The sequence below is a fragment of the Chionomys nivalis genome, chromosome 5 (assembly GCF_950005125.1).
Source record: "Chionomys nivalis chromosome 5, mChiNiv1.1, whole genome shotgun sequence".
Lineage (NCBI taxonomy): Eukaryota > Metazoa > Chordata > Mammalia > Rodentia > Cricetidae > Chionomys > Chionomys nivalis.
In genome coordinates this window covers 4,143,487-4,431,844 of record NC_080090.1, presented here as the reverse complement: position 1 = coordinate 4,431,844, position 288,358 = coordinate 4,143,487, and the positions used below count along the sequence as shown (strand labels likewise).

Genomic DNA, 288,358 nt, shown 5'->3' with positions numbered 1-288,358 from the left:
GCTCTGCATTTCCCATTGTTTATATTGTCCTTGAGTTCTACAGTGTCTGTCAAAACATTACCAACGAGTTCCCGAAGGAAATGAACCTCTCCACCTTTTGTCGACAAGATTCGTTGCTATCTGTTGTTCTTACGGAGTCAGGCTGGCCCTGTGGGAATAGCAACAGGCACTATGGGAAAACAGCCTGTAGGTGCTCTCTACTTTACATCGGAGTTCACAGTGTGGTTGTCCTATGCAACAGTGAGAGGAATCTCTGCATCTCCCAGCATTCCTTGGGGTTTCTCCATATTCATCCTCAGTAAAGACATGCACATTTTTAAAACAACATTTTTGAGACATGGTTTCATGTATCTTAGGTTATCTTCAAACTGGATATGTAGAGAAGGATGACCACGAACTTCTCAACTTTCTGCCTCCATCTGAGGGACTGTGATTACAAGCGTGCACCACCATGCCTGCTCTATGTGTTGCTGGGGATTGAACCCTGGGTTTCATGCATGCTAGGCAGACACTCTACCAGCTGAGCCACAGCCACAGCCTGATATGGAACATGTTTTGTTTTGTTTTGGAGACAGGGTCTCACTGTAACTCTGACTGTCCTGTAACTCACTCTGTAGACCAGGCTGGCCTTAAACTCACAGAGATCCACCTGCCTCTGCCTCCCAAGTGCTGGGATTAAAGTCGTGTGCCACCACCTGGCATGGGGCATTTTAAATGGTCTTCAGGTTGTCTTTCCAGAATGTCACAGAACGGGGAACATTAGCTTCTTTCTCAGGTTATAACCTTGGTTCCTCTGGATTATGCAATGGTTAACCAAGGTCTTCAAGGAGAAGCGCAGCTTGCTGCCCCAGGTAAGGATGCATTACACCTATCTCTTTTTCTCCACTCACCTGCCTCTTCCAAAAACTTTTTACCGGCCAGTCCTCATGTCCAGTGTCCCCACTTGCCCTTAGGATGCCCTCGCACAGAACCCACCAAATCCCCTCTCAAGTCTGGCAAATTTCACAGTTTTAATGAATGCCACTGTGGAGGGTTAGAGAGCCGTCTTATCCCTGTGACCTCTCTGTCCCCCAGTATCATATGGGGGGTGGAAATGCCATAGATCTCCTCTCAGGGTTGTGGCTAGTTGCTTTAATGCACTAGAACTAAAGCCCTAAAGGTTAACTTCTTTCCAAACTTCCCCACTTTTCTGCTGGAATGATTGTCACCCCTTCTCCTCTCGATACAATATCGACTCCCTTTCTTGTGGAGTTTCTCCATCAGCTTGTGATGCTGAGGGAGAGAGGATGCTTGCCTCTGCCCAGACTTAGTTCAAAAACCAGTTTCTTCAAACTTAACCCAGAGGAGGTTTTTGTCTAATTGTCTTTTCTTTTATCTTCAGAGCTGGGAGGAGACAGTGGGTTATAAGAGTAATCTATTGTCTTCCCTGTAGCCATTTTTGTCATACTGATTATAATAATAATAATAATAATAAAAATAATAATAGTAATAATAATAGCTCCAACGTCTGACCCTTTGACTGTTTCCTGTGTGCCAGGCAATGTCTTAGGGGTCTTTGTCATTCTATTGCAATAATTCATAACCTCTGTCTTAGTTACTTTTCTATTGCTGTGAGGAAAACCACCATGACCTAGGCAACTTAGAGAAGAAGGGATTTCTTTGACTTATGGGTCCAGAGGGGTTGGAGTCCATGATGTTGGAGCAGATATAGTAGGTGTCAGGTGAGGATGCTGGAACAGCAACAGAGAATTCACATCTTCACTGGCAAACAAGAAGCAGAAAAGAGCCAACTTGAAATGGTGTGTGACTTTTGAAACCTCAAAGCCCACCCCAAGTGACTTAATTTCTCCAGCAAGGCCACACCTCCTAACCTTCTCCAAACAGCTGTTGAAGTGGGACAAAGTTTCCCAATGCCCAAGACCATGGTGGGGGTGTCTCCCTTCTACTGTCACCCTCTGTGACAGCTTCTACTGATATCGTCACAAAATAGCAGCAATCCCTGAGATTAATGGCTCATGGGCATGGTCATAGCCAAGAAGGGTAAGAACCTGTATTCACACTCATGTCCAGCTAACTCCAGGGGTTTGTGTGTTATTTTAACTGTAATCAGCAAGTGTGATCAATTGTTGGATTTTTCAAAAGACACTTTAGACATTGAAAATGCAAGGTATCCTGATATTCTACTGCCAGTTTGACGGCAACCACGGCTGCTTCCAATAAGGAGCTATGGGCATTGTTTGTTAATGTTTACGGTAACTAAAATGTTAGAAGAAAAAAAATAATAATTTATTTTTCTGACTCACTAAATGAGTTTAGTGCTCCAAACTGGCAGGCCACAGGATAAATTCCACTATTTATGCAAGATATGGATGCAATGGCTGTGTGCTTTGAGCCGAACCTTGGAGGACCTCCTTTGTGTAGGACACAAGGTTAATGCACCCTGCACACTTAAGTCCTTCTTTGGCCCCCATCAACCCCGCTGATATAGATGCTGGGTCAACCATTGTAGCTGTCCTAGGAAACTTTACCCCAGCCCCCAAGTGTTCAGAAGCTGGATCTGGGCAGGAAAGGGTGTTTTCAAATGTTCCCTGGTTTAGCCACCACTGCATTGTGGGGAAGTTCTAATCTCTTAACTGCTATGCAGTGTATCTTTCTGTTTGGTCTTATTTGCTTATATAGTGTGCGGAGTCCTCTTTATTGGCCACTCTCCTGTCCTCACACATATCCAAAGATATGAGCGTCTTACTAGCACCAGGAAGGCCAGAGGAAATGTCAGGCTCTGTCGACTGAAGTCAATATTTACTTAAGATGTCTTCGGGCATCTGTGTAACCCGCAAATGTCTGTCCAAATGCTTAATCAGTGGTCTATATTTAAACATAGCCTTGTCTTCTAAGGTCCATTCATTTTTCACATTTTTCTCATTATTTCTTCTCTACTGTTCCTCTGTTTGCTGATTTATTTCTCAACAATTGTTTCCAGAGACCATAGGGCAAAAAAGAAAAAAAAAATGAAGCATGGTGAGAAACAGATAGGAAAAAATGCAAAGTTCCAGTCCCTTTGACAAAGACTGAAATAGCAAGCTTACTAGCTGCTGTCTAAGGGAAATACTGTCTTAGCGTGATGACCTTGTGATTTGGGTAGAGGGGGCAACATGGCAAATCTCTGTAGAGGATAGCATGAAGGAAGAGGTAAAGTAAAAGGTTTCAATTCTCCTTTAGATGTTTCAGTGAGAAGGAAAGGAAATGAATAGAGAAAAAAATGTACAGGATTGTCTTAGTCACTGTTCTATTGCTGTGAAGAGACACTGTGATCAAGGCAGCTCATAAAAGAAGGCATTGACTTGGGGGCTTGCTTATGTTTCAGAGGTGGAATCCATTATCATCACGGTGGGGAGCACGGTGACCTGCAGGCAGGTGCTGGAGCAGCAGTTGAGAATTACATCCTGTTTCCTAGGCAGAAAGAGAGAGTCTAGGCCTGGCTCTAGCTTTTGAAACCTCAAAGCCCACCCTCAGTGACACACTTCCTCCAACTATGTCACACCTACTCCAACAAGGCCACATCTCCTAATTCTTCTAACCCTTTCTTTCAAAGAGTTTCACTCCCTGGTGACTAAGCATTCAAATATATGAGCCTGTGGGGGCCGTTCTTATTCAAACCACCACAGGGATCTTGGTCTTGAACTTCTTCATTGCTCTCTCTCTCTGTCCTCTCTGTCTCTGTCTGTCTGTCCCTCTCTCTCTCTCTCTGTGTATGTGTGTTTTATCAACTGTATATAGTCTATGCATTGAAGAGTCTCCTACTTACAGTAAGCTGGTTTCCATATTAGCCAGAGCTGGCAATCTGGAATACAGACTCTATAGAACAATGGGGGTGTTTCTCCACAGTAAGAACTCTTAATGCTGGAGAAAGAGACTTCATGAATAGAAGATTACATGCATGCGCCTGGGCTCTACATGCCTCTGTATGACAGACTCCCTGGCATCATCAATTTGAGAACATCTTTTAAAGGAGTGCCATCTATTTTTTTTTCCACAGCCCCATTATACAGGCCAGATCAAGGCTGAGCTGTTCAGGCAAAGCGTAGCGGGCAGAGCATCCTCTGTGCCCCTCCCACCTCAGGTCTGCCTTAGCTACTTTTCCTGTTGCTGTGATGATATACCCAGACAGAAGCAGCCTAAGGGAGACAGGGTCTATTTTGGTTCATACTTTGAATGTGCAATCCCTGGAGATCTGGTGCAGGTGCTTGAGGTAGCTGGTCTCATTGCATCTATAGTCAGGAAGCAGACAGCTCCTGCCCAGCTAGTTTTCTCATTATGCAGTTCAAGACCCAAGCCTAGGGAATGGTGCCACCCATACTTGCAGGGGGAGGTGACTGCTCTTAGGGCTGAGCCATCTCTCCTGTCCCTGGTTAGCTTGCTCACAAAGCTACTTCTGATGGTTGCTGTTGGTCTCCTCCAGAGCAGCCCTGCTTTCTTCAGCTTTTGTTTTCAAGAATCATGTCCAACAGAGACTTCTCTCTTTCCCTCTCCTGTCTGCCCAGTATCAAGGGAGAAGGCAAAAAATTCAAGGTGTACCAGTGATGCAGTAAAACAGGACAGAGTAAGGCCAGGAAAGTTTAGCAAAGGCAGCGAAATTAGCCTGCATACACACGGGGGTGGGGTCAGGGGGAGAGGTGGTTCTAAGCCTTTGAAGGAGTCCCAATGACCCCAGACATTTTCACTCTCATGTGGTCTCTCACACTGTACCAAAATCAGTTTCTGAGAGCAACAGAATAGAGCAGAAGTGACAGTCTGTCATTCCTGACATTGAGGTATGAGAGGAGAGGAACCACGTCTCCCATTTTATTCTCCATTCCTCTCTCTCCCTCATCAATCATTTTGAAAAACAAAACAAAAATAAAACCACCTGTCTCAATGTGGTAACCCTACGGAGTGTCACACATGGCAAGGAACCAGGTCCTCTGGCCAACAGACAGTAAGGGATAAAGGCCACCTAATAACAAACACATGGGTGAGCTTGGCTGTGGACTCTCTAGGCTTAGTTAAGTCCAAAAACATTGACTGAGACTTTCTGTCAGAATTCCTAGCTAAGACTCACATTGATGACTTGCCTGGCTGCATGAGACAATACATTTTATTTGAAATTGGTCATTGGGGTTTTTTATTATGCAGAAATAGTAACTAACACAGAAAGGCAACTTGAAACCCTAAAAATGAGCCCAAAGGACAGCTCAGAGTTGGCAGTCTTTATGTGTTGAATAAACTAGGACCTTCCATCATGAAGGTGACCATGCACTGGCCAGAAGCTAAGAAGAACAGCTTCTACATCACCTCTCTTTCCAAATAAGGAGCAGAAGAGCTCTTGTGGCTCACACAGACTTAGAACAACACAGACCTGGAAACAACTCCAGTTTAGACAACGCTGACACAACACAAGCCTACTGCTGCATTATTCCATTTGAGAGTGCAGACTTAGGGATCTGAGCATTAAATAATTAATATAATAATAATGTGGTGCCCTTGCACACAATGGCAACCTATGATAAAGGGCCTCTGTGGGCTCACAGTTGAACGTATGAGCCGTTATGGTAAAGTCAAGGCAGCAGAAGCACAGGACAGCTAGTCACATCAAGCTCACAGTCTGAAAACAAGAATAAACACAACAAAGAGCGATCAACAATCTTTCTCCATTTGATATAGTCCTGGGTTGCCTGAGGTTATATTCTTACTTAGGAGTAAGAGAAACCCTAGTACAAGCACATACATAACAGTAAAGGGTTTAGACCTGAAGGGGTGGTGAGCGGGACGCTGTGATAGAGTGAGGTGACCATGGAAGTCCCTGTGTTCCCTATGTTCTTGCTACTCACCCACTAAGTCTGGAAACACCAGCGAGCTCTGAGGGACATTCTCCAATCCCATGGGGCAGAAAGAAAGTGGGGCAGGGAGACACAAGTCCTCCCTCCTTTGTACATCCCTTAGAACTCAGTGGTAGGCACAAGGTCAATGTGGACGGGAGTGCGGGACTGGAGATTTATGTATTTAGGGCTCTTGTCTGGCTTACAAGCTGTCCAAAGAGAAGCCAAAGCTCTGTGTACGTTGGAAGAAGTGAGCAATTAGCTTCCAAACAGAAAGCTACAAATGCTCATTTCACCAGCAATAACCAGATTTGGAATTTTCCCAGGTTCCTTTCTGTTACTTTGATAAAATACCCTGAAAAAAGCAACTTATCAGAGAAAGTTATTCAGCTTACCGTGCAAAATCTGTAACCTGGTTACAGTTCATCATAGCAGGGAAGGCATAGTAGGAGGCAAAAGCAGCTAGCTACATCCACAGTCAAGAGCATAGAGAAAGACAGACATGCAAGTTGCTTGCTTTTGCCCCTCTTACGCAGTTCAGGATCGCTGGCCTAGGGAATGGTGATGCTGGGTCTCCCTGATTAATAACGAAGACAGTCCACCACAGATATGTCCATGGACGAGTATGATCTAGACAATTCTTGTGAACACTTGGTTCCCACGTAGTTCTAAGCTGTGTCAAACTAGTAGCGAAAACGTACCCTCACAGGAATCCAGGTTTTCCTCAGTCAGCCCCTTCCCAGTTGTGTGAGCAGCAGAAACCAACCCTTCTCAAGTCAGCATTCTCTGAATGATCACAGTGCCTACCTTCTGGGAGGTCCTGAGGACTGAGCAAGCCTGCATCCTGGAAAGCTGGTTGGGCCGAGCTCCTGCAACAGCCGTCACCATTGTGTTCCACATGAGGAATGAAATAGTGAGCAACTTGTGCAAGGAGGTAGAATATGGGTTTCAGAAAGGATTGATCATGTTTAGGCCCTTGGAAAATGGATGGTTTTGAGTGGCCGGAAGAGCTTCTGGTAGATATGAAATACTGATGTGGGGTATTATATGATTAGTTACATATTTTATTATTTATCATTGTGTGTGCATGAGTACGTGCGTGCATGTGTGTGTATGTGCACGTGCCACAGGCAGCATGTGGAAGTCAGAGGACAGCTTCTGTGCGTTGGTTCTCTCCTTCCACCATGGGTCCCAGGGACTGTACTCGAATCCACCTGTCTTGGCCGCAGTCACATTTACCCACTGAGTCATCTCGCTGGCCCTGAGTACCCGGTTTACTTCACAACGACCATCGTAATGTCTTTTGACTTGAGCCACTATTTGCAGTGAGCGTTAATCAGACTTTTCCTACTGATACTATGGTTTTCAAACTTGGTACCCTGGAGTACGCGGTAGGACACAGGCTGTGGCACCTCCTCTCTCCTTGAGCTTCCATTTCAGGCTCTAACAAGGAGACTTAAAGCCACTGCTCCAGGAATTGCTCTCTGAGAACAGCTGCCTTGATTAAAGAGACAGTGGACTTGTGAGTGTGGCTGGTGAGAAAATGAATGGTTCCTCAGCAGGCTCGCCATGGCTCTCCTTGACCTCCCCTGGCAATTAGCGTCTGCACAATACAGCTAGCAATTAATCATGCCTTGTCTTCTGGCATCTCTTTTCTTTGCCTGAATACTATTTACATCTTTTTGTTGTTGCCTTTATGCTTAAGAACCAGAGAGGAGAGAGAGAGAGACCAACCATTGGGCAATCAGTGAAAAGTGGGGAGGTTTCAGGCCCTGAGGTGGGGGCAGGAAAATGTTATGAAAGCAGAAAGGGGCTTCCTGTGGGGATGTGGAGCTGGAGGCTGGCTCAGGCTACATTGTAAGACAGAGGAAGAAAGCAAAGAGGAAGGGAACTCACATGCTCTGGAGGAGCAGGACAGTGAAAGCAAGCACTAAAGAGGTAACGGCATGAACAAGGTAAGCAACCCCTCTACAAGGGAGATGAAGAGGAAAGTAGGTCCTGGAGTCATGCTATGACTCAGAAAAGGAACCCGAACATCATTTAACATCTTATTTTATCATTGGCTAAAAAAAGGTAGACTATGGTTCTGGTGTGTGTGTGTGTGTGCGCTCATGTGTGTGTGTTTGAGTGTGAGTATATGTGTATGAGTATAGGTGTGTGAGTGCACATGTAAATATATGAGTATGTGTCAGTGTGTGTTTGAATATGTGTGTGTGTGAATATATTTGTGCATGAGGTGAATATACGTGTGTGCAAGTGTGTGTGGTTGTGTGCATGTATGTGTGCAAGTGTGTATTTATGTGTGAGTATGTATGAATTTATGTGTGCAAGTGTGTGTACATGAGTATATATATGTGATTGTATTGTGTGAATGTATGTTTCAGAATATATATGTATATGAATACATGTGTGTGGTTATGTGAGTATATATGGAAGTGTAAGTATCTTGTATGAATGTATTAGTGTGAGTGTGTATGGGTGTGTGTGTGTGTGTGTGTGTATGTTGAAGACAATGTGAGTTGAGTGAGGTCAAGTTCATGAACTGATGCAATGTGGATGAGTAAGTTCCAAAAAAATGTAATAGGATCAAACACTTGAGGAAAATAATAATGTTAAAGACACCAAGAAAAGAGAAATAGCAAGATGTCCGGGAAAAAAAAAAAAAGAGTGTAGATTAGTCTGAAAGAATCTGAAGTGTCATGGGCAGTCCTTGTCCTATTGAGATTCTACACTCTTCCCTTCTGTGCGCTAGGCCACACCCATACCCTTCCTCTGTGGGCTAGCCCATACCCGTGTGTTAGCGGCAGCCTCTCCCTGTGACTCTGACAGATGAGTTAGTTTGGAGGACAAGAGGCCTCGGGGAATTCCCGGGTAGCAAGAACCATGACATCTGAAAGAGGAGGAACATCCCTGGGGAATGGAAAAGATCTCATGGCGAAAAGCAAAGCTGTGGCGCGAGTCCATCTCCTCCTAGCCACAGCCCCTCCTCTGAGAAACAAGTGTTTCTGCTGTTGGCTTCTGTAGTGCATTGCAGTAGCTAAACAACATGTGTGTGTGTGTAATCGTGCATTGCATGGTACCATTGTGGGCAACAAGGAAACAGATATGTGACAGTGTGCCTGTGAGATTATAAAGAAGGACCAGGGAGATGGTTCAGTGCGTACCTTAGGCACTGTTTGACTAATGTGAAGACATCACGACCAAGGCAATTCTTGTAAAATAAAGCATTTGACTGGGAGATTGCTTACCGTTTTAGAGGATGAGCCCCTAACCATCACAGCGGGGAGCTCGCAGGCATGGATAGCACTGAGACAGTACGTGAGAGCTTTACCTCCAGAAGTGACACACTTCCTCCAACAAGGCCCTAACTACTCCAGCAAGGCCACACCTCCTAATCCTTCTAATCCTTCTCATAGAGTTCCACTAACTGAGGCCAAGCATTTAAACCACCACAGTGGGTAGGTGAACTTCCATGTAAACCTGTCAATCCCTAAAACCCACACAAAGGTGGAAGGAGAGAACTAACTCCACAGAAGTTGTCCTCTGATCTCTATGCCTGCACCCCAACAATCTAAAAACACATACAATTTTTCAAAGTATTATAAGAAGCTAAAATATGCTTAAGTTATGTCATAGGCTTCATGACATGGGCAGCAGCACAGCAGAAATGTTTGTCGTGAGACTGGTTTAAACGCCCCACACTTTCCGCGGTGTCAAAGTATGGCACATTTGGTTACATGCTCTATACAGGACTCAGTATAGATAGTAAAGGACTCTGGTGCTGGCTTTTGGTTTTCATTGTATTTTTACTATTGCTTCAGGGTGTAGTACTTCTGCTTACAGATTTTAGGAGCTGCCCCATATTCATCTCTTGGTTGATCATTTTCTCTTATTCCTAAAGTAACCTGTTATTTTTTGCCTATTGTGCCCCTGTAAGCAACAGATTGAAGAGTGTGCATTTGATGGATGTATAATGGTTAATCTGTCAACTTGATGAGGCTTTAGATGTATAAAAATAAGAAAGTGAGCTGGGCACTGTCATTCATCTTTCTCTGCTTCTTGACTGCACATGCAATGTGACCAGAGCCAAGCTCCCGGAGCCATGCCTTCTCTGCTGTGACAGCTCTTTGGTATTTTGTTGCGGCAATGGGAAAAGTAGCTAACACAGCATTTGCGTGTATGTTCACACACGCACACACACACACACACTCCATATAGCCTTAGTGTGTATAGGTAATACCACACAGGTTTGTGTAAGTATAGCCTGTGATGTTTCTACAATGACAAAATAGTCCAGCAAGGGATTTCTTAGAACAAATCCCTGTTGGGGCACACAGAGGGGCTCAGTATGCGAAAATGTTTTTTTTTTTTTCCAGCATAAGCCTAGCAATCTGCTTGATCCCTGCTACCCACACAGAAAAAGTGGGATATAGTCACGTGTGTAATGATCACAGCATTCCTCTGGCAAGAGGGGAGGTGGAGACAGGAGAACCTCCTAAAGCTTGAGGACCAGGTAGTCTGCAGAATGTAGCATTGGCGGTGGATGGATGAGACTCCATCTCAAAGCAGGTTGGAAGGAAGGAGAGAATGGGCTCCTGAAAAGCTGTCCTTTGACTTTTACACATGTGCCTTGACATGTGCACACACACATATGTGCATAGAAATGGTAACCAAAAGAAAGGGAAAAAGAGAATAAATCCTACCATTTGGTGACATTTAAACTTTCTTTCTGTATCTGTTGACTCCTTGGTATAAACCTTGACCGTGTAACTTACATCACACTATTGCCATCATTTTCCTCTGAATGTCCAATTTTTAGTTCTTCTGAAAGTTATCTTTAAACTTTAGCTTTGACATTCTAGCATCTCAATTTCTTGGTATGTCAACTTTGCACAGAATCATTTATTGAAAACATATTCTCCTTTCTATTATTTCATTACTACTCCCTAACTTCATCTTTTATTCTTGGGATATCTTTCTTCTTTCATACCATGTTGAATTAACATTCTCACTTTCTTTTACAGTGGTGAAGTCTTTTGCATTGGATTTATTGTTGACTCAAAAATTAACAACAAAATGAAGCAAAAGGAGGCTCACGCTTTTCCTTACTCTGATTATGCTGTCCTCAAGGCCAGGGCTCCTTTCCTCTTCTGGGACACAGTGGAAACATCCACACCCTAAGGAAAATAAAATGTTTCTAGTTTCGAGGTCATATGGGTATTCTTTACGTCGCCCCGTTAATTAGAACCACAAGATGGTTTTGTTTGCTTGATATTTGATCTAAGTCTTTCTTGGATGTCTTTCTGCTTCCCTAGAGTGACGATTTTCTGTTCTGTATTCTCATAAAATATCATGCCTTCACACTGCTCTGATCTTTGTCTCGTTTTGTATACTTTTATGGTTATCTTTTCCAGAGCTCAGCCGCCTCCCTGAGTCCTAGGTCTGCTTCATGTTAACTGCCCAGCTCACATCTGAGAATTCTCTGCCTTCTCAGTTGGGTTCTCTAGGGTCAGTTCTTTCTTTTCTCCCTCTTGCTCCACATTTTAGTGGTTCCTGTTGAGTAAAATGTAAGAGTTACTGCTCTGGGTTAGCCTCCTGCTCTGTCCCAACTGACGGGACCAATATGGAGTTTAATGGCAGCACGGGACATTTGCTGGTTGAGGGACACCTCCTAGCCAATTAACCAAGCTGTAGTCAATTTATGGGTTTTATGAACGGCACTGTAGTCAATTAGGCTCTTCTCTGTGCCTTAGCTCTGCCCTTCTTTCCACAGTGTCTGATCACACTGCTAGGTGGAGTCCTCAGGACCTGTTCTGGTGGTGGAAGCCCCCCTAGCAAGCAAACTGAGTTTGCATTCTGCTCTTTGGGTTTGTCTTACTTCTCTCAAATAAACTTTACTAACTTTAGTTGATCTAAGAATAGATGAAATTTTATACATCTCAGAACATTTTATTCTGCCCAACAACCTTCTCATAGTGTGCTGTGCATAAAACTCTTAAGTCAAAAACTGTCCTGAGGGCCAGGGAAGTGGCTCACTGGTTAAAAGCACTTGCAGTTTTGATTCCTGGAATCCACATAGAGCACACGTCTGTAATTTCAGCACAGCTTCTGCGAGATGTGTGGTAAAGACACACGAACTACTGAGAAGCTTGGTGTCCAGCTAGCTTGGAGTATAGATGGGTATCCCTGCCTCAAAAGTAGAAGGAGAGAAACATCTCCTGAGAGTTGTCCTTTGTCCACCACAGGTGTGCCTACACTGACGGACACCTACAGACACACTTTACAAATAATGGAGAGAGAAAATTGTTTTGTAGACAATTATCTGACTGTGCCATGAACTGGAAAAATATGACAGATTATTTTTATCCATTTCTAGATTTGTTTAATTTTTCTCTAAGAGGTTTAAAGTCTTTAATCTTTGCAATTCTGATTTTCTTTTTTGTGCAAGTATTGAGGTATAAGGGTTTTTACCATTTCTGCTCAATAAGGCTGGCACTAAGAGGGTCCCACACCCACTGAAAAAGAATGCCTTTCTTCACCTTCCAATTTCTTAACTCGTTGTTCCATTAAACACACCCTTCCTTTCACTGTCTATGTTTGTCATTCTCTAAGACTCAAACATGGTTGACCAGAATCTTTAGATGGTCATGCTTGCTCTGAGAGAGTGCCTTGATTTTATTCCTAGCTCTTTCTGTTCTGTGAGAAGAGGAAGAAGCTCTGACTGAATGCGTATTGTGACAAGGATTCCATGGGATTGGCGGAGTCTTCTCCAGGACCCGACTCGATGGATTTACGGCATCTTCCTCTGGTCCAGGTGCAGATGTTGATGGTGTGTGCAGAAACCATTATGTGCCGCTTCCTGGATGACGACAGCCTGAGACTGCTCCCCTCCAGAGCCCTCCTGCTGAGACCAGGAAGGGGGAGATGATGAGAGCACTCCTTCCACTGAGGTTCTCGGTTGTTGTGCAGTAGCTGGTGCACCTCTATCAGGCTACACACGACCCAGCCAAGCCCAGATTTTCTGTACATGTCTGTGTGTCTGTTCTTTCTTCATTTGCCCATTGCTCCAACAGTTAGGTCAATCCCCGAGCCGTGAAGGATAGAACACTGTTCCATAAAGCTCTGAGCCATTGTTATAATAACTTTTCAAGTCTGGCCCTATCAAGTAGAAGTGTTTTGATTGCTGCCCGTTCTCTTCTGCTCTGCAAATGTTTCCCAGCCTAGCACTAGCATCTGGTGGTGTTTCTTATGTCTAATTGCATCATGCTGTGCCTTCATAGCACACACCGGAAACCACACTAGTTGTCCTTGCTGGCCCTTTCTAAAGAGACTCTGGTTGGCCTGAGCGTGGTCAGCACGGCTCTGGTAGGCCTTGCCCTTCCCGCATTCCCTCTGCCTTGCTAAAAAACTGTTAGACTACATTCCTAAAGCTAGCTACCAAGGTCTAGTCCCTTATTTGGCTTCTTCCTTCTCCTGAGGCTGACTACCAAGGACCAGCTGTCACAGTATTGAAGTCCAGCAATCAAAAGGCCCCTTTGGGTACCCTAATTAACCTGTTCAATTAAAACTAAATACCTCATCCTAACATAGGGTTTCCTCTTTCACCTTTATAAACTGCGATTTTCCTATGTGCCATGTCTTTCTCCTGTCTATCCAGAAGCAGCCCCCCTTCCCTCCAGAGCAAATATTTATCCTCTCCCCTGTTCCCTTCCCCCTCTCCCCCATCTCCCATCTCCTGTCATTGTCTTTTATTCCCTACCCTTTGTCCCTCTGGGGTAAATAAAATCCCCTTTGTGCCGAGAACTTGGTCTTGGGTTATCTAGTGACAATATCTGTCCTTTTTACTTAGGGAAGGAAGCTTCTGAACAACATGTTACTATGTCAGCACAAGTTCTGGATGCCTCTCAAGACAGTATTCACGGAAAACAACATTTAAAAATCTTTTCCCGACCAAAAACTGTCTTTATCTTATATTCACTCATGAACGAGAATTTGATTGGATGATTAAATATATTTTCATATTAATTTTCTCTTAAATATTTAAAGGCATTTTGCATCTTTATCCTGAGTGGAGTAGGTACAGTAGTTTCTCCTGGTGTTGCATCCTGAGCAGCACCCTGACATGGAACTAGAGGACGAATGAAAGATACTGGACCCGGAGACCCCAAAGGGGAAGAAGAGGAAGCATTAGTGGACCCCAACAACAGCGAGAGAGCAATGTGAGCAGCGTGTAAAGGCCTGGAAGCGGCTAGAGCTTTGCGATGAACGTGGTCTTTGTGATCACAACCGGAAGAGGGCTGTAGGAGGAGCGCTCTGACATCTTATGTGCCTGGGACCACTGTGCGGCCCACAAACTCTTGAGCAGCTTAGAGTAAACACAGATTCTTTCGCATCAGCCTTGCCCTAGGGCGCCAGGAAAAGTTCTTCTGAACTATTTGTTTCTAATGTGTATCGTTAAGTTCTTGGGAGCCTCATTAATTATGGCAAGTAGCTTCTCTTCCATGTATTCTTTTCTTTTCTTTTCTTTTTTTTTTTTTTTTGGTTTTTTCGAGACAGGATTTCTCTGTGGTTTTGGAGCCTGTCCTGGAACTAGCTCTTGTTGACCAGGCTGGTCTCGAACTCACAGAGGTCCACCTGCCTCTGCCTCCCGAGTGCTGGGATTAAAGGCGTGCGCCACCACCGTCCGGCCTTCTCTTCCATGTAAATTAGCAATGATTCCACCTTAATAAACTGATCTTCACCGGGTGGTGGTGGCACACGCCTTTAATCCCAGCATTCAGGAGGCAGACAGGTGGATCTCTGTGAGCTCGAGGCCAGCCTGGGCTACAAGAGCTAGTTCCAGGACAGCCAGGGTTTTACACAGAGAAACTACGTCTTGAAAAACAAAACAAAACAAACAAAAACAGAAAACAAATAAACTTATCTGCAGGGGGAAAAAAGAACACAGTAACTGCTATACAGTAATTCTTGACTCTTCCTCTCTCTACTGCCTGCTGACCACTCTTGTGTTTCTGTGAATGTACCCGTTCTTCATTCCTCAGGAAAACGACATCACGCACTGTCTTATTTCACTTACTATCGATCTTTCAAGGTTCATCCATGGCGTAGTTAGCACCTATGAGAATTGTATTCCTTTGTAAGGTAGACTAACACTCCACTGTAAGCCTACGCGGCAGTTTGCTTCTCTGTTCACTTGCTGGGAGATAGCCAGGCTGCTTCCCTGTTGTGGTTATCGTGACTGTTGCTGTGAACACCAGTGCACTTTCTGGTTCCTGGATTTGACTCACTGGGAATATACCTAGAAGTGGACTTGCTGACTCAGGCAGCGATTCTGCATTTAGCCGGAGGAAGAGCTGCCAAACTGTGATCCACAAAGACAGCCCAATTTAACATTCTGGCAATGAACTGAGGTTTTATTTCTTTATAGACTCATAGATGCTTATTTCCCCTTTAAAATAACAGCCATTCTAATAGACACAAAGTGGTGTCATAGTGTAGGGATTTTTGACACAGTATCCCCATGCAGCACATGTTGGCCTAGAACTACGTAGGCCAGACTTCTTGCCTCTGCTTCCTGAGTGCTGAGTTTCCACGTGTGCACTGCTATACCTGATTTCAAGGTGTTTTCATTTGGTTTCCCTAGTGTCAAATGATGCTGGGCTCCTTTCGTGCGCGATTAGCCATCAGTTCATCTTCTTGAGGGAACTGTCCGTTCACGCTCATTGTCTACCTAGGTTGGCCTCTCATTGCTGAGATTTAAGATTTGTTTACATATTTTGGATATTAATCTCATATGATACATGACTTATTGGCATTTACTCCTATTCTATTGGTTGTCTTTTAGCTCTAGATGTGGCATTTGATATACAAAAGAGCTTTATTTATTGAAAACTGTCCATCTATAAAACTACTTCCTCATTCATTATCATGGAGGCTATCCTCCACAGATCTTTTTCTTTTAGTAGTGATAGCTCTTACATCTTAGTCTTTGATTTATTTTGCAGCAGCTTTCTGTTTATATAAAGATCCAAATGAACTCTTTTATATGTGGATATCCGGCTTTCATATACATTTATCTGCTGTCCTGTTTATTTCCCCATTCAGTGGTCGCAACACCCTCTCAAAAATCAGCTGATGCTATCTATCCTGCACTCTTGTTGGTTTATTTAACGGTGGTGAGGACTGAATGCAGGACCTCGTGGACGTCAGGTCGCTGTTCTGTCACTCAGTTATCGCATTGGCTGCTTTCCTATTGCGGTAAGGAAGCACCATGACCAAGGCAACTTATAAAATAAAGCGTTTAATTGGGCTTAATGGTTTCAGAGGATTATGAAAGAATTATTTATCTCATAAGTGGACATCATATCATATTGGTGTATTAGCTAAACTTTAAAAAGTTGAACTTGTGACTTTTCAAGAACCTTTGTTGTTTGAGTTTTTCCTTTTTATAACATTACATTCTTGTCTTGGGAAAGCTGTGTATTTTTCTTATCTTTTAAGTCATTTTTTAAATATTATTTTCTCTTTTTATTGGAGTTTCTGGATGTTTATAACTCTATATGTTATCTTTTTTGTTTTTTTTATATGTCTTGTTCATCCATATTGGAATATTCTCTTAAGTGAGTGTTGGTCTTGGTGTTTTCAAACAAAGGTATTAAAGTATTGCCTAAAAGGTCTGTGTAAGATAAAAAAAATTGTCTCTTCTGGTCTTCCTTGTAGGATAATAAAATAATAAGCTTTTTTTAAAAAAAAAAATTCAAGCGTCACTATGAGATATTTTCCTCCTTGCCCCCCTCCATTTAGATGTCAATCTCCTGGAGTCTAGAGACCCTGTTTTCTGTCCCCATTCTCTTCGATGTCTATCTTCATGCTGCTGTAAGGACAAATTAATGTTTATTGGTTTGGTGCTACAATACCAGAACAAGAAGTAGAAACTCAAACAATTGCTCTTTTCTATTGAAACAAGAAGTGTGGAAATTCCCACCTGAACCGCCTGGCCCTTTTTCAGATACAGAGCTGCCTTCAAAATGCATTTAATGCATATATGTGCCTCAGAAACCCACCAGCTGCTTCTCCTGCTTTCTTTTTTGCAGTTCACTGGGGCACCTTCCTGGGGCTCTGGCTCTAGCTGACCCTTAGCGCGGTTTGGCTCATCAGTCCTAGTTCACTCTCTCATCCAGCTCTTCCAGCTGAAAGAAAACTGCTGGTTAGCCGAAATGGAAACTTCGTTTTTTTATTCAGACGCTAACACAGGGTGTGATGCATACTTTGATTCTTGTTCTGTTTTTGTTTTCTTTTTAAAAGATGAAAGAAAAAAAGAAGCCTTAATGAAGAAGAGAGAGTTGCTTAGGAAATGTCCTTACTGTTAGCCAAAAGGAGAAGTCTTATTTTGCATTCTAGCTGTAGAACTAAACCCTAGCTAAGAAATTGAATAATGTATTTTCATTTCTTTACAAGAAAGTGGAGAGCCTGTTGTTTGTAAATATGATAGATGGTCTGGGAGGCCGAGAAGCTCGCTGTCTTCTGCCAGGCGTCTGAGGAAGCCAGAACGTCTACAGAGGCAGAGGAGGCAAAGGCCCTGTTTCTCAGGAACATGGAACTGGATCAGTGAGAAAGACACAAACCAAGAGCTGACACATAATGCTTAACACATGAAGCCACTTGTCCCCAAAAATATCCACTTGAACAAGCCCTTTCCCCTTACCTGTGAAATACACGCAACAATGTCTAGATTAGGAGAGATGACCTCTAAGATCATATAGCGAGCTTTACAAACTTAGAAAGATGCCTTTCAATCAAAGCTGGTCAACCAAAGCCTCTAGAACAGCAGGCCTCCACCTGTGGATCGAGACTTCTTTGGGGGTCAAGGGTGTGTTTACCTCTTTCATAGGCGTCGCCTAAGACAAGCCTACACATCAGATATCTACATTACCTTTCAAACACTAGGAAAATTACAGTTATGAAATAGTAACAAAAGTAATTTTATGCTAGGGGTCATCACAACATGACACATTGATTAAAGGGAACAGTAAAAGCCTCTGCAAGCAGGTGCACGGGGATTTTCACGGTAGGGGAGGCATATGCAAGAGGGGAGATTTTTGGCAGGATCACATGCTATTATACTGTGCTCCAATCTGTAGACAAACCAAAGCATTTATTCATCGATAATCACAACATCCCTTTGGGTTGTTTTGTTAAACATATATTTAAGTGTGTGCCTGTCTGTGTGTGTGTGTGTGTGCGCGCGCGCGTGCATGTGCTAGTGCGCTCACATCCTTGCATGTGTATCTATGTAGGCAACTCATATGCTGTGGTACATGCATGGAGGTTAGAGGACAACTTGTGTGAGTTGATTCTGTCCTTCCATCCTGTGGTTGCTCAGGTTGCCTGGAATTAAACACCTTCACCTGCTGAACCATCTTGCCAGCCCCTTTGAGAAATTTTGATATGCCCCTCTGAAGACATTCCTGAGGCAGGCTTCTGAGCACAGCATCTCTCCAGAGTCTGCCTCCTCCATGTGGGATTTTTACATAAGCTTGCCTGTCAGGTGACTCTGGTTACTGCATTCTGTTCCTGTGCAGCCTTGTACATGGACAGGCTGGCCGGATTTGATGCTGGCTTCTAGGACTGTCTTTGGAACTCCCTTGGCCCTGTGCTCTGTAGCTTTCCAGACAAGCTCATGTTTTAGAATGTGCCAGTCCAAGACCCATAGTCCAGGTCAACTGTAAGACGCTGTCTCCTTCACCTGTGCTGTAATTTGACGGGAAGAGAATAGAAAGTGCGCTACGGATGGATTGGCTGGATCAGGATCTGTGAGGGTCACCCATTATAGAGTGTTCAGAGTCTGCTTTACAGGGATGCGGTCGGGTCAGAGAGCAGAATGTTAGCATGGGCGCTCATGAATTTATGATCCCAAGGTCCCAAGGGATTGGTAGCCTCAGACTGTCTCTAGGACAGAGGCTCATGTCTCGGGTCAGCAGGTCTTTGTGACAATCTGAAGAAACCCTGTTTTCTCTGCCCTTGACAGGAGCTGCTGTTCTGTTGTTGTTCCGAGTGCTGGAGATCAAGCCCAGGCCTTGTGTGTGATGCCCGAGCTCTGACCCCTCAGCTGCCCTGCGGCTCAGCTGCTACTTTCCCGCTCTCAACAGTTGCCGGCCTCTTTCCTCTTAGCCCAGTCTTTCTGTAAACATGACGTAAAGCGATCCGTTAGCTGCCACATTTCAGTACTCCCTTCTCTTAACTTTGACAGCCTTCTTTCTAATTAGACCTCATCTGCAGGAAAACTGCACCCTCAACCTGCTTTTTCCTGCCTTTGCCAAATTTCTCTCATTGATTCCCTCCAAACATTCTGCCTTCTAGCTGAACTGAGCTATTAACTGCTCCTGAACACACCCAGCATCTAACTGTTCTCTTTTCCTGGGTGTTTCTGCGATCAGAAGGCCCTTCCTGCCCTCTCTGCTTGGAGAAAACCTACCAATCCTTGAGGGCTTAGTTCATGGTCACTTCATGTCTGAACCTTGTTTGAGGTCCCTGCCATGGTATGGTCTATTCCCATATTGGCCCACAGCCCTTACCACCCCTGCCACGTGTGGCTGATATGTCTATGGATTCTATCAAGCAGGGACATGGAGTTATGGAACCTTTGACTTCTTCATTGGGGCCTGACCCTAGCAGGCCCTCTTCTCGTGTTGGGGACGTGGATCTATATGAACTGAGACCAGCTACTCTCATTAATCTGAGGGGAAGTTGTACCTGAAAAAAGGAAGGAGGGAAAAAGGGAGGGAGGAATAAAAGAAAGGAAGGAAGGAAGTTAGGAAAGAAAGAAAGAAAGAAAGAAAGAAAGAAAGAAAGAAAGAAAGCCCACCAAAAGGTTATTGAAAAATTGACAACAGTTACTGAAGAGGTAGCTAAGAGGTTAAGAGTGCTTACTGGTCTTGCAGAAGACTCAGGTTCGGTCCCCTGCACCCAATCATATGGCTCACATTGCTTGTGATCTTCTTTTGAGAGGATATAGGAAGTGGGTGTGGACAACCCCCATAAAGGCAGTGGGACTATTGACACAGGGAAAGTTAGAAAGAGAAGCAGTTTGTTCGTGGGTATATCCTAAAAATTCAGCAAGTGTCTGAATAGTGCACCACTGTCATCTGCAGCTAAGAGAAATGTGACAATGGTCTTCTTTCCATGCAAGATATAGTTCGTCGAACATGGAACAAATGGTGTTTGACAGCCTCTTTCTAACAGTTTAGCCTCCGTATCCTCTTTCCTTACAGCAAGTGTATTCCCATGCTGTCATTTTCATGGTTGGATACTTTATCAATGGATCATTATTTATTTATGGGATTTTGTATTGATGGACCAGTCTCTCTGTGTTACTTTCTTTAGTTGATTTTAAGTTTTAAAAGTTGTTATATGTATTTACTTGTGCATGTCTCCGTGTGTGTGTGTGTGTGTGTGTGTACATCCACACCACAGTGTACACGTTGAAGTCAAAAGACAACGGGAATCAGTCCTACCCTCCTGCCATGTGGATTCTGGGGATCAAACTCTGGTCTTCAGACTTGGCAGCAAGTGCTCCTACCCACTGAGGTGTCTCACTGGTCCCTACTTTATTTTTTTTTTATAAAAACATTGCTAAAATCAAGCGATGTGGCGATGGATAGCATGGAATAAAATACATGATATCCATGCTCTTCTTGTCCCATAGCTCCCAAAATAAAAATCAACCAAAGGATTTCTCCTGATATCTTATTTTTCAAACATGCCTTGTAGTCGGGGGAATTTTGCTGCCTCAGATTTCTTATTCTTGTGTATTTATATATGCCAACATATCTGTTTCATATCCCAAATTACAAAGAGCCTCCAGACAATTTGTGGGGAAATATTTTATGAGATCAGAAGTATTGTGTTACGCCAACCCACGCACAAATACCCATAAATGCAACATACTAGAGAAGATCTGGTTCACCTGCTGTTGGGTCCAATCAAGGATGACAGCCATTGGAAAGGGGGGAACAAGTCTTGGGGTGAACCAAGTGTCATTATCATCAGCTACAAGGTACTCCTGAGAGCTGGTCAAGCCCCAGTTCCACAGTCCCGAAGGGCTTGATTATCCTGGTCTGTTACTAAATGGGGTGCACTGGGGAACTGGGCAGGCAAATGGAAACTTCAGAACTGTAGGCAGTGGTATCATCTAAAAATGCTCTATTGGTCCAGCTGCTTAGGTAGGGGTCCAGTTCTTGGTAGCAGGGTCAGCAACAGTCTTAACAAAACCCCGACACTACCAAACTGGCTGGGAACCAAACATCCAAATCCACGGGCCTATAAATGGCATTTTACATGCAAACCATTTCACAGCCCCTAGAGCTTCCAAGAATTCAAAAACCGAAGCACGGTTTCTGCCTTTGAAGCAGGCAGAGCTGGTGGGGGGGGGGGGAATTAACTGGGGCCGTGAAGTGAATGACGGTGGCCAGGTTTGCTAGGGACCCTGGGCAAATAGTAAGGGAACTAGGGTAGGAAATGGGGTTCGCCTGCCTGTATTTGTCAACACTGACTTCTGCGACAGTTGAATCAAGCTTTTTCTGAGTTTGTCAGAAGAGCCTAGAATTTAAATTCAAGATCTGGTTATAAATGTGGGGCTTCTATCTGAAGAGGAACAGATTTACACATTGGTTTAAAGCACAGAAACTGGAGTCTGTGTGTGGTGATAGTTTGTGCTGTAACAAAGAAAGCTTGTCTAAAGACCAGAGTGCAGAACTAGCCACACTAGTTAGCCATAGAGGCCAGACCGTGGTGGCACACATCATTAACCCCAACACTCACGAGACAGAAGCAGACGGATCTCTGTGAGTTCAAGGCAACCCTGAGCTACACGAGACTGAATCAGTCTAAAAGAGAAATGGAGTTCACACCTTTGATCCCAGCACTTGGGATCACACACCTTTAATCCCAGCACTGGGGAGGTGGACACAGTTGTGATGTGGCTGGGTGGACAGAGGAGTATAAGGCAGGAGGAGACATTCGCTTAAGGCATTCAGTCTGAGGACTTGTAGAGACAGGATACCCCACTTGGTCTGAGAATTTCATAGAAGAACTCATGGCTGGCTGCTCCGCTTTTCTGATCTTTCAGCTTTCACCCCTAATATCTGACTTCGGGTTTTTATTATTAACACCAATTAGAATTCACGCTATATCAGTAATCAAGCAATGTCCCAGGCATATTATCCACAGGTGGGCTTCTGCGTGCTGTTGGGGGTGTCAGAACTCTGACGACTGCTAAAACAGAGTATACCTTTGAGGACAATGTTTTTATCAAGTGGTTTTAATTTTTTAAAGTATTTTATTTATTTATCTATTTGTGCTTTATGTTCACATTTGCCTGTGTGAGGGTGTGCCCCTGAAACTGGAGTTACAGACAGTTGTGAGCCACCATGTGGGTGCCGGGAATGGAACCCGGGTCCTCTGGGAGAGCAGTCAGAGTTCTTATAACCTCTGAGCCGTCTCTCCAGACCTCTCTCAAGTAGTTTTAAAGAACTTTGTTTCTTTTGCTGTTTGACTCAGTTCACGCATTTTCTTGTTTTAACTGGAAATCCACATGGGGAAGTTACTAGGACGCGTCACAGCTGTCTGGGGCCACAGGTTCCGGTTTGGCTCTGACCCTTGGATCGTAGGTTCCCTGTGGTCTTTTCTCCACCATGTGCCCGATGTACTTAGGTTCAGCTCTTTGTTTTCACTGACGGGCATCGGTGACCTCTGCAGCTGCGTTCATGGACTCTCTCTTAATTTACCTGATCCTTTTTACCCCTTTTCAGGGTCACTGCCACTGTCCTCCACAGAAGCTTTACACAGCCCTGGGACCTGTTAGCTCTACATCTGGCCCCTGTGACAACCCACTACCTCTCAAATGAATGGATTCATAAACATGTATCTAGGCTAGTTCCTTTCTGCAGCTAAAACGGGATGGCCGTCCTCCATCCATTCTGCAAAGTTGGCTCCTAGACTCTACCCCACCCGCCTGCTCCTTCAGTTCTGTATAAGCAGCTGGAGGCTGCGGGAAGTGCGGAGAAGGGAAGAACAGCTTGTCTGAAATCGCCTGAAACCTCCGTCATTAGCATTAGCAACTGCAGCAGACCAACGCGGCCCTAATAGCTAGAATGGTGACCCAGAAAGTCTGCGAAAACGCATATTTTTGCCTCCACAACATGATGGAAAAATGCAGCCTCTTCACATTTACAATATTAGACTCAGGTACCCAGTCATCACTGGAGAGTTAATTAGTGCACGCGCGCGCGCACACACACACACACACAGAGCAGACAGGCAGAAAAGATGTAAATGCATCTGTTTCTTTTTTAAAACTCCTGAGCTGTACCACCATGTCTCTCACTGAGATATGGAAGTGTCTCCTGCTCAGGGAGATGCTGGGGGTGGGGAGTGCTGGCTGTGCAACCACGAGGAACTGGGTTTGGATCCGCAGCACCCACATAAAAACTGGATGTAATGGCAGAGAAGTTGACCCGATGGCCAGCCAGTGGACCTGAGACATGACTCTCCAGGCTCAGTAAGATGGACAGCAATAAAGGAGACACTCACCCATGACCTCTGTGCTCGACACGTGTGCCCTGGGGACTACACACACATGCACACACACATTCAGAAATTACCTATTGTCACTCAGAGCTTGTGTTCCACTCACAGCTGAGCACTCTGAAGTCACTTGTCTTCCACCTTTGACCCATTGCGAGTCCCTGTTCTAACCCCAAAGACTCTTCCCTGATGACGGAGAGCTGCACTGTCTATGACTACAGAGAGGGCACTCAGAGAGCAGTTGACACTGTGTCATTATAGCTATGTGATAGTAATAGGCCCACGCCTGGAGACCACGAGCACCACGGTCATAAACTGGCATGAATTTCCTCCTGTGGAGCTGGCAGGAAACCCTTTTTAAAAATATAATATTGCTTTATTCTTTGAAAATTTCAATCATATTCTCCTCTTGCTCCTCCATCCAACTCTTCCCAAATGCCCTGTCCAATTTCATGTGCTCTGTGTTTTTTTTAAAATCAAGTCCAATTATCTGTACATTTACTTTAAAAATAATTTTAAAAAGAAAGGGTGTTGTAAAATCATTTCTGTTATCCCCTTAGACTCCCCCTAATCAAAGAGTCCAATAAATGTTAACTCATTATTTCTCCTGCAGCCTCTACCTGCCAGCACAGATCACAAGGTGTTTGAAGATTTCTAGACACCACCTCCTACCTCCAAACTGGGGTGTCTCATAACCTATGAGCATGGTGAGTGGTCTAAATACTCCAGATCCCCGGCTCTGACTGGAATACTACCTCTAAAATTCCCCTCAGACTCAACCAAAGTGACTGGGAGGTGGTGGTGGTGTATTCTTTTAATCCCAGCACTTAGGTGGCAGAGGCAGGTGGATCTCTGTGAGTTCGAGGCCAGCCTGATCTACAGAGTGAGTTCCAGGACAGCCAGGGCTGTTGCACAGAGGAACCCTGCCTTGAAAAACAAAAACAAACAAACGAAAGAACCCTCAACCAAAGTGAACCTCTTTGCTGGCAATCTGTTAGCATTATGGTCTCTATTGCCCTAAGACATTTCCACCCACAGACACCCAACTTAATGTTGAAACATGCTCTTCTATTGTCTACTACTAGTTACATTTTTCTCTTATTTTTAATTGTTTTCTTAGGCTGTTTGTTGTGATAAATATTCCCATGGGAACATGAGCTGAGCTCTGACATAGTGCAATTCTCACATGTGTTCGTGTTCTTCACGATACACTTTTACATACGGAAAGACTAGGTTTGTGCACATCTACACGTTCACATACATGTACATGTGTGTGCATACACAGTGTTGATTTTTAAACATTAACATCGGAAGCACTGAAACTATAGTGAAAAAAACGAGGTGTTTAGAGAACACACACATTTATCATGCAAATGATGTTCTGCATATTCACTGAATTTTAAGGTTATTTTCTGAATATAAAACCACATTGTATACATTTATAAAGACCTCAGAGAAAATCTGGGCTAATATGAATAGTGTATGAAATTATTATATAGGATTGAAGAGGCGTGCTCTTAGAAACATTTTAATGTTTAAGTTGCTTTTGAGAATTGTTAGCTAGTGAATAATTAAAATGCTGTTGGAATAAATTCAAGGTCAATTAATTTGGATTCAGAATTTTTTTAATTGTAAGAAATCTATGACTGCCAACAAGTGCAATTAATATACTTTTATTTGTGAGCTGAAACAATTCACTGTGAGCCCCAAGATGTGCATTTTCTAGAATACAGCAATTCAGCTTTCACGTTCACACTGGAAATGTGATTCTAACAATAAACAAATCCAGCAGTGGAAGGCGGGGAAACACTGCATCCTCACAATGACCTATGCTATGCTTTGTCATTTTTCATAGAAATTCTACAGCTCTTTTGCCCTGTTTCTGGACCTTGATGTATTTGAAACCATTATACAGGTCATAGTTCTGTTCCCTTGGAATGAGCTGATTTATAAATTTCAAGTAACTCACTTGATATTTTTCTATCAACTTAGCTGGTTATTTGTTGAAAGCAATTCACCTGCCCACCATCCTGGCCAAAATCTGACACACTGGAGGCAGCGCTGTTTGACTTTCTTTCTCTGCCATCTTACCCCTGAGTTCCACGTCTGGAGGATGTACCTGTGCTAGTACATACCCTGTCCTCTATTCTACAAAGGCCTTGAGCGAGGCTGGCTCTGTTCTAGGGACCTCCCCCACCATTCCATATACCTTCCCAGGTGTCCTTTAGCCCTGGATTCCCTTGTGTACTACTTTTCTGGGTGATTCTCCCAGACTTAGTTCTGCCAGTCTCTCACTTCCACGCAGCCACAATAGCAGTATGCTTGCATGGACTGAACTGTCCCCAAAGGCTCGCATGCACAATGCTTGATTGGCAACACAGAGCCACTGGGAGTTGGTGGGGCCTTTAAGAGTTGAGGCCCAATGGGATATCCTTGAGTCACTGCTCATGTAAACCCAAAGGGAATGGTGGGAGTCTCTTCCCTTCCTTCCTTCCCCATTTTTCCTGACCTTGAAGTTAGAGCTTTTGCCTTTGCCATGGTGCACTGCCTTACCACAGGTCCAAAGCAACAGAGACTTGAAGTCATCAAAGATAAAATCCAAAATAAACGTTCATTTTCTTTATAAGTTGTAAGTCTGGGTACTTATCATACTAACAGGAAGCTGACTACAAAGAGATGAACTCCATTCTTGGCTGACAATATAACGCCACTCAGGAAAAAATCCAGTTCTTTTTTCCAATGGAGGTGTTACTTTTGAAAGATATAGTTGTCTACATAAATATATGCTCCCTATAAGTAACACAATCAATAGTAACTATAATAACTTTGATCGTTATGATAAGAATACTTGTATTTTTAAAATACAGTCAGTGCTCCATCCCACAACTAAATACATTCCCTACCTTTTGATTATTAAGTGAATCCAAAGCCTCAAGAGATATTTACAGTTCTTTGCTCTAAGGCCCTAAGCATACAAGCAAATGAAGAGCAAATACACAAGAAGATGATTGAAAACAGCCTAGTAAACTTGTCGTCTGCCTTGAAACAAGGCTCTTGGTTAATTGTAGATGCTAACTGAAGATACATTATTGGTAATATAGACCACAAACTTTGTTGAACTGAAATATTCAAGTCAATAAAATATTTGTTCTGCTGAATGTAAGAGATTATTTTAATATTTATTTTACTTACTTAGCAAAAGTGTGTGTGTGTGCACATATCTGTCATGTGTCTATGGGAGTATGTGCATGTGGAGACTAGAGTTTTTGAGAGAGTCTCTCAGTGAACCTGGAGCTCACCAGTTTGGCTACATTGACTGGATGGTATGAACGAGAGGGCTCGTTCATTAGGAACCCAGGCTCTGACAAGAAACGGACAGATATTACTTCAACATCATCAATCTGTGTCCTTTCCCGCCTGGAGGGCACCCACACCACGTGGAAAGAAGCAATCAACCTTTCAGGGTACATCTTGTCCCCTTTACAATAACTCTGAAATCCCAGAAGATTCAGCTTTTGGGTTGTATTTCGTTTTGACAAATCACTCAGAAGGCTGCCAGAGATAATAATCTCCCCCTGAGGAACCACATATTTCACATGGCTGCTTTCTTCTTAAACTGGAGGGCTGGCAGGGTGAGTTTGGCGTAATGTCTTTTCCTAACCCCACCTCTAAAAGTTAGATATTAATGGAAACAATTCTCTAGCAATTGCCTTCATGCTTCTGTCAATACTTAGTTGTTGGGTTTTTTTATTTGTTTGTTTTTTGTTTTGTTAAGGGCTCTATTATGTTGCTCAGGCTTACCTGGAACTCACAGTTAACCCAGCCTGGTCCTGGTCTAAACTGTGGCTCTTCTTTTCTCAGGCTCCTGAGTGTTGGAATCTCAGGTGCATACATCCACACCCAGCTCTGGTTCACACTTTGTTTTCTTGAAGGGCTCGAGATGTAGTTCAGTCCAGCTTGTCTAGCCTGTGCAAGGTTCTGGGTTCAATCCCCAGCATTGTAAAGCAAAACCAAGCAGAATCAGATATTGTCATTCAGAAACACAGAAGCCCTTTGTCCATTAGCCATAACCTTTTAACATGGCAGGGAGATATTTTTGCCCAGCCTCAACCATCACAGTGGAAAACAACAAGAAGAATTCTCAAATACTGTTGAACTATTTCAGACTGCTAATCCATTGCAGTGGAAGGTGAGAACCCGCTACTGGATCTCAATCCTAACTACACATGTCTCATGGTAGCGAATTTTCTCTGGGGCCAGACATTCACTGACTTCCTACTTTCACGACATGAGCTCAGTAAACTCTCACAATGACCCCAGGAGATAGGTCCTATTTTTACCCTCTGTTAGAAATAGGAAAACTTAAGGAACTTATCTAAAATGATGCAGCTCTCAAGTGGGCATTATTGGTACCCTTTGCTGTTAATGTTCATCTCAATGGCCACAGTAAAGTCTCATCGAAACCATGACATACCACTCAGAGTCAGTGCACTCTGGTAGAGTGACTCGGTCCATGTGACAAGCTAATACTTTGTGTCACCCATGTGTCCAACCATAACTTCGCTATCCAAGTGTTGAGTTATTTTTCTTTTCCATGCTGAGCCATATGGAAATATGGGGTAGCCTCACCTTTTGGGAACTATTCTTTCTAAGAGAAGCTACAGGTTTAAGGGGGTGGGGGGATGTCTAGAGACTTCCAGGTTAATACAGTGCCATGTAATGAATTCCTCTAAACTGAAACTTTCTAATCCTGAGGGAAGATCCTTAAGACCAAGAAGTTCTGAAGGAAGGCTCGTTAAGATGCAGGAAGTAGGCAACTGACAAGTCTCAGGAAGTTCCCGAGAGTGAGTAGACGCACAAACTACCCTCCACCCAATGATATGGAAGCAGTAAGCTGAAAAGAGATTCTGCAACCTGTTGAGCGGCTTACAAACTGTCCAGGTTTCTTGCTTTCATGCTGAGGAGGACTTTCATGGCTGCCATTGAGTTGTTTCTGTTAGTAATCCTCCATCCATATTCCTGGGAGTATCCCAATAAACTCATTGGTTCACCAAGTTGAACTTTGATGGTATTGTTACCAAACAGGACTATTGGTCTATTGTCAGTTCCCTATATGGGGTGTGAGTAGATATTTGTCTCCCCAGGAATAGTATCACACAAAAGAAGGTGAACTAGAAGCTTCCTCCTTGTAACACTGAGTGAAAAATCAGAATAGCAAAAAACAGACTATGGACCAAGGGAGAAGGAAGAGAGGGAGGGAGGGAAGAAGAAAGAGCTTTGGGAATCACAAAATGTGGCAAGATAGCTGAAAATCCCAGAAAAATATGTTATGTCCTTAGCTCCAGCATCTGAAAACTGATGTTGCTAGAAGAAATCAGTTAAATACTTAGAGATACAGGCATAGGTCAGGACTTAATGAAAATAATTTTAACAGAAACAATGGAAATATTAGAAAGAATTGTCCAAAGTTACTGCATTAATTAAAAATCTTATGCATGTCCAGGTTGTGGAATCACCCTACATGTGGTGGTTTGAAGGAAAAAGCCCCTAAAGGGAGTGGCACTATTAAGAGATATGTTAAAGCAAGTGTGGCATTATTGAAGGAAGTATGTCACTGTGGAGGCAGGCTTTGAGGCCTCCTATATGCTCAAGCCACACTCGATAAGACAGTTCACTTCCTGTTGCCTTTGGATCAAGATATAAGGAGGACTCTCAGCTACAGCAGCATGTCTGCCTGCACACCGCTATGCTTCCTGCCGTGGCAATAATGGATTGAACCTCTGAACTGTAAGTGAGCCACCCCAATTAAATGTTTTTCTTTATAAGAGTTGGCATGGTCTTGGTGTCTCTTCATTGCAATAGAAACCCTAAGACACTAGCTGTCAATCAACAAATGATTAGATATAGAAAATGTGTTGTGCATGTGCGTATATGTGTGTGCGTGTGTGTTTGTGTAGCTGTAAAGAAGAACAAAGTAGTGTCATTTTTGGAAAATGGATGGAGCTAAAGACCATCATGGTAAATGAAAAAGCCAAAATAGAGGAAGACAAACATTGCATGTTTTATTGCATATGCAGGTTCCAGATTTAAAATCTACATAAACACACACACAGAGAGAGAGAGAGAGAGAGAGAGAGAGAGAGGAGGGAGAGAGAGAGAGAGAGAGAGAGAGAGAGAGAGAGAGAGAGTGGAAGAGAGAGAGGACATGAATATAGAAATAAGGCTATTGGAGGGAAGATTTGACAAAGACAGAAAGCGATAACATGTAAGAGTGGGTAGAAGGGGGTGGATATGAGCAAAAAAACTGATATTTTATATATGTATATAAAGTTATCATAATGAAGCCCCTCTGTATAATAAATACATGATAATTCAAAATTAATTTCAATGTATTGAAGAAAAGAAAGAAGGATAAATGATAGATAGAAAGATAGATAGATGATAGATAGATGATAGATAGATAGATAGATAGATAGATAGATAGATAGGCAGCCTGACTTTGGCAGGTGTGCTGGCAGCTATCGCTTGAAGTATAGAAAGGTGCACGGGTGTCCTGAGTCCTTCAGTACCCTTCTCACACCTCTCCTTAGGAACTATCTGATTGTCCACTCAAGGCTGAACTTCCCCCATCGCCGTAATGACTTGAAATGACTAAACATTTCACCTCCTGGAAGATAGCTTCCTTGTCTGTGCAGTGTGTGTTAAACACAGAACTTGGCTGGTCACCTATCAACCCACAGTCATCGAATCCCTTCAGGATTCCCAGCACAGTGACGGATGATGACTTGGAATCCAGCAACTGTCATGCTTACCATTGGAATGGATGCCCTACTTCTCTGCTAATATGATTTCTTGGTGGCTGAATTGTCTGGCTCTCACCCCTGTAATTGATCCAGCTTCTGGAAGTTCCACAGTCCCTGTGTACGGCACTTTCCGCAGTTGGGGGATAAGCAGCGATAGAAATTCCCAAGCTGTCCAGGCGGCTTAGTGTATAAGGCTGCTTCTTGCTAAGCCTGAGGACCTGAGTTCAAGGGACTCATGTGTTGGAATGAGAGAGCTGACGCCTGAAAATTGACCTTTGGCCTCCACATACATGCTGTAGTATCCTTACACACACACACACACAATTTTTAAAGCAAAGATCTCTGAAATAACTCTACTATCTCTTCCACCAGAGTCTTAATATGATGAGGCCAAGAAATTTTAATTGAAGTATAGTAAATCCCTGACACAAAGGTACTAAAAAATTTATTGATTGGCTAAATGAATTTATTCAAGTACATTCCAAGATTTTAAGAGCAATTCAACTACTTTATCTATCAGCCTTCAGAGTCACTAGATTCCTGCATTAGGATCCCTGCCAGATTGTGACCTGTGTAACCTGAGGCAAATTCTGAGCTTTTGTCCTGTAACTTCCTTGTTGGATGGTTAGAGACCAGTTATAATGCCTGCGTGAGGTTAGTGTCTCCTGAGGACAAAGTGCTGGTGGCAGCCAGCACTTGGGAGGATTCTGGTGTTAACTCTGCCCACCTGTGGGTATTCGTGCCCTTCTCCAATCTTAACCTGAGAGACAGCCAGGGGAAGTAGCCGCGGTGTGTCAGCTTTAGGGAGAAAAGAGGAGACTGACTCAGGGTCCTTTGAATGGTGACTGTCTGTCTGCCTGTGGTTCTAGCTCGCTTTCATCTCTCTGAAGGATGCTGAAGCCTAACTTTGGGAGTCGGGAGCCTCACCCAACAGCGCTAGTACCTTTGCTGGAAGCAGAAGGAAAATGTGACATTCAACTCAAGGACTGAGATTCTACCCTAGGAGCAGGGAGTGGGGACGTGGCGATCCAAAGAGAGGATCCCAACAGGAGCAGGTGACGACGCGCTGGTTGACTTTGAACTGTTATTTATAGCTCAGTGTTGGTCACAGCAGTTCCCATGGCAGCTTTCCTTTGGAATTCTCCGGGTTGGGAACAGCAACTTCCAAGTCTCCTTACTTAAAGAAAACCGAGCCTGACCTTTCACTGACTGTGGTGGAGGCTTGGCCCCAGACGGCCTGGATAAACATCCCCATATCCTGGCATGGGTCTCTGTCGCCTTCTCTCTGCCTGCTGCAGGGGCTTCTGGGTGTAGGGAAGATTGTAGAAGAAGGGTCAACCCATAGGTTTGCACAACAGCCTTATGGGTTCCAGAGCTCAGCCCCAGCAGAAGGGAAGCGCACATATGTGCTGCATATTAAATTTTTGCTGGGATGGGGCGACTGGGGGAGGGGAAGCAGAGGGATAGATAGCATAGACCTGGAATGTGTGTTTCCAAGGAAAGCCGGCCCTGCCTGTCAGCGTCGTCTCTCCCAGTGACAGCAGGTCTGCACAGAAAGGGCAGAATGAAGAGTCCTGGCAGAGCAGTCAGGTTTTGCAAAATACTCCTCTAGGTGTCAGAGTCTGGCGGGAAACCCTGTGTCATCGCTTCAGCACCATTAATGTTCCACGGCTGGATTCACCATGTGGCCATCTGCTCTGTGGCGCATCAAAAGCAAGATGCTTCAAGAGCGTGTCGCATAAAAATGTTCCTGAATATGAATGACCGAGGCACAGGTGACCTGATTCTGTCATTCTGTCATTCCTCAGTAGGAATGGGCCACATGTGACAACAGAGAGGGTGTAGGAAGCCAAGACCAGACAACCTAGAACAGGAAGAGGCCAGTCGACCATAATGAGACAGGAAGGCCCACGTGGGGGAGGGGGAAGAAAAAGGAAACGAGAAGAGAGGGTAGGGGAGAAGAGAGAAGACAGACGAACGCAGGCTACAAGGGGTGGGGAAAGGAAGAAAGGACAGGGAAAAGGGAAAAGAAAAGAAGGAAGACTAGAAGCAGGAAGGAAAGGAGGAAGAAAAGAGACTTCAGTGAGTTGGACATGGGCTTTACCAGGAAAGCTTGCTCTCCCCTCTTCTTCTCTCACTGGCTGCCAAGGACAGTGCTTAAGCAGATTGTACACCTAATATTTGTTGAAGGATGCCTAGAAGAAAGCAAAGCAACAGCCAAAGTGAGTCAGGGCTGGGCAAGCAGGGTTACGGACAGGAAGCACATATGATAACAGCAACCGTCCTGGAATCCAAGGCAGCAGGACCAGGTAAGTCCACCCCCCCCACCAGAGGTGGGACCATGTGCTATCCGTGTTAACTCCACCCTGCAAGGAGCAAACCTCCAGGTGAACATGGTGGTCCCATGGAAGAAGGTTGACAGAGACTGATACCTATGAGTCCAAGGACTCCAAGCCAGCTTTGGAGTTATCCCCCGGGGGCTATTCTTTCGACATCGCAGAGAACAGACGCTTGTGCCACACAGAGATAATAAGTTTAGAAGACCAGTAAGCAAGAAGGCGTTTGGAAGACCATTTAATCCAACTTCCTTGTCATACAGACATTGGGACACACAAGGCAAATGGCTTACTGGATAGAGTCCAGAGTAGTTTCTCTTTATCCTGTTTGTTTTTCATCTTAATATGGTTTTGCGTTTTGTTTTGTGCCTTTAATAGACTGCAGGCTTCCCCCAGGAAGCTATTTTTGTAATAGTGCTATCTCAGATACACAGGGCACAATTTTACAGGCAGTCGCAAACAATGACTGTTGGTTAGCATGATGGAATGAGGGAGTAAAATAAATGAAAAAAGATATTTTTTAAAGGGAGACAGAGTTTGTGTTGAGATTCTGCATCCCTACACAATGGGAGTCTTTGGAGCTCATCTCCCCTTGCCTCAACGTTCTGGTTCCAGGGGTGATGTTCCGTGGAAGCTGTCTTTCAAGTAACATTGCCTGGTAATGGAAACTTAGCAGTGCTGGCCCTGGGGGCTATTACCTCCTGAGACAAGATGGGCAAGCCTGGGCAGAAAGGGTCTTTCCAGTTAAGACATATCAGAACAATTGCATGGGTGAGTTCTGTTAAAGAGGAAACTCCGTGTTTGGGAAGGAAAATCCAGCATCACAGCCATACTGGCTAACTGCCTTTGGCCCAGTGCCAGGAAACCAGGCACACGTCATTATTACCTGAGGAGTTCTTTGGAACTTATGCCCAGACTCCATGCTAACTCATCCAGGGATCAACCTTGAATGTATTTATTATGAAAAAATCCTCAAGGAACTCTGATGTATGCTCAACTAAATTAACCAACTTCACTTGAAAGGCAGAAATAAACAGGTCATAGCAGTGCACACACCTCTGACCCTAGGGAAGCAGAGGCAGGAGGATCACTGACTCCAAGTTCAAAGACAGGGATGGCATAGTGAGTTCAAGGTCACTTTATCTAACAAAGCAGAAGAGCGACTCCTGGCCCAGTAAAGCTGAAATTCCCCATGCTCTGGACCTACTTGGATAACTACTTGGTCAGGATTAGTGTTTTATATTTCCTCCTCTTCAGGGACTACCTCAACACCGCAGGACACAGAATAAAAGATAACGTTGGCCTTCCTAGGAGGCCTTACTCTCAGAAAGTTCCAGGGCAGAGCAGTGCTGACGCTCCTCTGTGAAACAATACAAACTTACCAGGACGGGTGCGGCTGAACAGGTGGAAGAGGCCTCTGCCGAAAGACTCTGTCTCAAGGTGTATACAGATGCATTGTCAACACCCGGGTTAGTTATTAACAACTGTGCTGGTGAGTGCTAGATCAGAGGTGTCAGCTGATATTCAGGTTCGGGCTAGGGTGTCACCACCTGATGTGAGTGAGTCATGCCCCAGGTGCCGGGCCCATTGAGATCCTCGGCCATGCCCACCTCAAGGCCCAGTTTTAATGACACGAGAGCCACTGTTTCACGCTGTTCTCAACGGCCCCGTTTGTCCAGGTACCTCTCCATTGTTCCGCCCTTTCTCAGTTGCACTGTTGGAGTGACTCGGGTTTCGTCGCATTATTCTCTCATCGCCATGGTTTCCCTTGGTGTGCAGTGATGTCAGTGCTGATGAGGACACAGCTTCCTCGTCGCTGATCACAGCCTGCTACGCTTGTCTCTTTGCTCTGTGACACAAACGCTTACTGTCACCAGCGTTCCTTCACATAGACATGTGGCTTCCAGGTGACCATGGGGATAGGGCACTGAACAGACCGGAGACCAGGCATGCAGGCTTTGAAATGTGTTCGGTTCAGTCATGGAGACGGCCTCAGTCACAGCCCTGAGGTCAACTAAAAGGAGATGACAAACATGTCATTTGTCCAAAAGTTTGCTATAACACACACCAAAAACTTTTAAAGTAAAGCTAAGTAAAAAGAGACAAAACCCCATTTGTGGGCTGGAACCATAGCTCAGTCAGGACACCGTTTACTTTGTAAGCATTAAGACACAAGTTTGGTCCCCAAGAGCCATGTAAAAGGAGCTCTGAGGTGTGTGCTTCTCATTCCAGGGCCTGAGGAGGCAGATAGTGGATGGCAAGGGCTCTGTGGCCCACCAACCTTGCTTACTTGGAGAACTCGAGTGCAGGCCAGAGAGAGAACATGCTGCGCGCACACACACACAAACACACACACACACACACACACACACACTCATACTCCTTAACACATACCGCCATGGCCATCCACCACTAACTAAATGATTGAATACCATATGTGGGACTCTGGAGATGACTCTGTGGTCAAAAGGACTTGTCACTCTTAAAGATAACACAGCTTCAGTTCCCAGCATCCACACAGCTGCTCGCAACCATCTGTAAGTCCAGTTCCAGGAGATTCGACATCTACCTCTTTATCCCTGGTGGGATAAAGACACATGTGCTGCACATGTGTACAGGCAGGTAAAGCTCTCCTACCCATAAATCAGAAAATAAATCTTCAAAAGAATAAAGAAAAAACTCACTGGTCATGGTGGCACACGTATTTATCCCAGCATTTGGAAAGCACAGGGAGGTGGGTCTCTATGAGCTGGAGGCCATCTTGGTCTACATGGCAAGTTCCAGGCTAGCTAGGGCTACATAGTGAGGCCCTTTCACGAAAAAACAAAACCAACTGTTTATCCTTCTACATAGAGCACGGAGGGGGAACCTCAAGATGGAGACCAGGTGTGTGATCATTTTTCCACTCATAAATGCTCAGATGTAAATTTATGTTTTGCTGCAGCAGCCACAGGGACTGAGTGTTCTGGATGGAGGGGAAGGGATTAAACAAGGACACTTGAAGAAAAAGAGAGTGTGTGGCTTGAGGTGTGCTCTGCTGTGTGGATCAGAAACACTCTGAAATAAAGGGAGATTAAAGAGAGTGAAATACGGAAATCCTAATGCTAATACAATTCCAAAACTCAGAGCAAAAGGACTCTGCTTTAGGGGCCTCAGGAGCGAAAAAGGACACGAACAGAGTGGGCATCCTTCCTTCCTGAGCCCACCACAGACCACCATGAAGCTGAGCAGCCTGAGGTGAGGAGGGACTTGCATTTGGATGTCTCCAGGGGGGTGTTCCTGATAGCCAACATGCATGTGTCTTGACTCAGACACTCCCCTTACTGAATTCATTCCTTCTGCTGTGTCCCCAGTGAGTTACTGTCATTCCAGCAGGTGACATAAACCACACACAGGAAGCCATCATGGCCTTCCCCCTTTCTCTGACTCCATATCCCACAAATCACCCACACCCCATATATATATTAAGTTCAACCCCAATACTCGTCTATTAGTCCAAGACAAGTCATCTGGCCACCTAGATTGTTCCATAGCTTTATAGGAGGTGTACCAACCCGGCTCTCCTTCCCTGATGTGTCGGGAACAGCTCTTGTACTTCAGAAATGGCTGCATCAGAGCTGCTCTGCATCTCTGACCTCATCATCTGGCTTCATACTGCCAAGCCCTGTCACCTCCCTGAATGTGGCATCTCTTCTTGCTCTCTCTCTTCCTCTCCCATACCTTCCCCTACATATCTTTTTAAAATAGACATTTCTTTACATTTTAAGCCTGAGGGGTCTTCTTTGTGATTGTGTCTGATTTGTCTTTTTACCTTGCAGTCCTGGCATTTAGCACTGTGCTTATTCACACACTAGAGACTCAGGAAATATTTTAATTTAATGAATGAATGAATACCAGCCTCTTAGCTTAAGAATAGACCCCCAAAACTTGCCTCTAGTTTTAAACTTTTATTGTGGCTATTGCCCATCAATATAAAAAAAAATGCATCTTGACCCTGGTAATATAGCAGGAGATTCTAAGTCAATAAGGATGCTAGTGTTCATAGCTAGACTCTATCATTTTTTCAGATATGAGTATTCTTTCTGCAAACTATCCTGTAATCTAAGCCTCTTCCCTCCTTCTGAGAGCCAAACTCTCATCTAGAGGATTGTTCTCAAGCATGTCAGACATGCTTTACTTTATTGAAACCTGCCATTTATCTCCTGGTCTGTATTTAAAAATACAATATTGCTATGTACTCCACAGAGTTCTAGTGAGAGTTAAATGAAGAGCTTTACACACAGTGCTTGGCGTGATGCCTGGCACACGGGAAGCACCCCACAGAGGACAGTCACGGCTATTTCTATTGGCTTTAGGTTTTGTTACTCCATTGTGCCAGTCATGGCAAGACTTCTTCTTTACACTGTGAATGTCTAATGCCCTTTTAAAAGTCTAGAAATGCAGGGACACCCTTAGAGCAACTTTAAGAGTGTTAGAGACCTCTCAAAGCTGTTGAGTGGAGCTCATGCTGTATTCACAGGTGGAAACAAAGAAAGCATGCCATAGCTGTGTGCTGCGTCAAAAGAGAACAGGAACAAAAAAAATCTGAGGTGTCTTCACAAATAGGCAAGCAACTACAGATGTATTTGAATTTCTTGTCTTGCAAAATGTCACTGGATTCAGTTTTTCGAATAAAAAAGCCTCGATAGGCATGAAAAGTTCAGCCCAGAGAGCTGCCCCGAACTTCCAATGACTTGTATCTGCTCATCAGCCGCGTCCTGGCCAGCATATCTGCGGTCGGAACTCCAGATGGAGAAAAATCGCGAAGCTGTAGGGATAGAGTTACCTAAATTAGCTTCTTTAATAAGTTAATACAGCATAGCAGTGGTTCCCAACCTTCCTAAAGCTGCAGCCCGGTAATACAGTTCTTCCTGTTGTGGTGAGCCCCAACCATAAAATTATCTTTGTTGCCACTTCATAACTGTAATTTTGCTACTGTTACAAATTGCAATGCAAAAATCTGATATGCAAAATAAATTTGCTATGCAGATGGTCTAAGGAGACCCCTGTGAAAAGGTCATTCAACCCCAAGGGGTCACCACCCACAGATTGAGAACCATTGCGACAAAGAAAGGTTTTAAATAAAAAGCCTTTCTCAAGCCTGAAGTCTTTCTTTAAACAGAAAACGGGGACACTGTTAAGTAAGAGTATGCTGAAAGGCAGCACATATGTTAAAAAATATTCAGAACAGAGCGGAGTCAATACAGGCTCCTTTGGTTTGCCTGGGATTCACCCACTGCCAGCGACTGGGAATACCCTGCAGACAGACACTTGACGATCACAATTTAATCAGTACTCACCTGCCTAATATGATCTACAGTCTACCAGGACTCTGATGCTAGTGAGGGAATACAGAACTATTAATGATTTAGTCTTAAAAATAAATGCACTAGGGGCTGTTTTGATTTGATGCACTGGTGATTAAATGTGTAAAAATGAGGATTATTCAGTAATTATTAGCAATTACCCAGTAATCTATTTTAGAACTTTGATTTTAGCAAGTATTTAGGTTGGGCGGTGGTGGCACACACCTTTAATCCCTACACTCAGCAGGCAGAAGCAAGCGGATCTCTGTGAGTTCAAGGTCAGCCTGGTCTATAGAGTGAGTTCCAGGACAGCCAGGGCTGTTATGCAGAGAAATCCTCTTGTACTTAATTTTTCTCTCTAGTTTGAGAAAAACATTACACTGGAGTAGACCCTCAAAATTAGGATATATTTAAGTGTGCATGCATGTGTGTGTAATATACATATGTGCATATTAAATATAAATAGATAAAGATATTTCTAGTTTGTTACTGTCTTAGGACATGGCCTCACCTAGCCCAGGCTAGCCTTATACTCACTATGTACTGAGGTTGATCTTGGATTCCTGTTCTTCCTGCCTCTACTTCTCAAAGGTTAGAATTATAGACAGGTCAAACCACACTTGGACTCAAATTAATTATTATTATTATTTTTGAGATAGGGTTTCTCTGTTTATCTCTGACTGTCCTGGAACTCACTCTGTAGACCAGTTCAGCCTCTAACTCACAGAGATCTACCTGCCCTGCCTCCCAAGTGCTTGTTTTAAAGGTGTGCGCCACAACCACCTGGCTCAAGTTAATACTTTAGTTAAGTAGAACATTGTTTGCCTATTGTTACCCACCTAGTCTGCTACTGTATAGTACTTTCTAGATAATCATCACAGTTATAAGAAGAATGTAATGGCAGCGGTTCCTCCCTGTCACTTCCTTAGCCACACGTTCTTGGCAGGATTTACCGTAATCCATATGACTTCCTCCACAAAGAGGGCCTTTCGTACTCCCAGAAAGTACTTGGTTATTCCCGGGGCAGTCATGCCACTACCACACCTGTGACTCTATCTTGCCAGGGTGGTGGTTGTAACTATGGGACCCTGGGACAAATAAACAAGTACTAGATGATCTGAAAAGAACAAATTAAACTTTCCACCCATTCTTGGTCACTATAGTGGAGCCGGCTTATCATCCCTTTCTATTGCCTCATCTTTGTTTATAAAAGCCCCTGACTCCGAGTTTTGACAAGATTCATGGTTGTCTAAGAAGAAATTTCACTTCCCAGCCTCTGCTTACTTTTCTGTGGTCTTGTGTCCAAGTTTGTACTAATGAGATGTGAGAAGCAGAAATCTGGAAAACCTCCATGACATCATAGCCTTAGAGGGAATTTGTCTAAGGCCAGGCCCTGGTTGGTCTGGAATTCACTGTGTAGCCCAGGCTGGCCTTGACCTCATGGAGAAGCTCCTCCATGATATAGCTGCCTGCAGGTGTTCAGGGGATCAGTGATACAGTTTTAGTGGGTCCCTCAAGGTGGGGTAACCTTCTCAGTGTGGCAGCTGCCTGAGGTAGTCATGCTCCTGGAAGCAACCCTCACTCAAGCTTCATTAAGTAAACTCTTTGTTTCTCCAAGTTCCACTGAGGTTGCATCATTTCTTTGGTCTGACGTTACCTTATTTGGGGTGATCAGAAGTGGACTACTCAGAAAAGTAGCCACACAGACTTCAGCGCTTCCAACTACCGTGTGAATGCGGAGAGAGATCCCGGACCAGTCAAACTTCAGATGAGCAATTGTAGCTGGTGTCTGGACTGCGGTCTGTTAAAGACTGAGGTACAAGGACCACGTAAGGCAGGCTAAAGTCCCGATCTGCAGAAACCGAACCCATGAACGTTCAGGTTGGCTTGAGCGTAAGGGCGACTTAGACAGTAAAAGGTGACGAGTGTCACATAAATAAAAATGCTTTTATTTCTGAGTGAGAAACAGCACAGAAGCGGCGCGCTGGAGTCAGGAGGTGAGTTTTAAAATTCTGGGAGCAGAGCTAAGGCCGACCTCTCGGCATCTGCCCTCTGCTGTGGTCACTGGGGCAAGCTGGGAGCCTATGCTTTGGAGTTCTGTAGATTTGATTTACTACCAAGCTCAGAGTGGCTTAGGCTTGGAGAGCTTAACTAGATAAACAAACTTCCCATAGAGTATGGTCTAAAGCAGGATGCTAATTTATTAATTCACCTTGATAAGTAAAACGGCCGAGTGGATCTGATAAATGGTATCTTTACGCTGTTTTTCTCTCTCCTTCTCCAGCAGAGGTTCTCAGCCTTTCCAGTGCTGTGACCCTTTAATGCAATTCTTCCTGCTGTGGTGACCCCCAGCCATAAAACTATTTTGTTACTACTTTAGAACTTTAATTTCATTACTGTTATGAATCCTAACGTAAATATCAGATATGCAGGGTAGCTGACATGTGACCCCTGTGGGGGTTGTGACTCACAGGTTGAGAACCACTGTTCTAGAGTCTCCCTAGAAAAGGAGTAAGTGTGTCCACATGTATCACAAACTTTACCCAGCTCGACTTCTCTGGGAACAGACACATCTGTATCCTTGCTCAGACCACAGCTTGATTTCACGGGCAACTTTGTGGTGATTAGGCTTCTGGATCTAACCGGACCTATGTGGTCTAGGACGGGCAGGAACCATCCTGCCTGAACCTCTTCTTTGCAGTCTATTCTTGGTCACCTGCTAGATGACTTTTCAGCCCCATTTTCTCCAAGTTCTGAATCAAAGCTGACACTGAACATTTGGTCACCAATGTCTCCCACCTGGAGTACCCTCCTACAGTGCTTTTTGTTGTTTTTGTTTTCCCACCTGGTGCTGACTAACAGTGACTCTTCTGCCCTTTGTGACGGACACTTCTTGTGCCTCCCCTTACCTTCTCTCTGCCCACCTTTTTCTCCTTCTATAACAAACAGCTCCAGGCAGGTGGAAACCTGGCAGCCTGATGCCTCCCTCAGCTGTAACATTCACTTTCTGTCTGGAGCTTCCAAGAGCCTTAGAGAAGACTTGAAGAAACCTGTCTGGTGATGCCACTTCCAGGAGTTCCCACCCCTACAAAGCACACCTGACAGAGGACGAAGAAAGTGGATACATCCTGAGGTTCGTTCCATGTGGCTTCTTGGAAGTTTCTCAAATCAGGACAGAGATCGATTCACCCATAGTGATAATTAGTCAAGTGTGTATCTCGCATTTCACCCCCCCCCACTTCTGCCACTCCCTCACCCTTCTCCCACTCCTATTCCCTGGGATCTTGTTCCAAAAAATCAGCTAAGTGAATGTAAGCCAATGACTTAGGTTCTGATTTCCTGGAGAACCCTGCCTCAGACATGTTTAGGATCTTACCCTCCTGTAATGCTGTCCCTGCCACCGTCCCACTGGGGTCTTTTGTTTCTCCCTTCAGTACTGCTCCAGCCATGTCCCTACACAGCCAGGATGACACACTCATCACTAAAACACAGCAGATAAATTTGACATCCTCGGTTCTACCTCAGCATTCCACCAGAAGCTGGAATTATACAGTGCAACCTCACCTCTGTAACCTCAGACACCATTATCCTCTCTCTCTCTCTCTCTCTCTCTCTATATATATATATATATATATATATATATATATATATATATATTTCCTTTGGGGCTTATTTCTTCATTATTACCCCCATTCTCTAGTCTTTAAATATCATGGAGATCATCACTGGTGCCTTGAATGTTCTCATTTGTTCCCTTTGAGTTCCATTCATCCCTTCCTGGCCATGGTGAAGTTCATAACTAGTCATCTCAATCATTTTCTATTATCTTTGTATTCCTACTGTTCTTTATGCTTGTCTTTAGAAAGCTTTTTCTTTTTATCACCTGATGGTTCTGTTTCTAAGGGAGCAGTTGAGTACCACCGAGAAAAGGATGGCGCTCTAACCTAGACCCCAAGGTCAGCTGTGCACTCCTCACCCCAGCCATGTCTGGTGAGATGTCCTGTGTCCATGCTGTCACAGGCCACCATGCACCAGAAAATATGCACGTCGGTCATCACATGCCTGGCGGGCACCTATTTCCAAGTCAGGGGTTGTGTTAAAAGTTAGGAATGGAGTTTTGAATGACAAGTATGGCCCTGCCCCTCTGGGATGCTTCAAAGTATTAAACTTATCTTGTCATTGATATTTGGGATCCATGGTATAAGGCATAGAGGTCCTATATTTTTGTTGTATACAGAAGCAAATAAATGAAAAAATAACTCTGACTGACAATATACAATACACGCATAGGTATTCCATGCTCAGAAATCACCTGCTGTCAGTGTAGGAGCTTGGGAGCTGACTACAAGGTGTATGGAGGGAAAAAATGTACATGATTCTACTTTATAAGGCCACCAACTATTTACTGCCAACTTTCATTAGGAAGTTTTAAAAAATCAGTGGACAGTTCAAGACACAGGTTGACTGAAATGGAACTTCCTCTTGCTGTGGTTTGTGTGTTCTTCTTGTGTGTTCTCCGTGGCTGTTATGCCCCTCTCCTTGGATGCAGATCTCCTGGTCTTTGTCTCATGCCATTCTGTGGGTCTTTTCTGTTAAAAAAAAAAGGTTTATTTTTATTTTATGTGTGTAAGTCATTTGCCTCAGTATGCATGTGTGCTCGCTGTATACAGTGCTCGTGGAGAGCAGAAGAGGGTGTTGGAATGGACATGGTCCTCAGCGGCCATAGGGGTGCTGGGAGCTGAGCCTGGGTCCTCTGCAAGAGCAACAAGGGCTGTTCACCAGTGAGCCACCTCTCTAGCCATCCCCACCCTGAATCCTTCCTACTTAGTGCTCTGTTGGCTGACCATTAGTTCCTGCACTTGGGGTGGGGCATGTTCGGGTATCTAGAATGTCTTATTGCCTTCTGATGAGAGGAGACCTCTGTGGTCCGATGGGCCAACAGGTCAGGGGAAGGCATGGCAGTAGGAAGGGGTTTGAACATAGGACACTATGTCACCAAAAGTGGGATGGTGGCTTCTGCGACCAGCACACTTTCTTTCTAGCCTTCTTAGTCAGTTACCACCTTTCTGTGGCACTGTAGATATGGCTTAGAAACCCGGGGCAGACAGCAACAGGCAGCAGGAGCCAGGAAGGAAAGGACAAATAAAAACATTGTCCCCTGAAATTATCAGCTCCTCATGAGCTTTATCAGCCCCTCACCCTCTCTTTCCATTCATGCTTCCCCTCATGTCTGCCGTGACTATGGACACATGCGGTGTTTATGTGTGTCCAAGACCTGGGGACTTTCAGAGGACTATTTCCTTATTTCTGCAACTCTAGGATCTGGCTATTACTACTCTGTCAATTAGTTAATTAAAATTCATTTGTTTTTTGTCATTGTCTCCAAAATACATCCGATAAAGGAAAAGGACGTGAAATCCTGTCTGTAAAAGCCAGTGTATTAGTGTTATCCTGAAGGTTGGTCAAGACAACTCTTCATGCAAGGTTGTTGATATCAATAAAAATTGTGTTTTGTTGCTTCCACCCATTGGTAACTTAACAAAGTCTGTGCTAGTAAAGTAAAGCTCTGGTTTGGTTGCCTGCCCAGCTGTTGGAGAGTTGTGTTAGGTGCAGAAAGAGTGACAGCCACGCCTCACAGCTACCTGGGCCTCTAGCAAGCAGAGGTGTGGTCAGAGTGCCTGCGTGAGTGTGAGGAAACGGGGGCAAGCTGAAAAGGTTCGGAAATCCAAACGTGGTTCATACCTTGAATTTCAGCGCTCGGGAGATGGAGGCAAGCAGATCTCTGAGTTCGAGTCCAGTCTGGTCTACATAGCATGGTCTACATGGTGAGTTCTAGGACAGTCAGAGCTATGTAGAGAGACTCTGTCTCAAAACAAATCAAGTTCTCCAGAACTGAAGACATGGGAGTCATACACTGGGCTTTCTTCTCTAGACCCTGTTGGGGTCACATCTGTCCTGCCACTCTATATTCTGTATCCCAGCCCCAAATGAGACTTTTCCCTCTCTCTTCCCTGCCTTCCTCCCTCTATCTTGCTCTCTTTCCCTTTTTGAGACAGAATCTCACTGCCTCCTCCTGAATGCTAAGACTTGAGGCATATGACAGTATACAAGCCTGAGGCTCCTTTCCTGACCCCCCCACACACACACACTGTCTATTCCCCCTCTCCTTCTACACACTTGCTGTTACCTCTGCCCTGAAAATCTTGCATTCCCATTCCCATCCTGTCTCTAGTCTCCAGGGAATGTTGGGATAGTCTCACTCTACCCACAATTCCCCTGCCACCAAGCTGTTTGAGCTCATATGATTGTTGACTCCCCATCAGACCACAGATCTCATGAGGATGGAGACCTTGCCTATCTTGCTTCACAATTAACCCCAGTACCCTGCTCTGGGTCTGGTTCAGGGCATGAATACAACCAATAGTGATTTCTTACTCCCTCTGCCTACATGGGACTTGCCATTCTGACCTGAGCCCATGACTCAAGTTGTGCCCAGATCTTGCTGTGTTGACTTGGGGTTAGAGATGGCATGCACAGATCTTGCTGTGTTGACTTGGGGTTAGGGATGACACCCAGCCAAAACTCTTACTACAAAATTGATCAAACTTTTTTTTTTGACATAAAAGCACCTTTAAAATTAGAATCCACTGACACAGCATTGACAGGCAGGCCAGAGATACAGTGGGGATTTGGTTCATATTCATGCCAGAAGAACGAACTGCAGAATTGCAGTCATAAATAATTAAAATATGGTTGATTTTCTTTTTTGGATTTTATATACTAGTGAAAAACACTTATACATATTCCGTAGATGCATAATCATCACCATCAACTTGACTGACTCAAAATCACCTAGGAGACCAAGGCCAATGCTGGCATTCCCCTTTCCTTGCTTTCTCTATGTCTGTGACCAAACTGTTCATAGTGGACTCAACCCTGTGAAATCCCAAGACAAAATAAATCTCTCCTCTCCCAGATTGCTTCTGTTAGGGGTTTTTGGTCATGGAGATGAGAAATAAGCACAGTCCACACAGATGTCTCGGGAGATGCTGGGCTTGGGCATGATCACGTCTGGAGGATCATGGAGTACCGGAAGGCATACCCTTGGGAGAAGGCAAGGAAGGGATGTCAAGAAACAAGTCCACTGTGCAAAGCTGTTGTCTCTTCTGCCCCTACCTCAAAACTTGCCAAAGTCTACCTTGTGTACAGATGCCCCAAGAGTAGATTTCCTATCACAGAAATGAGAACTCCCTCCAGAGTTAGCAAAAGACTTTAAAGGAAGCTGCGGAGACAGTCCCAAGTGGCCACAGGAAGCCTCACCTCAGCACAGGAACCATCTAAAAGGAGTAACAGCTTCAAAAGCCACCATGCCACAATGACTCCTGGAAGCAACAAGGGAGACTTAACTACAAAGCACTGGGAGAAACAAGTCCCTCCCCCTGCTCCCAGCACCAGACTCCAGAGCCTTCCCTGTGTCGCCTCTAAACTCCAGTGACCTCCCTCGCTCCTTCCAAATTACTGACACCCTTCCTTCATGAATGCGTATGTTCTCACAGCTGCTCCCGTGTCTAACCACCCTCCGAATGCCATTAGCACCACAGATGGACAAGGAAATGGCTGTGAAGCCGAGAACAGTCGTTAAAGTGTGACAAGCGAAAAGATGTAATGTTTAAGGCTTAATAGCTATTGTCCCCTTCATAAAGTTGTCACAACAAGAATGAGACAAATGGACTGTGTTTAAAGAAAGAAGGAAATGTTTTACATGATCGCATAAAGCATGACATCGGTGGCCAGGGGCTGTAGCTCAACAGCAGAGCGCCTGCCTAGCATGAACGATGCCCTGACTTTGATCCCAATATTTCAAAACAAGTGAAGAAATAAAGCATAACCTCAAAAGCATACAAAAATTTTCAAAGTATTTTTGGTGTTCTTTTCACAGCCCTTAGTTTGGGGACTGATATTATAGAGTCAAAAATCTAAACGTGAAGTAGTAAATATATTTTTTAAAAATATTTTATTCATTTGTGTGTATGTGTTTGTGTATGTGTGTGTGTGTTTGTGTAGTTACAGGTGGTTGTAAGTTACATGCAGGTGCTGGAGACTGAACCCAGGTTCTCTGTAAGAACAGCAAATGAGCCACCTCTCTTCACCTCTTAACCTCTGAGCCATCTGCCCAGACACTCAAATATCGTCTTTATTGTTCTTACATTGCATCGTAATATGAAAAATTCCATGTTGACGAGATGTGTGTGGGGCACAGGAAGCACAAACTGTGTGCCTTCCAAGGACTTGGTGCTCTTGACCCCAGTTATTCCAGAGTAGTTCCTTCTTTGACTCTGGACAGAGAACTCCAGGGTGTTTTCCTATAGCAGAGCCTTCACCTTCATGCTCAGGAAGGTTATTTGATCATCTTTTGCTTATTTGATTGTGACATAGTTTGAGAATATCAAGTCATTTTTTTTTTATTGGAAATCATCCTTTTCTTTTTAGTCACAGATCTGTGGAAAATAAGTTTGTATTGTATAAATATTTAATGCAAAAGAAGCATTAAATTTTAATTCATGCTGAAATTGTAAGGCAGGATGCAGAACATATAGATGTAGCGGTCGTGGAATAAGTGACAGGGATTAACCTGAAATCGATGCTGCTTATGCAGCACTGTGGAGAGCGGATGCTACACGTTCTTATATCAGGTAACAGTCTTCAAGGAAAGCCTTCTTGGGTGCGGCTCACTGACACCTAATATCTGGGGTCATTGTATGAAAGTATAGTTCTCATTTTTCTTTCTATGAACATTCAGATGAAAAACATTATCTTCACTAGTTCCTTCTGTTGCTGTGATTAAAATACCCAGACAAAAGCCATTTAAAGGAGATAAGGTTTATTTAGGCTTGTAGAGAGATACAATCTGTTATGATGGGGAAGCCACAGTAGAGGTAGGGAAGGCCAACTAGTGGGAGCTGTGGGGACAGGGCAGGAGGCCAGCTGGTGGAGGTGTGGGGACAGGACAGGATACTGAACAGAGCAGGGTGAATGCAGGCTCCTGTTCGGCCCCTTTTCTCCACTTACATAGTCTAAAGTCCCAGCTGGGGAATGGTGCTACCCTCAGTGGGCAGTCCTTTCCATGTCTGCTAACACACACGAGAGAGCCCTATCATACACAGACGTGTGCTGAGGCTCATCTCTCGATCAAGTCTAGATTTTTGTCCAGCTGATAATTAATACTAATTGTTGCACTTATGGAGTGGTTCAATGCTCCTAACCTGGGATGTATATCATGTCCTCTAAGTTTTTAGTGTACCTAAGCCAATACACACACACACACACACACATATATATACACATGTATGTACATATATAAATATCTATGTGTGTATATACGTGTGTGTGTGTGTGTGTGTGTGTGTGTAGTGAAGAGGCCTAAGAAACTCTACAAGGCCCTCACAGTTAAATGCAATTACTATTGTCTTTTGGTTTGGTTTGGTTTGGTTTGGCTTGGTTTGGTTTTTTTCAAGATAGGGTTTCTCTGTGTGTCAGTTCTAACTGCCTCAGAACTAACTCTTGTAGACCAGGCTGGCCTCGAACTCACATGGATTCACCTGTGCCACCACTGCCTGGCCTTGCAATCTTGCAATTACTATTGTAAGACCTTCTTGACTTGTTGTAATATGAGCGGCGGGGCTGCGTCCCGGCACCCGGCCGCCCGCATGGCTTTACCTGAAATAATTACACGGAAACTGTATTCTTTTAAACACTGCCTGGCCCATTAGTTCCAGCCTCTTATTGGTTAGCTCTTACATATTGATCTAACCCATTTCTAATATTCTGTGTAGCTCCACGAGCTGGCTTACCAGGGAAGATCTTAACCTGCGTCTGTCTGGAGTGGGAGAATCATGGCGACTCCTGACTCGGCTTCTTTCTCCCAGCATTCTGTCTGTTTACTCCACCCACCTAAGGGTTGGCCTATAAATGGGCCAAGGCAGTTTCTTTATTAAATGAAAGTAATTCCTCCATCATTGACTGGTGGAGTAGGAATCTGAGTTCACGTCGGTTCTTACGCAGTTACCACCATTGCATACTGGCTGCTTTTCACAGGGCATGAGCAGAGCACATCACAGCCTTCTCAAGTTACGTCCCGGACCCAAAGAACACATTGACCTGCTGAAGGAATAGGATGTTTCAGTCAATCCTAATATAAGTTAATGCCAGCATGGGGTTTCTGACACGCCTCTGAACAAGGGAGACTCCGCCTCTATTCTCCAGCATGTATCCAGCATGGCGGTAGTTAGAGGAAGCACAGCACTGAGGGATGAGGGCACTGTGGCTTAGGTGAGCATTCCCCTAAATGTCCATCACTTAAAGGACAGGTCCCCAGTGTAGTGTTAATGGGAGGAGAGGATTGTGGGAGGTTTTGACTCATCAGGACAGACCTTCGCAGGGGAGTGTGGGGCTCTAGTCCTTTCCTTCCCTGCAGTTTTGCTCTGTGGATGTTGATGTAAGCAGTCCTGATTTGCTGCATGCTCGTACTGTGATATGCCTCTTCACAGCCACACGCCAGCCAGTCAGACGCCAGCCAGTCGTGTGCCAGGTCCTCCCTAACTGTGAGCCAATGACTGCTTCCTCCTTAGAGGCTGATTAAGGAGCGGTGGGCTGCGACCCTCCACCTGGCTGGCTTGCACCTGGGCTGGTGGGCTGCTTGTCGTCCCAACCACCCGGCTAGCTTATGCCTGAAATAATCATACGGACATCTGTACTAATTAAACTGCTGCCTGACCCGTGGCTAACTCGTACATATTCGTTTAACCCATCTCCATTAATGTGTATCGCCACTTGACTGTGGCTTACCGATATGAGTCTAACCAGCATCCATCTCGGGCAGGAGAATCATGGCATCTGCCACACTTCCCTTCTTCCCAGCATTCTATTCTGTCCACCTAAGGGCTGCCCTATCAAAAGGCCAAGGCAGCTTCTTTATTCAACCAATGAAATCAACACGAATACAGAAGGACCTCCTACACCAGATTGCCTTGAGTACTTTGTTATCGTGACAGGAAGCTGACTAACTCTTGAGATGGATATTGTAGGTGGTTATTGGAATTCATTTTCCTCATCAACCCAATGTATACGTGGCCTAAGATCCATTCATTTATGTTTCTGCCTATGATCGCTGGTCTTGATTGTCAGCCTGACAGGATTTAGAACCACCATGGAAACCCACCTCTGGATAAGTCTGAGGAGAGAATTCCTACTCTAGATGTGGGCTGAAGTCCTGGACAGGCTACAAAGGAGAAGGGGAATAGACACCAACATTCATCTCTGTCTGCTTTCTGTGACCCAGTGTGACTAGCCACCCCCTTTCAGACCCTGCAGCCACGACGGACGGTATCCCCTGAAACACTGAGTGAAGTTCCCTCATCCACACTTACCTTGCTTGTGTCAGCATGGGCTTGCTCACAGACATGACTAAAGGACGGGAGACAAATTGTTTATCAGCCTCATGCCATCTCACTGCTGATGTTAAAGCCTGCTTCTTAAAGTATAATGAGTGTTTAAAAATAGACATTGATAGTTTCTAAATGTCTGGGGCTGAGTGAGGGGCAGTCTGAAAACACGGCAGGGAAGCTACTGGCAGATCTGGCTTTCTCTGGCCTCCCCGTCCCTCTGGGGGCAGGGGTTGGAATAATTTACTAAGGTGATAAGAGCATCATCATTAAAGTAAGAGCCTAGTTTTCACACCACATTTATGCTCGTTGGATCTTCACCGCATACAGCATAGCTGGATGCGCAGAGAGCAGTCAGTCACCCTGATCCTGGTCCGTTAAGGTTGAGTACCAAGTAGAAGGTAGCACATCCCGGGCAGAGTCATTGCCAAGGCAACGGATAGATTCAGAGTCATGTTTGTGTTCAGCAGACCTGCCTGAAGTTCTTCCCTTTGAACTCTTTATGAGACTGCATATAATATCATGTCATAATACAACCCCTTTTCCTGTCCATTTCTTCTAAAAGTGTGTGAAGGCTCCTATTGGATACTAGGAAGACAGGAGTTTGGGTGGATGGTTGAGTTCATAAGTGTTTGCTGGGCACGTGTGAGGACTTGAGTTTCATCCACAGCAACCTTGTCACAAGCTAGATCCAGTGGTCCACACTTGTAATTTCAGTGCCAAGAACATGGACACGGGCTGATCTGGTCCACACTTATAATTCCAGCACTGAGGAGGTGGACACGGGCTGATCTGGTCCACACTTGTAATTCCAGCACTGAGGAAGTGGACATGGGCTGATCTGGTCCACACTTGTAATTCCAGTGCTGAGGAGGTGACATGGGCTGATCTGGTCCACACTTGTAATTCCAACACCAAGGAGTTGGACACGGGCTGATCTGGTTCACACTTGTAATTCCAGCACCAGGTGGGTATGCACTGGCTCCTTGGTGGGAGGTCTTAGTGAGAGATTCTGTCTCAAAAAACAAGGTGAGTGGCATCTGAGCAAGAATGACACCCAAGGTCATCTTCTGGCTTCCATGTGTGTTTACATACACACACCTGCACACATATGAACACAAGGACTATTAGTAATCTATTAGCGATCTAAAGCCTTTATTTTGTGAAAAGCTCCCTGTCTCCTTGGAGTTTAGACATGAAGGTGAAGGCTAGCCTTAGCATGCAGTTCTTCATCTGAAGCACCCTCGCTGGAGCAGGAAGCTTGGCATGGACATAGGAGCTCAGAAAATGCTCAGAATGTGGGAGGCTCATCATATGCAGACATGCTAACGGACTACCAATGACAGAATGATACCCCAGGTCTCTACTGCCCAAGTCCTTGACTGCCCCAGAGGGTGATGAATTCCAACAGGCTTTGTCTGTGTTTTGAGATGACAAATGGCTACTTAACCTACTTACCCTGAATTTATGAAAGAGCATCGTTACATGTTGGCTAGTTTCTTGCCATCTTGGCACAAGATAGGGTCATCTGGGAAGAGAGAACCTCAGTTGAAAGATTGACTCCATCATATTTCCTGTAGGGATGTCTGCAAGCATTTGTCTTGGGTGGTATAAGAAAGCAAGGGCCGGGCAGTGGTAACGCATGCCTCTAATTTCAGCACTTGGGACACAGAGGCAGGCAAACCTCTGTGAGTTCTAGGCCAGCCTATAACTCTGGTCTACAAAATGAGTTCCAGGACAGTCAGAACTGTTATATAAAGAACCCTGTCCCAAAGAAAACCAAAAAGAAGAAGGAAGAGGAGAAGGGGAGGAAAAGAAGAAGGAGGAGGAGGAGAAAGAGAAAGAGAAAGGAGGGGAGAAAGGAGGGGAAGGGAGAAAGGAAGGAAGGAAGGAAGGAAGGAAGGAAGGAAGGAAGGAAGGAAGGAAGGAAGGAAGGAAGGAAGGAAGGAAGGAGATAAGCCAGTGAGCAGTGTTCTTCCATGGTCTTTGCTTCAGTTCCTGCCTCCAGACTCCTCACTGTGCTCTTGTCCTGACTTCACCTGATAGCAGACTGTAGACTTAAGCCAATGAGTCCTTTCCTCCCTGGCTTGCTTTGATTTCTCACAGGAATAGGACACAGACTAGGACACCTTCTGCGACAGGCCACACAGTGGCCTTTTCTTTTAAAGGCTGGGAAGTGAACCCAAGAACTTCTGTGTGTGCTAGACCACTGAGTCTCGATTCACATATGCCTTTCATATGTGAGAAGAACTGTAAACAATGTCTAAGACTTTAAGCCTGCTTCCTGGTTCGCCTCTTGATGGGGAAAGAGGGGATTGATGCCGTAAGCCAATGGAGCTGTGCATGAGAGACATTGGGGTCCCCGGTCATTCTGCAGTTAATTCTTCCCACAAAACTCCAAATGCTATTGGTTCATATCTGCAATGTGGGGCAGGCATTTCCATCTGGTTGCACTTTGATGTAAAATGCGGTTCTATATGATCGTAAAACTGGTTTAAATGCAATTATTTTAAGACTAGTTAATGGACATCTATTATTTAACAGTATGTTTTAAAGTCATCTGCAGCCAGGAAGGACAAGGAAACTTCTCTCTCTGCTCCCCACTGCACTGAGAAACAGGCGTGGTACTGAAAACACTGTCCACCAACGTCCTTGGCTCCTTTGTTGGTTTATTTCCTGACGAAACAAAGCTACAGAGTTCCCTGACCACCTAGTTGATAGCCGAGACTCAGTTTAAAGTGGAATCCTTTTCTCTCGTTGTGCTAGTTCCTACGATGCTATCAGCTGCTCTTTGGAGGTGTTCCTAGACTTTCTCCCCTCCCCCGTGTGAATTCATCTTGAAGCTACGTCAAGGTCATTACTCCGTTCAAGGCAGAGACGCTATTATGGAAAGCCAGAGAGCTTTCCTTGCTCATCAATGACCTCTAAGACATCGGCACCAATTATCATTTCGATTCCAGTCTGTGGAAAGCCACTGCCGGGAAAATCTATACTGATGGTTTCAGCGTCTTCCAGCTGTGATCCTTCATCCCAGACTAGCAGCTGGATGCTCTGTGAAACTGCTGCCGTTCAGTCCTCCAAATGGCCAGGAAGTCTCAGGAGTGTTGGTAATGAATTCAGAGAGCTGCCCAGCACAGGGAAACTCTATCTTCTGCCATGTTAGTTGAGCAGGGGGCAGAGTTTAGGGCAGGTTTTACAGGGGGTTGGCATCAAACAAAATTGGATTTTTAGATTTCTGGCGCTGGGCCAGATCTTTGGAATTGTCGGTCTTTGTCTTAACACGGCACTACTGTACTGAAACCTGCATCTCCACTGCCGTGCAAAGATGAGCCTCATTCAACATACAGATCGCTAGCATGGGCGAGGACCTCTAAGGGTGCTCCCTTCACAAGCACTAGAAAGGAACAGAAGGAAATGGCGCGAGGGCCTGTTTGTACCACACAGCATCCGGCATCGAGTAAGAGGCCCCGAGCCTGGCAGAAAACAGTTCAGTTACTATAAAGTCGCCCCTCTGGCCAGAGTTGGTAAGGGCAAGAATACAATGTGTGTGCAGTAGTGAGCAGATGCAGGGGAACATTTAAACAGACCTCGAAGCTGTTCACCGAAGGCCTCTTAGAGATACGGATGGCTTAAGCTCATTTTGAAGAAAGAATTTGAATCATCTGAAGGTAGCTGTCAAAGGGACAGAAAAGCTGCATTCTACAACCAGCAAAGTTACACCTGCGACCTTGGACTACAATCTCTGTCTCTAAAAATACAATATACATCAAGAAAATCTCATCTAAAAGTGTGGTGAAAAGCAAGGTCATGGTCCCGCCTCACCCCTTCCGTCCTTGAAGCCCTCCTGGGTGAGGAGGCTCCAAGAGGACCTGCTCACTGCAGTGTCTGCCAGCCCCAGCTGCTCCCGGGGATGCGATGACACTTTCTGTACATCCGCAGTGACAAGTGAGAGCTATTGTTCTCCAAGGTCGTCCACTGTGAGAACCACAGGACTTTGCAACCCCAGGGCTCTGCTGGTGTTTCTGGGCTCCGGCGCACACCAAGTTTATTTACACTTTCTAAACGTGTTCTGAGCTGCAGGATGCAGGGCCTTGCCTCAGACACAGAGTCTCTACGCTGTCATGGTTTATTTATTAATTCATTACTGGCAAATCCTAAGTGTCTTTAGTGCCATTAGCCAGACTCTAAGCCCCGATGCAAAGGTGGCATGGCCTGCTTACGATTCCTAAGACACACGCTGTTCCCATAGGAGAGGCAGAGAAAAACCAAGGATCACGGCACAAAGTCAAAACTTCTGTGACAATGGCATGCCCTTAATGGATTCTGACCATGAGCTTCTGGGCAAGTATGGTCAGAGAGACACCAGTCAGTATTCCCCAGCCCCTTTGCTATTTTTAATTTTGAGACTAGGTCTCACTCCATCGTCCAGGCTAGCCTCAAGCTTTCTCTCTTGCCTACCCAGGACTTAAACTTTTGACTCTTCCTGCATTAGCCTTGCTAGCAGCTATGGTCACAGTTTTGTGCCACTAGGCCTAACGAATGGCCATTTTGAGCAGAGATTTTGGACGAGGTGGAATGAAATGCACAGCTATGTATGTGTGGGTGCTATGGGGGGACGTGGTTATAACCGCCGTCAGAACACACAGACACGCCCGTGCTCTTTCTTCAAAGGGTTTAAATGCAGTCCAGACTTCTTAGCACCTGAAAAGGAGCCCCAGATTATATCTATAGCTGTCTTAGTTTTAGAGCTAAATACTAACAAAACTTGATCTCCTTGGCCGGATAATATTCCATTGTCGGAGCTACAGGCATCGCTTATCACACACGGCCCTCCTCAGCATCCAGATTTCCCAGGCAGCTCCATGGGAAAGAACTTTTCAGCTCTTCTCAAATATTTTGCTGAGTATAAAGTGAAAATGCAGCCATACATGGTGGTGGGTACCTATAATGCACTTCTGATGCTGAGCGGTAGACTCTGGAGTTGGAGACTAACACAGGTTACATACAGAGGTTGTGTCCCAAAAGAACCCAAGTCAAAGGGCGGTGTTAGTCAGCTTCCTATAACAAACACACCTAAGCCTAACTGACTTGCAAAGAGGAAAGATCTCTTTTGGCTCTTAGTTGTGGAAGTTTCAGACCGGGATTGGCCATCCTCTTTGCTCCAGGCCCTGTGGCGATGTAGCATATCAAAGTGGTTTCTATAGCAACAACCCCCTTGGAAGGCCTGGTCTTACCAACATAATATCACATACCAGCCTACCTACTAAAGGCTCCACCACCTCCCAAGGGCACCACACCAGGGTCCAAACCTTCAGGGAACATTCCAGATCCAACTATAGCAGTTGTTCTCAACCTGTGGGCCACGGTCCCTTTGGCAAACCTCTACTGCCAAAAATATTTACGGCTCATAACAATAGCAAAATTACAGTTATGAAGTAACAACAAAAATGATGATATGGTTGGGGGTCACCACAACATGAGGAACTGGATTTCAGAGTTGCAGCGTTAGGGAGGTTGAGAACCATTGAACTTTAGCAGAGGAAGTCTGGCTAGCTTCAACTTCCTCCTTTTGCTTAGGAGAACATAAAGCTTGGGTGAGAGACTTGGGTTTTAGAGTCAGTCTATCTGTATCAGATCCTGCCAGCATAACTTTCTAGGTATTGACCTGGAAATTACATAATGCCGATAATCCTCAGTTTCATCATTTTGCAGAGACTGATGAGCTGGGGGTGTGGCTTAGACAGAGTGCTCAGTTGCCAGAGCATCCACAGAGTCCTGGGTTCAACAGTCCCCAGTGCTGAATAACCTGGTGTGGGGACCTAGAACTATCATCTCAGCACTGGGAAGGTGGGACAGAAAGACCATAGTTCAAGGTTGTCTTCCACCACGTAGTAAGTTTGGTGCTAGCTTGGGCGACACAGCAAATGTTAGGGCAGCTAGAGCTACATAGTGAGATGTTCCCTCCAAACACCAAAGACAAACAAACAAAACCAGAAGCATGAAGGGTAGAATGATGGTGTATCTACTTTGTGGGGTGATCTTAGAAGTGCATTTAGCACAGTGCCGGGCATAAGGTTAATGCTTATAACTCATTTTATCTATCTGATACATATTTGCTTCATCTATAATCCATCATACATATCTATATATACTGAGCTATGATCTATCTCTGTCATCTGTCTGTTTGCCTGTCTGTATTTTTATCTACCTACCTACCTACCTATCCATCATCTAGCTGCCAAAAGCTATCTACCCTACTTAGAAAATCCTTCCCATTACCCCATTCTTATCAAGTAGCTGGCCCACCTATAGTTCTGCTTACATTCAAATCACACTTATTTTCACATGAAGCCTTGAGCAAAAGATAAAAATAAATTTTGTTAGGAAAAAGCCTTGGCTCCTTGCATGCATAAAGGCGGTCCTGCCGTGGGCAGTGTGACCCACTCAGGAGAGAAGTATTGTAGACGGGGACATTGTATCTCAGAGGCAACTTCCAAGTGAATGTCCATAGCTCTGCTGCCATCTCCCTTACCATGCTCCAGGACATGTTCTTCCTGGGGTTACCCAGGGACCCATGCTATTGACACTGCTACTCACGTGGTGTCAGAGAGATGAATGGAAAGGCGGTGAGTATTGGCAATGGTCTTGTCCTGCCCTGGCGTTTGCATGAAAATAGGCTAGCACGACCTGTATTATGGCTGACTCTTCTCATCTTTTCAAGATAGAGTTGAGAATAGATTTATATTCATTTCAACCAAATAACAAGCCACAGATAAAGTGATGATCTGATCAGTTCATATTGTGTTTCCTTATACAGATATTACATTCTCTGGGAGAAGGAAATAATGACGTGAGCTACAATGACCCAAGACAATTGTGTGAAGGAACTGAGAATTTGAGGGTAGTTAAGATGGAAAGTCAGGAAAAACATAATAACTTTGGGATTGAAGAAATGAAAAGCATCAAGTTAGATGCTCCAAGTCTTGGTCCTCCACATCCATGCATACACACACGAACACACACACACACACATACGCTAGTATTTTAAGCATTAACTTGTTACCTTATTTTAAAAAAAACTAAAGTTCTGTCTATATACCTGAACCCTATTCTACTCCCTCCTTTCCGCTTTCCTCCTCTCTCCTCCCTCTTCCTACTCCTCTTTTTCTTTCCCTCCTTTCCTGGAAATGAACCTCAGAGCTTCGTGCATGCTAGGCAAGCACCTAGCACTGAGCAGACATCCAGGAACACAGGAGTTACAAACTCTCATGTTTATTGCAATCCCAAGTGTCAGGGGGAGTTTGCTATTGCAGTCACCCCCAGATAACTGGAACTTCACTCAGCAACCCAGACATGCAGTGAGTCAGAGTCGGGAAGCTGAACTAGGCTAACACACTGAGCTCACTTGGTGCCGCCAGATGAGTTTTTGTCCCGTGTGCTCAGAGCCTTCTTGCTTCACGTGGATGTGTGCAGATTTTGAGTAGGTGGAAGCCTGCATTTTAACTCACTGCCAGGTCGTTGCGCACACTCAAGTCCGCAAGCTAAAGCTCGGGACTCATAGCTTGAAGCCCTTTTTGGACACTGTCCAGGTAGGAAATCTATCTACTATAGAAACTCAGTACACACATATGCCACCAGAAATGTTGCTCTTATTTACTACAGCGAGACATTAGTGACTGCTTCATTTTATTCTAATTCAGTTTTAATGCCTGTGATTTATAGTGTGGACCATAATGTGACTTGAAAAGCTGTCAGTGTGAAGAAAAACTATTAACAAGACTCAAATCTCACATAGTGGAGAACTAAGGTTGTGAATACACACAGAGAACTACTTCTCCATTTTAACATAGAGGATTTAAATTTTCTAAAAAGTGAATCTCCTTTGAAACTATGGTTAGACTGGGGGCCTTGTTTTACAAATAATTCACATATATACACAGTTTCTTCTCCGTTTTCAAGTCCTTTTTCAGACTCTAGATAAATGATCAATACAGTCTTCATAGGAGCAGGAGTCAGGAGTGGGCCACCTCATTCCCTCATGGGGACAGGCAGAGGGAGCACAGGGACATACAATCTTATGATGTTTAAGATGCTGCTTCTTCCCAGTCTTAGACCTCCCAGCCTTAGACCGAGAAAGATGAAGCAAGATACCCACTGGCTGTTTGCTGTTTGCTGTTTTCTCCGATAGCACAGGCATGAGGTCATTCAAAAAAAATCTTGCTAGATCATAAGGAAGGGTGGCTGCTTGGAGACGGGTCTTGAGGAGACAGATGTCATTTATGGGATAGTAGAGGTCACTGAAAGCAAGAGCTGGAGGAGGATGTTATGGGTTGAATCGGAAATGTCTCCCACAGACTCATGTGTTGTGCACATTTGCCTCAGCTGATAGCCATATTTTAGGAGGCTGTAGACCTTTAGGAGGTGGGAATCTTTCTGGTAAAATTAGGTTACTAGAAGTGGACCTTTGGAGCTTGTAATCTGGCAGTACTTCCAGCTACTCTCTTCTTCCTTGGCTACCCTGGTGAACAACTCCATATCCGACACGCTCACACCACCATCAATGTCCCCTCGCCTTTCCCGCCATGATTGACTGAGGGCCTTTGCCACTCCGAGCCAAGCAAATCTTCCCTTCTCTCATTTGTTCCATCAGCTGTTCTGTCACAGTGGCCAGCAAGCGATGCAGCGGAGGGGAGTGCTTCCGTCATCCCTCACTCTTTGAGCCCGATTTCCTGAACCACAAATTGGAGGTTGGAAGGCACGGCATCTTACCCAGAAGTGTTTCAGTCTGGCTCAGAAACAACTCCATCAGATCCCAGGAATCTCCATTGGAAAGCCCCTAGGTATTGGACATTTTGGACTTACGATGGCATGACATCATGATAAGCCCGCCACACATGATAGAAAATAGCAACCAAAAACTTAGATTGAAGAATGCCTGTAATATTTTATTTAATCTTTGCTACGATAAAATGCATAACAGAACAGCTCAAGGAAGGGAGGGCTTGCTTTGTGTCACAGTTTGAGAGGACAGGCCAGTCAGGAAGCAGAGAAAGAGGAATGTTGATACTCTGTTCAGTTTGTCTTTTCCCTCAGCCCCAGCCTCTGGAATGGTACCTCCCACACTTAGGCTACCTCTTCCCACCGAATTAACCTAATCGAGAGACCCCTTCACAGGCACGCACAGTGGTTTGCTGCCATGGTGATTCTAACTCCGTCAAGCTGACTAATGTCAAGACTAATTGTCATCTCTACCCGATTTCCTAACTACCGTATCATACTTGAATGTGAGAAGGAAAACAGGGGTGTTGTAGGGATACTTCCCATTAATGTCTGGTTAACACTCATGACAATGTGGCTTCTACTCCAGGTTCATCACTGTTGATCACTCCAAAGTTCTAGGGGCAGCCCTGGAAAGGTGGGGGTCGGGGATTATCCTTATAAGGAGGTGGTGCCTATTTCCATCGCTTAAGGAGTGATTCAGATTCACCTCTGGCCTTGAGAAACGAAGCTGAGAAAGGCTTCAAGATGTGAGGGATGAAGAGCCATTTCCAATTCTTCAGATGCCCCACGCAGTCACACAAGGTACATTGAGGGAAGGTCTGGGAAGAAAATGGACCAGGAAGTACTATGCAAAGGATGAGCAGGTCCACACGTCTTTTCCTGTGGGAGGCACAGAGGTCCTTGTGCTGAAGATAAGCAGGAGGGGAACCAAGATTGTTAAACACCCAGGGCCGTCTCTTCACAGGGAGAGAGGTATAACCTGTTTTCTACCCAGAAGGCTGGGAGTGGACGTGGTTTACAGCCTGGTGACCTCTCACTATCTGTGTGGCTGAGACCACAGCGGATCCTCGCCCTGCCCTTATCATGAGCTTGTTTTTCTCAGACTATAGAATCCATCTTTATGAAAGATATCATCTGTGCTTTACAAAGGATTTCAATGTAGCAGGGTCCTCAGTTTCAGTTGAGTTGTTTATCACCAGAAAAAAATATTTTCACCAAACTGTGCTGCTCTTAAATATGCCTATAATAAACTACTCAGAGTCAGAATCCCAAAACTTGAACCAACACCGACTATTGTGTCATAGTAAACCTAACTGCCTTTTTTTATCTCCCATGTATTGTTACTCTGCTGGCCTTGGTGGTTGCAGAGACCCCCCTGCCTTTTCCAAGCCTGAATCATTTATTCATTTTTTTAAATAAATGTGATGGACTGAGACAAGACAAACCTACTGATTTGAGAGTATAATTTTTTGGTTTGCTATATCATTTTTTTCCTTGCAGTGCTGGCTGGAGATGGAACCTAGGGTCCTGAATATATTTGACAAGCATGCCATCACCCAGGTAGGCCCCCTCCCCTATCCCTTTTGTTTGCTGAATATACTAATTTTATTTTATTTTGTGTTTGCATTATTTTTGCTGTGAATCCACTGTTATTTTATGTTATAAAAATATTTGTTTCTGACTGGTTTGGAGCATGGGGGGTTTCAGCATACCTGAAGAACACTGATCTAGCGCAACGGCTGTCTCCACATTGCAGATGAAGAAGCCAAGGCACAGGGAAGACACGCAACTTGGCCACATGAGTCAGACTGAGTATTCCCATCATCTGGTGTGGCTTAACATCTAGACCCTGCTTCCTCCCCAGAGAAGATGCTGGGGGCCTGGGACCGTGATCGTTTATTGTTTAAAGACTTAGTCTCACAAACAAATGGTCTATAAAAATAGCAGGCAGCGAAGCAAAGCAAACATATTTTCTTGGAACTGTATTAGCAGATCTTACAAAAGCAAGTTTCGACATGTCAAACTGCAAAATATTCATTCCCTACAAATAGCTGTGGGTTTTTTTTATTGGGAAGGAATTCCAGGAAACACAAAATAATACATTTAAACTACAAATAATGATTGTATTCTGCACTTAAGGAAATAGACGGTTGGCAGCATTGCAATTTTTTGAAGCCGATAGATACCAGTGTACTATGTAAGCAGTCTATAGAAAACTGCAGATCCCTGTGAGCAATTACTATTAAAATTCAGAGGAGCCTGAAGACAAGAATTGAATGGTTCCATTGGGAGACAGTGGTGAAGGAAGCGAAGATGGCCGGTGATGATTTGAAGCATCGTTTTAGCATTGTCGCAGTAGATACTAATGGTTCCACAGCCAATGATAATGCTCTCTACTCAGGGAAGACAATGCTCACTTACAAACACGCACAGTTGAGTCCTTAAATGTCTTAGTAGGAGTGATCCTGTGGGTCTGCTTGAAGCTCTCTTCTAGCTCACAACATCTACTCGTCATCTACTCGTCATCCGCTCACGGCGTGCTCCTTCTAGCTCACAACATCTACTCGTCATCTACTTGTCATCCGCTCACGGTGCGCTCCTGCTCGCTTCCACGTCTTTGCCGCTCACGGTCCTTTCATAAAACATTTGATTTACCCCACTTAAAAGACAAGCTCTTTTCATCTTAAACTTTAGCACGCTGAAAGCTCAGCTGACCCAGAAAGTCTTCTCTAATGGACCCCATGTAACTCTGGCTCAGACATCTCCTTGGGACCGAAGACCGCACATTTCCATTCTGTATTTCCATGTAGGTAGTTATTTTGCTTGTTCTTACTTTCAGCTCGGCAGTGTTTGTGCACATGTGTTGGATGGAATTTATATATATAAATATTTTCCATGTGTGTAATATGTATTATGTAGTATGTGCAGTACGTAATGTACATGTGCATGCAGGCATACATGTGTATGATGTATGGCATGGATACATGGATATGACATGTGTGTAGTTTGTAAGATATGTGTGCATGCAGACACATATCATAGAGTAAGATTTTGGTGAAGCGGTGAAACACAGTTCATGTGTGTGTGTATGTGTGTGAGAGAGAGAGAGAGAGAGAGAGAGAGAAAGAGAGCATGTGTGTGTATGTATGGGGGTCTGTAAAAGGAAGCGGGATGCTTTTTGTTTAGCCCGGCTCCCGGTCACCGACTAGCTTTACCCGAAATAATTACACGGAAACTGTATTCTTTTAAACACTGACTGGCCCATTTAGTTCTTATTGGCTAACGCTTACATATTCTTTTAACCCATTTCTAATAATTTGTATCGTCACTTGACTGTGGTTTATTGGCATGAGTTTAACCAGCGTCCATCTTGGAGACGAGAGCCATGGCGTCCATGTGACTCTGCTTTCTTTCTCCCAGCATTCTGTTCTGTCTACTCCACCCACCTATGTTCTGACCTATCAGGCCAAGCAGTTTCTTTATTAATTAACCAATGAAAGCAACACATAAAAAGAAGACCCACCTACATCAGGGAGAAGTAATAAGGTACAGCTTATCAGATTTCAGTCTTTGTAGTCTGTGAGCTCATTTCCCTTAGTGACATCAGTGTGTGGTGGACATGTAAGTGTGACTTTGGGCAACTCTCATTGGATAGTTGAGAGGGTTAAACCAGATGATAGCCGTGAACTGAAGGGCCTGGTGAGGTGGGCAGCACAGGAACCTTTTAATATTTTTTTAAATTTTATTTTACATATATAGGTGTCTTGTCTCCATTTGTGTCTACACACGATTTGCATGCCTGTGCTGGAGGAGGCCACAAGAGAGTGTTGGATCCCCTGGGACTAGAGTTACAAATAGTTGTGAGTCATCATGTGAGTTCTGGGAATCCAAGGTGGATCTTCCTGGAAGAACGGCAAGTGCTCTTAACTGCTGGGCCATCTCTGTGGCCCAGGAACCTTTCAGTTTTTCTGTGTGATGCTAGCACAATGCTTAGCAGGTGCTGGTTGTCTTTGCTACCATGATGCAGTGGCGCCTGGAGAGAAATGGTTCACAATTATCCTTCTGCGACAGATAGATGGTCATTAGAGCCAACACTGGTAGTTAGGACACGCCCGTCTCTCCTCCCTGTGCAATATTAGTGAAGACTGTATGCACGGGGTTATCCTGCTTCCCATACTCCTTTAGTCATGGAGCGTTACATTATCATCATCTTAGAAATAATGGTAATTAACCAGCCTGTTCTACAAGAGCTAGTTCCAGGACAGGCTCCAAAACCACAGAGAAACTCTGTCTCAAAAAACAAAAAACAAAACAAAACAAAAAAAAAAAAAAAAAAATTAAAAAAAAGAAATAATGGAAATAATGGTAATTAATAATAACAGAGTCCAACAATGCTCACTAGCAATGCTGAAAGCTAATTACGGTACCTTGATCCATATCTTCTACATATTAGCATCAGGCTTGGTAGTGAGCACCCTTGTTCTCTGAGACATCGCCAGCCCTGTGCTTAGTTTTTCAGTTAACTTCAGAACAATGCCGCAATCAAGACAGACCACATAAACTCAGGGACCAAAGCAAGCCTCTCTTCGAGAATTATGTAGAGTTTCAAGCCACCAGAAGTCACATGTTAGACTAGATAGACTTGTAGGTGGTATGGATCACAGTAGAGCCTGGACTGCCGCTCCTTTGGCAATTATTTCCTTTTAGCCAATTACCACAAAAAAATAGAGAAATGGCTCCTAAATCTTCTGGGGGCCAGGCCACCCTGCTCACATTTTTCTCAATGTGCCAGCGTTCCCATTTTCTCAAACTACCACACATGTGAATTGCAAAGCAAGTCCAGGCGGGAGTTCGGACCTCACGCCTTTGCGGGACAGCTGGCCGTCCTAAGCATCCACTTGGTTGTCACACACTAGTGTCATCTCCAAAATGACAATTGCTCCTCAGAAAATTAGACCTCTCTTCATTAAAAAAGAAGGAAGAAAGGAAGGAAGGAAGGAAGGAAGGAAGGAAGGAAGGAAGGAAGGAAGGAAGAAGAAAGAAAGAAAGAAACAAAGAAAGAAAGAAAGAAAGAAAGAAAGAAAGAAAGAAAGAAAGAACAACAACAAAAACAGCAAGCACCCCAATGCCTCTTGCAGTATGATGCAAGCATCCCAGCCATCAAGAATGTTATTTCCATTCCTCCGTGTAACTACCCTTCTCTCTCACCCTCCATTTTGACATATACCCTCTAGGCTATAAATTACATATTTTGCTATTTCTTTTCTAGTTCTTGTTTGCTATTGGTTTTGATTCTAATCTGAGTTCATCCACATAAAAATATCAGGCAAACTACATAATGTAGTTTGGCTTAGATCCTGCCTCTAGGGCCAGATTTGGTTTTATTTCATTTATAGCAGAATAAGTTCAGTCATTCACAAGTTTTCTCCATGCCCTTAGTGCTCTCTGTGACACTTCTGTTTACATATGAAGAAAGAAGACCAGAAATAAGAGGAGAGAGAGAGAGAGAGAGAGAGAGAGAGAGAGAGAGAGAGAGAGAGAGAGAGAGAGAGAGAGAGAGAGAGAGAGAGAGCACGGCACTTTGGGGAGGGATGAAAACTGAGACTCAGCCATCATTACGCAGGTACCTCTATGAACACAGTAGGTGAAAGGGAAGAGACCTGGGATCACGCCATTGTCCTGGTATCTGCGGTACTAGACAAACCACTTTGCCTTTGCACCTTTGTTTCTTCTTTGAGGAACAAACTAAGAATATTTCTTTGAGGTGTGCGGAGTGGCTGGCACACGCCTTTAATCCCAGCACTAGGAAGACAGAGGTAGGCGGATCTATGAGTTGGAAGCATATTTATTTGTAAGATTTTTTTTCCTGTATTAGTGAAGCTACCATACCAAAAGGCTTTACAGAACCCACATAAACACTACTCTCAACGAAGAAATGAAGGTATGTTTTGCTGCTGCTGTATGAAGCTCACCCCCATCCCCCACAGATACTTAGCAGTTAACACTGGTGCTTGTCCTTTCATTGGTGTGGGAGGTCCTTCTGTACATGTGTTACTTTTATTGGTTAATGAATAAAGCTGTTTCAGCCATTGGCTTAGCAGAATAGAGAAAGGTGGGAATTCCAAGCAGGGAGAGGAGGAAAGAAGGCAGAGTCAGAGAGATGTCATGAAGCCGCTGGAGGAGAAAGATGCTAGCCACCAACCAGAACATTGCCTAAAATAATAAAAATGCGTTAATTTAAGATATAAGACTTAGCTAGTGATGTACCTAAGTGATTGGACAAACAGTGTTTTAATTAATACAGTTTCTGGGTGGTTATTTCAGGTCTGGGCAGCCGGAAAACGAACAAGCAGCCTCCAACAACATTTCATTTTAGTGTCCCTGAGCTGGATGAACCGTAAAACAGCTCGCAGAACTGACTGCAGAACAGTGAGCGCCTTTCTCCAAATAGTCACTTTTGAAGGTGCCCGGCTTCGGTATTTTGTTTTAATTAATTGAGAAGATGTAGCCCACTCTGCAACCCAGGCTGACCTGGGATTCACAGGAATCCTCCTGTCTCTGCTTGATATGAGCCACTATGCCTAACCTTCTTGCAGAGTTTTAAATTCTTTAAGAAAATCACCCAGCTTTGGGAATACAAGAAAATATTGTTTGTATCCTCTGTTTTTATTTGAGCAACTGTGGAATTATCCAGTTTAAGCCTCTATTTTGCTCATCACAGGATGTGTCTGAATGTTTCTCTCTCTTCTAAATAAACCATCAAAAGATGAAGCTTTTTCTACCACATAGAAAACAAAGCAGATTGTGCTACCAGCCACAAGGTACTTTCAAAAAAAAGAAGGTTCCCAAGTCCTCACTGGACTAAATACACATTTCCTCAAAGGGACCACTTTAAAGGCCAGCCCAATCTTTGTTATGTCTTAAGAAATTTATGAAAAAATTAATTGTGGCATATTAGCATCACACATTGTGTTTAGCTCCTCTTAGTGTAGACCAGAGCATGTTGTAGGTGTTCACTGGGAGGCAATTGTCTCTTAGCGGTAAGCTTTTGGTAGGTTAAACAGACAAAGAGTAGCTAAGATAACACGGAGGAGATCCTTTACCCCCACATTTGAACCTGGACTCTAGCATGGCAACCTTATGAAATGCACATTTTACTATTCTAGTGCCTTTGTCAAAGAGACCTTTATCGTTTTGGTATTTCAGACACCCATTTTTAAACTAGAAAAGAAAGGCATTGGCAGAGTGGAAAAGTGAATCTGGCTGCCTTGACCAAGGATCTCTCCAGCACTGGATACGCAGTAAATGACCACGGAGGGCTAGTTTGCAAAGCTTGAGGGTTCTTCACATGTAAGCGACTGTGTCCTGAGGTCCTTGGACAGAAACACAGGATCTGAAAACGTATGTTCAACTTCAGATAACCTGTTAAATTGGCTAGTCTTTTCTGTAGCCAAGGAACCAAGGAGCTCCTGTGTGGCAAACACTGTGCTAAACACTGGCGACCCCACACTGGACTAAAGCTCATCATGCCTTCGGGATGGTCATCGTCACAGGAGCTCTGCAGAACAGTAGAGTGTGTGTTTTACAGTAGAGTGCTATAATAAGCTATATGCAATCATAGGGGACAACTCCCACAGGGAAGTCCTCTCTGAAACTTTTCCTTTGGGGAAAAATACAGTGCTGTTGAAATGGTCAGAAACATCATTAGTTCAACAAGAACTAATAATAAAATCTTAACAGTTTATCTAGAAATCAGGAGCAGAAACAAGAGAGCACTAATCACTGACGATAAAGAAGTTCATAAGGAAGAAACCTGGGACTGCTGTCAGTATAACACAGCCCAGGTAAGATTACAGGAGCCACCCGCTCAGCAAGGCATCTTTATTATGGCTTTAAAGTGCCCAGGCTACTGGTGGAACCAGTTAAAGCTGTTAAACAAATGCTTCTTGGAGAAAGGCCAGAATATTAGGAGAGAAAGCAATCATGGGTATGTTTAGATTGGGGCAAAGACTTAGCTGATACAATTCATATATATATACTAGAACAGTCACCTGGGTACTGCATTAGTTAGAAGAGGAAATGATCAAGGCATAGCAGGCAATGGCATTACACGAGCCTCAGAATTCGAAGCGTCTAGACGCAGAAAGTGCCTACCAAATGTCATCTTGTATGTGGGCGGGGATTTTTTGTCCGTCCTCCACTGCTTTGTCAGAGGTGCTCAGAATAGCACCTTACCTTAGCAGGGTTCAGGATTTTTTTTTTAATATTTATTTATTTATTATGTATACAATATTCTGTCTGTGTGTATGTCTGCAGGCCAGAAGAGGGCACCAGACCTCATTACAGATGGTTGTGAGCCACCATGTGGTTGCTGGGAATTGAACTCAGGACCTTTGGAAGAGCAGGCAATGCTCTTAACCACTGAGCCATCTCTCCAGCCCCAGGGTTCAGGATTTTTAAGTGAACGACTGACATAAAAGCAAAACGACAAAGGGTGCCGATATTTTATATATAGGGAAGTAAGAAAACCACCGAAATGGAAGCGGTGAGACATTTGAAGTGGGAAAAAAATAATCTGAAGTAAGTTAATGGAAGGAAACTACAAAGCTAGTGTGTGTGTGTGTGTGTGCGAGCGTGCGCGTGCTCATGTGTGTCTGTGTGCTCATGCATGTGTGTGGGTGCATGTGTATGTGGCTATAAATGCCTGTGTGTGTGCACAAGCTGAAGAGTCAGCTATGTGTCCTTCTCTGTTGCTCTTCCTTATTCTCCTGAGATGGAGCTCCCACTGAACTAAAAGCCAGGATGGCAGCCATCGAGCTCTAGTGATCCTCCTGTCTTCAGCTCCCACAGCACTGGGGTGATAGGCATGAGCCTGTGTGTGTGTGTGTGTGTGTGTGTGTGTGTGGTTACTGGGGATTTGAATTCAAGTACTCACGCCAGTCAAGCAAGTGTTCTTTTCCACTTAGCCATCTCCGCAATCCCCAAAGCTAATATTTTATAGTAACGAAATTAGTATAAAACACACGGGAATAATTCACTTAGTATGTTGTCTGTAAAATCAAGCATTGAAATTGCAAGGCTATTAAAAAGGAAATTATGCTCCATTATGTTCCATGTGTAGTCAGAGATGCCAAGTGAAAGGTAACCCATTTCTTATTTTAGGGTGGCTGCCGTGAGACAGTCAGAGGACGGCTTTCCTTTCTCCCTCTGCGAGACGACAGCAAAGCCACAGTTTGGAAGCTGTCTGTCATGTGGTGGGTGTCCCCACATCTGGTCTTTGATGAATCTATATGCAACAGTTGACCCTTTATTTGAAGATGATGCTACCGAGGTTGAATTTTTACCTGCATTTTCCTACACTGCTGAAGACCAGTGCAGAACTTTCCACCAAATGCATGTCCATACACCACATCCTGTTTCTCTGTCCCAAGTTTTCACTGCCATGTGGCTCTGTGATGCTCAGGTTGTTGAACAAATTTTAAGTAGTGGCCACATGAGCTCACTGTAAATATTTATTTATTTATTTAGGCTTTTTCAAAACAGGGTTTCTCTGTAGCTTTGGAGTCTGTCCTGAAACTAGCTCTTATAGACCAGGCTGGCCTTGAACTTACAGGGATCCACCTCCCTCTGCTGGGATTAATGTGTGTATTACCACCACCGGGCCCTCACTGTATTAATTTTATCTGCAGCACTGAGTACAAAATTCAGTGTCTTGTGCGTCTAAACCAGCGCTCACCACTGAGCCATTCAGTTTTTGAAGACTGTTCTCTGAGGTTGATCTGCCAGCTCTGGCTTCTACTATACCTCATCATGTAATTCCATTTTAACTTGTACAGCCTCCTTGGAAGGGCTATTTCCTGTTCAAGTGCTTGGTGTTAGTATAGCTTGGTTTATGTAGGAACTCACCTGAAAGGGTGTTCTGTTGAAAAACAGTTTCTCACTATTGATAGAATGGTTGCAGAAAGACCTCAGACAGAAAAACTTCCAACATTATGTTAAAGTGAACCATATATCGGAGATGACAGAGTCAGTTTTAGAGCCAGTCAATAGCATTTATTGGGAGGATATTCTGTAGTGTGTGAAGTCTTATCTACTCCTATGGTCCCGAGCATAATCTTGAATAATTGCTTTAGAACATACTAACAATTCCTTTATGATGTTTCTTCAAAACTCAAGAGAACCTGGAAGTGGAGGAGAGAATCTCCAAACATGGAGCCTTTACGACACTGGCAGATACTAAATTCTAGGCACCATACTAGACTTTGGGGGAGGGGGAAGAAGTTTGAAGATGGTATTGCTTAGCACACAGCTAGGTAGGGTCAGTGAGAAACACAGTGCAAGGCAACAACAGGGAAAGAATTCCTATGTGCAAAGCTAACACAGGCGTGGTGACCGGTGAGCTGTGGGCAGGAGGAGGAGTGTCCACCCAAGACTGTCAGGTAGAGTGATGGGATGGACATTTCAGGAAGGGACAGCAGATGACCCAGGCGCAAAGGAGTCAAGCAGTCCAGAGTGACTGAGGAATTCCAAACAGCCCAACTATGCTGATCACAGAGTTTGTGGGGAACAGAAGGAGAGCTCGTGTCACTTAGATTTTTTTTGTTTTGTTTTGTTTTTTTGTTTTTTTGTTTTTTCGAGACAGGGTTTCTCTGTGGCTTTGGAGCCTGTCCTGGAACTAGCTCTGTAGACCAGGCTGGTCTCGAACTCACAGAGATCTGCCTGCCTCTGCCTCCCAAGTGCTGGGATTAAAGGCGTGTGCCACCACCGCCCGGCTTCACTTAGATATTTTGAATGCGGAGGATGAGGATGGAAAATTTAAGAGTATACTGGGGTGAGTCTCGGGCTGGCCCATCTCGGTGTGCACTGAGGCCATGAGGGAAAGAGCTGTCTAAATAGTCAAAGGACGTCCTGGTCTCTCTGTGTCAATATATGCACTTGTTTTTATGTGTATGAATGTTTTGCCAGCACGTATGTATACCACATGTGTGCAGTGTCCAGGGAGGCCAGAAGAGGGTGTTGGATCCCTAGAGATGGTTGTGAGCTACCATGTGGGTGCTAGGAATGGAACCCAGGTCCTCCAGAGAACAGGCAGTGCTCTTAACTGCTGAGCCCTCTCCTGCTGAGTTTTTAATTTTACTTTTATGTGCACATGCCTGTGGGTACACATGCAAGTGTGTGCATGTGATGTATGTGTGTATAGGTCAGAGGTCAGCATGTGGTATCTTCTACAATTGTTTCTTTGGCTTATTTTTTGAGTCAGAGTCTGACTGAACCTGGAGTTCACTGATTGATTGGCCTGGTTGGCCGCCTGCCCTGGAGATCCTGATGTCACCTCTTTAGCACTGGGAATGTGGGAGTGCTCAGGTCTTTAGTTTTAAATAGCAAGCACTTTGCTGACTGAGCCACCTTCCCAATCTTAACATTAGAGGTTTTTAATGTTAATGTGGTGTGTGTGGGAATGTGTGTGTGTGTGAGGGGGGTGTGTTTGTGTGTGTGTGTGCATGAAGTGTGTATGTGTGTGGTATGTGAAGTATATGTATATATGTATATATGTGTGTGGTGTGTGTGTATGTGTGGTCTGTGTTTGCTGTATGTGTGGTGTGTGTGTATGTGAGGTGTGTGTGTTTGCTGTATGCATGTGGGGGGTGTGTGTGTGCATGAGATGTGTGTGTATGTGTGTGGTATGTGAGATGTGTATGTATGTGTGTGGTCTGTGTGTGTATGTGTGGTCTGTTATCTGTATGTGGTGTGTGTGTGTATGTGTGTGTGTGTGTGTGTGAAGGCCAGAGGTCATCTTCAGATGTTACTCCTCTGGAGCCATCCACTCTGTCCTCCAACATCTTTTTGAAAAGCGGATCTCTCACTGGGACCTGGAGCTAGCCAGCTAGGTTATGCTGGCCAGCACACCCAGGGATGGGGACTGTAATGCTTATCATCATGCTCCAGCTTTTGTCTGGGTTCTGGGAATTGAACTTGGACCCTCATGTTTGCAAGGCAAGTACTCTGACCAACTGAGCCACCTCCCCAGATCAGTGTTATGGTTTCTTTCTTTTTTTTTTTTTTAGACATGGTTTCTCTGTGTATCCCTTCCTGTCCTAGAATTTGTTCTGTAGACCAGACTGGCCTTGAACTCACAGAGATCCACCTGCCTCTGCCTCCCAAGTGCTGGGATTAAAGGTGTGCACCACCATTATCCTGCAGTCTTGTAGTTTTTAAAGCGCAATATAACTTTTCTCTTGAAATCTTTATCCACTCCATAATTTGAGTGATGAATATTGACACACAGTGACAATATGACTTTCTAACCAATGGAACGTAATCAGAGCCCAGATGATTTATGAAGTGATGATTCTTTCTTGGTGGGCACTAGCCTCCCCCCTTTTTGAGATTACTCTTCATCACCTTACAGAACTGTTCATCCTGCCATTATCTTGAGTGGTGAGATGAAAAGGTGCAAGTTTCCCATAGAATCTTAAATGAAGTATGCTCCCAATAAATAATTATTGTCCAGCCATGACTGTTAAACGTTAGCTATACTTTAAATTTTAATTAACTTATTGTGTGTGAGGCTAGTTGAGCGGTGTGTGAATGCCACAGTACACGAGTGGAGGCAGAAGTGACCCGGTGGAGCCAGTTCTCTCTCTCTCTCCACCTTGACTTGGGTCCTGGGAATAGAACTTAGGGTGCCTGCCTTGCACCGTAACAGTTTTTACACAGCGAGCCATTCCGCTGGCCTTGGCCATTAGATGTTTTTAATGCATTTATTGTAATAAATCTGTAACTTTATGAATTTCCTATTCGTGCTTCTGTCACATTTGATCGATTCTTTGTTTACAAGCGACTGTCGTCTGCTCATGCTTGTTTGTACGCTTTCAATATGCTGCCGGCTAAACTCCTTCAAAAGATGATGATGTTCACTGCTAGGAATCGCTGGGTGAAGGATCGTCTGCTTGAACAGTGTCTGCTGGGCACATGCTGCTCGATAATGTGTGCTGGGCACCGCTCTCCACAGAATAAATAATTAATAGCTTTGAATCAAGGCCTTTGACTTTTCTGCATTTAAACCTCTTTACTTTCAATCTGAACTCATAGAGAGCGGTTGTGAACTAGACATGTAATGTAAGCCCCTTATATAAGTGTACAGTCCTCAGTATCGACGCTTGAAAATTGAAAACAATGCTGAAGTCAATTCTAATAATATATCCTCATTAGCTTAATATGCCGAAATATTTGCATTTTAATATGTACTCCATGTCCGTTGATGAGGTGCCTTACTTACTCTTTAAAACATATGCACTTGGTAGTTATAGTGCAGCCTAGTTCAGGGGCTACTGTGTGTGTGTGTGTGTGTGTGTGAGAGAGAGAGAGAGAGAGAGAGAGAGAGAGAGAGAGAGAGAGAGAATGTGTGTGTTATGTGTCTTATTCCTTTGATACAGTGTCTTTCAGTGAACCTGCCAGCCTTCTTCCCGTGCCCCCTCCCCCCCAGAGTAGGGGGTTACAGTCAGAGTGGCCATACCTGGCTTATTACATGATGCTTGGGATTCAAACTCAGGTCTTTGTGTTTGTCTAGCAAGATCTCTTACCTGCTGACTTTAGGTGACACATCTTCACAGGAAATACTTGATCTTTGTTTAGATCGCAGAAAATTGGGAGTTGAAAAAGGTAGATTCTAAAAGTTATACTCTTTCTAAGTAGCTTAAACATGTCCAAATACTGAATTGAATTGGTTTCTGAATTTAAATTATTTATGGTAAAAATCAATAAAAACTAAATTGACTTCCCAAGTGCTCAGGAGCCAAGTGCAGTTAGTGCCCATAGTGCTGGCCAGTGCAGTCATTAGAAAGCTTCTTCCCTGGGGCCAGTGGTCAACAGCACCCTTTAGCCACCAGCCATGTGAGTTTAGCACCTTGTCTGTCCTTGCGTCTCTTGTCCTGGCAACTTCACCTTTTCTCTAAAGCTTTCACCCCTGCCGCTGTCTGTCTAACCCGTGCATCCCTGCCAGTCGCTGTCTGTCTAATCCGTGCATCCCCACCACTGGCTGGCTGTCTCATCCACGCATCCCTGCCACTCGCTGTCTGTCTAATTCGCGCATCCCTACCACTCGCTGTCTGTCTAATCCGCGCATCCCTACCAGTCACTGTCTGTCTAATCCACGCATCCCCACCACTCGCTGTCTGTCTAATCCGTGCATGCCACATTTTGTGAATAGACCGGAAGAGAATCACCAAAACCCTTAAGACATTCCTTTGCTATTTATGTCTAGTCACAGCTGTAAGAAATTAGATAGGAAACTTTGCTGGTGGGCATTTTCATTATTGAGGACTAAGGTTAAACAATTTTGTTCCTGTCCTAACCTTTTATGCTATTTGAGAGAAGAGATCACACCGGGCATATAAAACAGAGGGTTTTTTGTTTGTTTGTTTGTTTGTTTTTTAGCTATGAAAAGTACATTTTCACTATATACCAAGCCTAGAACTGTGGGTAGTACCATGAATTAACTGACATTTTTTTCAAGATAGAGTTAATTTTCATCTGATTAAATAGAATTATAGATCTGGGTTATTCAAAAACGGTTCCCTTTGAATGTAGTTCCACCGCTACAAAAAGGGTTGACATAAAAAGCAAGTGTCCTTCAGTATTATTCAGTAAATAACAGCCACTCAGATTTCAGTATTTGAGCAAAGAATAGCAGATGTAGCTAGAAAAGTTTTCAGTATGAACACCACCGGGCCTGGATCCTGGGCTCTCCTTTGAGCTCGGTCTCTAATTTGCCTTATCCCTTACAGGGGTGAGTTCATAGGTCTTGTGACGGGTGCAAGATTGAAGCTTCCCATACATCCCGGCTATCTTATTCTGTGTCTCACTAACCTGATGTGGCAATGATCACGAATAAGCCAATTCAGTGGAAGTTTGTAAAACGAAAACAAATGTGCCTGTCAGGGTCGCCACAAGACTGAGGACACAGGCAGTGTGTGAACTCCATCTGACCAGCGAAACCCAAGCTCCCGATGGAAGGAGGGATTGATGCGGATCCCTGTGGGGCAGAGCATCTTCTCAGAGAGCTTCGGAGCACAAGAGACTTCTGTGTTAGCCATGTTGTGTTAGCTGCTGTGTGAGCAGCCTTCAACCGATCAGAAAGTAGAAACTCACACCTCAGTACATTCTGGTGAATCCAGGTTTCCGAAGTGTGGCATTCCCAGGGACACACCATGATCCAGGCTGTGGTCGTGCAATCGGTTCCAAAGTCTGAGTGCTATTTGAACAATAGAGACCACCAAAGGGTTCTTGCGATTTGCATTTGCTTTGTGGCACTTAGAAATGTTTACAACATAGGATGCTAGAGAAAAATACACAGCTGGTGTTCTAGCAGTGACTACACTGATATATGTACGTATACATATATGTGTATATATATTCCCTTGAGATGTGTGTTTGCTATTTTTAGGTTCTTCTGGCCCATGTTTTAAGGGTCAAGTGTTAAGTTTTCAGAAACAACTTTTAATGAGTTAGGATAAAAACCATCTGGTGCAGGAATTCTTCCTTCAAACGGATGCATTCAAGAAAGAAGAATTTCCCATCATCCCAAGATTCCCATTCAAGGTTGAAGAAAGCTGTTCAACAAAATCCATCAATCTTGTCCTATCTGTCTCTCCTGTTGTTTTCGTGCCCATCCAGGAAGGAATTGAGGGGTGGAGGGAAACCACATTGGAAAGAAAAGGAACAGGGAGATGGCAAGGTTTGTTTGTTGTTTTTATCTTAGAGGCCAAGTGTGCAAAAACATCAGAATAAGGACGCATTACATTGGGACAAAGTACAACACACGCGATGTGCACAGGACCTAAAGAGAGGCAGGTGGATGGACAGGCAAGAAAGCCATCTAGAAGGAAGAGTTCCAGGCCACAGTCAGAGACAGCCTTCTACTCTCCCCGAAAAAAACTGATCTAAGTGACACTTCCTTGTATCCCAGGAAGTGACGATCAGCCAGTGTAGACATCGTGATTCCCAAGTCTCACCCACTCCAGGGATGCTGTGGGGTGCGGGGAGCCCTCTTCCACAACGCTTTCTGGGCCAGCTCCTTATGGGGGTCTGTTGTGCCTTTTGTCCAGTCCTGACCCTGAACACACCACCTCAGGGCAGAAGGGGACTCAGAGAAGGCTCCAGGGACGCTAGGCACGAAAGGAGCGGGGAGTTTAAGGCTGGTACCCAATGCTCCCTCCAGTGACACAAACAAAATGCATAAAAAGGGTGTGTGTGGGGGGAGGGGATTCTGACTCAGTCGATCCCACACACCGTGCCCCCCGTGCTGCTTTCAAAGCCACACAAGAATCAAAATCAAATCGCGAGACTCCGGAGGTTCTGAGGGGACAGGCAGACCGGCGGGTGGGGCGAGGAGTCCCTAATGAAATCCGGCCCGGGCGGGCGGGCGGAGGCGGCCCCGCATCCCTAATGAGGGAATGAATGGAGAGGCCCCTTGGCTGGCGCCCGCCCACCCGGCGGCGGCGGCCAAGAGCCTCGGGGGCGCTGCGTGCCGCGCCCGCCGCTCCGCGCGCACCGGCTCGGGCCGCCGAGGGCTCCGGCTGAGCTCGGCGGGGACGGCGCGGATGCGGCGGCGGCGGCGGCGGCGGCGGCGCTCACCTGAGGCGGCGCGCGGGTGGCGCTGTCAGGGCCGCGCTCGCCCGGCGCCGGCTCCGCACTGAGGCTGCTCCCGGGCGCCCGCCCGCTCGCCCGCTCTCCGGTCCGCCCGTCCGCCCGTCAGTCCGTCCTCCCGCCCGGCGTCCCCGCAGCCCGGCCCCCCGCGTCTTCGCCCGCCTTCCCGCTCCGCGGCCTGCGGGAGCCGCGCGCTCCCCGGTGAGGCCTGCTCGCTCGTTCTCTCGCTCGTTCCCTCGCTCTCTCGCGCGCGCCCGCCCGCCCGCCAGCCCGCCCTCGCCGTAGCCCTCCGCGGCCCGCCACCCGCCGGACCCCCGGCTCGACCCCGCCGCCCGCGCAAGATGTCGGCGCGGACGCCATTGCCCACGGTGAACGAGCGGGACACAGAGAACGTGAGTTCCCCCCACCCCACCCCGAGCCTCCAGCGCGGCCACCTGGACAAGCCCGGCCTGACCCCTACCCCGTCCTTCCCATCCATCCCCACCACCGGGAGGCCGGGGCTGCCCTCTGCTCGGAGGTGGTCCTGCCGGAGGGAAGGGGGAGATGGTGGAGGGCAGAGGGTGGGCAGACAGGGTGGATTCGTGACGACCCCAGCCTTCTGGACCCCCCCACACCCGAGTGAATGGATGCTTGGCGACAGCCCACGAGCCAGCCGAACCTCTCAGACCGCGGCTGTCCTGGGATCTTCCAGCCCTTGGCTTTTTCTGGATCTTTTGAGTCCTTTGCAAACAAACATACACCCCACCCCACCCCAGCACTGCCCCATGACTTTGCTTTTTGTAAAATCAGGTCCACATTGGGGGGGGGGGGGTATTGGACACCTCAGGGATAATGAAGGCAATGAAGTAGAGGGTGTGTGTGTGTGTGTGTGTGTGTGTGTCTTTCTATCACTGTAATACTCCAGTAGTGAGGACTGGAAGAATTTCACTTAGAGCTTCTCTAGCCCCAGGGTGAGAGAGAAACTGTTTTAAAGCCCCAGGAAGCCAACTGGCTTCTTTTCCTCAATCCACTGTTGATGAGTCAGGGACAGGTTTTAAGTACCTCTCCTCCTTGGAGTGTCACCAGGTGCCTTTCTTTGAAGGGAGGATTTCCTTGTGTCTGATCAAATTGTCCTTAGGATCTTGTTGTTGTTGTTTTTTAATTTTTTTTTTTTAAAAATCAAGATTGAGATGCTCTTGGTATTTGAACTCTTAAAAACTCAGAGAACAAGGCCAATTGCGTTTTCACCTTCTGAAAAGTATGATGGTCTGTGCTCATAAGTGTACAAGTTGCTTGGCAGGAAAGGTGTCTTTCTGTCAGGGTTTTAAAATCCCCAGGACATGTAAAGGGGCCCTGGAGGCTCCAGAGGGTCTGGTCTGATTGCCCAACAAGTTTTAAGGCGCCAGAGGGTTCTAGGTTTTGGTTGGCTGACCAGAGTTGTCTGGATGTCTGCTCACCTCATCAGTCCTCCAGTGCTTAATGTACCAGTGACTTCATAGGGGTGGCAAACTAAAAATCCTGAAGTGCTTTGGTGTTCTGAGACAAAAGATAGGGGAGGAAAGACAGCAAGCCTACTTTCTGAAGTGCTGGATGAGACATAAACATGCTTAATTGAGAGTCGAGGATCACAGAAATTAATCTAATTATCTGAAGGGAAAAGAGTTAATTCTACAAAGAGCATTCATTGTTAGAAGAGCTAGGAAAATGTTGGGTGTGCTTTGTCCTCTCCTGTGCCATACACTTAAAGCGATAAAGACACCAAGGCTGTCACCATCATACATTACAGCTTAATTTGCATCAGAACGGTTGTTTTAGAAATTAAATTGCTGCATAATTTTTATTGGGAGGTTAAAGGAGGTTGAAGAAAAAAGGTAAAGAATTTGGTGGAATCTGTTTTTAAAGCCAAAGAATTAATTAAAAAAAAAATGTCCTGTCGTCCAAGAGTGAGGACGAGAAGTCAGATGATGACCTTTGTTTTTATGAACAGAATTCTCTGTGAAAAGCACGTCGTTTGGTGGGGTCTTGGGCTTTTGACTGCTACACCTCGTTTTAGGCTTGTAGGGTAGTGTTCTTTATACAGACATGAGATGGCATTATAGAAGCATGAAGCAAGGAATCGTACTCCACACCGCTTCACATGTAAGAACAAAAGAGCAGCGAGGGCACTTGAGAGCTAAGCGGTGATAGCGTGAATTGTGTGGCGCCTTCTGAGTATGGCTGTGCCCTGTAAACTCACCTGCTTTGTTCCTGAACCTGTTTCCTTGGAGGCCCTGCATAGTCTTGTTTCTGCTCTGGTACATACCCGTCTCTCCGTGTAGCTTACTTTATCTACATCCTAATTATCTCTTGATTGCCGTGGAAAATATCTACTCTGCTATGGCTGTTAATTAATCAGTGAGTGTGCACTTAACTCTGTTTGGAGCTGAAAGGGAATGCAGAAGCGCTCAAGAAAAGGCCTCTCCCCACTAAGAGCTGACAGAAGAGATAAATGCATTCCCAAGCAGTGCACAGTAGAAGACTGAATAGCCAGGGCTAAATTGGCTTGTAAGTGTTCTAGGTGTTTATGAAAGAGGTCACCACTGGAGGCTGTTAAATGACCACTGAAGTCATAAATGGCACTATCCATGTTCCTTACCTCCCATCAGTGGAGTACAGTAACAAACCTGCTTGTCAGTGCATGTATTAATGTCAGCACGGTGGCCAAAATACACGTTTGCTTGTACTCATACATACTCTTAAGTATATCCATATATGACATATTTTTAAAAATATCTATAAAAATGTTTATTTGTATGAATTGTTGACACCTTCTAGGTCTTTGGAATATTAAAGACAGTAGCCAAGACACTATTGCCCTTAGAAATTAAAATAAAAAATACAGTAATTTTTAAAAATCACTATTATATTGCAGATAACATAAACATTTCTTAAGCATATGTATGTATATATGTATATATATATATATATATATATATATATATATACATACACACACACACATATATAGCTAGCGTGCTTATGACATATTTTGTGTCCTTGGGAATATATGCTATTTCATCTTTTCCAATGTCATGGATGCATAGTCAAGATTTACAATTCCAGGAGGGAGTGTGTGACCCTGCTGTCCAGCCTCCCACCGTGCGCAGCAGAGAAAGAATTATTCTTGGGGAACATTCGTGTGAACTTCCAGCAGTCTTCTTAGATGACGGTTTGTGTGCGCCTTCCTGCGGGCCTCTCCTGGCTTAATATCACAGGAAACAGAGAGTGGCTTTTAAGACAGTAAACACTCTGTAATGAAGCAGGAGAGACACATTACAAAGTATAGGATCTCTGCGAAATGTGTTTGATTTTAGGTTGTAAAGAGTAAGTCTAGAAAAATGGAAACATGTTTGAAAAACTTGTTTATCTTTTCTTTCTTTCTTTCTTTCTTTCTTTCTTTCTTTTTTTTTTTTTTTTACTGTCAGGTCATTCTTGTATAATTCCAGTGTGGATTTAGGAACTATATTAAAATATGTTAATACATGTGTTTCTCTCTTCAATGAAACAAATTTATAAGTGTTCTGGAGAACCTCTGATGACATTGATGTTGGCGGGTCAGCAATGCCCTGGCTGATTTTCTGTGCTGAAAACAGTGCTGTGTTTCTTATTAGATACCAGTGTGAAGAACGTCAATGTGATTATTTCTTGGGATGTCTTAAAATTAAAAGTTTGGGTAAGTTCAAAAGCCATGATTAAACCTTTTTTCCCCCTGGTATATCTTTCGATGCCTGGAAATTCATGTGGCAACTGTAACAAGCTGTTCTGCAGGTTGGTCAGGGGCCATGGTTGTGTGTGAATGGAAAGACAAGTGGATTGTGCACATTCACACTACCCTCGGTTCTGCTCGGGACTCTGCATGAGTCCCAGTGCCTGTCCTGTCGCAGTGCACTTGCTGCCTGGCTTGTCTCCTCTGTGCTGTCCTCGCCTGGCTCAGTGACTAATGTGTGTAAGAAATCAGTGCTGTAACATTCCCTTTTGAATCAGTTCGTTTATCATTAAAAGGAAGGGGAGACATTACAATACACCGCCCAAGACCTTCAGAGAGTCAAGTGACCTGCCCAAGGTCATGATAGACCTCTGACCTCTTAAACTGTTGCTCGGCTCTGGCTATTGCTTCTGTGAGGTGGCTTGTTTAGTTTCAGCTTAGAGGTTTAAAAAGAACACACTTGTCCCATACGGGAGGAAGAACAGGATATGCTTTTCTTAACGACTTCTGGTCCTTTATGACTTATCGCCTGCAGTGCCCTGCCCTGTCCCCCTTATCACACACTTATAAATCCTTTGTGGCTTGGCTTGCAGCGTTCGGCAGGACTCCTGAGATCACTGCAGCCATCCTCGCTCGCTTTTGTAGTTCCCACTGGTGAACTGTATGAAGTCCAGGTTCACGTTCTTCAGAGTGGGCGTCCAGACAGTTCACTAGGGGAAGGAAAGACCTTTAACTGTCTTTTATTTTGTTGCCTCTTTTTTTTTTTTTTTTTTTTTTGTGGAGTGTTTGTAGGCGGGTATCATTGCATGAAGATGGAGGATGGAGGTCAGAAGATAACTTTGAAGAATTGCTTCTCTCCTTCCACTGTATGAATTGCCAGGTTTACATTGTCATATTGATGGCAAGCCTAGCCATTCGTTAGCCTTCTTTGTTTTCTGGAAGCCTACAATGTGCACAGTTAGCTATTTTGCTTGGTTCTTCAGATAACGATCCTCATTACTTGTGTCTATCTGAGGCTTTCCTCTGGAGCTTGTTTTCTTTTTCCTGATGAAGATTTGAAAGTTCTTTTGGTGAACCTGGGAATGGTGGCATATGCTTGTAAGCTCAGCATTCAGTAGGCTGAGGCAGGAGGATCCCAAGATTGAGATCAACCCGGACTATAGAGTAAAACCCTATCTCAAAGGAGAAAAAGAGTTGTTTTGGTTAATGATAGTCATTTGTAATTTTGTTTGTCTGATCAAGACAGGGTCTCAACAAGTAGCCCTAGCTGTCTTAGAACTCACTACGTAGACCAAGGTGGCCTTGAATTCCTGCCTCTGTCTGCTGGTATTAAAGGAGTGTGCCACTATGCTCAGGTTGTAAATTACTTTTTAAAATTTGAAAATAGTTTGCCTTTTTTTATTGAAAGACAGCTTTGCTCTGTCTATATCTCTGGATTGTTGGTTTAATTTCTTTTAAGGGTCAGAAAATACCCATTGTCTACTCTACATTCTAGCAGAAGTGGTCTCATAGCTGACAAACTGTCTTCTTTTCTTTTTTTAATGTTTATTTATTTTTAATTTGTGTTGGTGTTCTGCCTCGTCTGTCTGTCTGAGAGCATCAGATCCCCTGGAACTGGAGTTACAGACAGTTGTGAACTGTCATATGGGTGCTGGGAATTGAACCTGGCTCTTTTGGAAGAGCAGTCAATATTCTTAACCACTGAGCCATCTCTCCAATTGCTTTCTTTCTTTTTTTAATTAACATATAATTAGATCATTTCTCCTCTCCCTTTCCTTCGTCCAGTTCCCCCTCAAATTCATGGTGTCTTTTGTGTTATAGAAATATATATACATGTGTGTATTGTTACTTACACTTACATACACGTGTATGTATGCATGTATGTGTATGTGAGTGTGTCCAAATACAAATACAACATGTTCGGTCCATTTTGTGTTACTTGTATGTGTCTGATTTCTGTGCTGGCCTTTTACTACTGAATACCAATTGGGGGACTCTTCCCTGGGGAGGACTACTTCCCCCCCTCTCTCTGCATTCCCTAGTTGCCTTTATCCTTTGTTTGGGGTTAGGGTCCTGTGAGGTTTCTCTTCTCCATTGGCATGTCTATTGGTGTCTGTCTTGTTAGGTTCTCTTTTCCTGGTGTTAGGGTTTTGCTGTAGTGTGTTTAGATATGGGTTTATTTCCCTCCTGTTGTCATAGTTTCTGGGTGCCTCTCAGCTATAATTGTTTTTCTCGTCACTGTCTCCCCCACACACCGTGTCTTCCTTCTCTATACTCAGATTGGCTCCCCAGATGGCTTACCGTCTTCATTTTCTTCTACTAGTTCGAAGCTCTGCCTTCTGTAGATTTTTTACTTCATCAGTTTAGAAATGTGTCCACCATGGTTGCTTTGTGCCTTGGCTTAGCTCTGTTCCCTTTTTCGTCTCTGATATTCTGTTAGCTCTGCTGAACTTTCATTCTGTCCTCGTATGTCTTAACCCTGATTCACGCTTTTTTCCTGTCTCATCACTTCTTTCTAGTACAATCTGTAATGCAATCTGTAGCGCATTTACTCCGTGCAGTGTTTAGATGTCTGTTTTCAGTTGTGTTTCAGTGTCTCCCAACCCGTCTGTTGATGTTTATTTTAACTGTGTTTAAAACACCTTTCACGGGAGAGACGTGCTTTTGTGAATCTTTAGCTATGTAGTATAGTTATTATTACCTGTAAACAGTGAGTTAGCCAAATATCTAGTAATTTTATGTTGCAGGACTAAAACTTTGCACCTACTGGACAGTGACTCTCTCTTTCCTCCAGCCCCTGGCAAACACCAACATTGCTTTGATGATTTTCATTACTTTACTCGTAAAAATGGAGTCACATAGTATTTATCTTTTTGTGATTGGTCTGTTTCATTTTCCATAGTATCCATAAGGTTCATGTGTGTTTACGACAATATGTCTTTCTTTTTATGAATGAATAATACTCTGTAGTGAACATACAGTGCAGTCGTCTGAGGATGGATATTTAGTTTTTTTCTACATCTAGGGTAAATATTTCAAGAAACATTGGAATAAAAATATTTCTTGAAGATTCTGATTTCAGTTCTTTTGCATAATTACCAAGAAGTGGAGTTGATTGGTACGTGTTGTTATAGTCTTAGTTTGCCAAGGAACTTCCACATTGTTTTTCATAGACACTCCGACTTTTTACATCTTCAACAATAGTGCATTAGTTCTGGTTTCTCTACTTCAACTCAGAATTCTCTACTGGCTCTTGTAGACCAGGCTGGAAGAATTCTGGCAACTCTTGCTGTTTCGGTTTTGACCATAACAGTCCTGGGTAGGGAGACTGCTCAGTGCACTTGCTTAACATGTGCAGGGCCCCGGGTTCAGTTCTCAGAACCATAGACAAAACAAAACCCTGCTTGATAGCAGACACCCTAACAAGTGGTACTTTGTTGTGCCTCTGGCGGTTTCTTCATGGTCAGAACATTGAGCCTGTTTTCTTACACCTGTTGGCCGTTTGTTTGCCGCCTTTGGGAAATGTCTAGTCAAGTCCTGTGCTTATTCTAAAATTAGGTTATTTACCTATTTGCTACTGAAGCATAAGGGGTTCCTTGTATATTTTGGATAGTAGCTCCACATGAAATGCATGGCTTGCAGATATTTTCTCCCATTCTGTGGGGCCTCTCCCCTCCATTTTCCCTGTAGTCTTTGCTCCAGTCTTCCTCACCTAAGACTTACATCACGAAGCTTTTTTCTGACATTTTCTTTTATCAGTTCTACAGCTCAAGCATTACAGTTAGAGCCTATTTTTATGTATTTTATAGGACGAGGGTCCAATTTCATTCCTTTGTCGTTGATTGTTTGGGATATTAGAGTCCTTTGTGGTTCTTTATGAGTCCTAGGATGATGTCTTAGTTCCTGTTGCTGTGAAGACACCATGACCACAGAAACTCTTATAAAAGAAGAACATTACATTTTCAGAGGTTTAATCCATAATCATCAGGCAGACATGGTGCTGGAGCAAGAGCTGAGAGTCCTTACATCTTAAATCACAGGCAGCAGTCTCACGGGTGTGGCTTTAGCATAGATGAGACCTCAAAGCTGGCCTCCACAGTGACAGCCTTCTTCCAGTAAGACCATACCTTCTCCAGTAAGGTCACACCTCCTAATAGTACCACTTCCTATGAGATTATGGAGGCCAGTTACGTCCAGACTATCACAGATGTTTTTCTATTTCTCCAGAAACATGCGATTGAATTTTGATAGGGATTATAATGAATCTATAGATTGGTTTAGGTAGTATGGACATTCTGACAGTATTCATTTTTCTAATCTATGAACATGGGCTCTCTTTCCATTTTTCGCCTTTAATTTCTTTCAACAATATTTTGCTTCTTTGGTTAAATTTATTCCAAAATATTTTATTCTTTTTGGTATTTCCTGAACTTTTTTCCAGATAGTTCCTTATTAGTGATAGACACACATCTGATTGCATGTGTGTGTATGTATGTGTGTTTATTTTGGATCCTGAAAGGTTTTTGGATTTGTATATTAAGTTTCACAGGTTATGGTGGGATGTATGTGGGGGTTACATATAAAGCTGTCTTATCTACAAACAGATATTTTTACTCCTTCCTTCCTAATTTGAATGCCTTTTCTATTTCTTGTTGAATTGTTTGGGTTGAGTTCCGAAACTAGGTTGAGTAGAAGTGGTGAAGATGGTCATTTGCCATTGTTTCTGATCTTAGAAGAAAATTGTTCTGTCCTTCCACTAAGTGTTATGTGAGCCACGGGCTTTTCATGTGTGATCTTTATTGCCTTTCATCCTGTGTGTTGAGTATTGCACTGGATCTTGCCTAACGTAAATGCCTACATTTAAAATCTGTATCGTATGGAAATTTTTATAGAATTTTAATTTTCTTTGTGTTGATAAGGTGTATATGGCATTGATTTTGTATATTGAACCATCTTTGTATCTCAGGTGTGACTATGACATATGCTTCTTTTAACATGCTATTGGTTTGGGTTTGCTCATTTTTGCTGCTTGAGAACTTTTGAGCCTGCTTATGGTCAGTAGTCATGTTGGCCCACGGCTTTCTTTCCTTATAATGTTTTCTTAGTCTTTGGTATCAGTGTAATGCCGGATTCATAAATGAATGGATAGTATTTTCTCCTCCTCAGTTTTTGGGAGACCTTGGAAAGATGGGTGTCAGTTCTTTCAACGTTTGCTGGCTTCATCAGTGAAGCCATCTGCTCTTAGCCTTTCTTTACTGTTAGGTTTCTGATTGCTGATCCACTCTACTAGTCACAGCCTGCTTGGGTTTTCTGTGGACTCTGAATAGAGTATTTGTAGGTCTATTAGGATTCTCCAGAGGAATATATTTAATTTCAACAAATTTGTCTATTTTTCAGTTCTTCTGTCTTTTATATCTAGTTTTACACCGTTAGAATTGGAAAAATACATGGTATGATATCAACTTTAAATCTATGCTTTGTTTTTTATTTTATTTGTGTGTGTGTGTGTAATGTTACTTATCATGAAGAATGTTGTGTGTACTTGAGAACAATGTATATTGTGCTACTCTTGGGTATATGGAATGTTTTCCCTTTTTTCTTATTGGTTTTTTGAAACTGTCTCACCATGTATCTCAGGCTACTCACCGTGTAGCCCAGGCTACTCACCATGTAGCCCAGGTTGCTCTCAAACTTGAAAGCCTCTAGCCTTGCCTCCCAAGTGTTAGGATTATAGACTCTTGCGTGTTAGGACTATAGATGTGTCCCACCATATCAGTGTGGTCTGCTTTTGATGTGTCCATTTTGTTTGTTTTGTTGTTCAAGGCCTCATTTCTTTATTGATCTTCTGTCTGGATGTTGTATCCATTACTGCATGTAGAGTATTGGAATCCGTTACTGTGTTGCTGTCTGTTTTTGCCTCTGGCTCTGCCAATGTTTGTTTTATACATTTAGGTCTTCTGATGTTGAGCACATATATTTTTGTAATTGTTATATCTTCTTTATTTGATTGTTCTCTCATCATGTGATTCCCTTCTTTGTCTTTTATGGCACTTTTTAAAAATTCTATTTTATTTATTTATATGGCCTTCCCTGCTCTCTTTCAGTTACTGCTTAAGTGGAATATCTTTTTCTATCCTTTGGCTTTCAACCTACATGTGTCCTTAAATATAAAGCAGGGCTTATATCGACAGCATCTAGTTGGATTGTTTTCTTTTATGGAAGTGTTTGATCCTTTGCATAATGTAATAAAGACTAGTGCTGTTTTAAGTATTCTGTCTGTGTTTGTCTGTCTTGCTCTCTGATGCTCTCGTCCTCTGTTTCATTAATTTTCGCAGTGACATTTATAGTGTACCACTGCCAGCTTCTAAACCCAGGTTGTAGGCAGTCCCCTCGCTGGAGGGTTAACCTCCAGCCCCGTCTTCCCCTTCCATGTCTGTCTAACTTTAATTTCATTGGTTTTGTTTGTAATTCGGAAAGGTCTAAGATTTTCTTTGCAGCCCTCTGTCTTTGAAATAGTCTCCTAGTCCTTGTTAAACTTTTGTGATTTCATTTTCTTAAACATGTTCTTAAACATCCAGGAGCATCAGATGACAGAATGTTTGTACCCATGAATATCTGTCACGTGGTGTATTTGTTTCTGGTTTGTTGTTGTTGTTTCTCCTTCTCTCTCTTTTTTTTTTTTTTTTTTTTTTTTGATAGCCAATTTCTGTTTACCTAATCTTATCTGTGTGAAACTTGGGGTTTGAGAATGACTTACTACAGAGGGAGGCTGTTTTTGCTCCCGTGGGACCCTGTTGACTTGGGACACTCTTGTCCAGTCAGGGAATTAGAATTCTGTGACTTCAGCTCTTAACCTTGCAGTGTGTCCAAGACTTAGAATTTGACCACAGGGCAATTCTGTCTTTTGTGGTCACTTTCTACTGGCTTATCTGTCTTTCTTTTCTAAATGTTTGTTTGTTTGTTTGTTTTGCCTTTGGATGTTTCTCTTTCTTCCAGTTTCACAATGCAGTAAAAGAATGTGTTTCCTGTTCCCTCTGGAGCCTTCACAGTATCTTGCCTCTTCTACTGAGAAAGAAGCCTGAAATGAAGTTTTTGGAAAAGTTTCTTGTAATTTTGTGAACCTAAAAATGGGTCATTTGTGAGACTCTTCTACATGCATACCTAAGAATGGCTACAGTTTTTGTTTTCAAGTTTTCAAAGTTTTAAATTAATTAAAATCGCTCGTTGACAATCTCATGCATGCATATAACGCATTCCCATTGCTCTCCCTTCCTGCCCTCTCTAGTCTGGTCAACTCCCCTTCTCCCTGTAGAACCTTTGCCCACGTTTGTGTCCTCTTGTGTGGCAGCTCACTGAGGACTGTGTATGTGACCCTGGATTTAGAGCTACACATCAGAGCTTATGGGCTCATCAGTGGCTAGACAGCTGAAGACAATGACTTTCCCCTCCTCCAGAATCTGCTAGTAGTTCAGCAGAGAAAGGTAGGGCCCGGCGAGCACATCCTCTACCCATAATTGACTGTTGACAGGGTCAGCCTTGTATAGGCTCAGCACAGGGAACCACAGTTGGGGGGATTGCAATAGCTGAGTCTAGAACATGGCGTTTCACAGCCCTTCTCCCTGTCTTCTGCTTCTTAAATTCTTTGTTTCTCCTTCTAGCCTCCTCAAACCTTAGAGGGGGTGGTGTGTCAGTTCCAAAATTATAATTGATTTTTGAAAACCATTTGTTGTAGGTTTTAAATGACCGACTTTCAGAAATCACCACTTGTCGTCAAGGAGGGTAAATGTTTGCTAGCAGAACATTCTTAGGCATTATCACAGATTCATAAATGGATTAAAATCTGAATAGCATAATGAAATTAATGTAATTAAACCCATGTCTGTGAGGTGGTTTCTCACTGAAATCAGGTTTCACTGTAAGATGTGCTTACAGCTCTCTGTCCGTCGGGTTTCTGTATCGTGTTACTGTGCCTGGATTTCACACTGAGCCATCTTCGCTGTGTGCTCTCATTCGTTGTTTGCTAACTGCAGAAAGGCTTGCACTGCTAGAGATCAGTACATCCCGAGTTTTCCTCTTCATTTTATTCCTCTGTTTTCTAGGGGCATAACTGTAAGTCCTTCATATGTAGTTCGTAAGTCGTTGTTAGTTTAGGTCCTTGGGCTCTGTTTAGAAGTGATGCTGTGACCGTTAGCAGAGTTCAGCCTTGGTCTAGACTTGCCTGTGGTCAAAACTCTTCCTTCCTAATTAAAGTGGGGCTGCACACCAGTATTGCTTCTGTGTATTTCCCCAGTCAGTGTTTCCTATATTCTTCTATTAATGAACCAAAGTCTACTTTCGTTTATTATCAATATAATGAGTTTATAAGGGGCAGATTTTTCCCAGATCACATTTCATAATCTCTCAACACCATCATGTGTTCTCAGCTTTGTAGCTGAAGGCCCAGGAATAGGAGTCTACTGAACAGCACCGATTCAGGTGACGATGGTGGTCACACACGTGCCTCTACCGCAGAGGCTTATGGCTAGTGGCTTCAGAAAACAGAGTGGCAAAAATGATGGCTCTGTCCTTTCTTCAGCAGTAACAGCAATAGCAAACCCCAGGATTGTCTGTGCGGAGGTAACACGGGAGATGCATGAGACACCTGAAGGTTTGAGATTGCAGGGGTTAAGGAAGAAGCCATGTTCTTCCCTCCCATTTCCCAGCTTTAAGTGCTGAGCCATTATGAGACTGGACATGACAGGGAAAGAAAAAAACAACCCCCACCCCAGACAGTAGGAGAGGCCACGCAGTGCCCTTGGTTTTTGACTGATACCGTTCCAACCATCTTATCAATTGGTTTAAGGAGTAAACAAGCCTAGGCACTGTCCAGAATCTTCATGACCTGCTGCTAAAGGGTATGGTGACAGGGTTAGCATGGCTGTCTTCTTCCTGGGGTCAGAGGTACAGCTTTCGCTGCCTGAAAGAGGTTTTTTTTTATTTCCTTTTCTATGTGCCTCATAATTGAAAGCAGTTGGGAGACAAAAGCAATGAAACCTGAACCATGCTCTGGAGGGACTGGGCCCAAAGGGAGCGGGACCCAGAGGCAAACAGGTGCAGTAGAAAGTTACAGTGCCCTGTCGTCCTACGGAATAGGAAACAAAGGCTGCTGGGATGGACGCAGGCCTCTCTTGCCAGGCTGCTCTGTGGAGGTCACACTGGTGGGAAGCAGGGGACTGGGCAGGCAGGGGGCAGAGCCCTATGTCCTCAGAGAGGGAGAGGGTGGGAGGAAAGTAGAGGGCCCCTTAGCAAGAGCTAGTCCAGGGGCCACCCCACCCCATGGAGAGGTTAAGTCGAAGGTTAGCTTGATTAGACTTGCAGACTTGGAGCCTCTGAGCTTTACAGACACTCAAACCCAGCAGACTGCTTTGTCATGGTCCATGGAGAGCTTTTACTATGCTGGTTACAGACACCCTTGACATACTAGGAAGTCTGACTTACTAAGAAGCAGACTTGGGGAAGTGCCAGTGTCCATGACAGCCGTGGGCACTGTAGTTGATCCTCTCCAAGCTGTCTCAGCTAGGCCTTCTGTGTCTGCCCTCTACCTGCTGGCCAGTCTCAGCCAAGGGTCTCACTAGGACATTAGTGAGACCCTGTGCTCAGTATCTGATGGATTAGTGCATCCTCTCCTTCGCTGTCTCCTCTTCGCCAGCTTCCATCCCCTCACCCCTCATGCTCCTGTTGAGTGTGGCCTCTCTTCCTTATTGCAGTATTACATTAATCTTTGAGTAAAGTCTTCCTTGCTATTTCTTTTTTCTTTTTAAAAAATTATTTATTTTATTATTATAATAAAGTTACACCATTTTCCCTTCCCTGTCCTCCCATATGCCCCTCATTGCTCTCTTTCAAATTCATGGACTCTTTTTCATAAATTGTTGTTATATGCATATATGTGTATACATATATATTCCTAAATATGGCCTGTATAATATTACTTGAATGTGTGTTTTCAGGGTTGGCCATTTGATATTGTGCTTTTCCCTGGGGAAATCTGTTTTAAGAAACATCAGAATAGAACAAGTTTTTCTTTGGCATCAGTTAAGAGAAGATTCCCGTTTCATACTGAAATCCCAAATCGGTGTCACTATGATGGTGCGCATTAGGAGCGAGGTTAGAGACACCCATAGCAACCGTCAGTTACTTAGTGCCCAGAAGGCAGTTTCTCTGGGCTTAAGGGTGACGACAAACTGATACAGAGGAACAAGGAGAAGGGTTCATGTGTGCTGAAGTTGGGGACACATTGTCAGTCGTTCTGGTTTAGCCTGGTTGAATACAGTCAACCTACAGAGGAAGATTATTTGCCTACAGCTTTTATTTTTCCTGAGTTGGATTCGTGATTATAGCACCATCCCCTACCTTCAGACACTTGAAGAGTAACATCATTGCTTTCGAGGACAGTTTCCCAGTCTGTTTGCAGCCGAGCCTAGAGAAAGAAATCAGAAGCAGTGGTGCAAATGAACTGCCATCTAGTCTATCTCCATAAGTCACTTGCCCTTTCCTCTTTAGGCTTTTATAGGCCCTCTCATTTGCTACATACTTAGGCGCTATCTTGCATGCTTCACAGAAATGCTACCCAACTGAATAGCAGTCCTAATACATGCCATTGGTCCAACTAGACCGCTTGAACATCACAAATGAGGAAGAAGCGTGTGCACTAGTGGCCACTTGTTTAAACTGAAGAATTGGTGTTGGTGATGGAACCTAGGGCCTCAGACGGTATCAGTACTCCTCTATACTGAGCTACACCAGAGCCTTCTAATAGGTTCGGAACTACCAGTGCCCAAAAAAACATCCCAAGAAGGAATGTCAGGAATACAGGAAGCTGCTTCACCTTCCCACCTACCCTCCTCTCCAAGAGGAGAAAAAAAAAAGAGAGAGAGAAATAGGGGAGGTTACTTGCCTTGCTGATTCTGCCGTGGATGTAATCTGTGACAGGCTTTCAAACCAAACTGTAATTTTTGTAAGTCTGTTACACATATATTGCTGTACTGTTTGAGGTCAAGATGTCAGGATCGCCACATCCACCAAGCAGTGTTGACCACAGTTTGCAGAACTGCCCTTGCTAACTTATAGATCCCAGGATACACCGGGAGAAACCCTCTCCTTTTCATACATGCATGTGTGCTGTGTACGGCACAGCTGTGCTGGAAATGCTTAGGAAATGCACGCAGTTAATATATAACCATTTTCTGGAAATAAAGGATTTAAAAATCTGAGGTCGTGTTGGAGAGATAATTTTTTTAAAAAAAAATTTTAATACAAGGGGGCATCGCAACACTGCTCATGCTGCAGCACATATATGGAGGTCGGAGGGCAATGTGGGGGTTGGGCCTTCCCACCATTGGGTAATCCAGGTCATCAGGTTTGGCAGGAGGCAGGTGCCTTCCCTTGCTGAGCCATCTTCACAGCCCTAGACACAAGACTTACTCTTAAAGTGGTGCTGGTCATGTTTTGTGAACTTCCAAGGCAGGCTGGATAGAGACCTCCCTCACTGTGTTCTTGTATGTAGTTAAAGTCACCAACTAAAATTCATATTTAAGTTGATATAACTCGTAACTTAGGGAATAACTGGATTTGCTAGATTTACTTAATGTAACTGAATTGAAAGTCATAGAATAAAGTTTTGATTGCTGTAGTGTTAATCAGATGTAATAATTTAAAGAAAAAAACACCTTGCAGTTTCTGACATGAATCTGCTGTAACACTTTGGTGCTTGTGGGAATAAAAGCAGTAGGAAGTTTGCAAAGGAATTTAACACCATATATTTAGAATTAACTTAGGCAGATGTGTTCATTTATTCTCTGGAGACTCGGTTGTATAAACGTCACTGTCTCCTGGCAGGCTGTGGTGAGTGAAGGCCTCCCAGAGGAATGATTGGTGAGAGGGGAGTAACTGAGAGAGGAGAGTCTCCCAGAGGAATGATTGGTGAGAAGGAAGTAGCTGGGAGAGGAGAGTCTCCCAGATGAATGATTGGTGATGAGGAGTAACTGAGAGAGGAGAGTCTCCCAAAGGAATCATTGGTGAGAGGGGAGTAGCTGGGAGAGGAGAGCCTCTGAAATTCCTTTAGTTTCCTGGTGTCTGCCTGTAGACTGGTGTGTGACAAGGACCAGGGCAAACAGCTTTTTGGGTATTCGTGTGGTCTGTAAAAGCCAAACCAGCTCTGCCTTTTGTGAGCTGTAACATAGTGTCTTCTTCTTCTTCTTCTTCTTCTTCTTCTTCTTCTTCTTCTTCTTCTTCTTCTTCTTCTTCTTCTTCTTCTTCCTCTTCCTCTTCCTCTTCCTCTTCCTCTTCCTCTTCCTCTTCTTCCTTCTTCCTCCTCCTCCTTCTTTCTTGTCGTCTTCCTCCTCCTCCTCCTCCTCTTCCTCCTCCTCCTTCTTTTGCCACAGGCTTACGGGGAATCAAAGGGCCTGCCTCCTGGAGTATTGTGAATGGTGACTACTGAGCACATACACTGTTCTTTGGACAGTGCTTGGCACCTTATAGAAACTCCATAAGCTGCTAGCTGCTGCCGATTGTGTTAGAGTTACCACACTAAGAGAAAGGCTGGAAAGTGTGCCTGTGTCAGGATTTCACTGTTGTCTCTCCGGGTTACTAGATTTTACATGATCTTCAATTTTTTAAATTCCCGTTTTGCACGCATCTTGAGTTTGTATTACTTTTTATACCAAAAAGCATTAAATTTATAGTGTGAACTGTAACTTTCTGACTTGCTGCTGCTTCAGTTTGAATATAGGAGAGCCAAACTGGAAGTTCAGCTGCCTGCAGGTGGCTAGAGCAGGGATTCAAGCTCTGTACAGAGGGGGAGAGTTGTCAAGTGACAAGGATGTCGTGGGTGAGAATGGGTGTTCCTGTGGTGTCATGTGACATTTAAAAGCCCACACTTCTGTCTATTGCCATCTGACCCAGTTCGAAGGAGTGTCGCTTTGGGCATACATTTTCTTCTCTGAGGACAAGGCACATCTATCTGGATGTGGTTCAAGAGGCCATGTAACATAGTTTTCAATATAAACACTCAGTCCAGGAACCAAAGAACCAGAGTCAAGGTGCAGAACTTCAGTTACTGATCAGAATACCTTCCCTCTGCCCCCAAGTCCGTGCTTTCTCCACACTCGTCCTCCTCTACGAGTTCTTCAGCAGATGATGTTCTTGGGGCTGTGTGCAAATGTGTTTGTATTGATCACTGCTTTAAACATGCTTGTAGAGTCTCTCTTGAGACTTCATTGATCTCCCTGGACCCGGATATAAAGAAAGACAGGGAATTTACAGGCTAAGTTAGTTTTGAGGGTGTCACGTGTGTACTAGATGCTGATGTTCTTCTCCTGCTACGCATTCTGAGTCATCGTGTTTACATTTTTACCCCTTAGGAATTATTGGTAATAGCTTGGTGAGCTATTGGGGGCTGTTTTAAGAAACTGTTTATTTATATTTCGTATGTGTCTTGCTTCTTCTTAAGGCAAGATATTTCTCCTCTATTTTCTAAAAATAATGCTTGAAGAATTTTTTTTAACTAGGAAAGATTTATTTCATCTTAGTCAAGCTTATATAATAGCATAATAGTGACTTAAATTAGAAGTGTGATCCTGCCTGATCGACACAGTTCCAGGACAGCCAGGGCTATGTAGAAAGACCGTGTTAGGTGCCTCCTCAAAGTAAGCACATGGAAGTTTAACATATATTAATTCAGAATTTAGGGAAGTGGGGTCCTACGAGAAATATAAAGTAAGTTTTTGCTGTGGAACTGTGCATACATGGCTGTGGCAGGTGGTTAAGCATTCTCTGTATAGTTGCCGCTTTCCAGTCAGGAATTAGATGGCGAAAGCCCACAGGGCTAGGAGTCAGAAAGGGAAGATAACGATGTGAGGGGTGATCGGAACAGATGGGCTCTGCAGGGACACAGTGCAGCACAGGTCTGCCCATGGCTCTTCGTACCCTAACACCGAGACAAGTGATGAGAAGGAGCTGGGGCGCCGTGTGACCTTGGTCACTGCTCCGTGCCTCTGTGACAAGCGCGTCTGCCTCTGCCCAGACCTTTAGCATAGACAGATGCCACTATTTTCATTTCTCCCTTCCAAATCTTGTGCAAGTCTTTCCTGTGGCCAATTCTAACCCAGGACCCAGGGAAGAGGGAATTCTAGGAAACAGAGTTCTAGCTTTGCTCAGCCAACACACAGGAAACTACAACAGTCTCTCCCTTGTCCATTGGCCATCCTTTGAAAGTATGGAATGTCTCTACATTTCTCTAAACCAGCTTTAACTTTAAAATAAAGACAACAGCAAGATTATCCTTTTGCCTGCCATGATGCTGCTTCCTAAATAACAAAAGATATTCTAATTCTTCCCTCAAAGAAATCCTTCATCAATCTTTGGGTGATCTTCAGTTTGCTCTTCAGTCACTCTGTCTGTGATATTGTTAACACTTTAGTTTGAGTGATAGGGAAATGAGAAGGAGAATTTAGAAAAAGAAGAAAAGAAGCACTCAAGAGATAGCTCAGTGGTTAAGAATCCTGGCTGCCCTTCTAAAGGTCTGAAGTTCGATTCCTGGCAACCACAGTTTAAGTTTCTTCAGCGCGGCCACGCGCTCTCTCTGGCTCTTTCCCTCTTTTCTCTTTCTCTCTCTCTCTCTCTCTCTCTCCCTCCCTCCCTCCCTCCTTCCTTTTCTCCCCTTTCAATAAATGCTTTTATGGCTAAAAAAAAAAAAAAAGAAGAAGAAAAGAATTAGCTAATATAAATCCAGATACAAGAAACCCTGTCTCGAAAAAACAAAAATAAATAAATAAATAAATAAATAAATAAATAAATAAATCCAGATACATTCCGAAAAGAATGAGGAAGAAATATTCTAAGTCTTAGAGTCCTTGTTTCTTTGTCAGTCCTGTGGCTATGGATGGATTTGAAAACCCTGCTACTAAGTCTGAATTTCCTTTGCTCTCAGTAGGTAGTCAGCTGGTTAAAGCTGCATGCCTGGGGAAGTGAGCAAACTCATTCCTCAGGGGTCTGCGCCATCAGAAGTCTTGCTTGTCTTGGCTTGATATCATTTTCCATTCGCCTGCTCAGGACTTGAGAGCAGGAAGAGGGCCCTGGAGAAGCTCCTTCGTGTCGGGTGTACTCCACCTGACAGGCCTTCCATAACAGCAGCGCAGTTTCCCCTTGACAGTCAGGGACAGTCACTCCAGCTAGTATGGTAACTTTGGCCTGTTAATTCCCCTCACAGAAAGCTCAGCCTTAGGTCAATGGACCATTTCTATGACCCCTGATAGAAGCTTCCCTCCCTGTCCCAGCCATAACAACCCATAGCTGTAATGATCTGTGAGGGCAATCATTACAGGAGCAGCCCGGATACTATGCCTTAGTTCTTGCCTGTGGACGCTGGCTACAGCACACACGACATCCCGTTTGAGTTACAGATTTGGAGTACATTTTTCATCCTGGAGATGTTATTGCAGCTCTGCAAGATTTTGTCACCAAGCCGGCGTTGTAAGAGAATATTCAGGAGGCCATTCCAGTAACCTATCAAGCCAGCTGCATCAGAGTTACAACTTGGGGAATGCAGTGAGACTGGTGATTCTCCAAACATGAGCTCATTTTCATGCTTCATCTGCTGCAAAACACTTTTCATGCTGAACAGCAGTGCTGTAGTAGTGAAAACTTACTTTATATGTCTTCCAGCAGAGGATTTGTAATAATACCGTGGAAAGAGAAGACAAGTCCTTATCTGTAGAAAATGTCTATTCCTTGAGAATGTCACAGCCCAATCATAAGTAGTGTGCTAACTCTATATCCCCAGCCCCAGCCCATGTATGGGGCTAGATGGGGAGCCCAGTATTGTTCTATGCAGTCGACAGATCAGCTTTGGTGCATGTTCATCTGTGTTGCTAGGCCCTCACAGCCTTCATCTCTGTTAACTGGGCTACTTTGTTTACGAACCACTGATCAAGAATGGGTGCTCGGGAAAGAGGGTGACTAACGTTCTGGCTGTGAATTATTCTTGAAGACTGATGCAGATGGGACACAGTCATGTCCACATGCTGTGCTCATTCATGGACACTTATTTGATTGCTTGCTTTTCGTAAATTTAAAATCATTTTACTTCTAAGTCTGAGGTTGTTCAATAAAGCCATTAGTCTTTGAATTCCTATGGATTTGTACTTCATATTTTTTTTTTGTAGAACAAACAACAAGCAAGTATATCGCCCACTGGCAATTTTGCCCCTGTGATTGATTCCTCCTTAGTATGTAGCTGCAGTGCCCCTACCTATGTTTTTGAGGGGAAGTATCATTATAGTGTGTGAAACCAACTAGAAACAGGGCTTGAATTTCTTCTTATGTTATCCTTTAGTCATAGAGAACTTCCCTGTGGAGCTGTAGGTGTAGATTTTGACCCAATAAAGAGCACTATAAAATAGCAGGAGGTCAGGGCATCTTGTGCCTTCAGAACCTGCTCAAACCCTAATACATACCATGTCCATTTGACATGAAGCATTGCTGTAGATGCCCAGCTGTTTGTCTGGATAGTCAGATGAGCCCAGGGGTTCAATGGGAAGCCTACAATGAATCATAACTAGGTGGTCTGTGGTCAGCTGGTCAGTCTCAACTGCTCTCTAGTAGCAAACCAGGAACTGCCTGTCGTAATACCAAAAGACACATTCCAGAATGCCATCATCTAGATAATGACATCTCTACAGTCTATAAAACCCCCAAAGTATGGTCCTCGAAGATTAAAATGCTGAATGCTGATATCTAAAAGCTGAAATCCCTAAAACTGCATTTCCTATTGTGGAATGCTATCAACAAAATGTAGAAACAAAACTTCTAAAGAAGAGGTTTTTTATTTTAGTATATGCAAGAAAGGCACAGTGTTGTGGGCAGAATGAACTTGGCTCAGTTTATATGTCTGCAAGAGCTCTTAATGAATTAAATGTACCTTGAAGAAGCTAACACAGTTTTTTACTGATTAGAAAATAATTTCAAGCAGGTGGGATAAGAATACACACAGCATTACTGTTTGGTTACCAATACTGTTTCCATTGAATTTGTGATCTGTACCCAACTGGGTCCACATGGAATATATTTTCCATTGTTCAAGCTACAAGTGTGATGGAGAAGGTAGGCAGTTTTGTTATCAGTGCTGAGACGATCATATATAGAATTACAAAACTATTTCAGATGAGCTGTGCCATGTAGGAAGGGCAAGATCCTACAAGGAGCTGCTGTCCATCAAATGTAGAGCTTCAAGGTGCAGTTGATGCTGGTGAGCATCGGCTGCTGCCTGGTTGTCATCCACACAGTGTAGTCAGCTGTCACATGCTCTGTGCATCAGGGTTTCTTTGGCTTTGACTTTCTCACGGTAGCTTTTGCTCCACTGTCTTTAAGTGTTGGCATGGTGTTTTTACAGTTTGCAGTGCTGTGTGTTTTATCTTCACATCATTGCCAGTACTGGATGTATAAATCCTGTGAAGTTATTTGTAGAATTCTAATTTGTCTTTTTTCTAATACTTTTCTTTTGAGAATTTAACATTTTGCAAGTTCATTTTCAGAATGTTGGCTTTGTGCACAAGTGTTGTGGGTACTAAAAGCTTGGAAACTTCCTGAGCAGATGAAAGGTGTCCTTTTTGTACATCTGCTTTTGTGTGAGAGAAATATCTTGAAATCTAGATGCCTTGGGCCCATTGCAGGTTTTATTGGATCTCAGCAAGACAGTCTGTTTATCACAGTGTTTCAAATAGATGTAGTTATAAAATTGGTCCACACAATTACCAGTGGTATGATATGTTTACACACTACTCTATGAATCAGATTTAGCTACTCACAGCTATTACACTCATGTAACTGTCACTACTGTACTAGAGGGCTTATGCACTCAAAAATAGGTGTGCTAATATTGCCTTTTGATTGTGCAGAGTGGCCTATGAATGCTGTGTGTGTTCTTGCACACGCATGCACTCACTGGTTTCCATGTGCTTGTATGAGTATGCATGTGGAGGTTGGAGGTTGAAGCTGTCCTCCCCCTCTGTTGTTCCCTACCATATCTTTTGAGATAGGGTTTCTCACTAATGCGTTAGAGTGACTGGCCAGTGAGCCCTTGGGATCTGCCTGTCTCCACTTCCCAGTGCCCGGATTCCAGGTGTGTGGCTTTCTCTGTGGATGCCTGGGGATCCGAACTCAAGGCCTCAGTACTTGACTGCCAGCACTTGAGGCACTGAGCTCTCTCCCCAGCCCAGTGTAGTCTTTTAAAAATGATAAATTATTTCTCAGATAAATCACATTTTATTGTAAATAAATGTCTTTTAAAGAAAAAATTGCTTTTTTCCAGAATTTCTAGGATTTTGATATTTTGAGAGTTTAGACATGAGGAATATTGATCTTTTAGGATTACAGTATTCTGGATTGTAGCATTTGGGATTGCACTGGAAGAGTTAGGGCCCAGACGTCAGTGCTTGCTTGCCAACAGAGAACAAAAGATAGTGGACCTTTGCTCTAAAATCCTAAAGGTCTGTGCGCTCATCCCCTGAAGGAGCTTGCAAAGGCTTACAGAGGCCTCAGTCTGTTACCAGCATTTGCTTGAAGCCCCATCCAGCCTTCAAGTTCAGGACCAGAGTGTGTTCATGACCGCCCAGGCCTGTCACAGAGTGCTGCCGTTCCGGCCTCCTTTCGAGACTGGCAGGCTTCGGGTTACCTGTGCATCGTCTTAGCACAGCACGTATGATGTCTACTTGGGGCAGACAGCCCAAGTGCAGGTGCAGGGCTTCATTCTTTATCCTGTGCAGAATGATCTGCATGTGCCCGACTGCCAGACACGAGGGTTTTCCTGAAGACAGGCTCCTGGGTTTCTGTGCCCGCGCCCCCATTATGGCATGTTTCTTACCAGTGTATCTAGAGCTGTGTTGTGTTTCCCAGACCCAGTCAGCACACTGGCCTGGCTAATGGCCTGGGGTGATGTCTTCTCAAAAGGAATCTGTGGATCTAGGTTGAAGGAAATTTTGCCTCCTAAGGAATATTTGCTAATGTTTGGAGACATTTTTGGTTATTACAAGTAGGAGTGGGGAACTACTGGCATCTAGTGGGTAGTACCCAGATGTCCTGAAAAATATCCTATCCTGAAAGGCACAGGCTTTTCCTGTAAGAATCTGCTTTGACCCTTCTGCAGTGCTGAGGACTCGATGGTGGTGGCGTAAAGGCTGGAGGTGTGCAATAGTGTGAGAGAGACACTGAGAGAGCTTCACATATTCCTTACAAACACGCCCAGAGGAGGAAGCAGGCATAGGTCAGCTGCTGCGTACAGGGTGCCAGGGGTGCTGATTTGATCCAGGAGGAAAACCACACGCAGAAAAGCAGCTGTGAGCAGAATTAACAACAGCTTAGTTTTGATAACATATTATCTCAGATTCATCTGTCTTCTACACAGGCCAGATAGGAGACTAGATGGAGACGGGGTGAGTTGCTATTTTTCCATACCCCCATCCTCCACCCCCAGTGCTGAGGACTACACCCAGGACCTTGAGCTTGCTAGAGAATTACTTTGCCACTGAGATAATCTCCAAATGTAAATTCTTTTCGGTTACACTAATCTATAACCCTGCCTACAGAGCAGTGTTTGTTTAGGTTTCCTGTTTGAGAACTACGCTTGTTCTGGTCACTTCTACCTGTTCTTTCCAAGTACAATAACCCTAATTCATAAGCTAGACAATGGTTATTTGGGTCTGGCAGACTCTGAGTCTATGTAGTCAAGAACTGGAGAAGAAGTAGCCACAGGCTGGCCTTGGGGACCAGATGATCACTGTGACCTAGACCTGGCTACGATCCTTCCAGGCATCTGATGTCCAGAAACTTCCAATCCAACTGGGAGAATACAGTGCAGTTTAGGTTCTCCAGGAGTTGTTAATTTGGGGACCATTTGCGTTCCCCACTGTTTCCCTATGCACAATTCCCCCAGTAAATTGTCGCCCTTCTCTCTGGGGAAAGCGAGTTCATGTTTTGGTGTGTGTAGCAGTGTCCTTCTTGGATTCCCCTTATTTGAAGGACTTGGAAGTAATTCAAATTCAAGAGTTGTTTGACTGTGGCTGTGTTTTTACTTCCCTACTCATACTAAAAATTATAACATACATCTTTATTGTTTAGAAAGCATGTTGAAACCGGGTGTGGTGGGAGGCAGAGGCAGATGGGTTTCTATGAGTTCAAGGCCAGCCTTGTATACAGAGCAAGTTCTAGGACAGCCAAGTGTCTGTTACACAGAGAAGCCCTGTCTCAACCCCTCCTGAAATCACATAGCAATTTATTCTCTGTAACATTATACAGTGTTCAGAATAATTTATGCAAATGAAGTGCATCTGAACATAGTATTACTCCTCCTCCTGAAAACATATCAGACTGAGGCCGGAGAGGACTCAGCAGTGAATAGCACTGCCTGTTTTTCCAGAGGACCCAGGTTTGTTCCCAGTACCTACACAGCTGATAACAACCATCTATAATCCAGTCCCGGGGATCTGACGCCCACTTCTGGCCTTTGTAGGCACCAAGCAGGCATATTTGCGATGCACAGACATGAGTACAGGCAGAACTCACATACACATGAAACTTTAAAAACAAACGAGAAATTCAGACTGTTTGGATCTTTATATTGTACACACATCAAGAATCAGTGGTGTACTTTGTCAGTGCCTGCGTTATTAGCACATCCCATGCTGTAGAACTCATTCAGTCCCAGCTGCACCATCATCAGCTGGACCCTCCCAGGACTTCATCCAATAAGGTCACCTTGGTTGCTGTCGTTTTTGCTGTGTGACAAAATGGACTGGCAAAAGCCACCTAAGGGAGAAAGGGTTCATTTTGGCATATGGTTGGAGAGGAATTCAGTGCACCATGGCAAGGAAAACATGGCCACACACGGGGAAGGAATGCTGGCAGGGGATGGAGGCTGGCTGCTCACATAGTATCCTTAGTCAGGAAACAGAATGGGCAGGAAGCCTCAGGCTGGCTTTTGATGACCCACTTCCTCTGGCAAGGATTTGCCTCCTCAAGATCCCACAACCGTCCCAAACAACTAGCAGCTAGGGGTTCACATACATGAACATGTGGAGAACTTTTCTAATTCAGGAAGTATGAGCACATGCTGCTGTATCTAGTGTTAAAGAGATAGCTATCCAAAGACTGCCTGTTCGCTTCCAGTTGTGACCCTAATTCTCAGCTTACCTATATCTACAGTGGTTTTAAAAGAAGTTCTTGTAGATGCTAGTAAGTTCCTATTGTCTTTGATTCAGCCTACACCAACCAAGTCCATCTGCACTCTTACACTGGCTTCAGGTCTGTCAGCATCACCAGCTCAAAATGCCAACAAATCCACCAGTTCTGTCTGACGTGGGTGACTTTCTCTCTGTTGTTTTGTTTCTGCAGTACCCATCGTACTCTCGACTCTGACAGCAGCAGGATCACTTCGTGGTGGCAGAAACTCTAGGAGTTATGAGTATGGCGTTGATCCTGCGCTGCAGATTGGCGACCGAGTGGTTCTGATGTTTTCTGTATTGTTAGTGAACTGTGTAAAGCAAAGGCAGCAGCTGGCAAGTGGGGAGGCGTGAGAGCGCTGGACAGAAGCTTTAGAGACGGGTGAAGCGAGCATATTCCAAGGACAGAGGGTTGTGAGGTGATAGCAAGGCCTCATTTGGGATTTGCAGTAAAAAAGCACCACAGAGGCACCCCATCTGTGTGCATCTGTGTGGAGCAGTAGTGGGAAGGCTTCAGGATGGCGGGGTGCCAAACAAATATGGACGAGAGAGCCCAGATGAAGGGCTAGAGAGGTGCTCTTGGGGAACGGTTTGGGGTGTCTGATCCTAGTGTGCATCTAGCTTTGGTAGGGAGGCGCATAGGCAGTGCCGTGACGGGGGCGATGCTGTGAGAAGGGAGGGCTCAGGGCAGTAGAGGTTTGGGGACTGAAGACAGCTTTGACAGCCCCAGTGTGAACTGCTGTGGGCAAGAGTTAAACACATCAAATGCCTGTTCTGGATGTGCTCAGTTTATCTCTGACAGGGGAAGCTAAAGAAGTCCCAACAGCCAAGTGCAGTTTCACAGTCGCGAATGCGACAAGATTTAAGTACTTCCTGAAGAATTCCTGTCCCATTTTCAAACACACAGAAACTTTTATTAATATTGTTTGCTTTATAACTGTTTGTCCAATATTTTAAAGAAAATTGGACTTTATTAAATGAAGAGACAGTTCTTAAATAGAAGAACAGCTCCTCTGCATGTGGAGTTTGGTCAGGTGACCACTGTGTCAATAAATGTCTGTGTGCCCTGGATTTCAGAATCTCATGGACAGACATGACTTGCAAAAAACAAGAACAAAAGCCTTTTGGCTATGAAACAGCAGCACTGCCAATGGTTTTTCAAATATTGATAAGTGGGGGAAACTCACCATGAACTATCACTGTACTTACCTAAGAGCAAACTGACAGGAGGCCATGCATGATCTCAAAATAAGGAGTGATTCTTTTAAGAGAGAGTATTCTGGCATCTTGTACTAGCATTGTGTGTGTGCTAATGTGTGTGTGTGTGTGTGTGTTTATGTGCACACATAGCTGTCTTTCCTGTTTTGCTGAGGATCTGTGTAAACTTACACAGCACTGGAACTGTATTGGGTACATCTGACTTGCTTTCATGAGAACTTCCATAGTAGTCTGGTTTGCCTGTGGGATATTATTATGACCCGTAAAAATTGTAGTTAAGGTAAAACTTCAGTCATAGCTAATTAAGGAATTTAAAGGTCCCCTAACGAACCGTGTAATTACTGAGGTTTCCAGTAAACACTCAAGACCCTCGTTCACAACCCTTTTACATTCTGCCCCTGACAGACCTTCCCCATACTGTATGGAGAGGTGACTTGCCAGACACAGCGCTGAGATGAGACAGTCCCTGCCTGGTGAAGACTGCCTCTTGCCACATCGGCAGAATGTGGTCCCTAGCACATCCTTCAGTAAATAGCTGTGGGGTGCCACACTCCTGGAATCCCAGCGCTTATGAGACTGAGGCAGATTGCTGTGAGTTTGAGGCCAGCCTGGTGTACATGAGGAGGTCAGGCCAGCCTGGTGTACATAGGGAGGTCAGGCGAGCCTGGACAACATGAGATCCCGTCTCAAAAAGGAAAAATGAAATGTATGTGGTGGCCTTTTCAAAGAAACCATCCATCTCAGTGGCAGCTCCTAACAGAAAGGGACCCTCCAAGCAGCAGTGATTCAGTGCAGCACTGAGTGGCGTAAAAAAGACCTGCAAGGACAGTGAAGGGAATTAGAAAGAACAGAAAAGCCATGGACACTGACGCCTGGATAACGATGTCCACAGCTATCAGATGTTTAAAATCACCCTGTACTGCATTGCCTAGTGCTCAACAGACATTTGAGTTCCTACTTATACATCCCGGACATTGTCCTAGGCTTCAGGAGTACACGACAGATCAATGAAGATTCCTGTCCCTACAGGGGAAGTCTGATAAAAGCAAGTATATATAGCAGCACACACAGGTAAGTAGGTGCTGGCACGTTATGAGAATAGTCAAAAGACGCATGGAAGCTGGTGGGGACGCTCCTAGAAACGACGGTCAGAGAAGACGTTTGCAGTTGGGTGACTGTTGAAGGGAGCTGCGGGCTGTGTTCCTGCCACCCAGCTCCCGGCAGCCTGGCTAGCTTATGCCCCGAAATAACAACACACAAACTGTATTCTTTTAAACACTGCTTGGCCTATTAGCTCTAGCCCTTACTGGCTAATTCTCATATCCCGATCAACCCATCTCTAATAATCTGTGTAGCACCAGTCTTACTGGGAAAGATTCAGCATGTCTGACCTGGCAGCTTGCTTCATCGCGTCTGCCCCAGAGAGCAGAGCTAAGGCGTATGAGCTCACTTCCTCTTCCTCCCAGCATTCTGTTCTGTTTACTCCACCCACCGAAAGGCTGACCAATCAAATGGGCCAAGGCAGTTTCTTTATTAGCCAATGACCTTCCTCCATCATTTCCCCTTTTTCTGTTTAAACAAAAAGGAAAGGCATTCACTTTAACATAGCAAAATTACATATAACAAAACAGTTATCAAGCAAGAATTACAGTTACAATATTTACATCTATTTTATCTTTTATCATAACGAAGGAAAACGGCTATAACTATCTATTCTTCAACTCCATCAAAGACTCCAGAAGGATATAATATTACCTAAGTAAATGAGAAGCAAGCAACTTACAAAACTCTAGAAATCACAGAGACATCTCGCTGCCTGGACAGTCACCCAAAGTTCCTCTGTACTATTGGGGCATCCATCTTCAGCCTACAGGTCCATAGTATCCAGAGACATTTCCATGAAGCAGGAAATTTCAAAGGCAGTTCAGTCACTGTCTGCTGTGTCCTGCAGAATGTCTCGCAGACTCCTTCATGAATCAGGAACCCCGAAAGATCATCTCACCTTTAGGCAAGTTCAGTAGTCCTCTCTCTCTGCGGGTTCTCTGTGTCCAGTTTATACAACAGTCCAGGCAAGAGCAGTTTCTTGTCCAAATGGCTAACAAACTCCATAAGGATCCTCTTCGATGCCTATCTTCTTCTTGAAGTAGATTGGTGCTGCCAGGAGCAGAGTGTCTCATTGTCATGAAAAACCCTAAGTTATTAAAACATTAAATGTCCTATTCTGTAGTCTTTTAAAGATATGAAGAATGTCTATGTAAAATATATCTATGTACATCTAGAAAATCTAACTAACATAACTACAAGCTTGATTATTATCGATGATTATCCATTAACAACCTATATACATTACATTTTTAAATGAACTACACAATCAACAATACCTTAATCAATATCAGAAATACACACACATATATATATATATACATATAACAAAATTGACCTTAAATTTATATCAGTAAACCAAGATTCATACCAATGCAAATTATTCATATCTATATCATATCCCCCTTTAAATGTAAAAGAACATTTATAAACAGTATTTGGGAATATGGGCGCAGTTATTTCTCTCCAAACTGCTTCCTGCTGAATGGGGGCGCTGTTATTTAGGTCTTTTATGCTAGGTTCATCTCAGTCGGCAGTTGAGCAAAGTAATTTTTTGAAGGTGTTCACAGCAACCTTTCCGGAGGGTGTGGTCTATCATACCATATTGTGATAGAAGTAATCCAAAGAGTCTCATCCTCTGTGAAGACAAAAGAAACTCCTTTCCAAAGCATCATATCCTTAGATTCAAATTTTAAAGTCAAGGTATTTTGAAAATATCTATCTTGGATTAGTTCAGCAGCATTTATAAACAAATATCTTTTAGCAGCTCTTGCTCCTTCTTCAGCATTCAAACAATTCAAAGAGAGCATAATAGCATAAAGTATCAAGATTCTCTGTGTATTTTCCATCTTTGTGCAGCTTTGTTTTAATCTCTATTTCGTTTTTTTTTTATTTTTAACTTTTTGCTTTTTGAGACAGGTTCTCTGTATATCTTTGACCTGGAATAACTCTGTAGACCAGGCTGTCCTTGAACTCTCAGAGATCCTTCTGTCTCTGCCTCCCAGGCATTGGGATTAGAGGCGGGTGCTACCACACCTTGATGTCACAGAGGTCAATCTCCCTCTGCCTCCAAAGTGTTGGGATTAAAGGTGTGTACCACCACACCCAACTACTCTCCTTCTTCCTTTTTTTTTTTTGATTTTTACTTTAAAAACTTTAACTTTTAGTCTGCATATATTTTTAACACACTGTAAATCATTTAAAGGTTTTCTTTGTCTTTGAATCTCTCTTTACAGTATATCTCTCTTTTTCTGACCACACAAGCCTTTAAATTACTGAGCAATATGGGTAGAATTAAAGCTGTGGCTTTGCCAGCTAGATCCAGCCCATTCCTTAGCTTCCTGCCATTCCAGCCTTGTGGCTGAAGTACCCGCCAGAGCCCTGTTCATTGCCACAACTCTACAGTGTTTCAAGGTCCTTGCCAGCAAGCAAGCTGCAACAGTATTAAGCAACACTCAAAAGCTCCATAGTCAGGACTGCCTGCTTAAAAGTCAGAGTTTGCCCTGGCCGGAAGGCCCAAAAAACCGGCATTTTTAAACGGCACAGCTTTTTTTCTGCTACGGCTGAAAACCGAAAAGCATGTGTTCAGCTTTTATCAATACCATTTAAGTATTTCGTGGCAGGACCTCTTAATGAGCTGCAGGGTTTTGCAGCTAGAGCTGAGTCAGGAAGCCTCTCTTAGATGAGAGCGCTTGCTTGCCTCTAGCAAGCAGAGCAGACCCGAGAAATTGCTGCTCCCAAGAAAACATGCTTTACTCTATTCTTTCCCAAACTTTCTCAGGCTTTCTGTGGATGCAGTTATCCACGTTGGGCGCCATTCTGTTGAAGGGAGCTGCGGGCTGTGTTCCTGCCACCCAGCTCCCGGCAGCCTGGCTAGCTTATGCCCCGAAATAACAACACACAAACTGTATTCTTTTAAACACTGCTTGGCCCATTAGTTCTAGCCCTTACTGGCTAATTCTCATATCCCGATCAACCCATCTCTAATAATCTGTGTAGCATCAGTCTTACCGGGAAAGATTCAGCATGTCTGACCTGGCAGCTTGCTTCATCGCGTCTGCCCCAGAGAGCAGAGCTAAGGCATATGAGCTCACTTCCTCTTCCTCCCAGCATTCTGTTCTGTTTACTCCACCCACCTGAAGGCTGGCCAATCAAATGGGCCAAGGCAGTTTCTTTATTAGCCAATGACCTTCCTCCATCAGGTGACAGCTTAGCATAAGCTCTGAGACCTGAGATTGCTTGATTTAGAGTGTGTATGTACGCCATAGCTCTCTGGTTTTCTTGGAGCTTACCGTGTAAAATAGGCTGGCCTTGAATTCCTGCCTCTGCCTGGCAGATGACGTTGGTATTACTTAATGCTCATTTCCCCACTGTTGTTACCTAGCTTAAAGGACACGCTGGACCATTGAAGTTCCAAAATCCAAACCAGGTGGCCAAACTTCAGACCCCTTTCTCCTAACCACTGTGTAATTGTGTGTGGAAGCAAACAATCAAAACTTATTTTTATAGAAACGTTTTATTTGGAGCTGGCCCCCTGCCCCATTTTTCCTCAAAAAACTGGTGACTTTATTTACATCCGGAGTGTGCCTCTTCTGCACATGTTTTCTCCATTTGTTGCATTTTATTGTAAGTCAACGCTTCTGTTAGAGCAGTGGAAAGTCAGATGCTTGCCAAGCTAAAGTGTGTGTGCTTGTTCGTTGAAACATTAGTTGATAAGAGTTGAAACAGAAACTGTTGCATTAAATGGCTTTTAAGTAGCCCATAGATTTAATTTTTATCTGTTCTCTGGGCTTTCACTTAGTACAAATTATGGAGAGTGTTTTAAGTTGGTTTGCTGTGTGAGTGTGAACAGTGACGGGAGCTGGGAGAAGGCAATCATAGATCTGACTTTCTGGAATTCTGTTCTTCATCCCCTGTTATGAACCTGTGCTGAGGACTGAAGGATAGCTCACTGATCGCAAGTGCATAATGGCCGTCTGTGCTGGCATATGCCTTTAAGCCCAGCATTCGAAAGGCAGAAGTAGGTAGGTCTCTGTGAATTCAAGACCATCCTGACCCACTTAGTTCCAAGACAGCCAGGAATGCTTGGTTAGGAGAGAGAGGGAGAGCGAGGAGAGAGAACCTACTGCTCCTCTAAGAGACCTGAGTTCAAGTCCCAGCACTCAATGCTGGGTGGTTCACAACCACCTGTAGCTCCAGCTCCTGGGCATCAGACACCTCTGGCTTGTGTGCGCACACTCAATTTTTAAAAGAATAAAAGTAAATCTAAAGAAAAAGACATCCTGTGTTAGGCAGTCTTACGTCACAGCATTTTCTTGGTGTGGGACAAATTAGTCAGCACTAGTCATGCATGGTTAATAATTTAGCTGTAGTGACAATACACAAAAAAGGTGCCAATCCAGATATATATACACATAATTTTTCAAGCATACCTTCTGAGCAGGTCCCTCATGGTGTAGGTGTAAGGGTCTACTGAACTGCAGCCAGGTGGCCTGAGCACAGCTGTTTTATATCAGGAAATAATGCTAGCTGCAGAGTCAGCAGTACTGTAAATACACTTGGACCTTACCAAGTAATGTAAAACATACTAGGTTTATTCCATTGACCTCCATGGTTCTGGACCATTTCATGTAACCATGTTTATCTCTTCAGCAGCTTTGGCTTTTGAGTCCTCTCTCTCTCTCTCTCTCTCTCTCTCTCTCTCTCTCTCTCTCTCTCTCTCTCTCTCTCCTCTCTCTCTCTTTCTCTCTCTCTCCCTGTCCCTCCCCCCCCTCCCTCCCTCCCTCCCTCCCTCCCTCCCTCCCTCCCTCCCTCCCTCCCTCCCTCCCTCCCTCCCTTCTTTCCTGGTTTTTCAAGACAGAGTTTCTCTATGTAGCCTTCGCTGTCCTGGAGCTCACTCTGTAAACAGGCTGGCTTTGAAATCAGAGATCCACCTGTCTCTGCCTCCCAAGTGCTAAAATTAAAGGCATGCACCACTACCACTAAGCAACTATTTCTTAATGTGGTTTTGAAATTTATAAGGTTTATTTATAAATTATTCTTGAAATAATACTCAATCACTGTCTTTTTCTTCATCAGGATATTTATTCAAATACTAAAGAGCAAACCCTGCAGTATAGCTTTATTTTTTCATATGCATTTTCTTCTTTTAGAAATTTACTTTCTGTGGATGGTATTGGTGCACACCTTTACTCCTAGCACGTGGGTGGCAGAGGTAGGCGGATCTCTGAGTTCAAGACCAACATGGTCTGGTCTACAATGTGAGTTCCAGGGCAGCTGAGAAGAGCAATGTTGCTCTACTCCTAATTGCAGGGAACACAAAGGTACCTATTTTATGCAAAAGGGTTTAAAATTTAATGCAGAGTTCTTCGTTTTTGCCTCGATGAGACATTGTTTGCCAAAACCTTTTCCTTAAAAATAGAATATTGGGTGTGAAAAATGAGTAGAGCTTAAGGGGGAAATAATTCCATTTTAATTATACCCCTGATGCTTGTCCGTCCTCGTTCATAGCACAAATTTAAGCTGTAACGCGGACGATTCAGGCCTCGGCCTCGACCATCACTTGGAGCCCTTTGATGTCTTTGGTCAGTTAATGGCCCACGTTAAAGGGAACTGTGGTACCGAGTCTTCCTGAGGGCACCGCGTCCTGTGGTCATTTTCACAGAACTCCTTTAGCTGTTTGCCTAGACACAGCTTCCATTGTCCGTGAGTTTAGAGGAGCAGGCGCAATGCCGAAATGCAGCTGTATGCTTGCACTCCCAATAGTTATTGAATTTTTAAATCACATTTATTTAATGTGTATGTACATGTGTATCCATGTGTGTGCACATGCCATAGCACATGTGTGGAGGTCAGAGGACAACCTGAGTTGATTCTTTCTTTCTACCATGTGTTTCCTGAGATTGAATTCAGGTCGTCAGGATTGGTGGTAAGCCCTATCCACTGAGCCAGCTCACTGGCCCTGCCACACTGACTTCTGAGGCTTGGTATATTGAGGCGTCGTACATCCCTGATGTTTTATCTGCCCAAACGGGGACACTTAGCACAACATGCTGTAACTTGGAATGGGGAGGAGTCAAAGTTCTCCAGCCCGATGTTTTCACTGTAGAGTCAGCCAGAAGAAACTGCCTGTGTCATGGCTGCCATGTGTGACATGGTATTTGTCCTTGTATTCTGTTAGTTACAATGTTAATTCTGTTAGTTGTCAATGTGAGAGTTAATTTGAAAGGAAATGGTTATGTTTTGGCTCAGGTGCAGTCTCTAAGTCACTTGGCTTCACTGTCTCCAGGCCTTTGAGAAGGCAGGCAGAACCCAGTCGAGAGGACGCAGCAGAGCAGACTTCCTCACCTGTCACAGCTGATTAAAAAAAAAAAAAAAAGAAAAGAAAAAATAGAAGGAGTCAGGACCTTTCTTTTCTCCTCCTCCTCCTTTTTTTTTTTTTTTTTTTTTTTCTTTCTGAGACAGGGTTTCTCTGTGTAGCCCTTGCTGTCCTGGAACTCACTCTGTAGACCAGGCTGACCCTGAACTCAGGGATCTGCCTACCTCTGTTAGCATAGCCAGGCCCTCTGTATACCTTTCAAAGGCTGGCCCCAGTGGTCCTGCCTCTTAGTTTCTCTCACCTCCAACCTCCCAGTGGTGCCATCTGCTGGGGACAGACCCCTCAACACCCCAGCCTTTAGAGGACATTTCACCAAGCTGTCACATTCTGAAGAACTCTGCTCATGTCTTTGGTCTCTTCTTCTTACCATGTTGTTTTGATTATTGGCCTCTGACCAGCCCTGTGAAACTTGCCTCGTAGGTGAGGGCTGGTAAGGTGTGCTTTGTGCAGACGCTCAGCTTGGAAGGAGTCCCGAGACTACCTTTCGCGTGCATAGAGACTGCTAATGCTGAAGCAGGAGCAATGTTTGAGGAGTAGCGTAGTCTGTTAGTGAAGGTCTTTGTGGTAAGACATCTGAATTTGCCTGCAGAAACTGCCATCTATCAGCCGTGAGCCTGCTGGTGATCTGTTTTATTTGCTAAGCTTTTGCTATCTCCTGTTTAAATTGGATAATGTTATCAATTTCTCAAGTTTACAAGGATTAAATAAAGTTATGTTTACATGGGCACTCAACACAGAGGACATTGTCAGTTTTTGTAAGGGACCATTCTTGCTGTTTTTCTTGGACTAGCGGTAGCATTCCTGTTCTGAGGGATTACGCATAGCTGCAAGTATACTCTGCTTGTAGTGGGGATTCAGAGGGAATGGGGGAGAAGCAGCCAGATCAAGAATGTTGAACACATGAATTTGTGTTTGATCTCTAGTGGTCCAGTAATGGCAGATATGGAGTCACACTGCTTCCCTGTGCCTCTAACCACAGAATTTCTCCATCTAGAGTCTGGAAGACAGTTGTGCTTGAAGTCACTGTTACTGGTCAAGCAGGTGAAAGAAACCATTGCCGGGGGAGGGGGGAGGGATGTTTTTTAAAGGAAGGAATGTGAGAGATGCCAGGCCCACGGAACGTGGTTTGAATGGGTTTGTAGTTCCCCAACAAATCATGAAACAGAAGGTGACAAATGTTAGCACATTAACATTTGGTGAATGGATTCAGGCATAATTTGCTGATTTGCCAAGAAATCAGTACTTACTAGATAGAGACCAGCTTCTTGTAATATTTGAAGTATTTTTGATGACAGGCGATAGATTCAAATAGATAAGCACTTTTAATGTCCAGAAGGGTCCTAGTAACAACTCTTCTTTCCCCTCTGGAGTTGTTGAGAGCCTGGACACACAAAGCTGGCCATCTGGGTCCGTGGGCCCTGTATCCTTGAACTAAATCAAGAGTGTCTTAAAAATAATCTTTAAAATCAGTGATTGATTGCATCTGTACTGAATGCCTGTAGAATTTCACTTTCTACCTGTTCCTTAAACAGTGTAGTATGGGAACTGTTTACACAGCATTTACATTGTTAGGAATTATAAGCCACCTAAAAGTGTTTGGAAGGGTATGTAAACAGGACATCATTCTCTCTCTCTCTCTCTCTCTCTCTCTCTCTCTCTCTCTCTCTCTCTCTCTCTCTCTCTCTGTGTGTGTGTGTGTGTGTGTGTGTGTGTTCCTGATGGGTGGGAGTGGTCTTGGAGTCTTTCTCCATGGAAACTACAGGGTGATGGTATACACAGATGCAGAGCTTCCTGAGACAAATGATAGTGCATGGTTCTTCATGTTCTGGTTTTTTTCTTTTCTGAGTATATCTTGAGATTATGCCACATCAATACATATGTGAATAGCTTGTTTTTTTTTTTTTTTTAATTGCTTAGTACTCCACTTTCTGGGTCTAGTTAACAAAGCTTCTTCCTGATCACCATTTAAGTTATGCTCTACCTTCTGTAATTTTACTTATTTTCTCTTAAGTTTATATTATTTATTGGTTTTTTTGAGGCGGGGTTTCTCTGTGTAGCCCTTCCTGTCCTGGAACTTAATCTGTAGACCAGGCTGGCCTTGAACTCAGAGATTTGCCTGCCTCTACCTCCCCAGTGCTGGGATTAAAGGCCTGTGCCACCACCACCTGGCAAGATTTCTTTATTTAATGTGAATAAATGTTTTTCCTGTGTGTATGTATGTGTGCCATATGTCCATGGAAATCAAAAGAACTGGAGTTACAGGTGGTCGTGAGCCACCATGTGGGTACTGGAAATTGAACTCAGATCCTCTGCAAGAGCAACTAAGCTGTCTCTCTTCTGCCCTACCTTCTGGGATTTTAAATACTGTCTTGCAGTGAACAAGTCTGATTGTATGTAAGTCACTTCACAATTTTAGGTATGGGAGTTTTATTATACACAGAATTCTTAGGTGAGGCTCACAGAGCAAACACTTACAAAGCCTCTGCTGGGACACAGCATTTGTTTTGCCTCTGAGGGAAGGAAAAATGTAGTGGACAGAGCTGACAGCTATGTGGTGAGCCTGGGCACCGCAGGCCTCTGGTGTCCTTAGATGTTTGTTTATCTTCTGGAAGCTGGGACTGCTGCCTCACTTTGAAGCAACTCCGACCACACTATTGGGATAGTTCTTCTTCCACGATTTTCTCCCATCTTTCCTTCCCTTCACTCCAGCACCCGGTGCCCATCAGCGGGGCTATTGCCATCATACCCGCACACACCCTTCAAATGGGGCATTTTCATGTAGATAGCATGTTTGCTCAGGATCAGTGGGGAGGATTCGCCTCAGTTTACCTCACCATCAAGTGGGAGCTCAGTGGGAGTGTCAGAGTCCAGTCTCTGCTGTTTTCTGGCCGCTGTGAGAAGTGCTGAGTGTGAGGAGCTAGAAACTGTGGTGTTGAGACCACTGCCTCCGGTGGCCCCGTTAACATTTGCAGTCTGTGCTGGGCGGCATGGGGAATCAGGGAAATGTGAGGTGATCTTCCATGTGTTCTCTCAGGAGCCCAGTAGTCTGCTCGTCTTTCTTCCTGTCCACGCTGTGTGTCTGTCCTCTGGAGTCTTCCCTTCCTGCTTCTATTTAAGGTGTGGTGTCAGGAGTTGGGTGTAGCGGCATCTTTTGTGGTGCCGTCGCTTATTCTCCTGACTGTTAATCTGGTGGGTCTTGAAGAAGAAATGCAAATGTGCTGTTGTGCTGCCTTCTGCCCCCGCACTCTAGTTCCAGTTTAATTTGTAAAGGCATCTGTCCACTTCCGTCTAGCAGTACACATTGAGTATGCATTCAGTTAATGTAACCAGACTGATTTGGGTAAGTTATTCACTTGCACGGTACATAGTGAGCCATAGTGGATGCTGGCTCCATCCTTTTGCCCATTCTCTTAAATTTTTATAACTACTTTTAATTATAAAGATTAATATATGTTCAGTTAGAATAACATTGTATATATTTTAAATATACAACAGAAAAATAAAGTATTCATGCACCACAGCGTTTCTGTGCCTCCTAGCTTTCTTCCCTAGAGAGTATTACTCACATTGTGTCTCTGTGGAACTGTCTGGAGGGATCTCTGCTTACTGAGCATATGGATGATGTCTGCTCGTGCTCATGCACACCTTCACAAGGACATGCATCCACACAGCACCGGTTCCTGTTGGTAGATGTTTATGCTGTGTAGCAAGCTTTCTTGTCAGACTATCTTTGGATTTCTAGCCCCCAAATAATGGCATAGAGACTTATTATAAATTATTGCTTGGCCTTAGCTTAGGCTTGTCCTACTAGCTCTTATAGGTTAAATTAACCTGCTTCTATTAATCTTCATTTTGCCATGTGGCTTTTTTCCTGTCTTTCATTCTGTATGTCCAGCTGCCTCCATATCTCATTGGCGTCTCTCTGGTGCAGTTCACAAGCATAGATTCCCCCTCATTTTCATCTCTCTCCCCAGAAATCCTGTCTCTTCTGCACAGCTGCTGACCATTCAGCTCTGTATTAAACCAATCACAGTGGCACATCTTCACACAATGTAAAGGAGCATTCTGCAGCAGTGCTGCTCCTGCCAAGACAGAGCTGCAGTAAGTGCCTTTATAGGCCCGTCTTCAGGTGTGCCTGTTGCAGAAATAACTACAAATAAACTTAGTACTCTAAGGACTGAAGGAATGATTTGGGTGAGGAGGTGCTGGGGATTGAACCCACCATCTCGTTCATGTTCGGAATGTGTTTCCCACAGTCTGAGCTACATCCCCTCCAGTTTTGGTGTTTCCCAGTTCTCTTTTATAAAATCGGTATCAGTTTTCTAGTCGGCCAATAATAAGAGTGTCCTAATTTTAGTATATTTTACCAGATAACACTCTCTAACTTTAATCTTCAGCAGTCTTGTTGACTGAGTTTCCTGTCCTGCCCGGTTCCCACAGTCATTAAGTCCCAAAGAAATCACACAGAGGTCTACATTAGTTATAAACTGATTGGCCCATTAGCTCAGGCTTCTTATTAATTCTTATAACTTATCTTAGCCCATTATTCTTGTCTATGCTAGCCACATGGCTCAGTACCTTTTTCAGCGAGGCAGTCATATCTTCCCTTGTGTCTGAGTCTGTTACTCAGACATATTTGATGTGGTATTCCTCTCTGTATGCTATGAATATGTTTTATTACCACTGGTTAATAAAGAAGCTGCTTTGGCCTATAGGAGGGCAGAATATAGCCAGGCTGGAAGAGATATATAGAGAGAGTAGGTGGAGTCAGGGAGACACCATGTAGCTGCCAAAGGAGAAAGATGCTGGAGAACCTTACTGGTAAGCCATGAGTCTCGTGGAGATACATAGATGAATAGAAATTGGTTAACATAAGATGTAAGAACGGGCTGGAGAGATGGCTCAGAGGTTAAGAACACTGGCTGCTCTTCTAGAGGTCCTGAGTTCAATTCCCAGCAACCACATGGTGGCTCACAGCCACCTATAATGAGATCTGGCATGCAGGCATACATGGAGGGAATATTGTATACATAACAAATAAATACATAAGTAAATCTTTAAAAAGCATAATTAATTAAAAAATATGTCAGAGCTAGCCAATAAGAAGCCTAAGCTAATAGGCTAAGCAGTGATGTAGTTAATATAGTTTCTGGACAGCTGAGAACAAATGAGCTGCCTCCGTTTACAAATGGCATCTGTAGTTCTCTCCCCCTTGAAACTCTGTGGCATTGCTTCTCTCCTGCTTTTTCGTTATGGACAAATTTAATTGTGGTGATTTTCTGGTTTTAGGTAAAGTCACTGGAGCTGGAGAGATGACTCAGTGTTTAAGAATCTTTACTACTCTTGAAAAGGACCTGCAGTCTTAGCATTGGAGCTGTCGAAAGGTTTTATGGCAGCTTAAGAACCAGCTTTTTTAAATTGCTAAACTTAAGTTTTTATGTCTTATGCTTCTAGAGATGGGTATATGAATGTCATCAAAGCCATGAAGTATAAAATAAAATCATTTTCCTATTTGTTATAGTGTTAAAGATTTTGAGTTGTGTTGATTGTTTTGCAGGTTGTGTTGTTTTGTTCTGTGGTGCTGAGGATTGACTCTTGAGCCTCAGTCACGCTAGGCAAGTGCTATATCACTGAGCGACATGCCTAAAGAGATCTTACTTATTTTAAAGACTTAAGTAAAATAATCATTGGTTAGTTTCCAAAAGGACTTGTGTGATCCCTTTGTGTAACAAGGAAGCACACCAAAAATAAGGGAGAGTTCCTGGTGGGGAAGATTGATTGTTTGATCCTTATGTTCTGAGTTGTTTGGGGAGGCTGCTTGTTGGTTCCCAGCCACCCAGACCAAAAATAATCACACAGAACTCTGTATCAGTTGCAATACTGTTTGGCCAACAGCTTAAGCATATTTCTAGCTTGCTCTTATATCCTAAACTAACCCATCTCCTTTAATCTGTGCATCACCATGGGGTTGTGGCCTACCAACAAAGTTTCGGCAGGCTCCAGTGGAGGCATCTGTACCCAGCTGTGACTACACGGCTTCTCCCTGACTCCGCCTACTCTCTCTCTCTATTTCTTTCAGCCTGGCTTTACTCTGTTAAACCATTGGCCAAAAGCAACTTCTTCATTAACCAATGGCAATAAAACATATTAACAGCATAAATCACCTCCCACATCATTGAGTCCCACAAGGAAGATCCTCAACCATGCCCTGTAAAGGGTTGAGCTTCTCTGTGTCCATGGCAACAAGCCAGAGTGATATGCTGAGAAGAGTGAGCATGGTGTCAGCTGGGGAAGGGCCCTTGACATCGAGCCTCAGGTGCATGTGTTCTGATAAGCTGTGGCCTCCCTTCCTCTCTGTGTGGTCAGCACTGCAGTGTCCTTTTAAGTAGATTCTCTTCAGCCATGGTTGTTGTGGGTTTGCTTTGGTTGAACTTCTGCTCTGTCAGTTATTAGGCATATGTTTAGGATCTTTATGCCTTCCTGATCGCCTTTGTCTGCTGTGAAATAACTCTTACCTTTGCATTACACTTTGTTGAAGTCGATTTTATCTGATGTGCTCATAGTGTTTCCAGTTGTCCTATATGCACAGATTGTTTTGCCTGTCTTTTCCATCATTTTACTTTCAGCCCATTTATGTCCTGATACTAAAAGTATATTCTAATATTCCATTGTAATTTCTTTTTGACTTCCTATTACTGTGTTGTGTTTTCAGGTGCACGTCTGTGGAGTTGTAGAATGCATGCACAGTTTATTGCAGCCTACACAGACTCTGACACTAGACCAGTCCCCAGCCTCTGCACGCACTGCCACACGTGCTTACTTCCGTGTCTCTGTTCAGCACACAGCACGATAATATTCTACTAAAGTGACCATATAGCTTTTGGAGAGCTTGGGAGGTGGGAAAGCGTGTATTTACCATATCTACACACACATTTACTGCTTCTGGAGTGGGAAAGCGTGTACTCACCATATCTACATGTACATTTTCTGTTTCTGGAACTCTTCACCCCACTCGCTCTCTCTGACCACTGTTTTAACAGGCCTACAGTGTCGTGTCCACGTTAACAAGATCTTTGAGCTCTTATTGGATATAGACTTTGGATTGTGTTTGTTTGTTTTCAAGCTTTTTTCTCAAACTGCAAATGCTAGGCAGTCTGCACCACCCCCACCCCAAAAACTGCAGTACTTCCCATCGGCTTCTGCCCACAGCCTCAAATGTGCTTTTTGGAGATTCTTTTGCTCATACTTAGAAAAGCTCTTGTAATTCACATAAGAATTCCACAATCCTCTGTGACTTAGTTTTTCTCAAGATTTTCTCACAGTTTCTAGGCATTTTTGTTATCCGCAGCTGCATCCACAGATCCCTTTAGCTAGTGCAACTTGTTTCCTACTTGAATTTAAGTTGTCTGGAACTAAATGGATTAGGGTTTGTTTCCAGATGGAAACTGTCGAGGGGGGTGCAATTTCCCCCGGCCTGGAGGCACACTCCTGCATTCCCAGTGCTCAGGAAGCTGAGGCAGGAAGGCCGTTGGGTCACCACTAGCCTCAGTTATATAGAGAATGTAGAGAGACTTCCAATTTTTTTTTCTTTTTGGTTTTTCTTCCTTGTCTCTATTTTGTAGCTCTAGCTGTCCTGGAACTCACTATACAGATCAGGCTGGCCTTAAACTCAGAGACAGAGCCATCTCTGTCTCCGGAGTGCTGGGATTAAAGGTGTGTGCTACCTACCATACCTGGTTCTGAGAGACCTCTTTGAATGGGGAGGAGAGTTTTGCTTAGTGTAGATTCTTACATCCTAGACTTTTTTCCCAGTTTTGCTTTAGCTTTTCTAAGCTGCCTAAGAATTGCCTTTAATGTTTTGTCTAGAAAACTATATGCTCTATTCTGCTGGCAGGTTGGTCCAATACAAGTTCTTCCTGTTAGTGAAAGTATAATCTCCGGATGGCTTGCTGAAGTGCAGTGTGGCCATTAGTTTGAAGTGGCCAGGGCCTGTGTTTGTGCTGCTGTCTTTTATCTAGAAAGTAACATTGCCGAGCCTGGGGCAAAGCTGTTGCAGCCCTGCCTTGCAGCCTCATACTCTGTGGGCTCCCTTGGCAGGAAGTGTCACCAAGCCAGGTGTGTATCTATAAGAAAACACGGTACCCATTTGATAGTGGTCTGTGTTTTATACATTACCACAGCTTTAAGTAATATTAGGTATCATTGCAGCACAGCAGACAGTCTGAGTCTGCTGTCCACCCCGGGGTGGTTTGGAGGGTGTGGTCTCTATTGTTAGAGTGTCTCCTGGCAGCCTCCTTTCCTACTGCCAGGATCTCACGAAGGAGAAAGTCCTATTCTTTTTGAAGAGTGGGTAGGCTCCTTGTCCTCTGAGATGTGTTTGGTCTTCTCCTCTCTCTTGCTTAGACATTGAGCACCTTCAACTTGACATGACTTGAGAAGGACCAGAAGATGTAGGTGAGGCCATGAGATGGGGCAGGATGGGGGGTACTCTCACAGCTTCAGTGTTTCCAGAGGGAAATGTGAAGTGCTTGTTTCGTCAAAGAATGCTTCACGAGCCGATGTCTCCTCATCTCTCCTCTCTCACTCTAGGCCTTTACTTTCCTCTAGTCTCTTCTCAAATGCCAACCCTCTGTGATAGCCCTTGCCTTACAGTCCCTGACGTGTCTCACTGCTTTGCATACCAGGAACTGCTCCTTGTTGGCTCACATATTTATTGTCCCTTTCTCTTTTCGTTTCCCTCTGCTGAAGTAGGAATTGTTTGAGGACAGATATTTTGCCTGTTTAGCTTTCTCTTATCCTTTCATATGGGACAACACAGTGTACAAATAGGTTAAAATAAAGTTTTACTGAGTGAGTGAATGAATCAGTGAAGAGTGAGGTGGGAGAGGTGGGGATTTAAGCTGAAGCTAGCAGCTCTGGAATGACTTGGAATGATTGCTATTAACTCAAGTCCTTTACTTCATTGTGGGAGCCAAGTGGAAGAACTCTTCCCACTCAACTGTTTCCTTTTATGCATGCAGGAAGATAGGCACTTGTTCCTTTAATATCGGGCTTGACAACAGTTGAGTAATGAGGATAATGAAAAGAAATCATAGCCAGGCTGGTGAAGTGAGGCACCACGCGGAAGAAAATACTCCTTGCCTGGAACAAAAACAAGCATGACACACCCTTGTGGGAGGATTCGAATTTAGCAATTGAAATTGGGGTCTAATTTTGAGATATAATTTTGAGACTACATTGAGCCAAATTGTGGAAGTATTTGATGACTTTCAAGATTTTTCTGTTGGCTTTCAAGATTTCTACTCTTTTCCCTAATATCTATAAAATGCAGTTAGTTGTCCAGACTTACCAGGCTACCCAAGTCAGAAATAGTTCAAGCAATGGAAGAACTCTTGCCCAAGTGAAACAGCCAATGCAGTTTTCCTTTCTTGTATCAACAGGGTAAATTAATCCCACCTTTAAAAAAATTAGATGTATTTACCTTATTTTATATGTATATTTTTCCTGCATGCAAGTATGTGCCTCACATGTGTGATTATGTCTGTGGAAGCCAGAAGAGGGCATTGGATCTCCTGGAACTGGAGTTATGATTGGTTGTGAGCTACGATGTGGGTGCTGGCAATCAAGCCTAGGTCCTCTGCAAGAACAATAACTGCTCTCAACGGCTGAGCTATCTCTGGATCCTCAGCTGATATTCAGACAAACTTCGATGAACCCAGAAGAGTTAGAGTTACATGTCCATAGCCTCTCCATTTCACATCCTCCTCCTCTGTGAAGTGTGGGCCGTGCTTTTCCGTCGAGTTACTGTAAAGAACAGAAGAGGTGGTGCTCATTAAGCTCCCACCACACCCTGAGCCGTTACATGCAGTTTTATTATAACTGTGGGACAGAGATGTGCCTTGTCTTTACCATTGTTTGCTGATTGCCTTGTTCACGTCCCCACCAGCTTATCCTTCACCTGTTTGTTAGAGAGTCTTGTGCCTGATTTGCCTTTAACTGGCTTAGTGTGGCAGTTGTGCCAGGATTCATATCCATGACTAGAGACCACCTGGATGCTCTAGTAGAAATCTGCAGTTTAGAGACAAGCAGATCTCTGTGAGTTCAAGGCCAGCCTGGTCTACAAGAGCTAGTTCCAGGACAGGCTCTAAAGCTACACAAAGAAATCCTGTCTTGAAAAACAAAACAAACAAAAAAAACCAGGCGGTGGTGGCGAACACCTTTAATCCCAGCACTTGGGAGGCTGAGGCAGGTGGATCTCTGTGAGTTCAAGGCCAGCCTGGTCTACAAGAGCTAGTTCCAGGACAGGCTCTAAAGCTACACAAAGAAATCCTGTCTTGAAAAACAAAACAAACAAAAAAAACCAGGCGGTGGTGGCGAACACCTTTAATCCCAGCACTTGGGAGGCTGAGGCAGGTGGATCTCTGTGAGTTCAAGGCCAGCCTGGTCTACAAGAGCTAGTTTCAGGACATGCCCCAAAGCTACAGAGAAGCCCTGTCTCAAAAAAGAAAAAAAAAAAAAAAGAAATCTGCAGTTTTTCCTTTGGGCAACTGAATTTTCAAGATGAGGGCCTTGAACAAAGATGCTTAGGTTTTGGTTTTTTTTTGTTTGTTTGTTTGTTTGTTTTTAAAGATTTATTATGTATACAGTGTTCTGTCTGTATGTATGCTTGCTGACCAGAAGAGGGCACCTGATCTCATTACAGATGACTGTGAGCCACCATGTGGTTGCTGGGATTTGAACTCAGGACCTCTGGAAGAGCAGTCGGTGCTCTTAACCTCTGAGCCATCTCTCCAGCCCAGATGCTTAATTTTTGCTCTGTGCTTTCCTTCCATGACCTCGTAAAACACAGCTGACTGGAGGTTGGGTTCTCATTTCACTGCCTGCGTATTCTTCCACTGCTCCTGTTCTTTGCCATCTACCAGGTGGTACACAGATGTCTGCCTATTCTGTCCATCCTGTCTAAGGTAGTGCCCACGGCATGCTTCTGTCTGCCTATTCTGTCCATCCTGTCTAAGGTAGTGCCCACGGCATGCTTCTGTCTGCCTATTCTGTCCATCCTGTCTAAGGCAGCGCTTGCTGCACGCTTCTCCCACTCACCTTATTTTCTGTCATTTTCAGACATTAGTATCATCTATAATTACTTTATTTTGCCTGTTTGCCTGTTTTTGTCTTCTTTCACTGAATACAAGCTTCATCTGTGGGGAACTTTTTCAGTTATTTGCAGACTTTAAAATGCCTTTTGCACTTGAGCTAGTCAGAACAGTTTCTCCTTGAGCTAGCTGGAAAGGTTTCTACTTGAGCTAGACAGAACGGTTTTGGTTGCTCACAGAAAAGAAAGGTGAATCTTCCAGGAGCTGGTTGCAGGTACCGGATACTCAGGAAAATGGGTTGGTTATTTGGAGGATAGGCAGACTGTTTTGGGTTATTTGGGGTATAGGTGGACAACTTTTGGTTGCTTGGGGGATAGTATGACTAACTATTTTTGCCCCTTTGTTTGTATCATTTTCTTTGACAAACATACAGTACTCAACATGTACTTTCCTAAGCACCTTCACATAAACTGTTACCTAATCCTCAGGATAGCCTAAGGCAGTTCTGAGGCAAAGGGCCCCTTTATTACTATCTCCACTGCCCAGATAAGGACACAGAAACAGAACAATTAAGTGTGTCCACTGACGAGAGGCTCCCAGATTGGAGGCCTTTATTCTAGCTAGTGCTCTAGACAGGGAGTCTTAGTCATTAGCTGCTGGAGTCTGTGGACCCTGGGATGTGGGTATGGAGACTGGTAAGATATTCATCTCGGTCCTTTGGACCCTGCTAGACTCAGGGAAGCTTCAGGGCCATACTGTTCCTGCTGTAGAATGACCAAATAAATTGGAGGTTGTTGACTTGAGTAGACAATGAGAAAGAATAATAGCATTAGAATTTGTTATTTTATGGTAAAAGTGTGAACTAAAATCTAAAGAAATGCTAAATTAGGCTGCCATGGTGTTTTGTATCTGTCAGCCATAGGGCTGAGTTCTAAACTAAGTCCATTATTTAGCAGGAACTAGATCCATATTTTTGCCAGGTTTTCTACTTGAGAATTGAGCCATTGATCAGAAAGGAGTGAGACAAGCTATGCCAACAGTTCTTCAGAGACCCTAAAGGAAAGATGTGCTCCTGAGTGATGCTGACAAGCCTAAGAAAAGTTGTGTATTTTTTTTTAAAAAAAATAGTTGTATTGTTGTTGTTTTTGAGACAGGGTTTCTCTGTGTAACAGCCCTAGCTGTCCTGTAACTGGCTTTGTAGACCAGGATGGCCTCAAACTCACAGAGATCTGCCTGCCTCTGCCTCCTGAGTGCTGGGATTATAGGTGTGTGCCACTACCGCCCAGCTCAATAATTGTTCTGGATGAATGTCTCACAATCAGAACTATATTATGAGTCCTTAAACTACTGTGCATGTGTCCTGTGCAAGTGAGAAGACTTACCAAATGACTGTCGAATGTTGAGAACTAGTTCTTTTGAAAGAAAAGGGGTCACTTTATAACAGTTTGGTTCTATATCCCTGAGTGTGATATGTCGTGTCAGGGATTATGGGTAAAGTGGAGCCTGTGAGCCTGGGGGTACTGTCTGCTCCAGTATCTGCTGATCCCTCCATCATGGCAGTTAGACACAGATACTCAAGGCTTCTGCCCAAATGCAGTTTATTTACAATCAGAGACTTCTCCTCAGGGCATTGACAGGTAAAAAATTGATGTGTGAGATGCAGATACAACCAGATGGAAGAGAACAACAGTCAGAGCAGGGCCAGGCAGCCAGCCTGAGACTCCAGCTTCTGAGCCCTCTCTGAGGAGGACCAGCTACCTGCTAAAGTTATGAACAGGGGAAAACCAATATTTTTGCCTAAAGAAGAGCACTCAGGAGGAATGCAGTAGACACTGGACCGTGGACTCAGGCAGGGATGTCACTCCCTCTCTCTCAGATGCAGTAGGCTATGTGAGGAGGTGGGACAGGAGTGGATTAGGGCTGTACTTGGGACAGGCAACTGATTTGGCCTAACAAATATAAAGAAGAGTAGAAAGTCACTGGCCCAATTACCTGGCTAGTTTAGAACCTAGCTTCTTAAACTGTGGGTCATGACATAAGGGGTTATATAAAAAAATGGGAGGGTCACAAAAATTGACAACAGTAAATGGTTTCTGAGTGTGCATGTTCTCTCTAGGGAACAGTCTACAATAGCTGTACTTTCAGTTTCGAATAAATAAGTTTATTAAACAAAAGTAAAAGACCTAAGAGCAAGTAGCTGATAGCAAAACATCAAATTGGGGTCTTTCCAAACCTGTCAAAGACAACTGGAGTAGTCCAGCTGAGAGGACAAGGGAAAAGAGAGAGCAGGTAGTAAGCAACTGTCATAGCACCAGATTGGGTGTTCACAGCTTCTGCAGAAAAGGCTGAGGATGCCCCATTGAGGCAGCTGGCTGGGGTTTCTGCCTGCAAGGCCCAGGCAGAGCAGAATGTTGCCCTCTGGTGAGGGTGAGGCTTGCAAGTAGAACAACTAGCCAGCTACAGGTAGATGGCAAAGCAGCGTAAGCCTGTCACTTACAAGCTCCCGCAGAAACAGCTGGGAAACCCCATCGAGCAGTCATGCTGGATTTTCCAATCAGGCGTCTCTCTATGGATGCACTTCTGGCTTCTGTTCCCACCACAGGCATTTTTATACCACGGGATAATGAGTACTAACCTCTGTTGGAAACGGTTCGCCTTCTAGCTGTTCTCAGGGCAACAGTGTTGTTTTTTTTAAGAGTTTATTTCTGCTTACATAGTGTGTGTGGGGGGGGGAGTTATGCATGCAAGTACAGTACCTGTGGAAGTCAAAAGAGTGTCAGATCCCCAGGAGCTAGAGTTACAGGCAGTTGTGAGCCACTGAGAGAGGGTCCTGGGAACCAAACTTGAGTCTTCTTCTGAAGTAGTACATGCACCCGGGCAGTGGTGGTACACGCCTTTAATCCAGCACTTGAGAGGCAAAGGCAGGTTGATCTACAGAGCGAGTTCCATGACGGACTCCAAAGCTACACAGAGAAACCCTGTCTTGAAAAACCAAAACCAAAACAAAACAAAAGGTACACACTCTTGAGCACTGAGTTCTTTCCAGCCTGTGCCCGGCGTTTTTTACCCCTTAGCTGTTTACTATTCTCCTCCCCCTATTAGAGGGTCAGGGTGCCAGCCTGCCCAGGACAGTGAGTCTCAGAGGACTCTTGAGGTAAAGTTGCTTGAGTCCGAGACAGAGGAGCCCCCCTTGATCCTAGAGTCCACTGTCGTCAAGTACAAAGAGCGTGTGATTTCCCGATCGACTTTGTATTTCAGTGCAATGCCTCAGGATTAGTTTACAGTCAAACACATGATGAATCTAAGATGTCTCTGGCAGCACTCACATATTTCCCAATGTGTGATTTTACAGCAACTCTGGTTTTTGAACACACAACACCCACACTTTTGCTGTACACACCATCAGTTCACACCGAGCCAAAAATGCAGCCTAAAACACTGAGGCTCAGAATGGAGACTTCCGTATGTTACAAATTAGGGTGTTTTACTGTACACATGAGGTTTTCTTGTAGAAATGTGGTTTATCTATGGGAAATAAAGAGTTGGACCCGTTTCCTACCCGCCCCCATCTCAGCACACGTGCATATAGGTGTGTCTTTGGAATAGCCTGGGTGAGAGTATGTATTTGTTACTCTTCTCGTTGCTGTGACAGATGCCTGACAGGAAGCCACACAGAAGAGAAGAACTGTGTTCTGGCTCACAGTTCAAGGGAATACAGTCCATCATAGTGGGAAGGCATACTGGCAAGAGCATGAGGCAGCGGTCATAATTGCATCCAGAGTCCGGAAGCAGAGCAATGGATGCTATTGTCACCTCGCTTCCTGCTTTATATTCAGTTCAGATGGATTTTCCCACCCTTATTAATCCCATTCAGATAGTTCCTCAAAGGTATGCCAAGAGGTTTGTCTCCTAGATCCTGTCAAATTAACCCCCAGCACTGCATAAACCACGTATGGTGAGACACTCCTGTGGTCTCAGCATTTAGGAGGTGGGGGCAAGGGGATCAAAAGTTCAAGATCATTTTTACCCCACATAGTTGATACCAGTTTAGTATACATGAAAAAAAAGAAAGAAAAGAAAAAGAAGCAAGGTCAAGAAGCCCTGGATCAGAGGAACAACCACATTTGTGAGAATATTTGTCATGGTAATAAAAATGCTGCCCTTCTAATGAGGTAATAATAGACTGTGTCACTCAACCTAAAATGGTAACAGCCTTTACAGGAACAGTGTCTGTGAGGTACCTGCTGTGGGAGCTCCTCAGCCAATAGCCTTTAAGATACTGGCCCACTTTGGGCATGGTCTCATGTACTATAAGTGCAAATGAAAAGCCAAAAGAATGTGTGACCCTTTTTTTCTGCTGGGTTAGATTCTAGTTCCCAGTGAACTGCAGAGGACTGTGGATCGCTACCCTTACTGTGAGTTTATCCCCAAATAAATAAACCTTTGTCATACTCCATTTCAAGCTATTGTGGAGCTCTTTGATATTACTACAGATACCCAGCAATCTGTCTACCTATTGATTTTGAAAATCAAAATGCAGACTTAAAAATGTGTAGAAAATTTATTTTAAATATTGTACCCACTGGTAAGGGCGCTTAAGTCAGGAAGCAACGATAAACAGTGTGTTGGTGTTTTAAAGTTGTGTAGTATGGTGTACTTTGATTGAAGGTGAACTGCTAATGAACATGTGTAGTCTTTTAAGTGTCCTTTTATAATAATTGAAGTGACCATGAGCTCTTGTGCTTTTTCCTAGCATACATCTGTGGATGGATATACTGAAGCACACGTCCAGCCTACTAAGTCAAGTAGCAGACAGAACATTCCCCGGTGTAGAAACTCCATTACGTCAGCAACAGATGAACAGCCTCACATCGGGAATTACCGCTTACAGAAAACAATAGGGAAGGGAAATTTTGCCAAAGTGAAATTGGCAAGACATGTTCTAACAGGTAGAGAGGTAAGTTTTCAGGCCTTTTGAATTTATCTTGATCCAGAGTCTTGTCACAAGCTTTCTCAGAGTTGGTGTTGGGGAATGAATGGCCCTGTGCCCTGGTGCACACTGGGATATATGCACATAGAGCGTTGCAGACAGGTCGGTTTCACAGCAGAACTCCTGACCATTTAGCACTAAGGAAAGACTCCCCTCTACTGTATCACATCTTACAGACCAGGTGTGCTGCAGACTAGCTGGAGCTTGTCTGCCGTGAGAACACTCCTGGTTACTGCTGCTGCCCTGCGTTTGTAAGGAGGCTGGAATAAGTTTCTATGAATTACTACCTAGGCTAAGGTAGATGTAGATGTGTAGAAAATCGCTCACTAATTTTATCTGTTTGGAGATAACAACAAGCTAATATTACTATTATAGAGGTTAATGACAAGTCAGTCATCTGTGTCTAAGGTGGATAGACTGCATCAGCATCCACATAGAAGCAAATGGTGCATAGTTAAGAGTGAAACGGAAATGTTTTCTTTACAGGGTTTTAGTCTTAAATGACGTCTCTCAAATGAAGTTTAATGATTCTCTCTTTTAGGTAGCTGTGAAAATAATAGACAAAACTCAGCTAAACCCTACCAGTCTACAAAAGGTATTTAATTAACTTAATAAGTAATGTAAATTTGTGTTAATATGTAATTCTGTAAAGTCAAGCATAAAATGTCTTGTTAGATAAAATACTATTTTTTACCAGTATACGATGAAAAGACAGGATCTAAGATGGGATGACTATGGCTGATTATAAAGAGGTTTCAAATGTGCCTATAGCAAGTTGAACATCATGTACTCAGAATACTTTGAGAGAAGTGTTTGGGACTTTATCAAATCTTGTATTTGAAACTATTTGCATAGACTTTAGCAAGATGTGTGTATCATATGAATTGCCCTTTAGTGATAGGATTAGAGTCTGTATCTAATATTGTGGAATATTTTATTTATATGTGTGTGCAATGTATATGTGGGTTGCACATACCTGTGTGTGAGTATGGAGCCCTTCTGGGATGTCAGATTCCTCTGTGTTGGAGTTAGAACTGTTTGCAGGATGCTGTGTGTTTGTGTGTGTGTGCGTGCCTGTGTGTGTATGTGTGTGTGTGTGCATGCATGTGTTTGGCATGTGTGTGGTTGTGTGTGTGTGCACACATGCATGTGTGTGTGCATGCATGCACATGTTGAGAACCAGGCTCTAACCATCATGATTGCTCTGTTAACAAGTGCTGCTAACCTCTGAGCCGTCGCTCCAGTCATAAGTATGTAGAATTACTCTAAGTCAAAGCCTACTTCTGAGTAATAGTTTCCGTAAGTGTATCTTCTTTCATTCCTTCGTTTGACTCTTCTTTCCTGCAAATTCATCTTAGACATTAAGTTACAGTAAACAGAGATCCATCAAAGGATGGAAAGACAGCAGGAATGGGGAGGAGAAAGCAATTAGATGGGGATTGTTTAGTAGCAAAGCTGTTTACTTCATTAAGTACTTCTGTGGGAAGTCTTCTCAGATACAAACCTTCAGTATTTTAAAGACGAAGCAGCTGTTTCAGTGCATGAGCTATATAATACCCCCTGTGATTTCAGTGGCCTGTAATACTATCAGATTTATAAACGTAAAAGTCACACGAGTGACTTTAGATTCCTAAGAGAATCTTACAAGAAATTCTTAGTTTGTTCTGTTTACCAACATTTCCGTGACTCTATTGAACCAGAGCCTTCTTCCCACTAGCCTCAGGGCCAAGTAGCTCTGCATTTTTACACATTTCTCCATAGAGATCTGTCTCTGTACTTTCATGGGCTCCTTTAACAATCAGGAAAACTCCAGATCACTGACATGTCTGCGTAGTGAGGATTCATGTCTGCTGTGCTCTTCTCCTGGGAATGTGAGTTAGCGCAGTGCTGATGTGATGTCATCCTGGGGACGTCTCTTCTCGTAACTCTGGATGCAGCTGTGCCAGTGACAGAAGGCTCCCTCTCTGGGCTGATGAACCTAGGGACACTCATGCTGTTCTGGGCTGAAGCCACTGTGACATGGAAGTATAACTCACCCATGTGCCAAGGACCCTAAAACACACCAGTTTCTACACTGCCCACCTCCCACCCATATTTTGTACTTTTCCCGGATCACTCTGACAAGTGGAGTGATTTCAAGTGACATTTGAAACTTCTGCCAGGATACCCAGTAATGTGACACCCCATTTGATCTTTCCCAGTTTTTTCAAGTCTTGAATCGTTTCTTTTATCTGTTTGATTGCTTTTTCTTGATTTTTCTTTAAGGGATTTGTTGATTTCTTCCAATTTTTTGTTTGCCTTTTCCTCCATTTCTTTGAAGGAATTTTTCATTTCCTCTTTAAGGACCTCAAGCATTCTCCTAAAGTTATTTTTAGGTCATTTTCTTCTGCTTCATCTGTATTTGGATGTTTAACTCCTGCTGTTGTAGGGCCACTAGTTTTTGCTGGTGTCGTGTTGCTCTGTGTGGTGTTGAGTGTGCTCTTACCTTGTCCACCCATCTTTTCCTCTGACTGGTGTAGGTGGGGCTGTGTCTCTGGTGATCATTCTTCCAGGTTCGAGTGAATGCAAGGCTCAGATGGTTACTCCTCGTGGTGCAGTCAGGGCCACAGTTTCAGTTACCCCAGAGTTTACTCTGTGTTCCCAGGAGACTCTCAGTGCTCCTGGGGGTCCCTCTGCAATCCCTGAGGTCGTTTAGCCCTGCTCCCAATGAGGTAGCTGCCTTGGGCCTGCTCCATCAGAGGTCACTGGCTCAGGGCTGCTCCCTTGGAGGTTGCTGATTCACACCTGGTCCCACAGAGTTCTCTGGCTCGGACCTGCTTGGCTGAGGTCATTAGTTCAGGCCTGCTCTGGTAGAGGTTGCTGGCTCAGGACGGTTCCCACAAATGTCCCTGGCTTGGGCCTGGTCCTGCAAAAGTCTTTGTCTCGGGCCTGCTCCCTCAGTAGTCGCTCCCTTGTATCCATTTTATTTTTGTAATTGTACTGTTTTATTTCATGGGTATGCATCTTTTGCCTGTATGTTATGTCTATGCACCATATGCATGCAGTTTCCACAGAGGCCAGAAGAGGGCACTGGATCCCCTGGATCTGGAGTAATAGAGGGGCCATGTGGATGCCAGGAGTCTTCTAAAAGAGCAGTCAGTGCTTTCAACCTTTAGCCATCTCTTTAGTCCCCTATTTTCATTGTATTTTTAATTTTATTACATATCACAAAAGTGACTCTGTGTCAGAGTGATTTTCTGACTGTAAAAAATCTAAAGAAGAAAAAAAGACAACACAAAACAAGAGTCGGGCATGGCAGCACATGCCTGAAATCCCAGCTGCTAATGGGGCAAAGGCAGAAAGGAGGCTCATGAGTTTGATCCCAGCCTAGGCAATCCATGAATGGGCTGAGTATTCGCCCATTTAGTCTTGCTACATGTGTATAGCCTGAAGAAAATGTGTTGTCCAAGTCTGGTTTGGGTCAATGAAACCAGAATAATGAGAGTATTAGGATTTTGGTTTTTGTCTTTGGTTTTTGTTATTTGTGTTGTTTAGTTTTTCGAGACAGGGTTTCTCTGTGTAACAATCCTGGCTGTCCTGTAACTTGCTCTATAGGCCAGGCTGACCTTGAACGCACAGAGATCCATCTGCCTCTGACTCCCAAGTGCTGGGATTAAAAGCGGGCGCCACTGCACAGCTAGAGAGCATTTTTTTGTGAACTGGGCTGTAGACTGCTAAAGCTCTTTTTAAATCAGAATGATGGGCTGTCTTTATGTCTCTCCCTCTCTCCTCCCATCCCCCACTCCCTCTTCTTCCTTTCTGCAAGAGTGCTGCTGCCACGTCAGCTAGTGAGATGATCCCTGGTGCTGATTTGCTCGCCACTCTGTGCTCCATGAAACTAGCAATCAACAGCACACCCTCACCTCGGTTTGGCTTTGGAGAAAATACTGAAAATAAGGATGATCATGAAGTGATAAGTGAGGCTTGTATCTGTCACACACAGTATGAAGATTGGTAGGAAGCGTGTTTCACATTCAAGTGTGATGGATTTTGAGGGGAAAGGTGTCCAGGTGTTTTAGAAAGTGATACCAGCAAAATTACTGCACCTACCCCAAATGTCAGCTGTGCATTCACAGTTAGGCCAGACTTCCTGAAGCCAAACTGTGTTTCAGGTAGCATGCCCTTGTAGATGTCATGGAATTGTGCAATGACATTTTTGGCTTATTTAACAGTATGCATGCTGCATCCAAATATAAAAGTATTTCCAGAGCAAATATGTCTAATGAGTGTATACTGAGAATCTGATTATTCATGTCCCTCAGATTAAGATATCAGTCTCTCAGATTAAGATGTCAGTTTCTCAGATTAAGACGTCAGTCTCTCGGACAGGCATAATGGTGCATACCTTTAATCCCAGACTCAGAATATAGAGGCAGGCGGATCTCTGAGTTCAAGGTCTGCCTGATATACATAGTGGGCTGCAGGATGAGCAGAGAAACCAAAACAAGAAAATAAATTTGGGAAGTTTTTTTGTTTTGTTTTTCTAAGACAGGGTTTCTCTGTGTAACCTTGGCTGTCCTGGAACTCGTTTTGTAAATCAGGCTGGTCTTGGACTCAGAGATCCAGCTGCCTCTGCCTCCTGAGAGGTGGGATTAAAGGTGTGTACACCACCACCACCTGACAGAATAAAATAAATTTTTAAAATAAAGGACTCCAGTCATTGCATGTCTGAATGTCTGAGTATGATAAGCTCAGACAGCTAGAATTTGTCTGGCGGCTGTCCACAGTCTTCAGGGAGAAATTGCTCCAGAAGACTAGCTTTGGCCCTGCATGTCTCCAGGGTTGTCTTTAATATCACCTGATGCTTATTCTCTCCCCTGGTGATCTGTGATTAGGAATTTCCACTTAGTAGAAATAAGAAGTAGAATACAGTGAAGAAGGAAGGCAGTAATTAGAAGTGAAACTGTCTCACAGTTCAAACTAAATGTCACTGAGCCAGATACACATGCTCACTAATTAATTCTTGATTCAAGAAATATTTATTCAAAGATTGTGTTTCTCCGTATGTTTTCTTCTGTCCTTTCAGCTTCTCCCTTCCTGTTTCCTTTTAGTGAGGTCATTGTCCTGGCTGTTACATGGGAAGCTCTGCAAGGCTTCACTGTAGGACTTCTCCCTCTGTACTCTCTTCTTAGGCTGACCAAAGGTAGCCGGGTATAAATCATTACCTATTGGTGTCTTCACCTCAGACTACTCTTAGATATCCTTCTAACCTTCCCTTCGAGACACCCAGCCACAGAGTTGAACTCACGACCTTGCCATACCTACCCAATGCCCCACTCACCTCATCATCCTATGACCTCTTGTGAACAGCAACTTGCCCCCAAAATCATGTAAGCTACAAACCTCAAAAGACCCTGGCTCCTCCTTTGTCTTCATGCTCACCTGATAGTGGCTGCCCTTCCTCTACGTGACCTAAATGTGTTCTGTTCTGTCCTGCATGTCTTTCTGCAGACATGTATGTAATATGCTGGTCTATGCTTACACTTTTAGGGGTTCCATTTCTGGTAGCCTAAAACTTAGACTCATTAACACGTGACTGAGGGCCCTACTTTCCTGTCTACCTCAAGGACCATCGGCTCACACAGCTCCTCCCCTCCTCATGCCCCATTCCTCCAGCTTCAGTTCCCACCAGGTCCTCTTCACGCTCTTTATTCTAGCTACCTGGCCGTTGCAGATTTTCATCCCTTCCTCTGCCTGACACTAACTCCCTCCCTCACTTCCTCCTTAGATGTTTCTCCTTTCTCAGACAGATCTTTCCTGTTCCCCATGGCAGTTTTGAATCCCCTTTGTACTAGGATCAGGCATTCAGAACTAAGGAGTTACTTGGTTTGGGGCAGTAGTTTCTTTGTATGTCAGCATTTTGTGAACCCTAAAACTTCTGATTTCTGGGCCTTGAGTAACTGTGGACTATGTGTCCGCTTTTGCTGTGGAAGAATTCTCTTAGGGAAGCAGAAGAGGCTAGGAATACTGGCATCATCTGTAAACTTTAGCTTGGCTGTTTCAAAGGCTAGAGCCCATTTAGTTACTGGGAGAGTCTTCCACCCTCCCACGTGTAACTAATCAAGTCTGCTGCTTCCTTCCCACCCAGAGGCCTGCTAAGATCTTGAGGGACTTGCCTTCCCCATGCCTCCAGCTAGGTCCCCTTTTTCCATCCCATGGGCCTGCCCAGTATCTTGGGTCTTTCCTTCCTTGTGTCCCCAAGTAGACTCTGCCGGATAGGTCGTACTTTCCTCCGGACCTCTTCCCTGCCCATAATCCAGGCTCTGTTTCTTCTCGCCCTGTAAGCAGTCCGTCTCCTTTGCAAACTGGCTTCTCTGAGCTGCTGGATAGGCTCAGCCTACAAGTACTAGGCTGGCCTGAGCTATAGAGAGAGATGTAGGCTACTGTGGACTACATGAGACCCTTCCCTAAACAACCAAAGCAAAGCAGAAAACAAGCTAACAGAAGTTAACTTAAATTTTATACTGCTACTAGTAGTTTTATAAAATATCTGACTAAATTGATGTCCCAGTAAGATATCTGAAGGCTAAAAAAAGGAGATCATAATGATTCCATAAATGATAAAGCTGAGCATTCAATCAGCAGGGCTCTGTTAACATGTGCACAGCAATTATAATCTCTCAATGAGTCTAGGAACCAAATGTCTCCTGCAGGGAGACCCACACTTGAGTTCACTAATTGGCCAAAAATGCTGCCAACGATGCAGACACGGTGGCAGAGAAGGTTCCCTGTCCTCTTAAACCCACGTCAGAATGAAGTACTTGAAAAACTAAGAAGGCTGCGCTGAAAGACAGCAGATGTACACAGCCCCTCCTCCCCAGGCCCTGTTCACTGTAACTGAAGTCAGCCTGGCAAAGCGAGTTACCTGGGACTGCAGAGTCATCCTGTCTTCGAGACAAGCAAGCCGTGGAGAGGTCCTCTGACATGAGGAGGCCACAGGCAGCACGGCAGAGGGTCTGATAGGAGCCAGACACAAGGCTTTTCATAGAATTAGGATGCCAGATGACGAGGCCATGTCCAGTCCACTAGTTTAAATACAGCAAACTTTTTCCCACCACACATACAAAAGAATAATAGGCAGAAGAAATGAAAGAGATTGGAAGGAACAGAAATTAGTTGAGAAATAAAAAAAGAAAATTCTCCTGAGGTGAATACTGATTGACACCCTGAAGCTTGCCTAGTCCTGACCTCAGGCCTAACCAGGAAGGACTGAGCAGAGTAGTTATCCTTCCACAAAGCTGAAGGTCTTTTGATGACTTCAGCTACCTGGAGCGGAGCCAGGAGCCTAGAAGGAAGCAATAAGGGCCCTGAAGAATTAGAGTAGCTGTCTGCATCTACAAAGTAAAGTGCTTCCTTTATAGATAGCCAAGGCTTCCTTTAGTTCTCAACACCATTGTAACAAACACTGACTTTATCATCCAGTTCACAGCAGACCTGAAGGGACCTAGCATACTCCAAGCGCCCTGGCTAATTCATGGGTGCTGCAAACAGCACAGCATCAGGGCTTGAAAACGAGAAAGAGAGAAGTAGAAATCAGAAACTCGCATGGTGTAGACCTGGAATCCTTGTGAACACGCTGCTTTTTTTACTTGTCTTCAGACAAATGATGTGTGGAGAAGGGATGGTGCTAGTGAAAACTGTCCATCGGGGTGACGTCTACCTGCAATCTAAAGGCTCTGCTCCTCTTACCGCCTTCCTGTGGAAGGCAAGCACTGATAAGATTGACGTCTTGCTGGTGAGATGCCCTTTGTTAAAGATGCCCAGCTCACTGGCTCTCCTTCCTGCTCCCTCTGACTCAGAGGGTTTCTGCAGAAGACTCTGCCATTAACGTCCACCTCCCTCATTCTCTATTCTCTCTCCTGAGCCCACCTAGGAAACAAAGAGGTTTAAGTAGTACTGAGAACAGTTTTAGATCTTTCTGCTATCGTGTGTTCGTTTGGCCAGAATTATCTAGATTCAGGGTAGATTACTGGTCTCTTAGGGACACCATCATAACAGCATGCCATGGAATAGGTGGCTTAAACAATAGAATGTTTTATCACTGTTCTGAAGGCTAAAAGTCTAAGAAGGCATTTGCAGGGTTGGTTTCTTCTGAGGCTTTTTCCTTGTCATGCAGATAGCTGTCTTCTCAGTATCCATGCATAGCAAGTTCTACACCCCAGCTCGTCCTTGGTAAGTCTTCCATCTGTAAGGATATTGATCCTATTGGCCTAAGGTCCTACCCTTATGGCTTCTTATAATTTGAACTCTCTTCTTAAGAGTCCCTTCTCCAAGAACAGTCATGCTGGGAGCCAGGAACACGCTCTAGCTCATATCAGATAATGGACCATATGCATCTGGCGTGTGTTTCTTTGGGTGGAGGAATGGTTGCTGGTACAGGATTCTGCCAGTTTATTTTTCATAATTAACACATAATACAAAACATCACATGACTCTTAGCAGCAATTACTTCCTTGTATGATTGCCATCATTTTAACTGTGGTGGTTTGAATAAGAATGGTCTCTATAGTCTCATATATTTGAATGCTTAGTCACCAGGGAGCCCTTTTAAAGAATTAGAAGGACTAGGAGGTGTGACTCTGTTGGAGGAAATGTGTCACTGGCTATAGGCTTTGAGCCCATACCGTGCCCAATCTGTGGCCTGAGACCAGAATGTAGAACTCTTAGCTACTTCTCTAGCACCATGTCTGCCTGTGTGCTGCCCTACTGCCCACTATGATGATAGTGAACTAAGTCTCTGAACTGTAAGCAGGTCTCCATACCAATTGGATGCTTTCTTTTATAAGGGTTACCTTGGTCATGGCTTCTCTTCACAGCAATAGGACAGTGACTAAGACATTAGCCAACATGCTTCCAGCCTATACACACTTCCATGTTCGTAGTTGTTAAAACTGTTCTCATTCTTTGTCCAAATCAAAGATTGAAACAATATATAAGGCATCTTGGAGATGGAGGAGCCCTAATAGCTGTATATTATTGTTTTAATTTTTTAAAATTACTTTCTGATCAGAACATTGGCTCTGCCTGTAAATATCTTCTGTGCATCATCTCCAGGTGGAGTGGGAGTGTCCCTTTAAAGTACTATTTTTGTTAAATGTCTTAGGTTTTACAAGATTAGTATCCCAGATTAATCTGTTTTTGATAGAACAGCTACATTCCAAGTTCCAACCAGAGACTAAAAACTCATGAACCCAAATTGTGCCAAAGCTCAGCTTTTATTTATTTATATTTTTTATTGATTTTATTGAGCTTTACATTCTTCTGTGCTCCCCTCGCTGTCTCTCCCCTCCCCTTCAACCCTCTCCCAAGGTCCCCATGCTCCCAATTTACTCAGGAGAGCTTGTCTTTTACTATTTCCCATGTAGATTAGATCCATGTATGTCTCTCTTAGAGTCCTCATTGTTGTCTAGGTTCTCTGGGATTGTGATTTATAGGCTGGCTTTCTTTGCTTTACATTAAAAACCACTTATGAGTGAGTACATATGATACTTGACTTTCTGGGTCTTGGTTACCTCACTCAAAATGATGTTTTCTAGCTCCATCCATTTGCCTACAGATTTCAAGATGTTGTTATTTTTTCTGCTGTGTAGTACTCATTTTGTAAATGTACCATGTTTTCCTTATCCATTTTTCAGTTGGGGCATTAAGGTTGTTTGGCTGTGACAAACAGTGCTGCTATGAACATAGTTGAGCATATGTCCTTGTGGCACAATTGAGCATCCTTTGGATATATACCCAAAAGTGGTATTGCTAAGTCTTGAGGAAGGTTGTTTCCTGATTTTCTGAGAAATCACCATACTGATATCCAAAGGGGCTGTACCAGCTTACACTCCCACTAGCAATGCAGGAGTGTTCCCTTTACCCCACAACCTCTCCAGCATAAGTTGTCATCAGTGTTTTTGATCTTGGCCATTCTTCCAGGTGAAGATGGAATCTCAGAGTTGTTTAGATTTGCATTTCTCTTATGGCTAAGGATGTTGAACATTTCCTTAAGTGTCTTTCAGCCATTTTAGATTTCTCTGTTGAGAGTTTTCTGTTTCGGTCTGTATTCCATTTTTTATTGGATTATTTGTTCTTTTGATGACCAATGTCTTGAGTTCTTTGTATATTTTGGAGATCAGACCTCTGTCTGATGTGAGGTTGGTGAAGATCTTTTCCCATTCTGTAGGCTGCCATTTTGCCTTGTTGACCATGTCCTTTGCAAAGCTCAGCTTTTTAAAAAGCAAAAACAGCTAAATAAAACCTCATTGGGGACTGTCTTGAAGGGCACACAGCTCATCTGTTCCCTTAGATAAGTTGTTCTCAGAGATGGAGACATCAGGGCTGGAAGGTGGCTGAGAGGACAGCACCTGCGGACCTTACAGAGAAAGAGCATTTGGTTCCCAGCACCACCTTTAGTGGGTGCCACAACCACCTGTAACTCTAGCTTCAAAGAGCCAGACACCCACTTCTGGCTGCCCTGGGGACCTGCCCACACATACTGCACGTAGAAACATATTCAGACACATCAAATCAAATCAAATAAATCATTTTTTAAGAAAATATAAGTAGACATTAATCTGCTTCCATCACTTTGACTTAACATCTTAGCCAGTTTACTTCTAAGAAAAAAATGACTTGGCAGTGATTTTATTAAGAATAATTAATGTTCCCTGTGTGGCAGTGTTGCCCTCTTTTGTAACTTGGCATACTGTATCAAGAATGAAGAGGAGATAAAATCAAAGAGCCCAGGGATCCTGCTTATGCCATGGCTCATGGACCGGTCCTTCAGAACCCAAGCAGGGCCTGTGTCAGTTAGGGCAGGGTAGCAACTACCCATGGTGTAGGAAGACAGTGCTTGCTGGAAGCGTAGGTTAAAGAGAGGAACAACTTTGAAATGATACAGAATTTATAATGAGCAGTGGCGCCACATGCCTTTAATCCCAGCACTCGGGAGGCAGAGGGAGGTGGATCTCTGAGTTCAAGGTCAGCCTGGTCTACTGAATGAGTTCCAGAACAGCCAGGACTTATACAGTGCTTGTCTCAAAAAAAGGGGGAAGGAAGGAAGGAAGGAAGGAAGGAAGGAAGGAAGGAAGGAAGGAAGGAAGGAAGGAAGGAAGGAAGGAAACACAGAATTTAAGGTTTAAACTAAATGCATAAATTGCCTTCTTTGTCCAATGTAGGATGAACATTTTTTTCTGTAGCTTAACTTTTCTGGTTAGAACTATACTTTATCTACATGAATCACATTCATAAAGTCAGAATAAATTTGCTACTATTTCTTGTTGTGTTGTATTTTATGAAAGGAGATTGTAATAACAATCAGGAAACAATCTGCCATTAAAATCCTATACCTGATTTTAATCGTCTGCGCCTACTTAATCCACACCTTGCAGTTTCATTAGCAACTTACATCTGGTATTTTCAAATTGCCCACGTTATTTTATTACAAATACATGACTCATCGGTTTATGTAAAATGTAATTGTGTTGGACAGATTCCAAGGCCCTCTCCTGCAGTGCCTGCCTCTCGACATCCACTTCTATGATGATGGACAAGACCTAAGACTTTTCAGACAGTAGCATGCGGGGCGGTAAAGAGATCCTGGTCCCATGATCATGTTGTTTGGCATGAACTGTCACACTAGCGGGTACTCTGAAGACAGTGAGTGTTGACTTGAAAAAAAAATGAAACTTAAAATTTTTACTTTAATAAGTTTACTGTGTGCCCTTCAGTAACAAAATGGTGAGAGAAAGTGGCTTCCATTCAGAAAGCTTGTTGTGGTACTGATCGTGATGGGACCTGGCAGTTCCAGGAAGCGGAGGAATGCTGGACACCGAGGGAAGTCCAGCTTGAAGCAGGAGTGTCCTGAGATGAGGCTGTCCTGAGAGGTGGCCTTCCTTGTTCACACATGCTGAAGGCGTTGGGAGATGTCTGTGATGTGTACTGCTGTGTGTTGGGCTTGGATTCCTGTGCGACAACCAAATGAAATTACTTAGCCCTGCACTTGGGATAAAACCATTGTTCTGAATGAGTTAAGGATCAGCAGCAGACTGGTGATACTTGAAGCACAATAAAGCACTCAGGAAGAGCCCATCCTGAGTGCCAGGAGGAGGGACTGAGAGCTCAAGACCCAGGAAGAGGGCTTGGCAAAAAAACTGAGCAGCCAGAGAGACAGGAGCTGTGGGATCTTAAGTGTGTTGAAGGTCACAGAGAGGTCTGACTTCAAAAACATACTTCAGTCGGGCAAGGCGGTCTTGAACATATAGAACTTGCCTTTTAGCCTATTTACTTACTTGTAATTTTTAATTATTAAATGTTAAGTTTATATTACAGACTTCTTAAGATGTGCTGAATGAAAGTGTGTGTGTGCGCACGTGTGCATGTGTATACACATACACACACAACACCAAGACTTATATACTTCTTTGACCTTGCATAGAAATTATTCAAGATATCTAGGGAAAGCTTTTTTTGTAACATCTAAACATTAGTAGGTTTCCAGTTAGAATCTATTTTTTAAGTAATTTATTCACTTCTATTTCATTTGCATTGGTATTTTGCCTGCATATATGTCTGTGTGAGGTGTCAGATCTTAAGTTACAGCCAGTTGTGAGTTGCCATGTAGATGCTGGGACATGAACAACAGAAGTCAGTGCACTTAATCTCTGAGCCATCTCTCCAGCCCTAGAATGTATTTTTATTGTATTTCATTTTGTTAATATGTGATGTGACCACAAACTTAACATTTACAGCCAGGTGTGGTGGCACACGCCTTTAATCCCAGCATTTGAGAGAATCTCTGTGAGTTCAAGGCCAAGCTTGTTCAGGACAGTGAGACCCTGTCTCACAAAAAAAAAAAAAAAAAAAAAAAAAAAGCTTACATTTACCATTTTGCTGTTGGGTGTCAACAACTGTCATTACATTATTGTCCACTTCCAGAGCAATTTACAAATCCCTTAATTGAAGCTCTGTGCCCATGCGCAGCCTACCCGCAGCCATTCTCTTGGCCCTTGGGGCAGCACTGCTCAGTATATGCTCATGAACTGAGCTATCTATCTGTTGTGAGTCGTAGTCATGCAGTGGTTGGGCTCTTGTAACTAGTTTGTTCCGTTTGCTGTCATCCGCTCAAGGCTCGTCCATGTTGTGTGTTGGACTTTCCGTCTATGTTAGCACATTTTGTTACCCACTCATCTGAACCCTCACTTTCAGCCCTCTGAGACGTGCACTCTATAGATTATTTGGTGATTCTTTTAACTTCCTTTGGAATATTGTTTCCCACGGGACTGTATCATTTTCCATGGTATCTTCTCTTCTGGCACAGCCATTAGCAGTGCCACAGGGACCTAAGCTCTCCCCATCTAATGCTGTCTTCAGGTTTGCTCTGTCTTGTCCTGATCTGTACGACACTGGTCATCCTAATGAGCGTCAGGCGTCCTCACTGTAGATGTAATTCCCCTCGTGACTAATTATGCCGAGTATCTTTTCATGCTCTCTGAGGCTGTTAATAGATCATTAAGAAACATTGCTTGTGGTTACACTGACTTTAGGTTTTATTCTGACAAAACATGTCTTCACAGATTTTTTTTTCTAATGTTGTCAAGTCTTGGTTCTCCTATTTTCTTGAACAAATTCTTGATTTTGTTTTTGGCTCTAACATTTATGCAGCCAATATAAAGATACCGAGTTGTGCTCTTTTTTATATTTCATGATTTTTAAAAGCATTTTATTTATTCGTATGTGTATGCATGTGTGCCATGGTGTGTATGTGGAAGTCAAAGGACAGTCTGTAGGAGTGTGTTCTCCCTTCTACCATGTGGGTACTGAATATTAACCTCTGTCGTCAAGATTGACAGCAAGCACTATACAGCACCCTCTGTGGCCATGTCACTGCTTGACAAATCAAACTTTTGAAAATTGGTCCAGATAGATTTTTAAAGTTAAGGGGCAAGAAAATTTTAACATTCATATTATTTTGTTATATTTAACATGTTTAATAGTCCTCCTTTGGAGGCTAGAGAGATGGCTCAGTGGTTAAGAGCACTGGCTGCTCTTTCAGAGAATTTGGGTTCCCAGCACCCACACAGGGTTTACAACCGCCTGTAACTCTAGCTCCAGAGGATCTGATGCCCTCTTATGGCCTTCGTAGGCACTGTACAATGTGGTGCACATGCATGCATGCAGGCAAAACATATAAAATAAAAATAAAAAAATCTTTTTTTTTTTTCAAGACAAGGTTTCTCTATAGCTCTGGCTGTCTTGGAACTTGCTCTGTAGACCAGGCTAGCCTTGAACTTAAAAATAAATGAATCTTTAAAAAGTCCTCCTCTTCATCTTCATCCTTTCTCATATCTCAAGACAGACTCACTATATAGCCAGGTGTATCTTGAACTCATTGTTTTCTTGCCTGAACCTTTAAGTTCTTGGATTATGGGCATGTGCACCGTGCTTGGCTATTTTATTATCACTTAATACTACTCTACAAGTCTACTTGAAAGTGCTTCTGAATCTTTCACAAAGTGCTGGGTCAGCTGAAGGAGATAATGTTAAGGAATCAGACCCCCACCCAGGGAAGCTTGTTTCTGGTGACTAGCCCTCAGGGAACGTCTCTAGTGTCACTTCCATAGTCTTTTCCTCTGCTTCTGGACATTCAGAGTTGTTGAAGAAAATGTTTCATTTTGTATAACCTCATATACCAGAGACAGACCACTCCGGTTCATCTCCTCAGAGTTCTGTGAGAAGCCAGGTCTCCATGAAAGGAGTACAGAGGGCTGAGTCTCATGGCTCATTATACGGGGGTGGAACTGAGAAGAAGGTCTGCGCTTAGGTTCTCTGCCGGAGCCGGCAGTCTCGTAAGCAAGGAATTGTTTTAAAATAGAATTCCAGGTGACTTCTGCTTGAGGTTTTCTGTTCTTTAAACAGCAATATGTCTTGTCTTTTCTTAACAGTTGTTTCGGGAAGTACGAATAATGAAGATCCTGAACCATCCTAACATAGGTATGAAACCCTCCTAACGTAGGTATGAAACCCTCCTAACGTAGGTATGAAACCCTCCTAACGTAGGTATGAAACCATCCTAACGTAGGTATGAAACCATCCTAACGTAGGTATGAAACCCTCCTAACGTAGGTATGAAACCTGAACATACGATTAGTGCATGACAAAGCGTTTCCCTTCACGGACGGGCGATTGTGTACGATTTTACTGTTGATCTCCATAAGAAAGAAGAAGAGTGAAAACTCAGGGACAGTGACACCTGGTGCAGTGACACAGTCCTGTGGTGCTGGGCAGCTGTCCTCTGTGGCTGTCGCATCTCCTGCTTGCACCGCACTGCGGTACAATTGCGGTTAATGCACACAGATTCCTCTCTCCTTGTTAAGTCAGAGATTGCATGTCGTCAGCTATTAATAGAGAGTTACATATATTTTACTAATAAATATTTGGGTTTAGTGTAGTATTTTGTATTTTGAAGAAAATAAGGCATTAATTTCAATTTTATTAAATTGTTTCAGTAAGTTTTGATTTTGCCTCCCTTACAAATAAACTTATTGGCCGGGCGGTGGTGGCACACGCCTTTAATCCCAGCACTCGGGAGGCAGAGGCAGGTGGATCTCTGGGAGTTCGAGGCCAGCCTGGTCTACAAGAGCTAGTTCTGGGACGGGCACCAAAGCTACAGAGAAACCCTGTCTCGAAAAACCAAAAAAAAAAAAAAAAAAAAAAAAACAAATAAACTTATTGATCAGATATATGTTATATAAAATTAGTTGACTCTAAGTAGTAAAAAAATTACTTTTAATCTACTTTTTAAAAAATATTGTATCATGCATCTTTAAAGATTTTTCTCTGTATGTAACTATCATATGTGATCATTCGTGGTAAATAATCTCCGCTGTGAGTCTAGTTCTGTTCTTACCACAGCTGTTTTATTATCCATAAATGTAGATTTGTTTTATACCAAACATTAGCACTTCATGATAACCTAATGCTGCACCCTCTCTTTCTAAGCTCTTGTGAAAACGCCTTCTGATTTTAAGATATCTCTCTCTCTCTCCCTCTCCCTCTTCTGCCTGCCCTCCCTCCCTCCCTCCCTCTTTCTCTATTGTTGTTTAGGTTTTTGAGACAAGGTCTTTGTAATCTTGGGCTGGCCTGAAATTCACAGAACTCCACCTGCCTCTGCCTCCCAAGTACTGGGATTAAAAGCGTGCACCACCGCCCCATAAGATTTCTCTTTATTTTCTTATTCTGACTAGAAAAGGTTATGGCTTTTTCTTATCAAAAACGGTTTTAACTCATAAGTTTGCTCTAGACCACTTTGTAGTGGGGTGTAAATAGTTTCCTTGCACAGAAATAATAACTCTTGAGTGGCTTTTTTTGTTTTAAAGTTAGAATTATTCCATTTAGCGACTATTCTGATATTCTTCTTAGAGTTGCCTAAAGTGTTCAGAAATAACAACCATTTTATGCTGTTAGCTATAGAGTTGTATGTAGTAAGTCTTTTTCTGTCCCATCAGCCAGATCCCAAGTAATGACATGAAGACTTCTTATTAATTATGAAGGTTTGACCTATAGCTTAGGCTTGTTCCTAACTAACTCTTATAACTTAAATTAACCTGTTTATATTAATTCTATCATGTGGCATTACCTTTCTTCTATCTTGTACCTCCTGTTTCCTCTCTGTGTCTTCTTCCCAGAGTCCTCTCTGTTCCCTGCAAGTCCCACCTAACCTCTTTCTGCCTAACTATTGGCATTTAACTCTTTATTAAACCAATCAGAAGGCACCTTGGCAAAGACACATCTTGACAGTGTAAATAAGTATTCCACAACAGTTATGTTTCTCCTTTTTTCAGTGAAACTGTTTGAAGTTATTGAAACAGAGAAGACGCTCTACCTAGTCATGGAGTACGCGAGTGGGGGTAAGAGAGAGTGGGCTCTTGGTCCATGGAATTCATGGTGCTTGGCGGCTCAGGATAACATTTATGCCTTCATCGTATTTGTAATCTATAGTTTTATTAACAGATCTTTAATTACCTATTAATGAAAGTTCAGTGTTTACTTCCAAGACCTGATGAGTCTACAGTATAAATAACTTTTGGCTCATTTAAAAATTACTTAGGGACTTTTAAAAATTGCTTTGCCATCTTTTGAATGTTTTAATTTGCTGATTTAAATATTAAAATAACATATTTGATTTGTAGCGCAGGAAATCCCAAGTGCAGAATGTATTTAATAAAATGTATAGTGAAAGCTTACTCTACATCAGATATTTATCTAACTGGGTGCTCACATATGACAACTCTTCAGCCAGGATATTCCCTAAGTGTTTGGATTTAAGTAACTGTTGATCTGTGTGTTCTGTGAACTAGGGTTGAGTTGATGGAAGGTGCAGGCCCCATGTGTAGTATAGAATACAGCATATACTTTGTCTCAGGGTCACAAGGGGACTGGATTGTTTTTTTTTTTTTTATTTTGTGTTGATTAAATAATAGAAAATCACTTTTATCTCCTTCACTTTCTCTTAAATGAGAGACACTTGATTCAAAATAACGACTCCATTAGGACTTCTTAGATTACATCTTATGGTGTTACATCATTGAAAAAGTAAAAGCAATACTTAAAGGACATGCTTTAAAAGCACAAAGAACTTAAGCAATTGAAAAATAAAGGGACTGGAATTATTTTATGGATTTATTAGGTGTTTACTAATTGATAGGAAAACATTACGTTGACCGTAGTATAAAGCCTCTCCATTAGTGAAGGCCACTGGTGTTTATGGCAATGCAGGTCTTATGTAAACTGGAATAAGGACTTGTTTTGTGTTTGGCATCTAGCAACACATTTTTACATGGCTTTTCAGATTTCTAAACTTTTTATTTTAAATACCAAACATGTGTAATTGCTTTTAAGTTGTTTTTGCCAATTAAATGTTTTAGTAAATTTGCTTTCTTCAAAACGTTTTTGTTTTGTTTTGCTTTTTTGCCCTGAAAATATTTCAATGTAGGATTTTGTTTATTTCCTGATTTTTTTCCCCTTTGTCTTTGGTATGCTGGAGACTGAGCATGGGGCCCCATGCTGGGCAAATGCTCAGCCATAGAGCTGCATCCCAGCCCATCAGTGTAGATTTCTGGCATGCTGGAAAACCATATGGATTTGCATAAAATGCAGATCTGTAGTAAAACTTGTAAGTGCTCCATAATGACTTGTTTTTCTGTCCTTTAGTTATATTTCCATACAAATCCATCCTGTCAGGATAGGGGCCCTGATTGTTACTTTTAGTTCAGTACAACTCGTTTATTTTGTTGGTTTGATTTTCTACATAGCAGTGATCTAAAATTTAGAGAAAGGAATTAGGCATGCTTTGATACAAGAAATGATCAGCCTCTAAAGGCCAGTGGGGGCCTTTCTGCTTTTATAAAGGCCCACACCACAACCTTGCATGTATGAGCTGACTCAACGGTTGATAACAAGTACAGTCAACTCTCCACTGGTGCTGAGGGAAGGGTGCGAAGTCCCGAGGGGCAGTGTGGACTAGTGTAGAAGAGATAGGTTCCATATTTATGTGTTGGGGGTGGGCAGAGACAGTGTCGTAGCTAGAGTGTCTATTGCCATGAAAAGACACCATGACCACAGCAACGCCTATAAAGGAAAATGTTTAATTGGGGTGCCTTACAGTTCAGAGGTTCAGTCCATTATCATCTGGGTGGGACATGATGGCGTGCAGGCTGTCACGGTGCTGAGTCCTACATCTTGATCTGCAGGCAACAGGAAGTGAAGACTGTCACACTAGACTTGGCTTGAGCATAGGAGCCCTCAGAACCCACCCCAGTGACACATTTCTTCCAGCAAGGCCACACCTAATAATGCCACTTCCTATGGGTCAAGCATTCAAACACATGAGTCATTGGGGGCCATACCTGTTCAAACCACCACACACAGAGAGAATGAAAACCAGCCCAAATCTGTTTTCTTTGAGTCATACAAAGCAATGCCTCTACTAATAACAATAATCATGGTTCTTTGGCAGTGCTTCTAAAATCTTTTTTTTTTTTTTTTTGACATTTTAAATCTATCACTGGCAAGGCAAGTCGGGGAAATAAAACGTTGGATTTTCCCTCTGAAATCTCCGTATAGTTGAGATTGACTGTGATACACACACTGCTGACTATCTGAGTTGGATGCTGTCCCCTTGCAGGGATCAGTCAGGGACTCCGACGAATGACAGTGAGGATTAGAAAGCCACTCTGTGGTTTTTTGAATTGAAAGTAGCCTGTTAAAATTGGTGTTGGGGCTCCTCTAACAGAATTTATTCTGCCTTTGTTTAACAAATAATACTTATAAATGCTTATAGGGTGATTTTCTAGGTCCTGAGGATGTGCAGGTGAATGAAGATAGAGTCAGCCCTCGAGCTTACATTGTAATTGGTGGAGCACAGCATTGCCAATTGAGACTTAGTATCCCTGTGTGAGCTTCCTGGGCACAAGTTAGAGGAGAACCAGATGTTTGACATTTGAACGCTTATGTTTACCTTTCCCAGGCTAACCTCATGTGTCTAGAGTTAACGTTTTGATAGGTTAACTGGGATTAGCAGCTGTTACCACATACCCAGAAGCACCTACTCTAATGAGCCAACTACTGCATCAGTTCATCTCCTGTTCTCATCCCATTCCTGCTTTCTTCATGAAGTACCCATGTTTGGTATTGTTGACGTGTTAGTTTCATCAACATACATCCATTACATATTTGATTTTTAATATTTTACTTATATCCTGGGGCTAATTTGCATATATGTCATATATCTGTGTACTTAAATACAAGTGTCCTTTATTGAGTACTGTATGCCACTGTGCCAAGTATATGCATTGTTTCAGGTATCCTTCACAACAACCTAGGTAGACTCTGGTAGAAGGTTACAAAGTCCTGCTAATGTCCCCTAGCACTAAGTACCCACTAAGTACAGGCTCCGTAGGATACATACTCGTGGTCAGATTTTGAAGCCTGAAACTGTATATAGTGTAGTATTCGTGCTGTGTAAGCTTTGACGCCATCCTGTGAGTTCTTGCTCTACACGTTTATCTGTGTCGTAGCAGCCAATAAGGACAAAGAAAAAGTTTGTCCTTTACATTGAGGGAATAGTTCAAGATTTTAACTTAATGTTAATTGTCTAAACTATTGTCAACTAGGAAAAATTCTAAATCTTATGTAGAAATATAGATACTTATGTTCAATAGAAAATGTCAGCACCGTCTACTTTGTTAATGAGCTCAGCACACATTTGCTGCATGCCCACCCTGTGTTCTGTCGTGGAGAGGAAGGTGCATCTGGGACAGCAGAGTGCAAACAAGGGTGACGGGATTCTGTGTTGCTTGTGGTTAGCTGCCAGGGTATGTGAGGACATGTGATAGGCCTAATCGGCATATAGGACAGAGAAGAATGATGGAGTTGGACCAGACTGTGGAGTGGAACTTAAGAGAAAGCATGTGAGTACTTTGTAGCTGAGGCCACAATGGCAGCGCCATGTGTGACATTGGCCTGCCCTGTGGCTTCCCTTCACTAGAACGGGTAATAAAGAGTTGACTGTATTTCATGTAACTTGTGGAGAACGCATTTTCTTGGTTATTTTTTTAAGAGTTTTTGTAGATCATAAATTGCTACAGTTCTCAGTTCCACACATAATTTTTTTCCTGTGCCTGTGTTAGTTTGTGACTTGTATAAACATAACAGAAAATGGTAGACAAAGTGGTTCTTGAAAACTGAGGCCAAAACTTGGCATTGCGTATATTGTTAACCAAAATCAATGTGTATTTATTGCCTGCTTTACCTTTCTGATTCAGGTGAAGTGTTTGATTACTTAGTTGCCCACGGAAGGATGAAAGAAAAAGAGGCACGTGCAAAATTTAGGCAGGTATGGAAAGTGGTTTTCAACTTTGTTTTGCTGATGTTTTTAGTGGTGTGCAATGGGCAGTATCACAAACAGCTTTGAGAGTACATGGATTTTTCAAAAGAAAAATTCTCCTTTCTTACACTTTTTAAGAATGGAAAATTCCTAGGAAAGAAACCCATTTCCCCTGAATTTTGCTTTAAAATAGTAGTTGCAGATGGTTATTTTGAGATGGCCATGAATGGTAACATTTCATAAGTTAGACTCAGTGTTTGAATCTGAAAACCTTAGGCCAGATGACTGAGACAAAGAAGTAAATACCCAATCCTCTGATATGGCTAGAGATTATTATCAAGTCCTGTTTTCTTTGTGTGTGTATTGCATATATGTAAAGAAGTTATTTTTTCTTTTATAACTAAATATATATTGGTTTTAAAAATTCATTTCCGGCTTAAGGAGTGTGGTTAGTTTTACTTAGCTTCATATGTGAGGAAAATGCACGTGTGGTGGAGACACGGTTCCATCTTGGCACCAGTGTCGCGACCTGGAGGAAGGACAGAGTGAGAGAAGGTGGTTTTTAAAAGAATAAAACACATTTAGAATTTTACTTTTAATTTTTTACAGCTGCATTATGTTTAGTTTTATTTTTACACAGTTTATTCAAAAACACTTGCATATTAAAAAAAATGCATACTAAAATTAACTAGACCATAAGTTTATACATCTCAGCGAACTTCTATACAGTTAGAGGGACCATTCAGAGCAAAAACTGTGGTGCTTCACATTGGATTTTTATACGTTCGCTGTTGGATATATTTTATGTACTTACCCTCCACCAAAAATAAAAATGCTGCTGAGTGTTTATAGCCAGTGTATGTACGTGTGTATACACACACACACACACACACACACACACTGGCTAGATCCCAAATATGAGGAAGAACATGGGAGATTTTCTTAGATTGTATGACCTCACCTAATTTTATATATTCTGAGTCCATTCATTTTACTGCAAATTTTGTCATTTTTTTTACATTTTTCTTTAAAGCTGAATAGTACTCCATTCTTATGTATACCAGGCTTTCATTAACTATTCATCTGTTGTTGGACAACTAGGCTGAAAAAATATACTTTATAAATTACTATATAAATGAGTAGCAAATTGTGAATTATCCATAAAATATACTGAAGTAAGGCTGCAGTAGTGTGTTATATTCTAGACTTGCCCTTAGGGAAGTAAGAATTTTTATTTTAAGGTAATTTCGGTCCTCATCTGTGATCATTACACTGATTCTGCATTTAAAAACATTTTGTAAATTGGGCAGTGGTGATGCCTGCCTTCAATCCCAACACTCAGGAGGCAGAGGCAGGCAGATCTCTGTGAGTTTGAGGCCAGCCTGGTCTACAGAGCTAGTTCAAAGACAGCCAGGGCTGTTTAAAAAAAAAAAAAAAAAAACCGTGCCTTAAAAAAACCCAAACCAAACCGTTCTGTAATCAGTCTGTTGAGCAATGCAAGTGTCCATGAGGTCTTCCTCTAGGATAGCTTTCCATGGAGGGCAGTTCTTTAACCAGAGAGGCCCTTGCCGCCAGTGGACCTGCTTCACTTTGTGGCCTGACCTTTCAAAATGATTGTGTGGTGGCTTTGTCCCCTATGTCTCTATTGTTCCGGTAGATCCCTACAGTTAGTTGCTCATAAGACTGGGTGGGAGGCTATGAAGTGGCTGAGGGAGCAAAGGCATTTGCCACCAAGCCGGACAGCCTGAGTTCAGTGCCCAGGAACCATATGGAGGGAGGGCAGGGCAGGACTCACTCCTGAAAGTTGTCCTCTCACCTGGGCGCACATGCCGTGCTTGGGAGCAGTGCACAGGGAAGGCAGTGGTCCAGAGCAGTTGATGTGAAACTCCTCCCTGCTGCAGGAGAAGGGCTGTTGCTCTGCTCAGTAAGTTTTGCTTCCTTGCCTTTAAAAAGCAAAGTAAACAGTGGCTATGGAAACAACTGGTAATGGGGAAAGCAACATTAAGAGCCTGGGCTGTGCTGAGCCTCTTCCCATTACATTCTTTCCTATCCTGGGGTTGGAATTTCTTGCTATCTGGTCAAGCACTCTGGTTATCTCCTTCCTTGTCAGTCTTTGTTAGTAGCAGATGAGTAAGAAAATTCCAGTTGTTACTGCATGTTCCCCTTGAGATCCTTGTGTATATTTTAAAGATGATCCTCATTTATCCTTTTTCTTTTTAGCCTGCTGGTTTTACTTGTCTTCTAATGTAGTGGGAGCTGCGGGCTGTGTTCCTGCCACCCCAGCTCCTGGTTGCCTGGCTAGCTTATGCCCTGAAATAACAACACACAAACTGTATTCTTTTAAACACTGTTTGGCCCATTATATCTAGCCTCTTCTCGGCTAACTCTCGCACCTGGACTAGCCCATTTCTAATAATGTGTGTAGCACCCCAAAGTACGCTTACCGGGAAGATTCTAGCCTACGTCCATCCTGGGTCGGAGCTTCATCACATCTGCCCTGGAGAGCAGAAGCATGGCATCTGTCTCTTGAGAGGAGCTGCCCTGCATCTGAGCTCACTTCCTCTTCCTCCCAGCATTCTGTTCTGTTTACTCCCCCCACCTATGTTCTAACCTATGAGGGCCAAGCAGTTTCTTTTTTAATTAACCAATGACCTTCCTCCATCATTGACCTTCCTCCTTCCTCCATCCACGTTGGGTGCTATCCTTTGTGTTGTAAGAGCAGTCGACCATTGTGGTCAATGGGAGCAGGACAGAGTGTAGGATTAGATCTTTAGCCCCAGTCCCCCCCAAAAAATGTGTATTTACTTTTATTTATGATTTTTTATATTAACATTGAAAAAATGAACTACATAACAAGGTTATATAGATTCATGCCCTTGATTCTGCTATTTGGTATGCTAAAAACAATACACAGTTTAAGACCATTTTAGCCACTATTGCCAGCACAATGCCTCTACATTCCATAAGCTGTGAGGGTGTGCAAACACATGTATGCACAAACATGCACATGCACACATACACACACACACACACACACACACACACCATAGTATTAGGGATGGGGAAGTGTGCTTTCTGCTCTTCCAGAGGACCTGGTTCAATTCCCAGCACCCACATGGTAGCTCAAAACCATCTGAATCTCCAGTTCCAGAGGTCATATGCCTTTTTTCTGGCCTCTGTGAGCATTACACACTTGCGTCATGTTGACATAAATGTAGCAAAACACCTATCTACATACAATGAAAATAAGTCTTATGTTCAAAATTATAGTATTGATCCCAAGGTCAAGCCTACTACTGAGAGAATAGGAATTCCTGACCCATGTATGTCATAGCAAAGCTACCCCCAGCAACACATGTGGAGCCTGAAGGTCAGCACATACCTGCTTGTAAATCCTGTTCTCAAGGTCCACATGGAAGGCTCATAGAGAAGTCTCTGCGTCCTGCTCCTGGGATGTTCTCAAGTGGCAGTCTGCTATAGGCCAGCGTGATGAAACGTGGGCTTCAGGGTGGAGACTCACGTGGTGAGGCAGAAGCCCAAACAACTTTCTTGTCAGACATGGTGTCTTGCTAGGGAAGTGTGGTGGCACCTTAAATGCCCCTCTTGAACACCAGCTCAGAGGCCATTTTCTGTGGAGAATATGTGCTTCATGCAGCATTCTCTTATGTTAGCTTCTGCTGTTAAAGCTTTGAGCTGAGGACAATTCTTATTGCAGAAATGTCTGTGAACTACTTGCATAAAGACTGTCCTATCACGTGTGAGCCCATGGCCTCTGGTCACACTTGGTAACCAAATCACTGTAGCACACCTTCACTGTGTCGTACAGGATGTGACCTGTAAGGACAGCAGTGTTACCGGCATAGAGAAGTAGCCTGGTACCCTGAACACTGTTACCTCTGTAGTGTATCCAGTAAAACAGCATGCAAATCGATCCTGCGACCAACAGGCTTAACTGAGTGAAAATCGAGTCTTAGAACTTTGAAGCGGGCTGCTTCAGAATCTTACTAATGTTTATTGTTGTTCTGCTGTACGTGGGGACTCATACTGAAGATGCTCAAGGCATTGTCAGCCTGCCCCAGACATTTGGTGACCGCAGTATTTGCTCAGTATGGAATCCAGGGACTTTCACCAATCTGTCTCTCAAAGCCTGATTCCATCAGCATTATGAGTATATCATATTCCCTCACCATTAACCTATCTCACCCCTTTACCCCCACTCTCTCTTACCAAAAATCTCAACTGTTCCTGTCCTTCAAGGACACCCTCCACCAAAGGCATGTCCTGGAAGCATTTCTGTGAACATCATTCGTTTTCATGACCCCTCACTTCTTTGTACCCCTGCTTCTGAGAGTCTCCCTTGAATTATGTTACTCACTTTCAGCCCCGTAAGGGTGGTGCTCATGTAATGTTCATGTCTGTACTCCCCCTAGGCAAAGGCACATAGCAGGTACTCAATAAACTGACTTGAATCAAATTAATTTAATTGAATTATTTACTCATGTGTGTTGGTGGTTTTGGTTTTTTTCAAATTCATGTCTTGTCTCTGAACCATTTTAACATACATTTGGATGATTTCCTAGCACTGAAATGCCACTTTCTCTCAGCATGGAATTCCTTTTCCCTCATTTCTGTTAGCACAGCCATACTCCCTCCTCCATTAGACTTCCGGGAGTCTCGTTTCTGTCTGCATTTGTGAGCAGCTAACTCACATCCATACTGGAAGCACCTTTAACCGACCCCACCGCTCTGCATTAAAATGACCAGCCTTTTAGGTTCCAGATAGAATTACACATACAAGTTAGCTCTTTGCCAGCTGTGAGTTCTCTCTTTTAAAGACTTGTCACAGAAAAGCTATAATCTGTTTCTTTTTTGTAGTCAAGGCCTTTACACTGTCAGACATTTCCCTCTCTGGCCCTTATCCCAGAGTCCTATACACTGGCTCTGGCTGCAGAATGTATAAGCAGTGCACAGTAATTTGCCTAGCTGAATTAAGGGCAAATGTAAGATTGACTTGTATCTTATTTTTTTTTCTTTTGAGAGTTAGTTTTTTCCTATTTATGTACATTTGAGCAGAAAATATGAGATATTGTAAATACTTCACTAATTAGTTCTTGATAAATTAAGGAAATATGCCTTGAACAAATGTGATATATTTCCCAAATATTCTTTGCGTTAGCTCCACCCAGCACCTTGAATGCTAGTTTACATGGGCCAAAGCCTTCTTTCAACACTGAAGTGAACCCTTCTTCTAAATTACAAATTACATACTTTGGCTCATGTAAACAGAAAAATTTGATGAGTATAGAGAATTTCCATGAACGTTGACCAAAAGAAATTAGAGTATGTTTCCACAAGAGAATATTACTTCCCACATTTAAAACATTCATCTCTTTAATAAGCATAGTTTTCTAAATTAATCATGAAATTGCTATTATTTTTAAATCAAAGTTAGTATTTTATCAAATTGAAATAATAATTTTGAAAATCAGATATTTAACCATAAAATAATTTTGACTTTTTATCCAAATATTTATTTCAGATTGTATCTGCTGTACAGTACTGTCATCAAAAATGCATTGTTCACCGTGATCTTAAGGTAAGCTGCTGCTTTTAAAATTAAAATCTTAATTATGAAAGTACGTAATAAGAAGAGGGCTGGGGACTGGGGAGATGGCTCCATAAATAAGACCACTTGCTTTGCAAACATGAGGACCTGTTTTCAAATCCCCAGCACTTAATAAAAACCTGGTAGGGCTGTGCATGCCTATAACTCCAGCATTTGGAGGCAGAGCCTGGCAGGTCCTGGGAGCTCACTGGCCAGCCTAGGTGAAACCGCCAGTGTCAGATGCAGCGACACTGGGGTCTTCCTCTGGACTCCATCCATATCGCCACACACACTTAAAATTTGTCATAGTAAATTAGGGCCACCTCTTTCAGTTACCCAGTATTTCAAGCACAGGATGAGGTGGTTTTATAGATGTGACATCATAGCTTATGAAAGACACTGTGTTCACCAAGCACATGAAAACATGGGCATGACTTTGTCTAATGTCAAAGTTAGAGGACTTGATTGATTATTAACTAACGTATTTGAAATAGATAAATACAGAATTCTATCTGCCGGGGTCCAGCCTTAGCTCGGGTCGAGTACTGAGGCAGGGAAGGGATGTCAGCGTAAGGAAAACTTTTGACCACCAAGTAGATTGCACTCGAGTGGCCCTGAATAGCGCAGGCCATCTTTATTTATACTTAAACAGAGTTTTTCATACCAAGCTTACATGAACAGCTTTATTATTGGCTTTTATTTTTGACTTTAAGAAATACATCACATTTTAAGGACTAATCAGGATCATTACGAAGTCCCCCATTGTTCCCCTTTATGCTTTCCCAATACACCTTCCCACCCCCTGCATAGCCTTATTCCAGACATAGAGTTCAGCATTTGTGCAGGCTTAACTAAATATCGAGCCAGGTAATCCTGCTCTTGCAGCACTGATGTCAGCTGGAAGCTACCTGAAGTTACAAAGTTAAAAGTAATAGACATGGGCACAATGCTTTAAGAACAACAATATTCAAACCCAGACAATTCTTTCATGTCTGCAAGATATATATTTTTTTTTTTGAAAAAAAATTTTCCGCCTCCTCCCCACCTCCCATTTCCCTCCCCCTCCTCCCGCCCCTCTCCCCCTCCCCCCACTCCTCTTCTCCTCCCTCTCCAGCCCCAAGAGCAGTCAGGGTTCCCTGCCCTGTGGAAAGTCCAAGGTCCTCCCCACTCTATCCAGGTCTAGGAAGGTGAACATCCAAACTGTCTAGGCTCCCACAAAGCCAGAACATGAAGTAGGATCAAAACCCCATGCCATTGTCCTTGGCCTCTCATCAGCTCTCATTGTCCGCCATGTTCAGAGAGTCCGGTTTTATCCCATGCTTTTTCAGTCACAGTCCAGTTGGCCTTGGTGAGCTCCCAATAGATCAGACCCACTGTCTCAGTGGGTGGGTGCACCCCTCATGGTCCTGCCTTCCTTGCTCATGTTCTCCCTCCTTCTGCTCCTCGTTAGGACCTTGGGAGCTCAGTCCAGTGCTCCAGTGTGGGTCTCTGTCTCTATCTCCATCCATCGCTAGATGAAGGTTCTATGGTGATATGCAAGATATTCATCAGTATGGCTATAGGATAGGGTCATTTCAGGTTCCCTATCCTCAGCTGCCCAAGGAAATAACTGGGGACATTGCCCTGGCACCTGGTAGCCACTCCAGGTTCAAGTCTCTTGCCAACCCTTAGGTGGCTCCCTTAACTAAGATGTGTGCTTCCCTGCTCACCTATCCAACCTTCCTTTATCTCCAATCATCCCGTTTCCCCAAGTTCCCCCCCATCCTCTCCTTTACACTTTTTTCTCCCCATCTCCCCTTACCCCCATCCCACCCCACCCCCAAGATTCCAATTTTTTTGCCCGGCAATCTTGTCTACTTCCCATAGCCAGGAGGATAACTATATGTTTTTCCTTGGGCTCATGTACTCACTCATAATTGGTTTCTAGCCGTGGATAGGGGCCACTGAGTCTATAATTTGTGATCCTAAAGATGCAAGATATATTTTTATACAGTTTCCTTTCCTACGAGAGGGTTCCATGTCTCCATCTCTCTGTAAGAGGCAGACTTTGACAAAGCATTCTTTCCCTTTTCTTTATACCATACTTCTCCCACCAATATGAGCTCCTTTTTATGGTAAAGATGGATCTACCCATCCCATATTTTACATAGCGTTATTCCCATCAGAATACACTAGATCTTATCATTGATTCTATATGATTACTATCCAAGGAACTTTATTTCAACAGTTGACAGTTTGTGTATTTCTGAGGCTTTTCCCTGTTCTGTGTCCGCATGCCTTACTCCTGTCCAGAACTGTGAGACACGTTTGATGCTCCAAGTGCTGTTTTCTCATATGTACCTAAGTGTCTCTGTTGAGTCAAAAAAGTTCCCAGGATCAGGAGTTGGAGTTATTAAGTCCAGATAAGAGATTTCAGAGACATTAACCCCCTATTGAATCTTAGAGGGAAATATTCGAGAAAGACCAGAATTTCCATGTGTATCTGATAAAGTAAAACTGCAATCGCCCAAAGGATCACCAAGATAATGAGAGAGAAAGGAGCCTGCAAGCTGCACAAACTTTGCATATTCCTAAGCTGTCCCATGAGAGCCCATTTCCACAGATGCCTTGCCCCACGGAAGCCCATTGGACAGGTAGTCCTATGCTGATCTGAGACTAGGAGTTCCTGACATCTGTCCTCACCTGAAAATTGTTGTAAGAGGCTGCTAGTGTGTTCCCGGCTGCCCTCTGCTTGTTTGTTTCCTGGCCGCCCAGACTCCCGAAATAACCATACAGAAACTGTATTAATTAAATCACCACTTGGCCAGTTTACTTAACTAGCTAGCTCTTACATCTAGAATTAACCCATCTCCAGTATTTTATATTTTACCACAAGGCTCGTGGCCTACGGGCAAGGTTCCAGCGTGTCTGTCTCCCATGGTGGCTCCATGACTTCTCCTTGACTCTGCCTCCTTTCTCCCAGCATTCAGTTTAGTTTAACCCACCTAGCTTTACTCTACCTGATCACAGGCCTAAGACAGTTTCTTTATTAACCAATGATATTCACAGCCTACAGAGGGGAATCCCATATCAGAAAATGTTCAGGGTCCCATCTAGACAGAAGTAATGTCAAAGTTCAAGGCACAAATACTATGTTCACCACATGGAAGAACTAGGGTTCTGTCTCAGCACCAAAGTTCGAAATGAGGTTTCTAATGTATTTATGTGTAGGTTAGCTTTCTGTCAACATAACGCAAACTATAGTCTTTTGGGAAGAGGGACCCTCAGTTGAGACAATATCTTCATCAGGATGGCTTGTACGTAAACCTCTGGGGCACTTTCTTGATGAATGATTGATGTGGAAGGCCCAAGCTCACTGTGGGCAGTACCACTCCTGGCCAGGTGGTCCTGGGTTCTATAAAAAAAAAAAGCAGACAAAGTGAGCAGCACCCTCCCTGCTCTCTCCTGTAGATCCTGTCTCCAGGTTTCTGATGTGAGTTCCTACGCTGACTTCCCTTAGTGGACTGTGACTGGGGACGTGGAAGCTAAATAAACCCTTTCCTCTCACAGTTGTTCTTGTTGTGGTGTTGATCACAGCAATAGAAAGTAAATGTTTGAGATGCAGATAAACTAGTATAGTTTGGGATAAAGTGTGTGGCAGAAATGGTATGGTCAGACAGCCTTAAAAGGCTTGGGCTCAAGTAGTGTTTCTGCATTTCTTCCCCTCCTCTTCCTTTCCTTCTTCCTCTTCCTTCTCCCCACCTTCCTCCTCCCCCTCCTCTTCTCTTCTTCTTCCTCATCCTCCTCTAACTCCCATCTCTTCTTCATTCTCCCACATCTTATTTCTACTTTCCTTTTTTAACATTTCCCATTCCTGGCATCAAACCTGGGTTCTGTTTAAATACATTGCCTTACATAGTGGTTATTGGTTCTGTTCTTCTGATCTGTTTACTGCTCCAAATGTTTCCGTATCAGTTCTTTTCTCCAGAGTTTTAGAGGAAAATATTTCTACAAAGAAAAAGGGTGTGTAGTTATGCTGTATTTTTTTTGATTCATAGTTTAAACTTTATTTTTATATTGAGGTAAAAATCATGTTCAGCAACCATGTGTCCAGTCCAGTCCAGTGGAGAGAGGGTCCCATATGTCCCAGGACTGTATCCTCAGCACTGTGTGCTGGTGTCTCTGGAGGCAGCGGGTTACTTAGATTGCCATCTAGACTATTGTGGAGAAAGTGTTCTGGAAAGTCTACCTTAGTACAGATGGCCAAGGAAACTTAAACCCTTATAGCAGAAAGGCATGTTGTTGTTGCTGCTGCTGCTCAGTCCATAAATGATGATTTAATGTAACTCTTCCAGATTCATTCATTTTCATAATATCTGTGTCCACTTTTATTTATTAACAAGTTGGTTGGTTTTTGTCTTGTTTTCTTGTAGGGAATGAGGGGTTTGGGTTTTATTATTTTGAAACACGGTCCCACCACACAGCTATCCCAGGCTGACCTACCTCAGTTTCCCCATGATGAGATTATAGGCTTATACATGGCCTTGGCCAGTGTCCCCACAGGTGTGACTCTGACTATGAAGTTGACAATTAATACTAGCCACCATTGTTGTAGTTACACTTTTCACAACATTGAGATAAGCTAGAATACCACAAGCTGGGTAGGAGGGCCTTGGAGAAGGGAGAGACGGGTGTCAGGCACCCCAGTGAAGCACCAGTCCTCTGATTTTCATCTTGGTCAAATTTTACTCCTTTTTGGACTTTGATCAAGCAACCTACATATCAGCCCGTAACTTTATTAGTCTATTTATCCATCAATTAAAAATGGAATTTACATGAAACATGCACCAAAAAGCAAGTCTTCATTAAATTGTTTGCATTTATAGAAGTTTCCATTGGGTGGTTGTTTTAGAATTTTAGGAAAAGTCTCTCAATCATGGGAGCAGAGTCCTTGCTTCCTCCAGAACATGACTCTCGACAGGAGTCTGCATTTAGAACAGCAAACGCTGCTGAAAATAAAGCCCGTGGAAGCCCAATTGTCCACTTGTTTTCTTTTACTAAGCACTGCTTTGTTGAGGAAGTGCTCTATAGGAAAAGACAGGGGACGGACTGAAGGAGCCACAGACCCAACATACCCTGGAGCCTGCCATCAACTGCTTGTTCAGATGGTGCTCCTCTGGCTAATCTTGGCTTAAGTCTGAGGCAAAGTGGAATTTCAGTGTGTATTCTTTAGAATTGGTAGGTCCTGTTAAGGTACAGTTCCAAGATGCCTCTTACCATGAAGTTAAAAACCTTTAAAATAAACTGTGGGGGTGGTGTTTAAAATAACCTTTCTGAATAGTCCTATGTGCTTTCTTTTTCAAGTGTTAAAATCCAGTCTTGCACAGATGTCGCTTGGACAGCTGTGCACTGCAGAACTGGATGTTAGTCTTAAATGAGAGGCAGGCACTAGCAGACTTAGCATCTGAGAGAAGTGCAGCGGACATCTTTATTTTGTGTACACTTTTTACATTGTCCTTTTTATTATTTTCCTCTTAGGCTGAAAACCTTCTCCTTGATGCTGATATGAATATTAAAATTGCTGACTTTGGTTTTAGCAATGAATTCACAGTGGGGAACAAATTGGACACTTTCTGTGGAAGCCCGCCTTACGCTGCCCCCGAGCTTTTCCAAGGCAAGAAGTATGATGGGCCAGAAGTGGATGTGTGGAGTCTGGGCGTCATTCTCTACACGCTGGTCAGTGGCTCCCTGCCCTTTGATGGCCAGAACCTAAAGGTACCTGCTGTTTGGTGCTGATGCCCTTCTCCCCAGGAGCTGTAATGCCAACTGCTACTTACAAACGCTTTCCTTCTTTGTCCAAGGAACTTCGTGAGCGAGTCCTCAGGGGGAAATACCGCATTCCCTTCTACATGTCCACAGACTGCGAGAATCTCCTGAAGAAACTGTTAGTGCTGAATCCCATAAAGAGGGGCAGTTTGGAGGTGAGTGTGCTGTGTGTTCCAGGTGCATGGTCAGTACACAGCATAGACGCTGCAGGTGCAGTTCCCAGTGTTTGCCCAGCATCTAATTTGCCTTTTCAGCATCAGGAAGTAATGTTCTTTATTGAAAACCCACAGTAGGTCTCTCCAAAGGCTTATTTCTTCTTCGTTCTTTGGTGAGTTATTATAACGGACACAGTGGAGGCAAAGTTGACTCCCTCAGCCCCCAAGTCAGGGTTTCTCTGTATACTCCTGGCTGTGGGCTCACCTTATAGATCTTGCCTCGAATTCAGAGATCCACCTGCCTCTGCCTCCTGAATGCTGGGATTAAAGGCGAGCGCCACCACCAAAGTTGACTTTTGAAGGGGATAAACCTAGCCTGTGTCAGAAACTACGTGGTCCAAAACAAAAACCTTTATGTTAAGACTGACCAGATCTTTGAAGGTTGAAAATGATTGTGGAAATTCTAAACCAATTAACTCTTCATCTGGAATCACGTGAAGCCAAAATCTGCAATAGGAGCTTCTCGTCAGTACTGAGAATTTACAGACATGGGCAGAGTATACTGAAGCAGGTGCTTTTCCTTTAGACACTGCTGTTGCCCACACGCATTCCGTACACACTATCTTCATGTCCTAACTGTTACAGAACCAGCAGAGGTCCTAGTAACCAAGATGACAAGTCGCTTTCCCTTCTTACGCTGTAACTGGGATAACTGATGGTCATTTTTCCCTTCTGGGTCTTCTTTGGTTTTTAAAGACTATGTGTTGAAAGTGTTTGCTTTCATGTATGTGAATTACATACATGCAGTGCCCTGAGATGCCAGAAGATGGGGGTAAATCCCCTGGAACTAGAGTCACAGGTGATTGTGAGCTGCCATGTAGGCCTGGGAACCAACCTGGGAAAATGTTTTTACTCTCCCAGCCGCCCCTCTGGCCCCTTCACATCTGTCTTTAGGAATATTTTGGCCTAGAGTTTGAAAGATTCAGTACTCATTCCTCACTTGAACTTTTAAAGTCTTTCTTCCTGCGTGGGAAGGACAGGGAGCGCAGTGAAGCTCCTGCTCAGTGCTCTGTTTAACCGGGGGCTTTCTGCACACACCATGAGGTGCAGTGGAGGTGCAGCCCTGGGAAGCCAGCCCTGCTCACAGTGCTCAGCTCAACTTGGGCATCCTCATTCTTTTCCACACATACTTTTTCTAAAAGACATAGTATGTTTTGGTGGAAATTGAAGACTTGGGAAACTAAGTGCTTTGAAGAAGCAGATCAATTGGTATTTTTTACTGCATTGTTTTTTCAGGTGTGATTAGTTCTTAGCTCAATTTTTTTGTGACTTTTCCTTTGGGGGTGAAATGACATGTTAATACTGATGTCTCTTACTGTTTTTCTCAGCTTACTTCCACCCATTCATAGAAAGTGTGTGTTGACTCAGAATGGAAAACCACTGACTTGTCAGTTCTGAGGGTCTAGAACTAGCTCTGGGGTCCACTTTTTTCTTTTAAGATTTCCTTAAATTGTATCTATGTATGTGGGTGTGTAACTGAGTGCTCGTGCTGGGGGTGTCTGTGGGATCCACTCCTCCAGGAACTCCCTTCACTCCCAGAGCTGAGACAGCAGTTCACATGAAGGCAGACTAGAGAGAATGCAGACAGTCGTCTGGGGAGACCAGAGCTTACAACCTTCTGTGGGCTGCTAATAAAAGTGAATGTGCTTCTCTCAAAGACGACTACTTACTGATTTCAGATTTGGCCAGAATAGTTATCCAAATGGTTTACTCTTTGATCCTTAACATTACGAGGCTGCAAGTTGTGCAGACCTCATGATATAGGTTTATAAGCCCAGCTTCTGTGGAAGAGTTGAGGATCAAAGCCAGACTCAGCAACTGAGCCCCTGCAGCTCAATGGGAGAGCCTGTGCCTGGCACACACAGGGCCATAGTGCAAGCCAGTGAACCCCTGAGTGTTAAAACACTGGAGTACATGGAGTAGAATTTAAAAGCCAAATATTATCTAAAATTTTGATCTTATGACAATGAGTTCATTGTATTGTATAATTTAATATATACTTTTGCTAATGATGATGATTAGACTTTTTAAAGATTTTTTTAATTTTATATGTATGGGTATTTTGCCTGCATGTGTATATATATATATATATATATATATATATATATATATATATGCCCCATGTATGTCTAGTTCATGGATCCCTTGGAACTAGAGTTAGAGACAGCTGTGAGCTGACATGTAGGCACTGAGAACTGAACCTGGGTCCTCTAGAGGAGTAGGCAGTGCTCCCAGCTGCTGAGCCGTCTCTCCAGCCTGATGCTGACCCACGAGTTCATGTTAGAAATGCAATACTGCACACTTGACTACACACAGGCTGGTCACAGGTCCCTGAAATGACAAAGTCAAAATGAAAGCAGTGAGACCAAAACAAAATAAACAGCACACACAAAACCACAGAGTTCATTTTATGATGGCCAACTAGTCCTGGGCATGGGGCCTGCCTTGGAGTGTGGTTGATGTGCCCAGTGACACTCCACTGGAGAAAACTATTTGTCTGCATTCCAACAACTACCAGCTGCACATAGCTTCTTGCCTAGGTGTGGGAACTTATGTCCACTCCCTTTCCATGCTGGATTCTGTGTGGTTTTACCTGTGCAGGTCTTGTGTAAGTTGTCACAGTCTCTGTGAGTTCGTGTGTATCAACCCTGTTGTATCCTTGGAGTCATCCACCACCTCTGGTTCTTATGATCTTTCCACTTCCTCTTCTGAACAGATCCCTGAGCCTTGAGGGGAGGGGTTTGATAAAGATATCCCTTTTAGGGCTGACTGCTCCTAAGTTACCCTGCACATTGTCTAGTTGTGTTAATTGCTATCTACTGCAAGAAGTGATGAGGGCTGAGTGATATACAGACCTTTAGCAATACATCATTAAACATCATTGTATTGCGCTTTTTGTTTTGTTTTGTTTTTGTTTTTTCAAGACGGGGTTTCTCTCTAGCTTTGGAATCTGTCCCAGAACTCTCTCTGTAGACCAGGCTGGCCTTGAACTCACAGAGATCCACCTACCTCTGCCTCCTGAGTGCTGGGATTAAAGGCATGCACCACCAGCACCTGGCTATTGCTACATTTCTTTAGCAGAATAAAAGTAGTGGGTTTTTACCTAGGCCCATGACTTATCCAGTCTCAAGTTCTTGGCCACTTTAGAAGTGTCAGGCTTGGGTACCATGTCAAGGAATGAGCTTAAATCCAGTCAAAAGGTGGTTGGTTACTCCCATGACACCTGTGCCACTGATGCACAATGTGTCTTATACATTCTCTTTAGAGGAAGGATTTCTTACAGCAAACCTCAAGAAACCCCCTTGAAGTAGTAGTGAACTCAAGAATTGTCTTACATAATCTTCATTTATTATTATTATTATTATTATTATTATTATTATTATTCAGCACAAACATTTCTTGGGGGAGGAGGTAGGGGAACATCAGTGCTTGGCCATGACCTTCCTCATGACTATACCAATAAGTTGCTCATCTCCTCCCAGTCTTGTCACTTTGTGGCCCTTGTTGAGGTCCATGGCTATGGAGTAACACAGGCCATGGCTATGGACAACGGGGTTGGAGGAGACATGACACTGGCTGAGCCCTGCCGTGTGTGCCCATCTGCCCTCACGGGAGCCCAATAGTGGCAAATATGGTCACAGCTTTATTTGTAGTTTTTATGTTTTTTTTTAATTTTATTTATTTTTATGTGTGTGAATGTTTTGCCTGCATGGATGTCTGTGCATCATGTGTGCACATGAGGCCACAGAGACCAGAATTGGATTCCCTGGAACTGGAGTTGCAGGTGGTTAAAAGCCATCTGTAGGTACTGGGAATCAAACTAGTTCCTCTGGAAGACCAGCTAGGGCTCTTAACCTCTGAGTCATCTTTCCAGCCCTTTGTGCCAGTTACAGTTAGTAAGCTCTAGCATTGTGTGTGAGTTGGTGGGGGGGAGGGTGTCTGTAAACTTGTAAAACAGTTATTTTCAAAGCACTCCTCTGTGTGTAAGCATAGCTTTTAGCCAGTAGTAGAAGTTTGGAGCTGTAGTTTGTTGCTTTACGTATTCTGGATGTTCTCTCTCACCCAGCTGTAGCTGTCCCCTCCCACTCCTTGGTTAGACCCCACTAAGTTGTCTTTAACAGCCCAGGACTGACATTTACACCACAGGGTATTTGATTCTGATAATTCACGTCAGTACCTGTTTTCACCTTGATTGTTACCTAATTTCTGATTCTGGGCTTTAATGATTACCATCATCCTTTCCCAAATTCTTTGACTCAACTGAACTGACTAGCCTAGATTTCCATCCCCCAAGATATCCTCTTTCTGATGAGTGGAATTTTAAAATAAATGCACGAGTTTGATAAAAGGCCAAAAATGAATAAATCATTCATATATATATATATATATATATATATATATATATATATATATAGCAAATGTCAAAGTCAGATTCTCATGTTAAAACTTTCCAATTTAAAAATATTCACTTTAATTTGAAAATATTCCTTTTAAAGGAAGGAGGGTTGTTTTGCATTGCTTTTTGTGAGTACTGGCTCATCTAGTTGCAATAACATTCTGGGTGTCCAAGAGAGCCACACCTTCTGTTGGACCATTAATTAAAGTAGATAGAGTAACTTTATTTGAAATTGTCACATGACTCTTGTTGAGTGAACCAATAAATTTCACATTTGAGGAGTGGGTTGAATGTTGTAATTCACCAGACATGACTTAGAGTTTATTTCCTAGCAAATAATGAAAGACCGGTGGATGAATGTTGGTCATGAAGAAGAAGAACTAAAACCATATTCTGAGCCTGAGCTTGATCTCAATGATGCAAAAAGAATAGGTAAGTGTTTAAGTACTGTGAGAGTCGCTGCCATAGACTACAAGAACTGGTCCATTGATCTAGCACAGTAGTGTTCATGTGGGGCTTTTATTTTAAAATACTTTCATTATCACCTTAATGGCCAACACTAAAATATTCAAGTTTTTTAGTTTGTTTTCATTTATATCTATGGTCCTGTTCAATTATTGGAAACTATAGCAAAAAATAAAATAAACTAGACAAGCATACTTATTTCTTCCTGCACCCCTCACTGGAATAATACCCACTAGAACTATTAGCACTGAGCAGACTAAAATGTATAGCAAAGTCCAGGACACAGAAATCTAAGCTGTGGGCACGTTGCTTCTCCCTTTCTGCTTAGCAGACCTTCCCTGACCCCATGACCTAATGAGAACATTGTGAAAGCCTTAATACCAGAACTGTGTACTGCCGACAAAAAAGGACGCAGAGGGCTTGGATCGAGAGTCGTCTCCTCGGGAGTAGCCGAGAAGGTGCTGAGAGAGAGAGCAGAGAGAACGAAGAGTGGGCACGTGGGAGGCCCAGACAGTACAGACCTTGCCTGGACAAAGGAAGTCAGCTCAGAAATGCCCCCAGGAAATGAGAATTGGCTGAATATATTAAATCCATAACATAAATAATTCTGCACACAAAAAATTAGAAATGGGGCTGGAGAGATGGCTCACCAGTTAAGAACACTTGTAGCCCTTGTAGAAGACCCAAGCTCAATTCCCTGCTCCCAGGAGAGCTGACGCCCTCTTCTGATGTCCACAGACCCAGGCAGGCCTGTAGCGCACACAGATACATGTAGGCAAAGCAATTAAATAAATGTTAAAATTATAAATGTATAGTATCTGAATATATAGTTAAAACTCACTTTGAATATTTTAAGAACTAGTTTTTCCTAACATTATTGGCAGACCTATATTTTTGCTGATTGTTTACTAAATAGATACATTTTCAGAAACTTTTCTCTTTTCTTTTTTTCTAGACATTATGGTCACCATGGGTTTTGCACGAGATGAAATCAATGATGCCTTAGTAAGTCAGAAATATGATGAAGTCATGGCTACTTATATTCTTCTAGGTAGAAAACCACCCGAAGTAAGTTTTTTGTCTTTTTAAATTAATATAGATTAATTCTTGAATTAAATGGGTAAAGATATGTTAGTAAATATATTTGTCTCTTTGTGGAACCAAAAATCACAAGAAGATCCTGGTAGTCTTATTAGAGATCACAAATCAAGGTGCTGAATTGTATACTGATCTCCTTAGGGTGAGCAGGCCCACTGCCCTGCTTGGCCGTAGCAGCTCTTCTCGCAGTCTTCACTTTGAGCATGGCGTCCTGAGAGTTAGTTGTGTAGTGCACACGGTGTAGCCAAAGGCAGTGTGATTATTGTGAGTGTACAGTACGACAGGGTCCTTAGCAAAGAGAAGCATGTGTGTCTGCAGCAGTGTAGATACCTGAGCCCCCAGAAGAAGGTGCCTCCTGGCACTGGCCTTGTGTCAAGTGGCTCTTCTTGTAGGCAGCAGAGGTCCATGTTAAGCAGACAGTGCAGAAAATAACTGTGTGTAAGTGGTGGGCCACGGGAGTAAAAGATGCTTTGGAAAAGCAGCTATAGAAGGATGAACTGAAATAGGAACCGAGGCCAGATCATTGAAAGTTGAAATCTAGACATCTGTGGGAGGCATTCTGAAAGAAAAAGAAAAGGCTATAATTAGTCATAATTAAATACCAGCTATGAGCAAAATCATACATTCCAACTGAAGTTTATTGAAGCTGTCTCTGTCAGAAACTATGCTGACACCATCAGGGTAAAGCCCGGAAGTCCTTCTGTCCAGGAGCCCTCGATGTAGATCTCAGCAGCATTATTGTTGGCCATGGGGAATGCTGCAGATACTGTGCGAGTGGATGAGAGCTGGCACCTGTAACAAGCTAGGGTGAAACCCACCATGGTGGTCATGTGACACGCCAGTGGGAAGACGGAATGAGCCCTGATTTCTCACAGGTGCCTGCTGCGTAAGGTGGCATGTCAGGAGGGCACGTGGCTTGTGTAAGGTGGCATGTCAGGAGGGCGCGTGGCTTGTGTAAGGTGGCATGTCAGGAGGGCACGTGGCTTGCGTAAGGTGGCATGTCAGGAGGGCACGTGGCTTGTGTAAGGTGGCATGTCAGGAGGGCGCGTGGCATGTCAGGAGGGCGCGTGGCATGTCAGGAGGGCGTGTGGCTTGCGTAAGGTGGCATGTCCGGAGGGCGTGTGGCTTGCATAAGGTGACATGTCAGGAGGGCACGTGGCTTGTGTAAGGGGGCATGTCAGGAGGGCGCGTGGCTTGCGTAAGGTGGCATGTCAGGAGGGTGTGTGGCTTTATCAGAAGGGCGGATGGACTGAGAATCTAGCTCAGTGCAGGGTGGTGAGAGGACAGTCTTGTTGGATGGCACTTGTAGGAGAGATGGGGTATAAAGATCTGGATTTGGAGCAAGGATTTGATTACATTGTGGGAGTTGTTATCCGTATATAGCATGCACGTGCTAGGAACCGTTGTAACCATCACAAGCATTAACTTGTCTGAGCCCTTGGTGAGACGACTGAGCAGGAAGAACAGCTGCTACATGGAGAGGGGTCTCCAAGGAGCACCGGAACCAGGGGCCATGCGCAGTATCAAGAGAGCTAGGGGGAATGGCCCAAATAGTTGTTTCTAGCCTCTTCCGACTGTTCCTACTTAGATTTCAAATGACCTCTGGGGACTTTAATTTTCTTTTTAATTCAAACACAAATTCCAGGCGTCTATTAAAATCAAATATGAATTGTATTGGAAATAAATTGTGTTGGAAGCTACCGTGAATGGCAAATCAGGCTCACTGCCCCCATCAGAGCCACCAACTGCGTCCTTTATTTCCTGTAAAATATGGACAAAAGTACTTAGCTCTTAGGGCCGTTGAACAGGTTTAGTACAGTAATCCTTGTTAGTACAATAATCATTGACACATTTAGAATAGTTGCTGGTGGATCACCTCTCCACGGCCCTGCTGCTGTAACCAGCAGCATCCTTACTGCTTGACACCAACAGCCTGACTTCCCAGTGCAGTCCCGGGCTTGGCTCCGAACCTTACCAGCATCGTACAGCTTTCAAATTACAGAGAGAGGCTGTGTGTCAGCCCCAGCTTATCATGGTCAGCTACAGAGAAACCCTGTCTCAAAAAGTAAAACAACAACAACAACAACAAAATAGATTTTAGGTTGTCACCTGTTTGAAACCCAGTGATGTCCTCAACATTGGTTTTTTTTCCATCTGGAGAATGCAGGTTAATATATCACGGGTTTGTAGCAATGATTAAACAAAGTAACATGTAAACACCTAAAAACTGTCTGCTGTGCGGTTACCATGCAGTGCTTTGTGGCTCTTACTTGTTTTAGCTAAACTGAGGAGTCATGCGCAGTAGCAGATTACATTAGTGTGAGCGTTCCAATACCCAGCTTCCTCCCTTCCTTCTTGCCAGTTTAAAGTCTGTTTTTTAGTTTCAATTGCTCCTTACAGAGCTTCAAATTCAAATCATTCTATGTATGCAAACACTTTGCTGTTTTAAAATCTGGGTGATCGCTCTTCTCAGTTTGAAGGTGGTGAGTCACTGTCCAGTGGAAACCTGTGTCAGCGATCCCGGCCGAGCAGTGACCTGAACAACAGCACTCTTCAGTCCCCGGCTCACCTGAAGGTTCAGCGAAGCATCTCAGCCAACCAGAAGCAGCGCCGCTTCAGTGACCATGGTGGGCGAACAAATCTAAGAATGAGAGACAGGCTAGCTCTGTGTGTGTGTGTGTGTGTGTGTGTGTGTGTGTGTGTGTGTGTGGTGTGTCTTACCCAATACACACTTCCCTTTCCTTCCGTTCTTCGCCCTTCTCACAGACCTTCACCATTAGACAATCAGTAGGGTCTCTATTGTGGAGACCCAAACTGATTTGTGTAATCAATCTCATCTTAGTTGAGAGTGTAAAGCACACAAACGCAGAGACTTTTTTGTGGGAAGTCTATCCGTGGCTTCCCAGCTAACTTTGCTACTACACATTGCAGCTGGTCCCTCCATTCCCCCCGCTGTGTCATACACCAAAAGGCCTCAGGCCAACAGTGTGGAAAATGAACAGAAGGAGGACTGGGACAAAGACACAGCCCGAAGACTTGGCAGCACGATGGTGGGATCCAAGAGCGAAGTGACAGCCAGCCCCCTGGTGGGTCCGGACAGGAAAAAGTCTTCTGCTGGCCCGAGTGTGAGTCAGAGCTCTCCTGTATCACAGCTTGATCTTATGTGGCATTGGGATTTTGTAAAAGCTTTGTCTTTTGTCTTTTTAAATGTTTCAAAATGAATCATAATTTAAAGGCCATGTAAAAGGGCCCAAGCTTCTCATGAATATAACTGAACAAAATAGTGCAGAGAATTCTTTGTTGTTGTTGTTGTTTTAAGACATTTTTCTCAGTAGCCCAAGCTAGCCTGGAGCTCACAGCAACAGTAGTCCTCTGACCTCAGCCTCTTGATGGTGGCATTCTAAGCACGAGGCCCTGCAACCAGCTAAAATTCTGAAATCCGTAGCCTCACTTCAGAATGGAACATTAAGCCCCTGCTGCTTGTCCTGCTTTTGTGATATTTACCTGATGATACATTGGTGCATTTAATCTTACATTTACTCGTAAACTGCTCTTTGAGGGCAGACTCATTAATAATTTGTCCACTTATGTCCCATGAAGTCTCTTAAAATGCCACCCTCTAGAAATTATATTGGGATCTAGAAGAGAGGCCGCAGTACTGTCCTGGAAGGAGCAGGACATAGAGATCGAATGAAAACAGAGATGGAAGGGTGAGAATAGAGTGGGCAGAATCTAGATAATAGTGTTCTGAGGCCATATAGGGAGTATTTGAAGGAATGATAACAGTAAAAAGAGAAGGCCCAGGATGGCAAACGGAAGCCAGAAGAAAATGTGCTCCTGGGCTTGCTAAAGCAGATTGTGTAGATGCCCAGAAAACAAGGTGAGACATCTTTAAAGATTTTAGAGGGAGAACTGATGACCATAAAAGGAGCAAAGTTACATTGCTTTCAGATTGTTCATCAGTAATGTGGATGCCAGAAGATGCAATGGTATTTTTAAACTTTCAGGGGTAAAAGGAAAGCATTTTAGGTCTAGAATTTTATATCTAGCCAAACTGTCACTCAAATATAAAATACAATAATATTCTTAGGCATAAAATATGTCAGCTATTTGACTGCACAGTGACGATTTAAAAACACTGTACTAAAGAAAGTATTCTTACAGAAAGAGAAAGAACTATAACATGTTGATATAAAATATACAAGAGTTAAATGTACTCAGGTAACTTAGTTAAGGGCCAGTGAGATGGCTTATTGGCTAAGGGGGCTTGTCACCATGTCTGACAAGCTTGAGCTTCATTCAGGACCCCAGAGTGGGAGGAGAAAAAAGTTTCCTCTGACTTTCACATGTAAGTGCACAGGCACACATACACACATGTTCACATACTGAAAATTCTGAGTAATATCCAGGGCAGAGATTAGAACAGAAACACGGGAGTAAGGACGGGGCAGAGATTAGAACAGAAACACAGGAGTAAGGACGGGGCAGAGATTAGAACAGAAACACAGGAGTGAGGATGGGGCAGAGATTAGAACATAAATATATACCTTGCTGGGCAGATGATGAGAATAAGGTTAAGAAATTGATATTGGTGAGCGGACATGATTCAGGAACATAAATAAGGGTAAACAACATGAATGAAATAGAATCAACTCTAATCAGCAGAGAGAGAAGAACCCTTTATCTAGTGCATTGTCGGTCACTTTAGGTAGAAAATCTGCAGTGATATGCCAAAAGCAAAGCCAGCACACCTTCATCACAAGTAGGTTTTCTGATGCCACAGTTCTGTGTGGTTATTGAGACTATGCTTTTTTCAAATATGTCTTTAACTCAGCACTTCCTAGTCTAAGAAGTGAATGCACATGCCTTTGAGAATGGGTGGTATATTAAATCTGGAGGGATGGCTCAGTGATCAAGAACACTTGCTCTTACAGAGGGCCAGGCTTGGTTCCCAGGACCCACCTGGTAGCTCACAACTCCAGCTCCAGGTGATCCAACACCCTCCTCTGGCCTCCATGTGATGCATTTACATGCATGCAGGCAAAACGCTCACACATAAAAGTAAGGAATGGTGGTATAGCTGCTTCCTCTCCTCTACCTGATCTGCTTGAAAAGGATAAAAAGACATAATTTTTTCAGCATTTCCCTGTGAGCTGGAGGACTGTTTCAAAAGTCAGCACTCCATGTATCAGTAAAAGTGCACTGTTCCTGCGTCTTCCACCACTCTCCACATTAGCCTATGGTCCGCTCAGATTGGACCTTCTCTGCATGGCCAATTTAGCTTTATCTCTCCGTGTCTGCCCTTATGCACTACTGCATCCTAATCCCATCACTACAAATTGTGCAAGTCCTGTGTCCCTAGGGGAATTCCCTGTGGTAGCTACTCCATATCTCCCCAGCCTGCCCATAGCTGTGTCCCACTCAGTTCTGAGCCAGGTGCTGCCATGTTTGTACACTGTCTCCCCATGCTCATAGTCCTCTGTGTATTGACATAGGAGCTTCCTCAGAATCTGTAATGCTGAGGTGAACAGTGAGTGCTCAGGCTTTATTGAGTAACTTCTAAAAAGCATTAAGTTAGATTAATTATACTATATTATTTAACATTTTATCATAAACCAAAAGATTCTGTCAAAATTTATAGTCTCCCCTTTGCTATCTATCCCTTTTCATCCTGAACTTATGAAATAACTCATTCTAATTGCTTGGGGTGGTTCTTCTGTAGGTTCTTCTTTTGTTGGAGAAAACAAAAGTGGACATAGCATAGCTATTTAATCTTTCCATGGCAGTTAGGGCAATTCTGCATGTAGCAAGCTTTTTCGTTGCTCACAAAAAAGAACATGGAAATTTATTATTAATTACTAAACCTTGGACCTTAGCTTAGGCTTGTTCTCTACCTGCTCTTATAACTTAAATTAACCATTTCTATTAACCTACATTCTGCCACGTGGCCTTACCTTGCTTGGCACTGCCCATCCTTCTTCCTTCATGTTTTGCTAGCAACTCTGACTTTCTTCTTCCCAGAGTCTTCTCTGTTCCTGGAAGTCTGACCTAACCTCTACCTCCCTAGCTATTGGCCATTCAGCTCTTTATTACACCAATCACAGCAATACATATTCACACAGTGTACAAATATTCCACAACTGTATTTGGTTTTTAAGGTTGTGCAGGTTCCTTCTAGATGGGAGCATGAAAATTTTTGTGAAAGATGCATGGTTTTAATTGCTACCTATTGACACATATGTCAAGATATACTCAGCCTTTCTTTTTGGGTGATGTGCATTCTTCTATGATTCTGTTCCTTTTTTTTAAGATTTATTATCTTTATTCGTGTGTGTGTGTGTATGTGTGTGTGGTCGCTGCATGTATGCAGCCATCCTCAGAGGCCAGAAGAGGTCGTTGGATTCCCCAGAGCTGGAGCACAGGAAGTTGTGAGCTTCTGAGATGGAGGCTAGGAAACTCAGGTCCTCTGCAGAGGACTGCTGAGATATCTCTCCAGCATACTGAAAGATCTTTAAAACTGTACTTATATAAAGTTGCTTGTATGATTTTCCCCTTCTGCATCTGAGTTTGAGGAAATACCTGTTAAATTTCTAGTGCTCATACTAAACAAATGTTAAATTAGCTGTGTATTTTAAAGAATTATAGAAGCTAGAATAGGTAGAAAGATATTTTCCAGTGGAGCAGAGAGGAAGAGTGTTTTATCCCTTTTGAGTCACTCCTCCTGGGCTTGGGGTGGCCCAGCTAGTAAAGTGCTTGCCTAGCATGTTCAAGACCCAGGGTCGGAGTCCCAGCACTACAAACAACAACAAAATGAAAACACAAGACACAATCACCCCTGTCCTTTTTATTGCTGGTAACAAATAGTGTTTGGCAGGCATGATGGTATAGGGTCTTCTGTGTGATTAGGAGGCTAGCTCATCTGTCTACCCCTTTTTTGCTATTCTTTCTCTTGTTTACATGTGGCCTGTCTCCTAACAGGGGACTATGGGCAGGGGAGCTATGGGCAGTGTCTTCTATTGCACTGCTCAGCCCCCAATCAACACTCAGCAGGCAGACACTGACCTGGAGAGAGGTGAAGTTGGCAAAGAAGAGCACAGGCTTCTGGAGGAACTGCCACCTTCATTGCCCTGTCCATACTGAGGCTGAGGGCAGATTCACTCTCTGCTCTGCCCCTTCTCAGCCAGGCACTCCATGAGAGAATGGAACCTGCTTCCTGTTGCTTCCCAATGCCATTGTCTGCCTCTGTGGAACTATAAACTAAAACAGTAGTGGGTGTGCTCTGGTGGGGTTTGTTTGTTTGTTTGTTTTGTCTTTGCTGTTTTGGTTTTCTTTTGATTCACTTGTCATTTCTAAAATCTAAATATGAGAAAGAAGAAAAATAGATCTTGCTTATGTGAGTATACTCAATTAAAATTATGCTTTGAAATTTTTCTGATAATTTGATTTCACACTAATATAGTTAAGATTTTTAAATTGATTTTCTTCTTTATAAAGAACAACGTATATTCTGGAGGGAGCATGGCAAGAAGGAACACGTATGTGTGTGAAAGGACCACGGACCGGTATACAGCGCTGCAGAATGGAAGAGACAGCAGGTGAGGTCACTGAGCCCAAAGGCGGTGTCTGTCATTGCTGCACATAGCCTTGCTGAAATGTTTGTCGGTGTGTGGGTCACGGGGAAGGAATGCAGAGTGGTACAACCATACCTGTTTCCAATGGAGTGTGTCCCTGTGTAACAGGACGGAAAGGTGCAAGTGTATTTAGGGAGTAAGAAGTAACTTCCAAGTTTCTGAACGAAATATGGAACGGAATATTTCTCAGTACTAAAGTGCGCGTACAATCCCAGTCTGACAAGACTGGGTCTTCTCTCCATGTGTACCCTGCTCTGACTTCCCTCTGCCCCTTACCCTTCAACCAATTCTTCTTATTTTATTATATAATCACATTTTCTTCCTTTTTTATTGTTTTTATTCAGCTATATATTTTTCTCCACTCCTCTCCCTTTCTCCCCCTGCCCTTCTACCCTCTCCCATGGTCCCCGTGCTCCCAGTTTACTCAGGAGATCTTGTCTTCTTCTACTTCCCATGTAGATTAGATCCATATTTGTCTCTCTTAGGGTCCTCTTTGTTGTCTAGATTCTCTGTGGTTGTGAATTGTAGGCTAGTTTTTCTTTGTTTTACATCTAAAAGCCACATATGAGTGAGCACATATTATATTTGACTTTCTGGTACTGGGTTACCACACTCAATATGATGTTTTCTAGATCCATCCATTTGCCTGCAAATTTCAAGATGTCATTATTCCTCCCCCCAACCCCCACCTGTCGCTGTGAAGTGCTCCATTGTATAAAAGTACCATAGCTTCTTTATACATTCTTTGGTCAAGGTGCATTTAGGTTGTTTCCAGGTTCTGACTATGACAAATAATTCTGCTATGAACGTAGTTGAGCACATATCCTTGTGGTATGATTGAGCATCCTTTGGGTTTATATCCAAAAGTGATATTGCTGGATCTTGAATCTGTAAATTGCTTTTGGTAAGATTGCCATTTTTACTATGTTAATTCTACCTACATGAGAACGTGGGAGAGCATTTTTTGGTGTCTTCTTCAATTTCTTTCTTCAAAGATTTAAAGTTCTTGTCATACAAGTCTTCCACTTGTTTGGTTAGAGTTACTCCAAGATATTTTATGCTATTTGTGGCTGTTGTAAAGAGTGATGTTTCTCTGATTTCTTTCTCAGCCCATTTATCATCTATATAAAGGAGGGCTATTGATTTTTTTGAGTTAATCTTATATCCTGCTACATTAATGAAGGTGTTTATGAGTTGTAGACTCATAAAAATACCTTTTATGGAGTCACATATAAACTATTATAATCCTCAGCAAATAGTGAGAGTTTGACTTCTTTTCCTATTTGTATTCCTTTGATCTCCTTTTGTTGTCTTATTGCTCTGGCTAGAACTCAAGAACTGTATTGAATAGATATGGAGAGAGTGAACAACCTTGTCTAGTTCCTAATTTTAGTGGAATCACTTTGAGTTTCTCTCCATTTAGTTTGATCTTGGCTGTTGGTTTGCTGTAAATTGCCTTTATTATATTTAGGTATGTTCCTTATATCCTGCTCTTTCCAAGACCTTTATCATGAAAGGATGTTGTATTTCATCAAAAGCTTTTTCGGCATCTAATGAGATGATCATGTGGTTTTTATTTTTCAGTTTGTTTATATGGTGGATTACATTGACAGATTTTTGTATGTTGAACCATCCCTACATTTCTGGGATGAAGCTGACTTGATCATGGTGGATGATGGTCTGATGTGTTCTTGGATTTGATTTGCCAGTGTTTTATTGAGTATTTTTGCATCAATGTTTATGAGTGAGATTGGTCTGTAATTCTCTTTCTTAGTAATGTCTTTGTGTGGTTTGGGTATCAGGGTAATTGTAGCCTCATAAAAAGAGTTTGGCAATGTTCCTTCTTTTTCTATTGTGTGGAACAATTTGAGGTGTATTGGTATTAGTTCTTTGAAAATCATGTAGAATTCTTTTTTTGATGACTGTTTCTATTTCTTTAGCAGTTATAGGTTTATTTAATTTGCTTATCTGATCTTGATTTAAATTAATCAACTCTTTATGCTCAAATAATAAAGGCTTCCTTTTCATCCTCTAAAGAATGTAGAACCACAAACTTCTTATTGGGGTTTTTTTTAAGATTTATTTATTATGTGTACAGTATTCTATATTGCATGTATGTATGCCTGCAGGCCAGAAGAGGGCACCAGATCTGATTACAGATGATTGTGAGCCACTATGTGGTTGCTGGGAATTGAACTCAGGACCTTTGGAAGAACAGGCAGTGCTCTTAACCACTGAGCCATCTCTCCAGCCCATTATTGTGTTTTATTGTAGTTGGATGAACTACTCATGGTAGCTCAAAGGTTGAAGCATCTGTTGTGATGAAATTCTCTTCTCAGCACAGGGACAGTCCGACCTCACATGGCTCTCTTTTCTGTTGTAGGCTATGAGAAAGCACACAAGGAAACTGTGGCTTCCTGGCATTCTTTAGGCTTGGTGTTGAAGTTGATTTCCAATTATTAACTGTCTCTCCTGTACCAAATGCTGACCTGTAGCTACTTGACACCCATACTGGCCAACCTGTTCTTCAGACAGTGAACAGATAGGAGCTACAGGAGGTGCTGGCTACAGAAACAGCAGTTTTCATAGAGCTAGAAGTTCTCAGAGCTTAGTGATATAGGAAGATTCACAGCAACGCAGCGCACAGAACTAGTCTTAGAATTGAATGGGAAATGTCTCCAGCAGTAATCGTCTCGTCTGTAGCTGTCACACATCCACACATATGTCTGCCTTCTCAGACACATGCGTACAGAACACATGTCTAAGCACTTTTCAATGGACGTACCTTAAATGGGGAATTGATTTGTTAATAAGTAAGGATGTGTTCATTTCCTTTAAGTGTTTCAGTCATGAAAGTGTCAATCAGTTGAGACTCAGGAAATCCCTTTCTTGGGTTTTAGTAACTACCTTTTCTTTTATGTCAAGCCTTACAGAGATGTCCGCCAGCAGCTTGTCATCTGCGGGTTCCACAGCAGCTTCTGCTGGCGCCTCAGCACGGCCCCGCCACCAGAAGTCCATGTCGACCTCTGGCCACCCTATTAAAGTCACACTGCCAACCATTAAAGATGGCTCTGAAGCGTACCGGCCTGGGTGAGTCCTCTTGCTTCTCATTCTCTGTGGTCACTGTCTCCTCCGGAGTGGTCGGGAAAGACACAGTCAGGAAATGTTGATTGGGTATACACTTATTGTGTGCTGTAGCAGTTATCTGAAATTACTTGAAATCATTTTTGAGAAGAATATTCTTAACCAATTGTGTTTTTAATCTGTCATAAAGCATTGCTGCCTGGTTTATCATTTAAGTAAGCTGAGTGGCTAGAGAAGCATCAGCAGTTGGTAACAGTGCTTTACCGCCAAGCCCAGTGACCTTGGGTCTATCCCTGGAATCCACATGGTGAACGGAGAGAGCCAACTGGACGTTGTCTTCTGACCTCCACACATGCGCTGTGGCAGGAGCGCACATGTACACATGCACACAAATAAGCTTTAAAAAAAGATCAGGCGGAGGTGGCACACACCTTTAGCCCTAGCACTCGGGAGGCAGAAGCGGGTGTGAGTTTGAGGCCAACCTGGTTTACAGAGTGGGTTCCAGAACAGCCAGGGCTACCTGGGGAAACCCTGTCTGCGATTGGGGGGAGGGGAGTAAAATGAAATCCACAAAAAGCCAGATGTGATGGCGTACACCTTTAATACCAGCACTTGGAAGGCAAAAGCAGGTGGATCTTTGTGAGTTTGCGGTCAGCTTGGTCTCGAAAGCAAGCCAGGGCTACACAGAAAGACGCTATCTGGAAACCCTTGCCAAAGAAAAGACACATAACAAACCCAGCTAGGCGCTGTGACCTTGGGTTCCTAGCAGCTGTTGTATCAGGGGAGCGGCTGCTTGGATATAAAATTCAGTTCACATTTGGAGTTTTGCCTCTCGTAGGACTGGAACTCGAGTATCTGAGCATGCTCTCACTCCAGTAATTAGGTTTTGATAGCACCACGTAGCATTGAATCCTCCAGGGTCTAAAGTGGAAAAATGGTAATGTTATAAAAAGGCTTTTTGACAAAGAATAAAGTTTGTTCTACAGGTTACTGAGCAACCAACGTACATTGGTAATGTTCAAATTGAGTAACCCTTATCTGAAATTCCTAGGCCCAGGAACCACTGGGTTTGGGACATTTTACAGTTCTGCAATATTCACATGTTCATAATGAGATGGTTGGAATAGGACATGAATTTAGATATGGAGTTCACTTAGACTCTTGGCATACCTTACATGTATAGCCTAAAGATATTTCATAGTGTTTTCAGTGGACTTCACATGAGATCACACATGGAATTTTTATGTGTAGTATCATAGAAGTGCTCAAAAAATTTTTGAATTTTGAAACATTTGAAATTTCAGACCATGCAGATTACATGTAAAAAACACATATGCAGCACCCAGATTGGGTATTCCGGATTCTGACAGTATTTGTCTTCATGTCAGTAATTTCTTAATCTTTAATCATCAAATTTTACAAGAAGTGTATTATTTTTAAACTTCCCTCCCCTCCTTGTATAATGAGATGGAAAATTAATTGTCCCATGCTCCCATTTCTAATGCAAACAGAAATCACTGGACCAACGGAAGGACTCGCACTTTTCCCCTCCCCAGTGTTTAGCCCCAGTGAAAGCGCCCGTCATTATTCTGAATAATGTATCTTCATTTCTCCCAGCAGTGCAACCCAGAGAGCTCCTGCTGCTTCCCCATCTGCTCACAGTATTAGTGCCGCCACCCCAGACAGGACCCGCTTCCCCCGAGGGAGCTCCAGCCGAAGCACCTTCCACGGGGAGCAGCTCCGAGAGCGGCGCAGTGCGGCTTACAATGGGCCGCCTGCCTCCCCGTCCCATGAAGCTGGTGCCCTTGCACACGCCAGAAGGGGAACGTCGACCGGGATAATAAGCAAGATCACTTCCAAGTTCGTCCGCAGGTCAGTACCACACAGTTGGGTTTCAAACCTTAAATCCTCAAATCCAGGTATCTTAGCAGAGAGACCATCAATGATCTTACGCAGTTTGGGCAGGGATGCGGAGTGACACCTTGTGAGAGAAAGACCTACAGTCCACCCACAGTCTGTGCCAGGAGTCAGAGGATGTGTGGGCAACTGTTCTCAGGGTGCTGGGGGGATCGTCAGTCACCAGGGCAGTGGACTGAGCAGTGAGATGGCTGTGGGCCCCTGGTTCTTACAGTGTCTTTCGAGGTTGGGCCTCTTTCCTCTCTAGGCTGGTTTTTCCTGCCTCACAAACCAGCTTCTCCTTCCAAGGTCTCCTTGCCTTTCCCATCACCTCTAAACATCAGCATGCACGGGACAGACTTGGGACTGCTCTCTGCCAGTTTTCTGACTTTCCTTGGTTATCTCCTCATGATGCAGCCATAGATGGCCTCTCATTTTGACAGCCTCAGTCTGGACCCCAGACCTCCCAGAGCCTCATCCCCATAGATCAAGTTGCCCGAAGCTCCACATTTCTACATCGTGTTTCAGCCTCCAAGCCCCACTCTCCCCCGTTCTTTCCATTTTAGAAGTGGTAGCTCCATCCTCCAGTTGCCTCAAAGTTGCCTTTGATTCCTTTCCACGTTTGCAAATGGCTCTTCTCAGTACAGTCTTTCCTGCCACTGCCTCAAAGTCAAAACCACTGTCGATCTTCACCTCCTACCGGGTCTCCTTCATCCATATATGTGTGTGTGTGTGTGTGTGTGTGTGTGTGTGTGTGTGTGTGTGTGTGTATAGTATAATTCTGATAAGTTACTTCCTGATTTAAAACACCCATTAGGACTAAGGGTATAGCTTACCTAGCATGCACAAAACCTTCCATTTGACCCACAGACTGCAAAAAAAGAAAAAGAAAAGAAATAGGAAAGGAGGGGATTAATTAGCTTTTGTCTTGCTGAGACTATAGGTATAGGCACATATAAGCCTGTGTGGTATGCCTACTCCTCCTGTCTGACCTCCTGCTTCCGTTCTTCCCACCCAGAGGTATCTCTACACACTGCTAGGAGTTTGTCCTTAAAGTCATTCTCCTTGCAATCCTGCCTTGCTTGCTGCTGCTCCTACACCAGGCTTGAAGGCTTCCCAAGTGGAAGGGAATGGCCTGTGTGCTCAGTTAAGTGTAAATTGCTGGCCGGGCGGTGGTGGCGCACGCCTTTAATCCCAGCACTCGGGAGGCAGAGGCAGGCGGATCTCTGTGAGTTCGAGACCAGCCTGGTCTACAAGAGTTAGTTCCAGGACAGGCTCCAAAACCACAGAGAAACCCTGTCTCAAAAAAACAAAAAAAAAAATAAAAAAATAAAAAAAAATAAAAAAGTGTAGATTGCTGTATATACAGTATTTGCTTTTGTATTGCAGAGCCATGCTAAGCTGCATGAACTGTTGCAGCCAGCTGTGCTGTTGTGTCCTATCCACCTCCCATCAGATCACTTAGAGCCAATTCCTTGGGCTGCCCCATCCCAGGAAGGCTAGACCAACATGTGACTGGATTGAGTAAGGAAGATCCCATTCTGGATGCTTAGAGCTTACCAGCAGTGCACTCTATGAACAGGACAGAAAAGTCAGACACTTGTCCCTTTTGGGTACGGGTGTTTCATCTTCCAGTGAGGTCAACAGTGTAATTCTGTTGCTACAGTAGAGAGCACTACACATCTGTGCAGTGGATCAGAGCAAGTGAACTGGCTCAGACACGTGTCTACTTCAGTTTGTTAGAGTGAAATAACTTTTACAGACAGCACTGAGTGTTTAATATCCTGCCTAGTGAAAATAGCAATTATTATAAAAACAGAAATTTAAGAAACCCCATTTGAGAATGCAAATAAATTTATTATTCTTTTCAGTTCTGAAAAAAAAGCAATGTCCTTTGCACAGTATGTCTATGGAAAGGGGCCTGTAGTTAGAGCCTTGCAGACTTGGAAGGCCTGTAACGTTTAGTGCCTGGATTGAGTTTGCTGTGCAGTGCAGCAGCTCTGTACTGAGGGGGTGGAGAGAGGAGGGCAGTGCTGACTTTAACCCTGCTGTGCACATTTTATATAAAAATATAAATGTGGAAAGGCTAAAACATTAAAAAAAAAAAAACCTAAGTGTTCCAGATGGTGATTTTCCTAGCTTCTCAAAGGTTTTGTTCTATCATAAGCTACCTCTTAGATTTGCATATTAGGTTATAACTTGACTCGGTTTCAATCACCTTTGAAATATCAGTAGAGTTAGAATTTTGGAAGACTTTAAAAATATTAGTCACCTTCAATACAAAGACAGTTAGCAGTTTTTCTGGTTTTATTTCACAGATTTAGATCTAAGTGAGATTATTGTTCTGTTCATATTTCAGTCTGTTTTAGACTTACCTTTGTGGATAGGCTGCTGAAGACTGCGCGTGGGTTCTTGGCATAACTTCTGAAATAAATTCATGGTCTACTTCAGAATTAGTATTTATTGTTAGAAAACCATATTAGGATCACCTTCTTTCATTTTTTTAAAAAAGATTTGTTTATGTGTATGCGTGTTTTGTCTGCATGCATGCATGCATACCAGAAGAGGGCATCAGATTCCATGGGACTGCAGTTATAGATAGTTGTGAGCCACCATGTGAGTGCTGAGAATTGAACCCATGTCCTCTGGGAGAACAGGCAGTACTCTTAACTGCTGAGCCATCTCTTCAGCCCCAGGCTCATTTTCTTAATCAATTCAATCAATCTGTTTCCCCACCCCTAGGTGTGTGTGTGTGTGTGTCCCAAAAGATGGTGTTGTGTCTCTTGTCATCTTGTCACTCTCTACCTCATTTCTTGAGACACAGTTCTCTTTCTAAACCTGGGGCTTGCTGTTTGGGCTAGCATAGCTGGCCACCAGGTCCTCAGGACACCCCCAGAAAACGTGCCCCAAGTCAGGTCCTCGTGCTTGCACAGAAAAGATTTAACCCACTGGTCAGTCTCCTAACCACAGCCTTAGGTGCTCAGCCTCCAACTATGTTTGACTGCATGGTTAGCACATTTGTTCAACTGAGCAACAACCTCTACAAGTGAAGTCTAGTATTGCTATTGAGAGTTATTAAAACTTACTTAACCTTACATTATGCTAAACTAAGCCAAAAGATAAATTATTAAGTTATGGTCCTGACTTTGGGTTGGAAGATTTTGTTTAGAGAACAGCTAGGTTTCTGTCTGATACCCCATCGACAGTGTCTAGTGGACGCTCGAGAAGTGTCAGCAGCACGTGCTGGGGTAAAAGTGTGAAGAAGGATTCACACCTGGGACTAATGAGGATGCTGACTTCAGTATCTTTTATTTATGGGTTTTCTTGATCTCCTATTGCTTTTAAAATTGTTAAATCTCCACCTTCTCTTTATTTTTGAGGGATCCAAGTGAAGGCGAAGCCAGCGGCAGAACCGACACAACCAGGTGAGCTACAGGTGCTGGGTGCTCCCACACCTGGTGAGCACAGGCAGGGTGATAATTTGATTGCATCTGCACTTTGAATCTCTATATTCAAAGAATAGTAGTCTTTCCTAATGTCATCTAGCTCATCAACTTCAAGTTCAACTAACTTTGAATTGCATAGTTGGTAAAGAATTGGGCTTCCTGTCTGTGAGATGAGTGTCTGCTTCATCTGTGAAACAGAGGGCTTCCTAGAGAATATGCACTGTTCTCCTTCTGTAATGTGGGGTCACTAAGGTGAACACTGAGGTCACTAAATGTGCAGAGGATTTCATCATAGTGATATATTTAGGTAAGTATTCGATCTTGGACCACATTGTAAAACTCTACACTGACATGCTTTCTGGGTTTTTCCCAGAGAAAAGTAGAGAAGACAATAAAGTAAATACTTTCCTTGTTCATTGGTAGTCTTTGGCATGCATTTCCGTGTCTGTTTAGTAGTCCTTGGTGTTTATTTCCGTGTCTGTTTAGTAGACCTTGGTGTTCATTTCCATGTCTGTTTAGTAGTCTTTGGTGTTCATTTCCGTGTCTGTTTAGTAGTCTTTGGTGTTTATTTTCGTGTCTGTTTAGTAGTCTTTGGCATGCATTTCCGTGTCCATTGGTAGTCTTTGGCTTTTATTTCCATGTCTGTTCAGTAGCCTTTGGCATGCATTTCCGTGTCTATTTAGTAGTCTTTGGTATTTATTTCTGTGTCTGTTTCGTGGTCTTTGGCATGTATCTCTGTAACTTACTCTCTGTTTTCTCAAGATTACAGTTTTTAGCACTTTGGAGGTTCAGGTATCTGGGAGGAAAGGAACTGCCTTTTTATATTCCTTTTTATATTTTATAATATTTTATATCTTACATATATAAATGTATATGTATGTATTTATAGGAAAGGCATAAATGTCTTTCAAAGAGAATTTCACAAATGAGGGAGGGATGTTTATAGGCAAAACGGCAATGTATGTGTATTTGGATGATGGTTTAATATATTTAATACAAGGTACTTTGAGTCATGGAAGTCCATTAAGTCTACCCTCGTATGGTCACTTGAGATGGTTTTGTGGTTCTATTTGTGCAATACCTATACATCAAAACTCAATGTCGGTCATCTCTTGTGCTCAGCATTGTTCTGGGTGCCTGGGATATGTCAGAAATGAAGCAGGCAAATGGCCTAGATCTTATGATACAGGGGAGGTCAAGAGATAGTGTATTCGAATGTCCTAGATCTTATGATACAGGGGAGGTCGAGAGATAGTGTATTTGAATGGCCTAGATCTTGTGGTACAGGAGAGGTCGAGAGATAGTGTATTCAAATGGTCTAGATCTTCTGATACAGGAGAGGTCGAGAGATAGTGTATTCAAATAGTCTAGATCTTCTGATACAGGAGAGGTCGAGAGATAGTGTATTCAAATGGTCTAGATCTTATGGTACAGGAGAGGTCGAGAGATAGTGTATTCGAATGGCTTGAATGGGAAAGAAAGTAGAATAAGAAGGGCAGGAGTCTGGGGGATCAGGGACTCTGGAGAAAACAAGCAAAGATTGGGGGAAAGAAAGGAAGTTGTCCGTGTAGAAAGAGGGTAGCCTTGCCTGTGCAGGAGCTTGGAGAGGAGCACACAGGCCTGTGGTCAGGGACAGCATGGAAGCCAGCATGTCCCCTTGGGAGAGAGCAGAGAGGGAAGTGATAGAAAAGGGGTGGAGGCCACAGGCTGCCTTCTCAGCAGTTTGCACATGCCTTTAGAGAAACGGGACAGAGCAGAGCCTGCGTGCTGTTGAGAAGTCCTGACAGTGGCTGTCTCCCTCCCGACTGTCGGTTGGAAATCACTTTCCCTCTGGAGTCATTGCATTGCTCCTACACAAGAAGGGCAGAAAAGGGGGAACTGTTTATATTCTAATACTGTGTTTTATCAGGAGAATCCTAGTGGTGGCTGCTGTGTGTCTGGTGTATCTTTGTACAGGGGTGCGTACGCATGCGTATAGGTGTGTGCATATGGGGAGGACATGTCTGTGTGTTTGTGGTATGTGTATGTACATATGAAGAAAATGAAGAATATAGAAAAAACTATTAAGTTTTCACTTTCGACTGCAAATTCCTTCCCAGGAACAAATGTACCTGAGAAAGTTTGCTGCTTTAGACTGAAGATGCTAAATGCCAAAGTGCATGGTGCCCTGGGCCTGTTTGTAAGCAGCGTGGTAGCATGCAACTCTAGTCCTTCTGAGGGCGGGCTGCAGACTGGAAAGTTCAGCATTTTATGCTTGCAGTTTCTTTGCCGAACAGAACTTTTGTTTTAACTTTTCCCCTTTGCCCTCTTCTTCTAGAAGTACATCCGGGGAGCCGAAAGAAAGAGACAAGGAAGAGGGCAAAGACTCCAAGCCGCGTTCTTTGCGGTTCACATGGAGCATGAAGACCACAAGCTCAATGGACCCCAATGACATGATGAGAGAGATCCGGAAAGTGTTGGATGCCAACAACTGTGACTACGAACAGAAAGAACGGTTCTTGCTCTTCTGTGTCCACGGTGACGCGAGGCAGGATAGCCTCGTGCAGTGGGAGATGGAAGTCTGCAAGTTACCTCGGCTCTCGCTGAATGGGGTCCGCTTCAAGCGGATCTCTGGGACCTCCATTGCCTTTAAGAACATTGCATCCAAAATAGCAAACGAGCTTAAGCTGTGAAGCTGTGTGAGCTTCAGGATCAGGGAAGATGCCCCACAGCTGAGGTACAGGTTGTGAGTGCACAGGTGACGGCCTAGCGTGTTCCACCTGTGAGTCTCCCGTGTAGAATCTGTCCTTAATGCAATAGGGTTATACATAGTCATGAACTGTAAAATTAAAATCAGTATGAGCTATAATAAGACTCTGTAGCTTAAAAAGTAGGTTCACATGTACAGGTAAGTATATTGTGTATTTCTGTTCATCCTCTGTTCATAGAGTTGTATAATAAAATATGATTGCTTTAAAACCTGTATACTTGTCTGGGTCTCCAGAAATGTATGTTTAATGCTTTGAGTTGAAAGTGGTTTCTCCTGTTACTTACGTTCTGGTGGGTTTTTTAAATTCTTACCTCCATCATGCTATTTTAAAAATTGTGTCCAGAATTAAAAGCGCATAGAAATAGTCTTTAAAATTGTAGCATGGACTTTATAAAATTATTTTAAAATCATCTTTAATTTAAACCAGAAGTTGACAGTGGTCGGTGTCATTCTGTTTCTCCTGCGTTTCTTGCTCTCGCCTGTGTCAGACAAGATGTGGCCAGGGGACACAACGTGTTTACAGTGTCCGCACCTAGACTTCTAAACACAGTGAAAAGAAAGCCACAGCTTTGCCTCGAGCTAACTCAGAAGTGCCGGAATCAAGTCTTTACCAAGTTTGTTTTGCCCTTTGTTTTCTGACCTGCTAATCAGCAGCAGAGAGTGAAAGAATACATACACGGGGGTTTGCCGGGCTGCTGTGCAGTAAACCAGCACTTGAGTTTGCTGCCTTCGGTACGCGCAGGGTAACTGGGCCACCAGAGTGCTGGGGCGTCTCATAGCACAAGCTCCTCCGGACAGTGTTGATGAAGGCGTTGGCTAAGATATGATGCTGCCTCAGGAACTGACTGGCGTTGGGAGCATTTGCCCCAGTGTCTTCCCAGCCTCCGTCCTTCCATGCCACTGTAGTGTCTGCAAGTGCTCAGACCCGAGAGCTAGGCGTGCTCGCCACATTCATGTATGAATTTATGCTTGCCCGGGGTTCACTTTGCTCCCTCAGAACCTATTTGTTTTCAATATTTTGCCCAGGTTACCAAGTTTCTTCCACATCACTCTACCCGTAGTGTGCAGCTCTGTAATTGGCCATTTACCTTCTCTTCTTTCATAATTAGTGCTGTGCGTGGCGTAAAGCCACTAGTAACAGTACCTTTTTAACGCTCACTTTTGTACTGAAAAGCCTTGGAGGTTGACTGTGCAATGTTATTTAATGTTGTGATTTACTGTAATATCAGCATATGGGCCCCATCCGCACACTCCTGAGAAACAGAGGGTGTTCTCAAAGCTCACCAGTGGAAAGCAAGCCAGTGCCGTGATCGGTGCTGTCGTGGAAACTGAGTGGGAGCTGCCGGTGTAGGCAATGGGCTGTACCAGCTTACCGAAGAAGGTGGTTTTATCTTCTGTACCGTCCTGTGATGTAGCTTTCTTCTTGACATTCTGTTCTAAATGGTGTGTTTTCTTGCCTTAGGGAAGGACGATGTTTGGGAGGGAAAAGCAACAAAAGAGAAACTGTGTAGCCCCTTTTTAATCTGGTGTTCATTTGAAACCTTCGATGCAGATCCGCATTCACTCACTGGTGCACACGGAAACCTTACTTGAACATATCTCATAATAAAGCATTTGTCTTTTACTCTTTGTCGGGATCACCTGTGTTCTGCTTGGAGTGCCCTCTGAGCGTATTCTTTCCGGTGCCGGTTCACTCAGCTAGCAAGGGGGGCGACTGTAGGCTCTCGAGAGCTCGTTCTGACAAGAAAGCGTCATAGATCTCCAGGAGTTCTGGTCACTGACATACATTCCAGAACAGAGGCTCCAGACCTCTTCCAAGGCAGAGGCCAGGGTGCTTCTGGTTTCTCATTCCAGCCAACCCCTGTGCTTTATGGAAGGGAAGTTTATTTCCATATTCCATATTTTTCATGAACTAAAAATGAAATTTTGACACTCACTTTATAGTATGTATTTCATGTGTTCATATAACATCATTTTGAAGACTGGGGAATTTTAATATGTTTGCATAAATAAACACCTTGCTATATGATAGCAGGATTTCCTTGTCTCTTTCGAAGTACTATTTGATATGATATGCCTTGTATTGTTTTTTAAAAAATAGGATATGTTATTTTGTTTAACAGCAAAAGGTAAAAAAATAGCAAGATAAAAATGAAATCTACTTTAGAACCATGATCCAATAATATTCTGTGGGATAAAATTTGATTTTAAACACAAAGATGTTATGATGAGTGATTGTCACTGAAAGTGCCATTCCATACCTAGCTTCCTGCGAGCAAAAGATTACGCTTGACCTGTTGAAATGAATAAAATGTTCTCTGCCTTGTTTTTACGATACCTGAGGAGAGAAGGATGCATCTGAAGCCATGTAAAGAGACTGTAGAGATGGTTCCCACCGCTCCATCACTGTGGTCCATTTGGGGAGCTGACAGAAACACACACACAGTCAAAAGAACATCATTGAAAGTGTCCCTCTGCCCCAAAAAGACAATAAATGATCTGATTTGGAAATGCAAGGATGCTTGTGTTCTGGGTAATAATAGCAAGGAAAGTTGGAATGGGAAGGAGTCGAGGAGAGGTGAAGTTAGGCGCAGCTGTATGGAAACAGGCGGGAAGATTGCTGCAAGTCCCAGGCCAGCCAGGGTCTCATGGAATAGTCTGTCCCAGCAAACAAAACCAAACACAATGTACTGGGAACCTCAACTCACACTTAAACATTAACTCAGCAAATTTATTGAGTGCGAATATACATCAGGTTCTGGGTTCTAGGGAAACAGCAATAAAAAAAACTCAATAGAAATATACAGATAGAACATATAAAGGCTTAAAGGATGGAGGCTGGAAGTCTTTTTTTTTAAAGATTTATTTATTTATTATGTATACAATATTCTATCTGTGTGTATCCCTGAAGGCCAGAAGAGGGCACCAGACCCCATTACATATGGTTGTGAGCCACCATGTGGTTGATGGGAATTGAACTCAGGACCTCTGGAAGAGCAGTCAGTGCTCTCAACCTCTGAGCCATCTCTCCAGCCTGGGAAGTCTTTTCTGGAGGATAAGGAGGGCATAGGCCACGGACATTGCAACAAATGTAGCAAGAAAGAGGTTGTGGCAGTGTTAGCATAAATACAAACTGGCTCTGCAGACATTGGTACGGCCCAGCCATAGAAGTTTGTCCCCTTAGTGTGTGGGCAAGGCTGTAGAGAAAGGGCTCTTGCTCACTGTTAGTGTGGTCTGTAAAGTAGGGAAGCTATTGCGGGAAACTGTGACTGGTCTTTAGACATTAAAAGAACTACCATGATCCAGTGATGCCGCTACTCGGTGTGTGTCCAAGCGACAGGAAATCAATATGTTGAAATGATACGCCTGCATTCTGCATCCATGTTACTATTAGTCAGGATAGCCAATCAACCTAGCATCGCTCGGCGTAAGGAGATGCAGAAAAGGCAGCGTGCATACAGAAGGCAGTACGGTTCTACCCTGCAGAATGAAGGAAGGCCTGTCCCTGTCAAATGAGGGGTGCCAAATGAGAAAATAAAACCGAGGCACCTCAGGGCTGGTGAGAGGGCCCGGTAAGGCCACTTGCTGCCAAACCCTATGGCTTGAGTCCCCCTCCAGACCCCACGTGGTAGGAGAGTACTGACCCCTCCTCTGGCTGTCACATACATGGTGTGACTCATAGACCCACACAGACAAACGGATGTGTAAATAAACTGTGCTATAAATATCAAAGTCGGGGGTCTCACCGCCCAGAAACCACTGCTTTAACATTTTCTATGGAAGCCTGTGTGTGTGTTCCTATTGAGTCTGAAGCTGGGGACTGCTCAGAGAAAGAGCATGGCTGTGAGGTGGCGGTAGATCAGCATGCAGAAGGGATTCGGATGCAGTTTGGCCGGCTGCCATAGAGAACCCTCCCAGAGGAAGACCTTCCAGAAAGTGCCAGGACCTCCAGCCAGAAGAGAATGGGAGAAGAGGCTTCTGTGGAGAGACTGGATCAGAGCTCCAAAGGGCAGCACCCCTGTGGGGTCTCTTCAGAGCCCCAGGCTTTGTCTTACCTATGGTTAGAAGAAGTTGCGTAGTTTTACAAATTATACAAAGCAACCAGACTCTAAAATATGAAATATGTACCTAGAGATGTGTTTGTCTGGACGATACTGAAAGCAGTCGGGGGGCAGGAGGATGCTGAGTCTGCCTGCAGCAACCCTAAACTAAGCCCCAGGCTGAGCCACTGCAGTAAACAACCTAGGACAACCTTTAACCCACGAAACCGGGCTCAGTCGAGAAAAGTGCTTACTGCCAAGCCTGGTGATTTCAGTTCAATCCCAGGGAACCACGTGATAGGAGAAGCAACCCCCACAAGCTGTCCTGTGACCGGCACCTGCGCTTCTGTGTAACTAACCTTACGGTTTCCTGTCCTGCCTTTCGATTCTGCTGTTTGGGGAGAAGTGCCAACACACTCAGAAAGACACCGCCGGAGACTCTTGGGTGGCACTTGGTGTGGCCTGTGTCAATCTAGTGTTTGTTCTACCAAAGAGGCCACTATCTTTCCCCACTTTTTCTGCACAATCTTGCAGTCCTTCTCTCTCTTAAATGATCGTCTTTCATTAAATGAAAATACCTGCAGGATGTTATGATACACAGCCTTAACCGGAACACTCGGGAGGCAGAGACAGGGGGATCACTGTGAGTTTGAGGCCATCTAGGGCAGCATAATGAGACCCTGCCACCAACAGAGAGAGAGAGAGAGAGAGGGAGGGAGGGAGGGAGGGAGGGAGGGAGGGAGGGAGGGAGGGAGGGAGAGAGAAGTTGGGGCTGGAGAGATGGCTCTGTCTCAGTGGTTAACAACACTGGCTGCTCTTGTAGGGGACCCAGATTCCCTTCCCAGCACCCATGTGGCAACTCACAACCACCTGCAATTCCAGTTTTAGGGTGTCTGATAGCCTCCTCTCCCTTCCAAGGGCACCAGGTACATATGCAGTACATGTACATACATACATACAGACAGACAGACCAAGCGATCATACACATAAGTCCTAAAAATTTAACTTGATGTTTTTAATCATAAAACACACTTTTTTTCCTTACCCAACTCAGCTCTTTTCCACTGTCATTGTGGCAACCATACTATGTAAAAACAGGAAGACAGCGCTGCTTTCCAGGAGTGGCACAGGCCAATGGCAAGCAGGGCCTCGAAAATGACTATCCCAGCCAAGCTCAGTGCGAGAGTGATCCTCAGCTGCCCGCCTCCTGGGGTGGGATAAGAGCAAGACCATGGGTGGGAGCCTGAACTGGCCCAGGTGGCCAAAAACACAGCCCAGACCTGGACCCTTTCTGTCCTAGCCTCGCCCGTGTTCTCCCACTCAATCAGTTTCTCAGACGTGTGTGCTTTATCTGAGCTGTGCTGTTTACAGGGATCAATCGATCGCTTCTCTTTGCACGAAACTCAGAGAATGTGCACAGATTTGTTGATAACTGGGCAGGCGTCTCCTCCTGGAGAAGACTGGCAGCTTGGCACATCTCCCTCTAGTGCAGCCATTCCTGCCCACCTGCTAGCTGTGCCATTTTGTGGGACTTACCCAGTACCCCCAGGTCACAGTGCACATTGCGTAGAACACATAGTCCTCCCAGCCCTTCCAGAAGTGGGATCCAGAGTCAGTAGATCAGAATGTCAGAAGCAGGGCCCCCCTTCCTCTAACTCTGTGGTGCACTGCTGAGAGGCACTGTCCTCTCATGCCCTCTGGGGACACACCAGGAGCATCTAGAGCACTTTAGGGGGTGAACCTCGGATCTATCCTTCCTCAGGGAAGACCGACCATTCTTTCACTCCAGACCAGACAGAATAAACAGGACATCAAGGATTGCTAGAAGACGCTGTGTCTGGTGGTAAAGGTCTGTAAAACTGGCTGTTCTAGAGACTGAGGCAGGAGGATTATGAAGTTTAAGACCACTCTGGGCTACACCATAAGTCACTGTCTCAAGAAGAGGAGGAGGAGGGAAGTGAAGGTGGGCGAGCAGTCCAGTGGTGGCATGTGAGATAGCAGGTGTTTCCCCAGTGTCAAAGAAAAGACAGTCACTGGGGACAGGGACTGTCCTCTGACTGTCCAAGCAGCTCTGCTATCTGTTGACTGTCAATATTGTTATTTGAAAATTGAATGGCCTCAAGACAAGAACAGAACAGACATTTCTTTAAAGACTGTGCTTTTGCTTTATGTATGCGAGTGTTTTGCCTGTATGTGTGTCTGTGTATCCTGTGTGTGCCTGGTGCCAGAAGAGGGCGTCAGATCCCCTGAACTGCAGCTGCATGTGGTTGTGGGCAACCAGGCAGGTGTTAGGCATTGAATCCAGGTCCCCTGCAAGAGCAGTCAGTGCCCTTAGCTGCTGAGCCCTCTCTGGCCCCATTTTTTCTCTGCTCATCTGTTTGCGGAGTTTAGGGCTAAACTGTGTACTTTTGCTTCAGCGGTTAAGAACAAATCGGATCTAAAACTTGAGTTGTAGTGTCTCTTTAGTCGCTTGTTTTAAAAGAGTAATTCTGTGTGTCAAAGGATTACTCTGTGGGGAAAACACGCATTTAGACCAAGGATAGATTTTCTGTTCTCAGGGTGTTTGGACAGAGGCCTAAGACACTGCTTCATTCTAAACCTCTCTGCTTTAGAGAGAGTGGATTCAAAGATGATGTGATCAGATAGGGCCAAAGTCTTGATCAACACGGTCTTAACCCTGGTTCTGGAACCTCAATTTCCTCTGCTGCTGCTTTTTTCTGGTGTCTTCAACCACCACCCAACAGACTCCGTGTGACCCCTGTTTCAGAAAGATTTGTTTCATCAAACCACTTGCAAGTAATAACTCATGTGTCAATCAGAGTCTGGTCTGTGTGAAGAGCCTGCTGGGCTAATGAGTGGGGACAGTCCCAGTCTGAGGGGGGAGGACAAGGACTATTGTAGAATCAGGAGACGGGAAAGGAGTCAGTCACCACAGAGAAGCACAATTAACAACTGTTTCAGGCCCCTTCTCCTTCCAGCCGTCAACCTATTTCTCTAGGAACCTTCCCAGAAATCCCACTTGCCAGGAAGACATGCCCTCATCCTCTTGAGCAACTCAGCTATCCCTGCATCACATTATCTTTCATTTTCACCCATGGCTTCACTGAAGTCACCTTGTAATCTCATTTATCAGAGGACAAAAGGAGAGAGACGTCCTTAGCAATCTTTTAAAATGCAACTTGAGAGCCACCAAAATGGCACATATGGCTAGAGCCAGGACAAGCTCAGCTCTCCGCTGAGCAGGTATCCACACCTTGGTATGTTTTTCTCCCGAGCGCTCTCTTTCTCCTAACCCTCAAGCTTAAAGTCCCAACTCTGCTTCAGACTGCTCCTGAAATCCATGTCTGCATCCAAGCCATGAGTCCCAGTTTGGCTTGAGTGAAGGACCTTAAAATGTTAAGAGACCTCCTCGGGCTACTGAGGGTGACAGAGTGAGGCCATGGCTCTACCCCACAGGGCTGGCAAGCTCATAGCACAGAAGGGTGCACCCCTTCTAGTAATAGTTATTTTCATTGGTGTGTGTGATGTACACACAGATGCCACGGCAGGTACGTGAAGGTCAGAGCCGAGTCTCTGAGGGCTGGACTCAGGTCATGGGGCTTTCTCACCACCTTTGCTGATGGAGCCATCTCTCCAGCCCTCACTTCTCTTTCTTTCTTTCTTTCTTTCTTTCTTTCTTCCTTCCTTCCTTCCTTCCTTCCTTCCTTTCTTTCTTTCTTTCTTTCTTTCTTTCTTTCTTTCTTTCTTTTCTTTCTTTCTTTAAGATTTCTGCCTCCTCCCCACCACCACCTCCCATTTCCCTCCCCCAATAAAGTCCCCCTCCCTCGTCAGCCCTAAGAGCAATCAGGGTTCCCTGCCCTGTGGGAAGTCCAAAGACCACCCACCTCCATCCCGGTCTAGTAAGGTGAGCATCCAAACAGCCTAGGCTCCCACAAAGCCAGTACGTGCAGTAGGATCAAAAACCCATTGCCATTGTTCTTGACTTCTCAGCAGTCCTCATTGTCCGCTATGTTCAGCGAGTCCGGTTTTATCCCATGTTTTTTCAGACCCAGGCCAGCTGGCCTTGGTGAGTTCCCGATAGAACATCCCCATTGTCTCAGTGTGTGGGTGCCCCCCTCGCGGTCCTGAGTTCCTTGCTCGTGCTCTCTCTCCTTCTGCTCCTGATTTGGACCTTGAGATTTCAGTCCGGTGCTCCAATGTGGGTCTTTGTATCTGATTCCTTTCATTGCCTGACGAAGGTTACTGTTCAGGAGGATGCCTATATGTTTTTCTTTGGGTTCACCTTCTTATTTAGCTTCTCTAGGATCACGAATTCTAGGCTCAATGACCTTTATTTATGGCTAGAAACCAAATATGAGTGAGTACATCCCATGTTCCTCTTTTTGGGTCTGGCTTACCTCACCCAGGATAGTGTTTTCTATTTACGTTCATTTGCATGCAAAATTCAAGAAGTCGTTTTCTACTGCTGAGTAGTACTCTAATATGTATATATTCCATACTTTCTTCATCCATTCTTCCATTGAAGGGCATCTCGGTTGTTTCCAGGTTCTGGCTATTACAAACAATGCTGCTATGAACATAGTTGAGCATATACTTTTGTTGTATGATAAGGCATCTCTTGGGTATATTCCCAAGAGTGGTATTGCTGGGTCCAGAGGTAGGTTGATCCCGAATGGGAACCGCCACACTGATTTCCAAAGTGGTTGCACAAGTTTGCATTCCCACCAGCAATGGATGAGTGTACCCCTTTCTCCACAACCTCTCCAGCAAAGGCTATCATTGGTGTTTTTTATTTTAGCCATTCTGACAGGTGTAAGATGGTATCTTAAAGTTGTCTTGATTTGCATTTCCCTGATCGCTAAGGAAGTTGAGCATGACCTTAAGTGTTTTTTGGCCATTTGAAATTCTTCTGTTGAGAATTCTCTGTTCAGCTCAGTGCCCCATTTTATAATTGGGTTGATTAGCCTTTTACGGTCTAGTTTCTTGAGTTCTTTATATATTTTGGAGATCAGACCTTTGTCAGTTGCTGGGTTGGTGAAGATCTTCTCCCAGTCAGTGGGTTGCCTTTCTGTCTTAGTGACAGTGTCCTTTGCTTTACAGAAGCTTCTCAGTCTCAGGAGGTCCCATTTATTCAATGATGCCCTTAATGTCTGTGCTGCTGGGATTATACATAGGAAGTGGTCTCCTGTGCCCATGTGTTGTAAAGTACTTCCCACTTTCTCTTCTATCAGGTTCAGTGTGTTTGAACTGATATTGAGGTCTTTAATCCATTTGGACTTGAGTTTTGTGCATGGTGATAAATATGGATCTATTTTCATTCTTCTACAGATTGACATCCAGTTTTGCCAGCACAATTTGTTGAAGATGCTCTCTTTTTTCCATTGTATACTTTTAGCTCCTTTGTCGAAAATCAGGTGTTCATAGGTTTGTGGGTTAAAGTCAGGGTCTTCTATTCGATTCCATTGGTCGACTTCTCTGTTTTTATGCCAATACCAAGCTGTTTTCAATACTGTAGCTCTGTAATAGAGTTTGAAGTCAGGGATGGTAATGCCTCCAGACAGTCCTTTATTGTATAAGATTGTTTGGGCTATCCTGGGTTTTTTGTTTTTCCATATAAAGTTGATTATTGTCTTCTCCAGATCTATGAAGAATTTTGATGGGATTTTGATGGGGATTGCATTGAATCTATAGATTGCTTTTGGTAGAATTGCCATTTTTACTATGTTGATCCTCCCAATCCAAGGGCAAGGGAGATCCTTCCATTTTCTGGTGTCCTCTTCAATTTCTTTCTTCAAAGACTTAAAGTTCTTGTCAAATAGATCTTTCACTTCCTTGGTCAGAGTTACCCCAAGATATTTTATGTTATTTGTGGTTATCGTGAAAGGTGATGCTTCTCTAATTTCCCTCTCTGCTTCCTTATGCTTAGTGTATAGGAAGGCAACTGATTTTTTGGAGTTGATCTTGTATCCTGCCACATTACTAAAGGTATTTATCAGCTGTAGGAGTTCTTTGGTAGAATTTTTGGGGTCGCTTATGTATACTATCATATCATCAGCAAATAACGAAAGCTTAACTTCTTCCTTTCCAATACAAATCCCCTTGATCCCCTTATGTTGTCTTATTGCTATTGCTAGAACTTCAAGCACTATATTGAAGAGATATGGAGAGAGTGGACAGCCTTGTCGTGTTCCTGATCTTAGTGGGATGGCTTTGAGTTTTTCTCCATTTAATTTAATGTTAGCTGTTGGCTTGCTGTAAATAGCTTTTATTATATTTAGGTATGACCCTTGTATCCCTAATCTCTCCAAGACCTTTATCATAAAGGGGTGTTGAATTTTGTCGAATGCTTTTTCAGCATCTAATGAAATGATCATATGGTTTTTTTTCTTTCAGTTTATTTATATGGTGGATTACATTGATAGATTTGCGTATGTTGAACCAGCCCCGCATCTCTGAGATGAAGCCTACTTGATCATAATGGATAATTTTTCTAATGTGTTCTTGGATTCGGTTTGCCAGTATTTTATTGAGAACTTTTGTGTCGATGTTCATGAGTGAGATAGGCCTGTAATTCTCTTTCTTGGTTGGGTTTTTGTGTGGTTTTGGTATCAGGGTAACTGTAGCTTCATAAAAAGGAATTTGGCAATGACTCTTCTGTTTCTATATTGTGAAATACATTAAGGAGTATAGGTATTAGCTCTTCTTGGAAGTTCTGGTAGAATTCTGCATTGAAGCCATCTGGTCCTGGGCTTTTTTTGGAAGGGAGATTTTTTATAACAATTTCTAATTCTTTGCGACTAACAGGTCTATTTAGATCGTTCACCTGTTCTTGGTTTAGCTTTGGTATATGGTACTTATCTAAAAAAAATGTCCATTTCTTTTGCATTTTCCAGTTTTGTGGCATATAGGCTTTTGTAGTAAGATCTAATGATTCTCTGAATTTCCTCTGTGTCTGTGGTTATGTCCCCCTTTTCATTTCTGATCTTATTTATTTGCGTGTTCTCTCTCTGTCGTTTAATTAGTTTGGATAGGGGTTTGTCGATCTTGTTGATTTTCTCCAAGAACCAACTTTTTGCTTCATTGATTCTTTGGACTGTTTTCTGTGTTTCTATTTTGTTGATTTCCGCCCTCAGTTTGATTATTTCCAGTCTTCTACTCCTCCTGGGCACGTCTGCTTCTTTTTTTTTTCTAGAGCTTTCAGGTGTGCTGTTAAGTCCCCAATGTATGCTTTCTCCGTTTTCTTTAAGTGGGCACTTAGTGCTATGAACTTTCCTCTTAGCACTGCTTTCATCGTGTCCCATAGGTTTGAGTATGTTGTCTCTTTATTTTCATTAAATTCAAGGAAGACTTTAATTTCTTTCTTAATTTCTTCCTTGACCCAGGTGTGGTTCAGTAGTTGACTGTTCAGTTTCCATGAGTTTGTCGGTTTTCTGGGGGTAGCATTGTTGTTGCCTTCTAACTTTAATCCGTGGTGATCTGATAAGACACAGGTGGACACTGAGTTTTTTGTATCTGTGGAGGTTTCCTTTGTTTCCGAGTATGTGGTCAATTTTCGAGAAGGTTCCATGAGCTGCAGAGAAGAAGGTGTATTCTTTCCTATTTGGGTGGAGTGTTCTATAGATGTCTGTTAAGTCCATTTGCTTCATTACCTCCAACAATTCTCTTAATTCTCTATTAGGTTTCTGTCTGATTGACCTGTCCATTGGTGAGAGAGGTGTGTTGAAGTCTCCTACTACTAGCGTGTGTGGTTTGATGTCTGCCTTAAGTTCTCGTAATATTTCTTTTACATACGTAGGTGCTTTTATATTAGAAGCGTAGATATTCAGGATTGAGACTTCATCCTGATGAGTTGTTCCTGTTATGAGTATAAAGTATCCATCTCGATCTCTTCTGATTGATTTTAGTTTGAAGTCCGTTTTGTTAGAAATTAGTATGCCACACCTGCTTTTTTTTTTTTTTTAGGGCCATTTGCTTGAAAAACCTTTTCCCAACCCTTTACTCTAAGTAGATGCCTGTCTTTGTGGTTGAGATGTGTTTCTTGCAAACAGCAGAATGTTGGATCCTGTTTTTGTATCCAATCTCTTAGCCTGTGCCTTTTTATAGGTGAATTGAGACCATTAATATTAAGTGATATTAATGACCAGTGGTTGTTTGCTCCAGTTATTCTTATTGTTTTTGGTAGTAGAGTTTGTGTGTCTCCCTTCTTTGGGTTGTGCTAGTGAAGGGTCGCTAGATGCCTGAGTTATTGTAGGCAGTGTTAGCAATGTTGGATTCCTTAGGTTGTGATTTTCCTTCTATTACTTTCTGCAGGGCTGGATTTGTGGCTATGTATTGTTTAAATTTGTTCTTATCCTGGAATGTCTTGTTTTCTCCATTGATAGTGAACGATAGTTTGGCTGGGTATAGTAGTTTGGGTTTGCATCCGTGGTCTCTTAGTTTCTGCAGTACCTCTATCCAGGACCTTCTGGCTTTCATGGTTTCCATAGAGAAGTCAGGTGTAAGTCTGATCGGTTTACCTTTATAAGTTACTTGCCCTTTTTCCTTTGCAGCTCTTAATATTCTTTCTTTAATCTGTATATTTTGTGTTTTGATTATTATATGGCGACGGGATATTTTTCTTTGATCCAGTCTGTTAGGTGTTCTGTATGTTTCTTGAATATTCAAAGGAATATCTTTCTTTAGGTTGGGAAAGTTTTCTTCCATAATTTTGTTAAAAATATTTTCTGTGCCTTTGAGTTGTGACTCTTCTCCTTCTTGTATCCCTATTATTCTTAGGTTTGGTCTTTTTATTGTGTCCCATAATTCCTGAATGTTTTGTGATGAGAATTTGTTGACTTTGCTGTTTTCTTTGATCAGTGCATTTATTTTCTCTATGGTGTCCTCAGAATCTGAGATTCTTTCTTCTATCTCTTGTATTCTATTGATTATGCTTGATTCTGTAGTCTCTGCTCGTTGACCTAGATTTTTCATATCCAGCTGGTCCTCAGTTTGTGTTTTCTTCCTTGCTTCCATTTCAGTTTTCAATTCTTGAACTGTTTCCATTACTTGTTTGATCGTTTTTTCTTGGTTTCCCAGGGTATCATTCACGTATTTACTCATTTCTTCAAACTTTTTGTTATACTTCTCATCCATTTCTATAAGGGCGTTTTTTACATGTTGTTTAAGGACTCTATTGCTTTCATAAAGTCAAATTTTTCCACTTCTTCTGTGTTAGGGTGTTCAAGTCCTTCTGATGTAAGATCATTGGGTTCTGGTGTTTTCATGTTGTTTTTCAGATTGTTAGGTGCAATCTTGCCTTGGCACCTGCCCATCTCCTCCTATCGATGCCATCTAATGTGTCTTTTAAAGCAGGATCAGGTTTCCCTGCTGGGCCAGGGGCCTCGCTTACAAGATGCCCTCGCTCCGTTTCCTGTCTCCCACCGCGGGCCAAGATCCTTCTCACCACTCAGAAGGGTCTTCAGGAACAGGGCCAGGCTCCCCGTTCGCCAGGGATCTCGCCAACAAAAGGCCTACCACTCTGTGGGCCAGCCACCAAAACAGAGAAACTCCTGCTGCCCTCTGTCCAGAGCTCCTGACCCAGAGCCCAAAGAGGCTAAACTGGGTGATCCTGCGGCCCCGCGTAAGGGAGGGAGAGTGAAGGGGGCCCCTGGGCGCAAGGTGGGATGGGCCAGGGGGAGAGAGGTCGCAGCAGAGGAGGAGCAGCCCCAGCAGAGGGGACCAGCCCTCACAGACTAACCAAGAGGTCAAGGGGGTCTGGGAATGCCCCTGCTCCGTTTCCTGTGGCCCGCTGTGGGCCAAGAACACTCTCCCCACCCAGGAGTGTCTTCAGGGACAGGCCAGTGGATCTTGCCAATAAAAGGCCTCCCAATCTGCAGGTTAGGCCCCAAGAAACCTACTTGATTTAATTGTAGTGGGGCGATCTGCTCTCAGTGTGGGCTTCACTGTTTCATGCTTGGACTATCCCACATCTGCCGCGCCCGGCGCGTGCGTCTGCCCGCCGGTCTCCCCAGCCCTCACTTCTGACAGTCTGTGAACACAACTGACATCATCACTTCCTGCTATTATTGGGAGGTCCGAAAGACTCTGTCTGCAGCCTGAGCGCTGCCACAGTGTAGGTGGAGCTGCGGGGCTGCATCCCGGGAACCGGCCGCCCACATGGCTTTACCCGAAATAATTACACGGAAACTGTATTCTTTTAAACACTGCTTGGCCCATTAGCTCCAGCCTCTTATTGGCTAACTCTTACATATTGATCTAACCCATTTCTAATCTTCTGTGTAGCACCACGAGCTGACTTACCAGGAAAGATCTTAACCTGCGTCTGTCTGGAGTGGGAGAATCATGGAGACTCACTGGCTCTGCTTCTTTCTCCCAGCATTCTGTTCTGTTTACTCCACCCACCTAAGGGTTGGCCTATCAAATGGGCCTAGGCAGTTTTTTTATTAATTAACCAATGAAAGCAACAGATTAGAAAGAAATCACTCCCACATCACCACAGCAACTGAAACCCTGTGGCTCGGTCTTCTTGACAAACACTGCAAGTCCTCACAAAACCAGTTGGTCTTGGAGCTCACACTTCCCCCAAATAATGTATTTCTCCTTGTTGTCTTAAAAGTGGCTAAAGTCTATCCTGTTTTTGTGTGGATTCTGTGCTTTCTAAATTCACTTTTGTGATATAAGTGTCTTTCCATTGGGTACCAAGGCACTTTAAATCATTCCATGGATCTCTTAAATGTTTTGTTTTCATAAATTCTTTCAAACTTGGAATTCTACTTTTTTTTTGTACTGTATCAGGAGGGCAGAAAAACTCTGGGTATTTTTAAAAGACATCCAAAAATTTGTCTTCTATGCATATAGTCTCCTTTTATTGTGTGTGTGATCTCATGCAGGTGGGTGCATGTGTGTGAACATATGCATATGGAGGTCAGAGGTCAACCGTGAGTGTCATTCCTCCACAACCTTCTATATTATTCTTTTGTCCTCTGGCCTCCAAACATACTGTGGCATGCACACACTCCCATCAAACATATGCCTATTTATTATTATTATCAGATTAAAAAGTAAGGAAGTTATTTTTTAATTACATAGGAGACAAGCCTCAGGGAACATCTCAGGTGGAGTTTCTAGATTTGGTTAGTTAAGACAGGAAGACACCCACCAAAAACATGGACAGCACCATTCCATGGTCCGGGAGCCAGACTGAATGAGAAGGGGAAAGTGAGCTGCCACCAGCATCCATCTCTCCCTGTTTCCTGACTGCAGATACAAGGTGACCAGCTGCCTCACATGCCTGCCTCCTTGCCTTGCTTGCCATGATGTGTGTCTGTCTATGAACTGCCAAAGTAAAACCTATCTCCTTTGCTTCTATGTGTATGAGTGTTTTGCCTGCATGTATGTATGCACACTGCATTCATATCTGGTCCCTCAGAGGACAGAAGAGGGAGATGGATCACCTGGAAGTAGAGTTACAGACATATGGAAGCTGCCATATGAGTCTGGACAAGCAGTCATGCCCTTAACACAGAAAGCAGTCAGGCATCTACAAGTCAAGGGCAACAGGCTTGAGGAGAGCCCAAATCTGCTGACTCTGATAGACTGTTGAGGACTCTGAAAGCAGTGATTCCAGGAATGTCTGTGGTTTTCTGGCCAGGAAAGGCAGAAGGGAGCTCTGGCTTTTCATTTCCTAAACATAAGCCCTGCCTGAAAGCTGGAGGGAGGGCAGGATGGAGCTCCAGTCCTTCTGGTAAACAGCTTTGGAAATGGGTTTTCTTTTTCTTTCTTTCCTTTTTAGATTTATTTATTTATTATGTATACAGTGTCCTGTCTGTCTGTATGCTTGCTGGCCAGAAGAGGGCACCAGATCTCATTACAGATGGCTGTGAGCCACCATGTGGTTGCTGGGAATTGAACTCAGGACCTTTGGAAGAGCAGTCAGTGCTCTTAACCTCTGAGCCATCTCTCTAGCCCAGAAATGGGTTTTCATGGTGAGCATGAGTTGAGACCTATTTCTCAATTTCAGCCTGTCTCCTACATGATGCTAGTGTCAACTCTTGATAGTGGGGAATGCTGCGGTAGCCTTGACTGAGGCTCTCTGAGCCAAGTGAAGAGAAAGCTATTTCCTCCTGATCAGAACAATGGAACTTAACTCTGGCCTTGGGAGGAGATCTCACATTCCAAGCTACCCAAAGCATAGGAGCTAATCCTACTGCACTTGTCCATCATCTGGCCAGGGGATAATCCCTCATGATGACTAACTTACTAAAGAGCTGGGTGGAATAATTATCCCTTAATCAGATAATGGATTCTCTTCTTCAGAAGCCTCCATTGTAAAGTCTCTGTGACTGCCACAGAGCCAGTATCTGATGCAAAACACACTGATTGATTACAAGTTAGCTGACTTTCACTGCACAATCCAACACTCCAACACAGCAGGTGAGGGGGAAACAGCCCAGAGCTCTCTGGGTAATGGGTTTTTAAAGGGGAAAACTGCAAGTAGGGTGACTCATGCCTTGGTGTTTCGGAATTGGGTAGAAGCATACAACGTTTGAATTTGTTGTGTGTGGGGGGGATTTCAAAACAGCATTAATCAGGTAGCTACAAAGACGAAGCAAGCAGATGTAAATAGATGTTATTTGGACACCCTGGTGGGGTCACTTTGTCTTGGGAATGAATGTTTATGACTTTGCTGGGCTGCATGGACCTCCTTAGTTAGGTCCTGTCTGAAATGGAGTTCTGACTCAAAATGGAGTTTGTTCTGCTCCTTCAGTCACCTTTCTGGTTGTCGAGATGAATCATCTGATGGAGGCAACTTAGAAGAGGAATTGGTTTTGTTTATGGTGTTCGAGGATCTGGCCTGTGTGCACGTGAGCAAAACACTGTGACAGTGGGAGGCAGAGGCTGGTCTTCAAGTCAGAGAAAAGAATACAGACCATGGGGCTATACGCTGTGAGCAATGTGAGTGCTGGTTACACAGCCTGGGTCCTCTGCAAGCACGCCAAGTGTTCTTAAGCACTGAGCCACATCTCCAGCCGATTTGCCTTTATCTTGGAGTGCTTCTTCTAGCGGAATCAGAGTTCCACGACTTATGTTACATTACTCACATAGAGCTGATAAGTATACAAGGTGACAGATAGGGATTTAGTTCCTGTCTCTTTGTTTGCTTGTTTTTTGAGACAGGGTTTCTCTGTGTATCTCTGGCTGTCCTGGAACTCACTCTGTAAACCAGGCTGGCCTTGAACTCACAGAGATCCACCTGCCTCTGCCTACGTGAGTGCTGGGATTAAAGGCGTGCGCCACCACCACCCGGCTTAGTTTCAGTCTTTATAGGTTCATGTCCAGAGTTTTCCAAAGGACCGTTCTGGGTCTTGTAAACATGGGAGCATATCACTTGTGAGTAGTGACAATTGACTGCTTTTTTTTCTGCACCCTTTTTCTCGCTTGCTCTTGCATTATTGTGTTATATTTTACTCTGTGTTCCCCAGAACACAGAGATAAACACACATAAAAAACAAGGCAAACTGGGCGGTGGTGGTGCACACCTTTAATCCCAGCACTGGGGAGGCAGAGGCAGGTAGATCTCTGTAAGTTCGAGGCCAGCCTTGTCTATAAAGTGAGTTCCAGAACTGCAGGACTGTTACACAGAGAAACCGTGTCTCAGAAAAAAAGAAAAGAAAGAAAGAAAGAAAGAGAGAGAGAAGAGAAGAGAAGAGAAGAGAAGAGAAGAGAAGAGAAGAGAAGAGAAGAGAAGAGAAGGAAGAGCAAACAAGCAGCGCTCAAGAGGCAGAGGCAGGGAAATCTCTCTGTGAGCTGGAGGCAGGGAAATCCTGATCTCCTCAGTGAGTTGCAATGCAAGTAAGTCAGGACTACAGAGTGAGACCCTGTGTCAAAATCCACCACCAACGAAAACCAAAAACAAGCAAAAGACAAAACCCAACCAAAAGCAAACAAGGCATTCCACGCAGGCTGAGAGCCACAGCTCTGGCGGTGCTAGTGCACAAATCCTGGCTCTTAGGATTGCTTGCGCTCCTGATGTCATATGTGTGCTCCAGAAACCAGCTCCCCTGTCCCCATGAGGCTGCTTCCCTTTCTCAGTGTGTCACTGTGATAAGCTCCGTGGACACATGGCCTTGTGTTTTTAGAAACCTCCTAGAAAAATATGGATGAGATTCTAGCTCTCTCTCTCTCTCTCTCTCTCTCTCTCTCTCTATATATATATATATATATATATATATATATATATATATATATGATGGCATTTCACTATAGCAGCCCTAGCTTTCCAGGCAAAGCTTTCCCTGTGGAGATCCATCTGCCTCTGCCTCCCCAGTGCTGGGATTAAAGGCTTGTGCCACCACACCTGGGATAAATAAATACATTTTTTTTCTTCCCCGAAAAACTTGCCCTGGGCAGTTATGGTGACCTGTGCCTTTAATCCCAGCGTTCAGAAGGCAGAGACAGATGAACAGACCTCTGAATTCTAGGCCAGCTTGATCTACAAGCAAGTTCCAAGGCAGCCAGGGCTCTGCTACACAGAGAAAACCGTCTCAAAAACAAAACAAAACATTGTTATGTTCCTAAAATGTTAAGGAGGCAATTTTTAATGTGAGAAGGTTTGAGTCGAAAACAACAAGAGTCTTACTTGATTCCTATAACCGTTTATAGCTAGCTCTCCTTCCTATAGTGCAAAATGAGAGCTCCCTTGCTGTGTTTGGTAGATGTTGTCCACATTCCATCGCCAAGAATGTGGTGTCTAAACGCCTGTTCAGTTTTCAACGGTGGAACTTCACCCTTTACTTAACGGTAAGTATGTGTGGAATGTTTCGATAGGACCTAGAAATACTGGTGGTCAGACGTGAAAGCGGTGGGGAGACAAAAATACACATGTGAAATGAACTCAAGATTTTAATTTTTTTTTTTTTAAAAACGCTGCATTTCTTATATGTGTTCGAAACACGGCATCATGTAGCCCTCGCCTGACCCTAAGCTTACCGTGTAGCCAAGGATGACTTTGAACCCCTGATCCTCCTGCCTCCACTTTGGAATTCTGAGATTACAAGCGTGTGCTACCGTGCTGGGGACTCATGCGGCGCTGGGGATGGGACCCAGACTTCGAGCATGCTTAGCAAGCACTATCCCAAATGAACTACACCCCAGCTTTAAATATATATTTTCATGACCATTTCAGCACATTCTCGACAGTACTCAATAATCTTCACGATCAATACCACCTCTGTTAATATTTTGTTTGTTTTGTATCCCTGGCTATCCTGGAATTTGCTGTGTAGATCAGGATGGTCTTGAACTTAAGAGATCCTCCTGCCTCTGCCTCTGGAATTAAAGGCGTGTGCGACCCCGGCCAATTTTAAATGCGGGAAACTGGAGGCCTGCAGTTTGGAGTCTGTTTCCAATCCTGTGAAACTTGCAGTCCCTGAGCTCCTGCATCTACAAAATGGTTTTCGGGCAAGCTCCAGACCCGGTCTGGCTAAGCGCTCTCTGGTCTCAGCGGCCGCAATCCCCGGCCCCACCGCGAGGCTGCGCTACGACCTCGGGTCCCCTTCGCGCACCAAGCCGGGGCGGTCCGCGGGGGCAGGAGCGGGGCGGGGCACCGAGCAAAGGTTGTCCTCAAAGCCCAGGATCTTCTCGACAACTCCGCGGCATCATGACGGTGGGCGCCCGGCTCCGGAGCAAGGCGGCGAGCAGCTTCGCGCGCCGGGGGCCCCTGGGGCGATCTCGCGGCGCCGGGGACGAGGAGACCGATGTCATCGTGGAGCACCTAGAAGGCGAGGACGATGACCCAGCAAGCCAGGACGATACGCGCGAGGAGGGCGGGCGACGCGCGGGGACCCCAAGCGCTCGCAGAGTTCACCTGGCTGCGCTGCCCGAGCGCTACGAGCCCCTCGAGGAAACCTCGCCAGGCGACAAGCCCAAGAAGAGGTTTCGGCGAAAACTGAAGAAGTACGGCAAGGTAAGTCCCCAGCATTCGGCCGCCCTGATCCAGACTGAACCGGGAGTTGCCCTGGGTGGAGTTGTGCCCAAGTCGCTGCCAGGACAGTCACTTGGAGGGTGGCGTTGAGCGCTCAGGCTTAGGCGGGCAGGGCCCTGTGCTCGGTTGTCGCTGGTGGAAACGGAATGTTGAAGCCGTTAAGTGACTTGGAAACCTTGTCGCTGGTGGGACGTTGCAACCCAGGTGCATCGATTTCCCATCCTCTCCCCGAGACCACCCGGCCACATGAGAATGTTAGGTGATTCTGTCGTAGATGCCCAGGTTGTCCGCGGGGCCTGCTAACTCAGCCAGTACACACCTAGCGCCTGTGGAATCTCCCTGCCTCTAAAGCTGATCTCTGCACTTTGAACTTCAGATGTTCTGCCTGCCTTTTGCTTTGGTGGTGGGAGGAGGTGGGTGAGCGAGAGGAAGGATGGGGATGGATAGGCAAAGGAATGAGTTTCGTTTCCTGAGTAAATGGTTCTAGCTCCCAGGTGCCCCGGCTTGGAAGTAGAATTACTCTCTTGGCCTGGAGGAGGCTACGGGAGGGTGTTTGTTGGGATGCGGAGGTGGAGGAACCACAAAACTCATTGAGTGTGTTCCAGTCAAAGTCCTCTGACTGACCTCCTGATTTTATGGTCCAGTCATCAGTGGCCTTCAGTGGGTGACCTTTACCATACCTGAGGCATTCAGTTTCCTGCTGGGAATTTTAGTTTATCATTCCCCTGAATGATATGGCGTTGCCCCCTCACAAGCAGGCAATGATAAAATACTTGAAGTAAAGTGGGACTTTGGGGGTACAGAAACCATTTGAGAGTGAATTGATGCCACGGGGTCCTTCTTGGAGGCTGGCATTTGGAGAGGTTTTGGGGTGACCATTCTGTGCCGGGCATTATGCATACCCTAGAGATGCAAAAATAAATCCTAACAGCGGGTGGGGAGAATCCAAGGCTCACCAGGGAGATGTGGTAGAGATCGGCACCGGCTCCTTCACTACATAGCACAGAACTTAGTGATTACTCATCCTGGTGAGGCTAATAAAATCGGGGACGCAGCCAGGCAGTGGTGGCGCACGCCTTTAATCCCAGCACTCGGGAGGCAGAAGCAAGCAGATCTCTGTGAGTTCGAGGCCAGCCTGGTCTACAAGAGCTAGTTCCAGGACAGGCTCCAAAGCTACAGTGAAACCCTGTCTCAGAAAAAAAAAAATCAAAAATCAGGGACTGTTTCAAATCGCCCAGACAAGGACTCTAGGCAGAAGAAAAGATAAGGCTTCACCACAGGAAGACAAGACAAGGAAACCCACACGTGTAATCCCAGGTACTGTGAGGGAGGACAGGATGATTGAAAGGAGAGGCCAGCCTGGGCTATCTATGTGACAAGAACCTATCAACAAAGAGCTCACCCCAGATAACACTGAGGTACCAGATCACACTAATTAGGAAGGCTATTCTAAACAAAGTCAAAGTCCAAACATAAAGTCATAATGTTGGTGAGGATGTGGGAGACACTGAGCCTTGCACACTGGTGCTGGCGTGTGTAAGATGGTGTACTGCTCTGGAAAGCAACTTGGGGGCACTTCTCCCAGTTGAACACAGGCCTACTCTACGATTTCAGGGTTCCACACTGAGATGGAAGAATTGAAGGCTGGCCTGGGGAGTGTATAGCTCAGGGGGTTGAGTGCTGGCTCAGCGTTCACCAAGACCTGGCTGGAGCTCTCGTGCTGTATAAACCAGCTGTGGTGGTACACACCTGTAATCCCCCACTTGGGAAGTGGAGGCCAGGAGATCAGTGCTCAGGATCTGGCTGTGTAGGTATCGTCACTGCAAATCTGACGATCTGAGTTCAATCCCCAGAACCTTGGAAAACTGACTCCCACAAGTTCTCATTGACCACGAACACACTGTAGCACACATACACACCAAACATACTAGATAAATGTAATTAATAATTTTTGGAAAATAATTCAAAGTGATTTTTTTTGGTTACCCTTGAGAGTTTCTGGGCTACATGACATTCTAGCTTTAAAAAAATAGAGTTAAACAGTACTCAAGTAAATATTTTTTACTTCAGTTTTTCTTGTGTATGGGTGTTTTGCCTTCATAAATGTTTGTGAAGCAAGTAATTTTACACACATATTCACAGAAGTCTCATTTACCAATGGACAAAAAGCGAAAAAAATCCAAATATTTATGAGTAGATGAACAAAATGTGGGCTAGACACATTATGTAGTATTATTTAATAGCCATAAGGACTAATATTTGCTGCCATGTGGCTCAACAAGATGGTAAGTGAGGAAAGCCATGGTTCCCTTTCTGTGACATGTCCAGAGAGGTGAGTTCAGAGAGCATGATGGTGGCTTCAGGGGCCGACAGGCAGAAGGTTGCCGACTGTGTGTATGGTTTCCTTCTAGGAAGAGAATGTTTTGTAAGCAGACAGGACTGGTGGTTACACATCATAAAGGCATTCGATGCCTCTCACTTTTTCATTTTACAAAATAACAGATGTAGAAAATAACAAAAACATGTATGTGTTTGGGGTTTTTTTGTTTGTTGTTTTTGCCTTCATGTATGTTTGTGCCACTTGCCTCATACCCACAGAGGCCCAAAGAGGGCACTGATTGCCCTGGAGCTGGAGTTACAGACGGTTGTGAGCCACCATGTGGGTGCTGGGAACTGAACCCAGGTCCTCTGGAAGAGCAGTCGGTGCTCTTAACTGTTGAGCCATCTCTCACTTTAGACTGGTTGGTTTCATGTTACACGGATTGGGGGCTGGGGGATATAAGAGAGATTTTGACATGAAAAGGGTTTTGTGTTGGTGTTGTTGTTTGTTTGTTTTTTTTCTTGACCAAAACAGAGAGGGAGAGATGTGGGAAAGCTCTGGAATGTTACACACTAACTCAGTAGTCCCAAGAAGTCCAGATGAGATCATAGCCCAAGTGAGTGGTCACAAGAGCCATCCTGGCTCTGCCTTCTCAGGCCAGCTGAGAAGGTACCAGGCTCCAACAAGAAGGAAGAGGACCAAGGAGGCCCCTTTTCTGCAAAGCCACAAGAACAGTCCAGGCTCCTGCAGAAGATGGGGGTGGGATCCGTGCTCACCTCGGTTGCCAGGCGAGGCTTTTAGAAATGAATAGCTCTGATTATTGGTTATTACAGAATGTGTTTTCTTTTTGTTCCCATTGCTGTTAACTTCTCAGATCCTTCACCCAAGCCCCTTCCTGCTTCTATTTAAGGAAAGTTGTTGGCCTTTGTGCAACATGAAAGAGCAGGCTCACTCCCCCCCCACTCGCTGCTCCACCCACCCCCACCAGCGTGGTCCTGCCCAGGAGCCAACCCGAACACTGTGCTGGCCCAGCCTTCTGGAAGCCTTTGTGCCTGGGCCTCTTATAGAGATCAGTGTTCCCAGCTGATTTGAAAGAAATAATTGCATTCCTGTGGCGGACTTATTACTGTTAAAATGCTATGCACTGGACACTGGGGAAGGAACCTGAGGTGGCGGTGTTCCGGTGTTCCATATCTGCTACCTTCTTTATGTTCCATGCCTGAGTCCCCTCAGCAACCCTGGGAAGCTGGAGTTGGAGACAATGAAGCTGCAGAATGAGACAGCTCTAAGAGCTGGGAGGGAGTCTTGCCCCTTCCTCTGCAGATCTGTGGGCGAGATGGATGGAACGTGCCTCAGAATTAGCTGAAAATAATAGGCCGCCCTTGCAGGCACCCCTGAGAGGCATGGAGAGAAGTGTGGTAAGGAAAAAGAATGAAGTTGTGTTCATCGGGAAGCTAGGACAGGGTTGGAGGGTAAAATAGAAAGTATGGGGTAAGGCAGGTATGGTGTTGCAGGCCTAATTCCAGCACTCTGGAAACTGATTGGAGGATCACAGATCAGGGCCAACCTGGGCTGCATAGTGAGTGGAACCCTGCCTCACATGTCGAGACCTAGGTTTGACCATACCACAAAAAGAAGGGAAAAATGGAAAAAATGTTCTCATGTTTAAACTAGGGGTCCAGAGTCAGTCTGCCAGATGTGAGAACCGCATGGCCATCCAGTGGCCGTCTGACTTTCTCTCACTGCCTTGTCTCTTCCTCTATACTACCATCTGATAACAATGAGGGCTGGACTGGGGGTAACGTGCATACCAGGTAAGCATGAGAGCTCAGTAAAAAGCTTGGCACATACTTAAAAACCTAGTTCTGGGGAGGTGAAGACCAGTCAGTATAGACGAACCTGTGAACTCGGGTTGGGTGGAAGAGTCTGTCTCTACACAAATAACTAAGGTGGCGAGAAATTCAGGAAGATGCTGAGTGTCGATCTCACACATACACCCCCCACCCGACCAACACATATACCTAATCATAACGAAAGTCAATACATTAGTCCACGTGAAAGGTTCTAGATGCCAGGGTCCCTGGATGAGGTTCTAGAGCTGTATGCCGCTATCTTTTGAGGGGTGAGTTCTCTTTGTTCAGACTCTGGAGCCGATCACCCACCTCAGGTTGGCGTCAGGCCTGAGGGCAGCTCAACAGAGGACTTGACCTTTGAGATCAGACAGTGACGTCTGTGGAGAGATGATTTCCTCTTCTAAATCACAGGGGCATGAAGCCGCAGCCCCACTGGGGGGTTGGATGCCATCTTCTCTGCTGCTCTGGAACTCAGAAGTCCCAGGCAATCAAGCCTCCTGATCTAAAATCACCAGGGCTGCTCCTGCCTGGCTCTTTGCTGCTTCCGGGGCCATCTTCCTCCCTTCCAAACCCAGTAGTGTACCCTACCCCCCGTCACTCCCTTCCCCTTCCACCCTCCATCTTCTTCCTGACTCCCCCTGCATCCCTCTGCATTAGGATATTCACATGGGGTAGAGCCAGTCTTGACCTGGTATGCAGGAGACCCCAGGGAACCGCCCTCTGGAGAAGTCTTAGCTGACTCATACTGGCAAAGTCCCTCTCGCCATTTCAGGGAACGCAGTCATGAGTTCTGAGAAGTGCGGTGTGAATCTGGGGGCTAGCCTGGCCCCCTCTCCCATGCTTTCCCATCTTCAGCATCCCTAGGAGAGATTCGTTCTATCCCAAGTCCTTTCCCTTGAATAGCACCCGTGCGCTTGTGAGCTTCTTTGGTCTCTGCTTTGTGCTACCCAAAGCTGTGCTTTGACCACGTTCCCGTTAATGCACTCTCTCCAGACTCTCCCGAAATGGTAAAGACAGAGTGATAAGTGGCTGTTTAAAAAGTGACCAGCTATGGTAAGAGAGTGTACAACTATCACTAATATCAGGTTTCGGGTAAGCGGTTTGATCCTGGTGCCATTGTCAGGGATACATGGTATTTGTTTCAAACATGTAAAATTCTCCCAATGACTCTTTTCAACACGTTTATAGAGTCCTTTCCTCTCTATTTCTCTCACACATGGACACACAGACACACACACAGACATACACACACACACACACACATACATGAACATGTCTCCTTGAGAAATGGATAAGGTGGTATCTTGAGTAGACATAGATGTACCAGTTTCTCCCGCAGCTTGTCATGACCTAGTAAGGGTTGAGGGAAAGACCTTGGCTTTCCCTACAGGCTGGGGGTACCTGAATGGGTACACACTATAGCGTGGGGACTCTGGCATTCACACCACAGACAACTCAAGGCAGAACTCATAGGCAACTCCATACGCTCTCTAGACATATTTCTAGCAAGGCATTGTGGGTCACAACAACCCAGCACTGAGAGGACCAACGTGAGCGGAAGGCCAGCCTGGCTTACATGGTATGATCCATGTTAGCTCAGCTCCTGAGTGAGAGCCTGTCTCTAAAAAAGAAACCTTGCTGAGAAATAAGAAATATCTCCAACTGATAAATTGCCACCACAACCCTAAGCTACTCTGTAACAGAAAGAAGTCACTGTTTCTTCTGAAAGTTGACACTGTGGTCACCAGCACTGCTGCATGTGCTGGGCACTGTTGCCAGCGCTTCCCTTGAATAAACTCCTCCATCCTCTTTAACACAAAAAGGCCACTACATATTCCCATTATACAGACAAGGAAACTGAGGCCAAGTAATGTTGAGGAAAGGATGGGATTAGAACTCACTCCAGGCTGTGAGCACAAGGTCTCTTACAGACTGCCTTCATTAGAGAGAGGTATAACATGGCGCGAAGGTTTCTGGTTCTGCAGTGAGATTTCATCGGGGAAGATTCAGCTCTGCCCCTTACTAGCTGGACAGTCTCAAAGGCGTGTTAACTTCCTGTGATTTCTTCTTTTTTTAAAATTTATTTTTATCTTATGTGCCTTGGTGTTTTGTCTACATGTATGTATGTGTGAGGGTGCCAGATTCCCTGAAGCTGGAGTTACAGACAGTTGTGAGCGGCCACATGGGTGCTGGAAATTGAACCTGGGTCCTCTGCAAGAGCAGCCAATGCTCTTAACCACTGAGCCATCTCTCCAGCCTCTGTGATTTCTTCTTGCTAATCCCTTAAGCGATATATCAGTCACCCAAGTTAGGCCAACTTGCTTCATGCAATGAGAGACAATGCCATAGAGGAATTGTGGGGCACCAGGAGGTGGGCACCCCAAGCAGAGGGTTGAATGAATGAATTGGAACTGGAGTTGTCAGCATTTAAGAATCATCCAAAGACTGAGGGGTTCTAGGCAGAGCGGAGGAGGACCTAGCAATGAGGAATGAAGACCTCAACAGTTCCAACTCTACAAGAAGATAGAACCAATGGAGAGCGTTTAGTAGAAGTGCCCTGTGGAGAAGGGAGAACCAGGAGAAGATGGGTCCAAGTGATAACAGAGCTCGGGGAGGGAAAAGACAGACGCCTCCATGGACCACACAGCATGGAGGTTGTAGGCAACCTTGACCCGAAGTCCCTGAATGGTTGTGAGCAGCAACCAGTATGAGAGGGAAGAAGTGTGGCGTGGAGTCACTGGAGGTTTTTTTCACTTGGAGAGCAGAGAGATTGGGCAGGAGATGGCCACAGTGACACGTGGCATAGTCTGAGCTGGGGAATGGGGCTGACAGGACGATGAGGATACTGCTGGGAGAAGAACAGTGTGGGGAAGACATGGGAAAAAGAGGCAGTTCGCCATGGCTACACTGGCAGGGTGGGAGAAGCCAGGAGCCAGAGCACTGGGCTTGGGGACAATAGGAGAAGATGAACAGGTCCCCAAGGATGTGCGATTCCATGAGGACATGGACTCTACCAGTGCATAGAGATGGTTGGGGTCGGGAGAGGGAAAGGTTGGGCTGCATCTTAGAGAGAGGTCAACCCTCTTGGGCAGCTGGGGTAGCTTCTCCAGGCAACACTGGGTATTGCAGTGACTCTCCTGATTGGAATCAAGGATCTTCAGTGGAACCAGGCTGTGTATTCTGTAGCCAGAAAAAAAAAATCACAGGGCTGAAAGCCACGGGATGGGAGAGAAGGTTCTGGTCAGTTACTGGATGTCAAAGTCACCAAGAACAACAAAAGAAGTTGGAGGTGGGAAGGGGGATCCTGGGGACACAATGCAGTAGATGTTAGCTATTAGTGGTCTCAAAGTTCTTATGTAATTCCACTTGAGTTCCTGGCATTTGATGTCCCCGGTCCCAGCATCCACCAAAGAGGAGAAGGAGTAGAAAGGCAGCATCCGAAAAGCATCGACTCATCCTTACTCTCAACAAATGTTAAGACTGTTCTGGAAACACAAAAGGCTTGTGCACTGCAGAACTCAGAGATGGTGAAAATTTCCGGGTTACAAACACGTGGGTCAGACCAGAGTAGGCGTTAGGCGCATAGGAAGGACCAGGTGGGCTGTCTAACAAGATGCCTGAAGGAAAATTTGACCCCGCCTATGATGGCGCTCACATTTCCAGCCGGGGAAGCGGGGTGAGTCTCAGTTTAAAACAACAAAGGCGTTTTAGTTCTAGAGCTGGCCGCCTCCATGCTGTTTCTAAGAAGGCTTGAGAGTTATCTGGAAATATGCTGTACTTGCACACACTTGACAAGGAGGATGCCTGTTGTGAATCAGGTGGGGACGCAGGACACTACGCATGTGAAGACACTGGGCCTCCATAGTTTGCCCTGGGTCCATGAGGGCGAACCATTCTCTGTGTGTGTCACAGTGACTTGTGGAAGAGTCAACAGGTTGCCTCACCTAACTTTTGCTTTTCTCTTTCTAAAAATAGAATTTCGGGAAGGCCATAAGCAAAGGATGCCGGTACATTGTCATTGGTCTGCATGGATTTGCTGCAGCCTACTCCTCCCCATTTGGAGTGGCCACCAGCGTGGTGTCCTTTGTGCGCTAACCGGAGCTGCAGGGGCAGGCATCACCAGAATGCTTCTGCCCCAGGGGACAGTGTGAACCCACCAGCACTTCCGACTCGAACTCACAGGAACTCTGAAGATGAACTCTACTTTATGCTCCGTTGTTGAACTGGTTGAGTGTCAGGCAGAAGCCATCCCCGCTCATCCGCTGAGCCACTCGGTTCTCTTGGACATGGGTGGGTCCGGGGATCAGATCTGCGGAGAGTTAGGCCAAGATCAAATTGGGGATAGGGTTAGTTTGCTTCCTGTACCGGCTAGAGCCTTTCTGGGGTATAGGCAGGCAGACTCATGGCAGGTCTGGGGTCTGAGCCATGCGGGTCGTGGGCGAGTTGTGAGGGAAGAGGATGCAGACCTCTAATGGGATAGTTGCTAGGTTCTGGAAAGGTCGAGATGGGCATGCCTTCCTTGATCCCCTCACTGAGGGCAGTGAGGGAGCTGTTTCTGAGGCTCTCTCTCCCCATCACTGCTTTACTAAGCTGTCATCGCGAGTTTAATTACAGGTTTGGGAAGACAGAAAGACCACGATCCTTTGAAACCCGAGTTCAGAGCTGTGTGGGGACTGTTGAAAGTAGATCAGAGTGTCATCTTCATAAGTGTTTCATAACTGCGCGCTTGGCAATGAGGAAGGGAGGGCAAGTTCAGAAGCTGGGAGGCTGCAACAGGTGCCTTCCGAGTCTGAATCTGGTCCAGCTATTGTGTTTGGAGCAGGCAGGACTCCTGCGGGTGTGACTGTCCATGCCAGTTCACTGCTGCCAGGTGCCTAAGTCCACCATTTGATTGAGGAGAGAGAGAGAGAGAGAGAGAGAGAGAGAGAGAGAGAGAGAGAGAGGTAAAGGGGAGAGAGAGAAGGAAAGGAGAGAGAATTTACAAATATTTTTAGAGGAGCAACCAGTAAGTGAGAGATGGGCATGAAGAAAGAAGAAGGAAAACAAAGGATGACACTGGAGAGGCAGTGGAAGCTGTGGAGCCAAAGACGCGTGCTTGTGATGGAGATTTCCTTGGAAGGGCTGGGCTGCTTGTATGTAGGACTAGGCTGCTTGTATGTAGGACTAGGGGAAGCTGGGGGACCAGAGGCACCATGGTGGTTAACACTTCTTAGGCCAGCATCTTACTTGGATTCAAAAGTTAATGGAGGCATGAGTCCCAGGTCTGACACCCGTCGAGGGTGGCTCCTAGACCAGCATTGGGCGCTGCGAGAATGAGAGAAGAACCCCTCTAAAGGGTAGGACGCCTGGGACACTGCACTGCTGGGTCTCACAGCTGTTTGTAAAGTTGTTCATAAAGGTCCCTTTCACCATGACCCTTGGGCAACCCCACAGCAGGCCAGGATTTCAACTCTGCTTCTAGAGTATTCAAGATCCAGAGCAGATCCTGGGACCTCTCTGCAGGATCAGTTTGTTAGCCTAGGAGACACGAGGAAAGCGGAATGCTCATCTCTTACCCACCGGGCCCAACCATCAGGCACTGGTGAGGAGCAGGTGGAGGAGACAGTGGCGGTTGCCCACTTAGACCTCTGGAGGCTCTTGTTGAATTGCCCTGTCCCTGGAACCGGGACATAGATGGTCTTGCTTTATCCCTAGTAGTACAAGCAGGTTATATGCAGGGTCACACATGTGACGGGGTGATGCTTGCCTGGTAGTCCTGGGATGGAAACTGGAAAGGTGAATAGGAGAAAAAGCCACTTGCAGCTGACTGGAAAGAATCAGGAATGGGAAGCTTGCAAGATGCCTCCCCTGCCACCTCTCAATAGCGGAGAGTCCCAGGGAGTCCACATGTCCTGCTAGGTAGGGAGAAGTGTGACCCAGGGATGGGATGAACAATCAAAGATGCTTCCTTCCCCTGGGAGTCTTCCTCCCCACCTACCAAATTGGAAAATCAGCACAACCAGGTATGTCTGGCCCTGTGCCTCTCCAAGTCTGGCTAAGAATTAACTCAGAAGCGGCCAAAGTCAAAAGTTAGTCCTGGGACTCGCCAGGCTCACTGGAAGGTGAACTTCAACTCCTGGAGCAGACTGTGTGATCTCATCCCGTGTGTGGGACTCGTGGTTCGTGTTGCAGGCTGCCCTTTGTTGCTTTCCTGTGTTTCCTTGTTTGGCAGCAGGGCCCACACCCTACTTTAACTGAATTTAAGAGCTTAGCTTTCCCATTACTGATGTCCAACATTTTGTTTTCCTGTATCCCTATCTTGCCTTGTGGTGTAAATAAAAGCCCCAGATTGTCTGGTTTTCCTATGTGTCAAGGACTGTGCCTTTCCTTGCTCCCAGCAGGACGGGGGAGTGTGGGACGGTGGGCAATCGAGCCGGGACCCCCCCCACACACACACACATACCTGCAGTGTTAAAGGCTTCATTCTTTAGAATCCCTCAGGACAGACTCTAGGGTGGGAAAGCCACAGCCCTGTTTCAAATGAAAAATTTCCAGAACCTTTGACTTCAGTGTGGAGCCAGAAGGCTGCATTCTCCACAAGCAAGATGCTTTTGATCTCTGCCTGGGTTGGGAAATGCCTCAGCTAATGGGGCTCCAGGGAGGGAGACTCTGCCAGCAGAGCGGGCCCTGAGTGACAGTCCATGCTAACATGTTGGCACACACGGCTGCCCACTGAGTCCTCACAGAAGCAATGGTAGAGGTTGAGCAAATAGGCAAACAGGCAAGTGGACTTGCATGGCCATCAGCTTATCTGGTGAGGCAGGTTCAGGTCCCTATCTGTTGGGAATGGCTTAGACCTATAGCAGAGTTCTTTCTTACCTGCAGTGACGGAGTGAGTCCTTTGCCACCTTGGAATGCCATCCCATCTCCCGCCCCCAGATGTTTCTCTGCCCAGCGTCTGTGTCTGATCAGAGAAGTACCGAATGACGTCTGTGACCAAGGAGCAGGACTTGATCTCAGACCTTGGCGGCTTTCAGGGATCGCTGTGGCCATGAAACCATGTTTCAATGTTCCATTAGTTCAGTAGTTCTCAACCTTCCTAATGCTGTGATCTTTTAATACATAGAGACCCTCATGTTGTGATGAACCCCAACCATAAAATGGTTTTTGTTGCTACTTCATAACTGTAGTTTTGCTACTGTTATGAATCATAATTAACTGTGGGTTTTTTTTTTTTATGGTCTTAGGCGACCCTGCGAAAGGGTCATTTGGCTCCCCAGAGGGGTCGCGACCCGTAAGTTGAGAACTGCATTAGGCAGTCCTGGTTCAGAGCTTGTATTCTGATTATTGTTCCTGGTTCTGCCTCTGCAGAAGAGCAGAGAAGTGAAGAGGACTCACAGTACCTAAGAGTTTCCTAGTAAACTTAATTTGGGATCAAATGCAGACACAGGTCAGATCCAAGGAGTGGGGGACCCCCTTGATATCAATGTGAAGGCTGTCTTTCAGGGACGCCATGCTTTTCCCAAAAGGCAAATAAGAGGAAAAAAGTCTCTAGCTCCCTTAATCATTTGTAGAAAAACGTGGAGGAATAAATACTGGGTTTTGTTTTTAAATTTGGAGGCAAAGTTGTTTTTGAGCCAAATCACTTCACTGCACATCACAGCCAAAGGGAAGGCAGATCTTAAGATCTCCCATGGGGCTGGTGCCAAAACCTAGCAGGAACACCAGCCTGAGCAGAGCTCAGGGGGCGGGGGCGGGGCAGGAGAACAAAGGCCCTATTGGCAGGGCCGGGGCCAAACCTGCCCCCCTGGGGGGCTCTGAGCTCTGACCTGCACCTCCAGCTCCTGAGGGAGCCTTGTCGGTACCTTGAGGACTGACTCGGCTATTTATTTATTTATTTATTTTGGTTTTTCGAGACAAGGTTTCTCTGTGGTTTTGGAGCCTGTCCTGGAACTAGCTCTTGTAGACCAGGCTGGTCTCGAACTCACAGAGATCCGCCTGCCTCTGCCTCCAGAGTGCTGGGTTAAAGGCATGCGCCACCACCGCCCGGCCTGAATCGGCTTTTTAAAAAGGTTTCTCTCAGGTGATTTCCTCTTCTGTCCCTGGTGGCAAGGCTTGAAATAGATGCATCTAGTTCAAAGCAGATCGAAGTCTAAGCCAGGACTCGGGTGTTGATCAGCTGTGGAATGCTCGCCCGGAGAGTGCAAGACCTCGGGTTCTGTCCCCAGTACTGCAATAAATATATAAGTAAAGAAACAGATTGAGTAGATTATTAATTAAATAAACATCAGACCCAAAGGATGGTTGGAAATTGAGTTGAAGGACCACACTTCTTTCACTGGCTCTTCAAAGCCAGGGTAAATGGTTTCCACCCGGGACCCCCTTCTCTCCTGATTGAGATAAACAACTTATTTTTGGTCTTGGCTTGCTCCAAGAGAAGTCCAGAGTTGTCTCAAAGAGAGAATATGGTGAGAAAATGTGGGGAGGTAACGGGTGGGAGGGAAATAATAGAGGCCGAGAGAGACAGAAATCAGGAAGCATCATGAGCCAGGCTTGGTGGAGCACGGCTTTCATCCCAGTTCTTGGGAGGCAGATGCAGGAGGATGTCAGTGAGTTTGAGGCCAGCCTCGTCCACAGAGAGAACCTGAATTACATGGAAAGACCCTGTCTGAAAAAGAAGAAACCACTATATTCATGCATGAAATTGTCAAACTTAATTTTAAAAAATGAAAAAAAAAAACCCACAGTGTTGAGATCACCTCATTTGCTATTTATTTATTTTAAGCAGAAAATTGTCTATTAAACATGTTTACAAATTTATCTTCTTTAATTGCTTACGGTGAGGAGAAACTAGCATATACGTTAATTAGGAACTTTCTCCATAACTCGTATTCCTTTAAACAAAATCAGGCTTGAATGTGTCTTCCGGTATTTAATTTAACTGGGTCTTCATTTAACTGGGTGTGCAAGCCATCCATTGAGGCCATGAGCCCTATCTGCCATCTGCTGTGTTGGTCACAGATCTGGTACAGGGATCAGAGGAGAGAGAGTTAAGCTTCATGTACAACCCCAAGTTCAGAAATGAGGTGCTGAGAACGTGTGGGTGTCGTAATTCCCTCGGCTCTCAGTCTCACCCTCAAGCATCACATATGGGGTTTATCGATGTGGGCACCTATGAGGTTCAGGGGTCTTCAGAAGAGGCCCCTCTGTCCCATTAGGCAAATGGGGGAGGGGCATTCTAGTCCATGGAAGTCACAGGTGCCGAAGTCCAAGGGTGTGGCTAGACTAGGTGTCCAGGGGCTGGCAGGGAGAGGACAGGACCTTCCAGGGTCCTGCACTGACCTTGGCAATAGGAGGTAATTCCGGCCAGTTCTGTGTGTTCTCCTAGCCACCCCCAGCCTTGAAGCCTTGGAATTGGATGACAGGAAAAGTTCATTCCAAAACTTTGGCCTTGGCAGCCAGGGAGTGGTGGGACAATAGTCCTGACCTGGAGGCCCTGGGCTGAGGGTCACCTGGGCCCATGTTGTTGTCCCATGTGAGTGGGAACCCTGAGCAAACTGTCCCCCAAAGAGAAACCCCATTCCCACCTGGTCAGCTTCAGCACGTGATCTGAGCACTGCAAGGGATAGGTTGTGCGACTCTGGCTGCCCTGTACCTCTCTGGCCAGGTACCACGTCTGGTAGAACAATGGGGCCAAAGCGGAACACCCTGCCGCTCCCAGCCGCTTTGCCAGCCTCCGCTACACGGCATTGCTTGTCTGCGGCTCTTCTAGGTGTCCAGTTCCTGTTCTGCCCCCTCTTGACTCCTTAAGATGTGCCCAAGGCCACAGCAACAATCGTGCAGCCAGTGGCCTGCTTTCATCTGGGCCCCAGGGAGGAAGCAGAACAATGGAATCAGGCCCTTGGCAGCCTATGCCCGCCAAGGGCGGTGTCTGTATTGTTTTTCTGGGCTGTTGTTTGTGTTGTTTTCCCAACTGCACTCATCCTGAGCAAAGTCCCCAAGCAGGAAGACTGCCTGAACCTGCAGCCTCCCCCGCTTTCCCTGCCCCTCCCCATCCCACCTCATCTGCTTCTCTTGCTCTCAGAAACCCCAGTGGCTCTGGCCAAACTGAAGGCCGCTGCATCTGATCAACCTCCCATCCCAGGGCTGCTGTGAAGCCATCATCTCCGTACTTGCCTCTCTCTAAATTCACTGTCCTCAGTTGGTGTTATTCCCCAGCTTGTCTTCCTGTGTAGCTGGCTGGGGGGGCAGGAGGTGGGGGAAGGGGAGGAAGAAAATTAATAACTTGACTCTTTTCCTCTGTTTTGTGGTTCATCTTTCTTTTTTTGGGGGGGGGAGCGGTCTTTAAGACAGGGTTTCTCTGTATAGCAGCCCTAGTGTCCTAGCTGCCCTGAAACTTGCTCTCTAGGCCAGGCTGGCCTCAAACTCACAGAGATCCACCTGCCTCCAACTCCCGAGTTCTGGGATTAATTTTTCTTTTGATAGATGATCCTATATAGCCCGGGCTGGCCTTAACCTCCCTGTGTACTAAGGATGACTTTGAACTCCCGATCCTCCTTCCTCTGCCTCCTAAGAGCTAGGATGAAGGTAGGGCACCACCGAGCTCCAGTCGTTATGAGTTAGTTTACAGGAAGCTTGATGGCACATCATGGGCCGTATTTGCTTGTTGTGGCTCTCGTTCACTGTCAAAACCAACATGAAATACAAATCTGTGAGTCAGATCCAAAAGAAACCCAGGACAAAGTGACAGCTGAGGTGCTTACTGACATACCGAAGCTCACACCAGCCCCAGGTTCACTCAGCACCTGTGGCGCCTCTTAGATCTGCTCATCCATACCCTAACCCTAAACCTCTCCAGCATGGGGGTGGGGTGGGACATGGGGATCCCTTCCTTTCCTCCAGCTTCTAATGCCTACACGACTCTGCCACTTTGACCACACACTCTTTTGGTTCCCTCTCTCTTTGCCCTCCCTTCTCATGGCTGCCTTCCTGTTAAATCTACTGCTTTTTCCTCTCTGCTCTGTCCCTCACATCTACAATGGAAACCATCTCCTCACATAACAACACGTCGGGGCAGTCACATCCCCATTTCATTCAGGAGAGCAGATGGGCCCTGGGCCCTCTCTGTCACTGTTAACAACACTAGAGAAGTCACTCTGAATGTCTGTGTTGCCGTCAGGGGCCCCTGGCCAGGGGTGTACACCATGGGTTTAGACAGCACACAGGGGCCTTTGCTTACTCCTCAAGGATTTGGTCATAGACTGCCCTAGGTGTGGACAAACAGATTAAAGTTCCCTGAAGAAGGTTTTGTAGGCTGATTATCACCTCCCGATTGTAGGGAGTGGGAATGTTGCAGATCCAAACTCATCATTCTCTTGGGCTATCTTCAGTTCTGCTAATACGAATTTAGCACTCACCTCTACACCTGACCTAATATTCTTTTGACTATCAGGTAAACTTTTGGAATGTATTATTAACTTAGCGTACTACTGGCTTCTGCCACCCTGAAAAGGAAGAATGCCATTGGATCACATCTGAAGCCTAGGGCTGAGATCCCCACCCCCCCCCCACAGACACTTTGATGTGAATAAACTCTCTTACCCCTTCTGAAGTGGGAATTGTGTTTGGCTTTCTTTGCCTTGACAGTGAGAATTTGGAAGATTTGTCCTGTGTGCTGTCTGGCCTGACTCAGCATCAGCAACAAGATGTCTACTGGAGACGTAGGAGAAATAGAAGGGGTCTAAAGGGGGGAGAACATGGGAGCTGGGGCTGAGGGTCATGGGATCAGGGAAGGGCAGCCTTGCAGACCCTGTGGACCCAGTATTGCCAGGCTATAACATAGCCCCAAGATGGCACCTGTTGGGAGGAAGGGATCACCTGCTCCTCGTGTGGATGGAGGCACAACCCAGTGTGTATCAGATCCCACGCCAGGACCTTGCTCCTGATCACCTCTTAAAGGAGCCACCAGAATTTTAGAGGGTTCACATTTACGCTACAGCAATGATGTAATGGTAAATATATATCTGCTCTCTGCTCTCAATCCCTGTCTCGGCTTTCTAAAGCTCTGTGTATTTCCTGAGTCGTAGAAGAGCTGAGCACATCGTTAGGTCTCATAGTTGACCTTTGACCCTGGGTCCTGATGCTGGCACCCGAGGCCTTTGTGACTTCCAGGGTGACTTGAGTATATGACACAGAATTCTGCATCTCTTGGTGCTTCTTGGGTGCTTGGAGCTTGTGACATTCTAGTGAGGAGATTCTGGGTTGGCTCCTGGATGAGGGGCTGATCCCGAAAAGGTCAAACCACAGTTAGACGCTTGGATGAGTCAGTGCCAACCCCGTTCTCTGGGGAGGGGACTGAAGATTGAGTTAACCACTCAACATGCCATGTAGAAAAATCCCCGAACAGCCGGACTTGGAGAACCTGGTCATGTGTTGAGAGGGCAGTGTCCTCCAACCCTAATGGGACATAACTCCTGCGCAGAGCCTTCCAACCTTATTCCGCGCAGCTAGCTAAAGGAGGACTCATGCCTCGCCACACCACTCATTAAGATAATAGTCCACACAGCGGAGTGTCTTCCTGAGTCAGTGAACAAGTTCCTCAAACTCACGGAGTCATGGGAACCCTGGTTTATATAGCCACTTAGTCAGCAGTATGCCTGATACCCCACTTACTACTTACAGTGGGGTCTGAGGTTGGGGGCCAGCTTGTGAGACTAATTCAACAGCAGTAATATCAGGAGGGAACTGAGTGACAGACGTCACCTGGAGAACGTTTCCACACATCTGCTGTCGGAAGTGTCCAGTGCCGGGTGAGAGAGAGGGGATCGCTATTTTTGCTTTTTCCTATCTCTTCAACAAAGACCAAGCAGTGTAGACAGTCCTGTGAGGAGGGGCTAGCAAGCCAGATGCGGAGTCCTCTGCCATTGTAGGTGCTGGGAATCTCGGCTTTCCAGATGTCCCATATGAGAGTGTCTGCTTGGGACCTCTTGCAGAACCCCCGGGACATTGTATCTTGGGAAGCAGGTATCCCAACTCTGTACCCTGCCACAAGTTGGGTGGGATGGCTCCACGGCAGCCTAGGTCACAGTGTGGTCACACCTTGCTTCCTTGTAGAAGTGTGTCAGAGACAGGTGACAAAGAGTTGACAGCTCAAACACCATGGACAAAGCAATAGAGGGGAGTCCAGTCTCCAGTGCAGAGCAGGGAAGTGTGACAGAGGCTAAGAGAGCCGTGGGGAAGTGCCCAGGCAAGCAAGAACTACATCAAGCTGTCAGAGGAGCAAAGATTCCAGGAGGGCAGAGGGCAAAGGGCAGACTGCGGGCGGAGGGCAGAGGGCAGATGGCAGCCATGTCGAGATTGAGAAGCCAGAGTGTCTGAGGCACAATGCAGGCAGAAATTGAAGTTAGCAGGCAGGGGACCATCTGACGAGGTCTAAAGCGGAGGAGGGGTGACCACGGGATCCAGTGTATGGTCTGAGAAGGCTCACCTCGAGTCATAGGTACAGGACAGCCTGGGTCAGATCTGGGGAGGGATAGAAAAGAACACGGGGTTGACAGAGAGGGAGGGGTGTGGAGAATAATGAGGGGCCTGTGTCCTGGGTAGTGGGCAAGGCAGGCAGAGGGCTGCAGTAGGGAGAAACGGGGTGAGTGTTCTCTGAGCTGAGGCCCATGGCCATTGTTTGTTTAATGTGCTCAAGGCCTCTAGACTGGGCCAGAAGCGCAACAGGGGAGGCCGTGGGTTTTCTGTGGCAGCTGCAGTGCTTTCTCACTTCTTGCTGTCATCTTTACCTTGGAGCCTGGATGGTCACGTGACTGACCCAGACCCTGGCCTCAGCCTCCCCAAGGGAGGCAGAGGTGGACTGTACACATGCTCCCTGCTGGTGTCTCTTGGCCCTGGGCTCTGCTTGAAGGCTCAGTCTAAATCCTCCAGAGGGGGACACCTAGTGCCTGGGGTGGGGAGAGCCTTTGTGCGTTGGGGAATGAATGTCCTTCAGAAAAATTGAGGGTCCTTTGAGTGTTTGGTGTCTTCATCCTCAGGACAGCTCAAGGAACTAGATAGTACTCTCTTCAGTATTTAAATAACGGATGGAGTGGGCAGAGGTTGAGCCCAGAAAGAGCTCAGCTTGCTCCCACCCTATTCTCTGAGCCACAGCTTCCTCCTAGGTGAAGGCTGAAAGGCTTTCTCTGCTCTGGTCCTCAGGCACCTGCTTCCCCAATCTCATCATGGCTTCACCTCTGCTGCCTGCCCTTTCACAGGATTGTCTAAACAACTTAACCCTGGCATTCTCAACCAGCACCAGGCTGCCCGTTTGAGAGACTGTGGGTCTACCATGCTGGTTTCTCCAAAGTGTGTTGGAAAAGATGTTACGTAGCTGGATGAGGTGGTGCACACGTGCATGCCCAGCACCTGGGAGACAGAGACAAAAGGATGGGGTCTCAAGACTATCCTCAGTCACATAGTTAAGTTCAAGGCCAGCCTGAGCTAGGTAAGGACTTGTGGCATAGCCAAGTGGCATAGCACTTACCCAGTAGGGGCATTCAATTCCTAACACCACAGGTGTGTGTGTGTGTGTGTGTGTGTGTGTGTATGTGTGTGTGTAGCTTGAGTTTTTGTTTTATAAACAATAAAGGTTTTTTTTGAACATTTGGTCACCGATAATTTCAAAGGGGAAAAATGGGGAAACTGGTGAGTGCTGGTGGGGCCTGCTAAATGGTTCAGCAGGTAAAGGCGCTTGCTTTTTATTTAGGAGTGGGTGTTTTGGGTTCTGAATATTCATGTTCTCCTATATGTATTTCTGACTTGTCCTTTCCAGTTCTCGCAGGCTACCCATGTTCCTTGACTCATAGATGTCCACGTTTTTAAACCCAGGGGTCTCGTCAGTCCTGTGCCCCCCGCCGCCATTGCATCTGCTCTTATTCTTTTGCCTCCCCCTTTCCGTTATGAGAGCCCTTAATAAATCGGGGCACTTGAATGAAGCAGAGTCCTCTCCATCATGGTCTCTTCAGCGTAAGCATCTCTGGTGAGTCCGTTTTTACCACAGACGTGAACACATTCACAGGCGCAGGAGTTGGGGCGCTATCCCAGTTGTTTCTCTGTTCATATGATAACCTGCAGAGCTACTTGCGGAAGGACAAACGTTTATTTGGGCTTATGGTTCCAGAGGGGGAGTTCATGATGCCAAGGGAAGCATGGCTTAGTGGTTAAGAGCCCTGGCTGCTCGTCCAAAAGACCTGGGTTCAATTCCCAGCACCCAAATGATGGCTCATAACCATCTGAAACTCTAGTTCCTGGGGATTCAACATCTTCCAAGGGCATGACATGCTCGTGGCGTACACACATCCATGCAGGCAGAAACTCACACAAATAAAATAAAAATAAATCTCAAAAACATCCTAAACAAACAAAAAACAATATTTGAAAAAATTAAAATGATGCTAACACTTGTTACCATGTATTGCGGAGTGGGTTGCACCTGTGTTATTTTCTGGTCATACCCACTGAAGATGCTAACAGAAGAAACACAAGAATGAATGGATGAGATCTGGGAAACAGGAGGTGTGCTTTGATTAGCCATGTATTATTAATGCTTTGTATATTTTTCAATTTTGTGTTATATTAACATATTATATGTTTTTCCTCCTTGGGGTAAGGATATGAAGGCAGGAAGGCAGAGATTTAGGGAATTACCGCAGGCATTGGCTTATAACTCCTTGCTTTCAAAAGGACACCCCCACAGGAGGATTCTCTTCCCTCCAGACATCCTGTCCTAGCCCCCTTGCTTCTCTCTGAGACAAAAAGCATTTCACAGCAAATTCCCAGCAGCAGCCAAAGAAAACAGAGCCAGGAAAAGGCAGCCGTGGGCCAGGGAGGAAGCAGAGTTCTGAACCCTGACCGATAACATTCTCCAATCAAAGAGGCAGAGCCCACCACAATGGTGCAGGAGTTTGGGGACACCCAGGGGACATCCAGAACAGCCCAAGTCCCACAACTCCAAGCTGGATATGAAATGAAAACAAATGCCTTCCGCTACCCAGGTGACGACCCCTGCACACTTCTGGGTCATTTATTTAACAAATGTAAACTGAAATTCCACACTGCTTGAGGAAGACAGGAGGCTCTGTACCTTGCTTGCTCAGCGGCAGGCTCCGTCCTCACTCCCTTCCTCTGGCCACACATTCAGGGCAGTCTGAGCTTGACTTTTACCCCCCTTTCCCCTCAGATGCAGAGTGTCAGTAAGCCACCCTTGCAGGGCACCTGTCCCTGTCCTCCCCTCCTTTTTTTTTGGATCCAAGGTGAGACTTGGAACTCTTGGTGTCTGGGCTGCTGTGGGAGCAGATGTCTGTTGAGATTGTTTCCTTTCTGACCTGAAATTGCCTAAAGGAGCATCCAGCCCCGCTCTGGGACAGAGCATCACAGACTGCAAACTGTCCCCGATGGGTCAGGAGCATTGGCGTATTGACCTGCAGCCTCGCTTCTCCTCGGTTTTTCCAAACACTTCTCTGAGGCCTCGTGGGCCTGACTTCACTGGGCGGAATCAGGCGCAACTACTCCTTAGCCCTCCTCACTGGTCAGGAAGGAAAGGAGCGTTTCCTTTGCTTTCCCCTGGCAGGGCTGGAACGCTTCCTCCCCACCCTTCCCTCCAAAGCCCTGGTCACAGTGCCCCCTGGTGGAGGCTGCGGTAACAACCTGGGAGAACGCAGCCTCACCCTACCCACTCCCAAAGGCCCAGGGAAGTCAGGTTAAGTGGGAAATGGGGGGGGGGAGGGGGGAGTTGGAACCAGGACCCAGGGGCTGCTGTGGGTGTGGCGGGGCAGATAGAATAGAGACCTCCCTATAACCAAATATTGTGAGTTTTCAAGACAAGCTAGAAACTCCCAGTTAAAACAAACTGTTTAGGGCTGGAAAGATGGCACAGGCTAAGAGTACTTCTTGCTGGTCCGGAGGATTCAGGTTCCATTCCCAGCACCCACAGCAGGTGACTTAACAACCTGTAACTTCAGCTCCAGGGGGATCCAAGACCTCCGTAGGTACCTGCATGCACATACAAATACCCGAATGTACATATAATTAAGAAAAAAAATTAAAAATAGAAAACATAATTTTTACTCAGGGCCCATGATCCCAATCCTCTGGAGGATGAGGCAGGAGGATTAATGTGAGTTTGAAACCATCATGAACTATATAGGAGACCCCAGTCTCAAAGAAAAGTGCGCCTCCACCAAAGAAAAGCCAATATCTGTTAAGCTATTTTTTTCTGCTATTTGGGGCAAAATCAATTTTCCTAAAGGTATATATTCAGTAACTTCCAGAATACCAATATTTGAACGTTCTAGGAATTTGTATTTCCCCAGGCAATATGGAAAGCCTGTGCAGTAGGCCCTGGTCCTGCCCTAGAAGCCCTCCCGATCCCAATACTTCCCTGGTCCTGACAGAACTGCTCTCCTCCAAAAATCCACTTCAGATTTCCAGAAAGTTGTTTTACTTTTATACGTTGTGCTGTCTCTGCTTTCTGTTTTTGAAACTTCTATTTTATCTTCAAAACCCATTTCTGTGCTCCCTCCCAGAGATCTTTCAGGCAGCCTAAGCTACTCAGTCCTCCACATGGACCCTAATCGCCAATCTTTAGAAAAACAGCTATTATAACATACAAGTTAGTTACTTGTTTACACATCTTTTTAGAAGTTTATTTAAGATGTGTGAGTGTTTTGCTGGCACATATGTATGTGTGTGTACCGCATGTGTGCGGTACCCACAGAGGCCATAAGATGGAGTCGGATGCCCTGGAGTTACAGATGGTTGTGAACCACCACGTGGGCGCTGGGAATCGAACCCATGTCCTCTGGGAAAGCAGCAGGCACTGTTTGCCACTGTACGGTCTCTCCAGCTCATTTATACATCTTTTGACGTGGGGAATCTACAGTGATTGTCGGCCATGAAACTTCAAAAGCACCTGTCGATGGAGCCAGGTGAGATTGTCTACTGCTGTTTTGTTTACCCAGAGCCCAGTGACTCTGACTAAGGTAGGTAGAATCATTTCGAGACATGTTTAAAAATAATTTCTGTTTCTGAATATCTGAACCAATAACAATGTTTTGATTCAGAGATCGGGTTGGGTTTGTACGTGAAATTGAAACTACCCTCCTCCCGAGTCTCCAAGTCATTTGCTTTGCTTTCTCTACTGGCAAGCAAAAGCTTTACTTGTGTTTGCATATCCTCTGGATAAAGTCCGCATTCCAATGCATGGCGTGGCTCTCTCCTGCCCTTGTTTATCTCCTGGGGCCTTTCCTTTCTCCCGGCTTTCCCTTTGCTCTCCAGCAGAGGGACTCCCAGGGCTGTGCTAGGTTCCCCTCCTGGGGTCACAGTCTGATGCAATGGGTGCTTGTGGCCTCTCTCTCCCAGCTCTTCCCCAGGGCGAGTAGCTTGTTGCTGATGTTGGCCTCTGGAGATGGGAGGATACACATGGATGCTGAGAAAGCAGAAAGGAAGAAGGAGGGCCATATCCGGCCAGGTTCTTCCAAGGCCCTGTGTGCAATACAATGTGAGCTATGCCAGCTCCAGCCAATGAAATGGCGTGACTGACAAGACCCTTCCTCATGAAGCCAGCAGGTGCCTCAGACATCAGCAGGCCCTTCTGAGACATAAATACTGACTGGTGACTTGTGACCTCCTCTGACACAATCAGTGGGGTGAATGGATAGTAACCCCTTGCAAATGCCTCATTCGCAACAACGAGGTCGTGGCTCATCCACACCCGTCCCAGATTGCTGTGCTGTGGAGCCAGGAGCCACCTTGTCTTGTTACTTCTGTCTCCTGACTGTTACCTAGCCCACACCTGTCCTCAGTGTTTCCCCTGACTGGGGATGACTTCAGCTGGAGCCAGGATTTGGGTCTTATTCAATTGTTCATTCCCAGAGCAGTCAGGTGACCCCCGTCCTTGCTTCCAGGGTATCATGACAAGTCATGCGTCCCTCTGCCTTCACTTTCCCTATCATCGAATGTGCTGGAACAGTCTAACAAAGCTGAGCAAAGGTGGCTGCCCGACTGTGTCTCACTCTTTCTCCTTCAGCTTCTTCAGGTCATTACTTGTGCTGTTCCTGTACAGAATTCTTTTCTCTCCCCTGTCCCATTCCTCCTGGAGCTTACGTCACGTTCAAAAGCTCTGTCCTGGGCTGAAGAGATGGCTCAGTGGGTAAAGCGTTTGCCATGTAAGACTGTGGACCTCAGTTCAGATCCCCAGAATCCATATAAAACCAGGTGCAAGGGCATGAGCCAGAAACTCTAGGGCCATAGCCTGGCCTTCATAGTCATGAACAAGAGACCCTGTTTCAAGGTGGAAGGTAAGAATCAATAGTTGATATTGCCCTCGAACCTCTACATTCAAGCTGTGGCACACTTGATACACGTAAAACAAACACTCATATACATAAAATAAAAATCAATTTTATTTTGCCAGGCATCCTGGCTTATAACTTTAATTCTCTCTAGCGCGCACGCACACACACACATGCACGCACACACACACAGGATCAAGTCCTTTGAGAATGCAGACATCCTGGAATTCCTTTGCTTCATGTCTTGACCAGGCTTCTTTCTGTCAGTCACTGTCCCATGGACTTGCAGGAGAGCTGTCAGTCACACAGATGGACAGGCACTTCATCTAAACTTTAAACCTTAGGAAAAGCCTGGTGAATGATCAGTGCATATATTGAAAGGAACAGGTAAGTTAAAGAGACACAAGGCTGGCTCAGACAGCTCAGTGGTTAAGAGCACTGGCTGTTCTTACAGAGGACCTAGGTTCAGTTTCTAGCAGCCACACGGTAGAAACTCCAGTTCTAGGAGACTGGTGTCCTCTTTTGGCTTCTCCAGGAACCAGGCATGTACATGGTGCACAAACACACATACAGGCAAACACTCATACACATAAAATAAAAACAAATCAATTTTATTTTGCCAGGCATCATGGCGTATACCTTTAATTCTGGCACTTGGGAGGCAGAGGCAGGCCGGTCCCCATGAACTTGAGTCCAACTTGGTCTATCTATTGAGTTCTGGGTCAGCCAAGGCTACAGTGAGACCCATCTTAATTTGTTTGTTTGTTTGAAATAAAGAGACACTTACCCCAGCAGGAGGCCCACCTCTAATGTGGGCCAAGACTTTACAGTCAGGGAACTCTGACAGAAGCTTGTGGGTAGGGAGGGCTCTGCCCCTCCTCAGGATTGGGCCACTGGAATGCAGGAGTAGGGCAGAGTGAGACCAGGGAAACCTCGCAAAATTAGCATGTGAAAAGAGCAAATCCGTAAAGAAGCAGCAGGAATGACCTTCCCCACCCCACAGGAAATCCCGTAATTCCAGCCACTGGTCCTGTGGGTTGCAACTCCTTCAGGGATTAAACGACCCTTTCGCAGGAGTCACATATCAGATATACTGCATATCAAATATTTATATTATAATTAATAACAGAAGCAAATTACACTTAAGTAGTAGCAACAAAATAATTTTATGGTTGTGGGTAACCACACCATGAGGAACCGAATTAAAGGGTTGCAGCATTAGGAAGGTTGAGAACCACTGCTCCAGGTCATGGAGGTGACCTACAGGTCATTATAATACTGCACCACACACTCCTGCCGAGAGGTTTAAGGTTTACTGTCTGATGACAGTGTAAGAGACAGAAGAATACTTCAAAATTCTAAGTCCTTAGAATTTTAAATTCTATTTTAAGTGTGTGGGTGTTTTGCCTGCACGTATATGCCTGAGCATCACCAGTGTTCCGGATATCGGCAGCGGCCAGAAGAGGGTGCTGAATTCTCTGAAACTGGAATTACAGACAGTTGTGAGGCGCTTTGCAAGCGAAGGAGTCTAACCTGGGTCCTCTGCAAGAGCTGCCACTGCTCTTAACCGCTGAGCCATTTTTCCAGACCCTAATTTTATTTTTTGTAGGTATCCCCCGTGTGTGCATGTGTGTAAGATTTACTCCCGTCCCGTCCCCTACCACGTGGTCCCCGGGACCGAACTCAAGTCCTCAGTGTTGGCAGCCGGCACCTTGAGTTGTAGGATCCCAACGAATGAGTTAATCATTGATGTTTCTGATAAGGGTCTGGCTGTCATAGTCCACGATGGTCTTGAACTCGTAGCTACTCCCCTACCGCAGCATGATTTTTACATCCTGCTTAGAAAGTTCTTCGGCGCCTCCTCAGGATGAGTCTAAAGTGGCCTATGTGCCTGTAACTCTGGGTCACGCTGCTAGAAGATGCTCCAGTCGATTTGTCTCTACCTGCAGAGGTTTAGGGCGAGCATTCGAGAAAGTTCCGCGATCTTCCAGAGACTTGCCCCAAAATTGCTCCCTCAAAATCTTCCATTCCTCGTCCAGCGGAATTCCTTAGTGCAACTTCTCGCGCAACTAAGTGCGCTCCTTTTAGAAGCAAAAGGGTAAACGACTGTAGAGGGCTGGAAGGTCACATGGCACGGGGGTGGGGATAGGATGAGGTGAAGAGGTGAAGAGGGGAAACAAAAGCAAAATAAGAGACACCGCCCCAAGACTGCCGGCTCCTCCACCGGTGGCGACTTCAGCTATAGACGTTTCCCAGGCAGTGCGGCTGCGCCAACTCTGGCTCCTCCCACACATCCCGGAGCCTTGAGCCCCGCCTCGCCACCGCCACCCAGAAGCTCAGGCCTGCACCGAGCAGTTTAACATGGGTGCCGCTAGCTCCTCGGCTCTGGCTCGCCTCGGCCTCCCCGGGCAGCCGCGGTCCACCTGGCTCGGCGTCGCCGCGCTGGGACTGGCCGCGGTGGCGCTGGGGACCGTGGCCTGGCGTCGCGTGCGTCCCCGCCGGCGCCGGCAGCTGCAGCAGGTGGGGACCGTGTCGAAGGTTTGGATCTACCCGATCAAGTCCTGCAAGGGGGTGTCGGTGTGCGAGACCGAGTGCACCGATATGGGACTGCGCTGCGGCAAAGTGCGCGACAGGTAATGGCATGGGCATGGGCGAGGGAGGTAGGGCCTTGCCTGTCCCGGCTCGGAAGTGTGAGACCTCGATCCGGGTGCTCATCGGAGAGTGCAAACTCAGTGTGCCGAACCATGGTGAAATTAGAGAGACGGGTTCCACATTGCAACCTGCATTCTCCCCCCACAAACCAAGAAAGCAACGGTTTGTTGCGTCTGGGAAACTCGCGCACACGTGGGAAAGAATTGTCACCAACTGTCTGTCACACTGGGGACATTTGTGAACATGTTCTAGTTGAAACCGTAGTTTGTAAGTTCAAAAAATAGTAGTAGGGAGGCCTTCCAGGAGGAGAATTTTAGTTTTACAATATGCAAGTTTTCTCTAGAAGGGAGCAGAGCGCCTCGATTTTGGCTCCCACCCTTTTCAGCGTAGGTGATTGTTTAGCTATCAAGAGAAACTCGAATTGCTGCCAGAATTCCCTGGTCTTTTGATTCTTTAGCTGCGAGGACTATGCTTCTGGCCAAGGTAGTTTTGGAAAAGTGGATTGGACTCCTGGACTAGAGACTAGAGACTCCTCTGTCCCATGACCAGCCTTGTTGTCTGCCTTACTCTCCTAACTGTAGGATACTAGAAATACAAAAAGCCATTGGCTGAATGTTTTCAAGAATATTAGGTCCTTCCTTCCCTCTAGTTCTCATGATGACTTCAATGAGTAAGGAATGGAATTACATAGTTTGTGGGGTGGGGGGAGGGGGTAGCAGATGTTGGTATGTCTGTGGGGGGGTGCTGTGAGGGGCAGGGAGCTATTCACAAACCGGGGTAAAACAATCATAAAGGAGGTTAGAATGAAGAAAAGCGAAGACAGCTTGTCCTGGTGCAGAACAAACACATAAATGAGGAAACAGGCTCAGCCAGACTGTGTGAGGGCTGTGCTGAAGGGGGGCCAGCCTGGGCTGTGTCAGGTCCAGCTGTTACTGGGGCTAAGGGTGAACTCTTGGACAGCCTAGGTCAAGGGGCAAAACTGACCACATAGATATTTCTCAAGCCTCAAAAGGTATCGTTAGGGATAGGAAAGTGGTTCCCCGAGGCAGATTCAGCGTCACATGGATCCTGGTGGCAGGGCACCCCACCAATCTGCAACTCCTTAGCCTCACCCCACAGCCGGTTTGGGTTTTATGTTATTAAAGGGAATGCTGCCTTCCGTACCCTTCTCTTACAGGTGGGTGGTCCTCACCAGGCTGAGCACACAGATTTCATTCTTATAATTAGGATGTCTTCTGTGGCGGACATGGTAGTCATGCTTCGATGATATCTAGTCAGAGGAGGGAGTTTGCAGATTGGTCATTTAAGGAACTCCATAGAAGAGGCCGTCTGCCGCCCTGTGTTCATCCCAGGACACCTGTGTGTACTGACACTTGATGACTCCTGGCCTAAAGAAATGCGGGCTCCTGATCCTTTGGACAATACCATCTGGATGTTTTGCACGTGGGCTTTGCAGCTCATGGGCCTTTCTATCCCTCACTCTCATCCTAAGTTTCTAATGCTAGGGGTGGGGGTTGTTTGTTTAAAATTATCCTTTCCTGAGGGGCTGGGGATGTAGCTCTGTCCTAAGAGCGAGTACTTGCCTAATGTGCTTGTAGCCCTGGATTTTATCCTCCAGCACAGAAGTAACACTCCAGACAGCTGGAGCAGAATTTCAAGGTCATTCCCAGGTCGGCCTTGGTGAAGGCCAGCTGGTGCTGTAAACTTACCGCCTGCACACTGAAACAAATAAAATGCTCTCATTTCTCGAGAGTCCCGTTCCTGTGCAAATAAACTCTCATCACCAAGAATGAAGGCAACTTTTGTAGCATGTTGATCTCCCCCGGGTGATTCCTCTGCTGTAATTAAAGGTATTTACAGCCACTGTTGCGAAGGCAAGGATGTTTCAAGCTTATTCAAGTATGAAGGTTAAGAACTTGTTCTTGAGGCTGGAAAGACCTTGGGTACTGGGTACTGGATATTGTCCAACTCACGGGAGGTGCTGAAGCTCTGTGCTAATGAATGCTGGCCCAAGAAGGCTGGCCCGGGCTGCTTTCCTTCCTTTGAAGATGCTTAGTGCCAAAGAAATCGAATTGCAGGTAACTGAAATAGAAAAAGAGGAGGAGAAGAAAAAAAATCAAAGAAGTCAACCTAGTTCTTCATATGTCTGTCTTCAGGAGAGTCAGGTTTGAAGTTGTCTTCACACAAAGGTCGATGTGAAGATTTTCTTTAAAACTCTCAATTTCACCCAAGCCTGAGAATGTACTGTGACACCAGACCATATGCTGCTTTTCTTCATACAAGCAAATTCCTGAAAAGAAGATGATTTTAAAAGTTGGTAATTTTTTGAAGTTTGTGTCTTCCTCATTGCTAGTTAAGGAACTAACCATTTCAAAATAAACCGAGTGAGCGCTGAGCTCCATTCCTTGATGAACGATGAGAACATCAATGTGCTGTGTCAGCCATGGGACAAAAATCCCTCTGTGCTGACTCAGGAGGCTGAGGCAGAGACATTGCAAGTTAGACAATGTGATAGTTGCTAAGAATATAGTGACAAAAATAAACTCAGTTTGTTGGCTTTTCTTTCTTTCTTTTTTTTTTTTAAGGAACTTGAGGCCAGGCGGTGGTGGCGCACGCCTTTAATCCCAGCACTCGGGAGGCAGAGGCAGGCGGATCTCTGTGAGTTCGAGACCAGCCTGGTCTACAAGAGCTAGTTCCAGGACAGGCTCCAAAACCACAGAGAAACCCTGTCTTGAAAAACCAAATAAATAAATAAATAAATAAATAAAATAAAAGAACTTGAGGGTGTCTCACAGTTCACCACTATCAACCCGTGTTTTTCAGATAATCAGAGGATGGTGTGCTCATCATTAAGATTATCTTTTTCTCGGGGTTTAGTCGTCAGCCCCACGTTGGGCGCCATTATGTCGGAGCCCATGTGGGTCCAACATAGATTCCCTAACCCGGATAAAACGGAGTCACAAAAAATAAAACCAACACAACTTACAAGGTCATCTTTAAAAAGGCCAAAATGACTCTTTATTCTCAAAACATCTTATATCTCCATTCAATGGAAAAAAACACATTAGGCTGTCTCCAAGGCAACCAGGTGCCTGGGCTTAGGTCACGTCCACATCTAGCAGTCAGGTAGGCCATAAATTAACATCTCTATAAGACATCCTCTTAGTTACAAAAAAAAAAAAAACACCAAACCTCTAAACTTCTTAAGTCATCAGCTTTAGCCAACATCTCTCCTCAGGTAATCCACATTCTAACAAAAGAAACTAAAAACAACACATCCTGACTTTTGTTAAGGAGGCGACAGCTTGTCTGCAGAGCTATGTGCCTAGCTCAGACCAGACTAATGGCTACTGTGCCAAACCAAAATATGGGCCCACAAGCGTATGCCTGTCTGCCTCTCTGCAGGTTCTGGATGGTGGTTAAGGAGGATGGACATATGGTCACTGCCCGCCAGGAGCCTCGTCTCGTGCTGGTCTCCATCACCTTGGAGAACAACTATCTGACCCTCGAAGCCCCAGGCATGGACCCGATGGTTTTGCCTATCAAGCTGCCGTCTTCGAATAAGATCCATGACTGCAGGTGCGCTGCTGGGGGGCAGTGGGGAAGCTGCAACGGACCTGCGTTTCCTTTCATGTGTTATGATTCATGTTAGAACTGCAGAACAAGGCTCTGGTGCAGGAAAATGCTGAAGATGGTTAGTCTACAGGGTGTCGCTCAACTGTGAGAGACTGGTAAGGGTGCCCAGGACTAGCTTTTATTTATTTTACTTTGGAGATGGGTGTCTGACCTTCCAGGTTGACCTCCAACTTGTTACATAACCAAGGATGACTTTGAGCTTTTGACCGTTATGCCTTTACCCCCTGAATTCTGGGATTACAAGCCTGTACCACCATGCTCAGTTTGTCTGGTGCTGGGGATTGAACCCTGAGCTTTGTGTGTGCTAGGCTGTCACAGTCCCAACTGAAGAGGAAAGAGTTGCAAATGACTTTCACACAGGAAAACGGCCCCTTACATTGATGGGTGCCCAGACGTAGGTAGTGCTAACACGGAAGCCTCAGAGCTGACCAGAGGAATCTCGAGGAAGGGGAAACTGCAGCCCAGGGACTTTGCTTAGGCTTCGGCAGGAAGGAGAAAAAGCAAGGGGTTAATAAGCAGGGTTCAGTTGGCTGATTAGAATAGCTTCAGTGGTGTGGGGCAGGGGGGGTTAGGACGTAACAGCTGTGTGGCTTATAGTCCTGACTCCTCCTGTTCCCTGTAGGTAAGGACTCAATAAAGGAGGGTTTGCAAGTCATGCTTGCATGTGCCAAGACTGTTGTCGCTAGAAATATGTCTCTAGCTGGCCATAGGAGTGGCTTTCCCTTCTCCAAGGCCTCCAAGACAGGGAAGCAAAATGTGTGGCTGACCCACGTGTAAAATGGTTGATTTCCTAATGCCCACCCGTGCAACAGCGTGGGTGTGGAGGCCAGGGGGCCACTTAAAAGAATCCGTTCCTTTCTTCTACCCTGTGGTTCTGGGGATCATATTCAGGTCTTCAGGTTTGACAGCAAGTGCCCTAACCCACTGAGTCAGCTCGCTGGCCCTTGGAGAGACATTGTTGAGGGTTCTTAGCCGCCATCCAGACGAGAGAAGTTCCTGGAGACTTTACCCATTTAGCTCAGAGCTGGTGAAGGAGCACACTGGAACTTTCCAGTCTCTGAAGTGTGCCGCTGAGATTGAGGATGCAGGGCGGGGTATGAGTGTAGGCAGGGGTGAGGCCTCAGGCCTTGGCATCTGTTTGTATGTGGGCCCTCTTTCAGTGACCTATGTCCTGCTGGGTCTTGCCAGACTTTTTTTTTTTCTTTTTGTATGTGCATGCATGCATGCTACTGAAGATTAAAGCTGGGAGGCTTTGCTCTTTGATGCTGGGAAATCACAGAAACTTAGGTGTTTGCTGTGGGATGATGCAATGTCGTGGGTCCTTTGGTAACCAGGTGAATGCTGGGATTAGGACCAGGGTTCTGGGAACACTAAGTGAGCGTTCTGCCCTTGAGCAGTGCACTCAGCCCTCAGCCAAGCTTTTCCTTTCTTTTCTTTTTTCTATTTTGAGAGGGAGTCTCACTGTGCATCTCTGGCTGGCTTGGAACTCTGTTAGACTAGGCTGGTCTCAAACTCACAGAGACTGCCTGCCTCCACCTCCTGAGTGCTGGGATTAATGGTGTGCAGTACCGTGCCTCAACCTAGCCTTTCAACCCCGAGGAAACAGGTACAATCCGCGCCTTGGACTCATAGAAGAGTCTCATGTTCGTTCAGAACGTCGGAGCTGAAATCCATCCTTCATGCTTCCTAACTCCCCAAATTCTAAAGCAATTCCTTGCTGAGTGCAGTGTGCCTCAGTAAGCCTGTAGATGAACATCCCTAGTTTCAGCTTACATAGGAGGAAAGCAGACTTTGATCCCCCACCCCACCCCACAGAGAGGTGGGAGGAAGGGAGGAAGGGAGGGGAGCAGATCAGTGAGCAGCTGGGGTTCAGTCCATGCACCTCTTAGTCTTCTTTTATTCCCTGCGTGCAGAAAGGGGGGAACAGTTTCCACAAATGATAGGTTTTGAAGAGAAAAATCAACATGCCGCTTATATTGTAGTTGAGAACTTGTGGCTGTGTGATGAGTGTGTCCATTCCCAGGGTGGGGCCTGCTCACTGTCACCCACAGCGACTTTTCTCTCCACGGGTCTTCACCTGTTCACACAGATTGCTCTGGGGAGGCTCGGATGCTCCCTGGAAGCCAAGGATAGAAGAGACCTTGTGAGAAAGAGATCGTGTGGAGGTCAGAGGACAGTTTGAGGGGGTCAGTTCTCTCCTTCCACCATGTGGGTCCCAGGGACTGAACTCAAGTTGTCAGGCTTGGCGGCAAGCGCCTTTACCCATGGAGCCCTCTCTCCAGACCAGTGTTAAAATGTTTAGGGCAGTTACTGGCCAGTAGTGTTTCTCGATATCGCAGGTCTCTGGGTGGTTATCTGAAAATGTCGCGTGTAGGTGGGTGTGGTGACATGTGCCCCGTCTGTGGTGACAGAAAGCCCATGAGTTCAAGACCAGCCTGGCCTACATGATGAAAAGGGCCTGCTGCTAGCCTTTGAAGGGAGGGGGACGAAAGAAAACTTCAGACGTAGCAAATAGTCTTTGGGGTCTAGCTTTAAAGACTATCTGAGCAATGGCTTATTTTAACTTGAAATTTAAGTCCAGATAAATTAGGTACACAAGTATTGGTTGACTTCTTAAACGTATTTAAGATACAAGAGAAATGACATTGACTCCAGACAGTCCAATCCAGTTATTTTTTATTTGTAACTGAAAAGGGAAAAGAAACCAAGGTCATGCGAGATAGGAAAGAAAGTGGGTGGTTTGCATCAGTGACCATGATACTTCGGCTGAGCGCCAAATGCTTGGGTGTTTTCTCTCCCAATGATCAGTTCTCCAGCGGACATCAGACGGTGTCTCACAGTCCAAACCTAACACCATCTGCCAGGAGACAGCCTCAGTTTCAGCAGAGTAAGGACTGGTCTCTTGAGAATGCCTCCTGTGATGCCCAAATCCGCGAAGCCAGCAAGGAGTCCCATATGTAAAAAAGCAAAGAGCCTTTATTTTATGCAAACTCTCTCTGCGTGTCCAACATACTAGAATAAACGGAGAGCCCCAAGCCCAGTTAAGAATTGGGTTTTTATAGTAGTAAAGGTGGGGGTGAGGGGTTTCTGAGGTTCAGGACCCCTGATTGACTAACATTTTCTAGGGGTGTCCTGGTGAGTGTGTGCTGGCAGGTGGTCCTATCTATAGCAGTTGGAATGCTGGGCATTTCCTTTGGATGGTCTGGTTTTGGTGGTGTTCAAGTAATCTCAGTTTGAGGTTCTTTCTGCAGCCAGGTATTGCTTCAGGGTAAACTACTGAGACTCAGGCCTCCATTTAAATTTATTGATGATTGAATCATACTCTGGAAGATGATAATGGTTGGCAGTAAAGAACTTCCTTGGGTGACCTGCCCATACTTAGCTTATCATGGCTGGCTCCCACGCCTCCCAGGTCTGACACTAGTAGCTGTGCTAGCTAGAGCTAGTAGTTAGCTACCTGAGCCTCCGACCCATCAGCTGTGACTTGACTCCTGCAGCCTCCTTCTTGGGTTCAGTTCCTCAGAATGCCTCACAGAATTCAGCAAACATGTTTGCCAGTTGTTTGCAAAAGGCACTCCAAGGCAAAGGAGGAGGAGGCAGATGAAGAAGTGGAGAGGGCAAGGTGTGGGGGGTGGAACCCCTGTGTACTCTCTGAGCATGCTGCCCCCTAGGTGCCATGCTCTGCACCAGCCAGAGAATGATCTGTGGCAGTCATGCTTTGGATTTTGAATGAGTGAGTTTACTAAGTATATGTTAAAAAAAAAAAAAAGTAAAAGTAAATAAATAAATAGCCAGAGACAGAGAGGCAGATAGACAGACAGACAATAATAAAACATCATCGAATTGGGTGCTCCATACATCCAGCAGGAAGCCCCTTTAAGACAATCAGTTGGAGTTTCCAATAGAGTCCCAGGCAGAGCAGAACCTCCCCCAGGTGGAGCTTCCAAGTACAAGATCAAGGAGCAACAGACAGAGATGACATCATCAAATGGGGTCCTCTAACATCCAGCAGAGACCTCTGACAGTCATTTGGAGTTCCCAGTTGAGTGTTTTCTTTGTGGCTGTATTTGGGCCTTCTCTTTCCCGTTTGCCTACAAGATAAACAATAGTGGCAATTGTTGCGAATGGTTTACCTTGAGCTGTTTCGAGGGCACAGTGCTTTCCCTCTCCGGCTGTTTCGAGGGCACAGTGCTTTCCCTCTTGGGCTGTTTCTTCCTCGCTACCATAGAGGAAGGGAAGGGAGCAGCCACATCCCAGGACAGTGGGCCCTGCAGGGCGCTTTGAGACACACATGCTCTGGTCTGAAATGGGGGAGGAGGCTCACCTCCTTCAAGCCAGCTTCACTGTGCGCTAAGCAACCTGGAAGCTCTCTGAACCAGGCCCTTTCAGCTTTTATTATATAGGTGTGATTGATAAAAATAATTATTTGGCTTTTATTACATAGGTGTGATTGATAAAAATAATTAGCCATTGATCACCTCAATCTTCAGCCTCTGCCCCTTGGAGGCAGGGGAAGGGCAGTGGGGTGGTGCTAAATCCAGACTTCTGATCTTGGGGTCGGCTCCCCTGGCAATCAGTTCCTGAGCGAGCTGGTTCATTTCCTGCAGGGGCCTGGGACTTGGACTCAGGTTCAGCATGGTGGTAATCGTCTTTACCATCTGGGTCGTCTTGCTGGTCCCATGCTTATGTTTTAATGGAACAGGAAGAAAGAAATTACCTTTGGTCTAACAAAAAGCCTTTGAAGTCTAGCCTTCAAGCTAACTAAGTTATAAGAATAAATAAAAATTTAAAAAAAGACTTGAAGAAAGACTAAGTAACATTTGATTATTATATGTAATTTGACACACACACATACACACATATATGTAGCTATAATTGTTATGTGCAGAAGTGGCAGTTGTCAATCTTTTTTCCCTAAAAATAAAAAAAGAAAATAGTAGCTTCAATTTTGCAAAGTCCAACTGAAGTTTTATTTTTTTGCAACTGAACAGAGAAACCAAACCAAAAAAGCTGGTGAGCTAGGAAGATATCTTAGTTATTTCTCTGTTGTTATGAAGAGACATCATGACCAAAGCAACATATGAAAGAAAGTGTTTAGTTGGGGCTTCCAGTGTCAGAGGGTGAGTCCACTGTGGCGGGGAGCATGGCAGTAGCATGGCAGACACGGTGCTGGAGCATAGCTGAGAGTTTGCATTCTGCTCAGTAGGTGGAAGGATCAAGCTTAATCCTGGAACAAGCTCTTGTAGACTATGCTGGCCTTGAACTCACAGAGATCCGCCTGCCATTGCCTCTCGAGTGCTGGGATTAAAGGCGCGCGCCACCGCGGCCTGGCTGATGCAGGTTTTTGGTACAGGCTTTTAAAACCTCAAAGCCCACACCCTCAGTGACACTCCTCTTCCAACAAGGCCACTCCTCCTAATTCTTCCCTAACTGTTTCACCAACTGGGGACCACGTAATCAAACATATGAGCCTGTGCATGGTATTCTCATCCAAGCCACCATGGAAGGCAAGAAGCATGCATTTCACTCCCTAATACAGAGTGTATCACCTCTGCGTCCTCAGTGAGTATGTATTCCCTCTACCAGCAAACCTCCTCCAGCACACACCAGCGCCCAGCAATCCATCCCGACTCCATCTGCCTGAAGTCTGCATCGGCTCTCACAGGTTAAGGACTTGGTCCCATTAGTCTATTCCTAGCTTTGGACACCAGTGAGGGCGGCAGGCTGACTCTGACTTACCACCCCCACCCTGGGTTCTGTTCATTGCTAGAGTGTCTCTTAGAAACTGGGAATCATGTTTGCCGAGTGCTTGTGAAGGATGTTCTAAGGGCTAAGGGCGAGATGAGCCCAACAGGTAGGGAGCTGAACGCTCGTGTGCTTTCTGGGTGTGCCTCCCTTTACACACCTCTAGGTGTTCAGCGTTGGCAGACTCTTTGAACCTAGTCCTTTGGGCTTTTATGGAAACTTTATTACACAGCATCCTTGATAAAATTGTTGACTATCAATCGACTCAACCTTCAGCCTCTGCCCCTTCCTTGGAGGTTGGGGATTGTGGGACTAGAGTCCAGACCTCTGATCTTGGGGTTGGCTCCCCTGGCTTCAGGTAGCTTAGGAGCCCCCAGCCTCAGTCACCCCTGTCTTACCACTGGCCACTGTGTGGACAGTTTCTCCAACACCATGTGGCTTCCACTGTGTAAGTCTGTGGCAACCCGTGTGCTCATTCTTTTCTTTGTGCTTATATGATATGAACAATATTCTGTGAGTCTTCTTTAAAGTTTCTGTTTATTAATTTTGATGATGTGTGTGTGTCTCTGTGGGCGAGTATGGTGTAGGTGCCCTCAGAGAGTATAGATTCCCTGTGTGTGTGTCAGGTTCCCTGGAGCTGGAATTTCAGGCCATGCTGAGCTAACTGACCCTCCTCCAGGAGAGCAGCAAGCCCTCATAACCACCGAGTCATCTCCAGCCCCCTTACAGACATTCTCGTTGTGTCTTCTGAGAAGACAAGTTGGGTGAGGTCAGTTCTCTTCTACCATGTAGGATCCCAGGGATTGAACTCGGGTTGTGCAGCTTGTCCTTCACTCCTTAGCTGCTTAGCCGTCCTGCCAGCCCCAAGGTATGGATTTTAAGTGTAGGCTACCTAGACCAGTAGACGTGTAGCATTTATTTATTTACTTGTTTATTTAAAGACAGAGTCTTGCTGTGTAGCTCAAGCTGGCCTAGAATTTTCTGTGTAGCCCAGGCTGGTCCAAATGCTTAAACCTCCTGCCTCTGACCTCCCAGTGCTTAGATTATAGGTATATACAAAACAGGAGGCACTAGACATGCCAAACTGTTTTCTAAGGTGAGTGTGCTGGTTTGTACCTCCTCAGAGTAGGGTCTGTTGGGTAAGCCTGGGGTTAGTTCTTACCACAGAGCTGTTTTGTTTTGCATCAGCAGGCACAGTCGTGGTAGAAGAATGCCTGGTATCAGCTGAAAGGACCCTGGTTGGTCGGCATCCTCTTGCCATGTTAGGCACCTTTCTACTTTTCCAAGGGCCAGTGACAGTCTCCTGTATTAGGGTGGTCGGTACGGAGTGGAAGTGCGTGCAGTTACATGGGGGCAGTGTTCTGAAGGAGCTGGAGGACACCTTGGTACTGCTCCTCAGCGGGTGGGATGTTTTGAAGAGTAGAGTGATTGCAGTTTTAGGAGTAGGGCTGGAGGTATGGATCCAAACAGTGCTCCAAGAAGGGTTTCTGCTAGAAGGAAGGGGCCCTAGGAGGGGTCTTAACAGAAGGGTGTCGAGATTTGACAACAGGGGTTGTGGTGGTAATGCTCATAATCCCAGCTCTGGGACAGGGAGTATTCTGAGCCTTTAGGAGTCAGAAGTTCAACTGTTAGTGAGTATTCTGAGTGTTTGTTGAGCCCCTTTGCACACATCCCCTCGGGCATCCTCCCACTGGCGCTGGCACAGCATTCACACAGGCTCTGTGTGTGTGTGCACGCCTGCGTGCAGTTCTTATGGCATGGGAGGACAGGGCAAACTTTTATCCAGATTCTTAAATCCATAGTTTGCACCAGAGGTTCCCCCTCGCCCCCGCCCGCATCTTAGTTAGGGTTTCTATTGCGGTGAAGAGACACCATGTCCACGGCAACTCCTATAAGAAAACATCTCCTTGGGGCTAGCTTACAGTTTTAGAGGTTCAGTCCATTATCGTCATGGTGGGAAGCATGGCAGTGGGCGGGCAGACGTGGTGCTGGCTGCATCTTGACCAGAAGGCAACAGGGAGTGTCTGACTGTCACACAGAGTAAAGCTTGTGCACAAGAGACCTCAAAGCCCACCCCCACAGTGACACACTTACTCCAACAAGGCCATGCCTCCTAATAGTGCCACTCCCTTTGGGGACCATTTTTTTCATGCCCCCCCATTATAGTGCTGGGAATGGAACCCAGGGCCTTGTCTATGCTAAGTAAGTACTCTACCACTGGGCTAGCCAGACCTCATTTCTTGGTTTTGTTTGGTTTGGTTGGTTGTTTTTAAAATAGAACTTTGTTATGCTTCCTTTCGCAACACATCTTCTGGAACTGGAATGATGAAGAGTCAGTTAGCCTGGCCCCTGTGCAAGAATAACACAGATTTGCTGAATGTTCCATAATTTTCTCAAAACAAATAAATAAATATAAAAATAAACAAATGGATATTAAAATTTAAAAAGTTGTATACATAATAAATAAATCTTTAAAAAAAAGTCGGTGTTATATAATTCAAGGAAATGAAGTTAGATTGAAATATTTGCATATCAATCTGTGTGTGAAAGACACACTTTTTTTTTTCGAGACAGGGTTTCTCTGTAGCTTTGGTGCCTGTCCCGGAACTAGCTCTTGTAGACCAGGCTGGCCTCGAACGCCCAGAGATCTGTCTGCCTCTGCCTCCCGAGTGCTGGGATTAAAGGCGTGCACCACCACCGCCTGGCAAGACACACAATTTTAACAGCTAATATGGAGAAGTCAATTTAAAGCAAGCCAGGCGCACAGCAGAGCACAGTATGGTCACATCTGTGTTCACCCCCTCCCAGTAGGTAGGCATAACGTGCTTATCTCCGGTGTACAGTGGGAGACAGAAGTGTTAAGTTTACTTAAGGCCAACAGACCAAGGAAATGACTGACCAATCTGAACCAGGTCTGAGAATTTCCAACCAGAGATGCACCTGCTCCAGGCAACCCTCCCCGCTTCGGAAAGAAACCCAAATCATTGGTATTTGTAATGGTCCGGGAGCCTAGCCACGTAGGTGACCAGAAGTGTGTCAGAAACGCAAAGTTCCAGGTTCCAACTCCAGCCCAGTGGCCCAGAGTCTGCATCTGAACAAGTGTCTAGGTGATTCGTAGACATGGGAGCTGGAGAGCTCCTCCCCAGAGCGTTTGCTGGACCTTCGGCTCTTTCCTGGCCCCTCTCTGAAAACCTCTTAGCAGCCGTTGGTGTATTTGGTGTGCCAATACAAGTAACCCGGTGTCCTCTTGCAACCCTCCCAGGCTATTCGGTCTCGACATTAAAGGCAGAGATTGTGGCGATGAGGTGGCCCAGTGGTTCACCAACTACCTGAAGACGCAACCCTACAGGTTGGTTCAGTTTGATACCAGCATGAAAGGAAGGACAACGAAGAAACTGTACCCTTCTGAAAGCTACCTCCAGAATTATGAGGTGAGTGTACAGTCTTCCTTCCTTCTACCCGCTACCCTGGGCCCTCTGTGCTTTCTTCTCTGTCTATAGAGCCCTTTGGGAGGCTTCAGTTAGGAAACCTTGGCAGTGGTTCAGGAGGGTGGTCCAGGGTACAACCTACACATTAAGGATGGAGAGGGACTTGGGTTGAGGGCTGTCTCAGTGCTGGGACTTCCGAGGTGCCTGGAGGGTTAGGTACAGGTACGGGAGATGTGTTGAGGGCGGGGCCGGGGCTGACTTGTGGGGAGATGGGGACTCAGGAGGAAACTGGCTGGAAGCTGAGTGTGGCTCATGCCCGTAATCCCAGCACTCAGGAGGCTAAGATAGGAGGATTGCGTGAATTTAAGGCCAGCCTGGGCTCAAGGTGAGACCGTGTCCCAGAGAGGAAAGAAAGAGAAGAAGCCTGGCTGCAAGTGAAGGTGAAATATTGGGATTAAGTGTGCCTTTCCCGATGCAGGCTTTCTCCAGGCTACCTTCACTGCCTGTGTATGTGACAGCTGTGTCATAGGCCAGCAAGGCAGCCCCTGCCAGGGAAAGCTACAGCAAGCCACTAGGTCCCTCAGGGATACCCATCCAAAGCCAAGGCATGCTTATCTATTATTATTAATATTATTCGTGATAGTGTTATTTGCTTTGTCACCAATGTTCCTCACCTAAAGCAGCGTCAGGTATCTCCTGGTGATTAGTAGGTTTTGGACAGATGGTTAGTGCTAATGAAACCATTACTGGGTGTACTCCATCGGCAGCAGACTCTTCCTTGTGTGATGAGGAAGGAAAGCAGGGTGATGAATAACAGCCCCCCAGTGTGGTGGTGCATACCTCTAATCCTAGCATTCCTGGGGGAGAGGCTATGGCTCTCTGTGAGTTCAAACACAGCTTGATCTACCTAATAAATTCTAGGACATCCAGGGCTATCTAGTCCCTGTCTCAAATAAATACATAAGTAATTTAAGAAAATTGGCCGGGTGGTGGCAGCACACACCTTTAATCCCTGCACTTGAGAGGCAGAGGCAGGCGAATCTTTGTGAGTTCGAGACCAGCCTGGTCTACAAGAGCTAGTTCCAGGACTGGCTCCAAAGCTACAGAGAAACCGTGTCTCGAAAAACCAATAATAATAATAATAATAATAATAACAACAACAACAACAAGAGCCAGCTAGAGCTGCTGCCTTGTTGGGTGTATAGCTAGAAGCCATGTTTCAGTGCTCACATCCTGTCTATGAGCCTCCCCAACCCCCTTCCGCAATTGCCTCTCCTGAATATAGCTCTCCCCTTCCACACTTCAGAGGTTTCCTGTCTGGGCTCTGCAATGCCAGGGGGCAGAGAGGCCTGACTGTCCTGTGTCCTGTAACAGGTAGCCTACCCAGACTGCAGCCCCATCCACATGATTTCTGAAGCCTCCTTAGTGGATCTCAACACCAGGCTGAAGAAGAAAGTGACGATGGAATACTTCAGGCCAAACATTGTGGTGTCAGGCTGTGAGGCTTTCGAGGAGGTAAGGGGTCACTGCCACAGACGTCAGACTCAGATGTGCTGCCCTCAGAGCTGGTGGATCTGAAGGAAGCTCCCGCAGTGACCCAGATGCCGCTGGGCTGGTGGTGGGGACACCCCTTCCCTCAGATTCTCTATGGCGGCTAATGACCTCCTGATAGGGACCTTGGGTATTAGATGTAGTCTAGACTGGCCTTGAACACACTCTGTTGCCTAGGCTGGCATTGAACCTATTCTTTAATGCTGGCCTTGAATCCACTCTATGGTCCAGGCTGACCCTGAACCCACTTTGTAGCCTGGGCTGGTCTTGAACTTTTGATTCTCCTGGTTCCCTCCTAAGTGACAAGGATTTCAGGCCTGTGACATCAGGCCCAACTAATAACAAACATTTTTAACACAGCATGCCAGTTCACTCAGTGTTTAACAGGTGTCTGATGGCTTCATCAGAATGAACACTGGGACAGACGACTTGGAAACTCAAGCAGCGAGAAGCAGGCAGGGCGACCAGGAATCAAATGAAGTTCCGGTCCCATGTTTCTTTTTTGCATTAGAGCTTTCAAGGCCCTGCACATAATTTTGGTTTTGTTGCTTTTCTTAAAGCTCCCCCGAACACACACACACACACACACACATACACACACACACACACACACACGTCCAGATATATATCATTTTGATACTAACTTTGCTGTAAGATCTTGAGCCTAGGAAAGAAGGCAAGATGATGTCATCTCTGGCTGTAGAATTTTTGCTTTTCTGTAACTTGTCAAGCTTAATCTAAGGCTAATATAAGCATAGCCCTATTCTGGAGGCCATTTGGATGTGTAATTTTTTTTTTTTTTTTTTGGTTTTTCGAGACAGGGTTTCTCTGTGGTTTTGGAGCCTGTCCTGGAACTAGCTCTTGTAGACCAGGCTGGTCTCGAACTCACAGAGATCCGCCTGCCTCTGCCTCCCAAGTGCTGGGATTAAAGGCGTGCGCCACCACAGCCCGGCGATGTGTAATATTTTTATCTATCTATCTATCTATCTATCTATCTATCTATCTATCTATCTATCTATCTATCTATCTATCATGTATACAACATTCCACCTGCATGACAAAAGAGGGCGCCAGATCTCATTACAGATGGCTGTGAGCCACCACGTGGTTGCTGGGAACTGAATTCAGGACCTCTGGAAGAACAGCCAATGCTCTTAACCATTAAGCCATATCTCTAGTCCCTAATTTTTGTTTTCTTAATGTTTAGGGAATTTATGCTCCCAAGCCTATTTGCTGTTATATTTTTGAATTATGATGAGCTTCCAGAAATAGTAAATAAGATATGTTCTTATTTTTCTAGAAAATTCTATAGCCATGCATATTCTTACCAAAATCCTTACTGTGAAATGACGTAACTGTTGCTGATTTAGTCCACCTTGAGTGAGGAAGGCCAGTAGTGAAGGACTTGATGCACTGACCTGTCTATCACCTACCATGATAACCCTTTCAAATATTAATGCAGAGTGATTAAGCATATACATAATTAATCCTCAACTAATAAAAAGTTATAGCAAACCTTAGCATGATGCAAAAGTCCAGGCCACTGGTTATTGTAAATGTGGGGCTGTAGGAGCAAGCACTGTGGTCATTTGTAGCTTGTGGTATGGAGAACCGTGAACTTCTCCCTGGGGAGCTAGAGGATGGCGCTGATTTGAAAAGGCTTGGGACGGTGCGGTGTGTTTGATTTCTGGATCACAGAGGAATGAGGTTTAAAAATGATGTCAACATTTGCTGCTTATCTCTGTCTCTGGCCATCATGAGGCTCAGTGTTCCCTGGACTTTGCTCACTGTCCTGAGCTAAACCTGAAATGTTTGAATGGGCGTCTTTTTTATGTAAGTCCTCGCTCTGCGTTTTGAAAGAGCTGGGGAGAAAATTGCAGAAAAAGCACAAGTGTGTTGTCTGTCACGTGGGAAGGGCTGTTTCTACAAACTCCTGGAGAGGGAATTTGTTTGTGTATTGGGCCTCAAACTCCCTGTGTAGCTGAGGATGATCTTAAACGTCTTGCCTAGTTCAGGATTCCAGGCATGCCGTTTGTGAGGTGCTGAGAGACAAACACTGGCTGCTCACACACTAGACACGTACTCTACTACCCGAGGAGCATCCTTAGTGACCAGTCTCATCTGGTCAGAGAAGCTAAGCAGGGTTGGCCCTGGTGTGCCCTTGGATGGGAGGGGTTCCCAAAGCCAGACAGTTGTGCTTTGAATCCCAGCCCCACTACGCACTTTAGTATGGCCTTGTCCTCACCAGTCCTGCCCATTCCATCAGGTAAAAGGCGACATTTTTGCAAATCCTCTCTTCCAGACCTTTGTCTCTGATGGCCTGAGTTAGGACAACAGCTGTGCTTGCCTACTTGGCTTCAAGGTTTTTTTTTCTTCTTTAAAATCTGTAGTATTTAGTTTTGTTTTATAGGTCTGAGTGTTTTGCCTGCATGTATGTACGCATATACACCAAAAGCATGCAGTATTCATGGAAGGCAGAAAAAGGTGTCAGATCCCCTGGAACTGGAGTTACAGATGGTTGTGAGCCACCACGTGGGTGCTGGGAATCAAACCTAGATCCTCTGCAAGAGCAGCTGAGTCATCTTTTCACCTGGTTTCATCAGCTCTTTGTGGCTGAGAATGACCATAAACATCTGTGCTTCTTCACCTCCCGAGTCCTAGGTCCACAGATATGTGCTCCCATGCCTGGCTTTGATACGTATGGTTATAGATACAGATTAGACATGTGGTCTACCATGGAGTGCGTGTAACATATTAATAGTGATCCCGTAAGGTAATGATGGAGCCATGCAGTTCTTAGTCCTGATGACATCATAGTGTCATATTGTGGGATAAAGCTACTCACCTGCTCATGGTGATGCTGGTGTAAACAAACCCACTGTACTGCCAGTTGCAGCAATACAATTATGTGGAGTTTGTAGTGCAATGATTATACGCGTTACTGGCTCATGTCTTTATTATCTTTTAACTTTATTGTTACAGTAGAGTATATTCCCCCTACTTGTCAAAGGGCAGCTCACCGTGACATTTGTACACACCCTACCTCTGATAGCATTCTTTTTTCTCGTGTATAATGCAGTTTCATGCTGCCTTGTTACTCTCTCTCCGTTAGCATCCTTTTCTCTCAGGTGTAATGCGGTTTCATGCTGTCTTGTTCAGCGTGACCATCATAAGCTGCTGGTGCTGCCAATAAGAGATCATACTGTATCATCCAGGTCTGTGTAAATGCACTTTACGATGTGAGCGTACCAGCCACGCTTTACGCCTGTCTCAGAGCACATCTGGGTTGGGAAGTACCCTGTGACTGTTCACGGGTGCTTTTTTCACTTAGCAACTCTTGTACATTTTCCGTATTTCTCATACCTTGATAATAATAATTGTGTGTACTATAAGTACTCGGTTGGTAGTTTTCTGACCTTCTTGTTACTGCATGGGGTCATCAGCAACAAATCACAGATATTTTTGGCAGTGGGTGAGATGGCTCAGAGGGTAAAGCCACTGACTGAGCTTTACTGGCAACCCTGATGACCCCAGTTAATCCCTGGGACCCACACAGTGAGAGAAGAGATGTGACCTCTAAAAGTTATCCTCCGACCTCCACATGTGTGCCAGGGTTCACTGACGTGTGTGCATATAAACATGTACCATAAAAAACCCCAAAACCCAAAAAGCTAAATTTGAGTCTCAGAAAAGTTTACTTATTCATACATTCATCCTCTCATTTTGCACCAAAATAATTTAAGGTGGTTTCTAGTAGTTGTATGCACAGCACAGCATAGTGACGTGTGTGGAGCCATGGGAAGCCAGGAGCTGGATGGGGAAAACCGCACTCCTGGCGCTAGGAGCAGGGAGGAGGGGCCGGATGTAGGCGGCCTTTCCATCTACCTGAACTTGAGCAGGTTTTTCCTGGCTTGTTGCCTGCTTGGGCACTTGGCTGGTCCCATCTGTTATTTCTCTCTCTCCTAGGTGTTTCCCTGTTCTCTGTGGTTGGCTGGTATAAGATCCCTCTTCTGTTGACTTTTGTGTCATGGGATAGGCACATATGCATATATGTGTTATGGTTATGCATATGTATAATTTATTTTATATATAGAGATGCATATATAGACATAGCTGTGGAGATAACTGCTTGCAGAGAGAGATAAGAAGGGAGGAAAAGAGGGTCTCTATATTAGCTCTACTTCCTGTTCCATACATTTAAGGCAGATGCTTGTATGGATTGTAATGAATGTCTCAGAAAATACCCTTACTTGTGCTATTTGTGTGTAGTTTCTCTCCTTGCCCCAACCCATATTTTACCCTTTCCTCTGGGTCTTCCTTATGGTGGAAGCTTCATTACTCTTAGTTTCCTATTTACGAGATGTGTGCAACCTGGCAGAAAATTCTCAGGAGGGGCTGGAGCGATGGCTCAGCAGTTGAGAGCACTCGCTGCTTTTGCGGAGGACCCAGGTTTGATCCCAGATCCCACAACCATCTACAGCTCCAGTTCCTGGGGATCTGATGTTCTCTTTGGACTTCCTCAGGCACTGCATGAACGTGGTGCACACACATGCAGGCAAAATACCCACGCGCAGTAAAACAAACAAATAAATAAATAAAAGTAAAATTCTCAGTACAGAAAAGAGCCCATTACACAGAGTATTTCCCCCTCTCTCCTTAACTCCTACTCTTCCTTTTCCTCTCATTTCTTCCAACTCACAAATTCCATCAGACATCGTAGGAGTCTGATTTGTCAGAGTGCAGGTGGACTTTTCAACAGCAGGGGGCGCACTAATCTCTTCTAGTGTATTTGTGTTGTTTAGGCCTAATGAATATTAAACTCATCCGTTATGAATTCAATTTTTCAGTTATTTAAAATGTAGTGTTTGCTTTAGGAACTGAATTAACCATTGCATTTAAATTTAAGTGGACAATGATCAGATGAGGGTGGGCGACTTTATTAATACAAAGCGATTAACAGTGTCAAGACGCAGAGTTAGCATTTGGAGGTGCTAATGACATTGATTAGGAAGTCAGACAAATTGCTAATGAACCCGGCAGTTGACTTTTGGAACAGAAGGTGACCTTAATCTGTCTTGTTGGACCAAGACCCTAATTGAACTTTTCAGGGTTCCTGGCTTCTGTTAAGGCCACGACTTAGAAGCTCACAGACAAGTAGCTTGAGACATTGAACTCATTGTCACTTGGAACAAGGGAGTTGAACACAAGAAGGCTGTAGGCGAGGTCTTGGATTCCCCAGGCTGCTGGTGGTTCACATACCTGTAGCTGCAGTGCCCTCGTGTGGCGAAAGGAGCCCTGACACCTTGGCTCCATGCAGTCCTGGGCCCTTTTCCCTTCCCCAGACAGGCACTGCGGTCCAGTGGGAGGTTTGCCACAGGCCTCTCTTGCAATTGCCCTGTTTGAACAGGGTTTGTCGTAAGTCACATGGTGAGTGTGACCTCGGCTTTTACAAAGCTTGCACGGCTCCTGGGACAACTGATTGCTTGGAACGTGGAGTTTATTTCCACCAGAAGCAGTTTCCTGGAGGATGACTGGGGACACAGGGCATCTGTAGCTGTGGTCATACTGGGTGGGGGATGTCTGGGTTTGAAGACTCATTTGGTTCTGGAACTCCAATTGTGCAATGCTTACTCATTTCTATAGGCCCAAGAGAGGAACTAGTTGGCTTTCCAATACAGGATGATTATGATGTCATAGCCAGTCGCAGAAGGGGAGACAAGATAGTGGTCTTCCCTGCTCTTGCTGTGCCCTCTGTAGAGACTTAGGTCCCTCTCAGACCCCGAGAGAGTGAAAGCCACCAACTAAGCAGGGGTGGACTCTTTTCCTGACTTCTCTGCACATCAGTTAGACTTAGGAGCTCCAGAGACCTCGCCTGATTGAGGTCAGTTTCCAAGAGCATTCTTTGCGTCTGCGTGTAGATCAGGTGTTCTCAAAGCTGTTGTAGGTTTATGGGGCGTGTATTAAGGCCCCATCCTCAAATGCTCCCTGTTTCCTCTGGAGACTTAGGCAAAGGATTGTATTGTTAAATTTAAGATTAGTGGGTCTCAGCAGAACAGGCATAAACCCTCAAGATAAGGAACCCAAACTGTGTTCTTCCTGAGACAGGGCCTCGTGTAGCCTGGGCTGGCCTTCAGCCCACTGTGTATCCAAGGGTGACTTGAGTCATGGAATTCCTGATTCTTATGCTGCTGTCTCCCAAGGGCTGGGATTATAGGCATGGGGCATCTCGCTAGGTTCCCAAATTACTTGTTATTAGTAAAAAGGACCATAACCTTTATGTCAATCTACATAAGCTTGTGAATGTGTGATATTAAGTATGTAGGTGTTGTATTCGAGGTCCTGTAAATGTGCTACCCCCAAACACGATCCTCTGGCATATTGATTATTTTGAGCTGAAGATGTCTGAAAGGCAAATGCAGGGGATCAGGCTGACACTTGAGTCTGTTTCTCACGTAGCCCAGCTAGTGTGTCCTTACCAGAGACCGGGACTGTGGCGTCCGCACAGACACACCGCCGGAAGCTTAGGCATTGTCCTCCATCCTGTCACTCTCTCACCACCTGCTGCTCTTTGTCCCACACAGGGTGTAGCTATTCAACTCCAGCTGTGTCTTTGAGCCCACTCTCTATTATGAAGGCATGGGCCATATGAAGTTTACATTACATTATACACACACACACACACACACACACACACACACGCTTTTCTCTTTATTTCTGTTTCAACTATCAGACTTAGCTTAAAAGTTCCAAGAGGATAGGAGATCTTTTGCCTCCTAGAAGATGTGAGCCACATAATCCGTATATGTGGGTGGATGCATATAGCCGCCCTTCATAGATTATACCAATATAAGTTATGTTTTACTGCAGATAAAACGTAATTTAGTGTCTGGAGAGAGGGCTCGGTGGTTAAATGTTTGTTGTGCAATCATAAGCAGCCAGGCATCTCACACACGCCATGAACTCCTGCTCTGAGGGATCCAAAGCCCTCTCCTGGTCTCTGCATACAAACAGGTACAGGCACCCCACACACACACCTACGTGTATATACACTCAACATCTGCATGTACATACACCCACACATATGCTTATAAACAAATCTTTTTTTTTTTTTTTTTGATTTTTCAAGACAGGGTTTCTTTGTAGCCTTGGAGCTAAATTTTTTTTTTTTTAAAAAAACAAAAACAAAACTTTATTTCATGCACACTGGAGTTACAGACAGCTGCTGCGAGCTGCTATGTGCATGCTGGGAACTGAACCCGGGTCCTCTGGAGAAGCAGTCAGTGCTCTTAACCACTGGGCCATCTCACCAGACCCTAAATCTTTTTTTTTAAAGAATGTTTTAAATACTGGGGGAAACATTGTGCTGAACTGTACACTTTTGGTTCTTTTTCCTGTGTGAAACAATGTACCTATTACTAGTTCTTATCATTTTATCATTGGGAATCGTAAGTGAGCTAGAGATGATTTAAAGTAGGAATGTGTGCATAGGTTAAGAGACAGTACCAGGCCATTTTATACAAGAGATAAGTACTTGAGGATTTGGGGTTCTAAAAGGGGTGCTGGAAACAATCCCCTTTTGGACACCAAAGGATACCGAAATGTGTACAAGTGACCGTATGTCTGTAAATCATATGCAATATTATGACACAGCATGTTTTATGTAAGTGCACATGTATGTGTGTTTGTTTTGTGTATGTGTCTGTGATGTGTTTCCTTTTTAAAAAGTTACTTTTACTTTTTTGTGTATGTGTAAGTGTATATGTACCATGTGTGCAATACTTGTGGAGACCAGAAGAGAATTCGACATCTTGATCCAAAGGCAACAGTAGTAGGTGTAGCTTGAACATAGAGATCTCAAAGCCTACCCCCACAGTGACACACGTCCTCCAACAAAGCCACACCTACTCCAACCAAGTCACACTTCCTAACAGTGCCAGTCCCTGGGAGCTTGTGGTGGCCAATTACATAGAATCCACCACATTCCACTCCCTGGCACCCAAAAGCTTGTAACAGTATCATAATGCAAAAGCATTTAGCCCAGCTTCAGAAAAAACTCCCTGTATTCTATTAAACTTCCCACAATGTTTAAAATTCCAATATTGAAAGTTTCTCCTGAGATTCATGCAATATCTTAACTGTAATCTTATGTAAAATCAAAATCAAAAGCAGGTCACATACTTCCAACCTGGATATACGTTACCTTTCCAAAACGTAGGGAAAGGAGCATAGTGAGAAAATACTGAACCAAAGTATGACCAGAATCCAACTGGACCAACTCCAAATGCTGCATCTCCATGTCTGACGTCAAAATGCTACTCAGATCTCTTAACTCCTTTCAGTTTTGTTGACTGCAACACCCCTCCCTCCCTCCCTCCCTCCCTCCCTCCCTCCCTCCCTCCCTCCCTCCCTCCTCCTCCTTCTTCCTCTCTCTCCTCTCCTCTCCTCCCCTCCCCTCCCCTCCCCTCCCCTCCCCTCCCCTCCCCTCCCCTCCCCTCCCCTCCCCTCCCCTCTCCTCTCCCTCTCTTCCCTCTCTCCCTCTCTCTCTGGCTGCCTCCACTCTGTTAGTGACTTTCTTCAACAGGTAACCCACGGCACTGGCATGGCCAACATCTTGTGGTCTCCAAGGCAATCCAGGCTTCACCTTCACAGCTTCACCCAGTGACCTCTCTAGGCCTCCTTTCAGGGACTCCCCGACACACACCTGGCCTTGGCAGCTTTCCTTAGTCACAGAGGTATATTCTATAACTCCTTTCTTCTGTCCTTAAAGGCAGAACCACGTGGCCAAAGCTGCCAAGTTCTGCTGCTTGCTGGGGCTGGGTCATGGCCCCTCCTTCAGTTACATCTTCACCAGCTTTCAGTTTTCTTTTTCTTTCTTTTTTAAAAAAATATTTATTTATTTATTATGTATACAATATTCTGTCTGTGTGTATACCAGCAGACCAGAAGAGGGCACCAGACCCCATTACAGATGGTTGTGAGCCACCATGTGGTTGCTGGGAATTGAACTCAGGACCTTTGGAAGAGCAGGCAATGCTCTTAACCTCTGAGCCATCTCTCCAGCCCCCATTCTTTTTCTATTTTTAAAACTTTTTTATTGGTTTTATTGAGTTATTCATTTTAATCTGCTCCCCTACCTTCCTCTCCCCTCCCCTTCTACCCTCTCCTATGGTCCCCATGCTCCTAATTTACTCAGGAATTCTTGTCTTTTTCTGCTTCCTATGTAGATTAGATCCATGTACATTGCTCTTAGGGTTCTCATTATTGTCTGGGTTCTCTGGGGTTGTGAATTGTAGGCTGGTTTTCTTTGCTTTATGTTTAAAAAACACTTATGAGTGAGTATATATGATGTTTGTCTTTCTGGGTCTGGGTTACCTCACTCAATATGATGTTTTCTAGATTCATCCATTTGCCTGCAAATTTCAAGATGTCATTTTTTTCTGCTGTGTAGTACTCCATTGTGTAAATGTACCACATTTTCCTTATCCATTCTTTGGTCGAGGGGCATTTAGGTTGTTTCCAGGTTCTGGCTTGTAGTGGGGAGCTGCGGGCTGTGTTCCTGCCGCCCCAGCCCCTGGTCGCCTGGCTAGCTTATGCCCCGAAATAACAACACACAAACTGTATTCATTTAAACACTGCTTGGCCCATCAGCTCTAGCCCTTACTGGCTAATTCTCATATCCCGATCAACCCATCTCTAATAATCTGTGTAGCACCAGTCTTACCGGGAAAGATTCAGCATGTCTGACCTGGAGGCTTGCTTCATCGTGTCTGCCTCTGAGAGGAGCTGCCCTGCATCTGCCTGGGAGAGGGGAGCATGGCCTCTGAGCTCACTTCCTCTTCCTCCCAGCATTCTGTTCTGTTTACTCCACCCACCTATGTTCTAACCTATGAGGGCCAAGCAGTTTCTTTATTTTTTAACCAGTGACCTTCCTCCATCACTGGCTGTGACAAACAGTGCTGCTATGAACATAGCTGAGCACATGTCCTTGTGTCACGCTTGAGCATCCTTTAGGTGTACACCCAAAAGTGGTATTGTTGGGTCTTAAGGAAGGTTGTTTCCTAATTTTCTGAGAAATTACCATACTGATATCCAAACGGGCTGTACCAGTTTGCAATCCCACCAACAATGGAGGAGTGTTCCCTTTTCCCCACATCCTCTCCAGCATAAGTTGTCATCAGTGTTTTTGATCTCGGCCATTCTTACAGGTGTAAGATGGAATCTCAGAGTTGTTTTGATTTGCATTTCTCTGATGACTAAGGATGTTGAACATTTCCTTAAGTGTCTTTCAGCCATTTTAGATTCCTCTGTTGAGAGTTCTCAGTTTAAGTCTGTACCCCATTTTTTAATTGTATTATTTGTTCTCTTGATAACCAATTTCTTGAGTTCTTTATATCTTTTGGAGATTAGTCCTCTGTCTGATGTGGGGTTGGTGAAGCTCTTTTCCCATTCTGTAGGCTCTGAAGGCCTGTTCTTGCTGATTTGGCAGAATCAGTGGTTGAGATTGTGAATCAAAAGGAAGATGCCTGGGGCTGGGAGGCAGTGCAGCTGTTGAGTGCTGGACTCCTGTGCACAGGTGTTGGGTTCTGTGCTCAGTGCTAAAAGAATTACTTTTTTTTTTTTAAGTGAATTGTGTATCCTGCACGCTGCCCCTCTTGGTGCTTTCCAGAGTTCTCTGTGTCCTTCTGTGTCTCCCTCCTTCCTCTGATGTCATACCTGGATGACAAGTACTGGGTCAAGATGAAGGAAGCCCGGCTCTAAGAAACATCTCTCCCTTTTCTTCTAGGACACTTGGGATGAGCTCCTAATTGGTGATGTCGAGATGAAAAAGGTGCTGAGCTGCCCCAGGTAAAGACTGAATTTAGACATAGCCTCTGGAGTGTGGGACGCACTTTGGTTTGGATCCACTGTCTAATCGTGGGTCTTCGGCAGGTGCATCTTGACGACAGTGGACCCAGACACAGGAATCATAGACAGGAAGGAGCCGCTGGAAACCCTGAAGAGGTAGGATGCCAGTGTGTGCCTTGTGTTGACGGTACCTGTGCACCAGGTGTTCATGTCCTAACTCCCAGATGCTCGTGTCCTAACTCCCAGGTGTTCACGTCCTAACTCCCAGGTGTTCACGTCCTAACTCCCAGGTGCTTGTGTCCTAACTCCCAGGTGTTCATGTCCTAACTCCCAGGTGCTCCTGTCCTAACTCCCAGGTGCTCTGTGGTTTGTGTCAGTTCTTCAATGCACCTAAGTTTTATCCTCTTTTTATTTCTCTACTTTTCTGATACATTTCTAGTTGTACATTTTTCTATTTTGAAACTCTAATCTCTCATCACTTAATTTTGTGTGTGTGTGTGTGTGTGTGTGTGTGTGTGCATGTATGTGTGGAGGCCAGAGGTCAATACTGGATGACTTCCTTAGTCACTTTTTACCCATTTGTGTTTTTTTTTATAGTAGATTTCTTTTTTAAAAAAATTATTTTTATTTATTTATTTATTTTACTTTATGTGCTTTCATGTTTGGCCTGCGTATGTGTCTGTCTGAGGGTGTTGGATCCCTAGGAGCTGGAGTCACAGACAGTTGTGAGCTGCCATGTGGGTGCTCAGAATTGACCCTGGGTCTTCCGGGAGAGCAGTCAGTGCTCTTAACTGCTGAGGCATCTCTCCAGCCCCTAGATTTATTCTCAAAGGGCAGAACTCCTCGACACTCCAGCCAGTGTTCTCTGCGTCCCCTCAGTGGGTAAGGAAAGGTCTCCCACACTCTATTCCTGTGCAGCCTTCTTACTGAAGTATCATGCACAATTCCTTATGGATACATTAACTTCTCTCTGAAGTCTGGAATTTCCATGGCTACAGTAGGCCCAAACTTGGTCCAGATTGTCTGAGCCCAGGTCTATAGAAAATGCTAGGTGACTGAGAGTCTCCTGGGCTAGTTAGTCTTGGCATTCCAAGACAGAGAACTCGGTCCCTGATTCCCTCTGATGTCAAAGAAGTGTGTCCCTATACTGGGAGTAAAATTGTGTGACCCTCAATGGCACCTGTACCAGTGCCAGAGACTGGCTGTGTGGGCCTCGTCCTGCAGAGGCACAAAGTGATGCTGATTGGCTGGGCCAGGGCCAACTTGGAAGCAGGGGCAGCAGCAGAAAGGAGGCACATAAGCTGCCATGGCTAAGCTAACCCAGGATGGACTTTATATTTGAGACAAGGGCTCTCACTGGCCCGGAACTGGCCAGTGAGCTCAAGGCACCCCCTGCCTCTGACTCCCCAGTGCCGGGGTTCTAGGCAGATGGCACTGAGCTTTTTCTGGCTGCTGAAGATCTGAACCCAGGTCCTTGTTCCTTGCACAGTGGGTGTTTTACCCACCGAGGCATCACCCAGCCCCTCTCATCAATGTCTAATAATTCCACCTTAAACATTGCAAAAAAGGACCAAAAAGACCTTGTTACCATTTTGGGAATGGGTGTGTTGTTGTGTTTGCGCTTCCTCTGTTCTATTGTTTGTCTCTAACAGTTCAGAGGGTATCTCATGAGGCTTTCATTTCACAGTTCTATTTTTATTCTTTGCTTTGTAAAACACAGTGAAGGTGATTTTCTTCAGCTAGGTCTTAGACTTCATAAGCAGTCCCATTGGCTAGTGGCATCTCAGCCTTAATTTTCATTTACAGGGGAACTCCAGTTTTGAGCCTTAATGTTGGGAGAAGTTGAAAGCATAGGGAGTAAAAACAATGCAGACAAAAGCAGCATAAGGCAGAAAGAGGTGTATTTTAGATCACAGTTCCAGGTTACAGTGCATCATGTGGGGAAGTTAAGGCAGGAGCTCAGAACAGTCGCATCCCATTCATAGTCACAAACAGAAAAGCATGCAGACATGCTCGCTTGCCTGTGCTCAGGCTGACTTCTCCACTGTTAGGCAGTTCATGAGCCCCTGACTAGGGAATGGTGCCGCCCACAGTGGGCTGACCCCCTGCCTAGGGAATGGTGCCGCCCACAGTGGGCTGAGTAACTTAATTAAGACATGCCCACAGACCAACCCGGTGTAGACAGTCTCTCACTGAGACTCTTAGGTCATTCTAAGTTGTGTCACTGACAACAAAAGCCAGTCAATACAGTGGGCCAGGGGTAGTTCCATTTTGAAATTTCATGAGCATTTTTTCCCCATAAGTTGTGAATCCAGGGTACCTGTGTAATAAAAGTGTTTACAATACTTCACAAGCCCACACTTAGTATTATTAACACTGTAATTATTATTATTATTATTAGAGACAGGGTTTCTATAATCCTGACTGTCTTAGAACTCACCTTGTAGACCAGGCTGGCCTCGAACTCAGCGCTCTGCCTGCCTCTACCTCCAGAGTGCTGGGATCAGAGTTGTGCTCCACCACACCTGGCTTTAGAAAGCCCACACTTACTTGACTTTTGTGTACAGGCATCCCTGTCATCTTTAGAAAGGACGTGTTGTTGACCCGTAATTAGCCTAAGGTGCAAGCATCCAAGTCCTGTAGAAAACACTAGACTCCCGTTTCTTTCGAGGCCTGATGGCAGTACTTTCTTTTTCCAGCTACCGCCTGTGTGACCCTTCCGTGAAGAGTCTGTACCAGACGTCCCCACTGTTCGGGATGTATTTCTCGGTGGAAAGAATTGGAAGCCTGAGAGTCGGTGACCCTGTGTATCGGATGGTGGATTAATGGATCCAGTGGGGGTGAGATGGTAAGTTTCATTTTGCTTCTAGAATTCTGTGTTTTGACGGCGTATAACCATATTTTCTTATATTCTGATGCTTTAAAAAATTTAAAAGTATTTTGCTGGTTGTTGGTGGTTTATGCCTTTAATCCCAGGGAGAGGCAGGTGGATCTCTGAGTTCAGGGCCAGCCTGGTCTACAGAGGGAGTTCTAGGACAGCCAAAGCTACACAGAGAAACCCTGTCTTGAAAAACAAAATACATGTTTTGAATACTTTATTATTTTCTGTGTATGGATGTTTTGCCTGCATGTACGTCTGTGCCCCATGCATGTGGTACCCGAGGAAGCCAGAAGCAGGAACTCCTGGAACTGGAGTTACAGAAGATAGTGAGCTGCCACATGAATGCTGGGAATCAAACCTCTGTCCTCTAGAAGAGCAGCAAGTGCTCTTAACCATGGAACCAGCTCATTTTGATGCTTTTTAAAAAATCCTATGCTGTTTTAATTCTTGGGAGAGCGAGCAGTTAGGGAATCATGAAAATGCTGCCCCTTTCTCCCTCCATTCATTCAGTAATCAGTATGCTTCTTCTACCCAGCCTTCCTCATTCCTGCTTCCCGTTTGGTCATAAAATACCAACGGGGCTGCCCTGTCAGACTGGCAGGGGTGCCCCTGGTTCCTTTGGGGAGCATCATTAAAGGAATAAGGAACCAGGAGTAGTGGCACATGCCTTTAATCGCAGCACTCCGAGGCATAGGCAAGCAGATCTCTTGAGTTTGAGGCCAGCCTGGTTTACAAAGACAGCCAGGGGTACACAGAGAAACCCTGTCTTGAAAAAAACAAAACATCATTGACAACAAAAAGGGAATAAGAAATGAAGGCAAATGATCCTCCAGGGTTAGATGTGCTTTTTTTTGGGAGGGGGGCTGAGAAGAGGGGAGGGTATTGAAAGCCGGTGTTTCATCAAACATCTCTCAAATATGACTTAAAGAAGAAAATCAGCATGTCAAGATGACTGATCATGACACTAAGGTAGAAAATAATATTCTGACACTGATTGCATCAGGTCAGCTTGAGTCCTGAATCCTGTAGACACAAGCTGAACCCTCAGTTATAGACAGGAATGAGAAGTCATTGGAAGACTTTCCCTTGAAGGTTCTGAACAGCTCCCTTTGCAAAACCTATTATTAAACCTCCCCGAAACATTTCTCTTCTCTTCTCTTCTCTTCTCTTCTCTTCTCTTCTCTTCTCTTCTCTTCTCTTCTCTTCTCTTCTCTTCTCTTCTCTTCTCTTCTCTTCTCTTCTCTTCTCTCTTCCTTCCTGACTTACTGATTTTTATTTTATGTGTTTGAGTATTTTTTTTGCCTGCATGTCTGAATGTACACTGTATACATGTAGTACCTTCAGAGACCACACGAGGGTGCTGCATGCCATGGAACTGGAGTTACAGATAGTTCTGAGCTACCATGTGGCACAGCTTTAAGGGTGGTATAAATATGTGAAAAAGGAAATAACATCTTTTAACTACTGTATGGGATGAAAACCCATAGACCATGCAGCACGACCAAAGATAGACTATTAAGCCAGCCTGCGACTGCCTAGGAGAAAGACTTCTCACGGAGCAGTCCTGAAGGCATGTTTTAGGAGATTTCAGAGACAAAGGACATAGATAAACTACATCCTGGTTGGCAGTTGCAGGGGGAAGCAAGCAAGAAATCTAACAGGAGCCAAGAATATGCAGTGAGCTGGGTCATTGTGACCCTGAGTTTCTCGAAGGAGGTAGGGTGTTTTTCTACAGGACTTTTAAGGGCAGAGGGTAGAAACCAAAGATGGTTGAGATAGTGTGGAGAAAACTTTACCCCTTTACAGCCAGTTGTCGTGATGAGGCGTGTAACTGTACTTCTAACCGTACTGGATTGTTTTCTGAGACAGGGTCTCTGTGTAGTCCTGGCTGTCCTGGAGCTCACTCTGTAGACCAGGCCGGCCTCAACCTCAGAGATCAGCCTCTGCCTCCTGAGTGCTGGGACTAAAGGCCACTACGTCTGACCCCGTGCATTTTGTAAAAGTCCACGTGAGAGCTTGAGAGGTGGCCCAGTGAGAAAACGTGCTTGCTGTCAAGTCTGCTATCCTTAGTTCAGCTTCCTAGATCCCCATGGTGGAGGGGTAGAGCTGGTTCTTCCAAGCTGCTCTCTGACCTCCACATGTATGCCACACCCCCATCAATAAATGCAATATAAAACATTTAAAAATAGCCAGATGTGATCGCTTATGCTTCTTATCATAGCACTTGGGAGGCAGAGACAGGTGAGTCTCCGTGAGTTTGAGGCTAGTTTGGGGTCTATATAGTGAGTTCTGGTACAGCCAGTACTACATATTAAGACCATGTTTCAAAAAAAAAATAGCGAAAAAAAGTTAAATAAAATCCTTGTGATTCAAAATTGATGTATCTTATAATTGCTCTACCTTGGAGTTGGTAAAATATAGAAGATACTAGAGAGGAAATGGCAGATCTGATTAGACCTTGTCCTGCTGTTCCAGCTCTGGTGACTGAGCTCAATGACTTCTGAGCGATCTTTACAGTTGGAAGTCCTCCAGGCCCTTGGTGACAGACCTACCCACTCAGATGCTGCAGTGGACAGCCATGACATCCTTCTGTAGTTCACTTGGGCCACTTCCCGTTCGCTCAGCTTTCCAGGAGGCCTTGACTTTTAAAGGCCCTAAGAGCCTCTCACCTCCCTGCTAGGGCCCGTGAGGAAATGACCAGTAGACACTTAGTAGATAAGCAGTCAAGACGCATGCGGGCCAACTGACGTAGCATTGTGGAGCTGAGAAGACAGAGCCAAGAGGCCCGGTCCTCACCCAGCGGTGTCCTGTTGTATTTTATGTGTGAAGAAGTAACTCAGTTCCCAGGTATCGGATTGTGTTCAAGGGCTCAGGGGAAAGAACAGCTTTTCCAGTGGGATGATGGATCAAAGTCTGAGAGCAGAGTGTGGCCTGACCTTGCTGAGGAAGGTCAGGAGGATCAGGGCATGGTCCAGGGACCTGCGGGATGGAAGCTGGAATGCCCACTTTGGAGGGACAGGCACCAAAGCTAGTTCCGTTATTTATTTACTTAAAAGTTGAGGGAAGGGGGCTGTGCACAGGGTTTTTTTGTGTAGCCCAGGCTGGCCTCACCCCTGCCTCAGCCTCCTGAGTGCTGAGGTGACTGGAATGCCCTACCGTGTGTGGCTTACTTAAAATTTAAACACACAAGTTTGTGTTCCATTCTAGTGGCGATGCATGTTCACCATGGCAAGATCAGGAAAAACCAGATAATTCGAAAGATGGAAATCACCTGCTTCTACATTTGCTGCAGATAGAAGTTTTGTTTCTGTAGCTGTGACACATGTATTTTGTAGCCCACCTGTATGCAAATTTACTGTTGATGACTTAATAATATACTATTGAAATGAATGATACTCCTTAAACGTTTTTACAGTACTTGCTGCTTGTATTATACCCAACTATGTTATAAACAGCAACACAGTGAATCTCTCTGTAGGCCAGAGCATTTCAAAACTAGAAGATTTTCAATAACTTAGGTTTATAAAAGTAGAATTAGCATCTTGACAATTGTTTGTAAAGGAGTTGTTTTTCTTCTGTACTTTACATGCCGTTTCCTAGTGCTCCAACAAAATACACAGGAGAGGTTTGGTTAGCCCACTGGTTCCCAAAGCTGGCAGACCAAGATTAGGTGGACCTTCGGTTTGGTCTCCAGTAAGGCTCCCTTGAATGTATAACAATGTGGTTGACGGTATCATGATACAGAGAGCTCTCCTGGTAAGACCGGAAGACAGAGTGGAGAGGGCCAAACTTGCTCTTTTAAAACAAATATCTATTTTTCTTTGTGCCTGTCTGTCTGTCTGTCCTAGCACTAGCTCTGTAGACCAGGCTGGCCTCGAGATCCACCTGCCTCTGCCTCCCAAGTGCTGGAATTAAAGGTGTGCGCCACTGCTGCCTGGCAAACAAATATCTCTTAAGGGAACTAACAGGGTCTCATAGTCACTGCTCTATTGCTGTGAAGAGACACCATTGAAGGCGAAGGCGTAAATCACAAACAATCCCACACCAGTTTGGAATTATGATTAATAGAATGGTTATTTATTTAAAGGGGAAAAAACTTACAGATCACTGTCCCAGACAACAGCCCTCTGTGCAATCAGGAAGGGAGTCTAGTCGCCGAAAGTGGAGCAGGAAGAGAGAGAGAGAGAGAGAGAGAGAGAGAGAGAGAGAGAGAGAGAGAGAGAGAGAGAGAGAGAAGTGGCCGCTTTTTTAAAGGGAGAGAGACCACACCCCAATGGGCTGGTATCTCAGCGGCTATTGGCTATTGGCTGAAGGAGCGGAAGGAGCTCCCGCAACACCCCATGGCCAAGGCAACTCTTATAAAGAAGGCATTTAGTTTGGGGCTTGCTTAGAGATTCGGAGGCTTTGTTCATTATCATCATGGCAGCGAGCATGGTGGCGGCAGATGCGGTGCTAGGAAAGCGGTTGAGAGACCCACATCCTGGTCCACAGCAGAGGAAGGACCTGGTGTGGGCTTTTGAGACCCCAAGGCCACCCCCACTGATCCTTCCTCCAACAAGACCGCACCTTTTAACCTTGCTGATCCTTTTAAACAGTGCCTCTGCCTGCTGACTAAGCGCTCAAGCATGTGAGCCTCTGGGGCCAGTTACTCAGATCACCATACTGAGTATCTTAGTTGGGTCTCTATTGCTGTGATAACACCGTGATCAAAAACAACTTAGGGAGGAAAGGATTTATTTTGCTTTCATTTAGAAGTAATCCATCACTGAAGGAAGGCAGGGCAGGACCTGAGGAAGAGGCCATGGAGGAACACTGAGTTGCTCCTCATGGCTTGTTCAGCTTCTTTTCTTCCTTTTCTTTCCCTTTTTTTTTCTAGATAGAGTTTATCTGTAGCGGTCCAGGCTGTCTTGGAACTCACTTTGTAGACCAGGATGCCCTCTAACGCATGTGCCACCACTGCCCAGCTCAGTCTGCTTTCATATACAACCCAGGACCGTCACCTCAGCAGAGGGTACCGCTCACAATGGGCTGGGCCCTCAGACATCAGCTGTCAATCAAGACAAGGCACCAGACTTGCCCATAGGCCAGTCTATTGGCAGCAGCTTCTCAGCTGAGGTTCCCTCCTCCCAGATGACTTTAGCCTATGTCAAATCAACACAAACTAGCCAGCACAGCGGGCTCCACAAGATCTGTCTTAATCCTTTTCTGAAGCATAGCCTAGGTGACCTAATGAACCCTCATGAGGTCCCACCTTTTAAGAGTCATGTGAGCCTTTGTAGGGCAGTGTGGCCACAGCCAACAGCATCAGGTAAGAAAGAACCCTTCTTACGATTCTGATGGGAATCTATTCTCTGGCTGTTTTCTCTGATGTCATCATTTACATTCCCTGTACTTTAACCTCAGTAAGCGACTGTTTTGTTCAAGTTTGTGTTACGGATGACCAACAGTCTGAGTAACAAAATATTAGAGATCTTATCATTTATTCAGTTTCCAGGTCCTAGGAGATACTTCTGCAAGTCCTTACTGCCACCCACGACCGTCTTCCTGGAAACAAACCTCCGTTTTTCCTCCAGAGCTTCGTACAACCTGAGTTAATTCAAGAAAGTACCAGAGGGAATGGGAAGGGTGTATAGATTTTAGATAATGATGTTTTTTAAAAAGATGACAATTATTCTGAATGCCATTCCCACTATTGCCCTTTTCTAATGACTGCCTCTAACATTGCTGAGTAAAGGAAGTTTAGAGTCAGCTTAAAAGCTGCCACATTCTCTTAAAGGTTTATACTTCCTGTAGCTCTCTTGTCCGAGAGCAGCGGGACAGTGAGCCCTCATGTCCTGAATGTCTGTGTGCTAGCATGCTCACAGACATCTGTTTGTGACCTGGCTATTAAGCCCTGCTGAGTTTTAATTTGTGACTGTCTTTGCCTTACTGTTATAGAGCCGGGGTTGTGCTTAAATATAGAAATGATTTCCTAGATCCTGGGGTTATTTTCTTCATAGATTGTGCCTTTGTATTTCATTCTGATTCTATTAAGACATAAAATTTATCTCTAATTGTCAATTCCTCTTAATTCCACAAGAAAATAGAATTTAAAAAAATAGACTCTTTGGAAGTAGGAATGAGTAGGAGAAACCATGAACACATTTTTTCAATGTTCATATCTATTTTTCATAATAAAAAAAGAACTAACTTGCTGAAACAAGTAAAGTAACATGTAAGTGAATTCGCCCATGTAAAACAGTGTGGTTTCTCTGTCTCTGAGACGTGTGAGCTTCTGCCTGCTTCATCTGTGACATTTACTCCTCATTTTACAGAGTCATTGTCACACATCTTCCCTGGGTTCCAAACACGACCTCTTGCCGCTGGTGTGTACTGCATGAACATGGCTGTCTAAGCCAGTGTGTTGCAACCCTTCGAGGAGTCAAACAGCCCTTTCACAGGGTCACATCAGATATCCTGAATAGCAAATATTTATTTATATTATGAATCATGGTTATGAAGTAGCAACAAAGTAATTTTATAGTTGGGGATCACCACAACATAAGGAACTGTATTAAAGGGTCACAGCGTTAGAAAAGTTATAGACACCAAGAGATACCTAATAGTCAACAGGAGACAGTTGTTACTTCTTTCTGTCTTTTCCTTTGCTGGGTTCTGGGTCTCAGTTTAACCCCTCACCTTTGGCAAGCCCTATCTTGGGAAAAATTCGGAAATGCTTCCCCTGCCCCACACTCGAGACAGGCTTTTTCTTTCTGTAGCTTTGGAGCTTGTCTTGGAACTTGCTCTGTAGACCAGGCTGGCCTAGAACTCACAGAGATCCACCAGCCTCCCAAGTGCTGAGACTGAAGGCATGCACCACCACCGCCCAGCCTGGAAATGACAAATTATTTAAAGTCATACTCAGTTTAAAGTCAGCCATTAAGTTTTAAGCCATTTTCCCCTACACATTTCCAAAGAGAAATAGGAAGGGTGATACACATACTTACTCAGCTCCCGGTGCCTCCGAGAAGCCCTGCTATAGAGAAGTCGGAGCCTCGCCTGGTCCCCAGTGGCACACATCATTGCTGTACCAGTTCTTCTCTGTGACAAACATCCCCAGGTGAACAACTTGGTGGAGGAAGGGGATTCATTCATCCAGTGGTTCCATCTGCTGTGCTCTTGGGCAGAGTACCATGTGTGGGCACATGTGGCAGAAGGGGCATTCTTTACTTGATAAACATAGGAAGAAGTTGAGCAGGAGGGTCCAGGCACACCCCCCCCACACAGACACCCCCAGGAGACTTACTTTCTTCTCAGCTAGCCTGCATTTCTTAAAGGTTCTTTAGCCTCCCCCAAATAGCGTCACCACCTGGGGACACGAGAGCAAGAGGGTGACTTTCATGTCAATCACAATAAACAGCCCAAAGCCGGGAAAGCCAGATAACTAGCTAACTGCACGCTGTGTCCTTGGAACTCTGATCACCTCTGGGTCTTGTGGGAGTGAGGAGAGGCAGAGGGTGACTGGGCACTGGGCAAGAAAAGGTACTGGGTGCATGACAAGAAAATATTGCAGGACAGACACTGAGTACCAGAGGACCCCAAAGTGACCTGGCGGTGGAGGAAGAGGTGTCCATCATTGTCAGAAGATCACGAGTACTCCAAGTCAGAAGAAAACACCAATGCATGCTTGTAGGCGTTCTGCTTTCCCCATGCTTCACAGAACGGCCTCTCAGGGCATCTTTACAGGGCCTCCAACTCTGCCATACGTTGCCTGGCCTCAGTTGTCCTCCACAAGACCCTCAATCTTGTATATTTTATGAACATGAGTTGTAGGGATTGTTCTATTAGCTGGACCACTCTGGTCAAGGTGTGACCCCACCTGTCACAGCCGGTGCAGTGTGTCAACTGCAGTCTCCTGGAAGGCAGTCTGAGGTCCTCAGAACCCTGTGAAATCTCTTCCCATGAGACAGGCTCCCCTCTGGCTGGCTTGTTCCTTCTCTCAGTCCGAGATTGAGGGTGGGGTGGGGGAAGGGGAACTTCCAGTTTCTTGGGGTTCACTGTCTGATGACCAGAGTTAGGGCGAAAACTCTTTAGAGAAATCTTCATTCCTGCTTGCCACTGGCAGCCACCCACACCCCCTCCCCCTGCCCTCTGCCCCTTGACTGTAAACATCCTTTGCTTTAATACAAAGTCCAGTCCCTCTGCCCTATTGTAGAGAAATAGCTTTCTCCCTGTTAGAATAATCATGAATAAAAACGACATTTTAGCAACTTGAGACATCAAACAGGAACCCGAGGTACCTTGTTGGCCTTGGCTTTGTAGTTTAAGATATGCTGGCATTTGGGGTGACAACTGACAGAGTCTGCCTTGGGGGACCTGCAGGGAAAGAACCTGGAGCTTTGTCTAAGGACTAATCCTGGTCTCAGGCTCTGCAGAGAGCTCTGAGGTGTCAGGCATGGAAAAACAAACGTGGTTCAGCCCTGTAGAGCCTCAGGACCTGGTAAGATCTTTCCACCTTCAGATCCCCGCTGGCTGGAAGCTCCTTGGCCACTGCCAAACTGCTCTTGGGCAGCTGCCCAGCAGCTTGATTTCTGATTTCAAAATCACACCATGTTTCTGCAAACGTTGTATGCTTTAGGTCAAATAAACAACCCTACAAACACATAAAGAAGCTGTTCTACATTGATTGTAGGGGAGGGTCAGGGTGAGGGAATAAGGGAGGGAGGAAAAAAGGACAGGAGGAGATGAAAACCACCACAACTGAGCCACCCCCTCCCCGCCCAGGCTGAGTGAAGATGCTCAACTTGGATTGGCGGGAAAGGGTCAGGAGCTACAGGGCCACTGGCGACAGTTACTCTTTAGCTTAGCGCAGCTGGCGCCTGAGGTGAATCAGCGCTCGCCCCGTCTGCCCTCGCCATGGGTGCCTCCGGCTCCTGGGCTCTGGCCCTCCAAGGCTTCTCCGCATCCCGGGTCCACCGGCAGCTGCGGTCCACCTGGCTCGGCATTGCCGCACTGGGACTGGCCGCGGTGGCGCTGGGGACCGTGACCTGGCTTCGCATGCGTCCCCGGCGCCGGCGGCTGCAGCAGGTGGGGACGGTGTCGCAGCTCTGGATCTACCCGATCAAGTCCTGCAAGGGGGTGTCGGTGAACGAGGCGGAGTGCACCGACATGGGGCTGCGGTGTGGTCACCTGCGTGACAGGTACGCTGAACCCTGCGCCCCCCTGACCTAGGCTGTGTGGGTGCGCGCGGGTGTGGGTCTCCTCATTCCTTACCAGATATGAGACCAGGAACTGGGGAGGGGGCGCCGGAAAGCGGAAGAAAGTGACCCTGACCCTCCACCAGCCACTCGGGGGACCGGGAACTCTCAAGTCTCCACGTTTCTCAATTCCAGTAGAAAATATCTGTGTTCCCAATAAGACATGCCCCCCGCCGGCCAATCCGCAAGAAGAAACTTCAAAGTCCCTCACGGAGCCCTTGGTCACTTTCCTTTTAGTGGTATTCTTCAACTCTAGAGAAACTAGGACAATTGATGCCAGAGTGCAGAGGGCTCGTAGGCACCGCTCGTCGTTATTGTAGCAGTTGAACACTTTCTTGCAGTTAAAAAAAAAGAAAGATCGGCAAGTGTTATTTTCCCCAGACTCTCATCAGGTTAGAAAGTCTCCGCGTGCGGGACTGAATCTGAGATTTGTGCTGTCTTTAGTCACTGGGATTTTGTAAACAGCGACTAAAAGCCCGTATGGACTCCCAGACTTCGGGAAGGGCACCTCTGCCCTCTTTGGGTCTGATTTCCCTCCCACTAGCTCTGGGCACAGACTGACAGGTGTTGTGACCTCTGGCTCAGCTCTGGAAAGATAACACCAGCGGTGAGCCTCCCACCTGGCTGGCCCAGTGGGCACGCTGATAGACTGACTCAGCGAAAAGAAAGAGTTTTTTTTGTTGTTTTGTTTTTGTTTTTGTTTTTGTTTTTGTCTGAAAGCCCTCCTTGTCCCATGACTGATTTGGGGGCGGCCTTTACAAAAGGTCGCTGAGTGACTGAGGTCTGACTGGTGGGCTCCTGCTCCTGGCGTGGACCTTGTCTCGTGTGCCCCTCATCACTTTGTGCTTTGCAATTCTCCAAGTCTTGAGAAAACAGATCATTAGAGAAGGAGGTGGGTGGCTGCTCCAAGGCCTTCCTTCTGGTTGGTTGCCCGGCTCCCCGCCCACCCCGCCCCCCACCTGAAAAACCTCTAACCACTCCCTCCTTTCACCCAGACACTGCCATTTCCCTAGAAAGTTGAAAACTGATCTGCCGTACCTCTGCTTCAGGCAGCCAAGAATCATAACTAGTCCCTGATTCTAGGGTGGGGTCTCACAGACAGCAGCTTTTTATCTTTGGATAGTTTCTGTCGGAGGCAAAGGGCATTGACATTAAGTTACCTCATCGATTCAGAAAACATGTTTTGAACTTTTACCACAGCTGTGGTGTCAAATTCCTTACTTTTGTCACAAGCTCCTAGGGAATTGAAGCAAAAAAATAAACAACAAAAAATCCAGCCAACCAACCAAACAAACAAACAAAAGTAATCAACTGATCCACTGGGGGACTGTGACAAGTTCCAGGAAACAGAGAGGAAAGTCCTGGAGGCTGGGAGACACTCAGGGAGAATTTAGCAAAGGACAGTAACAACTTGTAGTGAAAACTAGAAAATGGTTACACACTTTCCAGACAAGTAAGTTTCCCAACATTCTAAAGAGTTGGGTGTAAATCCCAGGCTTAAAGACTGGCACACGCTGATGCTTTAAGGATTGGAAAACAAGGACTTGAGTAGAAGAAATGTGTTTTGCAACTTTGAAACTTGACTGTGCACAGCAGCAAGTAAGAAGTGGAAATGACCGAGATGTCCGTCGGAGGATGAGAAGATTAAGTAAAATGTGGTTTATGCGGATGGTAGACTATGCCCCAGCCTTGGAAAGGAGTGAGGGTCTAGCGCATGCTATAGCAGGAATGAACGATGAAACAGGATGCTAATTTAAATGAGCAGGGCAGAGGGACTAGCTGTGTATGGTTTCAGTTCGAATTGCTGGACTCCAAATTCATAGACAGAAAGTAAAATGGAGGCTCTGGGGCTGGAGGAGGCAGGTGTGCTGAGTTATTGTTTAACGGGTGTAGAGTTTGGAAAGATGAAAGGTTCGGGAACTAGCGGGGAAGGTTGCACAATACTGCGTGCACTTACCGTCGTGATGCAACATTTCACGTGGCTTCTCTCACTCGTGGGCTGGGTCTGTCCTGGGTTCTTGGCCAAATCCAGGGCCCACATAGACTCGCCAGAGAAGTTGGTAACGCTATTTGAAAGTAAAGCAACTGTACAGCTTCTAGAGGAATATGCTATCAAGAATGACAGAAGCTAGCAGGGCGTGGTGGCACACACCTTTAATCCTAGCACTCAGGAGGTGGTGGTGGGGGACAGGTGCAGTGTGTGTGGGGGAATCTCTGTGAGTTCAAGGTCAGCCTGGTCAAGGCAGCCAGGACTGCCAAGGCTACACAAAGAAACTCTGTTGTCTCAGGGTTTCTGTTGCTGTGAAAAGACTCCATGACCACCACAACTCTTTTTGTTTTTTAAGATTTATGTATACAGAGTTTTGCCTGCATATATGCATGCATGCCAGAAGAGGGTGCCACATCTCATTATAGATAGGACTTCTGGAAGAGCAGCCAATGTTCTTTACCTCTGAACCACCTCTCTGGTCCCCACGGCAACTCTTATAAAGCAACTCTTATGAAGGAAAATGTTTAATTGTGGAAGCTTACGGTTCAGAGGTCTAGTCCATTATTGTCACTGCAGGAAGCATGGCAGCTGGGAATCTGGTGGCATGCAGACAGACACGGTGCTGGAGAGCGAGCTGAGAGCGCTTACTTCTTGATTCACAGAGACCAGGAAGTGGTCTGAGACACTGGGCATGGCTGGAACATTTGTGAGACCTCAAAGTCTGCCTCCAGTGTGTCACACTTCCTTCAAGAAGGCCACACCTCCTGATAGTGCCATTCTCTTTGGGGGCCATTTTCTTTTAAACCACCATGCCTGTCTTAAAAACCAAAACCCAAACCAAACAAACAAACAAAAAGCCACCTGAGTGAGAGTTCTCAAGTTCCCTGATTTTTTTTTTTTTTTTTTTTTTTTTTTTTTTTTTGTTTTTCGAGACAGGGTTTCTCTGTGGTTTTGGAGCCTGTCCTGGAACTAACTCTTGTAGACCAGGCTGGTCTCGAACTCACAGAGATCCGCCTGCCTCTGCCTCCCAAGTGCTGGGATTAAAGGCGTGCGCCACCATTTGTTCCAGGCTGGAGATGAATAAAAGGAGGACTTGGTTACTAAGGAGCACAGCGAGGGTGGCTCTCTACCTTCACTGAAGATATATATTCCCTTTTCCTACTGCACAGTCCCTTCTCATAATGCACTTAATTTAACCATATGAATACCCAATTATTCATAGGAATAAAATAGTGTCCTGGTTGGTTTTTTGTCAAAACTTGACACAAGTTAGAGATATCTGGGAAAAGGAACTTCAATTGAGAACACGCCTTCATCAGATTGGCCTATTGACAAGTCTATGGGAAATTTTCTTGATTAATGATGGATGTGGAACGGCCCAGCCTACTGTAGGCAGTGCCACCCCTGGCCTGGTGGTCCTGGATTGTTTAAGAAGGCAAGTAGCACAAACTATGGGGAGCAATCCAGGAAGCCGCTCTGCTCCGTGCCCTCTGCTTCAGTTTCTGCTCCGAGTCTTCACTCCCCTGGAAGCAGAAAGGGGATGCACTTGCTTTTCTGTCATTTTCCTAGGAAGTCAGCATCTCCAAGCCTGGGGAATAGTGGGCTAGAAAAGTCTGGTAAAGATGGACACTAGACCTTCTTAGCAAATTGCAGAATTCACAGTACCCAGTTTTTAAACATTTGGTTGGCCAGGCTGGAAAGATGGCTCAGCAGTTAAGAGAGCTTGCTGCTCTTGCAGATGGTGGGGTTTTGTTGCCAGCATTTGTACTGAGGCTGGCAGCTGCTGGTAACTCAAGTTCCAGGGTATTGAATGCCCTCTTCTGGCTTTTGCAGGCACTGCATGCATGTGGTGCACACACCTAAACATCCATAAACATCATACACATACAATTTAAAAATTGAAAAAGCAGTACATGGAATTGGCATGACCAGTTGCTTAGCTGCATTCTACGGCTGCAAACTCCTCTTTCTGTTCCCAAGAGTTCACTGTGTCTGGTGAGTCTCTGGCCTTCTGTGAAGTGGATTCTTAACATCTTCTTGGGGCATGTTTAATGAACGTGGTCAAATCCTGACAATTGGGGTAAAGTATAATTAACATCTTTGCCTCAAAGTGTTCCGTCTGTTATATATCAATTGTTGAGTGGTTATTCGCCCCTTTAAAATGAACAGACATTGTCAGTCCTTGTTTGCAGCCAAGGTTATGCTAAGGACAGAGAGGCAGGCAGGCAGGCGAGCAGGCAAGCAGGCACGTATGCACGCACACATACACCCCGGGTTTCTTACGGGGAGAAATAGGAGAGGGGTAAACTATGACTCTGCTAATGGCTGAGGCTGCCTGTGCTGGTTTTATTTGGACAATGTCAGGTTTTGGCTTGTGATCAATGAAGACGGGAACATGGTCACTGCTCGGCAGGAACCTCGCTTGGTCTTGGTTTCCCTGACCTGTGACAATGACACCTTGACTATCAGTGCAGCCTACACAAAGGATCTACTGCTGCCCATCACACCGCCCGCCACAAACCCGCTCCTCCAGTGCAGGTGAGTAGAACGGGCCTCTGGCCTGTGGGAGCAAATCTGCATGCAATCTCTCTTTACTTCAGCCTTTAATTGTTTAAATTCACAGTTCTTACAAAACAATAGACGGGTTTCATGGTGACATTTTTACACACACAAATTGTATGTCGCTCATATTAGCCCCATATTCTCTTGTCCTGTACCCCTCAATTGGTTCTTTCTTCTCCTCAAATAATTGTCTCAATATTTCATGCCATATTTGTATATACAGGGTTGGGGATGCAGCTCAGTGGTAGGGTATTGGTCCACCACTCACAAAGTCCTGGACTTACTCTCAATATTACACAGTGTAGGCATGGAGGCATACAACTGTAATCCAGCACTGGAGAGGTGGGGGCAGGAAGATCTGAAGTTCAGGGTCATCCTTGGCTATATGGCTCATTCAAGGCCAACCTGGGCTATATGAAACCCTATAGATAGATGATGGGTAGATAGATAGATGATAGATAGATAGATAGATAGATAATAGTTAAGTAAATCTAGATTCTACATATAACAGAAAATGTGCGATTTTTTTTAACCACCTTGCTTTCCTTTAGACCTCTTTCTCCCATGCATGGCCTCTCTTCATTTTCATGTCCTATATACACATGAATGAACATATATATTTGTGTTTAAATCCAGATTGTACCTCTGCTCTTGCACTTTTGAGGAAGTTAGAACAACGGAGGGGCTCCAGAAAGTACATTACCAACAGTTAGGCATCAATTGCATGTACCTCCCCTCCTCAGCGCTCAGTCCTCTGCATCCTGAGAGGAGAAACGAGGAAATAGCTTCAAAAGCTGGTGTAGGGACAGGGGACACAAAAGCCCAAATGTAACAGGCTGCGGACGGGACTCCGTGGTACAGCACTTGCTGAGCATGCTCGAAGCTCTGGGTTTGAACCCCCAACTCAACCATAACTTAATTAATTAAAGTCTGATGTAGAAAGCAATGCGGGCTAAAACACCCTGACATGGAGCGAAGAGAAAAAGAATCCCATCAAAGAATGCAGGCAGGAAAGAAGGGCGCCCTGGAGGAGAGGAGGTCCTGTCCTGTCATCTGTCACCAGACCGTCTTTGCAGACGGCTCTGGGAACAGCACCCTATGAGATATGATATTTAGCTCGAAGGGAAGTTGAAAGGTGGGAAAGAGCAGCTGTAACTGGAGAAGTGTCCTGTGTTCAGGCTGGAGGACGGAGGAAGGAGGACATTGCTAGGGCACCCCGTTCAGAAGCCTGGCACCCCGTTCAGAAGCCGACCTCCTCAGCACCAATGGACTGTGGGAGACAGGTGCTCTAGGACCTGGTTTAGCAACTAAGGAACCACAACTTGAACTTCCTTCTTCCCACTGTGGGACCAAGATTTGGCTTAGTTAGACTTTGTTTTTTTTTTTTTTCTGTTTTTTTTTTCTTTGTGATAGGATTTCTCTGTGTAGCAGCCCTAGCTGCCCTAGAACTTGTTTTTTAAACCAGGCTGGCCTCAAGCACACAGAGATCCACCTGCCTGTGCCTCCCAAGTGTAAGGATTAGAAGCATGGACCACCATGCTTGACTATTTCTGCATTTTTAATTAATATACGATTTGAGTTTGGCATGGTGGTGCAAACCTTTGAGCTCAGCACTTGGAAGGCAGAGACAGAGGAAATCTCTGAGTTTGAGGCCAGCCTGGTCTACAGAGTGAGTTCCAGGACAGCCAGGACTCCACAGAGAAATCCTGTTTCAAAAACAAAAAATTTAAAACAACAAAAACATGAACTACAAGGAAGCAATAGTCTATCCATCTTGGTCAGACCTGGTGGCATCAGCCTGTAATCCCAGCAGGAGGGAGACTGAGGCCAGAGGATCATAAGTTCAACAGTAGCCTGGGCAACTCAATGGGACCTTGTCTGAAAAAAAATGAAGAAAAGGTAAAAAGCAGAATGGAGATGCTCAGTGGTAGAGTGCTGGCTTAGCATGCACAAAGTCCTGGGTTCAAACTCAACCATTGCACTAAACACCTGCCTCCTCTCTTCCCACCACAGTGGGTGGGTCTTCCCTCAATCGACAGCCGAGACAATCTCCTACAGGCCAACTTGAATTGGGCAGTTCCTCAATCATGGCCGATTTTAGGCTTGATTCTGAAGGGTTGGAGTTGGGTCTTCATGCTTGTACCAACTGAGCCATCCCCCCAGCCTGTTCATGTTCCTCTGAAAACTCAGTACACTTCAAACCTATTACCTCTCTGCATCCTCCAAACACACCTTTCAGGCAGGGGACACAGGTATGCTTCAGTTGCTTTTGCAAATGGGAAGAGCAAGGCTTGAAACAGCACTTTCCATTCCATTTCATGACTATGGTGGCCCTGAGGCAGGGCTGAGCTAAAGGCAGGTCTTCTGGTTATGAAGGGATGTTGGCCATGTCATGGCTGAATTGTTGCAGTTTCTCCGGTCCGTCCGGACATACAGGATTACAGTACTCACAGCCTCTGAATTGTCCCCACTGCAGAGTGCATGGTCTGGAGGTGCAGGGCAGGGATTGCGGAGAGGAAGCCGCTCAGTGGATCACCAGCTTCCTGAAGACACAGCCCTGTCGCCTGGTGCACTTTGAGCCCCACATGAACCCCAGACGTTCTCAGCTGCTGAAGGCTCGGTTCCGGTCCACGGACCATGTGAGAGGCTTGGTGTGATCTGAGGGTGTAGGAAAGTTGTGTGGGTTTTGCCACGTGTGCACATCCCTGGTATGCTAAATGCTGTGGTTTCCACGGCCATCTCCAGGCTCCAGAGACGCAAAAGCAATAGGCAGAAAGAAAGCACTTGCCAAGCTCAAAACCTGGGCTCTGACCGCCATCATGAGTCAGGCTTCTAGATAGAGGACCAAAGGGATGCGGAACTATTAAGTCCTGCCCATCACCACTATCTAGGCACCAGTCTCTCCTGAAAATTGTCAGAAATGCATGAAACCTCTTCCTGAGAGACAAGACCCCTCCCCTGGATGACATCATGACCCCAGCTGTTTTCTTCTCCCCTTACCTAAGTTTCCTGGGAATATTCCAGGTTCTTAGACTCCATTGTATCTACAGTCTCAGCCAACGGGAGAGCCACAAGTGTCTCTTGGGAATACACTCATTCCTGACAGGATGGGTACAGGAGTGGGGTTCCTTTTGTCTTGATTTCAGGGAGCCTCCACTCCCCTGGAGTATCCACTTTCCTATTTGTGTAAGCATTCTGGTGCCAATAGACACACAACACAATTTATTCTAGAGTGGTATCATTTTTGATCAATTCTGTAATGGCATGGTCCAACGTTTTTAACTTCCTTACAACTGTGTGTCAGATTACAAGTTCAGGCCAGTGTATGTGTGTGGAGCAAGTGTGTAGAGCAGGATTGTGGAACAGGTGTGGGGAGCAGGTGTGTGGGACAGGTGTGGGGAGCAGGTGTGTGGAACATGTGTGGACAGCAGGTGTGTGGGACAGGTGTGGGGGACAGGTGTGGGGAGCAGGTGTGTGGGACAGGTGTGTAGAGCAGGCATGTGAAACAGATGTATGGAGCAGGTGTGGGGAGCAGGCATGAGGAGCGTGTGTGGGGAGCCCCAGACTTCACATGGTCAGGGTGAGGCATAAGGCTGCAGGAACTCCTCATGATATAGGTCAGTAGAATCAGACAACTTTAGTGTTAAAAAAATGAGGGCCAACATTCATACTTCATATTAATTTTAAGGTTGCATAAAGATAGGCACCTATAGAATTAGGGGACTTCTCAAATGTAGTGAAGCCATCAAACTTGACCACCTTATTAAACACTAAGGAAATGGATGTTTGGGAAGGTAAGACGGCGTCTTTAAAGGATGTCTAGTGACTCTGAGGTCATGTTCTGTTCATAAACTAAAATAAGAATTTATAGGTATGGGTGTTATGCCTGAATGTATGTCTATGTACCACAAATGTGCAGTACCTATGAAGGTGGGAAGATGGCATCAGAGCCCCTGGAACTGGAGTTACACATCATTGTGAGTTACCATGTGGGGGCTAGGAATTTAACTCTGGCCCTCTGCAAGAGCAGCCAGTCCTCTTAATAGCTGAGCCTTCTCTCTAGTTCCTTTATGTCATGCAGTTCTGCAATTCCAGTTAAGGCTTTGAATTGCTATGACATTTCTATGTAAAGAACTAGAAAAATAGCTATAAAGACATATGTGTGTATGTGTGTATATGTGTTCACATGTGTGCATGCATGTGTGTATGTGTACATGTGTGTGCATGCATGTTTGTATATGTGTTCATGTGTGTTTATGAGTGTGTATGTATGTCTGTGTATGTGTGTGTGTGTTTGTTGAGGCAGTGCTTAATTTTCAGGGACTAGATCATGATGTCCCCTCTGAGACATTTCTGCTCCACACTCTATCCCAATCTCTGTTTCTTGTCAGGTGGCCTACTCAGATGTAAGCCCATACCTGGTCCTGTCTGAGGCATCTTTGGGAGATCTCAACTCCAGGATGGAGAAGAAAGTGAAAACTATTAACTTCAGGCCCAACATTGTCGTTTCAGGATGTGATGTTTTCGCAGAGGTAACATTGGCCTGCGTAGCCTCTTTCTTTTTATTTTGTGGAAGATGTAGTAGTTATTTCCAGGAGGCCCATCACTGTCATCCAAGCACAGGGGGTGGAGGCAGAGGGTTTGGAAGTTCAGAACCAGCCTCAGCAACATAATGAATTCAAGGTCAGCCTGAGCCACACAAGACCACATCTCAACAACAACTAAAGCGTAACAGTTACTAACGCTGATTTAGACTCTTGCAAGAAGTGAGTTGCTTACTGCCTCTGAGCTGCACAATGGTTCTACTTTTAGGCTTGTTGAGACCCCACCTAAAATTTGAAGGCTTGTGTATTGAAGACGCACGCAGGCGAGGCAGAGCTGTTTCTCTGTGAGATCTGAGGCTTACAGGGAGAATCTTGAGTCGGTGGATTGACTGTTGAGATAATTTACTCAAAATGGATCACATGGTCTGTGTCACTCATGGAACAAACAAGGTGGTTGTTGTGTCTTACTGCCCATCCCAACCACCTGGTTTCTGACTAGCTGCAGCCTCCCCTGACGAAGACCAGCATCTTTAGCATGACTGCTAGGTAGGAGTTAGGGTGTTTATCAGCTTGCTGGTGTTCCCAAACACTTTCAGGGCCCCCTTCCTTGGGCCCTCAGGCGTCCCACATTGTGCCTCAGCATGGAGAAAAATGACACTGGTTCTAGTGTCCTGGGAGGTCCTGGAAGCTGATCGTCTTTAGGACTGCCTTTGGATGTTGTCTCTGACTCCATCTGATCTGTCTTGAAGTCCGATGCTGGTCATGACAGAACCAAACGTGAGAATTATGAAGACCTGGTAGTAGTGGTGGTTGGAATGAAATGTCCCCTATAGTCCCAGGCATTTGAACAGTTGATCCCTAGATAGAGGCACCATTTTGGGAGGTTTAGAAGGTGTGACCTTTTGCTTGTACACGTGGTTCAAGCTATGAGCCCTCAGCTTTCTGTTCCCGCTGACGTGACGTTGCCCTGCCTGCACAGACTCTAGCTTCAGGAACCATAAGCCCGATACACTCTTCCTTCTCTAAATGGCCTTGGTCATAGTGTTTTATCACAGTAACAGGAAAGTAACTAATATAATAACGAATATGCAACAGCTCAGAAACACATAATAAATCTGACGTGTTTCTCACGGTGCTTACCCATATTGTATCACATGACTTCACTGCAGCCTTGGGTGTGAACACATGACATGCACTTGGCATTGTGTGTGCTATTATGCCGCACAACAAGCCAAAGACCTTGGCTCAGGTTTGAGACTTTCATTTGTCATGAATTGTGGCAGATTTTTACTGTGCATACGAAGGTTCTGTTCTTTTAGGAACAGAATGGTTTTATTAAAGAAAGCAAACGCCACATTTTTCTACCTTCACTCCTTGGCACATATCCAATTAGAATATCTTTGGATTATAATTTGTCAGACAAACACACTCATCTCGTTAGCATTCATCTCATTAGCATACAAAGTCACTTTAGTTTTTGATAAATGGTAAGTACGTTGAATTATTTTAAAATAGTTTTTATGATGTATTATTATTATAATAGATAAATGTTTTTAGATAAATTTGTGTACCTATTTTGTATGCCTGTATGTTTGGGGAATCACATAAAAATTTCTCAGGTAAAAAGTGGTTGTGAATGGGAAAACATTTAGGAAACGCTAAAGTGGAGGCTTGGTGACGGAGGCAGCTGTGGGTACCCAGTGGAGACATCGGTCCTCAAATAGGAATTTACCTCTGCTCATACCTTTTGCATATGTGTAGTTTGGGAGAGGCAGCGGAGACAAGAAAGAGACTCTTACCTCTTCTAGTTTCCTTGGATTCCAGGGAAAGACTTAGACCAAGTGATTGTGTGATTGATGATTGAGTTCTAACCCCTTATATTGGGGAACTAATTCTGTCTCTCAGCTTTTCTGTGGAAGGTGGACAAGGAATGCTGAGAAAAGAGCAATCAAGGAAAGCCACCCCCACAAATCCATCCCGATATTTTTTAAATTACATTTATTAATTTATTCACTTATTTATTGTATGTGTACACATGTCACAGTGCATGTGTGGAGGTCAGAAGACAACTTATGGAAGATGGCTCTCTCTTTCAGCCATACGGATCCCAGGGATTGAACTAAAGTCTTTAGACTTGGTGACAAGTGTCTTTCCAGTGAGCCATCTTGCTAGTTCACTTCTGGTGTTTTATTTAAAATGTTCCTTGTGTAGTCTCAGATCCAAGCATGTGCATTTCTATGAAGATGGCAGAGTGTCTGTGCACGAGTGAGCTGCATGCATCCTTATACAGTGACTCTGCAGTGTCTGTGCGTGAGTGAGCTGCATGCATCCTCATACAGTGACTCTGCAGTGTCTGTGCATGAGTGAGCTGCATGCATCCTCATACATGACTCTGCAGTGTCTGTGTTTGTGTTCCTTTATGAAAAGGGGCCATGCATCCAGTCTGTGTCAATCAACGGGACAAAGGGTCTTCTCTCTCTCTCCCTCTCTTTCTTGTTACAATCTCCTGCAGTGTGACCTAACCTGTCACTTACCACCTGTCAGTTGAGGTGCAGTACAGCCCTGGGCTTCCTCTGTGAGTTTTGTTGATAAAGAAGGTGTGTGCTCCTAGGCTGCCCTCAGGCTCTTCTCCCACCCAGAGTCCTTTTCACTTTCCAACGTCTGCCTGGGACTCTTTCACAGAGAGCTCAGCACTGAATTTGCTCTGGTTCCTCCCTCTGACCTGCTCTTCCCCCTGCTAGGCTCAGACACATGCACTACCCTGTGACTCTCAGTTCTTGGGCAGCTGGTAAGTCAGACATTGATACATTGCCATATCTAGTTGCTACATCATGTCTGGACCACAAAACGTTCTCTCTTGGACCTTAGAGAGGCAAGGGACAAGCTTCCAGGGGCCCTGTGGGAGCTCTTACACTTTTCAGTGTGATTACCTTGCTCAACAGCCTCCAGTAGCTCGCCACCTCTCAAAACGTCCGCGCTAAGCCTGTGAGCTGGCTCAGCTCCTAAAGGCACTTACGGAACAAATGTGACAGCCGAGGTTTGATCCCAGGACTTGTGTAAAGGTGGAACGCATACCCCCTCCCACTCGCTCACACACACGCAATAATAATAAAGGAATAAGACTTACAGTTATCCACATATGTAATCAATAGCAAAAGGATCTTACTCCATCTCCAGCACTCAAGTTCTTCTGCCTCACAGCAAAGCTGACTTTCTTGTTTCCAATCAACGCTCTACAAATGGAAAACTGGACCTGCAGAGATATATGACCAAACCCAGGCCGTACTCCTTTCTGTCCAGGCCTTGCTGGCTCTCAGCCCATCTTATTTTGAGTTATTACCTCTAGCCAGTTTGACCTGATGGAAGACTTCCTTGGTGTCCGCAGGGTCAGCATCTTCTCAGGCCCGGTGTGAGGTTAATAGTAACAGAGTTCTCTTCCTTCCCTTTGCTAAACAGGTGCTTTCCAGATGGTGAACATTTTTTACCTTATTTTTCCTTTTTTATACTTTTTTTGTTTTGAGAGGAGTGTCTCATTATGTAACCCTGGCTGGCCAGGAACTCACGATGTAGACCAGGCTGGCCTCAAACTCAGAGTGATCCACCTGAGTGCTGGGATCAAAGGGGTGAATCCCCACACTGGGCAATCTTTTCTAAATAAAAAGATTTCTTCTTAATTGTGTGTATGTGGGGTGTGGGGTTATATATGCGTGTAAATGTGGGTGCTCCTGGGGGCCAGAAGAGGGCGTCAGATCCCCTAGAAGCGGTATTAGAGGGGGTTGGAGCTTCCTGATGCAGTGCTGGGAACTGAACACTGGCCCGCTGCTAGAGCAATTCTGGAGCATTAACCATTCCAGCTCCTGCCTTAGTTTTCTTTCTTTCTTTTTTTTTTTTTTAAATATTTATTTATTTATTATGTATGCAATATTCTTTCTGTGTGTATGCCTGAAGGCCAGAAGAGGGCACCAGATCTCATTACAGATGGTTGTGAGCCACCATGTGGTTGCTGGGAATTGAACTCAGGACCTTTGGAAAAGCAGGCAATGCTCTTAACCGCTGAGCCATCTCTCCAGCCCCCTGCCTTAGTTTTCTGAGTCTTACTGTCCTACTAGCTTTTGTTCTGTCTACAAGAAGCTTTGGGGATATTTCTCTAAGTCATAACTAATGAATTCCCTAACCTGGGTCCTCAGTTCACTCTTTTAATACCTCAGTGACCCCTGCTGGAGACATCTTCACAGAACAGGCTGTAGTTACAGAAGACTATGTTTTTTAACTGTTGTGACATAGAGAAAGGACCCATGCTAACAAAACAGTACCAAGGGATCTGGAGAGCTGGCTTAGCAGAAAAGAGCACTTGCCAAGGACCTTGGCTCAGTCCCCCGAACCCACATGGTGGCTCACACCCATCCCTAACTCCAGTTCCACGGTAAGACATTCCATACCCTCTTCTGACCTCCGTGGGCATCAGGTACACACATGCTAGGTATACTTACACACACACACAGGCAAAACACTCATGCACATAAAATGATTAACTCTAAATATATATATATATATATATATATATATATGGAGACAAATAAAATCCATGCTGTACCCACATGGTGAACAGTAAGCATTTACCAAGATTAAAGCAGCAACTTAGGGACACTCTGCTTCCAGGTGCCGACACCAGGACATTTCATTGTAGATGCTCACTTCCAGCCCCCACCCACCCAGCTTCCTTCTTTGTGGGGGAAGATCTGACCTCCCTCCGCGACCTTTGGTCTTCTCAGTGGTGACTTGAAGGACTTCAGGTGCACTAAGTCAACCCCACCTTCCTTTTGACTTCCTCCCTGGCTGGGGTACCCTCACCCTTCTGCCCATGTGGCTAGTCTACAGACTTTTCTGAAGCCAACCTTGCCTGGTGTCTGCCTCCAAAACCCTAGGATCTGCACCTCAACCAACAAGGAGCACGCATGCTGTGTCAGAGGCTTTTTTTAAGTTTTCTGGAACTTTATTATGCTTTTATTTACAATGTGATGGGTTTCGCCATGACATTTTTATGTGCACGTTTAACCCATCTTGATCATATTCATTCCCCCTTATCCTCACCTATTTCTGTGGGCTTTTATTTTTAATTATCACATTTGTGTGTGTGTGTGTGTGTGTGTGCATGCGCCACAGTGCATGTATGGAGGCTAGAGGATGACTCACTAGAGTTGGCTCTCTCCCTCCACCGTGTCAGCCCTGACGATCCAATGCAGGTCACCCAGCTGCAGCAAGCACTTTTCCCCACCAAAGCATGTCTCTTTATTTTCAATTTTTCATGCATATCCTCTCTTTCTCGCTGAACTTGAGTGTCTGGAGGGGCTCAGATTTGCTTGGCCTTGAGGCACAGGCTCTGCTACTGATGCCCTCAGGCCGACAGCTGAGAGGTCATTCCTGTTGGGGCTGGGACTCTGAATGCCGCAGCCCCGGGAGATGGCTGGGAAATCGGGGCACCAGGTTACACAGCGACTTGGTGTTTGTTTGCAAGACAGGGTCTCATGTATCCCGGGCTGTCCTCAAACATGCTAGAACGTCTGATCCTCCTGCCTCCACCTTCTGAGTACTGGGATTAGAGATGTGTGACATCAGGCTCAGCTAATAGAGTTCTGTGGATTCAACCTGGGATGCCCTGCCTGGAAAAGCTTTCAAAGAGGAGAGGGGCCTGACCTTGTTTTAGGAAGAAAGGGAACACTCAAAAGTGTGGGATGTCCCTTGGCCTCTCCAGACTGATGTAATGACATTAGGTGTGACTCCACACAAGTCCCTGCACAGGTGAGGGCCCAGAGGTGCTCATGGGAACTCTTCCTTTCCTTTCTAGGATTCTTGGAATGAACTGCGCATTGGGGATGTGGAACTGAAGCGGGTGATGGCTTGCACTAGGTGAGACCCTTTCCTGTTCCTGGGCGGGGAGGGGCAAGGCCTGTCCCTCCGCTTTGTCCCCTGTGTGATGCTTTATTTGTGTCCAGGTGCCTTTTAACGACGGTGGATCCGGACACCGGCATCATGGACAGAAAGGAGCCGCTGGAAACACTGAAGAGGTAAACCAGGCAGACGGGGTCTCACCTTGGGGTCCAGGTGTCTGAGGAGCCACGTCTATTAATGTTACAAGGGAACTGTGGAAACACCACGCACATGCAGAACAGGAGCTTTAGGGAGTCCTGGCCACTAGGCGGATGGTATGCAGAGAAGAAAGCCAGCGTGTCCAGTGTTCCATGCTGCCTGTGGTTTGCTGTGGCCACTGGAGGTCTTGGAACACATCTCCAGAGGGTGAGGGGGGCTCCTGTGAGGTACCGTGGGAAATGTCACTATTAAGGCCGGTACTGCAGAGGAGCAGGCTTTGGGACAGGGGCAGTGATACGCTGTAGCTCTTGCTCATACCTCTTCAACATTAGAGCAACGAAGAATCTAGGCTTTTTATTTTTCATGGAACCAAAAAGATAGAACAAAGAGAAAGATAGGCTGGGCAGACCTGGCTATCGCAATACTGTGGCTGTCAGCAAGTCTCCTTCTGCCAGGCCCTGACTTCTCTGTTTTAGGATTCTAGGGGTTGGATCCAGGTCCCTGTGAATGCTAGGCAAGGTCTTCTACCACTAAGCTCTGTCTCCAGCCATCTTTTTTACTTACTAAATTTTATTATTATTATTATTGTGTATGAGTGTTTGCCTACATGTATTTGTGTGCAGCATGTATGTGTACAATGTTCACATAGGCCAGAGGAGGATGTCAAACCCCCTGGAACTCTAGCTACAGACAGTTGTGAGCTGCCATGTGGGTGCTGGGAACTGAACCAGGGCCCCTCCCTCTGCAAGAGCCCAGATGTTCTTAAGCAGCTCTTTCTTTTTAGTTTGAGCCAGGGTCTCCCTCAGTCATCGAGGTTGACTTTGAGCTCACTTTGTAGCCTCTGTAATCCTGAGACGTGTATCATCAGCCATGGCTCTGGTCCTCAGAAAATAAAAGAAACGGGGGAAAACTAGGCAAGCCTCTGTGTGCATCAGACAGATGGCTCGGGAGCTGCTTGTCACCTCCGTGTTTCTCGCTTTCTTCCCCACACGCTCCCTGGTCTCAGATTTCCGTCCCCTCTGGCTTTGGAAGGCTCTTGTGCTTACAGAACCTGAAAGCACTCCGGGCACTGGTGTTGGTTCTCCGCATTGTCAAAGCCCCTCTCTTGGGAGGCTCTGTTTGTAGAAGGAGAGTAATGGACCCCAAAGACAGAGCAAGGGCAGGAAGCAGTGATCACAGGAATTCATACTCACCCCCCTGATCTTCTGCAGGCTTCTTACAGCCCAGCCATCCTCCCTAATTGCTTTTAATACCCAGGGAGATGGTGCAGCCGGCCAAGGTGGCTTCTCTCTCTCCCTGAGATTTAAAGTGTTATGGGTACAGTGATTTATGTTCTTCCTAGGACAGGTGGTCATAAATCGGGCAGGGAGAGGCCCGCTGCAGGGTATAAATCTTAAGAGGCAGAGCACACAGCCCTTCAGTGGCATCCCTGGGTATCGTTGGTGCCCAGAGGTTGGCACTGCTTTGCACTGAATGTGCTGGGCATGGAGACTGACCTCACCCACCTGCCTGGCCTTGCAGACTTCTCACATCCCAGCCCTGTGCCCTCATTGCTTCTGTATGGTCAGAGCCCCGCTGGGCAAAGCAAGGTGCCTACCGCAGAGAATTATTCCACATTGTCTGTCTCGCTCTGCTCGTTCTTAAAGGACTGGGAACGGAATCTTGTACACAATAGAACTCACAGAACTCCATCTCAGCGTGTGAGGACCTGGAGGTCAGTTTCCTTATTTGTGACCACTGAGTGTACAGGACTCCACATAGCTGAACTAAAGCGGCTTGTATCATTTTCAGTAGGCGACCAGGTCCTGACCCAGTCCTTGACACCTTGCTGTATCGATTTGACACTCTGAGAGCAGAAGTCAGACGAACTTAAAGCCTGAGACTAGCTGTTCCCAACGACACCTAACACAACCCTATCAGGGACCAGGGGTGGTGACGGTGTCCATGTGTTGCCCCTCTGGGAGCTGTCACAGCGATGTTTACCTCAGAATCTGACCATGAGGTCTCAGAAGTAGGATGGACCTAGGACTGGCCAGGGTTTTGTGATCTCCACGTGGAGACTGGCCAGGGACCTTGCCTGTAGCCATGCCTGGTCGCTGATGGGAGTAAATAAGACAGTGTGAACAAGACAGTGTGACTCACACCTTCTCCTCCCCGATGCACACTCTTCAGAGTTGACAAAGTGTTTCTGTTCACACCACTATGTAAGGAAGGAGAAGTCTAGTTGGAGAAGTGTCAAAGGCCAGCTTCGGCAAAACTCGTACGTTCCAGGGTAGGAGTGTGGGGATTAGAATTATTAGGCAAAAGGAACAGAGATGTACGAGAAATACGAGACAGAAACACAGATGGCATCTGGAGGGACAGTCAGAGAATACTGAATCTGCTTTACTTATTTTTTGCACACTTATGTATTTCACTCCAAAAGGGGAGGGTGGAGGCCACAGACTTCATTAGCACCATATAAGGAATAGACTTGAATTCTCTGACCTTTGGTCCAGGTGGAGCGCATTCACTTCTATACCCCAAATACTAATTAACCACACCCCAAGTCAGAATCTCTTGTTTGTAGCCACACCTGTTGTCAACAACTTTGAGAGAGCAAAAATAAGCTCGCACTCTTTGGCCTCCAGTCAAGGTGGAACAGACTCACAACCGTGGGTCCCCACAAAGGAGGAGCTGTTTGGTTTTTTTTTTTTTTTTTTTTGAGTTCTGGGATGGATGCCAGAGTCTCAAGCACACTAGACAAGAGTTGCACCACTGAGCTATTGCCACTCACCGCGCCCCCTTGTCTGCACTCTGTGAGCTGGCACCCAGTTCGCGAGCTCCAGGCAAGGGGCTGGAGGTTAAAATACACAGACACACACAGACAGAGAGACAGCGACACGGGTCATGCTTGAATTCCCCAAAAATGCCCCCTTTATTGTATTCAGGGGCAGATTATATAGAGATAGCCACGCCCCAGACAAACCCACCAGAAACCACTGTCCTGCCATCAGGAACTCCTGAAGGTCTCGTGCTCAGAGCAGCTGTAGGCACTCAGATCAGGGGATTACAAGAACTTCAGGATCTGGGGTCTCGCTGCTCCCAACAAGCTATAATGTCCAGTTCTCATCTCAGAGACCTCTGTTTAGGCTAAAAACCATGTTTTAGGGCCTCTTGCTTATCAGAGTAATTGTGTGTTCTATATGCATTGAAATACATAGAGAAATGTTCTCTGAAATATAATTTGTTGCTAGGTGTGATCACTGACATTAGAAGTCTCAGTTCTTTGAAGGTTGAGGCAGAAGGATTGCCACAATTTGAAGGCAAACCTGGTCTACATAGTCCCAGGTCATTCTGAGCTATAATGTAAGGTCCTATCTCTAAGTGTAATTTGCTAATCCAAACAGAGGTTGCATTATGTATTTATTTCTATATGTATTTATATTATATATTTATATAACTTCCTCCCTCTATATAGACAGATATAGATTTGGTATATAGATAAAGTCAGAGATGATGGAAAAGGCTTGGTATACACTTCTTGCAATACCTAGTTTTTTCCACCAGAGGCCGCTGTTGACCTCACTTGGTCTCCCTCACCTGGCAATCAGGAATCATGCAGGTTTTTAAAGGTAAATGAGTGATTGGTTGGATCTCTGGATTCTTACCAGGCCTGCGGAAGAGAGCTGCTTAGGAAGACAGAAATATGAGGGATGGTAGCCTCCTTGCTAGAGGATGAGATAACTTTGGACTCCTGATCCTCTTGTTGGGTTTTGATATCAGACAAGCATTTGGGTACAGGATCCTGGGTTTGCCTCTGAGACTCACCTGTATAGCAAGGGCTAAGGCTTTGTAATAAGGGTTGAAGTTGTGTGGGAAGTGCTTGGTGCAGATGCAAGTACGTGAGAGGTACAGGAACTCCCTGAGATAGGTAGACCCCACAACCCCTCAGTACAGCACCTAGGAATAAGATAGGCCAAGTCACAGAAATATTGCTGTCTCCTCCCTCCCCCATCCCTCAAAGCCTCCTTCATCACATGGTGACCAAGGGAGGGGCAAGTAAAAAGAGATGCCTGGATTCGTGGTCCAAGATTATTGCAGGCTATGCCACGAGGAAACATGCTGGGCAGCAGCACTGGAAAAGTGGGGGTTGAGAAAAAGGGAGTCAAATGGTACCATTTAAGGACCTCTGATCTGGGCAACCATGGACCAGGAAGGTAAAGATGGAAAGGAAGGGGTGACATTCTTGCCAGGATCTTGGATCAGGTGACATATGTGGAGAAATTGTGAGGGAAAAGGAAAATTATAGGCTCGTCCAGGCATATGGAATATCTCATTTCTCTTTGAAAATTTTAAATCTTTCATAAATTTTAAGCTCATTTACCTTATTTATTTATTTATTATTGGATGTGTGTGAGTGTATTGTCTGCTTGCATGTCCATGTGCCATGTGTGTGCAGTGCTGAGTTAGAAGGAGTTAGGTCACAGAGAACTGGTGTGAACCAACCGTTAGAGGCAGTTGTGAGCTGCCAAGTGGGTGCTGGGAACCCAACCCTGGTTCTCTGGAAGTGCTCTTAGCCACTGAGCCATCTCTCCAGCCCCAAGTGCCTAACTTCTTGATGTTGGAAAAGGAAAGGTCACTAGAATGAGAAGCCGCGAGGATGGAGTGTTTGACTATGCCTTGGTGCTTCCAAGTGGCTTGTCACTCTCAGGCCCTCCCAGGGGGGCGGGGGTGCTGAGCTGTTAGCTCTGACTGGATCCTGATTCCAGGCACAGCCTGCCTGAGTGGGTGGACACCTGCTTCAGCCCTGACGAGGCTACGTGGGGTCCACATTCTTCCTGTTTCCTGGGACTCATTGAGGTCTTTCCTGTTGCAGCTACCGGCTATGTGACCCTTCGGAACAGCCGTTATATGGAAAGCTACCCCTCTTTGGACAGTATTTTTCTCTGGAAAATCCAGGGACAGTCAAAGTAGGAGACCCCGTTTACCTTCTGAGCCAGTAATGGGAACTGCACGTTCTGGAACAACAGATGTCTCTCAGAAACATTTTTGAAGCTGACATCGCTTGAACTGCTTCTTCAGCCTTTTCTTTGGGGCTGTGATTCCCAAGTTTTCCTCTTTCAGATTCCCTTCTATCTCAGTCTCTCGTTTTCTGGGTCCAGCACACAAAGCAGAGAAAGGCAGTCCTGCAAACTTAGCAGGGCGCCGTCGAGTTTCTTGAAGGATGAAGGGATTATCAAAATGCTCTGTTTATAATTATGGAGTAATTTTTCTACTTCTGCATTCTCTTGCCAAGGCAGCAGATGTCCATCATCTCCCCACCCCTCTTTTGGGAAGGGAAAGAAAACAGGAGGAAGACTGTAAGCCAGAAGAATGTTCCAGAATGTTTTGCTACCCCTGGACATCATGCATACAATGGAAATTAAATACTTTCCCAAGTAAGGTTGGAACAACGACGTTTTCTTTTCTCCTCGAGGCCGGGGCTAGCTTTGGAAAGGGCGTAATAAAGACTGAATGCTGGAGATATTAATTTTTCCATGGATCCTCCTGCGTCTGCTGCCGTTGCTCCCTAGACAGTGTCTCTGATGACCTGATGGATCCCTTAACTCAAGGAACGCCTCTGAGATGGCAGGATACAAAACCAGCTCACTAGAGCATTTGAAAAGCAGGGTGGTTTCCTGCCCTTGAAGCAGGGCATGGCCTACGAAGGATTCAAAATCTTTCCTAGTATGTGGGGGGAAAAGAGTGACATCAGAGAGGGAGAGATGTCTCCCTGGGTATCTAAGATGAGATTTGATCTTGCCTGGGGAAATGATGGCTTTCAATATTAACAAAATTAAATGGCCCCAAGAGGATGTGGCGCCGCCTAGTGGTGGTAAATGGCAGCTCAGTCCATTTTAAGTTAAAAAAAAAAAGTCAATCTTGTGCCTGAGTCTAGTAGAAACAATTCTGTGCCAAGGAAGAGGAGGAGTCCCTAGGTGCCCTGTGTTTCTCTCCTTCAGGAACGTGACTTTATTTCTTTTGTTTGTTTTTTATTTTATTTTTAAATCTATATAACTATATATTAGTACATTAAATGTGTGTGTGTGTGTGTGTGTGCGCGTGCGCGCGCGGGTGTGTGCATGCACACACAAGTGCCACGATACACAAGTGGAGGTCAGAGGAAAGCTTGAAGTCAGTCCCTCATTCTAGCATGTGAGACTCTGGGATTCAACTCAGGTGGCCAGGCTTGGCAGCCACCCTCACCTCAGGACACTGCCCTGACCTAGACCCACATTCCTAACTCCTTGTGATGATGGCATCGATTTCCCCGTGACTCATCACTTCAGGTGAACCTCCTCATTATCTCTGGACCGAACCTTGTGTGAGGCAGCTAGAGATAGCACTGCAGAACGGCCCCGCATAGAAGAGGGTACCCAGACACCCTTCTCACTTAACACTTGCCTTCTTCTCCAGTTGGATGAAGGGTTCTGCTCGAAGACAGAGAACCCAGTGACCTCAGGAAGCTCCAGGCAGCTCTCAGGCCCACTGTCAGTAAGATTTAAAGGCCTTTCACATGTGTTTATTTTACAATTAACGAGTGGGTTAGTACTGAAGACCAAGCTGATGGCCCATTTATTCTGGATACTGATCACATTCGCTTGAAATATAGGACCAGGACGATCACCAACTTTCAGAAAGAGCTCCCAAGAGCCAGGGATGGGCATGAGTGGTCAGGTCTAGAGATCTGCCCTTTGCAGGGGTTCAATGCATGGCAACCTCATGGGGCAACCATGGTGAAGAGGTGCAAGCCAGGGCTGCCGAGCCATAATGGGACTGTGGAATGACTCTGGTGGGCAGTCTTGAAGGCTGGCTGTCTTGGCATTCCCCAGAAAGAACTAGAAACTTGCCAGCAGGAAATAAAGTAGTCACTTAGGCACACAAGAACAGAAAGAAAGCAGGATGGAGCTGGGTATAGTGACGTGAACCTACCATTCTGGCCCTTGAAGGACTGAGCTAGGGCCTCACCAGACTATACGCAGTGAGTCTGGGGCCTGTCCTCATTTTGTTTATTCTACTGTGATAAAATGCCGTGTCCAAAAGCAGCTTGGAGGAGAAAAGGTTTAGCTCACCGTTCCAGGTTGCAGTCCAGCATGTGGAGAGGCGAAGGCTGCAGGTCCTTGAGGGAGCAGGTTGCACCCAAAATCAAGAGCAGGGAGAGAAATGCACGCACACATACTTCCTTGCTGTGTGTTCAGCTTGCTTTCTTCACTCTCGTGCAGTTCAGGGTTCACCTGCCTAGGGAATGGTGCCGCCCAAAGTGGGCTGGGTCTTCCTGTATCATTTAAGATAATCTCCCATAGATATGTCTACAGGCAAAATCAATATGGACGATACCTCATTGAGAGCCCCTCTTCCCAGATGGTTCTAGGTTGTGTCAAGTTCACAAAACTAAACATCACATACCCAGTGTGGGTCATGTGATGAGCCCCCCCCATTTCTGTATGTTTGTGTGTGAAAGTGCCAGAAGTTGGTCGATGTCTCCCTATATAACCCTCCAGGGTTAATCTGAGGCTCACCATTTTTAATTTGCTGACAAGCCAGTGAGTCCCTGAGATCACCTGTGTCCATTTCCTCTCCTCCCTGACTGGAGATACGGAGGCATCTGGCTTCTCAATGTGATGTAGACATCTGAACTTAGACCCTTGTATCCCCTCCCCCAAACCCAAGGGTTCCTGCTGAATGCATAGCACTTTCTCACCATCACCAGATCAACAAGTCCGAAGCTGGACTGTTCCAAGTCAGGGATATCTTGGATTTGAGCTCCTCGAAGGTGGCAGAGCGGCTCTCGGCTGTGACCTTGACAGGACATTTAACTGGAGGGTGGTTGGT

At 44.9% G+C, this 288,358-nt stretch overlaps 4 protein-coding genes across 5 annotated transcripts; all 4 read left to right on the top strand.

The window, feature by feature from the left end:
• The first annotated feature begins 74,650 nt into the window (after positions 1 to 74,650).
• Positions 74,651 to 183,466, top strand: Mark1 (microtubule affinity regulating kinase 1). Of its 2 annotated transcripts, none has more exons than XM_057769294.1 (18): positions 74,651 to 75,183; positions 124,308 to 124,511; positions 125,086 to 125,139; positions 139,511 to 139,559; positions 141,410 to 141,475; positions 145,391 to 145,461; positions 150,992 to 151,048; positions 156,575 to 156,811; positions 156,898 to 157,017; positions 161,806 to 161,905; positions 162,894 to 163,006; positions 165,510 to 165,663; positions 165,968 to 166,161; positions 170,531 to 170,631; positions 173,593 to 173,757; positions 175,372 to 175,623; positions 179,028 to 179,072; positions 181,411 to 183,466. In XM_057769294.1, exons 1-18 carry the CDS (start codon positions 75,133 to 75,135, stop codon positions 181,763 to 181,765), a joined length of 2,388 nt encoding a protein of 795 aa, XP_057625277.1. In that variant the 5' UTR covers positions 74,651 to 75,132; the 3' UTR covers positions 181,766 to 183,466. The 2 variants fall into 2 exon arrangements, with proteins under 2 accessions (XP_057625277.1, XP_057625276.1); XM_057769293.1 differs by having other exon boundaries at positions 175,369 to 175,623.
• An 18,026-nt stretch (positions 183,467 to 201,492) lies between these two features.
• On the top strand, positions 201,493 to 212,385 carry C5H1orf115 (chromosome 5 C1orf115 homolog). Its single transcript, XM_057769115.1, has 2 exons — positions 201,493 to 201,846; positions 210,013 to 212,385. Exons 1-2 carry the CDS (start codon positions 201,541 to 201,543, stop codon positions 210,130 to 210,132), a joined length of 426 nt encoding a protein of 141 aa, XP_057625098.1. The 5' UTR covers positions 201,493 to 201,540; the 3' UTR covers positions 210,133 to 212,385.
• A 15,142-nt stretch (positions 212,386 to 227,527) lies between these two features.
• Mtarc2 (mitochondrial amidoxime reducing component 2) lies at positions 227,528 to 262,312 on the top strand. Its single transcript, XM_057769898.1, has 8 exons — positions 227,528 to 227,980; positions 231,405 to 231,578; positions 240,643 to 240,811; positions 242,183 to 242,323; positions 253,143 to 253,204; positions 253,289 to 253,360; positions 255,904 to 256,052; positions 261,573 to 262,312. Exons 1-7 carry the CDS (start codon positions 227,709 to 227,711, stop codon positions 256,028 to 256,030), a joined length of 1,017 nt encoding a protein of 338 aa, XP_057625881.1. The 5' UTR covers positions 227,528 to 227,708; the 3' UTR covers positions 256,031 to 256,052; positions 261,573 to 262,312.
• A 2,474-nt stretch (positions 262,313 to 264,786) lies between these two features.
• Mtarc1 (mitochondrial amidoxime reducing component 1) lies at positions 264,787 to 286,008 on the top strand. Its single transcript, XM_057770246.1, has 7 exons — positions 264,787 to 265,264; positions 269,676 to 269,849; positions 272,350 to 272,512; positions 274,265 to 274,405; positions 280,263 to 280,324; positions 280,411 to 280,482; positions 285,363 to 286,008. Exons 1-7 carry the CDS (start codon positions 264,981 to 264,983, stop codon positions 285,487 to 285,489), a joined length of 1,023 nt encoding a protein of 340 aa, XP_057626229.1. The 5' UTR covers positions 264,787 to 264,980; the 3' UTR covers positions 285,490 to 286,008.
• Positions 286,009 to 288,358: the final 2,350 nt, after the last annotated feature.

What these genes read in the sequence shown, in the direction of transcription:
- Mark1 (XM_057769293.1), top strand. Translation starts at nt 75,133, where the DNA reads ATGTCGGCGCGGACGCCATTGCCCACGGTGAACGAGCGGGACACAGAG. An exon ending in TTGATGGCCAGAACCTAAAG is followed by an intron (nt 156,812 to 156,897) that starts GTACCTGCTGTT and finishes TCTTTGTCCAAG; the next exon opens with GAACTTCGTGAGCGAGTCCT. An exon ending in TAAAGAGGGGCAGTTTGGAG is followed by an intron (nt 157,018 to 161,805) that starts GTGAGTGTGCTG and finishes TTTATTTCCTAG; the next exon opens with CAAATAATGAAAGACCGGTG.
- Mtarc2 (XM_057769898.1), top strand. Translation starts at nt 227,709, where the DNA reads ATGGGTGCCGCTAGCTCCTCGGCTCTGGCTCGCCTCGGCCTCCCCGGG. An exon ending in TGCGGCAAAGTGCGCGACAG is followed by an intron (nt 227,981 to 231,404) that starts GTAATGGCATGG and finishes GCCTCTCTGCAG; the next exon opens with GTTCTGGATGGTGGTTAAGG. An exon ending in GCTACCTCCAGAATTATGAG is followed by an intron (nt 240,812 to 242,182) that starts GTGAGTGTACAG and finishes GTCCTGTAACAG; the next exon opens with GTAGCCTACCCAGACTGCAG.
- Mtarc1 (XM_057770246.1), top strand. Translation starts at nt 264,981, where the DNA reads ATGGGTGCCTCCGGCTCCTGGGCTCTGGCCCTCCAAGGCTTCTCCGCA. An exon ending in AACCCGCTCCTCCAGTGCAG is followed by an intron (nt 269,850 to 272,349) that starts GTGAGTAGAACG and finishes TCCCCACTGCAG; the next exon opens with AGTGCATGGTCTGGAGGTGC. An exon ending in GGTTCCGGTCCACGGACCAT is followed by an intron (nt 272,513 to 274,264) that starts GTGAGAGGCTTG and finishes GTTTCTTGTCAG; the next exon opens with GTGGCCTACTCAGATGTAAG.
- C5H1orf115 (XM_057769115.1), top strand. Translation starts at nt 201,541, where the DNA reads ATGACGGTGGGCGCCCGGCTCCGGAGCAAGGCGGCGAGCAGCTTCGCG. An exon ending in AACTGAAGAAGTACGGCAAG is followed by an intron (nt 201,847 to 210,012) that starts GTAAGTCCCCAG and finishes TTCTAAAAATAG; the next exon opens with AATTTCGGGAAGGCCATAAG.